Below are 288,358 nucleotides of genomic sequence, written 5' to 3'. Positions count from 1 at the left end.
AAGTAGGCGCTCGGTCCCATGCAGACTTCAGGAAGAGAAACAAACATGGCAGAGTTTGCATCCAAAGACTGGACGGAGACACAGCAACACTACTCTGTCATAGAGAAGGAGATGTTAGCCTGCACTTGGCCGGCGAGCTATTTCAGAACATACCCCATACATACTTTTGGGGAAGGAAATTCGAGCTATGGACAGACCATGAACCCTTAGTGAACATTTTAGCACCTAGAAATACAGAAGTCCAAACACTGAGACTAGGTAGGAAGGTGAGCATTGAAAATGCAGGCGTACACATACATACAAGATAGAACACATACTGTGATGAAAGAATAGACATGCTGGTTGGCTCAGGCTACCATGGAGAATGTAATGAAATGTACCTAAAGGAGAAGCGTATACTAGCCCGAGCAACAGACAACTCAATGCAGGAAGAGCAGGCATTTAGACTGGAAGAATGGGAGAAGGGATTACAAGAAGACGACAGCTCACAAAAAGTAAAGCATTACACAATAAATGGATGGTCAGGCAGGAGAACACTGTCACCCTGTCTCCAAAACTATTGGAACATTCAATCTGAAATACATACATAGGGAGGAATCATACTTATGGAAGATGTGGTAATACCCCCTTCGAAGATCAGAGAAAGATTGATATGGCTAGGATATAAAGGCCATCCAGGATAACATTGACAATAGAAGAATAAGGGAACTGTGCTAGTGGCCTCAAATGGACAAGGAAAAAGAGTACTAATGAACTGCAACATCTGCACGGAAGGGAATAAGATGCTGATAACAAGACCAATACCACTAGAAACATGGAGTGGACTTCAGAGTGCTAATGAACTGCAACATCTGCAAGGAAAGGAAGAGGGACGCTGATAACAAGACCAATACCACTAGAAACATGCAGTGGACTTCATAGGCCCCTGGACTACTTACCTAATGATATCAAATATGCTACAGTGTTAATCGACTATATCTCAAAATGGACAGAAGTACACTTCATGCCAGAAATCGCCACAAAGTCAACAATTATGTGTTTTGCGGAGGTGTTTAGAAGAAAAGGCTATCCGAAGAAAATAGTGACAGACAACAGTGTACAGTTTACATCTGAAGAAATGAAAATCTATTTTAGAAGCCAAGATATCAAGCATCAGAATTTCACCCTGTATTACTCACAAAGGAATGGCCAAGTGGAACCCATGAATATATATATCTTTTTTTTATTACTTGTATATAATCAAAATAAGATTTTTACAAGGACTCAAAAACATTTCGGTAGCACGAAAGAAAAGTTCATGATAGACATCACCAAGGGGACAAGAACAAAACAGTGCTTCCAGCAAAAGGGATGTACGAAAGTCAGAAGGCAGTGTTCGATTTAATTTTTTCAATCGCTAAATTCAAAAGTTTAGCAGGCGCCGTGTGCCATCGTGTCTTGTCCCCAGTGATTAAACGATTCCACCAGATTTCTTCATTACCCGCAAACGAATTTACAGTCATAGGGCTGAAAAAAGCGATCCTTGCTTGTTGCACGGCAGGACAGCGCATTAGCAGATGCCTGATGGATTCTGTTTCTTCAGGGTATTTACACAGTCTACAGGCTTTTACCATAGATCCTGTTCTGATCGCAAGAATTTCCTGCGTCGCCAGAACGTTGAGGCAGGCTTTTAAGAAGATTCTCATCAATGATTTATTAGGATATCTCTTACAATATGTCATTGGTTCTTTCAGTTTGTTAATGGTCATTGGAAGATGGGCTAGAAGTTTGTTGCGTGCTGTTTTTTCCATAGTCAGAATCCAGTCTGTACATTGCATTTTGGTTTTGATCCTAGCAGGATTATTCTTTAGATCTTCCTTGCTGCATGCAATTTCCTGTAGTTTCAGGTTTTGATCCAGAGCCCATTTGGTCATGGTCAGGTTATTGCCCTTTTCAATCTCTTCCCCGATCATGCGATAGATTTCAAGGCTCTCTGGATGAATGACTTTCCTGTATAGTTGTAGTGAGGAGATATCCACCACAGCTTTTAGGGAGACAAGGCCAAGTTCCCGTCGTATCGGAGCTACAGCGGTGGAATTGGGTAAGCCCAGGACGGATCTCCAGATAAATCCTTCGAGTTTAAGCCAAATGCCCAGAGGAATAGACGGGGTAGCATCCATGCCATATGTCAGCGAGGGAATGATCTTGGACTTGTAAAAGGTGATGGCTGGTTCTAGAGAGAATTTGCCTAATTTTCGATCAACTGCTCTCAATTGATCAGCTAGATTCTTTGCCTTTGCCCATAGGTCGTTTTGCAGATTCCTGGCCCACTTCGTACTGTCGAGTTGTACACCAAGATACTTGAAAGACTCAACCAGTTCTATTTTGGTGTCGTTGAGGAACCAGTTGAAAGCCTCTTTCTTTTTTGTCCCTGGTTTTTGGAAAATCATTATCTTGGTTTTTGTTTAGTTGATTTCCAAGTTGTTTTCGGTGGTATAGGCTTACAGGTTGTCCAATTGTCGTTGCAACCCGACCTGGGTCTGGTCAAGCAATATCAGGTTGTCTGCTTATAAAAGTCTCGGGACCTGAGTAATGCCTATTTTGGGTGGAAAAGATCTTATGGGAGATTGAGTTTCTTTAAAATCTCCGAGGAAAGATATAAACAAGGCGGGAGCCAGAGGGCATCCCTGTTTTACTCCACGCGAAGTCGGTATACTGGTAGACATTAAACCTTGGTTGTTTAAGCGGACCTTTATACTGGTGTTTGAGTGGAGGTTGATTATCGGGTCCAATATACACTCAGGACATTTCCAGGACTTGAGTTTGGACCATAGTTTGTGTCTGTCCACTCTATCAAATGCTGCAGACAGATCAACAAACGCTAGGAACATCCGAGGGGATCCAATCAAAACTCTGTCTTTAAATAAGTTCAGACACAGTATATTTGCACTCGTACTCGCGTTTTTCTGGAATCCTGTTTGCAGGAAATCTGAACATCCAGCAGTAACAGCCCAATTACGGAAATGGCTTAGCAGGATTGTAGCGAAAACCTTTCCAATGACATCCAGCAAGGCTATTGGCCTATAGTTCAGAGGGTCGTCTCTGGCTCCCTTTTTAAAGATCGGAACTATCAGAGCTTTTTTCCATGAGTCTGGAATGGTTTGGGTTTCTCGACAAACTTCGAAGATTGAACTAATAAGATTGGCCCATTCGTCCGGATGTTGTTTGAGATCGCAGTTCGCGAGCCCATCAGGGCCTGGGGCTCTAGACGATTTCAGTTTCAAAATGGTTGATTTGATCTCGTCGATCTCTGTCAGATCCACCCAGACTGAGTCCTGTTGTTTTTCGGGTTCGTTGTTTGTTCCTTTTGTTGGCTCAAACAGTTTCAGAAAATGGGCAGTCCATTTTCCTTCAGGTACTGGATTTATCATCTGCGAGTTTTGGAGTTTGTTTGATTTGTTGATTAAAGACCAGAAGACCAGAAGTCTCGAGATTTTTTGTTTGCCAGTGCCTTCAACATCTCCTCGGCATCCGACTGGTATAATGCATCTCTTGAGTTTCTTAGCCATTGTTTATAGAGTCTTGTTTCTACCGAACGTTTTTCCCAAAGTGTTGGTTGATTCCTATTCGCTGCCTCTCTCTTTAGTTTTCTCAACGATCGGCGTTTGCTGGCTAAGGCTGTGTTGTATTCATGAGTGTGCTGAATGGGAAGGTGATTACAGATTTTCCTTGGTTTTTTAAAAGGAAGAAGAAGAGGGATATAACTCGATCTTGCCATTACCGATTTCGATGTTGTATCAGACGTTAAGATGCAGAATTGATCAGCAAGTTTATGGACATCAGAGGCAATCATGCGTAGCCGGGTGTTTTGAGAGTTAGTCTCAATGGCGGTGTCGTAATACTGAGGTATGGGCTGTTTACTTCTGCAAGTGAGATTGAGTAGATTGAGGTTGCTGTACTTGGTTTTGATAACTTCAAAGGCAGTTATGTTATGAAAAACTGATTCGGAGGCAAAGATGTAATCGAGAGTGGTTGAAGACCCGCCACGCTCCCATGTCGGTATCAGCGAAACTTGCTGCGTGACAGTGGCCGTGTTCAGAACATTTCTAGATTTCATAATCGATTTCCACGCCCGACCCCTAGTTGTAGCAGACGATTTGTCTACATCTGGTCCCTCTGGTGTACTGTGTGGTGTGCAATTAGCACTCAGATCGCCACAAATCAAAATGTTGGGGGATTTGTATTTGATAGCGATCTCGTCGATTGTATGGGCCACTTTGTCGCACATGTTCACTGTGGAGATCTTTTGCGGATTCCAGTAGATGTTTATGATAGCTACCAAGTCTGAAGTGCAGCGCTTGGGAGAGTCTGATACAGAGTTCCATGTAGTCATCACTGCCAGAATTTCATAGCTGCAGGTTATGACTTCTGTGATAGATATGCCAGATCCTGTTTTGATCGCTATCAGTAAGCCCGAAGAGGGTCGGCCCAGGGGTCCTTTAAATGCTGGTGAGATTTCAATACAGTAGCCATCTAAATCTGGTTTTTCCCGCAGCCACGTTTCCTGTAGGCAGATGATGTCATGTAAGCCTAAGTCATAAGAGTCTGGCCTGGTGAGATGGACATGGCCTCTGGTGTTCCATGATGCAATGCTTATGATTTCATTCGAGGCTGTTGACTGTACATGGTGAGGGGCGAGTTGTTCCGGCAGTATGCCCCCAGGTGGTTGCTATCTTTTGTCTCCTGGTGTTAAGATAGAGCGGAACCAGTTCCATTTACCTTTCTCAGTAATTTTTTCAGAGTGGATCGGCGACCGATCTGCAATTTTCTCTGTAAATTTGTTGGTAGTTGTCGACAATCTCTCCTCTTGAGTATGGAGTCGATGGCTTGACGGGTAGGATTGGTTCTGTTCGTACTCTTGCTTGTGTCTATAGTCCTCTCTATAGGCTGTTCTCTCGTCACTCCTTTTGGGGTATCTTGGGCGAACATTTGGAGTGGAACCATATGGCATAGATCCATTGTTTTTTTTTAGTTTTGTTAGTTGTCCAACGTGGGCTTCTTTCCCTTCTCGTTGGTCCATAAAGATCTTCTGTTCGGGATTTATACCTGTAGTTTTTTCTTGGAGATTTTATGTCGTTATCTCTTTGTGCTTCTTTTTGATTGAGAGATGACATCTCGTAAAGGTTGAAACCCAAATGGGCTAGCTCCAGGTATATTTCTTGGGAGATTTCTTCGAGCGCAGTGGTTTTTATGTGTAGAAAGGCTTTTGCTTGGTTCTTTCTATGATATGGCTCAATAAGGATAAAGTCATCTGATTTTAGATTCTTCAAGAGTTTCACCTTTTTTAATGTTCTAAGGACTGTATTTCTGTTCAGAATCATGTAGTGATCATTAGTCGGTTCTAGCCGCCGGCCACTGATACTTGTTTGGTCCTTCCTTAGATGTCTCACAGGAGAGGTTCTTCGATTTAGTCGATCTCTTGAAGATGGTAGATCTCTTTGCTGTGTCAATTCTGTCCCGTTGACTTTCGATTTAGTAATTTTTACTTCTTGTTTCTTTGCTGTAGGGCTGGTACTAACCCCAACTGATGCCTGGTTTGGGCTTTTCAAAGTTTCAGGAGACTGATCGTTAGCTCTTGGTGGTGGCGTTGATATTTCCTCTGTTACATCTAAGTGCTGAGTTAGCTCCATCAGGGAGCTATGTGCTATGAAGTCCTCTGTGGTTTTGGGTGAAGTGGTAATGCAAATAACTGAGTTGTTGAGGTTTTGTTTTTTGCAGAGCAACTTCGATTTTTCTTTCGTCGAGTCTTTTTGATTGATTTGCATCAGAGGATCCAAAGCCAACACACTCTGTGATCTGTTGGAGTCAGAGTCACTAACCGTGGCGATTTTCAACAAAAGCTTGTTTTTTGGTCCAGTCGTTGCTTGTTGTTGTAAGATTTCTGCTCCATTCTGGTCTGATGAAGAAACCACTGGATACTGATGGGGATGTTCCGAATTTTTTTAAAAATTGGAGCGACGACAGGTGGGCTGGAACATACTTCGGTCTGCGTATTTGTTTCCAAGGTTGTTTTCGACGGTTGTTTGAGATGCTGAATAAGGCCTTCTAGTGTGTTTAATTTCGCGTTCCACAGCTCGTTCTGAATCTTGTTTCTTTGATCTAAAGCTGTAATATAGCCTTCCACAAAAATCAATTTGGAATGCATCATTGCAGTTAATAGTGAGTTGTCTTTCAGTGTGTCATTGATCGCTTCATATAGCTTTCCAAATGGTGCTAAGGCTATTGTAATTGTAGACATAATTATAGGGAGATCTGTTTTTTTTAGATGGAGAATCCTTGTTTCCTGCGCTAGTTATTTCGCTGAGTCTGCGATTTTTGGGAGGAGATTGGGGCCGCAAAGAGTGTTGAATAGATGAGTCAAGGGTTTCGAAAAACACATCTGTTTGGGTCTGACCATCGTCAAAATGTAGACGAACTGGAAGAAGTCGAGGCTCAGATTCGATCAGAGGTGAGGTTGTTCTAGGTTCCTGGCCCCGGATCGGTGTCGAGGACATTTGTTTTCCCTGTGTTGGCCCCGATTCTTTGCTGTTAGTCTGATTACTTGGTTTCGGGGAAGTTTCTAGTGGCAGTGGCTTGTTTAGGAGGCCAGTAGCCACAGGATCTTCTTCGTTTGAATGACCTGCCGAGGCTGCCACTTCTTTATTGGGTTCCTTTACCCGTTGCGGCTCTTTGTTTGTATTTACCGCAGATCTTGTTGATAGTGTCTCTGCACCGGATTCGTTCTGGGTCTTTTTAGAACCTAGTATTTGATTTTGGATGGCTAATTGAATTTGAGCCTGGTTAGGTATCCCTGACGTTAATTTCCTTGATTTGCTTACAGGCGGGAGATCTTGGATGGCCTCCAAAATTTCGGCATCTGATAGTTCATTTGTCTGATCCAGCTTTCGTTTGTATTGCTTATTGATGAAATCTTTAAGTGCGCTGGAAAGCAGTGGTGCAGGTAGTGTTTGCTTCCCTGGTTTTTTTTTAATCTAAGTGGCTTCTGTTTCATGTTTATTATAGACTTTTTTTTTCTTTTTCACTTTTTGCTCTGAGGTCTCAAGAGAATCATATGTTTCACATTGAGGGTCAGGGCTTTGATCTGGATGACACAAGGGAGGGTTTAGCCTTTTTTATGGCTGAAAACCATCGCTAGGAAGACCTGATTTCAGATGGGGCCCTTTAGGGTGTCACTGGGCATCGACAGTATTTCATCTTCATTTGTTAGAGCAGAATCGTTTGTCTGGACTGTGAAGGGCAGGGCCCGGGAGTTTGTGTGGGTGCTAACTTGTTTCTTTGGGACAGTGAAGGCGTGGATCTGTGCTACCACAGCCACTGTCGTTGCAGATGATCCAGGTGCTAACGCCGTGTGAGAAACCTCCAAAGGGCCCCCCTGCCCCGGCCACTGCACGTCGAGGAGCAGCGCCGGAGAAGCACGGGCATCCTGCTTCTCTGGAGTGCCCGCCGAAGCCCACAGACGCGTCCCGCCGCCCGCAAACAGAGGCCGCCCACCCGAACCCCCCGCCCCCGGAGGGCCAGCGCTCAATCCCACGTCCAGGGGCCTCGGCTGGTCGTCCTCCGACAACCGAAGCCGGGGCTCCACTCGCCTACAATAGGAGACGGGAAGGCAGAGGCAACCGGGCGGGGGAAGGGCCGCAGTCCGGAGTCGGGCGCAAAGGCAGAGAGGGCGAGCAGAAGCCCACCGAGTCCGCCAGAACTACGGGGATCACAGGAGTCAGCACGCCGGGAGACCGGGGCTTCGGGGACACAGGTAGAGATGGAAGAGTCGACGAAATAGCTGGCATTAAGTCTGTGACCTTGCTGTTTTTTGTTGAGATTGTTTTAGCACTAACTTGCCCCGAGATGGCCTGAGCAGCTGTGTTGGGGTGTAAAGGATTAGTGGGCGTAAAGTTTGCTGAAGTCCTCAAACCGGAAGGGGGGCCATTAGTTGACTTTGCAACTGTAACATGCTCGCAGTGTTCAGATCCATCTTAAGCATGCTAAAAGACTTTGGTGCTATGTTCCTTGTGCTCATAGAATTTAAAGAGCTTACGGAGCTCGATACAGGTGGAGGGATGGAAATGGTTGTCTTGGGGGGCAGTCTTACCTCCTTTGGTTTTTTGATGCATGATGATGCTTTGGGCTTATTGCCCTCCATTGTTTAGGAAGTGCTCCGCAAAATTCGCAGGGACGCTTCTGATGCTGGGTCTGTTGGGGTGGTAGGCGGTAGGGGGATAGGAGCCTCGGTCTCTTCGGTAGGCTCCATCCGCTCCTGCAGCAGACTGCAGATGACTGCACACCCTCTGCACACCCTCCGCTCACCGCTCCGCGGTGTGAAATGCTGGTTTAGAAGAAACTGGCAGCAGGCACTGTAGACAGACTGCAGATGACTGCACGCCCTCTGCACACCCTCCGCTCACCGCTCTGCGGTGTGAAATGCTGGTTTAGAAGAAACTGGCAGCAGGCACTGTAGACAGACTGCAGATGACTGCACACCCTCTGCACACCCTCCGTAACTGCCCTACAGTCTTGTGGGACTGGTGACGTCAGGAGGGTCGCTCATATATAAAGGTGAGAGGCTTGGGAGGATAGCTCATGGGCAACATGCTCGCCTTGGAAGCAAGACGACACAGAGCAACCCAAGTTCGATCCCTGGGTCCGCGCTTAGAAACCTCTGGGTATTAAGTGCGTTATAAATAACCTATCATATCATATCAAACAAGCAGCTTTTAGGGGGAACATGGACTGTGAAGGCATGGCTGCGCACAGGCCCGAACAGTGTCACACTAGTGTCAATGTTCTTCTATATGATGTGAACACGAAAAACAAACACTTAGTTATCGCCTTCATGGATTCCCAGGTGAATGGAAGAATTAGAGAATGAGGCAAGGAAAGAGCAGAAACTGTAACAGAGACGGAAGGAAATACATAATATCTTTGGGACAGTGAAAAGAAAAACAATAGGTGACAGAGATTGGAATAAAGTCTAAATGCCCTACAAGGACAAACGAACATTGCCCAAATACAGTGAACCCATGCAGGTATGGAGAGCAAGAGAGCACTAAATCCAGACAACAGACGGGAGGAAATGGAATGCAGAAATAATAGCATTGTAGGGCAAAGACAACAGAGAACTGAACCTAGAAGAACCTGAAACCTGTGAAGAAGCTGAAGAACCAAGGCAAGAACATGCAGACCACACAAATGAAACCCGAGAAGAAGAAACTACCCTCCGCCCCCAAAGAATCAAGGGAACACATTCAAGAATCCAGGAATGAAGGAGCCGATGAGGTCAACGAAGAAGCCATGAGAGAAAGTGACAGCCCAGAGGGGCAAGAAACATCCAGGAAGGTACAGAGACTGTGAGATGGACTAACATAAATATTGTACAAAAGGAGATAAGGTAGTGACGCACACAAGCTGTGAATGTCACTCTGCGTCGTGACACACACAGGAAGGTGGAGTCAGTGGAGGTGGTGGCATGATCCTGCAAAAGTGAGCGCACAGGGAGAGGGATGCAGCGAGAGGACACGGAGAGAGCGCTGTATGGCCGTGCAGCACTAGGAGACTAATGTAAAGAATAAAACAGCGCTTGAACACAACTTTCCAGAATGGAGTCTTTATATGAAGGAGTTAGATGTCCCACAGTGATGTCACTGTCCTACAAGGAACCTTGAGTGAAAAAAAACAAAAAAACAATTTAAGCGGGGGCTTCACTTGTTACATTGTGATCTCACTTCACCCTTTTTCAAGACTCCTCACTCAGCCTTGCTTTCATGGTTCCAAAATAGCAACCTCTGGGTGCATCAACACCAAAGTAGGACTTATTACTGTTCGGGCCCAGCCTTTCCCCACTTTTAGAAAGAGAATAAACCACCCCCTAATATTCAGACATTCCTAAACGATCCGTGGTGCTGAAAAGACTTCCGCCCACATTTTGCAAGTGCACTGCCAAGCCGAAAAGCTCGTTCCAGGAATGTGCTCTTTTCAAACACTTGCATCCGCGTATCTTCTTCCCCTGCACCGGGAGCAGGTTGACACAATTTTCAGCTCGCCACGTTCCAGCTCGCGCGCTTGTTTATTTTGGAAAGCTAAAGAGCGTGGAAGGCCCTCCTATCCTCTCGAGAAACGTATAGATCCGACATTATCCGCGTGCCGTGGTGGAGGCAGAAGAAAGTGTAACCATAGTGATGGAATGGAAATGATTCTTTTGTTTGGAGGCTTCAATATCCGACAGACATGGCAGTTCTCAAGGTCAAAATAATGTTAAGATGAGACAAAAAACAGAGAAAAATCTGCTGGGCTTGCTACAAAAGCTAATTTAGTTTATGCATTTTAAATTATGTTAAAAATGGCTAGAATGAGAATTCCCAGCAAGAACTAAATGCGTGGTTTCACAAAACGAATTTTCAAAGACGAACATGATTACAAAACGTAGCTGTAAAAGCTTGCCAGGCCATCAGAGAGAACAGCCGAGCTATCAATTATGAGATGTAGGCACAGACCTGCTGCCAGAGATGTAATGGTATTTTTAGCATTCCATTCAGCGTTTTACAAATTACGGATGTCTGCAAACAAATCAATTAATTGCTGAATTAATGAATGGCATAAAGCATATGAGGTGCCAGACAAAGAGCTCTAAGCAGGATAGCTGGCACTCGGCGGGCACGCAAGAACCTTTGACAGAGATTGCTGGGCGGAAGCAAATATTGTAGAGGGACCTGTCACAATATTAGGTTTTAGTACAATTTTAATCTCAGATATACCGTGATTTCATATGGAGTCCCTCCTGTCTGCTGCAAAGCTCCTTGCGTGCTTCGGTGGGGTACAGTCGCTAGCAATGGTACTGCACTTTGTGTGGGTGTGGGTTGTTGAAGAAGATGGCCGAGTGGGCGCATGATGCGGAAGACAAGGAATGCTGCTAAGGGTGCTGCTTCTTGCTTGAAGATACGGTACCTGTGGTATCGTCGATGCCTGCCCTTTAGTTGTGGCAGATTGATGGCGCAACTGCTGGCGTTGCAGTGTCTGAGGAGATTGCATGGGCTAACTACTGCATTTCAGTCGTTTCAGAGCACTATGTGGTTTTGCTTCCTTCTGCGTGGTGTTCACTCAAGTAGTGTGCTGCCTGCTACTATGCAAAGCACCCACACAGTATGCAGTGCTCTGTGGAATGTAGCCAAAGAGCAAGATTAGGGAAGCCAACCCACTCGGCTGCTCAAGGATGTCAAAGGTGGTCACAGTGCCTCTGCTCTCTCTGTGCCATGACCCAGCCCCTATGAAAGGGCTCTGCACATTGCGCTCCCGAGATGTTTAGGACTACAACGCTTATCAGCCCTAGCGGGGATAATCAATGATGAGTGATTTTTGGAGTGGTAGTCCAAAATATCTGGAGAACTGTAGGTTGTAGAAAATTGCCTATGATGATTCACATGCCCTGCAATACATGACCCTGCAAGACTCCCCATCATGCTTCCCAAGGAATAGAGGCCAGGAAAGCAAACAGGCCTCGAAGGACACAGGGATGTCCTGCTCTAAAGTCCCTGTTCTTCCCATTCCCTTCACATTACTAGCTCCGCTGCCAAAGGAAGTGAGGCTGGAGAAGCAGGTCAGGCACACAAGGCTGCCCAACAAGTTTCCACAATCCTGCTTTTAAAAGCATTTAAGCAAGGAAAATGTGTAGATCCTTCGGTGAGACCCTTCAGAATTGTGTGTCACAGGTGCCCCAATATTAGGGGTGTTTTTGAGCACATTTCTTCAGCCCAGAAAGCAGGAAAACTGTACTCAGAAAAGGCCACCTACCACAACAGTAATACTCTTAAAGGAACACATCATTATTAATCCCAAGTTCTTTGTAAAGTGGGATTGTCATTGCATAATTACACTTTATGTACAGGGAACGGAAAGATCAGTTTGGAATCAAGTGAATTAATAGAATTAATAAAATTAGACAAGTCCTACAGGAACATCAAGAAAAAAAGAGACTCTGATGATTTACTGCCATATAGATTAATTTTAGTAAATCATTTTGGCATATTTTACATATGCTACAGGACTAACATTGTACATTTGGCTAATTGAATGGGGATTGCAAAGTATAAATGGTTGATTTCCTTCCGACATACCCAGTACATCTACTTTTAATGGGCAGCAGGGCCGCACAACAATTGGCTATTTTTGTGTCAGTGTGACTAGATTGAGTTTGGTTACTGACTTTAAGGTAATTTCGGAGTTAGTTAGTGACTATTGTGCAATTTCTTTAAAACTGAAATGGTTGCGTAAGTCGTAAATATCAGTTCACTTACTGGGTATATCAACTGTTAAATTATTGACACGAAGAAGAAGAATGAGGTGGGCTCCAGCCTAGGAATCGGTTTGCCAAGATAGATGAATTAGTGACAACCTGTTTGTACGCTATAATTTATTGGATTTTGATCATCTAGACAGTGACTAATTTCTTGACAAATTTGAAAGCTTTATCGACACAGTATCTTCAAGCATCTTCAAAACTGGGTCAAGCAGAAATACTAATCTTAGATGTGGTTGGTTCCATGAATAAGGATAGTATTACTAATTGTAAAGAGGAATTGGACGTTATAGCATAGGAGGAACTTGCTGAAGCAGCTAAATAAACCCATTAAAAAATGTTGGGTAATCGATTAACTTCGGTTTGAGGCATTTAGCAAGGGACAATTATTTAGAGACCCATGTACAGGAGTTTGATTGGGTCTTGCTTTTCTAGGATCTCCATAACTCCCTTATTAATGGGAGTTCTATTGATCCTGTGGCTGGACCAATGGTCCTGGTTGACAGTGCTGTTAAGGGACAGGAATTTATTTTCGCCATTTCAGAAATCCCCATGGCTCTACATAAACAGGCAATTTAATAGACGTTTGGGTCCGGATGGCATTCCTGCAGACCTGTTTAGGTCCTGTGTCCCATGATTTGTGTTGTTTTATATGTATATGTGTGCCCTGAGGCCTTCAGGCTACGGCGCGTTACAAATAAACAAAATAAAAAATAAATTAAAAAAATAGGTCACTCAAGGTCTTCTTGGCTCCTCTTCTAACTAACATCTTAAATCATATGCTTGAAAAAGAACGGTTTAATGTGTCTTGGAAACATGCAATTGTTTTTCCAATTTTCAAAAAGGGTTCCAAATCTTTCCATTCTGCTTGTCAAGCTATTTCTTTATTGGATTTATTGTTTAATATTTTTTGAAGCACTTTATTTCGGTTGCAAGCTTGGGTAGGCGCAGAACATATTTTGTCCTTCATTCATCTGGAGTCTGTGAAGTATTAGGATTATGAAAAGATAAACATGTACTGCAAACCGCATTGGATAAGGTAAGCAGAGCAAAATGATGGGCTGGTTTGTGGAACACAAATTGCCCGACATCCCTGGTTAGAGTTTTAGAATTATTACACTTGGACACTAAAGGCCTGTGTGTGATCAGACATTGAAGGTCATTGTACCCTTTGGCCCCCCAGTTAAATCCGGTGTGCGTCAGTCCTCTGCTCTTGCTCTGCTCCTGTTTTCATTATGCATCAACAATTAGCATGACACATTATTGAACTGTGGTGCTGATGTTCCTCGTTTTGGTGACTTAACTAGTCCAGTACTCACACATGCAGACAATATGCTACAGATTGCGAGAACCCCTGATTTCCCGTCAATGCCTTATAGATGCTTATTTGGAATTGATGAATAATTTGATTTTAATATCAATGCATCAAAATCAGCAGTAATGCTCTGCTCTAAGAACAATAGAAATAATTAGTTGCCAACTGTTCATGCTGGGAAAGAAATGCTTAAGGTCACCACTGCTTTTGAATACTTAGGAGTGGTATTTACATCAATGCTTGAGGGGGGGGGCAAAATATGAAAAAGCAATCATGGAGGATCATCAGATAATAGAGGGAATTTTTAGGTTTGGAAATCTTTATAAAGCAAGCCCAGTTGCAGCAATTCTTAGGGCATATTCTTCTAAGGCAAAGCCAGTAGTCAGATACGGGACTGTCGTGCATACGTCTTCAATATTGCTGGTCCAGAAAAAATCTTTCTTGAAAAAAAATATTCTTTGCCTCCTGGACTCTGCACTGAACTATGCCACACACAGTCAGGTTGGGTTGTTGTTTCTTGAGGATGAGTTAATAATGGAGCCAATTCAATTATGGCTACGTGTTTGCAGAATCCAAAGGCAACATTGAAACATTGGGCCTCATTACGACCCTGGCGGTAGCGCCACCAGTAATGATTTTTTACCGGCGCCCAGAAAAGAGCAATAACCGGGTCATGCGGACCTTGGTGGACTCAGTAATTGCCCTTTTCTGGGCTCCGGTAAAAATTAATCCCCATTCCCATTTGAGCTCTATAGTGCTCAATGGGAATGGGGAGGATGCTAACAACGGGCTCGTTAATGACAGGCCCGTTGTTAGCATCCTGGTCTGCTAGCGGGTCCCGCTATGGATGCCTGGTCTGGCAAGGTGTCCTGAGTGGGACCCGCAGCAGACCTCGTAATGAGGTGGCCTGGAATGAACGGTGCCGGTCCCTTACCGGCACCGTTCAGTCCGCGGCCGCCTGGGTCCTAATGAGGCCCATAGTATTTTAAACCACATTTTGTCACCTCAACATATTATGTTATGCATTCTTTTATAAAACTTCAGTTTGAGAAAGTCATCTATTGACTGAGCTTCACAAACCTGAATAATTGTAATAAAGCATATGGTGCTCTCATTAAAACCAGTACGTTTGAATGTATTGCAATGGAAAGAGAAGCCAATAAACGTATGCAATCTTTTAACCATTTACAAGTTATTTTGATTAATAGTGTAATGCAAAAGTATGTAAACTGGACAAAATATAAAAGTGAACATGTGTTAATACCAACAGCAAGTTTAAATTTAATTATTTAAGATCAATTACGGCAGGCGGATCGAATTCATAACATACCAATACTTATTGCATGTTTTGTCCCAGTAGTTGGGAAGATTTTATATTTTTTTGTCCCACTTATTTATCGATAAGGTGAAACACAATCATTCCTCTATTCCACAATCTGACTTTTACCCAATGTATATCTGCCTTACTTAACCTTTTATCTGCTGAATCCCCACTTGTGGCGTGGACACTACTGACTTATCTTCCGTCAGCATGGAAGTGAAGAGAGGATGTTTCTAAAATGTCATAGATAATGATTTGGGTGCATTCATTTGCATTTCTGTTGATGAGCCATTGAACTTAGAAATATTGTTTTGTACTTTAACTATTTGTAATGCTGTTTTTTGTATTCTATGATATTCAATATAATTTGCTTGGTTGTCTACTTTGATGAAATTGTTTCCGAAATAAGCTTATTGATGATGATGAAAACATGTAGAACCTCTACCCAATAGTCAATCTGTATTCAATTAGAGGAAATACCTAAACATGTTCTTATTCTGTGGTAGGTAGCAGTTGGTAGTTAATTGCAAAGGAAAGCAACATTGTTGTTTCTTGCTCACACAAGCGTCCTTCCCAGTCCTCTCCCCCTGTAGTCTTGTAGATGGCTTCCATGATGCGGGCCACTTGAGAAGCAGGATGGCCAGGGAAACAACAGGTTCTGTACAAGGAGAGCTTTGCATGAAAAAGTGCTACATCATTGAATTTAGTTGATGATAAAATGTGCGATATAGCCTTATTGACAAGTACCACAATCATGCCAGTAAGCCTTAAAAGACACTGGAGTCCTCAAGCTCACCTTTTGACTAAGTATGTTATGTGGACAATATTTACATAGGAGATGCAGCCTAAATAACAGTGGTAAAAAGATTGTGCATTTAAGAAACTGATAGTTGATGAATAATACCATATCTATGAAAATACTACAACTTTAAAGAAATGTAATTTCCACCTTCTCAAAAATCCCTTGCTTGTCCCAGAGGACTCAACAAATTACAGACCCATCACAAGCCTCCCGTCCATTTGGAATCTTATCAAGAAAGTACTTGCAACTCAACTACTTGCCAGAATTGAGCAGTTAAGCCTTCTCTGTGATTACCAGACTGGCTTCTGTTGCAAATGCAGCAATAAAACTACAACCATCCAAGTGGTGGGCAATGCGCTACAAATCACCAACAAAGTGGACTAATGTCTCCTAGACCTCTTATTTCTCTCACTGACCTCTACACAATTGACAACCTAACACCCCTCTCCAACTTAGCTGACAAGATTGGTTTATCTGGAACCACACTAAAATGGTTTGCTTCCCACCTTCCTGGCAGACACAAGACCATACAAATGGTCTCATTCAGATCCAACTGTCTCCCAGTTACATGTGGGGTCCCCAGGGTTCCATCTTCTCCCCAATCATATTCTATCTATACATGGAACCCTTGGGAACTTCCCAAATGACCCCAGCATAGCCATACATCAATACAATGATGTACGTTAAAGTCAGTGGAATACAGGACAGTGCTTGCCTCCGTGAATGTTATGCTATCATCTAAATATGGATGTCAAACACCTATCTCAAACTGAACCACACCAAGACCAAATTCGACCTCAAAGGTCCCCAACGAAACAACATCTTGTGTAGCAGTTGATGGACGACATGTGCCTAGAAGAATTCACCCTTCAGCTGTCAAATTCAGCCAAATCCCTGTCCTTCATTGATGACTTTGGGCTTTCCTTAAAGAAGCACATAGCCAAAAAGGCACAAACTGCGTGGCTACAGATATCTACGCTCCACAAAATCTTTTTATTCATCCCATGTGTTAGGCAGAATTGCATGTAGTACGCTCTGGGACCACCACACACAATTAGGACTACAGGTGTAAGCAAGACCAACCTTTGGTATAAGTCTATACCACACAGTTTGTTGGTAGCGAGTTTAGCAGCCCGGTTTATCTCAAGAGTGAATGTGAGCAGTACAAGTAGTTACACAAAGAACCTTCAATAACAGTGGTTCAAGTAGACTCTTATACTCAAGGTTTCTTGGTAAAACACTTATTAATTTATTTGCACAATCATTTATAAAACATTTCACTAGAAGAAGGCAACTTAATATTATAGACCAATACACTTCAATACAAAACTCTATGTTTTTTAGACAGTTTGAGCTCCCTTGAAAAAGGAGCCAAATTGCAGTTCAGGTACTTAGCAGTGAGCAAAAAGGACAAAAGTAAGTAGGCAGTGCAAATAGTTTCAGTTCACCAGAATAGTTAAATTCAAGTCAATAGTCCAGTCCAAAGTCAATGGGTTAATGTTCTGGATAGGAAAGAGCAGTTCTGGTATCAAACGGTTAAGTCTTTGCAAAAGTTCTCCGAAGTAGTTTAGCTGAAAAATAATCATTTGTGGGGTCAAAAGCTGATTAGGCCTGCAAGTGGGGAAAGTTCTACAAACTTCCTCCGCGAGAGTGGGGTTCTCTCAATCGGGTTGGCACAGTAGCTTTTTGTGAAGAAAACAAATGTTGATGAAGTCGTGGTTCCTGGCAGTTCCTGCAGATTTCGCTGTTCCTGAGCATCAGTCGTGGGAACAAGAGGGAGGATCTCGGGGGACTCCTGCACTGCGCAAAATCATTGAAGAAAGCAAACAAAAATGGAGTCACTTCTGTTCCAGTAGCTGTAGATTCAAGAACACAAACTGGTATGCCTCTCCCTGGTTAAACCTAACCAGCCTTGAGAATGGTATCCACGTGTTTTATGAGCTGATTGGTCCCACCAACTCAAAGGAAGAAGCCGTCCTTGAAGGAGCTTCTCTGTCGGATGGAGTTTGGCAATTCGGACCTGCAGCTGGGCTTCACCGGGCAAACCAACGGTCCAGGATTGCAGCAGCCGGCCTCTTCCAGCTCGTCGTCGGTTCTTTCATTTCAGTGATCGACTCTGCCTTCCAGTCCTGGACACTCACCTTTTAAACAGTTTTCTACCTTTCATTCCAGCCAAGCTGTCACTCACCGAGCAGGGTGGCTGTCCTTGCCGGACAGTCAGGCAGCCAATCACACCAGAGTGCATTTGGGTCTCCTAGGAGATGAAGCACAGGGATTTTCGGGCACCTCCCTCACTTCCTGCCCACCCCAGACACTCAGATGCCAAAGGCGGACTTCAGTCCTGAATCCCGCCAAAGGCACACAAACAAAGGGACTAAACCTGGTTTGGCACGCAGAGACAAACACTAGAAGGACCTTTCCAAAAAGAAATGCTGAAAAAAGAAGACCGGGACCCGTTTAAACAAAGGGGCTTAAGGCTTCATCTTGAAAAACATTGCTCCCGTGATTTGTAGCTACCGGTGTTCACGGTCGGGAAAAATCATGGTAGTTCATTGTAAAACCACTGCCACCAGCCTTTTCAATAGGAAAGGGTAGCATTTTACTGCTACATGAGTATTTAGACACAGGGGATACTATGTAACCCCTCCAGCACTCCATTGTAATATGGTGTATGCTGGGTCTAGGAATTTGGAAAGACTATTAAAGTCAATTTCACTTTACATTCTCTGGGAAACAGTAGTTCATCCCTCAGAAGGTATTTAAACCTTTGGGAAGTCTAAAAGACGTCCGTGTGTCACTGCACTGAAGGTGCTGTGTAACACACATGAATAAGAATATGCCTATGGAGTTGGTTAGACTCCATATCCAAAGAAACAAACACAGAAAACACATTGAAAAGTTCAAAGTCCCAAAGTTTATCAAAAGAGCTGAGGGCTCTAAGGTAGAGAGGATTTATAAGAATTCTCCCTAACACTCGCCCCCCACAGACTAAGGGACAGGAGGATCTAATCCCCACCAGGATGGATCTCCTGTTCCAAGTCGGTTAAATGGCTGACTGAGTACACCAGCAACCTTTTGTAACCCTTGCTATGACACTTTTTATCTGGTTTTTCATCTGTAAGCTACATGACCTAGAAACATGGCTTGGTACATCTCTCTTTTTTAATGTATATGGGATATGATGTAACAGTCCCTCAGAAGTTGTAGCAACCTCTGAACCTGCAATAGGCTTTTTCAAGGGGTCCTTAGAAAGGGATCGCTTAGATCTAGAGGAACCTCCATGGTTCCTCACCACCTCTCTCACAAGAGCAGGTTGGGTCTCAGGCATCTTGGTGGGAGGGGCTGTGGTCAACCAAGGTACATGACTCAGCTTCCTCTGAGATCTGGTGTTACCTGGCTTAGATGATTTCCTCCTAACATTAGGATGTACACTGGAGTCTTCAGTAGAAGATCCAATAGTCTTAAGGTGTTTAGCCTTAGATCTAGTTTTCCTGGTTTTCCACCAGCTTTGAGAATTACCTGTTCTCACAGGCCTAGAGAGGGTTCCAATTTGTATATCCACCTCTTCCTCAGAAGCAGGGGGGTGTCAAAGACTTTACAACTGGATCGGCAATGATGGAACTTGGCTGGGGCTCCCATTTCCCTTCTATTCTAGCCTCAGATTTGCCTTGGTTAGAGGTCAACTTACTAACACAAGGTCTCTGTAGAGGACCCCACAGGCTCAGAATGGTCTCTGAAGGTTGCCCCTCTAGACAATTTGGTTTGGTTCTGTTTCCTCTCACTGGGAGGCCTGGGGGTACTGGACACTACTCCAAGAGTTTTTAAGTCATTCCCCAGCTGGACTCTCCCAGGAACCTCACTCTGAATACTGACAGGAATCTTCACTGTCATATTGTTACACTGAATGGGAGCTGGCAGAATAGGAACCAATTGTACAGGGCCTCCAGCAAATCAAGTGGGACCTTTGGGTGCCCTAACAACATCCCCAGGTTTGAAAAAGCTTTCATCCACAACTGTTCTGCTGGCCCCAGTGTCTCCCATAGCAGGGGTGTCCTACCCATTTACAAGTACCCTTTGGAGTTCTCTGGAATGGAGTTATACACATTCATATTATGTTTCTTACCCAGACCCATGGACTCTAAGGATACAGTGGCCTGAAGACCCAAGGGTTCTTCAGCAAATAGTTGGAAGTGGGCACTAGGTATTTGTACTTCATCCTCAGGGGTGAAGGCTAAGGAAGCAGTGCTGACCCCTGCAGGTTTACCCTTTCATCTGGGATCTCCTTTCAGATGGTCTACAGACCCACAGACATAGCATTTATTAAATGCTCTCTGGAATGGGAGTTTCTACTGACCTCCCTCTGGTTGGGCACCAGAGGACTCACTAGCCCTATTTGGTTTCCCAGGTGCTCTATCCTTCTGTTGTTTGGGTGCCTCTTCTAGTTGAATGGAATTAGAACTATCTTTATTCCCACCTTTGTACTGCTTCCCCTCATCCTTTTTGTGAGTGGCCCCAGAATCCTTATGAGTGGCCGTGTTGGACACTCATGAGTCAGCTGCTCTTGCCAACCTTTTGGGATCCATCTCTTTAGAGTCAGCCAAATACTGTCCCAGCTCAGGAGAGCAGGCATCAAAAATAGTTTCCAACAAAAATAGATTTCTCATTCCTTCAAAAGTGTTAACTCTGTAACCCTTTACCCAACCATCTAAGTTCTTCAAACATTCACTCACCCAAGGGGTACCATCATGCTGTTTGAGAGTCCTAAACCCCTTAAGGTACTGGGAAGGAGTTTTCCCAAATCTAGCTATCAAAGCTAGCTTCACATTTTCATACTCCAATCTTTCAAGTTACCCCAACTCCATTACAGCATCAGTTGCAACCTGGGGAAGCCTAGACACAAGCCAACTGATTCCATGTGAAACCTTGAAACCCATAGTTATGTTCAAAAGCAGCCAACCAATCTAAAATATCAAGTCTCACCTCATACATACTCACAGCTTCTTTAGGCATGCAAGGCCTCTTAGGACTGGAAAGCAGAAGACTCTGGGAGAGAACCATTTTTAAGAGACAAAGTGCATGGTTCAATTCAATTTCTCTGAGCCTGAGTTCTTGATGTTTGTTTTCAGTTTACATTTGGTGCCTTTTATATTCAAACTCAAGTCTCAACTTTTCAGGAGAGACAAATTATGGACTCAGTACTGGACCTGGTAGGGTCCCTGTGGCTATAGGTTGAGGGCCTAGAGCTGGTTGAGGTAAAGAGGGCCTCTCTTCCTGAGACTCCTCTGACTCTTCTAACTCATTAATAACATCTGAGCCTGACCCAGAAACATTATCATCCTCATCCACATTATCCACATTTGCTTGGGGGATAGAGGTTATAGCTCTACCTCCCAGTCGTTGATGATTCAACAATTTCTCAATCAATTTGTTTTTCTTGCCTTTAACAGAGAGAGACCTGACTTAACACATATCTTTCAGTTGATCTACTGTTAGAATGATCAGGGCTTATTATTTGAAGTTATCCATATTTGGCATTATAAGACAATTGCTTTTCTAGTGATGCTTAGCCTTGTGAAGGTTATTTGAACAAAAGTGATAGCAATACTCTCAATGTAAAACTATACCTTATCCTCACTGCTGTACACCAGTGTTATGCAGAATTGCATGTAGTACCCTCTGGGACCACCACACACAATTAGGACTACAGGTGTAAGCAAGACCAACTGCATACAAATTGTAATCTTTGTGTTGCCCTCCTGGGCCTGTGGAAGAGCTGCGCTGATTGTTTATTGTTGTATTTGGTCCCTGTTGTCCCCTGCTCTCCAGCGTTGTGCGATGTATTGACCCGCTCTGCTATATTATGCAGCCTCACTCTGCTATGTATGGTGCAAGAAACAGCAAAATGGCAGCAAAACTCTTTGTGTGCACCAAAAACCTCCAAAATCGTGTTTTTCAACACACAAAAAGATGGCTGACAACCTGCCACCCATGGTGCATGTGTGGTGGAAGAGAGCACATGCTGCAGAAAAAATGCCAGTGGGCTCCATGACAAATAAACATAGAGTGCAGAGGGAGAAGCAGCGCTTTGCAAGTGAAACTACAACATTCGCCTGTAAATGACATTTACTTTGTTGCTCAAACTTCAAAAAACCTGTAAATAACACTGTCCAACACTCAAAATCTTGCTTGGCGCTAAAATCTATTTAATCTAATGAAGCACTGTGAATGTACAAGGTCCTGAAATGTTAAAAGCAAAACATTTTCTCAGCAAAACCGGATTGCCTGTGAATGACAGTTGCTGTCACAAATCTGTGTGCAGCCACGCTGGGCTACCTGAGCGACAGCTCCTGTCAAATGGGCTCTCCTGATTAAAGTTTAAAGTTGCCTAAAACTACAAAATCTGCTAGATTAGCAAATATAAAAGGATTGTTGCTCAAAGGAACACAGATCTCAGCTGTTTTTGATTCCACAGGTTTAAATTTAAGAATGCAATTTATCCATGTCATCTGATGCCACAAGTTTGTTTTAGGCTGGCTGGGCCTGCCAGAGTGGAAAAACAGGTTTTCACCCAAGGGGAGGGCATTCCTCTCAGCAGAAACTCATTGACACATGATAATTGTGGGTTAGGACAGACTTTTGTCTGCAGCCAAGGACTGAACAAAGGCAGATCCTCCAGGCCAGGAAATGGACGTGTGAAAGGGTCATAAACTGGCCTGCAGAAGGAAATCCGAAAAAGGTGGGGGCTACTCCTTGCTCCAGAGACAGACAAAAGGATGACCATTTGCTGCTAAGAACACATAGTGAACATTTCTTTAGATACTTATAACTTGCTATCAGAAATGGTGATAAATATAAAAAGGACAGATTTGTTAGTCTGATTTTTGGCTTTACATTTAGTGGAATTGTGTAACACATTCGGAACAGGAATGGTAATATATGTGGTTTTATGTGAACTGTGTTTATGCTAGAATCGTTAAACTTTGCACACACATTCCTAGGGTAAATTAGCATATTTGTGGAAATTTGGAGAAAAATTGGAAAATGTGTTCATGGTGAAATGGACAAAAAGCTGCAAAAAGGCAAAACAGCTCTCACATCTGTGGGATTTTGAGGAACAGATACTCTATAATATATGTAATCCTTGTATGTGATTTTCATAGAGGGTACCAATGTATAAATATGTATTTAGGACAAAATTCAATTTTGATACTAGTGGCTAGGGGAGGTTTCTAAGGATTGTAAAAACCAAACCATAAATTTGACATCATCTGTGTTGGAGCCAATCATCCTAATGCAAGGCGGAGATGAGGCTCTGATCCAATCCCAGTTCACAGGGGCAAGTCTAGTTAAGCCGCACATACATCCATTTTTGTGATGTCATTTGAAAGGATAAATAGAGACAGCTGACAACACATAAAGACACACTCTCTCTTCTGTTTCCAGCGAAGCACTTTGTTCCAGCATTCAACATCTTGCCTTTAATATCCTTCCAGATCCAGATGCCAAGGACCAGGCCAAGCAGTATCTGAACCTTTTTCAACTAGGCCACAATCCTCAACTTATCCTTACAACCCAGTGAAGCGCTGTGGTGTAGGAAAGCATCCTGAAACTATCTGGCTTGCTACCATAAGGCTTGCCTAATGAACTCACAATCCCGCTGATCTGAAATATCCAGAAACAAGAAGGGCAGATCCTGTGCAGTTCCTGCGACCGGCCTAGCTGATCCTACCCTGATGTGCTGTCTTTCCTTGATAGACCTGATCCATTGACCAGAATCTTGACGGGCCTAAAATCTTAAATCCCAGTGGATTGTGAGTATTAATAGGATGCTAGATAACTATTGTATACCTTGCATTATCTTGTCCCACCTATATCTCTGAACTATTGTGACTTTCATAACCAGTAACAGTGTCAGAATCTTAGTGCTATCTTATTCTGTCTATTTGCCAAAACATCATTTTCTTAGTCATTTTTAGTTGTGTAACTCTCATCCAGAAATCCCAGTTTGAGTGTGTGGACTGGTTCCGCAGGGGAAGGCTCTGGGGATCTGTTACTGAAGTCATGTCCAAAACTTCAGTCTCAGAGCATACTGTGTCCCTACTTGGTTGTCTAGCCTGCACGCTCTAGTCTTGAGTAAGAGCATAACCCATATTTTCTGATTTCAAACTGAAGTTCTTGTCCAAAACTTTATTTCCGAAAAACACCTCTCACTAAAACTTCCATAACCCCCCCAGTTTTTATTATAGGAATGAAATTTCACTTCCTACTGATACCTAACATCCGTAGCTATCTCCACAACCCAAATGCATTGAAAAACAGTGGTTGACCTGTGTTTATCAAAAATCGGATAGTAAAAGTTTGCCGCGATTTTCCATTTAGCAAAACTTTTACACGTGCAAATCACCTTTAAATTATTTCCCACCTTGCCTTTGAGATTTCAAATGTTTTCTCTTTGATTAAATCATTGCTTGTGATTGCTTGCATTTGTTCAAAGTGGCCCCCGTACAATTTCATAATAATTTAAGCATTTTTGACCACATTTAGGGGGGTAATTCATGGAACAAATGTGCCCTGAAATCAGTAGCGCAAGCTGGCGCAAGCGTGAAAAAGCGTTGCGATTCATGGAAGGAACTGTGCGTGTTTTCCCCGGGATGTGCGCCAAAGCCGCACGTGGAGCACACTGGCGCACACGTCACTTCCACATCCCGAATGCGCACAGCGGGCGCACAATGTCAGCGCACACATCAAAAAGGGAGCGGAACAAGGGGCAGAACATGCGGAATGGGGAACACCGCGTGAAAATAAGGTTGTAACTGGGGAAGTACCACTGGGAAGTACACGGAATGCCCACACACACGCAAACTACACATATTCATGGAATCGAATCGGGAAAACCCGTGCACGTCAAAACAAACGCACAATTACGTCTGCCACATGAAAGCTGGCGGAAGTGTCCCCAAGCAGCATAAAAGTGTGCGCAAACAACAAACAAGCATATGCAGCTACGATGAATGTCCCGTTCCCCGCAGCAGTGATCATGGGACACCGCAGGAGCAGGAGAATAGCCAGGCCCTGCATTTTTTTGCCCAGGACCAGCCTTTTTGGGATGCCTGATGACCAGGTCTGTGGCAGGTAAAGGTTTCCAACTCATATCATCCTAGAGCTGGTCAGGGAGTGGGAGGATGAACTCACATCACCCACCCTGTGCTCCCAAGCATTGAGCCCCTTGGAGAAGGTGCTCAATTTACTGCATTATTTGGCCACTGGGTCATTTCAGCGGACAACTGCCATAGTGGGGGGAGTCTCACAGGCCACGCAGTCACGTTGCCTACAACAGGTGTTGGCAATCATCACTGCGCGCCCCTCAGTCCGCAGGCAAATATACATGCCCAGAACACCTTCAGAAAGGCAGGCCGTGGTTCTGGACTTCTACAGGGTGGCACACTTCCCCAAAGTGCTTGGTGCAATAGATTGCACCCATGTGGCCCTACGTCCACCTAGGGCCACTGAGCACATCTATCAAAACCGCAAGCGCTGGCATTCCATCAACGTGCAGGTGGTATGTGATGCCAAGGGAATCATCACCTCTGTGTATGCAAACTATCCCGGGTCCACCCATGATAGTTTCATATTCAGAATGTCCGCCCTGAGCCGGGCCATGGAAGCTGGGAAGCATGGTGACACATGGCTCCTAGGTGAGTACAAATGCCTGTGCACATGCATACATGTCACACACAGACAAATACACCAGCCCAACTAATGACAACCATTATCACCTTACCAGGGGACAGTGCCTACCCTCTGAGCACCTACATGATAACGCCCATACGGAACCCCACCACACCACCCCAGGTAAGATACTATGCAGCCCATATTGCAACCAGGGCCATAGTGGAGCACACATTCGGAGTGCTCAAGTCACGCTTCCGCTCCCTTGACCACTCTGGTGGACAGCTACTATATGCACCCCCAGTATTGTGCAGGATTATTGTGGCAGCATGTGTCCTGCCCAACGTTGCAACATGGCATGGCGTACCAGTGGATATGGTGGTGCCCCCCATACCCAACCACACGCACGCCTGCTGCGTATGGGAGGGGAAAGGGCATGTGGCGAGGCAGCCCGTACCCAGCTTGTGGCCACATTTTTCACCTAAACTCTAACCCCTGCGGAGTGCACACAGGCCTGGCACATACCAGGTCACAATCGATGATGAGAAAGGGACAGTTAACTGGGACTACCTTACCACCATGAGAATGTGTATATGGAAGTGCCACATTGTGTGCATCCCTAGCTAATTAAACACAACCAATCCCATGTGACCAAAGGGAACACATTCAAGGCATTTCTCCCCCCGCCCCCTTGCTAAACAGCGCATGAAAGGACTGGTATGCCACCCAAACCCTCCCAACACTCCTAAACCCCGACTGCCACACCATACCATGGTATGCAACGGCAAAACATCCAACCATATGCACAACACATGACACAATAGTCATGAAGTGCCACGTGAGAAATGTAAATAGGCACCAAACAATTATACCTGACATGGAATCGGAAGAAAGGAGTGACCAAAACCTTACACCCTGAAAACACAAGCACAAATGCATGCCACCAGTGGTGCAACCAACAAAAGTCAGAATACCTGTTGCTATACACATTGGACAATTGCAAATTGCCATATCAAACACTGGACAGCACAGTGAGTGTGCATTGCATTGGTCAAAACCCTTCTGCATCATTGTAAAAAATGGCATTCAACCAAATAGTACCCTGTCATGCATGTACACGATCAATGTCTTGGAAGTGAACATGGATTGTCGTGACACAGCATGCTTGAGAAGGCAATCTGGGTGCACGCGTTTGTATGGTGTCAATGTAGTTGTGGGGGCGTTGCCTAAGTGTATTTGTCTGTAGGGACATGCCTAGAATACATGCATATGAAATGAAGTGAATGCCAGTGTCCCGTACACAGCACATGTGAACATAGCACCAAGGACCCCCCTGTGTGTCAAACCACACCCATCCCCTGACACCTCAAAACTAAGCACTGCATTGCATCAGCCATTGACCAGCAGAACATATCATGTACAGAGTAAGTACCCCACATCGGCAATGGCAGACAGTGACCCATTACTGAATCATAGAAATCCATAATACGACCTACACACAAAGTTCATCAAAGCGCATCAATGAGGAAGGGAACAAGGGAGAAGAACAGTACATTCCTACATGTCCTTCAAACAGTCCACAGTGTGATAATGAACTGGAAAAGCAAAGTACATATTACAAGTACCTGGAACAATAAGGGAGAGTCTAGGGAGGGAATGTTGGATGACATAACTAGCATCAACATTCCTATGCCTGACGGCAATAGTCGCAGTGCAGGAGTCACATAAGGAGGTGAGTGAGGGAAGAGGAGGGAAGAAGTGAGGATAGTAGCAAAACAAGTGACAAACTGTGCTAGGTCTACAAATAATCAAGATAGTGCTGGGGAGGGGGAGAAGAAAGACAGAAGGGAAAGGGGGAAGAGATGACCTGTAATCAGTGGTGGAGGGACTAATGATAAAAGTAACTGCAAAATTATACTTAAAATGTTGAAGGTGGGGTGTGGAAGGACAGAGGCAGAAGGGCAAATGTCTGCAAAGAACAAGCACCTATGTATCACCATGGCCGATGGCAATTGTGGTAGTGGTTGAAAATGACAGCCAGAGTACAAGGAGGATGGTAAAGGGTGGTGGAGAGGGAGTGGGAGGAGGGAAAGGAGGAGGGGAACAAGCTCAAAATTACTAATGGGGAAGATGGTGAAAGAAAGCACACACAGGGGGCAGAGGGAAACCTGACGGTGCAGGAGAATAGAGGATGTTAAGATGAAGGGGGGGAGACAGAGGGGCATTCAAGTGACTGAGAAGGCATATGGACAGGTCTAGACAGGGCCACCTTTGTGGGCTTTTAGTAGTGGTGGCAGGCTCAAGCATCCTGGTTGGCCAGATTATCACAAGGGCCAAGGGCAAACAGTGGGAGGGGGGAGCAGGTCCAGGACACAAACAGGAAATTCAAATCACGAACAATGCAGTCATAACTCAGATGGCACATCCAAACACCAGCCAGGGCTGGAAAATGGCCAAAGTGGTGCTAGCAAGGAATGGTTGGTTGTTGAAATGCGTGGTGACAGGGGTAACTCAGCGTGCAGCCTTCATGTGGCATATCAAAATCACTGGTGGGAAACTGTCCCAATTCAACATTCTCAGCACATGGACCCCTCCCACCATCAGTGTGTTTTACACAGCCAAAGGATGCATGCTACCAGCTACAGCAGGAAGTTGCATCAAAATAGACAATCAATACATAACATCCATCTCAAGCAACATGATGAAATGCAAAGTCAGCATAATTCTCACCAAAGTGAAGTGCAGACATACATTGGAGAAACCATCTGGAATACCCACTAGGGGTGCACACACAAGTAGAACTGCAGGCTGGCCACAGATATGACGGAAGCCCAATGCCCATGTGTGATATGCTGTTGCACCGAGCCATCCTTGCGAGCCCATGGAAAAGGGAAGCAGGAGTAGCATATGTGTCAGGACCCCAAGCAAACACATACACAAGACAAGCCTGAATGGGCCCAGCTGGAACAGACAGTGGATGCCTTCCGATGCCACAAAGCACCACACTGTCACATGTATGCACAATAGACAAAATAACATTGAAAAAAAAGAATTCTAAAGAAAAAAAATTAAATCAAATAATCAATTGAAATACAAAAATGAAAAGAGTAATGAAAGAAACAAAAACAAAATCAATAAAATTTAAGAAAACCAGAAAATAAAATAAAAATAAAAAGCAAAGTGAAATCATTGTAAAAGAACAACAAAATAAAGGAAAAAAAATAAAATGAAAAATGAAAATAAAAAGATAACTTACTTACCAAAAACCATACAATTTGGATGAAAAAGCAAAAATATTTATAGAAAAAAAAACTGCTGGAAAAAATAATAATGCCCATACATGACCCGGGGGTGGGGTGGGCACCCAGGAGGAGGAGAGGTACAGGGTGCACCTCAACACCCACATTTGTAGATGTTGAGGTAAAAAAAGACTCTCTGGGCTCAGCGCCTGCACGGCCCGACCTATGTGGGAGATATCCCCTCGATGGCAGCAAGCATGCAGGTCTGGTAAGCCAGGTCCTGGCGGGCAATGAGACTGAGGTCAGCATGCATTACCTCACATGTCACACGTGCTTCCTCCTGCAGGGACTGACATGTGAGACGGAGTTATGCTTGCATGGCCTCACATGACAAATGGAGTGACTGCCGGCTTGCACGGAGTTCAGCCGAGATGGTTCTTTCAAGCTGTACCATCCTGTCTTCTGTCCGCCTACTCTCATACATCATGAGGTCAGCTAGAGTAGATCGGAGGGCTTGTTGTTCCACCCTCAGGGCCTCGCGGTTTGCCTCTGCTTGAGCATTAAGTGTTTCACGCAGAGCCACCATTACAGCCCGGCGCACCCTGTCAGATGCCACCATACTCAGCCTGAGTGAGCGGCACGTGGACTGCATAGCCTGCTGATGGAGCACCATTTGCCTTACAGAGGGGAGGATGGAATGGGACACACTTCCCATACCTTGAGCAATCATCTCAACTGCTCCCCCCTGTTGCTGTGCTATGGCAATCATGGAATGCTCCTACTCAGTTGACCCCGGTGGCACACAGCCTCCACGTTGCAGGACAGCACACCTGCTGGGCCCAAGGAGCCATGGTCCTTGCTGGGTTGGTGCCGCCCGCGGCTGCAGGACTGCATCCCTCCATCGACTGGATGCCCCAGAAACATGGCCAACTGGTGTCGAGTGTGACCATGCACCCATAACCACCACAGGTGGACATTCCAACCCTGCCTGGCCCCCCACTGCAGGTGTTGCAGACAGAAGACATCCAACACAGGATCACTTACCGGCGATGACACGTCATGATGCAGATCCGGCTCAATATAGTGGTCAGGGGATACATCAGAGCCTGACTCAGAGTCAGCTCTGGACACGATGGCCTGGAGCACCTGTGGGTTCTCGTGGGCTGCCACCCCACGGCCACCACTGGTGCTTGGTTAGTCATGTGAACTGACCACCGTGTCTGGGATGACATCTTCATCCTCTGCCGCCAGTGCGTCATCACCTGCGACATGAAGAAAAGAAACAAGGACACGCATGTCAGTAGGACATACCACACACATACAGTTCACAACATTGACAGCCAAATAATGAAACAGCCATGTCACAGGCAACTCAAACCCCAACATGCATCCAGTGGCATTGCAATGCAAGGCCATCCCAAAAACAGAAAATGATGTGTGCAAAATGTGAAGGCAACACATGTAATGCATGTTGCACATCACCTGCATCACACACAACCTCTAGAAGGCATATATCCAATGCAAAATGAGAGATGGGAACAAATAGTCGGGACCTAGCATAAGAATGTGTGAACACACAAATAGACACAGCTAGAAATCTAACCTAACACACCATGATACATGTAACATGCATGTTCATCTGCAGCACTCAACTACAATCAACTATGCATAGTACATGTGTCCTAGGAGGCACCTACACTAGTGCCTTTCCATACTGTGAGAGGAGGGACATGGGTATATACATGTCAGGTCAACATCACACAGCACCATCATGATTGCATGTTGAAGGCCTTAACTTGGCACAGGAGTGGGTGTGTGCGGTGCAGTGCATGTGTAGCCCCTCAACTTACAACATCAACACGTACGTTGGTGTTCCAACACGTAGTCCACAAGGAATTCCAGTTCCTGATTGCAGAAAGGCTTCTTCCTTGACGTGCCGGAGGCCGGAGCGGTGTCTGGGGTCCCAGCCTCTTGTGCAGGAGCACGCTTCCTCCTTTTGGCCGGTGGTACTGACCCTGAGTGGGCAATGTGGCCCTGATCAGTGGGGGCAGTGGTGATGGTGGACTGGACCAAGGCAGTGGATGTTGGTATGAGGACAGAAGGTCTGGCTTGGGTCTGAGTCACTGCCAGGGTGGTGTTGGCTGCATCTGCAGATGCAGTTACCACCACCCGGCTGCTTGGGGCAGCAGATGTCATAACTGCCCCAGTCACAGCCACAGTGGACACACATGACCCCAACCTCCGGACAAGATGGAAATCATCCTGGGAGTCCTCGTCACACAACGCAACATGTGCTGCCTGACCCAGAGCCCGGGTGAAGGTGACCACAGCTGCACCTGCAGCTACCACCACCGGTGGGCCTGTGAGAGCAGATGTAAATTGCTGTTGGGTGATATGGGCGCCAGGTTGTAATGCAACAGCTGCATCACGAAGAGCCACAGGGGGTGGTGGCATGTCTGCACCAGCACGTGGCTGGGCATCCTGTCCCAGAATGGCACCCCTGCCACTTCCCCCCCTGTAGCCACCCTGGCCACCCTGGATTCCCTGTCCTCCCTGTCCTCCCTTGTCTACGCGCCCACGTGCCCGACCACACCCAGCCATGGGAGGACACCCAACTTTGCCACCCTTAGCCTTTGGTGGCCTCCCAACCATGGCACCGATGGAAAATAGGCTATGGGAGGTCACTCAACAATTGTCCTGGGCAATTGGCTAGAAGGGGGCAGGGTATTTGATGGAATAGGTACCCCAGTGATCCTGCAAGGCTGTCTGTGACCCCTGGGGAAAAATGACGGGTCATGCAACGCTCAGGCACCCCCCAAAAAAAAGAAATCAAAACAATCAAAAAATATAAGAACAGGAAATTGACCCCGGTAGCCCACATGCGTGAATTTTACCTCCAGCAGTACGGTGTGGCACCCAGGAACACAAAAAACACTTGCGCGTGGAACACGCGGGCTACTATGACCTCGAAAATTGTACGCATGCACAGGGGGAACCACAGTGGGAAAAAAAGCGTACGCGACTCACCGCCTGCCTTGCGTGGAAAAAAAAACACACACGGGCTTGTGCACGTAGGCAACACCCCACCAAAAGAAGAGGTACGGAATTCAGATGCTGTGAAGTAATTGCGTGTGATTCCAGCAGAGTAAACACACGCGTTGGTCTCCATGAACAGCACGTACAGTGGTCTGTTGGCCCACGCTCATCTTTAAACTGTGCTGAAGGCAACACCCGCGCACGTACCTTCACTTACGCGCTAAGGGCCTTTCCTCGAATTACACGCATCCACACACAGATGTGATTTTTTTGCATGTGCAGATGCACCCGTGCTGAGGGAAACACCCGTGTGTGTCACATCACATACGCGCTTATGCGCTAAGGGCCTTTCCTCGAATTACACGCTGACGTGCCAAATCACTTGGTATCAAGCTGGCCACGGGACAACACACGGAAGATCACGCTCATGCCCAGAAGGCCATTTTCCTGCCCCCCAGAGCCCCGAGCAGACTCCCACCTGACATCTGCTGCTGCTGCCTGCCTGCCTGCCTGCTGGCCACGTGCCCTGCCATTTGGTGCCCTTTCCCCCCTCCCCATGCCCTGCAGGCAGCCCACACCACAGGGGACTACCCTACACCCCTGACCATGCCCTGCAGGCAGCGCATCCCCCACCCACCCCCAATGACGGGCACCTGCCAGCAGGCCCTGACTTATGTCCCCCACCCACCCCCATTGACGGGCACCTGCCAGCAGGCCCCGACACATGTTCCCCCACACCTCCACCCTCCCCCCATTGACCCGCATCTGCCAGCAGGCCCCAACTCATGTCCCCCCACACCCCCACCCACCCCCATTGACGATCACATGCCAGCAGGCCCCGACACATGGCCCACCAAACAGCATGTCCTAACAAAACAAACCCATGGCCCTAATGCCAACCCAAATCCCTCTTGCACCCCAGTACAAGCATGCAATCATCCACAGCACCCACTCCCAAATTACCCATGCCATGACAGTCTTAAAAGAACCACCATGCCCATGCATGAATGCACAACAGAGCCACACAGTGGCAACACATGACTGAGGCAATGTTCATTGAGACACGCACCAAACCAATGATAGAACACAACAGCAATCATGAAGTTAGAAAAAATGTATTAAAAACATAATGAAGTAACATAGAGGAAATCAAACTTGAAAATCAATATACAATGACAGATATAACCCAATAAAATGGTAATCCAATGAAAAAAAAATAAACGGCATGTTGAATAAAAAAGTGGTCCATTGCCAATGTCAATAAGAAATAAATAATCCAAATAAAAGAAAACCATTGATCCATAGGAAAATTGAAAAAGAAAGTATGTACAAGTCTGCAACTATATACAATGGAAGTCCAAATGCTCCATGATCCACAAACAAAAGGAAATCTACAAAAAATTACTATGAATAAAAACTATATACATGAAGTGGAGCAATGTCCATGAACTCCAAAATAAAAGAAAAAACAAAGGAAACCTAACAATAATGAACTATGTACAATGGCGGCGGGCAAGTCCAATGGCTCACTTGTTGCTGTTCCGGGACAGGGCATCATCGAACTCCATGTCGATGTGCAGGAGGCGGGCCTCTTCCCTGGCCTCGAGGTCTCACAGCGATGCAGTCATGGCCTCTTCCAACTCCCTGTGAGTTGCCTCGAGGCACTCAGCCCGCCTCAATGCCCTGCGCATGGAGTTCTCCACCATGACCATAGTAAGCCGTGCCTCCTCCGCCTGCCGCCGCTCTGCATCTATCCGCTGGCCCAACCGCTGCCACACGGAAGACACTCCCAATCCAGAGTCCTCCTGCCCTCCGGCTGATGCCTGCCCCGGTGATGTTGATGGCCCCAAGCCATGATGCCTCCCACGCTGAACCTGCTGCTGCCTCCGACGCAACTGCCTGTGCCACCACAATGGCATCCGGGATGATGGAATCCACCGGCATCGTTGTGCACGTGCCCTGCCCGATGATGCCGGCACATCCTCCATCCGCTGGGGTCCAGTTGGTGGGGTGGCCACCCCTGCTGGACCTCCGACTCCCGACTGTGGCAGGGATGGGCTCTCCACCAGCCTGGGCATCTGGGCCGAAGATGGCACGGAGAACGACTGGCGTATAGTGTGCACAGAGGAGGAGAGTGCCGCAATACTATCCGACACATGGAGGAAACCCCCAACCATGGTCCCTTCCAACTGGGCCACGTTGCCACACAGCTCTTCGTGATGACGTGCCTGGTTCCCCCAGGAAGCACGCACGTCATCACGAATGTCACGTGTGCGCAACGCGACACCAATCAGGACAGACTCAATCCGGTCACTGGTCCCCTCCTCCAGATGACATGGACCTTCCCCCTACCTGCAGACGGGTCCGGGACGGGGCATCCTTGCTGGTGCATGGTGATGCAGTCACAGTGTCAGGGACAGAGACATGCACAGGCACCTCTGCGGCAACCTGTGCTGCCTCCTGCCCCTGGACTGCACCACTTGCACCAGTGGTACCAGCCCCACCAGGCCCCATGTGAGGCTCTGTAGCAGCCTCCTCCTCCTCTATACACACCAGCAACCTGGATGGCTCCGCACCATCTTCTGCCATTGCAAGTCCCTGTGGGGGCTCATCCGCCCCTTCCGCTGCAGCCGTAGTGGCAAACGCGGCACCAGTGCCCTCGCTCCCGGATGATGGAATTTCCTGGGAGGGTGACTGGGCCTTGCGTCGCCGGCCAGTGGAGGCATCCCTGCCGCTTCCCTCCACAGCGCTGTCTCCACCCTCTTCTTCACTCGCCGCTGTGTAAAAGGAGACATTGAACACAAGCATCAGGGTACTGAACTCTAGTCCCCTACACACAAAGAAATAGCACATGAGTGGCACTGTCAAACGTCACTTCCATCATGTCCCTCCACAACACATGGGTCAGTGCAGGCAACACACATGCAGGAACAGGCATGGCACATGCAACATACATTGGCATTCATGTCCAAGGCACCGTAGTTGCATCCAAAGGTGGGCTGATACTCACATGCATCTTGGGACATGCTGCTCACATGCACACACATCACCAGAGGGTCATGCATCTGGCCCGGTATACCCCCAGACACAGTGGATACAGGGATGACTAGGCTTTATCAGTGAATCAACACATCGTCATGGACATGTGTCATGCATACATGGCACACACACTGCTCTGGCACATGGACATGTACATCATGCATGTCCATGACAGCAGCACACCACACATCTCTCGCATCCCAAACATGTCAAAGTACAGACACAGGTATGCATACATGTGTGCGTTCAGCATGCTGCTCTACCATCCATGTGGGTCATGCCTGACTGGACTCACATGCAGCACCATCATGTCCCTGCACACACACATCCAAACATGACCCATGTCACAAATGCAGCCAAGTAGCTAACTACCAGCACACTGCAACATTCCCTTTTTTAAACGTGAATGCATGGCCACTTACCGCTCGACTCCAGACGGGCCTGCATCCTGAGGATCTGGTGGTGAAGCACTGGGCGAATGCGCTCCAGGACCCTCATCTGCTGGGTGGTAAGCTGGACCCGGCACCCCACTGCATCCGATGCTTTCAAAATGTGCCGGGCCTTCTTGAGGGTCCTGGACTTGTAGTCCTCCCAGCGCTTCTGGATGTGTTTGATGTCGCAGGATGCCACCCCCTCCGCATTGATGGCACCCACTATGTCCTTCCAGATCCTCTTCCGTCCTTCCTTGTCAGCGCACGATGGTGTGAAGAGGGAATCATAGTGCCCCAGGACTTGCTCCACCAGGATACCAACTTAATTTTCACTGAAGCTGGCAGCCCTCTGACTCTCTGCTGGGGGGTTGCCACTGGTGCCGGAAGGTGTTGTGTAGGACATGGCAACCCCCAAGGCAGGTGTGGGTGGGCAACTGGGTCCTGGGGCTGGGCTGTGGAGTGATGGAACTTCAGTTGGGAGTCTTCTGTTCCAGCAGGGGTTGTCACAGCAACTGGACCCCTGCAGATGGCAGATGTGCAGGCACCAAATGGCAGGGCACAGTGCCAGCAGGCAGGCAGGGAGCAGCAGAAGGCTCGTGGGAGGCTGCTCAGGGGTCAGGGGGCAGTAATTCGGCCTTTTGGGCAGGAGCGTGGTCTTCCATGTGTTGTCACGTGACCTGCTTGATATGGAGTGATTTGGCACATGAAAAACGGCATGTTTGGTAAATTCCGAGGAAAGGTCCTTAGCGCGTAAGCGCGTAGGTGACGTAACGTGTGCGCGGGTGTTTCCCTCACCACGGGTTGAAGGTCTCACGTAGGTTTCCATCTCTCTGTACGTGCTCTTCGTGGGAAGTGGTATGTGTATTCCGGGGGTGTGCGTGGACTTTTACATGCGTTTTTGCTAGCGCAAGCGGGGTACGTGTATTCCGAGGGGTGTGCGTGGACTTTTACATGCGTTTTCGCTAGCGCGAGCAGGCTACGTGTATTCCGAGGGGTGCGCGTGGACTTTTACATGCATTTTCGCTAACGCGAGCGGGGTACGCATATTCAGAGGGGTGTGCATGGACTTTTACACGCGTTTTCGCTAGCACGAGCAGGGTACGCGTATTCCGAGAGGTGCGCGTGGACTTTTACATGCGTTTTCTCTAGCGCGAGCAGGGTACGTGTATTCTGAGGGGTGCGCGGGGAGTTTTCAATGCGTTTTCGTGGTTGGGGGGTCTCTATGCTGGTCCACTGGCGTTTGCGACATGTAGGGGATTTGTGCAATGTTTTTGGCGCACGGGGCGGGGTTAGGGGCGTAACTGGCACTGCTGCAGGGTCGCTGCGCCGCTCTGCGCCACGGCTCGTTATGGATGTTGAAATCCATGAATACGCTGTGTGCTGAAATGGGTTTTGGCGCTCGCGGCTGGCGCAGACTGCACTCTGTGCGGCAGCCACGTGTGCCACTTCTGCGCCGAATTCTATGAATTACCCCCTATGAAGATTAAGATGTATTAGATGCCAATGCAGGTTTGAATCCCGGCAGGGCCAAACTCATCCTTTCATCCTTCCGAGGTCGATAAATGAGCACCACACACTGTGGGTAATAATAAGCAGCGCTCAGATGCCTGATGGTTTCTAGCGTTATATAAATGTAAATTATTAATATTATTAAGACGTTATTTATTTGTATCTTGCTTACTGTTTCGATGTTCTTTACTATTAAACTATTATTGCAAATGTATGATAATGAAAGAATTGTTGAAGTTAGTAACACATGTATAGTAATTGGGCCAGTTCAGGGTTTTAATTTAGGATATTCCAAACAAGCATAATGGAATGAGAGCTGGCATTGGAAATGAGCATAAATGAACTAAGGTTCAAGTGCTAACTTGGCGTCATAGAATATACCATTCAGTCTGAGTTGGATTTAATGGAATCAGATCATACAGTGCGACCTGGCATAAAGGAATATGGCCCTGCATTGCTAAATGAACATTATGCAATCAGATCGTATGCTAACTGGGCATAAATGTTTCAGATGAGAAGTGCTAGCTGGGCATACAGCGATTAGAATTTTTTTACCTAACTGGTTCTGGTAAAATCAGGTTTTGCAGTACACTAATGAAATCAGGCTACATGAGAATGATGAAATCAGGCAGTTGGTGCTTACTGGGCCTACCGGAAAGAGTCTGCAGTGCAAAAGGGCCAACATAGAACCAGGCCTTCTAGTGCTCACTGGACATGATGCATTTAGACCTTGTAGTGCGAAATGGATCTCGTGGAATAATCACTTCCAGCACTATTTGTGTGAAGAGAAATCAATCTGTGCATGCTAAATAGCCATATTGGGATCATGCCTTGCAGTCTGTGAAGTAGTTGGGGCGCACTAGAATGTTTAGATCACTGCGCTTGATCTCGTACCTTCATAAAATTACCCTGCTGCTGGTGATGGGGTTCCAATGAGGACAATCCCTTCTTCCTCAGAGCTGGGTTACTGAATTGTTCAATGTGTAGCTAATGATGCAAAGAAATGGATTCAAAACCAATTTGTTGGTGCTATATTTATTACGAAAAATCAGCTGACACGTGTTCTGAAGGCTGTGATTCATATAGTGACACTAGCAGGTGTGTCTGCTTAAATTCAACACTGAGTTAATTGACCCCCAGATTGGGGTGAACATGAGAGGTGCATCATGTGTAGTGACAAGTGCGCATAATAGACAGTTGATGTTGGCATATTTATTCACGGTGAACGGGTACATGTAAGTGATGTATATTCATAATAGTTCAAACATCAGAGCATATTGATTGAACATGTTAGATACATATATGAGCATTATCGTTTGTGTGAGATGGAATGCACCAGGGAAGGAAGAAGGGAGAAAAGGGGTGTAGTTTAGCTAATTGTATCAAGTAAAGCCTACTAATTTGTATATGTAACTATTAAAGATAGGCTCAAGGTCTTACCATGCGCTTTACTTGTGCAGTCATTGATGGGGGGGCGTTGAGTGGAAATCCAGGGAACAATCTCATGCTCTTGCCCTGGTATGGTTGATTTACCAAAGTGGTCCTGCATTAGAAGTGTGTATGGTTTTAACGCTAACACCTGATGTCGTGACAGACAAATGCATTCTCATAAGCATGAGCTAGGCAGAAGGAAATAAGTCCGTCAGGATTGGTTGGCCCTAAATGGTCCAGGTACAATAAAAGCGGGGGAGGTTGCACCTGTATTTACAGTCGAGTGAGGGTGTGTACATGTCTATTTTTCAAAAGGAGTCTGTGGTGCACCATTTCTGATTAGGGCTCTGCTGGGGTGCTGGTTAGTGCCAGGAGTGAGGGGTTGAGATATTGGCCCTGTGCGTCTTTGCTGACCCGTGCTTGTGGCCTTTCCGTTCTTGTTTGGGCAATAATGCCCAAGTGGCACAAGGAGCATCTATGCTTAGGCAGAAAGCATGCATTAAGTTTATTGGCACAGGTTGTGCGTTTATTGATTAGTTGGTTGGCCAAGTGGCCTCCAATGGATCCTTGTGGGTGGGGAAGTGTTCCGGAGTGCATAGTGTGTCGTGGCTTTCGCTTGAGGCGAGCATGCACGCGGGAGTTTGCCACGCACATGTCGGCATACTTGGGCGGAGACAGTACATGTAATAGGTAACAGCTGGGTGCTGTCCTAATTGAGGCTGTTAAAAGACTGAGCCTGCATGTATGGGTTTCAGCTTGTATCTTTTCCGGTCTGTCCCTAATTAGTGTGAGATTAGTGTGGGAGGTCAAAGCTGTATGAATTTTGAAATACGAGCTTAATGAGTTTAGTTAAACAATCTAGAGGTTTGTACCTAGAATGATTGGCCTTGACCACGTTAGTGGCAGAGGCAATAGCAGTAATGTAAAATCGGACTGAGTGGAATGTTGAAAAATGGTGGCATCTTAAGGAAATATGTGGCTTTCAACCCATGAGTTTGTTGTGAATGTCACTGACTAGTATGCTACAGTAGAGACGTGATTATTGTATCACATGGAATGTGTGTTTGTCCATTGTAAGAAACACATGCCACTGTGCTTCAATATAGTGTGAATGCGATAACATCTAAGAAAAATAAAATATATATAAAATAAATATTTTTGCCGAAAAGGGTGGAACAGCCAGAGAGCCTGTGGCAATGGTCAAAGAGGAGGAGGGCGAGAAGACCAACTTGCACACCAGGCTCTCAAAGGAGGCGTAAGGCTGGGTGGGTATGAGGGAAGAAGGGACCCACTCAGGGACAATTAAGGCAACCCCTCTGCCAGCACAGTTAGGGCGGAGTTTGGAAATTATCTTGTAGCCATCAGGGAGAAGGAAGTTAAAAGCAATGACCGAGCTGGCATGGAACCACATCTCAGTATGATTGAGGATGTCAGCGGAGTGGTTGTTTGCTGAGCATGCCTTAAGTGTGGCTAGGTGAATGAGGTCTCCACCTTTTAAGGTTTTCCGAGGAGGTGTACAGAGTGGCACACCAGTCGATGGGGAGGAGGAGAAGCAGGTGTGGGAACAAAGTTAGTGTGGGACGGCAGGCGTCAGTCAAAGAGAAGGAGGTTGGGTTGAGGACCCTGAACAAGGATAGTGCTAGTGTGGTAAACATTAATAATACACCGGGATGATGCTATGCCCGCCAAGAGGACTTCTCACTTGGTGCTATCATTGATGGGAGAGGATTTGAAAGGGGAGAGAGTAGAGATGAGATGAGGAGTCCATAGATCTGGGGAATGGACAGAGAAGAGGATGTCGGTGGAGACCTGTGTGGAATTAGCACTGACATAGGAGTCTGCGATGTGTAGGCACATGTTGGAGGTCAGGATGTCTTTATTGTGCTTTTCTCTTCCAGACTTCTTGAGAGAGGGAGGATAGTTGATAGTTGAGCAGGTAGAGAAGATAGGGGAGATGATGAGTGCCATCAGGGTGGCAGGTGATGGTTGGAGGAAAGAGGAGAAGTTGCACAGCACAATCCAAGCCCACTACCATGCAGCCTAGTAGTTATAAAAGGGACACACGGACACAACATGCATTGCAAAAGGTGGGGTGCAAGATGTTAAAACATGCAAACCTAGATTTGAAAATCAAACAAGGGCACAACATGCAATGCAAAGAGTGGGGTGCAAGATGTTCAAAATACACACACCTCGATATGAAAATCAAACAAGGGCACAAAATGCAATGCAAAAAGTTGGGCAAAAGATGTAAAAACACACACACACACCTAGAACTGAATCAAACAGGGGCACAAAATGCAATGCAAGAGGTAGAATAGGTGAGTCTAGGAAGGCAGCGTGAGACGGGCACAGTATGGTTCAGGTTCATAGAATGTTATTGGAGGAGACAGTAGAACGTTCAGCCCTTACTCACTTGTTGATCAGAAGGGAGCCTGGATGTGCAGTGGCTTAATTCATGCAGGTGCCGGCCATCGGGAGGCTGCTTCATAGTTCATGAGGGAAAAGTAGGTGGGGGCCCTTCTCGACCTGCCCGCCTTGTTTGAGACAAGCCTCACCACAATATTGAGTTACCTATTATGTGAATCCAAACCACTGCCATATACATTCCGAATATTCACTGGAAACAAGCACATTGGCATTTATTAATCACCACTTCATTAAAAAATCCTCTGTAAGTAACGAAGAACGTAGGCTGCAACGGACATGCTAGGCAAACAACACACTAATATGCATTGCACTAGGAACTACTTCCTCTTATGGATGCCTGAAAACACGACACACCATGCACTGCGGAACACTTCCCCACCCATAAGGATCCATTGAAGGCTACTTGGCCACCCAACTAATCAATAAATGCACAACCTGTGCCAATAAACTTAATGCATGCCTTTTGCTTAAGGATAGATGCTCCTAGTACCACTCAGGCATTATTGCCCAAACAAGTACTGTAAGGCCACAAGCACGGGTCAGCAAAAACGCACAGGGACAGTTTCTCAAACCCTCAGACTCGGCACTAACCAGCACCCCAGCAGGGCCATAATCAGATATAGTACACCAAAGACTCTGTTTGAAAAATAGGCAAGAGCACACCCTCACTCGATTAACAATAAATACAGGCGGAAACCCCATCCCCCTCTTTTATTCTACCTGTACCATTTAGGGCCAACCAATCCTGACGGATTATCTTCTTCTTCCTAGCTCATGCTAATTAGCATGCATTTGTCTAACACGCTGACATTGGGTGTTAGCGTTGTCACTGGTTCTCACTAATAAAGCAGGGCCATTTTGGTAAATCGACCATACAGGGCAAGAACATGAGATTGTATCCTGGACTTCCACTCAACACCCCCAGCAATCGTTGCGCTATCACACCGTACACTAAGACTGTGAGCCTTCCAGTAATCATTACATACACAAATTACCAGGCTTTCCTTGATACAATTAGCTAAGCTACATCCTTGTTCTCCCTTCTTCCTTCCCTGGCACAGTCCATCTCACACAATCTATAATGCTTATATATGTATGTTCATCTAACATGTTGAATCAATATGCTATGATGTTTGAAGTAATATGAATGTACATCACTTACCTGTACACGTTTACCATGAATACATTTACCAACACCAACTGTATATTGTGCTCACCTAGAACCACACGTGATGCACCTCTCATGTTCACCGCAATCTGGGAGTCACTTAACTCTGAGGGTCGAAACACGTGTCGGCTGACTTCTCGTAATAAATATAGCACCAACAAATTGGTTTTGAATCAATTTCTTTGCATCATTAGCTACACATTGAACGATTCAGTAACCCAGCACGCAGGTGAACAGGGCTGAATCATGCCTTACAGTGCTAACTTGGCATATCCGAATCTGACATTGCAGTGCTGGCTCGGCATAATAAAAAGTGCCTTTGGAGTGGCAACTATGATAATGGAATTAGATCTTGCAAAGCTAAGTAGGCATCATGGAATCCGTTCTTACAATAGTAAAATGACATAATGGAATAAACCTGCACAATGGTAATTAGCGGCAAAGGAATCAGGCCTTCAGGTATTAATTGGGCATCATGCAGCCAGAACTTTCATTGCTAACAGAGCATAATGAGATGAGGCCTTGACGTTTTAACTGGGCCTAGTACAACCATGCCCTGTTGTACTAACTGGGCCTAACGGAATCAGGGAGTTACGATTCTCACTGAATATAATGTATACAGGCCATCAAATGCTCACTAGGTGTAATGAAAATACCCTTTGCCATGATAACTGGACACAATGAAATCCACTCATTTACTGTTAGCTTTGCACAATGGAGCCAGGCCTTTTTCATGCTAGCTAGGTTACATGGGACCATGTCTTATAGTGCCAGTTTGGTGTATTGCAATCAAACCTTGCAGTGTAGTTTAGGCATACTGGAAAACAGTGCTTACATTGCTAACTTTCCATGATGGGATCAGATCTTGCTGTGCTAACGAAGCATAATGGAAACAGGGGTTGCAGTGCTAACTTGGATAATGGAATCCGGCATAGAGTGATAACTGGATATGATGGAATTAAGCCCTCCATTGTTCGAATAGTGCAATGAAATCATGATATGACATTCTAACTGAACATAATGGAATCTGTCAAACCATTGATAACAGGGAATAATACAACTGCACCTTTCAGTGCTTACTGGGAATAATGAGATCTTGTCTTGCAGTGCTAACTGCACATAACAGAACCAGGACGTACAGTCATAAGTGGGCATAATGAAATTAGTTCTTGCCGTGCTAACTGGTCATGATGGAAGGAAGTTGGTGTGCTAACTGGACAAAATAGGAGCAGGAATTAGCATGGTAACTGGACTTCATTGAATCAGCATTGCAGTGCATTCTATGCATAATGAAATCAAGCCTTGCTGTGATAACTGGCTGTATTGAAACCAGGCTTTTTAGTGAATAGTGGGTACAATGGAATCACACCTTGCATTGATAGTGCTAACGGTCAAAATGAGATTAGGCTGCGTATTGGAATTAGGGCTTGCATTACTAACAGGAAAATAAATTGGGCCTTGCACGTTGAAGTGGGCATAATTGTATCAGGTATTACATAACATAGTATGCATGTTCAAAATGGGTCTGGCAGTGAAACATTGACTTAACGGAATGCAACTCTGCAGTGCTAACTGGGCAATATAGACTCAGGCCTTACAAGGATAACTGGATATGATGGATTTATGTTTTCCAGTGCTCACCTAATGTGATGAAATCAAACTGTGCCAAGATAAGTGGGATTAATGCAATCAGTCCTTGCATTGTTAGCAGGGGTTATTTGAACTGGGCTTTGCAGTACTAACTGATAATACTGGGATCCGGCCTTGCTGTATTAACTGAACATACAGTAAGCGGGACTTCCAGTGTTAAGGGGACATGATAGAATTTGAGCTTAGAGTGTTACCTCGGCATACTGTAATCAGGCACTGGAATATTTGCCCGGGAAAGTGTAATCAGTCTGAATTTTGGTAATTGGGCATAACAGAGTCAGACGCTACTTTGCTAATTGGGTACTACAAATCCATGGCCTTGTATTTATAAACTGCCATTTTAGGATCACATGTTGCATTGCTAGCTCTGCATAATTGAATCAGACATCAAATGTCAGCGTCCTCCTTAGGCATAATGGAATCGGATCTTGCAGTGTCAACCGACTTTATCAAAAGAATAAGAAATAATGGAATCAGGCCTGATGGTGCTAACCAGGCCTAATAATATCATACCTTGCCATCAGGAATTAGACAGCCCATCCTGTGCCTGTACAGACAAGTTTACCTGATCCCTTTCCCTTTAATTCAACCTTTAACCCAGCCACATTGGCCTCTATACGTTAGGTAAACATTATTTTTCCATACATTAGATGTAACTTTACTGTGAGTAATCAGATGATTTTTTAAATGTTTCGCCACAGCCCAGTAGATGTTTAGTAAATAATCTCCAGTATGCCTCTTCATCCACAGCCCAGTAGATGTTTAGTAAATAATCTCCAGTATGCCTCTTCATCCACAGCCCAGTAGATGTTTAGTAAATAATCTCCAGTATGCCTCTTCATCCACAGCCCAGTAGATGTTTAGTAAATAATCTCCAGTATGCCTCTTCATCTTTCAGTTCTGAGTCACAGCAACGTCAGTTCACCAAAATGCCAGAGTTAGCGGAAGTAACTCTAGGAACGTGATGATATCACAGGAAGTCAGGAAGTGGCATCATATGCCTTTTTCACCTTGATATCATCACGAAAACTGAAAGCATTCGCTAATAATGAATGTCTAGTCAATAAAGCAACCAATAGGCTATTTTAGTTCCTCCCATATTAAGCCTATTGTGCAGCTTTGCTGTGCCACGGGTAGATTCATGATAGGAAAATAGCACACCCAGAAACTCCATAGGGCAGGAGCACTACCTTCTTGTACCAATACAGCCACATGTGCCCAGTTACTGCCACCCATTGTATCTCAGTTATAGCCTTACACGTCATATGCTAAATAGAGAACCACATTCCGAGGTACTGCCAGAGTATTGCCAAGTGTAGCCTCTTGTATGTAGATGCTCCCATTATGTGTTTGTAGGAGTCTCACATGCCAGGTATTATTGTCAAATGTTACAGCATGTCATGTCATGGCACTGCCACCAAATGCCAAATGCACCCCCACTATGCAGAAATTCCACCTCATACATTTGATATCCTTGCATGCCAACTATAGTCAGCATATGTATGGTACAACTGGGCATATCAAGGTGATGACATCATTTGCCAAGTGCCTATTCAGTTGCCATCAAAGGTCACATGCAGACTCAAATGCCCCAGTAATGCCTCCCTTTGGCAGTCAAATCCCTGTGTTCAATATATAGCCACCACATGTAAGGTGCAGCATCACATCTACAGTTGCTGCTTTGGTACCCCGCGCCTCAAGTAATGCACCACCCAGTTCCCTGGAAAACTATTGTGTCACTGTACATAAGGTACAGCTTCAGATATGTTCTACAACACCTCCCACCTATCTCCATACCCACATCCAGTGGCGGCTGGTGAGTTTGAAAGCTGGTGGGGCGTACATTTCCCAGGGCGAATTTTTGAGTGAGCACGCGCAGCGCGTGAGGCCACAACACCCAAGGGGGGGACATTTCTGGGAAAATGGGCTCCAAAATGTGCAATTTACTGTCCAAAAACCCACCGAGATATGACAAAAGCATTAGGTTTTACATACTAATGGTGGTTCACACTCCTTAAACACCACACTGACATACGACAGATAATCACACCAACGATTTACATTAGCAGCCCTGAGCATGCATAAACTGCTGCTCCAGACAACTCACAAAATATCTAACACCTGCACAACACAGAGTGCCCTATCTTTTCAGCTCTGCACATGTCAACGTTGCAACAGCAACCTTGACCTGCTACATATGTTCCAATGTTAGTCGGTTACCCCGCCTATTGCAGAGCCACAAGCTCCAAGAAACCGTATAAACAGCAGCAGTGCTATAGAAGACTCAACAGCATAGCATGACATGGTACAGTGATTCCCTCATTCTTCTGGGTGGCAGCACTCTGGGGTGGCCGAGCAACTTCTGTGACTGGCAGCAACAAGGGATGTGAATGTTAGTTCTGCTGCAGTCATTCTGCTATACTAGCATCTGGGGCACACCGACTGGCGAGTCTATATCTGCCTATCAAATCAAGTGATGTGACACTGAGGGAGTGGCAGTGCCACAATAACGCAATTCTAAGCGGCGGTCTCAGAGACCATTTTGTCCCTATGATATGATATGGCATTTATAACATGCCTATACACAAGTGTTTCAAAGCGCAACGAGGCAAGGGAGGGGGAACAGAGGGAAGACAGACAACGATCTTACTAGGCCAGGTGACATTAAGATCGCGCAGTCGCAGGGGAGGTGGGATAGGGAAAGTGCGGGGTGGTGGGGTAGGGGGCAGTGCGATACATATAGGATCAACAGTACAACAGTAAAAAATAAATTAGATACATAAAACAGTAGGTAAAAGTGGCAGTGCAGGGGTGAGTGCAGACATCAGATGTCAAGAGCTGGGGGGGACTGTAGGGATACAGAAACAGGCCCAAAGTGCTAATTACATCTGCCCCCTTTGTAAAGGGATAAAAAATGTTTTAAAGCTGTGAAAAATGTGAAAACTTATAAGTGATGTCACATTGAGATAAAACAATTTATCCAGGATAACAAACTTTAGTTAAATGGTGAAGTGATGTAATGTTTGGCTTAGCAATACACTCTGTTTCAAAGAGATGACTTAAAAAGTACACAAATCATAAACAAATTTGACAGATCTATAAGCCCTCATAGAAATAGGTTGAGCAAACTGAGTATTATAGTAACTTCTCTCTCTCCCATCTTGCCTAAAAGACAACTACCACAATCCAAAATCGTGTGCGTCGGGTAACCTGTGCATTACAGTAACATGAATTCGGTGGTCACTGCTCTTAGGGGGTAACTTAGGTCCAGGTGCTTGTACAGCATCGCATTTAAATGCACCAAATAACCCTGGCACGTAATGCTCTGCTCTCCAGACTCTCTTGGAAGTTGTGTTGTAGCGAGGGTCAGGGTGAACGGGTCAACATTAATAGAAAACTCATTTTAAGGTAAAGTAGCAAATGAGCCCAGCAAGTTCAAGATCCAATGATGCACTTACCCGCAAAGGTACCGGGTGGGATCCGGTTAAAGGGCTCAGTTATAATTAGTACTTTTACGACAAGCCTTTTTCCGGCCAAGCAAGGAGGCGACAGTACAACTGAAGGAGGCGAGGGGGTAGACTGTCACTGTTTCGCTTCGGTAAAGGGCACAGAGACCAGCAGCAGGAGGCGCTTTAGCGCAAGTCCGGCAGCATGCCCGAAATCCTGACGCTCTCTCGCTACCCCCTAGGCTGGAAAAAACACAGAGAATCACCCTGCTGTCCTATCCCAGAGCGGAGATCAGGCAGGGGCTACATTCCATAATACAGTCCTCCCTGGATGTCTGGTGCTGTATATAATGAGCCGTGCAGGGCCGTCCGACCTCCGAGTCCAGAGCTGCTGCTGCTGCTTGCCAGACTTTGGTGCACACCTGGCCTGGGCCTTGCTTTATTACGGTCCATGGCCCAAGGACCTTGGGCCATGGACCGTGCATAAAGGAAGGCCCAGGCGGCCCCCGCCGCAACCTTGGTCCACGTGCGTGTGTCCCAGGTAGCGGTACCGGGGAGTCCGGGAAACAAGGCCCCAACTTCCCCAAGTTGCCTACACAGTCACACGACCTACACATCGGTCTGTGTTGGCTGTAGGGGCCGTGACCGTGTTACACGCCCCAGGCCCCAAACATTCACTCTCTACTTACTGCTGGCAAGCAGAAATCTGCAATGGCCCACGGGCCGTCTGTGCTGGGCTGGTCTGGACATCGCTGCAGCCTGCAGCAGGCTGTCTCGTCGAGTGCACACACCCTGCGCCACCATAGATACAGTAATGTAATTGGCTGTTTGCCAGCCAATGCAAGGGTTGTCATTGGCTGGCAAACAGCCAATGACATTACTGTAGCTATTGCGGGAGGGCATCTTTGGTGCGCTGTTTGCGCACATTTCATACTGGCGGGGCCACCCGTCAAGCGCCCCGCTAGCCTACTCATTCAAAGACTTACGTAGAGTGCATGGAGCTCTGAGCTCCACGCACTCTACCATAGTGTAAATCAGAGTAAAACGGGACGCGCCCCGCTGGGGTAGCCGGCCCGACGCACCTTATGTGGACATCATTAACAACAATGTATTGTTGCCACAGCGCCCCCACGCTGTTGGCAAATGCAAAGCAGATTCAGAAGAGATTCTTCTGAATCTTTATACTGCTTCTGCTCTGCTTTTTTCTGGGGGAGCTTTTCTGGGGGGGCGGTGCCCTGCTGCCCTATGATAGCAGCCGCCACTGCGCATAGCAAAGAGTTTCTCTTCTTATGGGCAGTACTCTGAACGGCCGACACATTGCTATGCATGAGAAGGCTATCCAGTTCTGCTTTTGCTTGGAATTCTGGGACTTGTCGTTTTCGTAAAATTCAAATGGGAAAGCAAAAAAGTGCCAGAGCCAAAAGGAAAAACAGGACTGCATCCCACAGGGAATTTCAAGGCTCTGATAGTCAATGCATATCTCATTACAGCAACCTTATAATATGCAAATCCTTAGAGCAATATTTTAACCTTTGAACCTTGTAAGGCACTCAGAGACCCTCTGAGTAGGGCCAGCGCTGAAATAAAATAAACCTGTTGATCCAAACGTATATTGCTGTATCTTTCTTTTGCCCATCCTCTATAGAACAATCCCAGGCTGCAAAATCATACAAGCCTGGAAAAAAGCATATTTTTTCACCACTGTAGCAATGCCACTTAAATTGCACTTGTCGGACAGTTCCACCATATAGTTATGCATTTGTCTCTGAATGTACTTTTCCATATAAAGCAACATTTTTTGCATCATGACTATCCTTCAAAAGTAGGGTGACCAGACGTCCCGGTCTTCCCGGGACAGTCTGGGGAAATCGCCCTCCGTCCCGGGTTCCCGGGAGTTTTTTAATTTGAAAAAGCCTCTCTGGGGTTTGCAATGGTGGGTGCCTACGGTCCCGGTTTTTGCCACGACCCGATTTCGCAATCCCGAATTAGGGTCCCGGTGCAACTCTTCCTGTACGAATGGAGGCATGAAAAGCATTCCACGCCCCCAGTTTCTCCCCCTTCCCCTGTGAGAAGAAACAGTGTTATTGTTGTCAAGGTCCAGGCAATGCTGCAGGCTTGGGACGGGTCTGTCTGGGCTAGTTAAAATGTACTAACATGGGTCATCGGCATAGCTCAAATCTTTTCATCCGAGCAACCAGCAATTACCATATCATGCATTTCTAAACGCAGTGTAGAGCAGACTGATCAACATGGCGAGACTAGAAACTGTATGTGAATAGTAAAAAACAACATTTAAAACCAGGGTAGCCCTTTTAGTGCCCATTTTAAATTCTATTCTGTAATTTGTAGCCATGGGGTGCACACGTAGATCTCAAAAGCACATCAGTATTCACGCACACCACGGGCACTCGTGGAAGAGTTGCAACGAACACAGCGCAACAGGCCAGTGGCATAGAAGTAGGACTACAGTTGTATTTATGTTTACTTTAGTCCTACTTTTATGTCTATGGCCTGTCACGGTTTAAAAAAAAAACTGGTCAACCTATTTAAAAGGGAAACGCCCTGTAAGTGGACACCTCTTTGGTAGTTAACAAGCCATCAATGGGTCTTTCAAATGGAAAGTGTCTATCAATGCAAAATGCTTAAAAATACCCACAAAGGGGATGCTGGTGATAAAATAAAGAGTAATTGCAGATCGTTAAAGGGGGCTGCAAGCAGGCCAGTCTGTGACGCTGGGCATGGCTTTGTGTGATAATGGCAATCAGCCTGTGTCTCACGGGGGGGGCAGGGGAGGTGGCGGATAGGCAAACACAGCATCAAGCTACCTGAAAAGATTATATGTGATTTTGGTAAAAAACAAGCCCAAAGCCGCTTATAATAACCAGACATGACAACACTGGGTCTAAACGCAGTCCACCACTAGATGGCTATGCATTGCCTCATGCACATTTCCACAAAGAAGGAACTCCTCTTTCCCTGCCTCCAGTGCCAAACCCTCTCTATCTCTTTCAGGCATCGACATTAAGATTTGATAAACAGGAGCTAAAAGAATCTCCTGGGTATCCACCAGTGACCAGGAACTACCACTGGGGAACCAGGAGCTAGCAAATCGTGTTCCGCAAATTGAACTTCTGACATAAGAGGTAAACATATCACTTTGTGCATTATTTATGATCCCTTGTGCATCAAATGTCGCAGCAATATGTCCTAACGTTGATTGATAAATTGCCCCAAATGCACAGAATTAAATTCATATAGGGTTGTTTGTTTGACATCAGTTGGCCTGGGGAGCCAACAGTATCTCCTGATAGCAGTTTTTGTCAAACTAACCAGGCTCTTATATGCCACAAGCAGGAGCTAAATAGCTCCCACATCAACTCCATTTCGTACCTTGCTCTTTTTCCCATTGACCTACTCACCCATTGCTTGCAACCTTGCAGGTTCCTATTGCCAGCAAACTTAAACTCTTCCAGGTCGTCAGAGGCACCACCACTGCAACAAGACTGTCTCATAAATAGTGGAATAATCTACCCACACCTTAAGTAGCACTCAACAGACACATACAGACCTCCACTCCCAGAATGGTAGAAGAAGGGCTAACAAACCAATCATGCTAAAAATGGCGAAAAAAGAAAGGAGGAACCAAGTTAGTACTTAGGTGCCCCTATTGTGCACCTAAGCTGAAGAAGTCTGTGACCCTGCGCAATTTGAAAAGTTGAGCTCTTGCTCATTTGAAGTTTATTTTTTTGTAAACTTGGTATTTTGGCCATTTTAGTCACATTGCAGTATGCACCCCTGTCTCCATCACCCATGGCCCTTTCCTGTGGCACTTAACAATATCTTGCATCTAGGTAGATTGTGTATTCAGCCATATCTCACATCTAGGTAGCTTTTGTTAGTCAGCCATATGTCGCATCTAGGTAGAATGTGTAAGTCAGCCATATTTCGCATCTAGGTAGATTGTGTCAGTCAGCCATATCTCGAATCTAGGTAGATTGTGTCAGTCAGCCATATCTCGCATCTAGGTAGATTGTGTCAGTCAGCCATATTTCACATCCAAGTAGATTGTGTTAGTCAGCCATATCTCGCATCTAGGTAGATTGTGTTAGTCAGACACATCTCGCATCCAGGTAGATTGGGTCAGGTAGATTGTCTGGACAGTCACATCTAGGCTAAGTGTCCACTTCTGTACTTTCAGCAAAGACATTTACCCATCTGTCCCGGTAACCCAAACCTTGTAGCTACTCCCTGCATTGCTATAACCCCATTTAGTTGTCCCAAATCTAGGTTCTACTGTACCTTACTATCTACTGTTGTATCCCTAGTTAGGCCATTCTCCCACTACCCAGGTGTCCCAGATCTAGGTGCTACTGTATTTTACTGTCTACTGTTGTATTTTTATTTATTTATTTGTAGAGCGCCGAACTGCTCGCAAGCATCGGGGCGCTTACATGAAGACGTAGACAAATAGTGAAGACAAACAATATACAGGACGATTCGTTACATATAGGGGTTGTCCATCAGTGGTCGTAAAGCCTTATCTCCAATTACTTAAAAAGCAGGGTTTTAAGTTTTTTTACGGAGAGGAAAATAGATTTGTTTCCAGTCTAAGGCTAGTCGGAAGTTTGTTCTGCCGCACGAGTGGGGAAAGCTCTTCCTAGACCTAGTTCTTTTTTGAATTTTGGAGTTGTTATCAGTCCCTTGGCTTCAGATCTTAATGTTCTGGTAGGGTTGTAGGGTGTAAGTTTGGTCTTAAAATAGGCAGGTGCTTTTCCATAAAGGCATTTATGGGTTAGGCACAAGGACTTGAATTGTACGCGGTCTTCCATTTTCAACCAATGTAGGTCGCGTCTGGCTACGCTGATGTGATCTCCTTGATTTTAGTTTGATGACTCTTATCGCCTGATTTTGAATCAGTTGGTACTTGTGTAAGCTTTGCTTGCTGGCACCAGCAAGGAGAGCGTTGCCATAGTCCAAACGTGATAGAATGGTGGCTCTGGCAATAGTGGCGCAATTTGTTTCATTGAGAAGCGGTCACATTGCTTTGAGGAGACGAATGTAGTAGTTGCAGTTTTTGCTGACATACATGGCTTGAGCATCTGCATTGAGTGTAGCTTCCAGCGTCATGCCAAGAATTTTCACTTTACCAACTACTTCAATGCAAGATTCCTTGATTTGAAATGCCTTGTAGTCGGATGTCAGTTTAGCACGAGCCTGAGTAGATCCAAATACCATTAACTCGGTTTGTTGCTATTGAGGCACATCCAGTTATTTTTCATCCACTCTTCAATATTCTTGTAGAGGGTGTTCAATTTAATACTGTCTTTAACATAGTCACCGCTCAATTCCATGACTAGCTGAGTATCGTCAGCATAGTTAGTGAAAAATACTTGAAGTTGTTCTAGTAATTCACACAGGAGGCGTATGTATATATTAAAGAGCAAAGGTGACAAGCTTGCTCCCTGGGGAACTCCACACGAGATGTTATGTTCGATTGAGAATGTGTCTCCCCAATGGACGAGTGAAATTCTATTCTCCAGGAAGGAGGTGAGCCAGATTATTGCTTCTTTAGAGCAGTTTGCAGTTTTGGCTAGTGCTTGTTGTAAGTGCTGGTGGTCTAACAGATCAAACGCCGCACTTAGGTCTAAAAGTACTAGTAATCCTGTTTTGCCCTTATCCATAATTTCCAGCATTTTTGTTTGTAGATCTAACATTGCTATCTCTGTGCTATGCACTGCTCTAAAACAGGATTGTTGTGGATGTAGTAGCTCTTTTTTATCTACATATTCCTGTAGTTGAGCTGTAGCGATTTTGTCCATGACCTTAAGGGTGAAGTTGCAGTTGGTAATGGGCCTCAAATTGTTGGGGTCGTGTAGGTCTAAGTTGGGTTTCTTTACCAGTGGAGTAATGGTGACTTTTTTAATATTGACTGGCACTGTTTTGTCTCGGAAGGATGAATTTACAATTTTTGTAAATAAAGGGGCGAATATGTCAGGGTGTTCAAGAATAATTTTGGGTGGAAGCTTGTTTTCCGCGCAGGAAGACGGTTTCATAGATACCAGTGTTTTCTTCATGATGTCAATAGAGATTTGTTGAAATTTTAATTTCTCAATCCCTGTGTCCGTTGATGATTCGACTAAGGGGTTAGGTTGTGGCATAGTCTGAAGGGCAGATGTAATTTGTTCTCTTGATTTAGTGATTTTATTAGCAAAAGCTGTCTGAGTGTTATCACATTCTGATTGTGAGGGGTTAAAATTTGGAATCAGGGCCTGGGGTTTGTCTATAGATTTCAGTATATCGAAGAGTTTACTTGCTGAATTCGCTGATGTTTCGATTTGACTGTTGAAATAGTTCCTTTTGGCTTCAATAATAAAGTTCTTATATGATTTTTCTAGTGACTTCCAACTGATCCTATTGTCGTCAGTGGGGTTTTTACCTTTTATCTAGGTGCTACCCTCAATCCAGGTGTTCCAAATCTAGGTGCTACTACATTTTACTTTCTACTGTTGCAACCCCCACTTAGGCGTCTCGCCTGCTATCTAGGTGTACCAAACCTAGATGCTACTACATTTTACTGTCTACTGTTACAACTCCCATTTAGGCATCTCTCCCGCTATCCAGATGTCCGATATCTAGGTGCTACTGTATTTTACTATCCACTGCTGTACCCCCTTTAGGCACCCCCACTCCCTATCCAGGAGTCCCACACCCATTCCAACTGCCCTGACCAGGTGCCCCAAAGCCAGGTAAGTTCACATCTAGTGCTGTGCCCAGTAGGATGTCCCCCTTTACTCAGATACATAATCTGATGCATCCTTCCCACAGGTTAGACACCATTCCACACACTGGTCAAATCAGAGTCGCACGCTGGCGCACCAGTAGGCCTGTCGAGATCCACCACAACCTAACTCAGCCACCCCCAATGCACAGCCCATCAGCCGAACCCTCCACCTCATCTCACAGCCCCGTGCCCACCCACCAGAACCCCAAGCTAAACATCCCCCTAAACCAATCCTCGCCTGTCGAAACCACTCTCTCCGACCTGCTGCACCCTCCACCTAGATATTGATCTGCTCTATCAAGAGTGGTAAAAAAGAGAGAGGGAACAGAAAACATTGACCCCCGGAACATACTGGACCATCCAGCGCCCAGGTAAAACAACCTTCCCACTCCTCCACCGCCGATAATTACTCACCTGCACCCTCTGCTCGGACCTCTCCCGAACAACACAGCACCCCCTCCCCCAATCGCGCTTCTCCTCTCTTAGCACAGCAAGGGCAGCCCTAGCACTAACCCCAAACTCCACAGCCCCCCACTCTGCCACACCCCATGGGCCAGACCAAGGCTACCTCAGGCCCCTCCTAGCATCACTCGTTCTCCAGGCCAAATCTCAAACCCTCACCTCACCATAGGGCCCAAACCTCCCCAGCAGCACCCAACGCGGTCCAAGCCATATTTCCTTCACCCATCCCCCATGATTCACCTCCACTACCCCACACCTCCTCCCCTCAACTGCCCAGCCCTTTGCCCCTACCCACTTCGACCAACCCCTTTACCCTAACGCCCTCTCCTGGTCACATTCTTCCCAAACTGCTTGCTACCACACCCTCCTACACTCCAGCTCCTCCTACCATTCCCAACCCGACCCATCCAGCACTTGCAAGAATACCCCACCAACTCTCATGCACCCTCATTGAACGCCAGGTCAGTCTGCAAAAATAAATTCCACATTTTGACATAATCACAGAAGAAAATCCAGACATCCTTTTCATCACAGAGACCTGGTTTGCTGACAATTACGAGCCTATTGTGCACAAGGCCTTCCCACCCAGGTACAACCTTACTGTTCGGAACAGATCGCGAAGGGGTGGAGGACTTGCAATACTACACAAACACCAATAGCCACTAATAATAAAGGACACCTCAACCAACGCCAGAGACTATGAAACCCTTCTGGTAAAACTTCAACTCTCACCCTGCACCTCACAAAGCTTCCTAATCATCTGTACACCCCATGGCTACAACCAACAAAAACTTCACAGACCCGCTCTGCGAAGCTCTGACAACCAACCTGAAAACTCCAGCCAACACTTACTGTCCTAGGGGATTTCAACATCTGGTTTGACTCTCCTTCAAACCCAATGACCCGATCTCTCACAGACAACCTAGAAGCATTCAATCTGACACAACGCATCTCCACACCAACCCACATTGGAGGTCACACCCTTGATGCAATCTTCAGCACCACAAACATATCCACTCTGCCTCCACGCCCCCTATCATGGACTTATCACTCAGAAATCCTGTTCTCTGTACCACTGACCACAACGGCCTGCGCCCAAGACCACGCATGACCACCACCTACCCCCACACCTCTCACTCCCCTATGGAATAAAGTCGGTATCACTCTCCCTCTAGATAGTCCACCTCCATCAAATTCTTCGACCTCTGGCTCTTGAATGCCCTCACACCCCTCACCTGAACAAAATAGACCTCTCAGAGACCAGGAACCACAGCCAGGTGGTTCACCGCCAACCTGAAATCACTAAAAACCCTCAAGCACAGTCTGGAATGGACCTAGAGAGCCATCCCCACAGCCCAGAAAAAAACACCATAGCAACACTAACCAGAGCATACAGACTGGAAATCAGAAAAACCAAGAAAGCTTTCTATGGGAACCGAATCTTAAACTCTGGCAACCTGAGCAAGGAACTGCATAGAATCATTTCCGAATTCAACTTCCGAGCCTGCTCTAACCCACCCCACCCATCTCCAAATCCCTATGTGAAATCTTATCATAACACTTCGACAATGTCACTATTGACAGACACACCACCATCATCTCTAAATTGTAAAACATGCCCCCGCCTCCTACCCACGTGCAGCATGACCCTCACCGAAACCCCCCTTCGATACAAACCTTCAACTCTTTCTCCCGCATCTCGCACCAGGAGTTCCTCTTACTCCTAGCACAAAGCTGCCCATCAGGCTCCCCTGAGGACCCCTGCCAGACCTTTGTCCGCAAAAACATCCTAGCCTCAACCTGTGCAGGCATTATTGAACACTCAATCCTCAATCACTCCCTAACATCTTTCCCGAAGCCCTGAAAACCTCCTACATCAAACCCCTCCTCAAAAAACCTACACTCAACCCACTTCTCCCCCAGAACTACCGGCCAATCTCCAACGCCTGCTTCATAGCCAACTCATGCGACACACAGCATACAAGCAGCGTGGCCTATTCACTGAAGCCAACAACCTCCTTGACCCTGCACAATCTGGCTTCAGACCTCACAGAGAAACAGAATCTTTCCTAGTGCTCGTCTGGGACGACCAAAAAAGAGCAGCTGAGGCAGAAGGCTGCACTGTACTCATCCTTCTGGACCTCTCTGCCTCCTTCGATACCATCAATCACACCATCCTCCTAGACATGCTACACTCATTAGGAATCACAGTCACAGCCCTCTCTTGGATCTCCTCTTTCACCTCTAATCGCTCCCAAATCATGTTCCTCCGCGCATTCACCTCCACCACACATCCAGTAACAGAAGGGGTCCCACAAGCAGCATCCCTTTCCCCCCTGCTCTTTAACATCTATCTAAATCCTATGCCTACACTCATCCGCTCCCATAATCGTACCTGCTACATCTACGCAGACAACACCCAGATCATCGTTAAAATCCCCAAAACGCCAGGCTCCAACTGTCCAGATCTGTCATCATGCCTCTTGAATATTGACTACTGGATGATTACCAACCACCTCATCTGGAATCCTGGGAAAACTGAAATCCTAGTCTGCGGGAAAACAGCGCTCCTCCCCCAACCTATTCTTGTCCGCAATCCCTAGGCCCCCCACCGGAAACCTCCACCTCAGTGAAAAACATTGGATTCACTCTGGACACAGATTTATCCCTCTCCCAACACATCCGTTTCCAGAACCTGTTTCTTCCATTTAGGCATGATATGATATGATACGTTATTTATAATACGCTTAATACCCAGAGGTTCCTAAGCGTGGACCCGTGGATCGAACCTGTGTTGCTCCGTGTTGTCTTGCTTCCAAAGCAAGCATGTTGCTCCTGAGGCATCCTCCAGCGTATCCACCCTTACCTCACCTATCATCACTGCTTCTCCACCATCATCTCCATCATCCTCTCCTGCGTTGACTATGCAAACTGCCAGCTAACGAAACTGCAAAGAATCCGAAACGCTGCAGCCCACCTGCGCATTAACCTTCCTCCAAGAGAACACAACAGCCTACACTAAGAGTCCTCCATTGGCTCCCTATTGGTCGACAGAATTCCTTTGAAGCCATGTGCATCACCCACCAGCAATCCACAACACCAGCCTGGGATTCCTTCAAGACAAAATCCCTCACTATCACGCCTCAAGGACTCTCAGATCTTGCACAGCATCTCTCCTAGTGATCTCACATTACAACTTCTCCAGACTGGGTGGATCCTCTTTCTCTGTCCAAGCGCTGATCATCTGGAACTCCTTACCCATAAACATTCTCAATATTGACAATCACCTGGCATCCAGAGAGGCCCTAAAAACCTGGATTTTCCATCCCTTCTCTTGAAACCCTCGCCCACTCTACACTCTCGATAGGTGCACAGAAAAGCTGAACCAAACACATTAACACACCTACCCACCAATACCCCATGATTGCCAGCAGCGTTCACTGAAACACACTCTAACAAACTTTCGTCCCACTGAAAAAAACACAACACTCCTATCCACCAATACCTCACAGATGCTGCCAGCTTTCGCAGGGGAAAACCGTAATAAACTATTCTCCTCCCCTATCGTTATCCCTCATCCCATGCCCCCCTTCCCTCTGGGGCCCTCTCCCACTGCTCAGACATTCATTCCAGGGAGACCACGAAGAGTGAGGCCAGCCAATCACATTGGACAAAGAAAAAGTACACTGCAGTCGGACTCCATCCAAGCATGCAGCAGTAAATATACCTTACACCACATCTTTGGACATAGGCCACGGCCACTCATCCATGCACCCTAGAATGCAGCTATGGCTATGCTTTTCTGGTCTATCAGCACATATAGCCGTCCACACGGAAACCCCTGACGTATCTAAACACCTCTGCCATTAGTATACAGCGCCAACCAACCAAAAGAAATTCTGTCTAGCTGGGCACACATAGAATCTTCAGCAATATCACTCTATCCTAAAACACCAACAGCGTCCACCCACTTGCCTGACCTCTGGGCTGCTTACTGGAGCCTAGCCATCCCACCTAAGTCTGAGCCTGGCAAAAATGCACACTAGCATCTTTTAATTTAAACTCTTAGAACCTCTTACACATGGACTGCGGTCACCAAGGGTGTTCCAACCACGAAGCACATTGAGGCCATAGAAATGGGAAAAGGGCACTATGCAAATAATGAATACAATACAATACTATATTCTTAGTAGACAGGTTCACTATTGAACCCCCTTAAATTTCAGTTTGGCACTGTCCATGCGATCCCTGAAACATCATTGCGGCCTAGTAGATGTCCAGTTTACCAATCGAGTTCCTAAGTGGTTCTTTGATCCAGTTAAATAAATGGGCAACCAAGACGGAACCTTGCAGAAAACCTGAAGAGGTGGGCACCAGATTGATTTATGTGAGCTCCTTGTCCAATATCCATGCAATCTGAGTGCGGATGGTTAAGTGAAAACCACACTGATAGTGACCTAATAGATTTTTATTTCCATCACCTCCACACTTGGAGTTGCCCAGCCACTCAGTCCTTGACTATTAAGAAACACTGTTGATTAGAAATTGATGGAAGATCAGTATTAAGTCTGCTTTAATAGAGTAGCATAATATAACCTATATTTGGGCAATCAATTATAACATTTCTGATTGACTCAACTAATAGCCATCTCTGGAATTTCACCTCCAGTTCAGAGCCACCTCAACACGGCCTTACTTGTATGCACACTGGCCCAAAAGCAAGCTTTCTGCTCCAAATGGCTTGCACTTGTGCTATTTTTCAAACCCACATTTCAGGTGAAAGTGTTTGTTTCAAGACTTTTTAAACAGACCATAACTTTGTTGGTGTTTTATAAACATCACCAATGCTGCAACCACAAGGCTGCAAAGACTGTACTGCATTGATGATCCCTAATAAGGCTGAAACCAGGCATTTAGTTGTGTGGCAGCCTTGAGGAACATCTGTCTTGGGGGATAATACTATGTATGAAGTAGCACTGTCCTGAAAGACAATTTTCTGGAGCAAAACACTTTCATTTGAGTTAATTTGCGTAATCACAATACCTTGCGCATGTGTTTCTGAACTGGATGTGCACTTCTAGCAATTAAGTGGTGTTGTGGCATGTATGGCATGGCTCATTTGGATTATTATATATAAATACATGTATATGTTTGCCAAGACATAAATACTACCTTCAGATAAGATGCTAAGAATTGTTTCTTTGTTTCAAAAAGATCACTCTGTGTTTATGTTAAACTATGTTGTGTTAGTTGATGTTATGTTGTTCTATTGACATCTTCAGTCTACTCTATGACATGCAGAATATGCAATAGAAAATAAATTGTTTCTTGGTGCCTGCCTAACACAATTCCTAGAATGGTGAAAATATAACTTCACACCTGAATGACAAACTATTTATTGGTTATTGTGTTTTGATAGGTATAGAGCCGTTCTGGATGTATTGCGGCTGGAGAGGGCAAAGCTGTTACGTGGTGGCTGGTTGCATAGTTTTGGTGGAAGGATCCAGCAAGTCTGTCTCATTTTCCTTTGTATCTGAGGACTTGTTCTTTAACACGTTGTAGTTAGGTAAGATTAAAGATATGCCGATTGTTCATTAGTGAATTTCAGGCAGCAGTATTGATAGAGTTGTGGAACCAGTTTGACCTAGATATTTCATGCTCTCTTTACTTAGAGATTGTTATTTTTGGTACTGTATTATTACCTTCTGAACATATTCGATGATACAGCAGAAGGTGCATACAGGAAATTGGCGTTATCCAATTTGCAGTGGATCTGATCGCAGTTATTTGAATGTTAGAGTGGATGAACAGGCATATTTTGGGCAGTTGTCTCAGCTGAAAGGATGGCTGTTTTCTTACTGCACAGACTTCATACTTGAAGAACCAAAGAGCGTAACCACTGTCTTGATGTGTTGAGTTTATGTAAAATGAGGCCCAGGCATGTTAACATTTGCCTGTTTTGGAGTATATAGATAATGAAGACAGGTGCTGCGAGATGGGAGCCATGATGGATTAGTCAAGCAACAGCAATGAATCTGATAATGGAATATTTTCATCCGGGTAAGGGCACTCAACCAATCAGGTTGCTGGAAATGTGGGAAAGCACACACAGCATACCGCCTGCATTTTCAGCCACTTGAGGCCCTTCCCTGGGTAGCATAACCTTGATTCTTGTGAGGACTCTCCCTATTGCCTGCCCACACCCCCACGTTGTCCTCACCCTTCTGAGCCATCCCTCACCCTTCCCCCATCTCCCTCCCTCTCCATTTACCTACTGGACCGTTGCTTTGTGCTATCGTCCCGGCAAGCCCACCTACGACTGCTCCTGTAAAGGACTATTCCCTTTTCTATTTACTATGATGGCGGCCCTAAAGCCTTGCTGGCTACCGGCCATGTTCACCCCCCTGAGCGGGGGTGATTGGTTTACTCATTCTTGACTAGCCACAGCTTGTCTGAGAAGAAGTACTCCAACATTCCTTTGAGGTCGTGGAGACCATGTTTGATGCAATCAAGCACTGACAATACTTCAAATACTCTACAATAAAAGAAACATGATCACAGGTGTACAGCAATAAAGAATTAAGAGCAAACTGTTTCAGGGACATAGCAAGCAAAATGCATCATACTAGATTAGATTTTAGAAAGTTCTTTTGGTTTCCGAACCTCAGTTATGACTTAAACCACAGCAATGGTTGGCATAGAGGCACAAAGGTTTTACATACGCTTTTCTCTCCCTCAATCCTTGTCTGTGCTCTCTTTCTCTCATTCTCTCTGCCTCTCTCTATGTGTCTTCTTCTTTCTATGAAGTGGAGTCGCATGGTCAGGGGGACGTTTTCTAGAGCCACTCCAGCATTTGATGACAGCAGCAAAGCTAGAGAAAAAATACAGTGATATCGTGAGAGGCTGGGCTTGGGTTATTTTGCAAAAGCAGCAATAAACAAGACATTATTTAGTGTTGTTGACATTGTATACTGGCTCATTTTAAACTTTTACAATGGTCATTTCTAATGATCACTTCCTCTGTATATATTAGTAAAAATAACAATGCTATACTTGCCTTTCTGAGCAAAGCATATGAACAAAACCTAGAATAAACAAACACATTATTTTCTCATAGAAAGTTATCATTCCAAAATGGGAAGTATGGTTCACTCCTGTACACTGTGAGAAAGAGAAAGGTACAAAATACATGAATGAGGGGCCCAGCCTGCTTTACATAGAATCAAACAGCATTTTGGGGAACTTGAGCATGTCCTTAGATCTTTATATTTGACAAGTGTGTCTGTGAATAAAGGGTTGTATACCTGAATAGGTAAGTATATAATGCACACTGGCCATGGTGCTCATTTCACACCACTCACCGTAACATTAAAATGTTATTTACATTGAGCCATACGTACTGATTCGGGTATGCAAAGCAGTTGGAGGTGGGGGTGGAGTGGCTGCACCATCATTCATCCCATTGGTTACCATAGGGTACCCGGTGATGTTTCTTTTCTTTGTGTTGTCTGTGTAGGCATGGCTCTGCAAACACTAAGTTCCCAAAGCACATGCACCTTAAGAGAATTATATATATATTTAGGATTTTGACGCCATTAGGTCTCAGGCTACTGGGATGGGCACTTATAGAAAGTTCTCTTCTGCTCACACCAGCAAGTCATCGTAGGCAGTGGCTCAGGGCCAGGTTGGAGGCGGTCTGACACCCAGTCAAGCTGTTCTGTGACTGAGGAATATAATGAAGCTGTTCATCAACGCCATTTCGAAAATCTTTTTTTAGATGTGGGGTTAGGGGGAGGGTTCCTTTATGCCATCAAATGTATGCAGACTTCTAACTACTAGCTTTTTAGCAAGACATGTGGCCACACTAACATCATGTATTCTGCTGTTTTCTGCAATTCCTTAGAGATTTCTTTAGCTCAGTAATTTCTGAACGGTTTGAGATGTGGTTTTCAGAAGAAAAAAAAATCTATTAACAAGGTCTATGGGGGCTGAGATATAGCTCTGCAAATTTGTGTTAAAAATACTGAAACACCTAGCGCCCATTAGTTGCCATAGGAATTGCTACTACATTTGAGAAATGTTCCATTGCACCATATTATTATGCTTTCTATTTACTGTCAAACGAGAAATACAAAGACATATATTAATAGAACCGTATAAATTGGAAGATAGGAATAAGGTACCTTATGAGCAAGGAGCTGCACAGCAAAAGGAGCTCAGACTATTGAGATATAAAAGAACTGCTATTGCAAATGTGTCTATAGAACTTAGAGCACAACATGGTGTGAGGTTATGGCTTCCAAAGTAATTCATAATAAGGAGGTAAAGTCTTTGGGCAAAGTATGACCCCGAATGCACAAACGATTTAGCAAAGCTGCCCCAAGACACACAGCACATCATTTGAAGTGTTAAAAGCTTCATTTGTATGTAGCGCTCCAGTCCCACGGAGGTGCCCATTACCCAGGGCCTGAGTATCAGAATTCTGGTATTAATAAAAGCAGGTGGGATTTAAAGTAACCACATGTTTTTAAAATATGACCCAATAAGGAGTCTGGATCACATGCGATATTTACAGTATGGGATACATGTAAACTATAGCATGGCGTAAAAACATATTTACTCCATGCAGTCATTTCTATGTACCCCATGCAGTACATACCTGAAGGTGACTGCAACTCATAATAAGGTGATATTTTAAAAACAAGTGATATTAAAAATGTGGTTTACTGTGGTAAGGATACAAACACTTGGTATTTTAATGAACTCATATTTTTAAAATAACATTTAATATGAGTAGCAATGACTTTTGATATTTACATCCCGGGATACATAGAAAGCATTGCATTGGATAAATACGCCCATACAGTATTTAACCCACACAGCACTTGCTATGTACCCCACCTTGTAAATACCCAATGCAATGTCAACTCATATTTGGGATTTAAAAATTAGGGGTAATTTAAAATAGCACAAGTTTTTACCATCATATCATGCTCATAATGCAGTCCCACATGTGTTTACATTTAACGCCCTACTCAAAACGAGCCTCAATGTTACTCAAATTTATTTACATTCATCAAAAGCGTGCGTTAGTGTATCTAAATACAATTAAAAAAAAATAACATTCAGTGACGCAGCCGGTGCTCCCGCAGCCACCGTGGTGCAGGGGGCCCCACCGCTGCATGTCCACTGGGCCACCCAACCCAGCCCGCACCCTGACTAAAGTATGACAGCAGCTGGCTGGTGGCGCTGGAAGGGGCTGCTCTGCCTCTGGCTCCCCTGCGCATGTCAGATAGGCATCGGGAAGATCCCTTACTTCTGGTTCCTGCTTGCATGGAGTGTGGGAGCCGGAGGCCTGGAGTCGCAGCATCCATTCCGGTGGACCAAAGCTGCTGTGGGAAACAATAATGTTTTTTTGGTATATGTGTAATGTGTGAGGTGTATATGCATATGTGTATTATGCGTGCGTGTTGTATGTGTATGAATGCATATATGGGATTGTGTGCTTGAATGTGAATTGTGTGTATGTATGGGTGGGAGTGCACATGTCGCTGTGTGAGTAAAAATGAAGTGTGTGTGCTTGCAGTCTGAATGTTCTGGGTACATGTGTGAGTGAATGTGACTGAGAGAAGGAATATTGGTGAGTGGCTAGAGGATGCATGGGTATGAATGTGTTTGTGTGTGAATGTTCTGGCTGGGTGCCTGTTTGGAGAATGCAGTGGAAATGTTATGAGTGCGCGTGTGAGTGAATGTGAGAAAGGGTGAATGGGTGAGTGACCGGTAGGTGAATGGGTGTGAATGTGTGGGCTGGGGCATGTGAGGTGCTGAGGAGCCCGGGGAGCATTGATGACATTTACCTAAAGTGACATGGCATGTTGTTCTGGCATTATAGGGCCAAGCCAAGTTGATGAGTGTTATTAAATGCCTAGAATGGCTTTGTGGTGCAGCCGGTCTAGCCTTTCCTTACTGTGACATGGCAATGTTTACTGAGCATCGATGATAAAGCAAGCATAATAAGTGTTATTATGTAGCTAGACATGCATTTTGGTGCAGCAAGACTGGCCATTTCTTACTGTGGCATTACATTTTGTACTGGGCATCTAGGATAAAGTAATAAACATTATACATGTTATCACATTACTAGACTGGTATTGTGGTGCAGCCTAGTCTAGGCATTTTTTTACTCTGGCATGACATTTTCTGCTGCACATCTATGATAAAAAATGCATGATGAGTGTTATTACGTGTGTAGATTGGCATTTTGTTGGAGCCTGTCTAGCTGTTTCCTATTATGGTATGACACTGTTTTAACAGGCATCTATGATAAAAACAAGCATGATATGTGTTATTGCTTGGCTAGAATGCCATTTTGTTGCAGCCAGTCTAGCTGTTTCTTACTGTGGAAGACATTTTCTTTACTGAGCATTTTTGATAAAGCAAGCATGACACATGTTCTTACGTGTATAGACTTGCCCACATTGAAGCCAGTTCAGATATTTTTTCTTATTATTGCATGGCATTTTTAATGAAAAAGTCAATAGGGATTTGTTCTTAGATGGGGGTACTGGCATATATCGGCAGAGACAGCTGGACGTGTTTTTTTATAGTATTATTACAGCTCATTATGGGCATGTTCTTATATGGGAATGCTGGCTTATATTGGTGCAGACAGCATGGACATGTATGGGCATAGCTAGCATGAAAATGTTTATTTATACTGGCATACATTCGGGGTAAAAGGCATGACAATGCGTTGTGCGCTGTTGTGACTTGCATCTATTGGATTTTTTCATGTGTTACCCTACAAAACCGATTTTACCAAATTTCTCAGAGAAAGTGTGCTGTATTATACAACATTTTGACCCATTATTTAAAAAATGTTCCCCCGTTCGTTGGTTTGGGCTCCTTCGCTATGCTCAGTCACACTCGCGGCAAATATTTACACTCCTGCCACTAGTGGCTGGCGCATTTGGGTGCCTGGGGCAAGGCCCCACCTCTTGATTCCACGCTAGCTGCATGACGCAAGCTCCAATTAAAACATATACTTACATCTTTCACCATCGCAGTATGGCCGTGCCCCTGCAGCCTGATGATCATCGTGGGCATTGTGCATGCAAGGTGGTTCAGGCTGGCCGGAGTAGGGCACACCCCATGCTTTGTGGAGGAAATTGGGGAATGGGGGCCCTTCGGATAAAAAAGAGGGGGGTTCCACAACTGTTGTGTTAACACAGTAAAATGTTTCAGAAATAAAATTATAGCATTTGCGCTCCTAAATATGATTAGTAAATGGATGCTTATACAGAGGAAAGGATGGTTCTTAAATGCTCCCTTCAATAGCAGAAGGTGAAAAACAAGCCACTTTTTTTATCAAAAGAGTGCTCATATTTGGATAAAATAGTCTGAATGGATTGGATTAAATAGGCATCACTTGCTAGTCCATCACAGTTTTGAAATTGGGCTCTCTGGTTTACTTTGCTCATCATTTCTCTGTAACAACACAGGCATTTAGTTATTGACTCCCACCTTGGGAGGGGCACTCCCTTTACACTTTTCAGATCAGATGATCATAGAGATCCTAGCCACGCCTCCCGTCCTGTCCATGCCAGGACTGTGTTGGCAAAGGTTTATTCTCTGGGGCTAGTGCTTATAGCAGACCATCTCTTGCTGTGGCGAAGGAAAAAGCATGCTGTGTATTCTGTGTTCAGTTAATGACATGGCTCGATTGTGGGCAGTCTCTAATATTGGAGGGATTTTGCAGCAGCAGTGAACGGGCAGCCTTGTTAGATTAATTTGTTGTAGTGTATTTCGTTCAGCTCTGTCTTCCTGGTGGCTCACCTTTTCTTAATTGGCTACACAGAACTGAAGCTCTTTTGCCAGTTGGATGCTAGTTTGTGTCAAGGTACATCCGTTCTACATATCCTTCAGAAGCTCAATGCACTAAGCTGTTTACATGTATAAAAAAAGCTATTATAATCCTCAAACCACAAGAGTAGATAGATCGAAAAGTGCTGGCATGAGCTGAAGAAGCAGGACCCTCGCCCCATTTGCCATCACAGGTAGTGATGTAAGGCCACATGGGGGATCCTAGTTCCTGACTGTGCAATGCACCCCTATGAGGAGAAGACTTCCAGTGTCATCAACCACAACATAATGAAGGCCACCACACATTTTGATGTCAAGGCTGTATCATAGGTGGCGGAAGGCGAGTACAACATTACGCAAGCCTCTTGTATATCAAATATAATAGGTAGACAGTGGAATACAGCAACAGACCACAAACAGATATCATTATGTAAATGTAACCTTTTGGCAAACACCGAGGCATCTTGAAAAGGCAGGCAACAGTGTAAGGTAAAAAGATTACATTAATGGAAGTGTGTGAAGCTGTGTGCAGTGCCGCTTTATGTATCAGACATCTGAGACGCGGACAGTGTCACGACAGCATTTGGCCTAGGAGTTGTGATCAAGATGCTACAGGTTCCAGTACTCATCATGGACAATAATGCACCAAACATGATTAGCAACAGCCAGATCCAAGCATGGTTATGAGAGTGTACATTCTGTCATGACATCACATGCAAGTAAGGGGGAGGTGCCATGCCCAAACTCTGTAGGCAACCATGCGCAGACATGCAATGATGAATATAGAAGCAGATGACCGCTGAGAGGCATGTACAGGATAGGAATGGGTACACTTGCTCAGCCAAGTGCATTGCAGTGACTGATAGCATGTTACTTCTATTTTCAACAGAGGTGACCTCCATTGACCATGGAATTTCAGCTACCTCTGCAGTCCCTCCTACCACCTGGCCGTCATCTGTTAGCACCACCATCACACCATCGCTGCTGCCACCGGCCTTTAAGGCAGCACCACCACCTCTGCCACCACTAGAACCTTCAAGTATTCACATCACCCCTACTACCACTGGCCTTCTTAGACTGCAGCAGCACTTCAACCACCAGTAGTGCTTCATCTGCACCCACTATGGGGAAGAGTATCAAGGGCAAGAGTGTGGAAATGGAAGACTCCACGTGTTAACCCCTGAAAGCCTTTATCTGCGTTACACATGTATGCCATGTGTTGTTTACTGTGGGTTTTCTGTATTATTTTTTCATTTGGAAAGTATCGTATGACTTTCCATTTTCCTAAATGTATTTCTCATCTTTCACTATATGTGACTGCACTTTATAAGCCCTGCTCCTGCTGAGACACAGGGAATCCAAAGCCTGGTCAACTCCCGCCCCCACCCCCTGGAACTAAACGTTAGCCCAGCAAGGCGACAGATGTGACAGCTGCAAACCTTTATAGTCAATGTAATATGCAGCCGGGGGGATGGCCCTTTTATCTCTTTCCTGGGAACTATGTCCTCCTCTCCCCAGTCCTGTGTTTCCCACTTGCCTTAAACCATGTAATGTCCATGCCCCCTTCCTGTACCAAGCTTCCTTGAGCACTGCGAGAGGGGAAGCATCAGCTGTCCAGCAGGCACCTGTCCCGGCATGTGTCACCCTACACCTTGTGAATTTCCACACCTTTTCTGTCACTTGGACCCTAGGAACAGCTGTGTTCATCATAGAAGTGGATATGAGCAGGCTCTGGCGGGGGGAGCTGTGGAGAGAGCACCTGTCTCTGCATGTGTCTGCCCTACACCCTGTGATTCCTGCACCCTTCCTCCTTGGACCCTGTCAGTAGGCTCTAGAGGAGGGGGGAGCAACAGCTTTATAAGCGTATTGAGATAGGCTCTGGGGTCTCCTTTTTTGGTTGCAGTGGTGTGCTGATCGCGTGGGTGGGGGTTGCGAACCTGCAGAGGCGCTTAGCAGGTACTCTTATCCCATTCTGGATTTCTTCTCCCCTTTCATTTCCCTTGGACCCCTTTCTCCCGCACCTGCTCACCTCTGCCCCTGTCCTTCGATCTCTCTTTCTCCATCTCCCTCTCTTTCTCTCTTGTCCTCTCTCTCTTTCTATCTGTCTCTTTCTCTCTCTCTCTCTCCCTCGCCTCTCCTCTCTTGCTCTCTGCTTCTCTCTCTCTTCCTCTTTTCTTTGCCCTCTGACTCGCTCTTTCTCTTTCTTTCTCTCTTTATCGTTCTCTTTCTTTCTTTTTCTCTTTCTCCCCCCCTCTTATTCTCTCTTTCTTCACCCATTGTGGACCTGTTATCCATCTGTCTGCCGCTCTGGGCCCAAGTCTCCTCCCCCTCTCTCAGCCCTCCCCCTTTTTACCAGCACCCTTCTCTTCCCTCTCCCACTATCTCCCCACTATTTCTGTCCTCACTCCACACTCTCTCTCACTGCTCCCCAGTCTTTCTTCTCTCTCCCCTCTCCGCAGTCTCTCTCTCGCTACCCTCCTTCCCAGTAGCCTCCCCACTCAAACATTTTCCTCTCAAACACTTCCCTTCCTCTCTTAGTGTCCCATATACTCTCCTGCATCCAAGGGTAATCCCCAAGCCTCCGGGTCCCATGCAAGTGGTTGTGCCTAGCTTGTATGCCTGCCTTCAATGCCCCCACCTTGTGCCCGCAGCCCAGTGCGGACAATCATCCCTGTCCAGTGTACCTAAAGTACTCTGCTGGCAATAAGTCTACTTCTCTGTCTGTAACAAATCACCTCCTGATTTTGCAAAGACTTTGGTGCATTCATTTGTGTTCCCAATTTTCAGCGTAGGGGAGGGGGGGCAGTCCACTTGCTCACAGAATGCACACTCACCAGGCCGGTTAATTCCCTGGCCCAAAACTGTGGTCTGCTTGCGGTCCCTCACACAACCTTCCCCATTTTGTTCTGCCTCCCACGTCTACAAGAGAAAGTCCCCTACTCAACCAGCACTGCCCCCTCTGCAAACCACACCAGACAACACCTGCCATGACACCCTGGCCATCAGAGGTGACATTCTAGAAAATATTCCCTGTGTGGGTTTGCACCTTTTGGATATTGGCTTACAAATACTATGGGAAACCGCAAGCACAGAGGTGGACTTGTAAAATAACTCACAGGTTGATATTCTTCATAACCGAGTTGCTATTGACACTGATAATGGGTATCATTCAGTGGGTAGATCTGGAGGGAGTGTGGACCCCTTCCAGACACCAACCTTATTACGGCGACCAATAGGGAGGGACCAGTTTGTGACCAATGACATTCCCCAACTGTCCTGATGTGGACAATTATGATGTGCACCCTACCATGAACGAGCTGTATGACCACCAGAACGAGTTGGTGACAAAGAAACTGTAGGTGCAAAAGAAGATCAGAATGAACATCACAGTTCTCCCTGCAAAGGAGTGCCACCACAGCTTGTGGCCATGTTGGTCAGTGGAGGGTCTGGGCCAAGGCCTTGACACTGTACATCCAGAGGGTCATGGATGCCACAGAGGACACATCATACGATATGAAAGCAGTTTGGGAATTTTAGAGAGGTTGTAACACTCCTTAATGCAAATGCAAGCTGTGGGAGTGGGAACACTCCATCAACCTCTGCCATGCACACAATTGGCTTGTACTCACCATCCCGCCCTGCCATTCCACTAGGTTGTTTCAATCCCTCATAACCCCACTGACAATATGAAAAAGTATCTACCCCTTTGATTTTCATGCAGTGACAATTGTGGGGCTGGGAGTGGAGGAGATGGCGTATGTTCAGGGCAGTTAAGTGGGTGGGGAAGTGGAGGCGTATGTTGGGGTGTGTTAGGTGGGTCTGGGTCAGGGGGGCCCTTTGGGGTGTGTTAAGTGGATAACTGTGGAGAGTAAAAAGTTATGTTAGATGATTTAAATGGGAGGTGCTAGGGTTGGAGAGGTCTAATGATGCGTGTTAATGGGAGTGTTTGAGTGTGAATAGATATGTGAAAAGACCTAATGCGTTTTTGTTAGATATGTGCATTAAATAAAATGTTATTTAGACTCAGAAGCATCATTTCTCAGTCGTCAATGCATTTATTGCAATATGTGCCACTTGCAAGTTAAATGGTGATGAGTAGGCAACCCATTCTCGGGGTCTAACCATTCACATGGACAGACACATGGACAGACACAGAATAACGACTGTTCACCTTGTATTGTCTGGATAGGAACAGCATCATGGATACGCTAGTATTGCTTCAGGGGACCGTAAAGTCACCGGATTGTATTGCCATCTATTCAAGTTGGTGTTGTAGTATGTCTGTGTCACTGTCAATTTTCAGCAGTCAGTCAGCATGTTGCTCAGTGTGCTGCATCCAACCTTCTGATGTCTACCTATCTAGATCATACTTGCCCTCTTCTTCGTGCCCATGACCATAGTGCACTTCCTAGTACCTTGGATGCCATCAATGCCATCAAAGGGAGGTTCTATGACATACCTCACATCAGTAGCTTTATAAGTGCTCTAGCCCCTCACATGTCCAAATCATATAAACTAACACGTGGGAGCAGGCCTAGACACATTTAGATGCTATCATCTTATATAAATGGAATATTGGGTGTGAAAGTTACATCCCTGCAACTAAAATAAATCATTGAATTCCTTTGGTTTGCTTCAGAAAGTAATGGCTTCCTGAAATCTGTTGCCTCAGATGCCTGGGAGTAGCAAAGTTGACAAAAGAAATTAAACAAATGTTATGTCAATTATTAGTCAATTAATATCCAAAAGTAAACTATATTTTCCAATTATTCGGAATATGGGGCTGCAGACTTCACTAAGGAAATAAATCTAAAGGAACTGTCATGGCCTCTATCATGATTAGACTCCCACAAAAACTCTACCCAGGATCAACCCTCACAAAGAGATTCTCCCACTGTTTTGTTTTGTTTTGTTTTATTTGTATTTTTATAGCGCACAACAGCCCGAGGACATTGTGGCACTTGTTACAGTATAAAACTTAGTTACTTAATTACATGGTCATTAGGAATATATATATATATATATATATATATATATATATATATATATATATATATATATATATATACAGGTTGCAATATAGTTACATAGTCATTAGCAGTATATATACAGGTTACAATATAGTCATATTACATTTGTGTTATATTACAATATACATGGCAGAAGTGGAGGAGGCAGTCCTCCACTTGCTAGTTGAGGAGAGTGGCCTTGAGGTTGTTGCGGAAGACAGAGATGGAAGTTTCAGCTTTAAGGGTGGCAGGGAATGAGTTCCAGAGTTTCGGTGCAGTATAGGAGAAGCCTAGACCTCCCACTGTGGCACTCTTTATGCGTGGTATGTGTATCTGGTTGGTGTACTGAGATCTGGTGGGGCGAGTGGATGTGGTACTTGATATTGCTTCAGATAGGTATGCTGGAGCGGTTTTGTTGATGCACCTGTGATTGATGGTGAGGATTTTCAGAGTAATACAGTCTTTGACCTGGAGCCACCGTGCTTTACATCTGGCGTGGGATATATGGTCTCTTCTAGGTATGCTCATGGCGGCTCTGAGAGCATTGTTTTGTGTGGTTTGCAGTCTGTGAATGTTTTTGGCGGAGGTGCCAGCTAGAAGGGTGTTGCAATAATCGAGTTTGGCTCCTATAGTTGCTCTAGCTATGGCCAAGCGGTTGGGGGTTGATAAGTAGGGTTTAATGGCATTGATGAGTTTGGTGCTGAATGATGATGCAGAGGCTATGGCGCTGACTTGTTTGTTCATAGATAGATTTGCATCAATGTGAACACCTAGAGTCTTGACAGAAGATGATACGAAGATGGTTGAGTTGTCTATGTTGAAGTTGTTGTATTGGGGGCTTAGTTTCGATAATGTGTTTGTCTGGCCCAGGATGAGAATTTCAGTCTTCTCCCCGTTAAGACAGAGGCCATTGATTGCCATCCAAGCTTGGATAGTGGCATAGATGTTGTGAAGGGCAGTGGCGTCTTGGTGATAGAGTCCAGATAGGGGTAAAAGTACTTCAGTGTAGTCTGCATAGTTTGTATATGCAACACCCATGGAGTCAAGTAGGTCGAAGAGGGGTTTTGTGAAGAGGTTATAGAGGGTGGGGGCTCTACAAGATCCTTGGAGAACACCACAGTTGATAGTGGTAGGATCTGCGTTAGCTGTGTCGGAGTAGACCTTCATGGCTCTTCCTTCAAGGAAGGAAGTGATCCAGGACGCTGCTTGATTAGAGAAATGGGCTGCATGGGTGAGGTGGGTGGTGAGTGTTTGGTGATCTACCAGATCAAAAGCAGCTGATAGATCGAGGAGGTGGAGCAAGGCAGGTTTGCCTTTGTCCATGATCTGTGAGATTTGATTTTTTAGGTCTAATAAGGTGGATTCTGTTCCATGCCCGACACGGAAGCCAGATTGTCTTTTGCCTAGTATGGAGTTAGCTTCCATGTATGATTGGATCTGAATGTGAGCTGCTTTGTCCAGGATTTTTAGGAGGAACGGGACTGTCGTTATCGGTCTGTAGTTGTTGGGTTGCGCTGGGTCAAGTGTGGCCTTTTTTAGAAGTGGCTGCACCCAGGCTTCCTTGAGATTGTTTGGGACAGTTCCTGATTGGAAAGATGCGTTAATGAAGGTAGTAATCAGCGGTCATAGGTCATTGGCGCATTCCTTGATGATTTTGGGAGGGCAAATGTCTGCTTTGCAGAGGGATGGTTTGAGGTGTTTGATGAGATTAAGGACCTCAGGTTCAGTGACGTTTCTGAAGGAGAATTGAGCGTGATTGAGATTACTAGGCTTGTCTTGTTTAGGGCGGTTGGTTTTTTGGTTTGGGAGGGCTTTGCAGTGGTTTTGGATTTTGTTCTGGAGGAGTTTTATTTTGTTGAGCATGGCGGACTGAATGCTGGCACACCAGGCTTTGTCTTTAGTTATCTTGTCAGCGGTAGCCGGAGGAGTGACTAATTCATTAAAGATTGCGAATAGTTCTTTAGCTTGGGAGTTGGCCTTTGAGATCCTATCATTGAATGAGTTGGATTTTGCTGCTAAAATGGCTTTTTTATATTGGAGGGCTATTTGTTTGAAGAGGCTCTTTTTTAGTTCAATCGATCCGTTTGCCAGTTTTTAAGCGACTGGCGCTTTTGAGCTCGGAGGGTTTGGAGTTCTTCCGAGAACCAAGAGTTGCAGTGAAATTATGTTTTTTCCTTCTTGCTTTCAAGTGGTGCTGTAGAGATTATGGCATTGGTGAGTGGGTACAGGGATCCAAATTTGCCCTTAGTGTCAATCAGGGTGGTGGTGGTGCAGGGTCCATCAATACATAAAAAAGGGCCTTTCTGCTTATCTCTGCTGTGCCGACAACCTGCCAATACTAAATGAAGATACTGTGAGATTAAGAACTCTTGTGAGATCTGCTACAAACCTGGGTGGAATTAACCTATTTAAGGCCCCACCCTATAGCAGTCTTTGCCAGTCGTTTGTGGATGCTCCGCTGTTAGAACCACCTCCGCTGAACTTCTTTTTGTGCCTCCTCTAAAATACAAGAATAAGCGGTTACTATTAGACAGGACACAACAAACACCATAGGGAGATCCACAACTGCAATCCATGCTACTCACCAGTGAGAGGAATCTCCATCTTGCATCTCATCAGCCCAAGTCTCTGGTTGGGCCATGCCTTCTTCCTGTCTGCACCCTGTAGGAGAAGAAGAAAGGACAGGCTTGGTTGGTTCTGTTGTGTGCAGCTGTCTACGTGTGAACTTTGGGAACTTTTATACAGAGAACAAGACTGAATTTGTTGGGGAAAATGCAAAGCTTTGGAAATTGGTGTCACTATGGAACTATGTGTTAACCATGGGAATTTTGGAGAGAGAACTGAAAATGGATTGTTTGTTGAACCGTCAAGACAATGGGCCTCATTACGGGTCTGGCATAACCCTGCCGGTCCTACTGAAAGGTTGCCTTCAGATCCATAAAAAATGTTCGGTGCCTGACTTTCTCCATTCCCAGGAGTCGCAGAGGACTCTATGAGAGTCGGGACACGGAAGCACTGGTGCCAGTGTTTCGGTGACGGCTTTTCCTACCGTGACCACTGTGCCCGTAAGGGTCAGACCTGTCGGGCAAAGCAGCTCCAGCAGGCAAACCCATAGTTTGCCCATCCCGAAACAAGTGTGCCAGTGAGCTTACTGGCACCCTCATTTCCGGACCGGCAAACTCAGCATGAGGCCCAATGTGCTTTGTTTTTGCAACTGATTGTTGGAATCTACAAAACTATTGCTGGCAGTGGAGTGGAATTAACTACCACTTATGAGCTAGCAGAACAGAGCCAGTAGTGCAGATCAGTGACTGAGCCCAGTAGACTCAAGGAGGATCCCAGCTGACGCAGGCCGTAGTGCAGCAGTGGCAGAAGAGCACAAGAAGCAAGATTTATACCATCAAAATCACATGTACCTTTGTGGCACATGTGGGACACAGCAGGCATAGGGTGGGATCAGAAAACCTTGTCTATTATTCTGGCACAGAGATAGAGTAAACATTCCAGCCCAAAAAATACTCCAGAAAGCCCTCACCCTCTCAGACAACACCCCTCCTTTGTGATGTACCCTCACCAACTATTGCAGTTGAGTTGTTAGGGAAGTCATGAAAGAGACTGAGTCCCAGCTTTTGGGCTCCCTTGATGCCGCTGGAAGCCTCAGGAACAGGTAGTGTGTTACAGGAACCAGTGCCTCAAATCTAGTCCCTTTTTCATTTGCCCTTCACTCCAAAAACATAACCATTTGCAATTGTCCTTTTGATACATATGTAATTTGAAAGACAAACATTGTAACGCTCAGTAAGAAAAAAGTTATTTCACTCCTATGTAACCAAAAATATGAATTCTTCCAATTCTAATTCACCATAAAATCATCATGTGCAGTAGACCAGTGAGGTATTCGTTCAACCAAAAGACTTGATGTGACTATGTTTTATATTCTGATGCTCTTTATTTTTTATGGTTGCCATGGTTACTTAGAGCAAGTTTACTGTGATTCATCCAAGTTTGGAATAAACTTTCACTTTTGATTATGAACGGATGATGCCTGTTTGAATGGGAAATGTAATTTCTGCATTATATTTATTTTTCATTAGTGAGACAAACAATGGGAAATTTGTTATAATGATATATAGTATTTCATGACAACCCCAATCAATTTATGGGTGGTATATTGGTGACATCCCCTCTTGAGAAGTAGGGATCAGCATTTAAATGAATTCATTATTTTGTAATAAAAGAAAATATCCTAACAAACATAGTTTAATTTCCACACTTTAAAATGTGATGGATCTACGCAGTGGTGCGCCAGGTTTTGCACATATTTATTACAACCACTTCAGACCGTTATACATTTGCAACTTTGGAGGCAGGTATTAGGAGGGGAGTCAATCCCCCTTATCTGGCTACCTTACAGTGTGTGGAAGCTGTAAAGGGACGCATTAACAGTAAAAAATGTTTTATGATTATATATGTGATTTAATAATGTATGTTGTGAATGTTTTTGAATGAATTTGTTCTTTATTGAACATTTATTTAAAAATGGTTGTTTGTTTAGCTGTATGTTTGTGTGAGGTTTATTTAGCCATATCACACTAAACAAAAAATAATCTGTTCCTTGTCCCTAAGTGGGCGTGGAATTGTCTCACAGGCATCATTAAACTGGTGTTTTCTTTTTCTGTGAAAGGACCTGGATTGGATAGTTGTGTGCACTCAATATCAGGGTTGATTGTTAAAGCTCGGTGATGGGAGTGTCATCCATGCAAATGTATGATTCTCAGCAATGTGCCTGCATTGTGCGGATATCTTTGGTTTTCCTATGCGAGTGCGGCAAAGGGATTATGCTGTAAGACGCTTCAAAGCAGACAAACCATGGGCAAGTGACATTCCTGTGACACTCCCCATGCTTGTGTCTTCTACTATAAGGATTTGCTTCCATTGTGTTTGTATGCACCGATACATGGTATGCATGATGGATGTATGGGGTCTTCCCTGTGATATGGATGGTTCACAGTGTGTGGCTGTACATTTGCAGTACATATGTTGGAGGCTGAGTGTCAAAAGGGATGGGTGATGTATTGTCTGTATTTGTTGTGGGCACGTTTGTACTATGCATGCTGTTGGCATGACCTGGTGTTGGTGTGTGATCTGCTGCAGCACATACTGCGCTTTCTATGTAAGCATAGATGATGTGGTGTTACAGCTGCTGTGTGCTGTGCAGGCAGACATGTTTGTTCAAAAGAGGGAAGATGGGCCTTGCATTTCTGTCGCGTAGGTGAGGTGTGTGCTGCTGCCATAGTGGTTTGCTGTTGCCACCAGCCATGCATTGTATGCGGCCGTGAACCTTACCGCCTCATTCTGTGTGTTGCTTTTAGACTTGCTCATCTCCTGACTGCCTAGACACCTAAAAGCGATCCTGACCCTATCAATCCCCATTGGGGTTGACGCACTTCTACTTTACCATTACTCGCTGTCACCCTCCTCAGGATTTTGTCAGGCCAGAAGACTGTTACCTGTACTGTGTTTATTGTCATACCTGATCTCCCCTTCCACGCCCCTACCTTTTTAGCACTCTGCAGTCCCAGCACCCTTAGGGAAAAAGATCGCATGGGTAAATAAGAAAGACAGAAAGACAGACATATTCTGAATGTCCGTCCGGCTGCATTGGATGGATTTTCTCACCAGTCCTTAGTAGAGACTTTTTATATAGCTTAAGGAAGGAATGGGCACTACATTGACAACAACTGCATATAGCTGAGGGCTGATAAGATAACAGATTTCATTAGTGGGGAAGGATGTCATTGGAACCGAGAAGCGACAAAGGTACACTCTAAAATTCAAGTTGACTGTGTTCAGAGGTAAAATCTATAAAAGCACACAAAACAATCATAACAATTATAAAATTAACCCACTCTATCAACCAATCACACCATCAACAAAATAAATCAATCCATCGATGTACTGCCCGTAGAGGAATATAAATCATGACCATAAATGATCACCACTGAAATTTGACCTGTGAAAATATATACAATCACAAGTTTGAATAACACTCGTTCGATGTTCCAGCAAAAAAAGTTATCCACCCTTCGGGAAAGCTGGTCGACATTCCCAACCTTGCTAAATAGAATACCAATACAGGTGCAAACTCCAAAGTGCAGAATACAAACGGTAAGAGGCAAGTGCAAAAATGCAGAGTGCAAGGGTGCAAAGTGTAAAAAACATTGGACACAAAGGATGAAGTGCTGGTTGCCTGTAGTGAAACCTAATTCCCATGAATGCAGGTTGCCTGTAGCAAAACCTAACTCCATGAATTTGATTGAGAATGGGTTGAAATTATTCAAAACCACAATCGTAACATGCTTACACAATCATTTGTATTGGCTACTAGATGGCCCCTAATCGCCACTTCTATGCTGAAACTATTGTATTTAAGTACAGCTACAAGGGAGACAACATGGGAGGGGACAATAGCATGGGGATATTGTTTGGTTATTTATTCAACCACTAACTCCCCATGGCATGCTAATCCCAATGGCTACTTCCACCCACTACCCACCCTTCCCCGTCAACAACACTTCCTCCTGGGATTTCTCTGATCTATTTATATCCAGATGTAGCATCAAACGTGTGTCTGTCTGTGCTATTTGTCAGCAGTCTGCTGACCGTTAATGTCTTAATTGCAGCTGTAAATATGCTCCTTACATAATAAACATATTTTAACCAAGCCCCTTGATTTATAGCTGCTCGTTGCACTGAAGTTCTGTTATAAACAAGCGTTAACAAAGACCACCGTTTTGGCTTGTGTATAGGTATTAGATACGTCTTTGAAAGGCCTGCTATCATATGCCCAGGTAATCACACCATATTCCAGCTATTGGCGATTTATGGCCAGGTAGTACGGTTATAACAGTGCCTGGCAAAAGCCTAACCTCTACCTACACCAAAGCCACAACTATTAGCTATGCCAATTATAATGTCCCGACTTCGGCAGGGGCGTACACTGGGCAGGGCGTGAGTCACCAAAGAAGGCACGTCCACACACATGTGAGATTACAGTAGAACTACTTTCTTCACGCGCCAAGTGCGCGTATGTTAGTGCGGGTCTACTGACCCTTTGTGCGCATCACTGTGTCCCTCATTAGGTGACTGCTGGCAATGCTACATCGACCCCCAAAATAACATTGTTCTACCCCATTTCCTCGGTCCACCGTCTTGGCTTTCGATTGGTGGGTTATGGCCTGTCGTTGGTGTGAGGAGCTGTATTCCCTTACTGTAGAGCTTCTTCAACTGTGGTCTGCTCCTCCCTTTCCGATTCGTCTTAAACTCCTGAGCAGCCCAACGTCTCCCTTGCGTAGTCCTCTTCCTCAATCCAGAGCTGCAGCCTTCGTGGTCTGCCCTCGCCGGCTTTTCTGAATAGTGATCTGTTTTTTGTTACTGTCCATCCCTCTCTTTCAGCCGTCACCATGGACCCTTTCACGTGGATGACAGTCAACAGTCTGGGGTCAAAAGGCAGGACGTCCTCGTGGGATTGTCTCTGACGCACCAACACTTGATCTCCTATTTCAAGGTGTGTTACTCTTGCTTTGTTGCTTTTGTCAGCGTATTCTTTAATTTTCACTTTTGCCTGGTCATCCCTTCTTACTTCACTTTCATTCTCGTCCTCCTCTGTCACCTTCTTCATGAGGCAATCTCGAGTGCACAGGGCGAGCGAACATCACTCGGCCAGGCATTTTCTGATAGAGTCATGCAGCATGTTGCGGTAGTCCTGCAATAATTGATATAGTGACTGTTCAATGGGCATGTGGGTGATGTCTGCAATGGGTATGGCCCTTTAGACATTCACCATGAAACGCTCCACAGCCCCGTTTGCCTCGGGCCAGGGTGGGGTAACGTTATGGTGCTGGAAACCCATGTATGCAGCGAAGCCCCAATAGTCTTTGCTGGTGAACGCAGGGCCATTGTCCAACTTAACCACTTTGGGCACTCCGAACGCTGAGAAGATCCTATGCAGCACCGGTATTGTGGTCATGGTATGCAGCAAGGAAGAGGGATGTCAACTTCACTGCCAAAGAAGGTGACATCCTAGTGGATAAGGCCCTGGAGAATTATGATGCCATCTTCAACCCAGTTATGCAACGCAGCAAGAAAGGACGTCGCCAGATCTGGGAGGACATAACAGCTGCTATCCAAGTAAAGGGGGTAGCAGTCCGCTACCACAAGACTGTCCACAAGCACTGGGAGGACCTCAAATCCAGGACCCACGTCAAGGTCTGGTGCTTCCTGAAGGCCAGTGGAACCACGGAGGAGCACCATATGCTAGGTACCTGTTGTCCAACAGCAACATGCAGGTCCTGGCAATGTTCTACCTGGAGCTGCATGCCCAGTTCTGTGAGTTGCAATGATGTCTGGAGTTGGATGGTGAATAGGCATGTGATGTACTGCTCTACGGTGCATGTGTGTTTGTACATGTGCTAGCATGTTTGCAGTGGCCCCCTTACTTTTGCAGCACGTATGTCTTAGCGACAAACACCTGCAAGCAGGCCCCAGAAAATGCTCCCCTTGTGGGACATCAGACCTGTGCGGATTCGAAATGCACTGTAATTTGCATTGTGTGCTGTAGTACATGTTTGCGAACTGTGCACATTCAATGTTTCTTGTGTCTGAGACGTGCCTGGATGGGAAGTGTGACAGTTGAGGGAGTGTTGACCATGTCATGTGCATGCATGCTGCTCATGTGGTTATGGTGACAATAGCAATGTGTGACTATTTATCACTCATGTCTGAAGGTCACACGTGCATTTGGATGTTTTGCGTAGTCACGTTTGTGCATTGCAGTTAGTGGGACTGTGATGTGATCGGTTATGGCGCTTCTTGTGCACTCAGAGTGTTTTGTGTGCATGTCATGTGAATGTGCTTGAGGCTATGGCATGGCACTTGTGCCTGTGCAGTTGTTGCATGTATGTGTTATAGCATGCAACATGGGTTGTGGCGGAAGCATGTTGTTTGATGTGATGGTGTGGAGAAGTGCCCAGGCAGGTCTCGGCATGGCCATGCTGTGAGTGGTGTAAGTATGGTAGGGCACTGGTAGCCATGATTAAATTGTGTGTCTTGCCCACAATGTGTCAACGGTGTTGGGATGCCACATCTGTGTTCACATGCTTTACATGTGTGTACGTCATACAAGTTTTCATCCCGTCCACCCCTGTGCCCATGTGGCATGTGTCCCATGGATGTGCATAAGGTTGAAGTTGGGTCACGTTGACCTTCCCCTAGGGTCATGCGATTCATCTTGGTATATGTCTTTGCTCTGGCCACATTGTGCTGCATTTTTCATGTGGATGTGTAATGGAAGTGTTTCTCATTGTGACTGGGTTATTGTGTCTGTTTGGATCTGTACTGCATGTACATATGTGTGGCTGTGGATGCTGCCGATTGTTCCATGGACATGTCATGTTCCTGCAAATGTTGTTGGTGCCACACCGGCTTAGTTGCAGTACACTGATGTTGCTGTTCTGTGTCTCCTTTACCACAGTTGCTGCAGCTGAAGTGGGTGGACGCTGTGCTTTGGAGCATGGAAGCAGGGATCACTCCACCAGACATAGGTGCCGGACCCAGCCACTCCCCCATGACAGCTCATCTTCGGGGGGAGCGATGTGGCTGAGGTGGCATCTGTACCATCTGGCGTGGCTGCTGGGGGTGAGTCCAAGGAGGTGGAGGTGGCAGGGGACTCCTCAGCAGTGGTGGGACCGGGTGATGTATCACAGGGGCCATCCATGGCAGAAGACATTCTGGAGTCACCCAGGTTCACAGAGGGTGAGATGAAGGAGGGGGCTGTGGCAGCCCAGCCCATGGGGCCAGGTGGAGGTGTCGAGGTGGGAGTGCGTGCTGCCATCCTGTCCCAGGGGCTTGAGGCTGTGCAGGTGACTGTGGAGGTGCCTGTGCCAATTCATGTCCCTGGGCCATTGGATGCACAACTGTGCACCTGCCGGGATGCCTCCACCCAGACCAGCACCCTGTTGCCAGCTGATGTGTCCATCTGAGATCAAGTTCTGCCCCTGCTGGCCGGGATTACAAGGTGGACTGCAGTCATTTGTTATGATGGGCAGGCTACTCATTGTCTGCTTGCCCATCATCACAATGAGCTGTACCACGTTGTGGCCTTGCTTGCAGAACGCCTGTTCCCTGCTGGGCTCTGTGGGCTGTTCACTGCTGTGACTACCTTCTCAGCTTTCTCCTCTGTGCACCGGTCATCCTTTGAGATTCCTTCCAGACCACATACCAGCAGGGCCCCTAGTGCACTAGTCCCAACCACATCGCCCCGTCTGGTGGTGCTTACATCCTCACCCTAAGTGGGGGTCACATGTACGCCAGCTAAGGTGGTTACTGTGCCTACCCAGGCATCGACAGAGGCACAGGCAATGGTGGGACAGCAGGCACCATGGAGCAGTGCAGGTGCTGTAAGCCCCCGACAATCATCATCAGGACGACGGGTGTACCAAGGGAGCGTGCACTGGGCAGAGTGGCAGCAGGTGGCAATGAGGAGGAGCCGTTATGTTGAAGGTCAGACCACCCCAAGGAGGCAGGTGGAAAGTTTGAGGCAGGAGGACCAAGTGGGATTGATGTACTCAGGAGCTATGAACGGCAGCTGGTGGCAGAAAGGCAGTGGGCACGGGAAGCTAGAGTGGTGATGGCCAGGGCTGAGGTTGCACTGTGTCAGACAAGGAGGCGGGCTGCCATTCTGGATGCCACTTGTAGGGCACCATGGGAGGCTGAAGCACAGATGAGGTCCACCCTACAAGTCCTCCAGCAAACAACAGAGGCCCACCTGATGGAGGAGGACGTGGTGTGCGACTCAGCCCTGGTAGACAGCTTGAGTGAGATTGGAGAGGAGGACTAGCCTGCTGCCTTTGTATAACGTTATCTTGGTGTAGGTTTACTTTTTTAAATGTATTATTTGCTCCAGACTTTGAAGACTTTCCTTCCCTGGGACTTGCCACTCAGGCAAGCGATGCAAGAGATATATTACTTATCAATCCCACAGGTGCTTACCTACCTTTGGAAACTCTCACCAGTGCTTCTTTTAAAGCTTTTCCTGAAATAGACAACGTTATTATGGACATATCTAACGTTCTATCAGCTTCCATGTCTCTTCTGTCTCCTCTGTCCTTAAGGTTAAGTCACCCAACTGCCCCAAAACCTAGTGGAGTCTCAGGTGGCCCGCTGAGACAGACTTCAGACCAACCGTCAAACATGCTAGGAGAGGCTCAGGGAGACTTAATGGGGGATCAGAACCATTCACATGGCTCTTGAAGAATAGCACCCTCCCCCCTGGCAGAGGGATGAGACTCCCAAATCCGTAATGAGATTAGGCAAGATGATAAAGAGTCAATATGGAGCAATCAGACCATCACAACCACTATGGAAGCTCAGTACCAGCACTTTAACCCTCTTCATCCTCTATCCTCACACTCATCTGAGATCTCTATTGAAGAGATACCTATAAGAAGTCCTAACATCGCCCCCCATGAGGGAAGGCAACAATGGGAAGTTTGGTGCAGCCGAATAATGTCTACTTTAATATTGATTAAAGAAGAACTAGCGGATCTGCGAGTTTCGTTCAGACAAAATTAACAGAAAAACGAACAGCCTCTTGACAAATATTTGAACACCATAATTCACATAGCTGAAGGTCGGGATATTTCACCTCTGTCAATCGCTACGGCCGCTCTAAACACAAAGGAAAAAGTGGATGTCAGCTGCAAAATTAGAAGCAGGACGGTGACCGCCTGTGGGGCTAATCAGAACCTTTCTCCTGAGACAAATATTCCACCAGGTGTGGCAATTACTGGGCCAAATTATGTCTCTTGTTTACTTTCAAACCCTGTATCAGAGATGGGGCCTATGACAACTTGAGAAGTGCCTGTCCCCCAGACCAGAACAAAGCCTACTCTGAACAAATCTGGTCTGGTCTGTGAAACTCGGGCAGACAGGGATATGATGCTTAGTTTAGGCAGGACCGGTAAAACTCTTGGGGAATGAATGCTGTCTGTCTGCCCCACTCTGGGTAAGCTATTGAAGTGGAGAAGATTGACAGTATGGAACAAGGCCCGACGGGCATTTTAGCCCCATGAAGAAATTACAATATCATTTGCTGCATCAAAGGTCCATTTCATGAGAACTCTGCGATTCTTAACCCTTCGACTATGCCTCTCCCCTGACTGCATCCCCTCCTACCCATGTGATCTGTCCCTTGGCCTGATGCAACCCCCCATTAAGTCCTACCTGCATTGTCCTCTCCCACCCCTCCTTGAGTTCTCCCTCACCCCTTCCATCGCTTGCCCCCCTGCGTCCATTCCCTGTGTGGTTCCCCTCCAATTCCTGATAGCATGCTCTCTGCGCCGCTTCCATCCTTGCCTCTTTGCGCAGCTTGTCCTCAGTCTGTGTGGTCCCTCACAATCCTTGATCGCATGTGCTTCTGCGCACTTTCACACTTGGCAATGCTCGCATCTGTGCGTCCTCTGCCCGCACGGTCCCTCGCAATCCCTCATCGTGTGCCCACTGAGCCCCTTCCATCCTTGGCTACACTCGTGCCCACGTGCTCTCAGCCTGCATGGTCACTTGCATTCCTTGATCGCGTGTGCTTCTGCACCCCTTCCATCCTTGGCTACGCTCACGCCCCTGCGTCCTTAGCCTGTGTGGTCCCTCGCAATCCTTGATCGCGTGTGTTTCCGCGCCCCATCCATCCTTGGCTACACTCGCACCCGCGCATCTCAGCCCACATGGTCCCTCGCAATCCTTGATCATGTGTTCTTCCACAGCCCTTCCATCCTTGGCTACGCTCACACTCGCTCGTCCCAGCCTGCATGGTCCCTTGCAATCCTTGATTGTGTGTGCTTCTGCGCCCCTTCCATCATTGGCTACTCTCGCACTTGCTCGTCCCAGCCTGCATGGTCCCTTGCAATCCTTGATCGCGTGTGCTTATTCGTCCCTTCCATCTTTGGCTACACTCGCGCCCACGCGTCCTCAGCCTGTGTGGTCCCTTGCAATCCTTGATTGTGTGTGCTTCTGTGCACTCGCTAGCACCCACATGCCCTCTGCACATCTTTTCCCCCCTGCAGGCCCCCTCTGTCTTCACCCCTTTCCCTCCCAGACCCTGTTGCTCCATTGTGCCGTTCTGTGTTTCTTCTTCTGGGCCCCTTGCTTATTGCACTAGTCCTGTTTTTGCTTCTTCGGCTCTTTTTCCTCCTCCCTCTGCCACCTCTCTGGCGCCTTCATCCTCCTCCTTGGCTACCTTGCCCTCTCCTCCTTCCTCTTCTGCCCTCCCTCGGGCTCCTTCTACACTTCTGTATGGAGTACCTCTGATTTGTACCCCTCCCCAGAAGTAATTAAAGGTTGGAAACCTTCTCCACCTTGCCACTCTGAACTCTTGCTCAGTTGTCAAACACTCCGATGACATCTGTTGTCTTCTGGAAGAACTCAACCTTGATGTGGTTCAGAGCCAGCTCTGTCACGAGCTTTGACACTCTCCTCCCTGATGGCTACAAGATCCTCTACATGCCCAGACCCAACCGTTCTGGTGGGGGTGTAGCCTTGATCTTCCCGGAGTGGATTCCTGCCTCTATCATTCCTATGCAGATCTATTCCTCCTTTGAATGCCTTGTCTGCAGGCTCTCTCTCTCTTTACGCCAACTCTCTCACTGTGGCTACTATCTACTGGCCACCTGTCAGATAATCTCCTTCTTCTCTGAGTGGGCGGACCTCTCCTCTTCCCTCCTAGCCTCGACCACTCAACTCCTCCTCCTTGGAGACCTCAACATCCACTTGGATGCTTCCTGTTCATCCTCTGGACTCTTTTGTGACCTCTGTGACTCTCTCTATTCTTCCCACTGGCCCGACACACTCTGCAGGACACACTCTGGATGTTCTGATTTCCTCAGACTCTCCCCCCTACACTAACCCTCTCACCACTCCTATGTCCTGGAGTGACCACTTTCTCCTCTCCGCTCATCTCTCTCTCTCCAGCCGAGCCAAGCCCCTCACCGCCACCAACCTTCTTGGTCATTCGACCCATGAAATGTGTGTCAGTTGAGGCTTTTGCCACCACTTTCTCTCCTCCTCCTCCTACAGCTCTGGCTGACACACATCCTGACACAGTCCTTTCCAAGCTCCTCTCTTCTATCTCTGATACTATTTATGTACTTGCCCCTGTCATGAGGATCCGCTTGAAGCCCGAAGCCAAGTGCAACTCCTGGTATGACTCAGACCTCGTCAACCTTAAACGCAAGTGTATGGTGGCTGAGAGGAAATGGCTGGATTACTGTGCATCCTTTGCCAAACTGGCCTGCCGCCTGGTACAAAGGCAATACTGACTCTCTGTCCTCAACAAGAAGAGAGCTCACATCCACGCCTGCATCTCTGCAGCATCTAACAACGCGGCCAAACTCTTTAAAATCTGCAAGGATCTGGCCAATCCTACTGAAGTCTGTACCTCTCCTGTCCCCCTCCCAGGCCCTCTGCACAGCCCTGGCTTCTCATTTCATCTCTAAAACCCAGGATAACCTGTCTACCCTTTCCTGCTCTTCTTCTTCTCCCTCTACGTTTTCTCCTACATACACCTCTATGCGGCCACCTTTCCTCCTCCCTTCTCTGCCTTTCCTCTTTTCACCCCTGATGAGGTTTCTAGACAAGTCTGATTTATGAAAGTCTCATCAAAACAGGCTCTTGTCGGTTATTCCAAAACCATCAAGGGCCATATTGACATGCTCGCTCCAGCCTTGGCCGACTTCTGCAATCACTCTTTCGCCACTGGAACCTCCCCCTCCCCCTGAAGCACTCTCTTGTGCACCCTCTTTTCAAGAAACCCTCAGTCGACCCCTGCTGTCTGGCTATCTATCACCCGATCTCCATTACTCCTTTCCTGGGCAAACTCTTAGAAAAGTTGTCCATCTCCCACTGAATCTCTTGGTTGTCTCCATGACCAACAGTCTGGCTTCAGAGCAGCTAGAAGTACAGAAACTGCTCTACTGAACATTTGTGAAGACCTGCTCTCTAACCTTGATGCTAATCACCCGACTGTCCTCATCTTACTTGATCTCTCTTCTGCTTTCGACACAGTCAACAATGCCATTCTGATCAACCGGCTCTGTGATAACCTGAGTAGCACTGATCAGGTCTGACCTGGCTGACCTCTTTCCTCTTGGACCGACCTTCCCAGGTCCAACTTGGGTCCTTCCTCTCCTCTCTCTCACTCTCTACATGTGGTGTTCCCTAGGGGTCTAACCTTTCTCCCTGGCTGTTCAACCAATACTTGGCGCCTCTCGTCCACCGCATTGCTGCTCTCTGCTCCAACTTTCAGTGCTATGCAGACGACACTTAGCTCACTTTCAGGCTCCCCTCTGCCACCTTTACTCCCTCTCTGATCACGGTTTGTCTCTCTGTAATCCAGGAGTGGTGTGCAACCAATGATCTCTGCCTCAATGCCAGTAAGACGGAGATCCTCCTCATCGGCACACCTTCACCTTACTTTCCTGTCACTCTCTGGCTGGCCACCCTAGGCCCTCTTCCTGCTCCCACCTGGGAGGCTAAAAACCCCAGGGTCATCATCAACTCACACTCTCCTTCTCTCCTCACATCTCTGATGTCTCTGAGAAGTCAAACTACCAGCTGCTCCTCCTTAGAGGTATTCTTCCTTTCCTCACCTTCCCCGAGATGCTCGCTGTCTCCAAACATCTGGTTCTCTTTCGCTGGACTATTGCAATAGCCTCTTTTTAAATCTGTGTGCCTCTACTCTCGGTCCTCTACAACTCATCCAGAACAAGACTGCAGGACCCGTCCTTGGCCTCAAGCCCAGGGATTTTATCTCTCCAGCCCTGAAATCTATCAATTGGCTCAAAGTGGCTGCAAGGATCAGGTTCCAGACCCTCTGCATTGTCCAGAAGGCCTTCTGGGGTCCTGGGACCACAATACCTCAACTCTCTCTTCGGAAATATCTTCCTACTCGAGCACTTCACTCCTCCTCCTCCAACTCCTTGAAGGTCAGACGCTTCTCCAAGCACCGAGTTGGGGGCAGATATTTTTCTTCGGCTGGTGCCTCCCTCTAGAACAGCCTCCCTGCCTTTCTGAAACTTGAGTAGAACCATCTCCAGTTCCGGAAGCACCTCAAGACCTTCCTCTTTGCTTCTGCCTTCTCTCTTCCTCTCCCCTGCTGATCTCCTGTCTGGTCACTGCACTGGTACTGCACTGGTCACCTGGTTACCCTATGAATTCTGGCCCAGATCCCTGCCCGCACAGTTGCACCCCTGCACTGCCTCCTGGCAACTCTTGCACTTTCTTCTTTATCTGCAACTCTACAGTCCCCTTACCTTATTAGACAACTGCCATCTGCACTTTAAACCTCGAACTTGCCACTTGCTGGCTGCACTACTTGTTGTTTTTATCCCTAATTCGGCACTTGCCCATTTTCCCCTCCGCCTGGAACCTTTCCCCTCCTCTGCACTTGCGCGATCTCAATGTCACTAGGCCTAGTAAGATCGTTGTCTTTGTCCTCCCTCTGTTTCCCCTCCCTTGCCTCGTCGCGCCTTGAAACACTTGTGTATAGGTGCGTTAAAAATGCCATATCATATCATATCATATCATATCATAAGAGAATTTTAATTAAGACTCTGATTGACATTTTGGGCGTAACTGACATTTCTTTTAAGGTTTTTACAGTAACAAGGATTTTATCTGATTGTATGTTTTGTGGTGGTTGCAATGTGCATTTTAGCCTTTCAAATTTTTAGAATCTACGTGATTTATCCACGGCTCATTTTCCCGCGAAGGAAATGTTTGCATGTGAAATGTACGCAATAAAAAATGTTTGTACATTTCCCATGCAAACATTTCCATTACAAATCATGCAGATTCAAACACACACCCTCACACACATCCTCAATCAAACCCCCACTCACACCCCCAACACACCTCCACCATACACCCACCCCCCTACTTACGTTTCCTTCAGACGCGCTGTGTCCCTGCAGCACTGGTTCCCTTTCACTTCTGTGATCGGGAACCAGTGCCGTAGGGTCCTTTTTATTCTTTTATTTTTTTTCTTTTGCTCGGGTGAGCTTTGGGGGTGTCCCCCGCAAACCCCACCCACTATACTGTACAGTATAGTGAGCGGGGTGTTGCAGTGGACACCCCCGCAACCTCCGGTTTAAAAAAAAAAAAAAATGGTGTTGCTCGGCTGAGCTGCAGGGGAGTCCCCCGCAAACCCTGCCCACTATACTGTATAGTATAGTGAGCGGGGTGTTGCGGGGGACACCCCTGCAGCTCTCTGCTTTTTTTTTGTTTTTTTTGTTCTGGCAGTGGTTGGGGGGTGTCTCCCACAACCCCCGCTCACTGTAGCGAGCAGGGTTTTGTGGGGGACACCCCCCAGCCCCATACCAACCCCACCGAAACAACTGAACACATACCACGAAAAGTTCAAACTTTTGGTAGTTAGAACTTTTCGTGGTGTGCGTTTTAGGTCTTTTGGTGGGGTCGGACTAGATTTGGTAATTTCATCCTATACCAATTTATACTTTCCCACATGTGTGTTAAACTGTATTTCAGCTCTTTCTCACAGAGGTTTTGAAGTGTATCATGATTTCAAACTTTCTGTTTCCCATCTACATGATACTTGGCACAAAACACTTTTTTTCGTTTCAGGAAGCTGGCATAATCAGCATCGAGGAGGGACGACACAGATACACAATTCAGCCCCCTTCGATCTTGGACTTAACCAATTCGGAAATGGATATTAAACTCAATAAAGTAACAATTATTCATTCTGGTTGCTTGTCTAAGCACGCCACCGAGACAGTTTACGGGTGCATGACATATGTCCCGCCACTGGGACTATGAGTAGGGTTAACAGGAAAAAGAGGAAAAAGAGCCTTTGGTAGTACAGAAAAGGCTATAATGGTCAGTTTTTAATGCTTGATTTTGTCTGGTTTGAGAATTCCTCACATACATGATTATGTGCACACAAAGAAGCGTGCCATAAGCGTACAGCCAAAGCATCTTGAGTGTCCTGAAGAAGGCTTCGAACGAGCCCCCAAAAAAGATTGTGTCACATTGGTGCGCTGTTCAAAACTAGAAACAAGAATTGGTGTAGACACGAAAACGTGAGGGCATAGCCCGTAGAATTATTTGGCATCAGCCCCTCACTCATGTTGCTAACCACACTTAAGATTGTTGTGAAGAATAATAGCCAACATATGATAATGAAATTAAATGTCTGAAACAACAAGTGCGCATGTTTCGATTAGATAAGAATGTTGATGTGCATTTTTTACATATTTTACTTTTTATTAATGTGTTTTTTATGATGCTATCTCAATAAAACTGACATATGTATTTTACTGACCTACTTTACCCTTTTTAATTTAATTAACATAAAGGTACAGAATGTATTCCGGGACTTTCCCCAAGGCCTAGTTGCGTGAAAGCTCGGTAGCTATCTGTGGACAGTGTTTGTTAGCCTATATCGTTAATTGACGTAGCTTCTAAGATTTACGGGAACATTTTAGTAAGAAAACTATAGGCTTGGCTCCACGAAAGTAACGTTTGCTCAGCTTTGCAAGAAGGTTTTAGTCTGGGCATTGGCCGGTGGGCCAAGTACTTAGGCTATCTCTACTTACGGATAAATATGTGAGGCTTAGGAACCAAAATCTCTATCTGCTATTTATTGATTTGCGTGCAGTCTTCGACTCAATCCTTAGAACTAAGTTATGGCAACTGTTTCAAATGGGGGTCCCTGTTAACCTGCTGGCAGCCATAAGTAGCCTGCATGTAGAAACTTACACTTGTATATTCATCCTGGCGGGCAAAGGCCTTTTCCAAGTCCTTCCCGGTCTCTAGGGGTACTAAGCAGGGGTGTGTTGCCCCCCCCCCCCATTCTCTTCAGTTTATATATAAACCACATTGCTGAAGAGATTTGCCAATTTGACATGGATGCCCCCATGTTAAGAGGGAGTAAAACTGGTACCCTTTTATATGCCGACGATACGGTCCTGATTAGAAGCCCAGATGAGGTATGCAGAAGGCGTTGAACTTGTTTGCCTTAATATCAGCAAGGTTGGGTCTTGTAATTAATTTGATCTAAACCAAGGCTATGCTTTTTTCTAAAAGACATGGGAAATTCCACACTCCAATCCGCCTGGGGCCGGTTGAGATCGAGAGAGTTGCATTTTATTACTATCTGGGAGTTTGTCTTGATGAAAGAGGATCTTGGGGAAGATAGATAGAAAAATCCTTACTTAACTATTCAAGGCAAGGGGCGGCAGTGTGAGGTTTCGTGAATCTTTATGGGGGTAATGCAGTGTCCCAGGCCCTGGAGGTTCTAAGGACTTGGGCAAACTCGTCCGCTATGTATGGCGCTGAAATCTGGGGCCACTCTGATCTTGGTAGGATGGAGCAGAGGGAAATGGCAATGTTGAAAGAACTCCTTGCCCTCCCAAGGAGTGCACCATCTCTTTCTTTAAGATTAGAGCTGGGGTGGATGGCCTTGCTTTCGACGCTAAGCTCCGACCCTTAATGTACTACTATAAATTGTGCACCTCAACCGCCCTTCAAACCTATAAGGAACCCCTCCTTGATGTACTTGCGCAAGAAGGTGCTAGAGCTCTCCCAAGGGTTAGTTGTGTCTCAAACCTCACCAGAAAATGTGGCCTCCCCCCTATGATGACACTTGAATCCCAGCACCTTATGGTAGAGAAAGACTGCATCAAGCAGAGATAGCTTTGCTGTAGGAGCTTACAACCACTGCCAATGGAAGTATCCCCAACCGTGTTTTTCTTTCGGCTGTAAAGGGGTCACGTTTACCACTCCGATGATTCTGCTCCATAATTTTCTGCCCGCTACATTTTTCTTTTACAGACAGTCAGTCCTCCGTATTTATAGTCACAGTGCAGCACACCCTGAGGGTACAAGGAGACCGCTAAAGCTGCATTAGAGATTTGGGGCCTGATTCACAGACTGTTTTCCAATGGGATTGCACCATTATAAAAACACTTCAGTGAATCAGGCCCTTGGTCTTACCAGAAGACAGGTTGAAAAATGTAGTCCTAAAATAATTGCATTTCTCAACAACCTCTAGTCTCTGACTTTTGATTTTAGGGGAGTGCTCCGGCACATAAAGATGACGAGCAATCATTACCTTGCTCTTGGATGCTGCCTCCATCAAATTCCCCCTTTAATGATGAAACCGCAAAGAACTATCCTCATTCAAAGTGGATGTGGCATGGAAAAGCACGTCTTCGGTCAGCATATGTAGCTGCAGTGTCCATAATGGGCCCCTGCTACCCTACCAGGGAATGCACTTTAAAGTATTGGACCACATCACTATCACTGTCTACTTGAATCCTCTCTGTAGCACAGTATTTAATTGCCCAATGTTTCGTCCTTACAGAAGAAGTTTGCTGTAGACTTTGAAAATAAAGCCCGAAAGAGGAATAGGCAATTAGAGCCAGGGATTTTTAGACTGAATTCTTGCAGATAGGAACTATGGTGGTTTGATGCCATGAATCAAAGAACTTCCATTATCCTCTGCACCTGAATGTCATGTTTGTTTTATGAAGTGAAAAAGTTGGGTAAACAAAGTCCTCCATCATACATGCTAATAGGATATCCGAACTAACATTTCCCTGATGTACTACCTATCGGGAAAATCACACTTGCTATAGACAGAGGTAAACTGGGACATCCAAGCCATAGAAGAAACTATAGTCTTTGTTTTCTGTGCCATGCGAACAGGACCTTGGGCCCCTTGTAGCCAGTATAGCCTCTGTGGCACCAATTGCAAGGCATCTGTCTTGACTGCCAATAAAAGATCCTGTTTTCCTATCAAGCAGCTTTTGTGAATACACTTTCGCCACAATACGAACGATGTATGCCTAACCACACGAGGCATTGATAAATCGGTGAAGCGGGAGAACTCTGCCAAAATAAGGGTTGGAGCATCTTTTGGTAAAAGTATCTTGATTGTGTCTAGAGTGACCATGACTTGCCTAACTGACATTGCCAGGGCGCCATAAATGTGACACTATGTAGCTCTTCCGTTGAGAATGAAATCCTGGTCTATCGGTGGGTTGTGTGCAACACAATGGATGCTTGAGCCAGTCAAAAAAGGAGTAAATGAAAAAAAAACAGATAGTTGTGCATGCAACTAATTCTCTTTCTCCTTCTATTGTGACATCATGGGAGGGGATTATGGAATTAATAATCGATTCACAGCACAAGGATACAACATGTTCTCTGCCAGGTATCTCTTTTTACCTTGATTGGGTTCATAGGAGGGTAGAGGGAAATTGGTATTTGTTTAAGTTGTACATACTTCCCTCATGCCTGCACTCTGAGCCCCAAGGCATGCTAGTACATAAGGCACAAAGCATATGGTGGAATACGTATGCAGGGGATGCATACAATTATAGATGTGTAGCTTTTGACTACAATGTGTATTCTACCTCGCAGTTCTGAGTGACATTTGTGACAATTTGAGTTTTGATTTTGCTGTCTGACAGATGTATCAGATGGTGGAATATAGCCCCTGCTTGATGGTTGCCCATTTATAACTCTATATATGGTCAGTCTCTACTATTGCTATCACATGCAAACCACTCACCATACAGCAGAAGTTTACAAGAAGAAAGACCAAATAAATTATGTACTGGCAGGTGCCAGTGACAAAGGTGGGGCACAAAAGGACATCCAATTTAGTCTGACCATTGACAATATCTAGCCAATGTTCCATCAAGGTGCCTAAAAGGGCCTTGTCTGATGGCAGCATCTACAATCATTGCCTGTTGCTGTAATTTCCATACAAATGTAATCTTCTTTATCGTATGATGTAATTGGTAGCATTCCCCTCTGGATACATCAAAATAGCTAACAGTATCTCAGGTATTGAAAAAGTAACAAATGTGCCCTGGCAATCTTTTGTACAGTTCAAAAGAACTGCCTCTACATAAGTAAGAGTTCCTGACAGGCCATTCATATGAATAGATCATTTCATATGTATGTTCACAACATGGATGATTGCCTGGTTGGAAGTTTGAGTTTCACACATTAATATAAGGGCACTTTTAAGGGATCGCCTCTGCCTAGATGGGTGAATTTACACGAACAAACACTGCGAATTCACCCTTGGTTCACTCCTTACTCTTCCTTGGACAAAAAAACATCTGCCAAGCATCTACTGCTGATACTTCCTGTCAGAAGCTGATAAAAACCCCTGACATAAACTCAATCCAATCCCTGTTTAGAATAAATGCTAGCAATAAGTGTAAATAGCCATGAGCTGGTAGTGTCACCCACACCATCACTGGTGGGATGGAAGTCACTGACATAGGATAGGGGCCCGGCTATGTGTTGTGTACAGCCCTTCAAAAAAAGGAGTTATGTCGATGAGTGTGTTCGACAATCGCTAGTTGCAAGCCTGTCCATCTGATCCAGAGAGCTAAAATAGTACAGAAAGACCAATGGACTACACAGCAATTTTAGAGGTACCTTTTAAGGACTCCTTAAGATCAATGGGCTCCTTATTGAGTTAAGACAAAAACCCTCCGTAGAGTGTATCTTTAGTTGCTGCTGCTTCCATTAGATTGATAAATATATAATTGCTTCTTATTCCCTGTAGCAGTGTGTCTGAGCCAGGAAACCCTAACTGCATCATCTACCAATTCTCTGCTAAACTGGCCAAGCCCCAGCTTGGCTGTGAACGTTGAGAATGACTTATTAATGAAAGAGACCCTTTGGTTCCTTGGTTATGCCAACTAGCTCTAAAACACCAGCCAGGGACACTGAAAAATATTCTTGTCAGGAGATACAAAGTTAAGCTGTGACCCACTTCACATTCTTTCTCTCTGCTATCCCGTCACCTATCACTCATTGTTACATTTTCCTTCACTTTGGTGGTAATCTACAAGTTTATGCCCGTTAATCATAATAATCTGTTAACCCCTGTAGGGGCACGTACATTTTGTGTCAAGAAGTTTCCCACCTGTGGGTTCTGTAGGGTGGACTCCTTAGCAAGGGCATATGGATACACCACAATAGAATGTAGGAAATCAATTTGGATTGCCATTTTCTACTTCACACTAATGTGTACAAATATTCAGCCCCACCATGTACACAGCTGGTCTCTAAAGGGTTTCCCCTATTTGAGTAGAGAAAATAACTATGGCTGAATATGTGCTAAACTCTTCAAGCTAATTGTGTGGTTATCAGTTAAAATAGGTCCTTAGCTGAGAAAAACTATATCGTTTATAATAATCAACTATGCACATTCTGAAAGGTTGTGCAAAACAAATGTCGAGCCATGACTTTAAAAAACTTGTTGAAATGAGAAACAGGGGCCACCATTAGTGAGACATCAATCTGATCCCCACTTGCTGGGTTTGTATAGACTTTAATGCCAAGTTATACAGCATTTGTGCTCGCTCTAGATTGGCACCATTAACTGTCTATTTTTTTTTTTTTTTTTTTTATTTGTTTGGTTAATACAATCAACCTTTCAAATTTTCCACATATAAGAGAGAGCAAAACAAATTGCATTTCATGATTATTTACCAGCAACCTTGCACATAAACAGCAATTTCAGTAAATGAATTTAACAGTCTGGGCTTCTCAATTGGTATTCTTTTTGATGTTCAATAGGATTTAACTGCAGCTTATTATGATCATTAGGAAAGACAGCATCCAGAAATTGTATAGTGGCTATCTTTATGACTAGCTTAGTTGATGAAAAGATGAATTGCCACAGATCTTTGTATATATACCTATTTTGTTCTTCCAGATAATTTTTGAAGTATAGCTTCCGAGTCGCTGCCAGTTGAGAGCAGTACACTATACAATGTTCCAAAGTCTCTTTCTGGTCTAGAACTTTACAAAATCGGCAGTAGTTTTCAGCCTTCTGGATTAAATTTCTGCGAGACAAAACATCTCGAGTTGGCCACAAATTTAAACGAAAGCGAAGCAGCTTGTGACGTATTTTGGAGCATGGAAATTTGACCAAATAATCAGCCATGACACTGTGACGCTTGTGACCAAATAAATTCTGTTTGAAATCTTTGTAAGTTACGCATTTATTTTGGTTAGTACACCAATCATGCTGTTGAATTTCTTTTTTTTGCGCTGCCTTCATTTGATAATAAAAGCTCCAGCGAGATTGATGCATCAGCTAATACATTTAGAGTTAACTTACACCATTGTTGGGAGAACAATCGATCTCTCCTTAATAAATGGACAGCCACTTGACCCAAAATATCTGGACGATCAAGAGAGAGAAGACATTTCCGGAGAAATGCACAGTATTTCCAAGTAACATACGCAAAAACAGAAAGAGAGCCCAGTTCAAACCTAATCAACGGAAACGTCTATTCTGCCACTCACTTTGAGGATAAATGGGACCCATTAGATGGACATTTTGATGATTTCTTTGTTGCCTACTTTAGCTTTTTCAACGTCATTATAGGTACTTCCCACTTATTTGGTCTCGGGGGGGGGGGTCTGTTTCAAAAAGGGGAAGAAAATATTCAAGGCTACAAAAACAGGCTATCCCCTCCCTTATACGCATTCACTAGTAAGAATTAGAAACTTCCACGGGCAGGAGTCAATCAATATCTGCTTTGTGAGAATATCTGTTAAAAAACAGATTATTGATCCACTTTTTCAAAAGAGCATAAAAACATCAATATATCTCATGGAAAACAAAAAAACTCTGCGGTAACCAGTAAATGTTGAATGCCTTTCAGACAGTTTTTAAGAATACAGAGAAACTGCGACTATAACAGATTTTGACGCTCATAGCAAAGAACTCACTACAAGACTTAAACACCATGTTTATGCATGCAAAGTGATCCGAGATGCAAAGAAACGGGCCCGTAATACCAACAGAGACAGATGTCTCATTAAACAGCCCAGAGCTACTGCAGACAAAATTCCATGCGTGACTACCTTCAGCCCTATTAGTAATGCACTCTGCAGAACTATCCTACGAAATTTGAACATAGTAAAAACTGCTGATGTTAACCTAGAAACACCTAGGGTTTCCTGTAAAAGACAGAGCAACTTAGAACAAATGCTCATCCATTCATATGAACATCGGAGCCAGGCACCTTCCACCCAGACCGCTTCATGGGCCCTCCCGCCATTTATTGGTCACTTCAGTCTGCCCTCTAATGGAAAACATGAAATAAATGCATTGACCTATATGGCCTGAATTGGCAATTTAAGAACTTCACCAATTGTGAAACACAATGGGACATCTACAGGATTCATCTACATTGGGAAAAACAAATGCGAAGTTAGACAGAGAATATGTGAATACAAGTCCTGTTTAAAAAAATGTGTGGCAGAAAAACCAATGGGCGCTCACTTTGTGGATAAAAAACATAAACCAACTGTTACCGGCCACCGTATTGTCAAGAAGCGCCCCGCCCACTAGGTACATTTGGGGGGAGGTTTGAGGGAAGGTGCGCTTCGCGCCTGTTACGGTTGGAACGAGAATAAAGAAAGTTTATGTTCCACCCCTCCGGCTGTGTGCGTATTTCTGGCAACACTGGCGACGAGGACTGTCCCGCACACACGCCGGAGTCCTCCTACACGCCTCCTCCTCCTGTTGTTGCCAGCGATCCTGCCGCACAGACACTCTGGCCTAGGCAGTCTGCCACGTCTCCTCCTCCTCTTGACAGTGCCAGCGATCCCGCTGTGCGGACACTCTGGCCCAGGAAGTCCGCCAGGCCTCCTCCTCCTCCTGACAGTGCCAGCGATCCTGCTGTGCGCACATTCAGGCCCGGGCAGTCCGCCAGGCCTCCTCCTACTGACAGCGCCGGCGATCCCTCCACGCACACCCTCCGGCTTTTGGTGATCCGCCAAACCTCCAACGCAACGTCACGCCTCCCAATCCTGCTCCGGAGCTCCAGCAGCCCGCGCCACCCACGTGACCCTGCTGAAATGGCTGACACATGCCACGGCTGGAAGAGCGGCCGGCCCCTCAACGCCCATGAGACATGAAGCATCCATTTCCAGACATGTGTACAGTCAATGGTGAGTGGACCCTCCTCCCCCCTCACTTGCACGTGCTGTTTTCCAGAGAATATTGTCCTGCAAAGGAGGAAAAAGCCTAAAAGACTACGCCTGGACACAATCAGCCCACGTGGACCCACCCAACAGACACATAGCGACCTCTAAACTTTACCTCCCAGTCACGCCGCCATCTTGGCGCCCATCCACATACAAATGATCATTTGAAATCAGGGCCCTCCTACGCCCCAGGGATGACACCCACATCCTCTCACGAACAGTCAGCACTATAAAGGGCACATCATCTCCACAAGATGAGTAATCCAGCATCGCCCCAGCTAGCCCGCACGGCTAAATCTATTCAGCTACAGATGCCAACACCGTTCACCACGACACTGCAAGCCACAAAAGGGCCGAGGTGGACTGAGTGGATGGAGGATTTCCAGCATTTTGTGAGAGGGTCAGGAGACGGCGACTCTCCCCATATAAGAGACATCTTCCTTAAGCTGGTGGTGGGGGGGGGATAAAGACTATCGTTAAGACCATTCCAGCAGCTGAACAAAATGACTTTGCAGCATTAACCAAAGCCCTTGACAAACTACTCATAATCAAACCTAATCGCGATTATGATAGATATCTCTTTAACCAGTGTTCTCAGAAACTACAAGAGACAGTGGATGAATATATAACCCGCTTAAGAGTAAAAGGAGCTCACTGCCAATTTGACGCATTTTCTCTTGATGAAGCAATACGCCTTAGAGTCATAGAAGGCTGCCTATTGCCTGCACTCAAGAAGCAGTTGTTGAAGAAACCCCTCACTATCCCCGAAGTCAGCTCGCTCGCTTGCATTTTTGAGAGAGTTGACGACCAAGCTGCATCCGTGACCGGCACCAGCAACCCAAAACAAGACACTACTGAACTCATAGCTGCTGTCCGGCCACCTTGCCAGGGGGATAGAGGACCATACCCATGCAGACCACAAGCTCCACAAGTACCACGTCAACAGAGACAATGCTACCACTGTGGCATGGCATTTCCACACTCAGGATCCTGCCCAGCACTATCACAAAGGTGCACGAACGGCGGAAAAGAAGGACACTTTCAATCAGTATGCAGAGAAGGGAAACCTTTCCCCACAATACAACCCCAAGCACCGGCCAGGATGCCATTCCACCCACCTTTCCCCCAATATGGACCGCAAAGGTACTACCAACAGAACCAACGGCGATATGTGAGAGCCGTTGACGAATATCAAGATCACGAATACCCACAAACGCCTGACTACACAGACAACCACAATACCTCACGGATGAATATGAAAACCCACTGGAAGGATATGGAGAGGATGCATACTATCATGATCCTACAGCAACAGCATATAACATGTACTATGATCCACACAACCAAGACGAGTGCGGCAACCTCGTGCTCGATAATGAAGAAGCCAGAGAAGTCCCAAAAATACCAATCAAAATGGAAAACTGTCTGTTTCACTTCATGGTAGACTCAGGTGCCACCGTGAACATTATGGGTGAACAAGATTACTTGAGAATGCCAAACCCCCCAGTACTCATGCCTTCACCTTCCAGAATCTTCCAGTGGGGTGCAGCCAGACCCTTACAGACTATTGGACACTTTACGTGCCATTTTCTCTTAAATGGACGACAAGTGGACACCACCATCCACGTTATTCGATCCCTCACCAAAAGAGTGATGCCTCCAAAGTTACCACACCGCCTCACGCCTGGGCCTGATCGAGATCCACGTGGGAGTAGGAGACATCATCACCTCAACCACGATCTGTCAGGAGTCGAAGGAACAGATTGGGACGATTCTCTACGGGCAATCCCAAAACCTCATCACAAAAGCAGACATTGTGCAAAAATTCCCAAACCTATGCACTGGCCTGGGTAAACTCAAAGGCCCCAATCAAAATACACATAGACCCCACTGTGAAACCTGTGCCACAACACCCAAGGAGAGTGGGATTTCACCTCCAGGAAGCGGTGTCACAAAAACTTGGACAACTTCTCTCTGATGGCATTATCGATGCAGCGACAGGACAAGACCATGGGTTTCCTCCCTTGTCATCGTACCCAAAGAAGGGGGCAGGCCACACCTGTGTGTCGACATGAGAGTAGCGAACACCGTCATCCAACGCAAGAGACATCCAGGCCCACGCATCGAGGACATGATAGTACAATTGAACAATGCTTGCATGTTCTCCAAACTCGATCTAATCCAGGGATATCACCAACTGGAACTGCACCCTACTCCAGAGCAATAACGACCTTTGCAACTCAAGACGGTTTGTTCAGATACCGGAGACTAAACTTTGGCAACTCATCTGCCGCTGAAATCGTCCAGGAGGCGGTGCGACAAATCATCAGGCCAATACAGGGAGCCTTAAACTCCAGTGATGACATCCTCATTTTTGGCTCGTCAAAGGAAGTCGCGACGCTGCCCTCTTTGCCACCTGCGAGGCAGTACAAGCCACTGGCCTCACATTAAACATCGGAAAATGCTGTTTCAGCAAGTCAAGGCTCACATCTTTCAGCCACATGTTTTCAAGTGACGGGATGATGCACGACCCCGAAAAAGTAGAGAGTATCACAAAACTCAAAGAACCCAACAAGCAGCCGATGTCCGCTCCTTCCTAGGAATGGCTGGATATTGCACCAGGTACATACCGCACTACGCCTCACTCACAAAACCACTCAGGAAACTTCTACAGAAGGAAGCGACATTCGACTGGTCACCAGCGTGCCAATGCGCATTGAATGCCATTAAACAAGCTCTCATGGAAGCCCACCGCCTTGCCTATTTCAACCCGACCTGGCACACGGAAGTGATAGTGGACGCCAGTCCAGTCGGCCTGGGAGCAATACTAGCACAGACGAGCAGAGCAGATGTCAACCCCCAGCATATGTGGTAGCATACGCAAGCAGAACACTGTCCACCCCAGAAACGGTCTACTCCCAGGGCGATAAAGAAAGCCTAGCTGCAGTCTGGGCATGTGAACACTTTCACAACTTCCTGATCGGAAAAAAATTCACCCTGATAACAGACTACCAGGCATTGCTCTCACTATTCAGCAATCCTCACACCAAGATGCCTCCAAGAATAGAGTGATGGGTCATTCGCCTTCAAGAATATAATTACGATATCATTCATCTAAATCCTGCCGACTACCTGTCGCGACATCCAGTGGGGGCCCCACTGACACGGAGAAGGGATGTTGCATATGTCAACTACGTAGCAGCAGACTCATTACCACCCGCACTATCGATGGACATGGTCGCTGCAGCCTCAGCTGCGGACACCACGACATCACTCGCCATTAGCCTGACGTCCACCAACAAATGGAGAGATCACCGACGAGCAACATTAGCCCACCCGGGGGTTTGCAAAGAAGAAATTGAAAGACTAGCTAGAGTACATAATGAATTGGCCGTCAAAGACCACAACATTCTACTCAGAGGCTGCCGCATCGTCTTCCTAGCCGCTCTGAGAAAATAGGTTGTCCGCATCGCACATGAAGGACACCGGGGGGCCGAAAACACAAAAAAACAACTGCAATGTCACGTCTGGTTCCCATTCCTGGACACTGCAGTGGACGAATGGGTAAAGAACTGTCATGCCTGCCTGTGCACGTCGCCAGCCGAACCTCCTGCACCTCTACAACATACTCAAATACCAGACCACCCCTGGGAAAGAGTGGCCATGGACTTTTACGGACCCAGAGAGTCAGGTGACTATCTCCTCCTCCTGATCGATGAGTACTTGCGATTTCCTATAGTGAAAAAGCTAGCCACTACAGACTTTCCCCAAGTGGCTGCAGTACTAGATAAGGTACTCAGCGAATGGGGCATCCCCAACGGACCACCCTTCAACGGATATGAATTTGCAGCGCTGGCAAAACACCTAGGCTTCAAACACATGAAAATCACACCTCGACACCCGCAAGCAAATGGAATAGGGGAACGATTCATGGCGTCAATAAAGAAGACAATCCATAGAGCCTGCATCGAAGCAATCAAGCCACATCAAGCACTGTGCCAACTCCTTAGAGACTACTGAAATACACCACACGAAGCCATAAACAAAACACCGGCTGAACTCATGGTCCGGTATGAGGTACACACCCACATACTTCAACGAGATGCATAAGGGAAAGAAAGGGCAAAGCAGGATACTGACACAAGGCATAAGGTAACTCCAAAAGACTTTCAGATCGGAGATGAAGTTCTAGTACAACAACCTATGATATGAAAGACAGATCCACGATTTGCCCTGAGCTCCATGAGAGTCACAGCGGTGAAAGGGACAATGGTGACAGCCCAAGACCACGACAAGACCATCACGAGGAACTGTTAACAATTCAAACACTATCTCAAAAGAGAAGAGAACAAATCTCCCCCGAGACCCAACACCCCAGAGCCACGGGCCCCACAAGATGACTTGTGGATCCCGCCTGAGGAAGACGCTAGCAGAACAGAACACGGCGAGGACGCCCAAAATGAAGAAGAAGCAGAGGCCCGCTACAAGAGAGCACAGCGGGTAATTAAGAGACCAGCACGAATGGTCGAAGAATGTTAGTCTGACGTTTGGACATCTTGTTCGAGGGTGGTGTTACCGGCCACTGTGTTGTCAAGAAGCGCCCCACCCACTAAGGCGCGGGATTGATGATGTACATTTGGGGGGAGGTTTGAGGGAAGGCGCGCTTCACGCCAGTTACGGTTGGAACGAGAATTAAGAAGGTTTATGTTCCACCCCTCCGGCTGTGTGCGTATTTCTTTCCACCCGATCCCGGGCAACACCAACCAAGTTATTTTGGTTTACCATTCAAAATCATCAAGGTGAACCCCCAAGAGGAGGTGACTGTGACACTATCCTTCATAAAACAGAACAGAAATGGATCCACAAATTGGATTCCGTCAGAAGGAGCCTCAATACGACCATCAAATGGGGCCTCTTCTTGCATTCATTTTCCTGTCTTGTGCATGATATCCAAGGTGTGGTACCCAGTCTATTCACATCAATTTTGCTCTCCCACAGATGGCTAGATTTGTGTTCATTTTATTTATAAAACACCCTCACTGCAGTCATGGGAGAAAAGCATTTTCATTCCTTTAAATTGATTAATGAAGAGTCTGAACCCTCAATCCTAGGTGTTAGAATGTCTGCACTGAGATGGCCACCATGTTTCTACAGGTGCTTGAGTGTAAAGATCTTTCTTTAATGCACTCAATGATGTCAGCACATTTCTGTATTTCTAACTTGTGCTGCCTCTGCCGCCCGTACTTAAGACTAGACGCGGAGTCGACCATGCAGGTACCGTTTTTCTAATTGACAAGGTATGTTTCACATTGGAGCAACAATCAAGTTTCTTGAATATGTGTAAGAGCTGTTTAATCAGGGGCTCCCTTTTGCATTATGCATGGCCCCCAACACGTAGTCACCAAATTATCTGGTTTCTGCTCCACTTAGTAGGATGCAGTAACTGTTGCAGCATGCGACATAGATTGTTGTAACTCCTGGCATAATAATCACACAAACAGCTCTCCCTCTAAGCTCATGAGGCGACCGCCTTTCTTACAGGCTAGCATTTGCTAAATCGGCTAAATGTAGCATGCACTAATTCGGACCGCTGTGCTTCCATGCCTTACGAAACAACCCATGTGGCCACCTGCCCAGTAGCAGAGCACCTTTAACAAAAACCTATGATACAAATTAGAGTTTTTCCTGAAGTCTGCGTGCCACTATTAGACACAGAGCATTTAACAAGGGTCAATAGTTTTTCTTGTTTATCTTGACTTTTGCAGACTGCAACAACAATCATTATGTCGTGATTCATGATACATTAACTATTTACAGGATAAGAAGTTGGAACGTCATTTGGGGGTCACCAGGGGTCACAACTGCGACCCATGGGGACACAGTTGCAACTCCTGGGGACTCCATTGCAACCCCAAATCTTCAATTTTTAAACTTTTTTGGGGTAAAATAAAAATGGGTGCTCCTGGCGTAGCAGGCCATCCCGTGGCGGGGGTGGACCCACCAAAGCAGGTCTGGCAGTTCCCCGCCCAGTCCTCACCCGCCAGGGTGAAGGCTGGGCCACGGAGGCACTCAGTAGGGGTTGGAGCTGACCGTGACATGTGGCACATGTCATATGCCACGTTCAGCTCTAACCCCTTCTCCCTCGGCTTGCTTGCAGCTCAAAAACAGGAACCAGGAAGCTCTTGCATCTTCCTGCTTACTGTTTGTGAGCAGCACGGATGAGCCGAGGGGGCCTGGAAGGGTGGACCGAAGCTGTAAGAAAAAGGTAAGAAGGCTTTTTTTTGTGATATGATGTGTGTTTTGCATGTGTGAAGTGCATGTCAGATGTATGTATGTGAATGGTGGGTGAATGAGAAGTGATGTGATGTGTGTTTTTTAATGTTCTGGGTGGATGGCTGGGTGCCTGTGTAGCGAAAGCAATGAGTGGATGTAAGAGAAGTTGTGAGTGACTGGTGGGTGAATGAGAAGTGATGTGATGTGTGTTTTTGAATGGTCTGGGTGGGTAGCTGTGTGACTGTGTAGAGTATGCAATGAGTGGATGTAAGAGAAGGTGTGAGTGACTGGTGGGTGAATGAGAAGTGATGTGATGTGTTTTTTGAATGTTCTGGGTGGGTGGGTGGGTGTGTGCCTGTCTAGACAATGTAATGAGCGGATGTAAGAGAAGGTGTAAGTGACTGGTGGGTGAATGAGAAGTGATGTGATGGTTGTTTTTGAATGTTTTTGGGGGGGGGGTGGGTGTGTGTCTAGGTTGATAATTCATTAGTGGATGGAAGAGAAGGTTTGAGTGACTGGTGGGTGAATGAGAAGTGATGTGATGTGTATTTTTGAATGTTCTGGGTGGGTTGGTGTGCGCCTGTGTAGACAATGTAATGAGTGAATGTAAGAGAAGGTGTTATTGACTGGTGGGTGTGTTTGGAGATTCGCGCCGTGAAACACTTGTGTATGGGCGCGTTATAAATGCCTTATCATATCATATCATATCATATCATGTGACGTGAGTTTTTTAATGTTCTGGGTGGCTGGGTGTGTTGTGCCTGTGTAGAAAATGTAATGAGTGGATGTAAGATAAGGTGTTAGTGACTGGTGGCTGGGTGAATGAGAAGTGATGTGAGTTTTTGAATGTTCTGGGTGGGTGTGTCTGTGTCTGTGTAGAGAATGCAAAGAGTGGAAGTAAGAGCAAGTGTGAGTGACTGGTGGGTGAATGAGAAGTGATGTGTTGTGTGTGTTTGTGTGTTCTAGTTGGGTGGGTTTGTGCCTGTGCAAAGAATGCAATGAGTTGATGTTAGAGAAGGTGTGAGTGACTCGTGGGTGAATGAGAAGTGTTGAAATGTGTTTTTTTGAATGTTCTGGGTGTGTGTGTGCCTGTGTAGATAATGTGATGAGTGGATGTAAGAGAAAGTGTGAGTGACTGGTGGGTGAATGAGAATTGATGTGATGTATGTTTTTGAATGTTCTGTGTTTTGGGTGTATGCAGAGAATCCATGTGAGAGAAAGTGTGAGTAACTTGTGGGTGAATGAGAAGTGATGTGATGTGTGCTTTTGAATGTTCTGGGTGGGTGGGTGTGTGTCTTGGTAGACAATGTAATGAATGGATGTAAGAGAATGTGTGAGTGACTGGTGGGTGGGTGAATGAGAAGTTATGTGATGTGTGTTTTTGAGTGTTCTGGGTGGGTGGGTGTGTGTCTGTGTAGAGAATGCAATGCGTGGATGTAGTAGAAGGTGTGAGGGACTGTTGGTTGAATGAGAAGTGATGTGATGTGTGTTTTTGAATGTTCTGGGTGGATGGGTGTGTGCCTGTGTAGAGAATGCAATGAGTGTATGCAAGAGCATGTGTCTGTGAGTGACTGGTGGGTGAATGAGTATGAATGTGATGGTGTGTTTTTGAATGTTAGGGGTGGGTGGGTAATTGTGTGCGGCACCTGTGTAGAAAATGCAATGGGTGGAGGTAGGAAAAGGTGTATGATTGAGTGACTGGTGGGTGAATGAATAATGATGCGTTTTTGAATGTTCTCGGTAGGTGGGTGGGTGTGCGCCTGTGTAGTCAATGTAATGAGTGGATGTTAGAGAATGTGTGTGTGAGTGACTGGTGGGTGAATGAGTATGAATGTAATGGTGTGTTTTTGAATGTTCTGGGTGGGTGGGTGTGTGCAGCGCCTGTGTAGAAAATGCAATGGGTGGAGATAATTAAAGGTGTATGTTTGAGTGCCTGGTGGGTGAATGAGTATGAATGTGATGGTGCATTTTTGAATGTTCTGGGTGGGTGTGTGCCTGTGTAGAGAGATGCAATGAGTTAATGTAAGAGAAGGGGTGAGTGAGTGGTGGCTGAATGAGCATACACATGGTAGTGTGTGTTTGAATGTTCTGGATGGGTTTTATTGTGTTCCTGTGTGGTGAATCTACTGTGTGTGAGTGCGAGAGGAGATGTTTGGGTGAGTGACCGGTGGGTGAAAGGGGATACATGTGTGTGGAAGGCCCTGGGAGACTGGGGATCACTGGAGCATTTTTGCTACATCCTTTATTGACCTTGCATGCTTACCTGGTAATTTTGGGCAAAGGCAAGTTCATGTGTTCCATTCCCTGGCTAGACTGCCATTTTGATGCAGTATGTCTAGCCCTGGCTTACTGTGGCATGACATTTATTACTTGACATGCTTAAAAAAGCAAGCAACAAGTAGTCTTACCTTGCTAGACTGATGCTTTGGTGTAGAGGTCTGTATATTCTTCACTGTAGCATGACCTTTTATTAACTGCGCATCTATGATGAATCAAGCAAGATAAGTGTCTTATGGGTCTAGACCGGCTTACATTTGAACCAGTTTGGACATGTTTTCCTATTGTGATGTGTCACTTTTACTGGCCAAACCAACGGGAGTATGTACTTACATAGAAGTACAGGCATATATTGGACGAGTCAGTTTTGTACTCAGTACCAGTAATGGTACTATAGAAAAATGTCTTAAAGCAAACATAAGTATGGTTTTATATGGGAATACTAGCATATGTTGGTGGAGTCAGCATGAAGTAAGCATGGAAATGTATGGACAAAGGCAGCATACAAATGTCTTTTATAATGGCATATTTTGCAGGGACTGGCATGATAATGCATTGGGAAATGCCCTGTGCACTTTTGGTGACTTGCATCTATTGTACTTTTTTTCATGACTTACTGCACACCCTACAAAACGGGTTGTTGGCCTTTTACCCACATTTATTACCTTTTACCCACATTTTCCCAGAAAGTGTGCTGTGTTATGCACCATTTTAACCCATTATGAAAAAGTTTTATTCTGGAGAGGGAGAAGAATCCACCCGCCCCACACCCCAAACCCATTTTCATTAGTTCGGGCTCCCTCACTATGCTCAGTGGCAATCACATAATTGCAGCAAATATTTGAACGCACCAAAAAAGACAACTCACCTGCCACCACTGGTGACTGGTATATTTGTGGACCAGGCACCACCCCTTTCTCTCTATGTTACATTAAAGACTTAAGCTTTGATTGAAAAACATATTTACTTCTTTGACTTGCAGTAGTGCATGCCCCTGCAGCAGCATAATCACTGCGAACATGTGGTGGTCCGAACCGGCTCGGGGTGTGGCATGCCCTGTACTTTGTTAACGAGCTTGAGGGGCCCCACAGCATGGCTCGCAGAGGAGCTGGCAAATTTTGTGCTACGCCACTGGGCACCACTGGGGCTGTCCAAGGGGTAGTGTGCAGTGAGCGCCTTGAAGTCTGCAAGTGAGTCCCCGGTTGAGAAGCAACTCGTGGGCGTTTTCAATTTTAAATAACTGTGTGGTGCTATGAATTTTTGTGTGCAGCAATGATATTACATTAAATCGTTTTTTTTTTTTTAAAGACCTCTGGAACCCAGTATTACGCTTAGATAATAAAAACTATAGGGGGGTTTTGGGTATATTGAAAGAACCTTTCCCAGGTATTATACTACAGCAAAGATAACATTATCAGGTGCACTCTCCTCTGTGCATGCAGGACAGTCTAATAGGTTTCTTCTATCGCAGTGGTAGCTGAATCATATATACTTTTATAACAAGGGAATTTTGTTGATACTAAATCCTGGTCAATGATTTAATTTTTAGGCCTTGCTCTTACAGCGTTTTCCTCCTGGTTAAAAAGCAGCGCGCGCCTCCCCAGGTCAGTACTTTTTTGGCTTGTTTAACACAGCAACGCCACAGATAACACGTAGTTCTGGGTTCATTGATCTATAGATGATTCATACACTAGCTTTTGGTGTACTAACCCCCTGGTGTGAACAGTGTTTTCGCAAACTATCAGTGTTAGGTTTTCTTCTCTGAATATGAGGAGGGTTGCCAGAGAAACTGTATTTCATGGCTGGGGCACTAGGATTGCAAAGCATCTACTTCCATTCACATTGCTGGGTACACAAACTTCCTGTAGGAACTATTTATAGAATATGATTTACATTTGGCTAGTGACTCAAATTGGTTTATTGCTACAACACATAGAAGAGATACGCACATATATGCTGCAACTATGATGACACCCAGAAACCCAACCCATATAGTTTCCCTATATCAGATGAGTCATTAATCAAATGCTAATTGCATTTGATTGATTTCTTCAATTAGTTTCTCATCAAGTGATTGCCATTTATTGTGTTCAAAAAGTGAAGAACGGCTAGCATTTTAATAAATCCTAAAGCAATACTGATGAAGACAAGGTATTGTGTAGGATATTGTCACGATCCATGCCCCTGACCCCCCAGGTATAACAGCCCCCTGGAAGCAGTGGGGCTAAAGCCCTTCACACTGGTCCCAAGGGCCTTAAAACTCCATCAGAAACATACATGGAGTCAGTCCTGGCGACTTTGGCACCAGGTTCATTATTAGGAATAAAGCAATACCAGTTTTGGACCATAATCCAACATGGAGGCCTATTACACAGCTCAGTTCTTTAGAAACAAGCCATGCGGTCTAGTGTTTTGGGTGTGGCTGGGCCTGGAACTACTTGGTCTGGAACTATTTTATCTGGGCTATTTAAACCATACCCAAACAGCAAAACACGCTTCGCGTTATTCTGCACTCCTGCAGCGTAACGCTCACCGTGTCCAGCTCCTGTTCATCTGCTTCTCCGTCGGCCCGATCCTGAAGCCCTAGATCCGATTCCATTAATAACCTGGAAGAACAAGAACAGCATTAGTGAGCAAGAAAACGTACCTGTGAAGTAACCGCCCTTGAATCCATCCTGTGCTTCGCTTACCTCGCCCATCTCCGGAGTTCGCGGCAACCTGCAAAGGTAAAGAAACAAGGAGAGCATTAATAACAATTCTTACCTGGGCAAGCAGTGAGTCCTGGCAGTACCCTGCGGTTCTCTTACCGCGCTCCTCTCCGGGTTTCACCGCAACTTGCAAGGTAGAAGGAACAAGGTCAGCATTAACAAAGCACTTACCTGGGCAAGCAGCGCTTTGATCGCTCATCACTCCGGAACATCACCGCAACCTGTACAAAGAAGAGAAGAGAACACAGGTTAGCAATGAACACCAATAAACTGCGCAGCACTCCGCGCATCAATAACTCACTGTGGTCTTCGCCATCGGTGCGGCAACACCGAGATCACAACCATCCCTGTGAAAACAAAAAGAGACATTGTTAGGGAACAGCGTAGTGGAGCAAGATGCCGAGAAGACAGAGAAAACGTAGGGAAAGAAAGAGACAGAATAAAGACGGAAACAACATTATAACTCACCTGGAAGACAGCAAGCAGATTCAGAGTCAAAGCCAGTCTCGACTCGACATAAGGGGACATGGACCAGTGAAGCAACTAGGTCCACGGAACGCCCGCACCAACCACGCGCCCGTGCACAGAGTCGTAGGACGGAGAGTTCAACGCACAAAAACCTAAGGTGAGTAATAACCCCAAGGGAGGGGATTTGGACCAGAGGGAGGCGGGAGTCCACCCATCACAGAACCAGTATCTTAACCCTCCAATCTCCTGTTATAGGCGCTACCCAACTTCTGGCACATAACCAAGCAGAGAGGCATCCGGGATAGCGCTTAGACTTTCATCCAGTATCGTGTGGCACCCCTGTGGATACCAGGTGAGCGTAACAGATATGGATCATCCAAACTTGATGTACAATACAAAGATGATCACCTCTGGAGATAGGGTTGGTCATGTTTAGCTTTTTGCAAACTGTGTTCAAATCAAGTGGTCTATTATTTGAGGTGAGCATGCGCAGGCCATCTCCCACGACTCACGCTGACTCTGGAATAACCACCGATACACATCAGTATATCTGGCATCTCAAGAAGGAAGTGAGGACCCTGTTCTTCAAGGAAGGCAGTAAATATTTCACTATTCAATCCTGTTTCCCTCTCTTCCTTCACCCTGTTCTCCATGCCCCTTTCTCTCTGTATGCACCCATTTCAACCTGCTCATCTACCTACCTACCTGCATGCATACATATGCACAGCCATAGATGCTTTCTTTTCTACAATAAAATCTGTGTGATCCAGCATCACTTGGATCCCAAAATGGCAGTCAGGCAAATAGCCAGATTATAGAATATTGGTTAATCGGATGGCAGAGCAAAAATGCAAGATAACAGAGATTCCTGGTCCTTTGCATTTTATACCATAAATCCATCATCTGGGCTCTCAGTTATCTGGTTTGAAAAATGTGCTATCCCACATTTCTCTCAACCCCAAAGGTTCTATTAGCAACAATGATTGGGGGGTGGGGGTGCTGGTAATAGAGTGTTTGGTTTGCTATGGTGATAGAAAACAAAGCTTGTACTGTACATAGGAATGGCAACCCATACAATTAGCATCAGGAGATGTAACCACTTCTCAAATTCACAAAATGTACGCCACTGACAAGATTGCTCACTCTCTGTTTAGAAATCGGGCATCAAGATATACAGGTGGGCTTTGGTGTGATTGGTAATTACAGTTTAACAGAAGAAGTGGAGAAATAGAGAGGTTATGGGTGCCGATTAAATTTCTCAACCTGCATTATTTGCTGCTCCCAACTTCAGATTCATAGTGTTATGATGTGAACTTTAATTATTTTTTTTCATACTGTTGGATAATTGATTTTAGGCTAATCAGGATCCAATGACTTTCTGAAATAAACACATATTTTATTTTCCAACCTGTGATGTTTAGGTTCCATCAGAGTCGCTCCCTGTACATGCGATTTGCAACCAAACTAGTTGGCTTCCCCTCTACAATGTAAACGGGTATCTGTGAAGGGACTTTGTTGAGTTCCTACATTGAACCATCATTTTACTGGGGACAATGAAGTTACTCATGTTGTGTTAGATATACTTTCAGGTCGAAGCATGTCCACGCGATGCAGTGTACATCTATGTCGGATGAGTAGTTAGCATGCCTGGGGTACTTCTATGCTTTGCTTCTGTGGTGTATTGGTGCCTGAGAATGGGTGCATCTGTTAGTGAGGCAGACACAGTTGTGAGTGGCTCTTGCATTCACGGGAAGTCACTTTTTGAGAGATGGAACTTACCAGCTCTGGGCCTTCAAAGAGAGTTCTGTGGCACTGGGAATGTGCGATTGTAATGCGTGGCTGGCCAGGATGTATTTGGTTGCTTTTATCAAATGTGGTGTTAATGGCAGTTTTCATTATTGCTGGGTGGTCCTCAGAGAGATGAAAGTGAGAATATGACAGAGCAGGCAGAGCTAGTTGCAAAATATGCCGACTGAAGATTGATGGAGAATCCAACGCTTTTCCTTTGGTGAGAGGATTGAGCCACTGATCTAGAATGATTTCTAGATTTCAGAGGGATCTGATATTGGTGTTCTTTTTATCTAGAGCGCTTCCGTAATCTCCCCGTAATTGTTGCTGCAATGAAGGCTATGCAGCTTTCTGAGTCATTTGCAGTATTAGTTTGTTGTGATACATATGTGGTGTGTAGCATCACTGCAAGACCACTATAGGAGGTTGGGGTCATTAATGATCTTCGGAAAGGACCAAAGTTAGATATTGGAAAGCACGAGAATGACCCTTGAGTGACTCTGCAAGAGCTGTTGTGAGTTGGAAAGGAATGCGACCAGTTTCAATTGCTATCAATCAATCAGACAGGAATGGTACAAACTAGAGCAGGGATCTTTGTAGGTCTCTGGGAAGAGATAAGGTAGGATGTGGTGGTCTCTCGTGTTTATGTGTGCACCGTATAGAGATGTTGCACTCACAAGAATAAAGCACCAAATTTATCATTATTTAGAGTGCTACACAAATTTTGAAATGAAATAAGGGTGAAAAATATATTATTTTACCCATCTGTATCTTATAATTAGTCTGATGAACATAGCCATATCACTTTCTGACATCCGGATCCCACAGCACCAGTGAACCCAAGCCACACATCATTATTTTTAAGGAAATCCCCTGGTGAGAAATATTTTTTTTTAATCCAGGGGCATAATAAGGACATTAGAGATGGAATACATGGAGATCAAAAGCTACCTATTCTTACATTCGTTCATCCTGCCCACCTCCCCCCCCCGACACTAGTGCTCATCTAGCTCCCTCACGCTGTCTCAGGCATTCCAGGTACTCGGCACTCGGCACTCAGACACAAATAATACACAAAGCCAGAAGTGGGGTGTAAAAGCGCTGTAATGTTAACACACACACCAGGCTCTGGAGGGCTGCATCGACTCTGCCCCCTCCCAGGCCTGGCTCATACTAATGTACAAGGCAAAAGCTACATATTTATTCTCCTCCCATTAACAGTACGTGTTCATAACAACAGGTCATTTTGCCGAAGAGGGAGAATAAAATACTTTTGTAACTGGCTGGCTGCTTCTGCGAGGCAGCCTTGGGACTTGAGCCAGCAGCTCAGGACTGTGTACTTCTCAAAAAGGGAGGGCTATGGATGCCCATCTCTGAGGCCTGCCTGCCTGCAGCGGCATTCCACAGTAGCTGCTGTTTTCTGCAACATCTTCTTTCATGGCTGTTAGATGTTTAGGCCAGTCCTTATGCCAAATCACTAGGCCAGTCTTCCTGCTCCAGAGGTTTCTCAAACCAAAAGAAGTGCAGAATCCGAAATGTACCAGGTAACACCTATAATGTTTATAACTAAGCGTAAATGATGGAAAAGTTACATGTTTGTGCTGCAGTATTTCCTTTGTATTGCTGAATACTTTGGAAATCAATTGTTCAATATCCTGGGAGGTCTGACTTAGAAATGTTTGCATAAATGATTGCCCATCAGTACTATACCCAGAGCAGTGGTCTTTTAACTGGGGAATAACCCCTTAGGGGGGGGCCCGAATGATGTTCATGGGGAAGCCCAAACCCTTTAAAAATGGAATTAAGATTCCTGTTTTTAATATAAAATATAAGCAGATTTTCTACTGCTTATATTTCCTATTAAGAGCAGTCACCTTAATCTGTTTTTAAAAAGCCTTGGCACCCCTGGACATAATTTGCCCCTCCCCCCAAGGAGCTAACCCCTAGGTGGGGGGGCAGAAAAAATATTTTTACTCAAGGGGGAAGGGGGCTCTGTAGGAAAATGTTTGTATACCGCTGACCCAGAGGAATAGGATATGCAGAACTTTGAATCATCAAAATTCTCAGTATATTTAGGGATTGTCCTCAAACTGTTCCTTAGTGTAGATTTTGGGTTTACAAAACCATCCTGATGTATGTAACTTAACAATGAAGCAAGAATAAACTACCAACCTGATTTCTGTGTGACTCACTCCTTTTTTGTCCTTTTTATGTGCTGCTTTATCATAAAAAGTGTCAGAGATGTGAAAAAGGGTACTGGGGAGAGGGGTGGGGATGGTGCAGCAGAACCTAAACATACCCAAGGACCCCGAAATAGGAAAAAGGAAGAAACCATCCTGCTAGCCTGGAACCATTGAACCACTTTTCTGTTGGTGCCACATATACAGAAAGTAAGACTTGAAAGTCGGAGTCTAGCTCCGCTTTTGGTGAGACGTGAAGGGGAACTGGACCATAAGTGGCATGATGAAAAAAGCCTTATGGAAGCACTGTCCCCAGCACCATCTCAGAGGCCCTCTAATCGCCTCCCTGCTGTACCACTGGGTATCACTTAGAATGGTTCCATGGGGTAGAGGTGGCAATCTCCACACTTATGGTTCATATGAAAAGGCACTGTAAGAGCCTCAGACTTCAACGCCCAGCATATATTAGCATTAAACAGTGTATGTTATGTGCAAAGGATGTGAGCTGATGTATCAAGTTGTAATATGGGCTAAGAAATTTTATTTGCCTTGTACAGAGATAGATATTTGGCTAAGAAGGCCGTCAAAGGAATCACACCAAGAGTGATGGGCGCACACTTTGGTATCATTTAACTCTACAGCTTTAAGATAGTGAAAACAGGTCTGTCACCAGAAGGCATGGCACCAAAAAGGGGGGGAAGTACTAAGGTTACCCATGGCAATTACTGAATACTGAAGTCTTGTGTCTTGCATAATGGTGTAGTTTATATGGCACGTGAGCTCAATTAGCCCTTGTGTTTAGTTCGTCTGACCCTGCGGCAAGAAGGAGAACACCCACACACTATCTAGGCAGCCATCATAACAGAGTCACAGAGGAAAGGACCTTGCGTTATGTCGCTGAGATGCACACACTCCGATCATGCCATATTACAATGCCTGAATTGCGTTTTGTCACCAATGTAAAAGTCCCTTCGGAGGAATATGGACACAACACATCCGATTTCATCTTTTCCTTCAGGACGGAAAAAGAAACTGAAGGACGGAAAACACAAGACCTCTGTTCTGACTAGCAACGCTATGGTCAGCAGGCATTGGAGAACATCTGAAAAAGTGTGTTTCCATACATGCCAAAATTCTGTGACCAAAATTCTGTATGAATCTTAAAGTTTCAAAAATAGTAATTATCATAATGATGACATCACAGGAAATGATGTCACATCAATTTAACCCAATGAAGAAATTACAGGGCATGACATCACAGGGAATAATGTAATATGAACGTTGACCTTATGATGCCACATGAACTGAACTCAAATGGCATCTAGACTTGAAAAGATCACAGGGAAGTTCAACATAATGGTTGGGGACGCTCTGACACTTCACAGACCCCAGTGAGCGCGGACGCTCTGACATTGATCGCAGGGAGCACAGGGCACCGAGTGTCTGTTTCACTCAGGCAGCATGTCATCATCAATCAAAATGAATCGGGCCATTATGCCCACCTTCAATACACTGATAGGAGGATGCTGCTTTGGGCTTGGCAGCCAGGCCTAGTGGAGGCATCATTCATCAGTAGGTTTTGACAGGCAAATCGGTAGGTGGTAGGACTGCTTAAAAAGCGGTGCCCACCGCCTGAATCGGTATGGTTGGCAAGTATGTGTTTAAAGTCACCTACGGGGAAGGCGCTGGAGGGTATCCACTCCTTATCATGCGGAACCTCTGAAAACTCTAGAATGGAGTGACTTCCTTCAATTCCCCCAAAGATGTACAAGCATAAGTGACTTATCTTACCAGTCCTGACATTAGCTGGTGTATTTGCGAGTGCTATTGATACATTATTTGGGAGGTTACTATCTGTTCTCTGTGTTTGTCATTGTATATATTTGTGTTAAATCCTACCACTGTAGTGAATGCCTTTGATCTCCTTCTTGAAGTGTTTGCATAATTAATATATTGCACAGTGGAGCTTTCAAGCCCCTTCAGCTAAAGATTGCTATATGTGCCAACTCTACCATCTTAACCACACAGAGGTCTGGGTAACCATGCCAACAACTTCCCTATGAAACATTAGCACCCTGGGAGGTGCCATCCACCAATACAAATGCTCAGAAAGCAGGCTGCATTCACTAAGGAAAGCCAGCGTTCCTAGCTTTCTCATTGGTCGCGGGTGCTTCCCTTCCCCGCTCCACCTTTAGCACCCATGTTTTGTCCTACACGGGTGCTAATGGTGTCCTTTCTTGAAAAAGGAAAATAAAAATTACACCTTAGTGGTGCAGCTCGGCTCTGGCAGTGCTGCTCTTCGGGACGTCCCTTGTCCATGTTGATGACGTCACAGTCATCAACATGGAAAATTGACTTCCCTGACCGCACTGCCGGAGCCGAGCTGCATCACAAAGGTGCATTTCTTTCTTTTAAATAAAAAACAAAAAACAAACACCATTCTTACCCATCTAGGGAAACTGCACAATTGCTAATGTCGATATTAACCCCGCCGGTGGGCTGACCCTTTCGGTAATGCACCGCCGCCCTCATTAAGGCACCCTTGTGCGCCTCAATAAAATGCCTGGTAACAAAAAGGGAAGTTATATAGGAAACTTCCCCAAATGAGGATTGCTCAGAGCTTCAAGAGACAAATCTTTGCTTCTACATGTCTAAGTCTGATATACCTGAAAAATGACAGTTACTCCTGTAAATAGTTCTAGGCCATGTCGAATCCATCCTATAGTTTGGCAACAGAAGGTGCGCCATTACGCCTGGGCTACACCCCATGCAATAATCACCCTTTCATGTGTACATGGTCAAAGGAAATGCTACCTATGTCAGCAAATGTGGCTTTAGTAATTCCCGGTCTCCCTACTGATCAGGACTGGCTTTAATTCAATTTGAGGCATGGATCGATCAAGTGCAAATAATTCACCAGCAACCTTGGAGAAACAGCATAGAATGTCACTGAAATACTACACCTGTGAACATACTTGTACATATTACTGGAAGATACTCGATCAGCTTGGCACTGCCAACATTTAATCATTGTCCTCTATCTATTAGGTGCCCATTTGGAATGCATTAAGAGCCCATAAAAACTGGAAACATATATCAAGGATGCAACATTTGAACAGACAATGACTAGTGGTGCAGGGAATAGAATATATTGGTCTGTGAGAAACATAGATGAGTATAGGATGTGTTTTGAGAGACTCACTAATAGACATTGTCCTCCTGGTGCCATGCGGGTGGGCGATCTATGTTGGATATCTAAAACTGCCAGACAAGTCATTGAGAAAAAACAAAAAGGTTGGGAAAAAAGCTCCTTTCCACAAAAAGCCTTTGATGACATAATTTTAAAATAAAACAGATTAGTAGGCAAGGAGATAAAAAAATCTGGAAAAGGAAGATATGTATAAGGTGTTGTGAAATAAGCAAATATTCAAACAATATCCCAAAAATTTGTTCTGAGACACAAAGACTCTATATTTGTAAAAAATTACTTTATCATGCAGGGTATGCTTAGACAATCACATTTTTGCCGTTTTTGGGCAAAAAGAACACACTACTAACAAAAGTGGAGAGAAAAGGGAAATAAATTGGATAACTGAGCATGAGTGGATATATACAGCAACTGAATGTTAGGGATTGATTATTCGACACCCACGTAACTTACTGAAAATTCACTGAGAGGAGTATCTTTTGGGAAAATGATGTTGAAAAAATAATCACTAACCTAAAAATGTCAAGTGCACCCGGTCCAGATGGGATTCCCAACTTGGTGTACAAAATAGATCTGCGATATTGGGCATTTACGCTGGGACATATTTACACAAATATTGTCCTAACTGGAACGATACCAGTAGCTGGAAAGCTCTGATATTAATCCCTATGTTCAAAAAGGGGGTGAGAGGCGACCCAGCAAATGACAGCCTGTTAGCGATGATGTATGTTTCTCCAAAAATATTTGTGGCATTATTGTTATCAGAAATGCAAAAGTGGATACAAAGTAACAATCTCCTCTCAAATCAACAGAGTGGATTTAGGAAAAACATGGGGGTGTTATCTAATCTGTGGTCCCTGACTTACTTGATGCAAGACTGTCTGAGAAAGAAAAATGGTGGACTGTTTATATGTTTCATAGATTTCAGAGGATTTCAGAGGATCCTTCGATACGGAAGCTAGAAAAGCTAAACATGGACCTGATGATCCTCTATTTTTATTAAAGAATTTTATACAAACACTAAAGTTCAAATTAGGCTGGACCAAGAGGGTTTTTTGCGTGAGGAAATAGATACCAACTTCGGCCTAAAGCAGGGCTGCACGCTAGCACCGACCTTATATAATTTTTATGTCCTTGATATGGGTCCTCATTTGGATCTCTGCCATAACCCCCCCCCCCCAAAATAAATATTGCCAGGCTGGGTTACGCTGAGGATACTTAACTAATAGAGAAGACACAAATAATCTTACAGCGAAGTATGGACGCATTAAGCGACTACTTAAGGAGAAATAGTCTGATTATAAATCATCAGAAAACAAAAATGATGGTAATCCAACCAGGGAAAAGGAACAAACCTGGATGGAATTGGAAGATGGGGGAAAAATATTGAAATTGTGCAATACTATGTATATTTGGGCTTGCAGATCTCAGATTCATTGAAGGTAAAGGAAATTGAGAGATATGTATCATTGAAATGGGAAAGAAGATTTATTACAATTTTGAATTTCTTTAAAACCAAAGGTGGGTATTCAATAGTAGGGTTCTTGAAACTCTACACAACTTTTTTGATCCCTAGTATTTGTTATGGCTTGGAAATATTTATAAGAAAGGAAACTGAATTGATTAAGAAAATTGAAGGAAAACTTTGGAGAAGAGTTCTGGGCGTATATCAAAGTGCATCGATGGAAGCTATAAACTGTGAATTGGGAACTATCTCCCTAACCACACAATGTAACTTATCTAAGGGGACATTTCTTATTAGGCTGATAAGTGATAATGTTTCCAGTGCATCGATACTTACACATTTTAAAGAGATGATACAAAACAATGATGGGGGTAATGCCCTGAGAAAATGGGTGGTGGAAGTGAATGCATTCTTTGAAGAAATAGGTTATGAATTCAATAATGAGTTGCCTATTTCAGAAAATGATAAAAGGTTCAAAATAAATTCGCAACTGTGTGGTATAGAGATGCTAGACTATCAAGGCTAGGGAAACGAAGGACATGTAAGTGTTGTGTTAAACAGGGATTCCAGTCAGACACACCATGTTCATATCTAACAAAACATTTAAATCATAAGTTGAAAAGATTTATCCTTCTGTTGCCGTTGCGGCTTCTAGACACATTACCCTGTATTGGGACTTGGATGAACATGAATTATGAGGAGAGACTGTGTAGATTGTGTGGTGAGGAGATTGAGACATCTAGACACCTTTTTACACTTACAAGATGTCGATATAAAATCTTTCTCGAATTTAAGATGCCCTATTGATGACTATCAAACAGATCAAATATGGAGCCACATGTACTCTGGACAAAGTACTATTTTAAATGTTGCGCTATTCCACCTGTAGGAATGAATTACACATATTATATCAAATTTATGAAAATTGAATTTTAGTATATAGTAGGAATTGTTTCTATTAATTAAATGAAATTGATTGAATGTGGTTTTTATCTGATAATCGATAAAACAGTGTTTAGAATTGTGATTATATATGCTTGTAATGCACGGTAGAATTTTATATTTTAATGCAGAATTGTGATTTTAGGTTCTTGAATGATTTTATTATAGCTATTTCATATTATGTATTTTAAGGAAAAATGTATGTTGATTGTAAAGATGATGATTCCTATTTTATAAAATAAGAGAGTTTGTGTAAATTGGTAAAAAGGTTTAATTAACCAATAAAACAAACAAAAAATAATAATAATTAAAAACACATGGGAGCTTTGAAGAAAGAGCAGAGGTTTGTGACAAATCTGCATTGCATATCCCTCCTTATTGGTGTAGAGGTATTCTGGGGACCAGAGATGCCCATCAACTAGGTAAAGAGCTGCCTGGAGATGGAACATAGAGGATTCCCCAGAGCCCTCCAATTCCATCACTCCTGCTGGATTAATATCATCCAGAGTAGAGACAGGTCACAGATTCCAACACCAAGGGTTTTCACTTCAGGGAAAGGGACCCTTTTAGAGCCATCAACATTTCAGAGCAACCCGCGTTTCAGCACACAACCATTTCCCTCCTAGAAGTGAGGGGCTTGCAATCAGTGATCACAAACCTTCCCAACGGGTTTCTCATAAGCACTGCTCCATTCTTGGAGCAGGCTCAAGGTTGAAGGACACACAGTCTATTCTTAGTTTGGATGTATTGAGGCCTTGTGGGGAATTGACAAGGAACTACAAGACAGCGGTGGAGAGCCATGTGACTTAATCACAACCTTCGGCCAACTTCAAAATGTGACATGAGCTTTTTAAGCCCTTGCCCACTATGTGCATTCAGCAATCAGAAGTCATTAATTGAATGGAGAGTATAAACATCCCTAGCTGATAGGTATTAGTAAGAAAGGGAGAACATTTGACAAAGAGTACATAGCAAAAGCGCATGACCAATTACAGAGGACAGGGAGAAAGAAACTGTCAAATAGCTCCTCAGACACTTTACCAACTAATCAGACTAATCTGGAGCCCTTCTAAAGCACTCAGATGCCTGGCTACAGACCTAACACCAGAAGAAGGAGAGAATCAACTCCAGGGCAAGAGGCAGACACTGACAGAGAGTCTGGCAAGGGCGCTATACCAGACACTTTCTTTGCATAGACTGAGAAACAGGCCAGAGAACCTGCTGGTGCTAGGTCTTGTACACTTCCTCAGACCAGACCGAGAGAAAGACCAAAGAGCAATCTCATGGTTATACCTCAAACAGTGGAAAAGACCAATTTAACGAGAAGGGGGCATTGGTCCAATACAATGACCAGTGACTGGTGGGTAATAATATCACAGAATGCTAAACCCTATATATGGGGGAAGAATACTTAATGGTCGGAGTGTGTGAAACGGTATTTCTACTGGTTAGGAGGACCCATATCGAGAGGTTAAGAATATCTGTATCAGGACACATACCTTTACATAATATGGGGGGGGAGTACTTGCTGGCAGAAGATTGCCAAGAAGAGAGCTAGGTGGTATATCGCCCAAACTACCACCAAAAAAGCATGCTGTCGACTTTATGCCTCAGATTGTATAGCACTGAAGGAAATCCTGGGGTAGATAATTTACTGCATAGTTAGGATTTTCAGCCATATTGGGGGAACCATTTTGGCACCCCATAATATCACCTGTGGGAGAGGGGCCAGCCAATCAGGAGGCCAAAAACGCAGACTATATTATGGGAATGCCCACTTTAAATTCATGTCACTTGTCACCTCTCCCACAGCTGCCATTTCTTTTGGTGTTCATCATTCCTCATGCTGCCCCAGAAGGCCACTCCCTACTGGCCTATGCTCCCTAACCCACTTCATCACTCCTCAAATCTACCTACAACCTCACCCCCCTTTTGCTCTCACTTACTTTCACTTCTGGTACCTCAATGGCCGGTCATCTCCCTAAACATTGCTATGGGGGAAAACGTGTTCTGTAGGTGTAGAAGACATTGATGTTTTCTTTTTCTTTTAAGGGAATTTGGCACACATAATCCACTCTAAGAGGATTCAATTCAACACTACAGCTAAGTCAATGCCTAGTCTGGGATACTGAATGGAAACCCTTATTGATATATCTTTACGTCCAGTTCATGCGTTCTGGATGACTACCCCTATATAAAACCCCTCTCTTGGAATCCCCCTGACCCCACTGAGCCACGAAGTAGTTCTGTTTTGCAAGTTTAAACGGTTTATTTGATAATTTAAACAATATATATATATATCACACTTTATAATAAATTAATAATTGAATATCACACTTAATCTGAGCAGTAATCAATAATGGATAGTCCGGCACTAGCACACTTCTTTATGATCAATGATGAGGGGTTATAGGATGGATACGATAGCAACAATACTTTTATGGTTTCAAATGGATGCAATGTGGAATGAAATGCAGTACAGAAATTAACTTGATAGGATTTCAGCAAAAGACAATGTAATCACTTTCTTGGACAATTCACCCCCCCTTTTATGCACTGTAAGGAGATGAAGATGACACAGTTCTTAGGAATGCAATCAAATAGAATTCAGTTCAATTCCCCCCCAGCAGCTTATACAACAGATAGGAGTTTTGAAACACAGGCAAAATGCTTTGAATATGGTGACAATGCAGTGAGAAATATGCTGAAATGGTTTTAATTCCCTTTAGGAGGTTCAGGGTGAGTGAAATATACTTGGGATGAGTTCAGGCTCACTTTAGCAAGGATCTAGGAGTAACTAGCAGGTTAAATGAATTTTTGGCAAAGGAAAGCAATGAAGCTGCTGTTTTCACACCTGGCTGGATTTTTAACCAAATCGCAAATCGCGGTAAAATTCGCGAGTGCGAGAATCGTGATTACGGCAAAAGTATATGGAGTAGCAAGTCGGTTCTAAACTTGTCGAAAAGCTGAGATTCTAAGCTTTCAGAGGAAAGTTAAACCAAGTTCCTAGCCCAAACGGTTCCAGGGATATGGACGATTAAATAAAGGTAGTTTTTTGGATTTGAAATTTTAAAAGTTCAAAGCGACAGGTTACAGCTTGCAGCTAGAAAATGACAAGTGACAGCTTTGCAAATGACAGGTGACAGTTAGGAGGCAGTTCTGGTTAGATTAAAATAGATTGAATTATATTATTTTAACAAAGAGATTGGTTCTGCACAGTTCTGCTAGGTACTCACAATATATTTAGAAATAGGCCTCGCCACGGATCTGGTCAACAGGTTTTCTTCACTCGCCACGGACGGTTTCTGCGCACAGCGTCTGGGTCAGCTCTACTCTGCTGGTCTGGTTTGGGTCTCTGGTTCTGATCAGGTCTGTGGGTCCGGATACAGCGGTCTCCGGTTCAGCTGGTCTCTCTCTGGATACAACACTGCTCCCTGGCAAATGGCAAGAGTTCTTGCAAAGAATTCAAGCAGCTCGCCTGGCTGTGAATAGTGGCAATGATTTGAGGCCTGCTAAAGAGGGATTTAGCTTGTAGTTGACCTCTCTGCTACAAATTCTGAGGTAAAGTCTTGGTCTCTGAAGGTGGATAGATTGAAGTCTCTATGTTGGCTCCCTGGAGGTTGATGGAGGTAAAGTATGGATTTTCCCGGCAGAGCGTCCCGCAGCAGATGGAATAGAATGTCCCTATCTGTCCTGACTGTCTGCTTTTATGTGTTTTGAAAGTGGGTGGAGAGGCTAGCTTTCTAGGCCCTACCCCTCTCCACTTGTCATTGGCCACTTCCTCCTCTTCCCCTTGAATGGGGGAATGAAATGAAGTGTCATCATGATGAGGTCTGTTTATGATACAGAGAACCCACCCCTGTCAACTTGACACCCAAATCTATATCTGATCCAAATACATACTTCCCTGATAGACAGTTGTTTGGCATTGCATACACACATCATGCATTTACTGATGGTAGCCCCTGTTCCAATTCTGTCGTTTCTAGGAGCTTGGGTTCAAAAATGGCAACATATTTCACTTTTTGGTTGGGTTACCAATATTAGATTTGTCCCTGCATTTACACAAATGTTCGCAAAGCATGTGGGCATTAGGTGGTGGAGTGTCAGATTTTTAACATACATACATTTAGAGTAATATCCTCTTTTCCGCTAAAAACCCCCTGAACATACCACCGGGTCCTAACACGTCTTCAAATGTGCACAGAAAAATCACAAGAATAATGATATCACTTATACAATTTTCACAAGTCCGCTCTATGAATGATCCATCTTTTTAGATTTATGTTCTGGCCCCAGGGGTGTGTCTTTTCAGGTCACATGGTGTAGAAACCAGTTTATCCAGTTTCTGCCAAGCTCAGAGACCCTGCCCCTCTCAGATTCTGCCAAGAGGAAGCTATTTTACGGTCCCCCTAATAAACCATCTGCCTGGGCCCTGGAAGGCCCATTGTTCAAGAGGAAGCCATGTATGGCCTCCCCCCAATAAACCCTCTGCCTGGGCCCAGGACAGGCCTTTGTTCAACTCCCTGTAGCTGCTCCACCCCTAATCTAATCAGAGAGGTGACAACTCCTTTTGGCAAGGGGAAGAGTGGCTGAGCAGGTATTAACTCCTGTGGGGGTAGATGTCAGGCAGAATTCAGTTCCTTAAACCAGGCCCCAGCTAATGTCACTTCTAGTTAGCCAGTTTTCTGCATTCAAATAAACTAACAATTTTTGCACATGCAGCTAGAATGCTGATTCTAAGTTCAAAACTATGACATTTCAACAGTGACAAACTATGTGACACTCAAAAGTAGGTCACTCGGTTAATTTAAACATTTTCGATTTTTGGTAGTTTTAAATCCAGTTTCAGTTAGGCTGCTGCAGACATGCAGAGCTCAGCCAGTCTTGTTATGAACATTCAAGTCACTTCAGAATATAACTTTACATTGTATCCACCTCTCAGTAAGTCTTTCTTTGGCCTGCTTTGGGTTCATTTATTCAGTTTTACACAAAATTCTGGTGGTTTTAAAACGCTGGCTTTCTGATAGTGGTGAGTACTGGTAATGCAACCATTTTGGGGATTTAAGAAAATGAATTCCCCACAGTTCTAGGTTGCTTTTGGCAATCAGCATTGCCATTCCCAATGGTTTCAGGCTACTGTGTGGGTAGTCCAATGGTGGTTTTAGGCAGTGCCCTTCTGTGCCCATAACATCAGCAAAAATGGGTGGCAGCCTATTCTTCATGCATTTCTCTGGGCATTTTCTGGGAAGCTCTGGCTATCATGATGTTTTCAATGCCAGTACTGCACAGTTTTTGTGGTAGGGCTCGGATGCATGGGTAAAAACATCCCACAGGCCCCCCTCCTGCGATGGCCATTCTGTTTCACTGATGGAACTCGCAAGATCTGGGATGTTTCCTCATCTTCTTCCAATAGATGGCACAGTTCAGCATCTTTTTCTCCATCCGGTCGGATCGATCGGTTCTCCTCGCCGGTCCTGATGGGAAGATTGGGCGGTACCCCAGGCCCCTTGCGTCTCTGCTCCCGATCTCCGGATCGTCCTCCCTGGCCAGTCTCAAGGTTTTCTTTCTCCGAGGACGACAAAGGAAGAGCGGCAATACCTATTCATAGACATTTTTCCCCCACCATTGATATAGTGGGGTGGCATATAAATTTATAGTCAAAACATATGAACATGCACATTTCTTTTTGCATTCAAAAACGAAAACACCCACATTGAGAAACTCAGAATTTGATAGGCGATATGTAGGATATTTTAAGTTAGAACTGAATTAATCAGAGACAGTACCCTCTAGGATTACCGAGGACTCCTCCAGTTGCTGCAAAGTGTGCCTGGGATGGCAACACTTCAACTGGTTTATATGGACCCACTTGTCTTCCCCCTCTGCCAAACCGCCTGTGGGGATGCGGATCTTGTAGGCCACAGGGAAGATCTTGTCTATAATCTCATAGGGTCCCTTCCATGTAGGCAAAACTTTTCGCTGCTTGGCCTGGTTCCTTTGGAAATTGTATAGATAGACCCGGTCCCCCACCTGATATTCCTTCCTGGACGTTTTCAGGTCATAGTGGGTCTTCATACTCTCAGCTGATCTTTCTAGATTCCGCTGAGCATAGGCAAAAGCATGCTGAAGGTGTTTCCTTAAATTCTCCACATACTCATGAGTTGTGGAGGCATTTATCAACATTTGCTCTTGGGTTCTGTAGAGCAAATGCTGAGGAAGCACCATCTTGCGTCCAGTCATCAACTAAAATGGTGACATTTTGGTTGCAGATGAAGGGGTAGATCTGATGGCCATTAGGACCAGAGGTAATCGGATATCCCAACTTGGCCCAGAATCTGCCACAAACTTTTTTAAGATGACCACAATGGTTCGGTTATATCTCTCTACTGCCCCAGAAGAAGCTGGCCGGTAAGCAATATGCAACTTCCTTTTGACCCCCAGTATCTCCCACATCTTTGTCATCACTTCACTGGTGAAGTGGCTACCTCTGTCTGACTCAATCCTTTGAGGTAGACCAAAACGGGAAAATATGTGGTTAATCATCAAGGCAGCTGCCGTTTCTGCCTTGCAGTTTGGGGCTGGGAGACATTCCACCCACTTGGTAAACAAGCATGTCACAGTCAACATGTACTTATTCCCCCTAGCAGAGCGAATCACGGGGCTTACAAAGTCGATTTGCAAATCTGACCATGGCAGTGTCATCCCCCTCTTTTGGAGGGGTGCACGGTGCGTGAGGGATGATGGCTGAAATTGTGCACACACAAGACACCCCTTCAAGTATTGGTCAAGGTCCTGCCCCATGTGTGGCCAGTATGCAACCTCTCTTAAGATTTTTCCAGTGTTGTGTGAAACCCCCTATGACCGGCGGTGGCCGCATCATGGGCGTGACTTAACATCAGGCTTCGGAATGAGGTTGGACCCACCCACTGATCGTGGTCAGCTTTGGATTTCCTTACCAGCAAACCGTCTTGGATTCGGAACATTTTTGGACATTTCATCAACACTCTTAGGTCCTCTTTCCCAATGTAATCGGTATCCGTCAGGGGAAAGTTCTCAGGGTCCTCAAGGTGTTGGTAAAACTTACCAATAATGGGATCCCCCTTCTGAGCTGTAATCAAATCAGCATCAGGGGTCTCCTTACTCCATTGTGCAATTGAAAGATCATTGTGAGCATTTGTCTGGGACCTAGTGATAGCAGTGACCTGGATTTCCCCCAACAGGGACTCAATCTCAATTAGATCCCCTTGGATGGCCCCGGTTTTGGCCAGCTGATCAGCTAAGTCATTTCCAGTTTTGTCTGGTCCCTCTACTTTGGAATGACCCTTGATCTTTTTCCAATAGATGGTCATCTCATTCGAGGTGACCAGATCGTCAATGTTTTGGATCAACTTCCCATGTTTCAAGGGTTTGTTGTTAGCACATAACATGCCTCTGGTTTTCCAATTAACCAGGTGCTCCACAAACCCGTTCCGTACATAATCAGAATCTGTGATTATGACCAGTTCGTGGAGTTGATGTTGGACAGCAGTGAGGATGGCTTGATGCACAGCCATCAATTCTGCCACCTGACTACTTCGGGGACCAATTTTGTATCCAGCCGAGGGTTCTGGATACTTCTTCACCCATGCATTCCCTACGCCAGCCACCAGTTCTTTCTCCCCGTCGTTGTCAACATGGTAAGAGCATCCATCCACATAGACAGTGGGCATTCCCTCACACTTGTCTTCTTCAAAGACTTTGTGTGGGGAATTAAGGTATGCCTCCATGTTGTCCTTGATCTTTAAACTTTCGTCCTCGAGACAGTTTTCTCTGGCACAATCATGCAAGTCAGCCAGACCTTGCGCGAGGGGACTCTTCTTGTTTTGGCCATATCTGACCTCCACAGGAAAGCCTTGCATTGACAGAATCCAGGAAGTTATTCGGGAATTACTCACATTTCCGGCCCGGATTCTGTCACTTTGGAGATATTGCAGAGGCTGGTGTGGAGTCTCCACTATGATGTGTTCCCCCTGGATAAACGGGCGGTAATTCTTCAATGCGCACACCGTTGCCAGGAGTGCCTTCTCACAATCGTTGAATTTTTCCTCCACAGAGGATACAGTTTTGCTCGCATAGGAGATTACTTTATTGACCTTGTCATGCTTTTGGTATAATATTGCCGTCAAGCACGTATTAGAGAACCCCGTCTCCAGGAAGAACTCCTTGTTTCTGACAGGGTAAGCTAGGCAAGGCGCTTGTGAGAGGCTTCTCTTGAGTTGTTTTACCGCCTCGGCTTGTTCTGGACCCCATTCCCACTTGACCCCCCCCCCTTCAGGAGATGAATCAGGGGTCTGGTGATCTCTGCGTAGCCCTCAATGAACTTTCTGCTGTAATTAGTCAGTCCAAGGAGGCTCCTTAGTTACCGCAGAGTTGTGGGGTCTTTCAGTTTCTGAAGTGCTTCCACTTTCTTTTCCTGGGGACAGAGACCCTGAGGAGTAATCTCATGCCCCAAGAAATTAACACGGGTTCTACACCACTGTGCTTTCTGAAAGGAAAGTTTTGCTCCGGCGGCCCTCAACTGTGTCAGAACATAACGGATCTCCGCTATGTGTTCCTCCACAGATGAACTTTTGATGAGGACATCATCTAAATAAGCCAGGTTACCCCTTGCACCCAGGTCGGGCATGGCCTTGTGTAGGAAAATGTTGAATTCATTGCCGGAGTTGAGGTATCCGAAGGGAGTCCGGGTCCATGTGTACTGCTGCCCCCCAAAGGTAAAAGCCAGCTTGTATTGGTCCTCCCTACTGACAGGCACAGTCCAGTATCCATTGGTCAGGTCTATTGCAGTGAATACCTGTGACCCCTGGATCTGGGCCAGCCCTTGGTCAATGTAGGGCAGAGGCCATCGGGAAGTATGGACCCATTTGTTGAGCTCCCTGAGGTCGGCGCAGAGTCTCCGCTGGCCGTTTGGCTTCAATATTCCCAGCACCGGATTATTGAAGGTGCTGTGAACTGGACGGATTATTCCCCGGGACTCAAGGTTCTTAATTATTTCAGTAAGGGACTCCATGGATGCGAGAGGCAAACGATATTGCTTCACAAACACTGGAGTCATGCCAGGGTCCGTGGGGATTGTTGTTGTGTGGATGTCGGTGCGGCCACAGTCATATGAGTCTACCGCAAAGAGATCTTGGAAATCCAAGAAAACTTGTTTCAACTTTTGCTTTTGTTCCAGAGTCACACAGGCATCAGCTAGGTTGACTCTCTCTTCCACCATCTGCCTGAAGCCTGGAAAGACTTCTGGTTTGGCTATCTCAGCGGCCTCCTCCAGCTGGGTGGAGAAGTCCCTGGTCAGAGTGCTGATTTGGACTGGAGGCCTCAGGTGGGAAAGGCAGCCCTCGTGGACCTGGAAAATCACCTCATCCCTCCTGAAGTCACAAGTCACATCTTCCTTACCATAAGGGCAAGAAGTGTACACCAGGAAGTTCCCCCCATGCCGGGTAAAAATCCTGTCTGGTGTTGTATTGTCATCACTGTCACTGTCAAAGCAGTCCTTGGGGATTGGCCCTAACAGTTCATTACCTAAATCGATGGAAAAATGTCGGTCATCAACCGCCATTCCAATAATGGTGCCTGCGGCTAGAGTAATACTCTTTAAGTCGCTGTTATCCACCTCTATTAGAATGGTGTCATGTTCTATGTTGACTAATGGAGTTGGGTTTACCCCCAACCCTTGCTGTTGGAGAGAAGCGTTTAGATGTATGTAAGCATCAGGGTTTTTCAAATGTTGTCCTCTTTTAGCTTTCACTTCCAGGGAGAATTGTCGGGTCCTTTCTGGGATGGTGACTTCCTCTTTGATCTGAATTTCAACTGCATAAGGTAGCAATTGAGCTGACCTAAATGCTTTTTCTGGATCATCAAAGCCCATGGGATTATCCACTAATCGGGAACAAGCTTTGAAGTTTATTAGGTCCAAACTAATGGCAAAGCGATTGAGAATGTCACTGCCTAAGTAAAAAGCGGCAGTGACGTCTCGCACGACCCAACAATTGTGGACTATGCTCTTGTTGCCAATGGAGATTTTGAGCATACACCTGCTTGGCAGGAGATGTTTGGAATTGGGTGCTTCCAGGTCCATTTCCCATTTGTCTATCAGTTTGAATGTGGGAATGGCTGGATCTTTTGGGAGTTGCCGGAACATGGCTTCGCTGATGAAGCTCTTACCGTTGTTCACACACACTTGAGCGAGAACAGAGTCCTTCCCATCATTTAACTGAACAGGGATGAACAACTGCTCTCCAATTTGCTGAATATCAGCCAGGCTCTGAGCTGATTTCACATCTTTCTGGACTATAGGAGGGGGAGTTTCTGATTGTGGATTAGTATAGAATTTCAGGGTGTTTCCTTCCAGTGTGGAATACCACCTTAAACTGGAAGGGTGGTTGATTTTCAGAAAAAGAGAGGACCCCCCATCACCAGTCTGTTGTCCTACTGCTATTACTGTCACATCTGGAATTTGGTTATTCTGGAAGTGGAATTCTACTTGGTCAGATTTTTGTTCAACCATGTGGCATGTGCCGTTTAAACTAACATGGTTGACACTCTGTTTTAATTTTATGGGTCGGCTAGTCTGGGTCCAGAGGACCTTGTTTACGCAATCTATTAGGGGTGACAACCTTCTCAGGAGGTCATTCCCTAGTAAACAAGGGTGCCCTCTGGAGTCACAACTATGACCGGGTGTTTCAACTTGTGTCGCCCAATTTTAATGTCCAAATCTGTGATCCCCTCGACGGGAATTTCCTTCCCATCAAAGTTCTGGAGTTGTCCAGGAAGTGAGGTGAGAGGAATTTGGTAATTCCCTCCCCTTCCTGCATTCAGTTCATCAAAGGCCCTTCTGGACAGAAGGGTAGCTTGAGATCCCGTGTCCACCAGCGCTGAAATCGTACCCTGCCCCTGTACTTGTACCGGGGCATAATATCTTCCCTCCTTCTCCTCAAGGGGGCACAGATAATGCACATTTTTGGACAACTGGTGGGCTAACTTTCTGGTTTTGGACATTGCAAGAGAAGAGATTTGGGCAGAATTCGGTGGAGAACCTTGGGAATCTGAAAGAAAAAGTTGGCAACTGGAGATCAGAGCCATTGTGGGTTCCCCTGGTTCCGGTTCTGGGCCGCCCCCCCCTTTTTGGAGGTAGTCATCAGGATGGGTTTGAACCAGGGGATTTTGGTATTGTGGGTTCTGGGATGAGATGATGGGCGGCGGTAGCTCAGTCTCCATATCTCCCCAGTCTGAATTGGCATCCCTTGGGACCCATTTTTCCTTGGGAGGAGTTCCCCCATCTCTGAAGGAGAAGGTCCTTTCCCCAGGATCCTCTGAGGATCCCTCTCCCTCAAATTGGAAGACCTGTACCTCCTCCACAAAGTGGGTCTGTTTGGGTCCTTTGTTTCTCCTACCCCCCTCTGCTCCTTGGGAGGCAGGCTTTCAGGGGCAGGAGATTTTGTTTCCGTTCCTGGTTTTCCAGGGGCTGTTTACAAGTTGGGAAGGAAGCTTCCTCCAAGGCTTTACATCCCCCTTCCCCTTGTGCCTCCTCCCTAGGAACCGGTGTGTTATCGGGGTGCTGCCCCCGTCATTGTTCTGGAGTACCAGGTCCAGAGTTTGGGGCATTCTGCGGTGGCACGCTCATCTGAGGGTTCTGTTGAGCCCTCAGTATGTGACCCAGATCCCGTGCCATATTTTGGACCTGGCGCTCTAACTGGGAAACCCGCTCAGGCTGATACGGGGCTCTATTTTCTCCCCTGGGCTGATCCCGGGAAGGGTAGCTATCCCTTCTCTGGTAGTACCCCGGGTTGGGAAGATTTTGGTACCCCTCCACCCATGGCCTCCCCTCTCCCGGATTAGGTTGTCTGGGCTCAGGGAATTGGGGAAAGAAGGATGGATGATTTTGGGGCTGGAAATTGAGTGGATGCCTGGGGAAAAAGTTCTGCCCAGGATTTGGAGAATTTCTGCCCTTCTGGGGGAAGTTAGGAGGGAAGTTCCCTGGGTCAGGTGCTTGGCTGGATCCCCCCCCCCTGGGCTGGAGGAGTCCACACATAACCCAGGATTGGTCTGTTTCCCTTGTAACGGGGACTTACATAGTCAGGAGAGCGAGGGACCCCATTTGTGGGACTACCTCTTTCAATCCCTGTCTGTGACTGGCCCGAGGACCTTCTGGGCCTAGCATTGTTAGGTGCAGGTAGGTTTTTAGGCCCCCCCATCTCCAAATCCGAAACGGGGGTGACCTTTACCTCTGCCACCTTGGCAGCAGCAGGGGTGCTGTTGGGTTTGGGGTTTTTCGGCGCGTTATTTTTATTTTCGATAGGCTTCTGTACCTCATAGATCCGGGTAGCCTGTTCAATGACCCAGTCTAAAGATCTTTTCTCATGAAAATCTCTCACGAGCTGGGTCATTATATATTTGGGCAAGGCATGGAAAAATGTATTGACAAATTCTCTGCTGTCTGTGCGCACCCTTCTGGTGGTCTGCGCAAAGGCACGTTTCAGTTCTTGCACGAATTCTTGTGGGGCCTGATCCGCCCCACATTGCAAATTGTAGGCTGCCTTGCGAGCCTCTTGGGGATTTCTGTGAACAGAAAAATGTTTTAATATAGCCGCCCTATAGGTGGACCACCTTGAATGATTTTGGTCCTCCAGCCCCGCAAAGAAACTGGAGTACTCTGGGGAGAATGTCCACTTTACATATTGGATACAGCTTTGGCTGTCCTTCAAATGAAAAGTCTCCATCATTTGCTCATAGAGCTCCAAGTGTTCCCAAACAGAGTACTTGGCGTTCTTATGATAAGGCGTGATGACACTCCTGATTGCCTTAATCTGTTTCAATGGGTCCTTAAGCAAGGCCCTTTTTGCCTTATTGGCCTTTTTGGTTCGGGTAACCCTGGTCCATTCATCCTCTGACTCAGAGGCACTGCTCCCAGAGGTTCCTGTCTGATCTTCCAGGTTTTCCCGGATTCTGCGAGCCTGGGAATGGCTGGCAGAATTTGGGAACCTGGTCTCCTGTGTCCTGCGCCGTTCAGAGGAGTCTTCAGATTCCTCTTTGCTGCCAGGATTTGATGGGTACCCCCCCACTGACCTAACTGGGCAGAGGTTTTCAGGATGCCCTTAATGGGCCTACTCTCCTGGGGTTCCCCACTAAATTGCACTGTGCTTGGGTGCCCATACCCGGGTGCCCGCCCATCCATTCCTGGGAGGTACTGGCCTATGAGCCCCATGCTTCTGGCTGGATAGTAATCTGCCATCCCTGTGGCCCGGTGCTCATGTGCACAAGGGGACATGGGGGTGGCAGAGTCCAGGGACTGAGAGAGATAAAGGCCTCTGGTACTAGGGCTCCTGAGGTTATGCTCAGGAGTTTCCCTTTCCCAGCGAACCTGGTCTCTATCTGCCCCTGCTCCCTGTTGCAATGCAAGAGCCTGCGCCTTCAGTTCCTCAGTTAAGGCCTTACTAGACTCTATCAGTCTCTCCTGCATCGCTACCTGTTGTTGGAGCCTATCATTGTGCTGGCAGAGAGCCTCATTCTCTCTCTGCGTTTCCTGATTGGTCCTGGAGCACTGGGCCAGTCTTTGCTGCAGGAGGGTTACCTCCTGAGTCCCCTCCCTACTGGCCTGCTCCTGTCTTGCCAGAGCCTCCTCCATCCTCCTGGTGTGCTCTAGCAAGTCCTGGTGTTCTTTTTGGAGGTCACCCAGTCCCTGGTGGGCCAGGTGATTTTCTTCCATTTTTCTTCTTAAGTGGCAGACTTCCTGGCCTAAGGTGTCCCTTTCCTGACCAAGAGCTTGAATTTGTGACGCCAGGTCGTCCCTTTGCCTTTGGAAGGCACCAGCTTTCTGGCGCTCCTGATCAAACTCTGCCTGGGTATCCAGGTCTTTCAGGATCAGTTTATTGCTCTCCTCTTTCTCTCTGTCTAGTTGGATTTGCAGGGTGGCTACCTGCTCTGTGCATGCCCTGTTGAAATTGATCTGTTGCTCCAGCTTTTTCTGGCTCTGCAGTAGGGAGTCCAAACTTTCTTGGCGTTCCCTTATTCAAAGCCAGAATTCTGGTATCCTGGTCTGTCTTTTCCTGTTGCAGTGTATCCATGTCCTCTTTTATTTTAATGATATACTGCCTACTATCATTTTCTGACTCCTGGCTCCCCTGCAGCCTCTGCTCAGAAGAGACCAGGTCAGATTGGACCTTCTGTAGTGCCAGCAGTTGCCTACTCGCCAGATCTTGGCCTTCAGCACATTTGCCCTGCATGGCTCCCATATGTAAATATAAATATGCCGCTACCCTGGCAATCTTGTGGTGCTCATCCTTGGCCTTCGGGGCCATGTATAGTTCGCTTAGGGCCACATGTAGGGGACCCTGATCTCCCCATATATCTGACCCTGTTTCAGTGACCTGTTGCGCGATTGCCTGCAACCAGACCGTTTGGTCCTGATGAGTCCACTCACCTCTCACAAATAGCTTATGTAAGAAGTGTTCTCTGGCTATTTTCATATCTACCAAGGTCGTCATTCTAGAGATTGGTCTCTGTCCTGACTTACAGAAGTTTGTATTTTATTTTTGCAAAACAGACCATTTCCTTAGAGCGTTCCTTTGAGGAGTGCTTTACAGCGTAACACAGTGTGGTGATCCGACCGGATATGTGTATCTGGTCAGCTGGCACGCTGTATTAATCTGCACAAGTGATAGATCTAACCCAAACGTCTGGCTCGAGCCCCCAATTGTAAGAGGATTCAATTCAACACTACAGCTAAGTCAATGCCTAGTCTGGGATACTGAATGGAAACCCTTATTGATATATCTTTACGTCCAGTTCATGCGTTCTGGATGACTACCCCTATATAACACCCCTCTCTTGGAATCCCCCTGACCCCACTGAGCCACGAAGTAGCTCTGTTTTGCAAGTTTAAACGGTTTATTTGATAATTTAAACAATATATATATATATCACACTTTATAATAAATTAATAATTGAATATCACACTTAATCTGAGCAGTAATCAATAATGGATAGTCCGGCACTAGCACACTTCTTTATGATCAATGATGAGTGGTTATAGGATGGATACGATAGCAACAATACTTTTATGGTTTCAAATGGATGCAATGTGGAATGAAATGCAGTACAGAAATTAACTTGATAGGATTTCAGCAAAAGACAATGTAATCACTTTCTTGGACAATTCACCCCCCCCCTTTGATGCACTGTAAGGAGATGAAGATGACACAGTTCTTAGGAATGCAATCAAATAGAATTCAGTTCAATTCCCCCCCAGCAGCTTATACAACAGATAGGAGTTTTGAAACACAGGCAAAATGCTTTGAATATGGTGACACTGCAGTGCGAAATATGCTGAAAATGGTTTTAATTCCCTTTAGGAGGTTCAGGGTGAGTGAAATATACTTGGGATGAGTTCAGGCTCACTTTAGCAAGGATCTAGGAGTAACTAGCAGGTTAAACAAATTTTTGGCAAAGGAAAGCAATGAAGCTGCTGTTTTCACGCGTGGCTGGATTTTTAACCAAATCGCAAATCGCGGTAAAATTCGCGAGTGCGAGAATCGTGATTACGGCTAAAGTATACGGAGTTTCTAAGCTTTCAGAGGAAACTTAAACCAAGTTCCTAGCCCAAACGGTTCCAGAGATATGGACGATTAAATAAAGGTAGTTTTTTGGATTTTAAATTTTAAAAGTTCAAAGCGACAAGTTACAGCTTGCAGCTAGAAAATGACAAGTGACAGCTTTGCAAATGACAGGTGACAGTTAGTAGGCAGTTCTGGTTAGATTAAAATAGATTGAATTATATTATTTTAACTAAGAGATTGGGTCTGCACAGTTCTGCTAGGTACTCACAATATATTTAGAAATAGGCCTCGCCACGGATCTGGTCAACAGGTTTTCTTCACTCGCCACGGACGGTTTCTGCACACAGCGTCTGGGTCAGCTCTACTCTGCTGGTCTGGTCTGGGTCTCTGGTTTTGATCAGGTCTGTGGGTCCGGAGACAGCGGTCTCCGGTTCAGCTGGTCTCTCTCTGGATACAACACTGCTCCCTGGCAAATGGCAAGAGTTCTTGCAAAGAATTCAAACAGCTCGCCTGGCTGTGAATAGTGGCAATGATTTGAGGCCTGCTAAAGAGGGATTTAGCTTGTAGTTGACCTCTCTGCTACAAATTCTGAGGTAAAGTCTTGGTCTCTGAAGGTGGATAGATTGAAGTCTCTATGTTGGCTCCCTGGAGGTTGATGGAGGTAAAGTATGGATTTTCCCGGCAGAGCGTCCCGCAGCAGATGGAATAGAATGTCCCTATCTGTCCTGACTGTCTGCTTTTATGTGTTTTGAAAGTGGGTGGAGAGGCTAGCTTTCTAGGCCCTACCCCTCTCCACTTGTCATTGGCCACTTCCTCCTCTTCCCCTTGACTGGGGGAATGAAATGAAGTGTCATCATGATGAGGTCTGTTTATGATACAGAGAACCCACCCCTGTCAACTTGACACCCAAATCTATATCTGATCCAAATACATACTTCCCCGATAGACAGTTGTTTGGCATTGCATACACACATCATGCATTTACTGATGGTAGCCCCTGTTCCAATTCTGTCGTTTCTAGAAGCTTGGGTTAAAAAATGGCAACATATTTCACTTTTTGGTCGGGTTACCAATATTAGATTTGTCCCTGCATTTACACAAATGTTCGCAAAGCATGTGGGCATTAGGTGGTGGAGTGTCAGATTTTTAACATACATACATTTAGAGTAATATCCTCTTTTCCGCTAAAAACCCCCCTGAACATACCACCGGGTCCTAACACGTCTTCAAATGTGCACAGAAAAATCACAAGAATAATGATATCACTTATAAAATTTTCACAAGTCCGCTCTATGAATGATCCATCTTTTTAGATTTATGTTCTGGCCCCAGGGGTGTGTCTTTTCAGGTCACATGGTGTAGAAACCAGTTTATCCAGTTTCTGCCAAGCTCAGAGACCCTGCCCCTCCCAGCTTCTGCCAAGAGGAAGCTATTTTACGGTCCCCCTAATAAACCATCTGCCTGGGCCCTGGAAGGCCCATTGTTCAAGAGGAAGCCATTTATGGCATCCCCCCCAATAAACTCTGTGCCTGGGCCCAGGACAGGCCTTTGTTCAACTCCCTGTAGCTGCTCCACCCCTAATCTAATCAGAGAGGTGACAACTCCTTTTGGCAAGGGGAAGAGTGGCTGAGCAGGTTTTAACTCCTGTGGGGTAGATGTCAGGCAGAATTCAGTTCCTTAAGCCAGGCCCCAGCTAATGTCACTTCTAGTTACCCAGTTTTCTGCATTCAAATAAACTAACAATTTTTACACATGCAGCTAGAATGCTGATTCTAAGTTCAAAACTATGACATTTCAACAGTGACAAACTATGTGACACTCAAAAGTAGGTCACTCAGTTAATTTAAACATTTTCGATGTTTGGTCGTTTTAAATCCAGTTTCAGTTAGGCTGCTGCAGACCTGCAGAGCTCAGCCAGTCTTGTTATGAACATTCAAGTCACTTCAGAATATAACTTTACATTGTATCGACCTCTGAGTAAGTCTTTCTTTGGCCTGCTTTGGGTTCATTCATTCAGTTTTACACAAAAGTTTGGTGGTTTTAAAAAGCCGGCTTTCTGATAGTGGTGAGTACTGGTAATGCAACCATTTTGGGGATTTAAGAAAATGAATTCCCCACAGTTCTAGGTTGCTTTTGGCAATCAGCATTGCCATTCCCAATGGTTTCAGGCTACTGTGTGGGTAGTCCAATCGTGGTTTTAGGCAGTGCCCTTTTGTGCCCATAACATCGGCAAAAATGGGTGGCAGCCTATTCTTCATGCATTTCCCTGGGCATTTTCTGGGAAGCTCTGGCTATCATGATGTTTTCAATGCCAGTATTGCACAGTTTTTGTGGTAGGGCTCGGATGCATGGGTAAAAACATCCCACACCACACAAAGCCAAATTCCCATAGAATATCCACTAGCACCCTGGTGTGCAAGCTAAAACACTATTGTCCTTAGAGGGAGCCTTCACCTGCCAATAATAGCTATGCACCTGCATTAAGGGCCCGCCTTTGTTTGGGCCTTTAACTTGGGCCTCAGGGCCATTATCGGCTGGTAAAGCCACCTCCTGTGTGTATATTGTATGTGTTCATGCTATATATAAAAGGTACGTCTGGCTGGGAAGCAACAGAGCACTGTACATAAGGGAACACACCCACAGGGTAACAAGTAATGGCATAGAGTGAGCGGAGATGGGTGAGCAACAGAGAAGGAGAAGTACAGTTGAATGGAGTGATCACAGATTGGCAAGATGTTATTTGTAGTTTGGTGCCATCACATGCTTCCTGAAATGTAAGATGAGGGGAGGAAATCTTATCCGCATTGGTAACTTGTTCCAGTGACAGAGTGCATAGCAGAAAATGGGTTGTTTCCTGGTTTTCCTCTTTCAGTTCATTGTTTCCAGTGTGGCTTCTGGTGGTGCACTTGCCTCCGGAGATGGTGAGTGCCTGAGTGCCTCAGCCAGGAAGAATGGTGTTTTGGTTGAGACTGCTTTGTAGGTAGTGCAGGCTGTCTTAGACTTGATGCATGCTTGAAGGCATAGCCAGTGAAGCTCCTTGAGAATGAGGATGACGTGGTTGAATTTTCTTAGTCCTGTGATGAGGTGTTCTACATCATTCTACAGCCAAAGGCCCGTGAGCCGAAGGCCATCACCTGTCTGCCCCTCAGCCCACTATATATATGGGTTCAGCTTGGCAATATCCTCATCAACACAGCCCCGCGTGCCGGCCTTGCCCTAGGCTGCAGGAGCAGTCTACAGCGAAGCGCTGCACGCAGCGGTAGCCGACAGCCCGCCCGCCTGCCCGATCGTTCTGCAGCTCACCCAGTTGCTTCTGCAGAAATACCTGCCTCATCGTGCCTGCACCGCTGTGCTAGCACCTTCGTGCTTTGATATCCCGGCTCATCCAACAAAGGCTTCCACAGAGCTGTGCAGCCGTAAGATGGCTGTCACGATCGACGCACATGAAGCGTCCACATCGGTTGCCTAGCAACCTAATCTGCATTTACATCGCCAACGAGGACCGGAGGCGGAAGCCAGCCCTCTACAGCCGAAGGCCCGTGAGCCAAAGGCCATCATCTGTCTGCCCCTGTCCGCCACTTTGCTACGGCGCGGGATGCTACCACGTGTTCCCTATCCCCTATGTCCTGTTAATTCATCCTCCTCGACATCGCACATTCAGGAAAGCCTGCAGCTATCGTGCTGACACCGGATTCAAAGAGACACCTATGGGTGGCAACTGCAACAGCCCAGAGGACTCCTGCTAACAAAGAAGCCCGTGGACACACGATTACTGAGACCGCAATATCAGTAAGTCATGCCCGCCTATGCTCCTGGTCGGCTCATGCCCCTCACCACGCCCATTAGTGGTGCCAATACTAGAGACTCACTTCCCTGTAATCTGCCTCATACCACATAGGCCAATACCGGCTAAATGCAAGTCACTCAATATTACCACTGCATAGCGCCACCTTGGCCAGTATTGATTGCATGTGCATAGCGCCACTTGGGCCAGTATTGATTGTATTTGCATAGAGCCACTTGGGCCAGTATTGATATTAACTGCATAGCGCCACTTGGGCCAGTATTGATTGTATTTGCATAGCGCCACTTGGGCCAGTATTGATAGTATGTGCATAGCGCCACTTGGGCCAGTATTGACATTAACTGCTTAGCTCGACTAACTCACGACCAGTATGTCCTCCTCGCTCATCTTCACATGCGTATTGAGTGCGATACTATCCCCCTCTTACATACCACGCTTAGACAACAGAGAGCCCCCCCACTACCTAACTACACAGAGCCACCGGTCTACAATGGACCTCTTGCCCACACCGGCACTCGCATCAAAAATCACAGTGCTGATACCCAACACAAGCAACAGACTCAGAGCCCGCACCACTCCCATCCAATACCAGGCCACCTCGGCACACACAGCCTACAGAAATGGCAGATTCAGCTCACGTACCACAAAAGTTAGCACACTATACCAGCGAAAGAACCTCATCTCTAGCCAAAGCAGCAAGCCCACTTACACCACACTTAGCAGCCACCCTTGTTCTCCATGTACTGCTACACCTAAACCAAGCTCTCATACCGTAGGCCCTAAGAACTCTTGCCACCTTTCCTACAAGTGCACACTAATTAATGTGAGATCCCTCAATGCCCACGCCATAGAAGTATCCGACCTACTAACCTCCCATGACTTGAACATACGAGCCATTACCGAGACATGGCTTCACAAAGCGTCCGGCCCAGCCATAGCATTAGCCCTACCTCTAGGATATGCTATAATCAGACAAGACAGAATTGCCAAAACAGGAGGGGGGTCGCCCTTATCCATAAAGAAACCCTATCTATCAGAACCATACTCCACCAACAGGAAGGAAATGTTGACATTCTATCAACTAAGCTAGCACTCTCGCCCAACAACACTATTCATATTCATACAATATACCGTCCACCTGGCACCTCTACTAATTTCCAAGGTCAAGTTAATCATCTCCTAGGAAACAATATTAAAAAATCTACCAAATCACTCCTTGTAGGAGATCTTAACTTAGGCCTCAACGACCCTAAAGATAAAGCCGCGCTATCCCTAGCCAAAGACCTCCACAACCTAGGCTTCTCCCAAAAAATCTAAGCACCCACACACGTTAAAGGACGCACCTTAGACTGGATTTCAGACCACAACTGCAACATAGCAATCACCGCTAACTCCAGCCTCCCGTGGACAGACCACAACCTATCATATTCGATATCCCTGTCACTAGGAGTACTAAAGTGCCCACTACAGCAGCAGCTACCTTAGCTAGAAGCGCAAAGAAACTCACGGCAGCCAATATCAGCACACTCCTTAATATGCCCTGCCTTAAGCCCCCTTTCTCGCTAGACCCCACTAGTCTTGTTGAAGTATTCAAAGATTCCATTACAAAGGCTGTCAACACTGCTGCCCCCTTAGAATACAAAAAAGAGAAAAAGTCCTTCCACTCCAACTCCTGGTTCACTGAGGATTTTCAATCCCTGCGTACCGACAAACACCACGCGCTAAAAAATTGGCAACATAAATCCTGTGATAACACAAAAGAGATATTCAAAGCCATAGCCAAAAATACAAGGATGCCATCTTCCTTGCTAAATCCGAAGCCTATAACCACCGCATCACAACGGCTGACTCCCAATCTAAAGAACTCTTCAGTATCTTTAAAGAACTAACCATACCACCAACATGCCCCGATGAGATCATCAAAGACGAGGCATGGTCCACAGGCACACAATCAGCCATGCTAGCAAAAATAAACCTCCTCCAAAATAAGATTTCCCACCACTACAACACTCTACCCAAGCATAGCACACAAGCACAGATGAAACTTAGTGTCAAAACCAGCAACCTACCCAAATTTACTTTCACGGAAGTTTCAGAAACTGAGGTCATTGACATCCTCAAACACCTCAAACCCTCTCTATGCAAGGGCGACGTATGCCCTCCTAAAATCATCAAAGACTGTGCAGAGCAACTCGCCCCTCTCTTCACAGCATTCATCAACACCTCATTCAAGTCGGGCATTATCCCAGACAGCCTCAAAGAGGCTTGCGTACGCTCCCTTCTAAAAAAGCCTGCTCTAGACCCCACTAACCCCAACAACTACCGACCCATAACCACAGTTCCATTCTTGCTAAAACTACTTGACAAGGCCGCTCACATACAGATCCAACTCTATCTCGAATCTAACTCAATCCTAGGCAAAAGACAATCTGGGTTCCGTAAGGGTCACGGAACTGAAACCGCCCTTCTAGACCTTAAAACGAAATCACGAATATCCTAGACAAAGGTAAGCCAGCACTCCTCCTTCTCCTCGATCTCTCAGCGGCATTGATCTAGTAGATCACACCACACTCACCAGCCACTTGACGCATGCAGCACACTTCTCCAAGGACAAGCCATCCTGGGTAACTTCCTTCCTACAAGGCAGAGCTATGAAAGTGTTCTCCAACACAGCTCATGCAGCCCCCTCCATCATTCACTGCGGGGTTCCTCAAGGTACCTGTACTGCCCCCACTCTATATAATCTTTTTACTAAACCTCTATTTGACAAGCTAGACGCAATGGGAATCACCTACACTAATTACGCCGACGACATGCAGATACTCCTTCCCTTGTCAGGTAACTATCAACAAGATTTCATGTCCCTTCAACTAATCTACTACACCATACAAGCCTGGATGGCTACCAACGGCCTCTGCTTGAATGGGGACACAACTGAAATCCTCATCCTTGGTCAGAAACTCACCCTCTCCAACCTCGACCCATTATACATCAACTTCAACATTGACAACTGCATCATCCCAGTTTTATCCTCAGTCAAAACGTTAGGTGTACACTTAGACGCCAACTTATCCATGGATAACCAAGTTAGCGCCGTAGTCTCAGCATCAGCGCTAAGCACTAAACTCATCAACGCAATAAAACTCTTCCTAACTAAAGACAACTGTCTCTCCATCGCGAGAGCCACCATAGGAGCTAAACTGGACTACTGTAATGCTCTCCTAGCAGGCACTTCCAAGAACAACCTCTCCAAACTCCAAACCACTCAAAACAACGCTCTTAGAGCAGCCCTCAGCATACCAAAAAGAGAACACATCACCCAAGCTAGGAAGTCAGTCCATTGGCTCCCAGTCAAGGATAGGATTGCCTTCAAAATTCTCACTACCACGCATAAATGCATCAACCACACGGCACCATCCTACCTTTCCGACACCCTGTACAAATCACAATCCACAAGACCTATCAGATCCACATACACCAACCTACTTACCATTTGACGCATCAATAGAACGAAGGCGGGAGGTATTGGCTTCCCGTACCTTGCACCCAAGCTCTGGAACGCACTGCCCACCAACCTCAGAGCTGAAACATCTCTCCTCTCATTCCGCAAACAACTCAAAACTGCCCTCTTCAACTAAACATACTCACTGTACCTCTCACATGTTCAGTTAATGTATGTCACTAAAGCATAATCAGTGCCCTCTGTACCTACGAGCATCAACATGTATGTAACTAAGTCTAAGAAACACTGTAACAAACGCCACGATGCCTTCAGTCTGCTGTGCGCTCAACAAATGTGAATAAATAAATAAATAACATTCTTGATGGTTTTCAGAGTGTCCACAGCGGCATCTGTAACTTCTGCGCGTAAGTAAGGCATTGCCACCACTCAGGTGAGAGGTGAGCGGGCTTGGATAACTGTTCTGAAACTCTAGACAGGGATAAAAGGATTGACTTTGCAGAGGAGCACAATCTGGCTCTGTGTGGCTTGGGTCTTCTTGGGGATGTGTTTTGAATAAAAGGTCATGCTTGATGGTCAAGCTTAGGTATTTTTCACTGGGTAGAGTAAAGGTGTGTATGATGAGCTGATGTCAGTAAGCCCATTCTGGACTTGGGCTTGCTTTGTGGGCAATGTATTTCACCTGTGTTAGGTTGTGCATCAGGTATGCACAGTCAAAATAAGGGACAGTCAGTGATTCAGTCGATGGATGTCATTGATGGAACTGATTTTTAGATAAAGCTGCATTAAATCTGTATATGTTGGTGTTGGTGAGGATTTACCCCAGAGAGTCCTTGTACAGACTGAAAAAGAAAATTAAAAGGATGGCGCCTTGTGGAAATCCACAGGTTATTGGGTAACACAGGGTTCTGTTTGGAACCATGTGGACAAGTTGGTCTCTGATGGAGAGGCAGGAAACAAACCACTGCAGGACTGTTCCATTGAAGACCATGTGCATGGGAGGGCTGTTGAAGAGAGCTTCATCATCAACAGTATCCAAGGTGGCAGAGAGGGCAAGTAGGAGTTTTCTTTATTAAGGATGTTTAGAGCTTCATCAATGACTTGAATGGTGATCTCTGTGCTACCTCGTGGTTGGAAATTGGATTGGTAGTCTTGTAGGAGCATGTGCCAATTGTTCCTTCTATGCAACTGATTGGCAAAGGTCTTCTTTATTAGATTGGTTGCAGGGGAATGATGGATGCATGATGGGGCTGTAGTTGGTCAGGTCAATCAGGCCATCTGTAGGTTCCTTTAGCTGGATGAGGATATGTACCATTTTCAGTGCATCTGGAAAAGTGCTTGACTAAGGGATGTGTTGATGATGCATATATTGCCTACTTATTTGTACAGTGAACCTCAAAGGGCCTATAGGAGTTTTCCCCAACCGTCCTGATGAAGTCTATAAAGGTTTTGTTAAATGATGAATTTCCCACTTTTGTGATCTGTTTGACCTTCAACGCAATCTCTCATTACATAACAAGCCAACACACAGACCCAGCAACCGAGGCAATTATTTCTGTAAAGAGGTAGACATTTACCTTTTCTCACAATTTTCAGGGAACCAAAAACGAGTGTGATCAACCATCCTGAAATGTGTAGGACTGTACCACAACCAGGGCAACGCCCTGTGTCCGGCAGAGCCTCTCTATGTGACTGCTGAAATCCAAGGAATTAAGCAAAAGCATTTGCTCCCTGTTTGGTTGAGCTATTGCACTGCTTTCATGTTAATGAAACTGCATCTTAAAAGTTTGAATGGGCATCATTTCTCTGACTCCAGGTTGCTTCATCTTATTTTGCCATATTCGATCAGAGGCAAACTAAGCTTAGCCTTTTTGACCTTAGCAATGGAAAGGAATCGGCCATAATTAAATAATTAGAAATTGCCAGTCAAGCTTTATTTCTACTTGCGTTTTCTTTATTTTCAAATATTGCTTATTTTCAGTCATTGCTTAACCCAATTTCTTCTTTATAGGGCGTATGAGATTTCCACGAGACTGTTATTTTTAAGTGCTATTTTCATGTCTCTGTGTGCTCATAAATACATAATTTGATCTCAAAGCACAGGAAACCTAGATTGAAAATTTAACTCATGTTTCATGCCGCCTTTTCCTGAATGTATCAAAAATAATTGCCTTTGACTTCGCATGTCATCACTGACACCAATATGATGAGTTTCACCTGCAAAGAAAAACAGTTTTACAGTGCTAACTTTTCACTGAAGCCTCCACAGTTCATCATCTGTGTTTTTGGCAAGTTGATGTTTTTCATCATTTAAAATGATACTGCTTGTGGTTGGTTAATTATTAAAATAGATAATGTGATCAATATTACCATTATTCATTCACAACAATAAAGTCAACAATCGGCTAAAAATATAAAATATTTTGTGAGAGTGATACAAACATTTGCAATGAAGCGTTCCAGTTTATCTGTTTGCCTGTCGCAGATGATGTTGGCGCTATATTGGTCAACCTGGGCATTTTTAACAGATGTGACCAAAGATAGGTAGCATTCGACTGCACGGGTTCCAACATGGAAATACATTCCAAATTGAGTAGCGAGTGGAAATGTCATATGATTGTGGATGTGACATGGGTATAATAACATGATTCTGTGCAAAAACATGGTTACATCTCTTCATTGTGCAGAAACCTGTAATATAAGCCTGATAAGGTTATAATGTGGGCATAAACACGCAAGGGATGTTTCTGATCTTCCGTACGCAGGACTTTGCGTCCTGGAAGATGGTATTGGAAAGTTGGCTATGCTGCCTGAAAGCCATTTGTTATTTGTGCTGCTCTGGTTTCCACTGTGTACTACTGCAAAGAATTTATTTGACAGGGGAACATATATTCTGTCATAATATATGTGATTTTTTGCACATTAACCTCAACTCTTACCTAGATTAAGTTTTGTCATATGTGTTATGTATCTGTAGAGTTTACTCTTTAGAGTGCACTGTGATTAACTTGATTCATTTCAAGGAACATTTTCTGCATCTTGTGTTTACTATAACCTTTTCGCCAGGGATATCTCACGCAGCTGCACGAGAGGTTTTATTACATATTGTTGAACAGGTGACATTTTTTAATCTTGTGCGTCCCTCCAACCTCATTTTCCTGGTTTCCACTTTGGACATCTTATCCTGTCTCGGTGGAAGCTGCCTCTTTGCTTGGCTTTTCTTTTCTTCCAGGGGATTCCCTTTATCTTTAACAGACCCCACTCTGTACTCTCCCCGCTTTACCCTTCCTGGGATATCCATTGTGTCTTCTAAATCATTAAATATTTATATTTCATTTTTTATGAACCATTTGCACAATCAGTGCCTGTACCTTAGAGAACAACAACATACCTGTAGCAATATCTTAATTATTCCTCGAATTAAGCCCTGCAGTTGCTTTGTGCGGGAAGACATGTTGAAGTTTATTTTTGACACTCCTTGTTTGGTTTTGAAAAGAAAAAAAAGACTAAGGCAACAGAAATCCTCCTGATACACAGAATCACGATATTTAACCTGCAGGCATCACATTCTTCAACTCTGAAGTGTAGCAAAGTGTAATGGCCAGACATTGGAACCCTGAGGATTCCCAGCGAGTCTTACATGCTAACACGCTTAAGCCATACCTTAAGCATGAAGATCAGGCTGCACCACCACACAGGCTCTTCAGCCTGAAGTGCAGCTCCAACATGCTCGTGTGGGCCAGCAAGTTTGGTAAATGTGGGCCAGTTTCTTTAGCCAAAGTGGGTCAGTTTGATGAGTTACTTCACTTTGGGGTTGGTAGTTTTGACTGGTTATACTGTACAAATATTCTTTAGCAATGTGTAACATACCTCCCCCATGGGTATTGCTCAGAAGATGTGTCCAAAAAGGTAAAATTGCCATTTGCGACCGTGGGGCTCTTTTTCCTTAGTGCCACAGCCAATTCTATGCACTAGTCCGGTCCTGGTGATAGGGGCTGCAGAGATAAAGGAGTAGGTAGAAGACATGGCTTTCCCGGATATCCTCCGATGCAGGTTAACACTCTCCCCACAATTAACGTCCAGCCAAAAACGTCGTTTTTTTCAGAATATATCGTTTGCTGCTGTGTCTCTAACCCATTTGTGTGACGTGTAATACAGATAACGTCGGATGGGTTCTGCTGTTAAGTAACATTGCAGGTCCGTGAGATTTTATTGCCAGTAAATCATAACCATGCCATTTTCATACATTTTTTGAATGGACTTGCAGGGGGCAGTGCATCAAAAACACATTCACGTACACAAGCTGCTCTGTGTTCAAAAAGCATATTGATCTCATTTTCATGCTGACAGAAAAGCAGAAACCCACATGGAATTCTGCCTGTTTTTTGCACCAAAACCATTTGCAATCCATTGGGTGTCATGTACAATCCACCCACAATGGAGCTCATTCCGCTCCTTTGCGTAGATTGCCCGGTGGGGACCGCTCATATTTGGTACATGCAAAGAGGTAGGCTGTGGCCACTTTTCATCATTTGCACAACCTCTTTACACTTCTCTATTTGCACTCTGCAGTGAAAATAAAGTAAATGCTGCCTGCCATACACGAATGACAGGCACTGTGTACAATAATTTCCTATGTATGGAATTCGCCTGCTTTTTCTTTATTCTTTTTGGTTTCACGCCAGCATAAAAATCTCTTGCTGGCATAAAAACAATTTATTTTTGAAGGTAGAGGGCAAAGGTATTCTTATTCTGCCCCGGTGTCTCATCTTCAAAAACAATGAAAATACCCCAGTGTGTGACTGGGGTGGCTAAGGGCAAGCGTAACTGTGTTAGGCCTGCCTTAGACACTCCATTTATGCTCCGTGGTACTCCAAAATGAGCCCCAATGCACGGGCATTGAGGGTGGGATTTCCAAGTGTTAGTCGAATTGGCATAGAACAGGATGGAAACATGGGTCTGCCTGCGTTTCCATGGTGATGATAATCTACACACAAAACAATCAAAATTGCAACAAGATGACTGCTTAGATGTAAGTGTAAATGTAAGCAGTCCCTTGCGTGCAATTTATCAGCTCAATCAAAATGGAAACAATGCTTCGGTTAGCGGCTGGTAGTGCTGTGTAAGGCCCATTGCCCTGGAATGCAGATAGGTCCTGGAAGGCAGAAATGCCCTGGAAGGCTGGGTCCTTTGGTGCTGCAGGGGGAAGAGCAAAGGCTAGTGCCTGATCTGCATCTGACAAATGTATGGGTAAATATTTTATGGCATTTGTGAAAAATGGTCTGGTGGTGAATCGATATTCTTTCCAATGTATGTGATTCAGCCAAACGATTGCAACAAAGCCGACCCAGCACTTGATCATTTGTATGATGACGTCACTGTTTAAAGCCCATCTCTCAACAACGTGTTGGCATTTTTTGCCATTTAATGTTGATACCCAAAAGAATACATCTGGCGTTGGTTTAATGCCCCAGTTGTCTAACTTGTGTTTAACTTTCAATGAAATAATTGCAGTCCATTTTTCGCTGCCAGCCTTGGATCTAACAAACAGCATTTACTGGCAACACTCTGAACAGATGTGTGCCTGGAGCGTCAGCAACGGGTGAAAGTATTACATTGATGTTAATGGTGCTAAATCTATCTAAATTGAAAGGATAGTGCCTCACAAAGGATCAGGCACATTGTGTAAACAAGGGCTTGAGGATTTTTAAGGCCGTGTGGGCCAACTGGGTTGAAGGGAGTCAAAGAGTAGGGGTAATATGACATTGGTTCTAGTATGGCAATGGTCCAGAATTGTTTTAATTGAATGTAAAAAATATAAATTGAATGAGATAATACACCTGAGAAAGAGCAGAGAAAACTGGTGCAACCACAGGCAACATCCCCGCCTTCTGTCACTTGCCAACGAATCAACGCCACTGGCTAATGCCCTTCTGTCCTTGTCATGTGAGAACAGGATAGGCTGCAATCTCAGGCTTGAAAGAGAGCGAGAGAGAGAGATAGAAAGGGGAAAACAAAAGAAGGGATTTGTTTTCTGAAGTAGTCCAATTGAGAAAAACCGGAAAAGCCTTTGCATAGCTAAGGGTTTTGGCTTTTGTTTAAGCATGGTGTGGTGTCGTCACCACAGTATCGAAGAGAGGAATAGTCCTCTCTCTCTGTTATCAGTTATTGAGTGGGCTGCGTCCCACATGACAGGAAGGGGAGGGGTTACCGCGGGAAGTGGCAGTTAGTGTCGAAGTTAAATAAAGATAAGACGTGTTGCACCCCAGCTCCCGTGTCAGCCTCTGCTTGAAGAGAGAGAGCGGTTAGGAGGGTGAGGAGGTCCACCTACAGGACACTACATCTGGCGACGAGGTGGACACGCGCCCCGCCGTGCCCGCCACCTCAAGTCACAGCGCTCGTGACGCCCGTGAGTCTTCCGTCCCTCCGATGCCCCGAGGATAGCGGGTCGGAGCGTGAGGGCTCCCCGCCACCGGAAGAGGCCCCGAAGCACTCACCCCATGGGCGGAGCAGGAGCAGCAGCTCCCCGCGCTACTATCTTCCGGGCGGGAGAAAGAGAAGACCTCGCTCCCGCCAACGGCATCGACGCTGGTAGGCGTGACCTCCAACGCCGCGGGTGGAGCAGCGACTCCCCGCATCACACCACCGGGCGGTCGAGGTGCACTGGCCTCCTGCCAACGGCAACGGCTGGAGCGAATAACTCCAGCAGAACTCCGGGCAATGGCCACAAAGACACATTGTGCCCGCTCAGCGCCTGCATAAAAAGGGTAAGCACACGAACCCCTACGCAAGCAGCGAATCAAGAGACGCACATCGAAGGACTCATAGATCCCCACGCAGCCATCCACACCCGTTTGGCGCAGGGAGAGCGAACTCCCCAACACAGCCCCCCCTAGTGGCAGCCAGACGCCACCGCACTCGCGAACAATAAGCAAGCCCAGGTCAAGCTCATGAGTGGCTCAGGAGAGGAGTCATCCACTGCTACAGCGACTCCAGCCCGAAGGGTGTCACTCACAGTCCCAGTGACACCAGCACAAGAAGAGGGTTCCTCCGCCCCAGCGTCCCCACACAGAAAAATGACAGACAGCCTCCTAGCCCAATTACCAGCTAATTTTGACCTCACAGAGACAAGCACCCTGGGGTCAAGGTGGAGAAGATGGCTGAGAGACTTTGAAGTATGCCTAAAGGCAGCTGGACCACTGGAGGATGAACAAAAACTAAACCTCCTAAACCATGCGGTAGGTTCCAACGTGCGTGATATCCTCGAGGAAATGCCGGAAGGCAACATAGATACTTACATCAAGCTAAAGACATCGCTCACAGAATATTTCACACCTCACACAAACGTGGACTACAAGCGGCATGTATTCCACACTACCAAGCAAAACAAAGGAGAATCCATAGACGCGTTCGTCATGAGGCTAAGATCAAAAATGAAGCACTGTGACTTCAACAATTACTCGAACGAGGAGGCCCTCAGATCACAAATCATAGTGGGGTGCGAAAGCGCGGACTTCCGGAGGCGACTACTACAACAGCCGAGAAGTCTAGAAGAAATCCTGCGCCTAGCGAGATCCGACGCTGCCCTTGCAGCACAAGTGGAAGGCCTGGACGATATAAAGATCACACACGGCAAGCAGGAAAGCATCAACAAGCTGGAGGGTACAACGAGAACCAACACGGATCCCTTCTGCTACAGATGTGGCCATGAATACCCACACGAAGGAACGTGTCCGGCCATGGGACAGACATGCTCCGCATGTGGTGGCGACAACCACTACAAGTCTGTATGCCTGATATTTCGCAGCAAAATGAAGGGAGCCCTATGGCTCTAAAACACCCCTAGCATGCAAAGGGTTTTCATGGCATCATGCCAGTACAAGGAACACAAGAAAAGCATCCCTATGCACGTGCTAGAAGCCGCCACTGAGAGCGGATGCATCTTGAGCTATCGGTCAGCCGCAGAGATGGGACTCATTCACATATTGTACCGTCTCATGGTGCACAAGTACCTAGACCCAACAGCAAGCATCGATCAAATTTTCCCGGCCCTGTTCAAAGGCTTAGGAAAACTGAAGGGAAAACAGATTGAACTTCACATCGACCCCCACATCACTCCAGTAGCCCAACACTACAGGGGCATCCCTATCAACATTCAACAGCAAGTTGAAAGCGAACTAACTAAGCTACTAGAGGCCGACATCATTGAGCCCGCGGAAGGCCCACACCATGGGTCTCTCCTATAGTGCCGGTACCCAAAAGAGAATCTCCGGACATTAGGATATGTGTAGACATGAGAAGACCAAATGAAGCCATCCTAAGAGAACGACATCAAGCCCCCGGATAACGGACATGGTACACCTCTTAAATGGGGCGACAACATTCTCGAAGTTAGACCTAAACAAAGGCTATCATCAGCTGGAGCTCAGCAAGAAATCACGGTACATAACAACGTTTGCCACCCATCTAGGTTTGTTCCGCTACAAGCGACTTAGTTTTGGAGTATCCTCAGCGGCCGAAATCTTTCAAGCAGAAATCCACAATGTCATCAAGCATGTGCCCAACTGCTTAAATTACAGCGATGACATTCTGGTGTTCGGCCAGACTCAGGAACAACATGATGACACTCTGATGAGAGTCTGCATGGCCTTGGAGGAACCCCAGCTAACACTCAACAAAGAAAAGTGTGAATTCCGCAAGAAGACGCTCAGATTCTTCGGACACATATTTTCAGAGAAGGGCATGACGCCTGACCCCGAAAAGGTTAGCGCACTCCGAGAAGCTGAACCACCTGCAACAACATCAGACCTCAGATCGTTCCTGGGGCTCGCAAGCTACTGCACGAGGTACATACGTGATTTTGCGTCCATCAGTGAACCCCTGAGAGCTCTAACCAAACTAAACACTGAATTTGTGTGGTCACCCAAATGCCAAGAAGCATTCCAGATCATCAAAGACCGCATCTCAGACGCCCGAAACCTGGCGCACTTTGACCCCAAGAAGACGACAGAACTCGTCGTAGACGCCAGTCCCGTTGGGTTAGGCGCCATTCTCACACAACTAGACGACAAAGAGGGAGGCGAGAAACACATAGTATCGTACGCCAGTCGAAGCCTATCAAAAACCGAACAAGCCTATTCTCAAGCAGAAAAGGAAGGACTGGCGGTAGTCTGGGCCTGCGAGCATTTTCACCTCTTCCTATATGGGAAACCTTTTATAGTTGTGACGGATCACCAGGCACTCACTTTCATCTATGGCAACCCACAAGCCAAAATGCCACCAAGGATAGCCAGATGGGCACTTAGGCTGCAGGACTATCGATTCACCATCATACACCGGCCAGGGAAGGAACAAAATCCAGCGGATTTCCTCTCCCGGCACCCCAAGGAAAAGAGCAGACCAGAACAATCCATTGCTGATCAATACATCAGATACGTCATTCACAGCAGCACACCACAAGGGCTCGACATGGAACAGATAACGAGGGAGTCCAACGCAGATCAAGGAATACAGACCATCTTGAGGTGCCTAGAAACAGGACGGTGGAAACATGCAAAACAGATACGTGAAACAATGAACGAGGACATCAAACGAGACATCACGTGCCTTTTGGCCGTAAAGGAAGAACTTGCTAAGTCTGAGGAAGGACTACTACTAAAAGGGACTAAATTAGTAATACCGCGAAGCCTACGCCAGAAGGTGCTGGAGCTAGCTCATGAAGGACACCGGGGAATTGTATCCACCAAAAGGATGCTGAGGCAAAAGCTATGGTTTCCCCAACTGGACACCTCTGTGGAGGAGTTATTACAAAACTGTCCCACCTGTGCCATCGTAAAGCCGCACACAGTCCCGGAACCACTAAGAATGACCGCACTACCAGAAGGAACATGGGAAGAGATAGCCATCGACCACTTTGGGCCCATGGAAGGGGGTGAATACATTTTGGTAGCTGTAGATGAATACTCTAGATATCCAGACCTACAGATCATCCCATCCACCGCTGCACATCACACCATCCCAGCACTGGATCGGATGTTCGTGATCTATGGCATACCGAAGGTTGTAAAGTCTGACAACGGACCACCCTTCACGGGACAAGACTTTCAGAGATTCGCAGAATACATGGGTTTCCGTCATCGTAAAGTAACACCGCTGTGGCCTCAAGCAAATGGCACTGTGGAAAGATTCATGAGTAACATCAAGCGCACAACTCAGATCGCACGCCTCACGGGAGAACCCGTCGAAAAAATGCTGTACCAACTCATGTGAGACTATAGGAACACTCCACACAGCACCACGGGGAAGTCACCATCAGAAGTAATGTTCGGACGAATGATCAGAACGCGACTACTGCACGCACCCGACATTGAAGGACAGTACGAAGAGGACGCGGAGATGAGAACACGAGACTCCCTCATGAAGGAACACATGAAAGAGGCGGCCGACCGCAAGCGCAGAGCCAGAGAGAGCGACCTGGCGCCTGGGGACATGGTCGTGGTCCGACAACAGCCACAGCGCAAAAACGCAACTCCGTTCAATGAAGAACCCCTCATCATCACTGGGAAGAAAGGATCGCTCATCACCGCAGAAGGAGATCACCGGTCCATAACGCGAAACTCTTCTCACTTTAGAAAGATGCCTGGTTTTCAGCGTTCAAGAAATTCAAACATGTGTGACACTTTCTCCCAATGGGACGCCCCCTATGAGGGAGACAGGGAAGACTCTGGAGATGATGTGACACCAGGAGAATGGGTGGCACCATCTGTAAGTGTGGACCACCGACCACACCGAACCAGAAGGAGGCCTACTCGTCTCATCGAAGAAATGGGTTGAGAACGCAACTGATTGTTTAGTGACGGGAGGATGTGGTGTCGTCACCACAGTATCGAAGAGAGGAATAGTCCTCTCTCTCTGTTATCGGTTATTGAGTGGGCTGCGTCCCACGTGACAGGAAGGGGAGGGGTTACCACGGGAAGCGGCAGTTAGTGTCGAAGTTAAATAAAGATAAGACGTGTTGCACCCCAGCTCCCGTATCAGCTTCTGCTTGAAGAGAGAGAGCGGTTAGGAGGGTGAGGAGGTCCACCTACAGGACACTACACATGGCACTGCCACAATGTTACTAACTAGCCACAATATGGCAACAACAGGCAAATGGTGCTAGTACCTGGGCATATAATGGCAGTGCCGGGCAACTGACAATCTAATACCTGTATAAGAGCCTAAACTCAGTGCAAGAAACAGGTGCCAGGACAGATACATTGCTTAGAAATCAAGTGGGTGAAGGTACACTTGTTTAAGACAAAAGCTAAACAACGCTCACAGGCAGGTTCCTTCCTTACATCCCATCCCAATATAGTGTGGGCTGATAGGCAGCAGTTTTAGTGCTGCATGCTTACATAAACGAAAGAGGAATTACTTTGCGAATGGAGATTGTTCCCAAATGGGGTAGGTGTTGAGACCATTAGTGCATGCTGAATTAAGCAACATAAGTTAAGATGTATATTGGCAAGGGCATCTGAATAGAAAGAGATGTCTGTCTATGAGAGGAATTGTTGTGGGTGGCCTGCCATCAACATCCGGCAGGAGTGCCATAAACATCAGCGCACAACAGGCCCAGTGCCTGTGGGGGTTGGGACCTGCCCTGGACATCTGGCAGGCCCATGGTGCTACCGAACTCCAGCACCAGTGGGGTTGGGGGCACAGTCAGACATGCCCATGCAGACCTCTGCCACCGTGCTGGCACGAGGGTGCAACAGCATCAGGGCATGCTGGCCTGTCCCTCCTCATGTAGACTGCAAGCCTACATGAAAGGAGACACGGACGCAGTCATTCCACTTCTGGAGTCTGCAGCCGCTCTGTCTCCCGTGCCTGCAGGGGCTCCTTTTATTAGCTAGGGCCATGACACCGTCATGGCTCACATTAAAAGAGCAATGCACATGGGAGGAACCCATCCCCTTAAAGGGGCGAGACACATGGGAGGGTCACACACCACACTCCTCCTTTTTCATAACAAACAAACAAATATTACTAAAACATAAATGACTCCCTACCCCGTTACCAAATTACATTACCTGGGTTACTTCAGAAACAGGGTCGGACTTGGGCTAGAAATAGGGCCGGACAACCCAAAAAAAGTGGCCAACCCCATGCCTCACGACCCTTGACCTCTGATGGCTGCACCAGAAGTGATGTCATTTGACCCCACCCCAAAGTGACATCCCGTGAAGTGATGAAACATGACCTTTCACCCCTTGACAAAACAGTAAATGGCATCAAATAGCATTGTTCCTAAGTACACTATGAAAAATATGGTTTTGATTTCGCTAGTTTGATATACATTTCATACAAGAATGGATCACAATATGTATCATTAATATATGTCTATAGATCCATATTGCACGTTGCAGGTGTTTTTTTTGTTTTTTTTTCTCCCAATTTTTTTCTCTAAATATTGTGTCTTTTTTTCAAAACCGGCCCAGGAGTGGCCAGAAACTGGTCCCGGCTCCACTGGGACGATTTCGGCCCCGTCACGATTACGGGAACACAGACCCACCTCCATTTAACTGGGACCATTTTAAACACATACTTTACATGCAGGCACCCAGCATCTCAAAACGTGTCCACTGCGTCTTCTCTGGGCATTTGCAGGACTGCAGGAGACCAGTTCACTTTGCTCCATTGTCTGTTCATGATAGTCATTTCCATGGGTCCAGGTCCGTGCAGGTTGCAGTTCAAAAGAGGCTGGTAAAGCCGCAACTGGGGCACCAGGGGCCACCTCGGCTTAGTCGCTGAATGTGGGCACAGGCAGCGAGACACGGATTGCAGGGAGTTCAACCTGCGCCATGCTCAGTTAGTCCCTTGATGTTGAGTCGTCAGCAAGACGCGGTTAGCAGGGCATCTAGGCTGCGCCACACGATGTTGACAGGGTATGGGTGGCTGCAGGTTACTCCCTCCCCTCTTCCTAGGCTATACTCCCTCAGGCAGGAGTGTCTCTTCACCATCATGGAACTGGAGGGCGCACAAGCGCTCGTATAGAGCTGCAACCCTCAATGGCCTCATTCCACTTCTTCTGGGTGGTGGGTTTGATGGCTACAAGATATTGGTTGGCTGGACATCGATGACTGGGTGTCTGGGCCGCTTCTTCTCCTCCCAAAGGCAGGAGTCACTGCTGATGGTGGGTGTTAGGGCCACAACACCACCTTTGCTCCGTCAGGCAGGAGTCTTGGATGACTCGGCGCAGCAGCGTCATGGACTGCTTAACTCACTCGGTGAAACAGCAGAGTGCTGGGAACAGTAACTGTGCCCAATCTTGTAGGGCAACTGCTACGCTGAGGCATCAACCGCTAGGAGCTCTATGGTGGGAACCACACTCAGCAGACAAATAGAGTGAGGAGCCAAAACCGCGGAGAAGTGACACAACAGTGCACACGATGGAACCAGAGTATGCTTGCTGTTGTTGCGGTCACCACTACATCCAGCCTTGTGAGAGCATTCACTGCCTGTACAGTGACTTATCGGACCCCACACTACAGTGATATTCCTTTCCAAACTCTGACATGGGAGCACTTTCATTTCCTCACTCGCCCTACTCTGGAGCATGCTTCAAGGTATGTGTTCCTGGACCATCCCAGCTCAGATGTGGGGCGTGTTAACATTCCCTGCTACTCGGTCCAGGTCTGTTTCGCACCACTCTGTCAGTGAGCAATGTCTGTTTCACCTTTTATTTCCGTATCTCGACAGGGTGGCCTGCCGTCTCCAGAGTTTTCCCCAGACCTAGCTCCGACATACGGCAGCTGCCCCCCAAGCCCTTCAGGGAGGAGTAGTTGGCATTTCAATGCCAGTAGTACAAACACACCAGTGGCAAAACGATGAGGCCACTTGCTGGATGGGCAGGGCATCACTGGTGGCAAGGCAGACGTATGGTCCTCGACCCCTCCTTCGGGTATTGCTGTTGGCAAGGTGTTATAGTGTGCCGTGCGGCAGCAGCATGAGCATGCCACGTGCATGGGTGCCAGGTGGTGCACACCACTTTGTTTCACTTTCACTGCCTGTGACTTAGCTATGCCATCAGGATTTCCTTTTGACCACACCCGAGCCCGGGAATCAAGTTATCGTCTCCACCGATGGGCCCAGGATATTGTATAGGGCCATTCCACAGTGCGCTGGGCTGGATCGCTTTGTTTTCCTTTTTAGCCCTGGTTGCGTGGCACCTTCAATATTCCCTACTGTGCGCCCCAGGTCGACTTTATTTCCACTGCTCCAAGCCGGATACACCATCCGGCTTACCGCCTTCATGGTCCAAGATGTGCAGGGGCCATTCATATCTTCTCATCCACGTTCTGACGTAGAGCACATTGCCCGTGATCACTGCTGGAGGCCTGGGATCTTCCACCTCCGATCCCGAAGCATGCTGGGGCTGCCGGCCTAATACTCTGCTGGCTGCTGTACTGGTGGAAACGGCCGGCCCCTTCTACTACCTTCACCGCCCGGCCCGGGACATCATTTTGTCGGACCCTCACTTCTTGTCTTCACTGCGCCGACCCACAGCGATGCCCTCCTGAAAACTCTGGCAGGGAGCATGCCGAGTTTCACCGCCAGTCGGCCCAGGGGCATCCGGGGCGTCGGTATGGCAAACAGCTTGCATGCCCCACCCACCAACCACTGTCAGCTGGTGCTTGTCTTTTCAGCCTTTCCGATGGAGCACAATTCCTGATGGTGCTAGCGCTTGTTTGGGGCTCCATAGCGGGGTCACCTCTCTTGCAAGGTCGCAGACAGCTGCTGATCATGCTGCCTCAGGTTGTGCAGGCGGGCTGTCGCTCTCCTCTTGTGCTCCGAGCCGAGCATGTGTTCTTCACCGCCTGCGGCCCGGTCTTCTAGCGGATGAGGCTGCCAGTGCACCAGAGTGCTGCCGACCTCACTGCTGGAGGCGGGCAGGCTCTGTCTTTAATATTGATTTCCCTGATGGGCCCGGAATATGGAGGACGGGCCGTGCATGACCTGACCCTCATTTCTCCTTTTTTTTCTTCTTTTTTTTGCAGCTCCATGTCGGAGCTTCGTTTCACCCCCTCAGGTTCCTGGCTTACAGTGGCACTTGCCCCCTCCTTGTTCTAATACAACAGGTGATCAGGTCATCCCTCTTGGCTCTGCTTCTTGTAGGGGCACTACTGCTTCGAAGTGGGGGCGGGCGCCCCACTCCTCTTCGCTCTGCACCGGATCATCAGGTCTTCACTTTTATTTCTCTTTTTTTACAGCATCAATGCTGCAGTGGGCAAGAGGGTCTGTGGGCAACTCGCAGCCCGGCCGCACGAGCACCGTCCTCAGAGGGCTGCAGGCAGGGACTCTCCTTTTTACTGCCCTCCCGACTGGGATGAACGCCGCTCAATTTCTTTTCTTTCCCGATGGGCAAAAGCAGCATGCCTCTCCCTCTACAATTGACAGTTTTCTTTCTCATTTGCGGCTACGGCCGGGGGCCACTCCCGCAACAAGTCCTGATTTGTGGCAGAAAGCAGAGGGAGGGGAGCGAACTCCCATCCTGGCCGCACAAGCACCCTACTCAGAGGGCTGCGGCCAGTGGACGATTGCCGGCGGAGCTCCCCCTCCTCCTTTCTCGCCATCTGAACTGGGATGGATTTCACTCCTCCTCGCTGTGTGGTGATTGAAGCCGCAATACACACACTCCCGCTAAGGAGAACAGGCTACAGACTCCCTCAGCACCCGAAATGGGGAGAGAAAAAAATATATATAATTCTAAGAATAACGGGGACAGGCAGTCCTCCCCCGTGTTCTTCTCCTCGTCGCCAAAGTTGGGGGTGGCCTGCCATCAACATCCGGCAGGCCCCCACAGTGCCATAAACATCAGCGCACAACAGGCCCAGTGCCTGGGGGGGGGGGGGGGGGGGGGGTTTGGGGCCTGCCCTGGATATCCGGCCGGCCCCATGGTGCTACCAGACTCCAGCACCAGTGACCATGACCATGCAGATCTCTGCCATCGCACTGGCACGAGGGTCCCACGGCATCAGGGCATGCTGGCCTGTGCCTCCACATGTAGGCTGCAGGCCTACGTGAAAGGAGACATGGATTCAGTCATTCCACGTCTGGAGTCTGCAGCCGCTCTGTCTCCCATGCCTGCAGGGGCTCCTTTTATTAGCTTGGGCCATGACACCATCATGGCCCACATTAAAAGGGCAATGCACATGGAAGGAACACATCCCTTTAAAGGGGCGACACACTTGGGAGGATCACACACCACAGGAATGCTAATAGGGTTGGATTCATTACACCACCTCCCATAGCTCCCAACCTTTTGTGTCACCAAGGTGGGTGAAAACACCCAATTTTCTTTTAGGCGGGTGAGAGCCCATAGAAGTGAATGGGTGTATGAGGGAATTGCGGGTGATTCAGCTGCTTGCCAGGCGGGTGACACCCGCCAAAAGTGGGTGAGTTGAGAGCTATGACTTCCAAATCTTAGGCAGAAACCCAGTGTGTTTACATATTCATGGCCTAAGGGCAATACATTGCACAAATAAGAGGCACTCTGTCAAACTGAAAAAACACTGTTGGACATGTGTATGAGTTTAGCACACGGAGGAGCGTCTACAATGCCCTTGCCTGTGGTCTTAAATAAAAGAGGACAGCAATGATTTAGCCACTTAGTGATCTAGAGAGACCACTTTCAGGATTGGCTCATTACAAATGTATTTGAAGAACATGCTCGATAGTAGCTGCAGTTTGTAGCTGCTAGCCTTCTTACTCAGAGTAGCGGTATACCCTGCAAAGCCCTACGGAATCATCATTGGCACCCAGATGCAGTTATATTCCACTGCTGAGCCAACCAGCATGCTCAGAGTATACTCCTGGTGCAGATTGCATTCTGAGCATTCTGAGCGACCCAGCTGTAAATGCCCACCCCTTCTTCTTTATCGTCCTCCTGCGACCCAGTACTTCCTTCTGTTATGTCCTGCCCCCGCGGCCCAGCGCACATGGGGGCTGGATGCCAGTGATGGTAGGCCGCGCGGCCTGTGTCGCAGCTCCTGCGGGAGCTAAAGAAACATGCTGCACACGATGCGTTAGTCTGCCTGGAACTGCCTCCCGCACTCGGGGGCGGGGCTTTTATTAGCGCGCCCTGCGTCACCGCGTAGTGGGACGCAGGGCGGATGCAACATTCCTCCTTTATTTCAAACAAAACAACAACAACACAAATGCTATAATTTCAACTCACAACAACTTCCCAAATGTCAAAATCCACACGGTCCTTACTGCTCACAGTCTACGGGGGCTGACTACCACACATAGTCATTGTTCCGGGCGGGTGGTTTCGTAGCAGTTCTCAGACTATGCCGCCCTACTTGGGGGCTAACCCCCGCTGTCCCATTGGGTGGCTCACCTTCACTGTCTGGGTCCCCCAGGTCCGGCTTGCTCCACTGTTCCCACGTTCTGTCACCCGCTCCTGCCTCGTCCTGGATGGGCGCGGGCTCTTCTTCGCTGGGCTGAGCTTCTTCGTCTTCCTGGTGGCACTCGCCATCGGTCCACAGATTCCATGGCACAGCCTTGAACCACGACGCATTTCTCGTCACCTGGCGGCGTCCTCTCGTCACAGTCACCATGGTTCCTTGCCTGCCACTGACGGTCCATGGGAGCTTGTCGTATCTGGTGTCCAGTTTCGACTTTGTTGGATTTCGCAGCATGACCACTTGGTCACCCACCTGGTGATCGGACGGCCTCGCCCTCCTCTTGTCGCTCATGTGGGCATTGGCAGTCTTTCTCCTCCTTTCTGTGTGCTCCTCGTTGACCTCGTCCAGGGTCCTGCTAGGATGATGCGGAATCGAGGATTTGATAACTGTTCCAAACATGAGGTCCGCAGGCGGTATGCCCGTCGTGCTGTGGGGGGTGACCCGGTAGTTCCGTAGGAACCGGTAAAGGTCAATCTTCCACGGGCTGGCATTCGCCCTCGCCACTCTCAACACTTTGTTTATGGTCCTCATGAATCGTTCTACATCCCCGTTTGCCTCGGGCCACCTCGCCATGATGTGATGGTACTTTACATTGAGTTTGTGCAGATACTGCTTGAATTCCTCCCCCCTGAAGAGTGGGGGCATTGTCGCTCTTGATGGTGGTTGGCAAACCATGAGTTGCAAACATCTTCTCCATGGCAGGGTTGACCACCTCTGCTGCTGTGGATTCAACTATTTCGACCTCGGGGTAGCGGGAGTGGTTGTCAATGGCCACCAGGGGGTAGAGGCCTTCCCGTAGCTTTCAGAAATCGATGCTAATGGCCTCCCGCTGGGCGCGGCAACGTTCTGCTGACTGAATGGGTTCTGGTTCCGGTGGGGCCCCAGTTATATGGCAGGGTAGGCACGTGATTATCAGTGTCTCGACCCGGTCATCGATCTGTGGGAACCATACCCTGTGCTTGATCCGAGCTTTTTTCCGTGCCATCCCTTGATGTCCTTCGTGGGCCAGTGCCACTATCCTGTCTTGTATGCTCAATGGGACGATGATACGATTGCCTCTCAGCAGCAGTCCGCTCTCGGTGATTGACAAATCTTGTCTGACGGTGAACAACCCAGACAGAAACCCCTTCGCTTCCACTGTTCTGTTGTGGATATGCTTCATGAAAGTCTTCCAGTCGCCGGAAATGATGGCATCCTTCACTAGGTCACAGCAAGGTTCTCTGTGGGTCTCCGACTCAATGTCCTCGATGCTGACAGCCTTTGGCCTCATGGCGCGCACCTCCTGGCATATATGCTCCTCGGTCTCTTCGGCCACTTGGACTTCTTGTGGGGTTACCGCTCGAGGATGCCTTGAGAGGAAATATGCCGTGTTTCCGCTACCCGGCTGGTAGACCAGTTCAAAATTGTACTGCTGGAGGTGCAGCAGCCATTTGGTGATCCTTGCCGGTGGGTGTGACGACGTACCCATGAATATTGGTAGTAGGGGTTTGTGATCAGTGATCGTCTTGAACCTGCGTCCATATAGGTAAAGATGAAAATGACGACACCCCCACAGCATGGCGATGGCCTCCTTCTCAATGTGGGAGTACCTCTGTTCTGTCGCCGTGAGGGCTCTTGATGCATACGCGATGGGCCTCTTTTCTCCCTCTTTAGTGTCTTGCATCCACGAACAGTTCTGTGGGGAGCTCGGTGTTATAGTACGCCATTTTCGTGTCGATGGACAGGGATTCCTTGATGTTTTCGAAGGCCTCCTGGCACTCCTGCCCCCATTCCCATTTGGCGTTTAGTTTGGTTAGTTTGCGTAGGGGCTCCGAAAGAGTGGCCAGGTTTCGGATGAACCTACCGCAGTAAGTGGCCATGCCCAGGAAACTGCGTACTTCGGTGGGAGTCATTGGTGGGCTTGCGGCTTGAATGTCTGCAACTTTCTGGGGGTCAGGGGAGATGCCTGTACTGCTGAATTTGTACCCAAAAATGTGATTTCAGATCTGCGGAATTCGCACTTTTCCATGTGTATGGTTAATCCAGCGTCTTCTAGCCTGCCCAGTAGGGTCTGGAGCCTCTTGAAATGTTCTTCCCTGTGAGGAGCATGAAACAGGATATCGTCGCTCACGTTGAGGACACCGGGTATGCCCCTGATGACTTCTTGAATGGTTTGTTGAAACACTTTGGCTGCTGACGATATCCCGAAGCTCAGGCGTTTGTACCTTCGCAGCCCTAGATGTGTTGAGAAAGTCGTAATGTAGCGAGAGTCCCTGTGAAGCTTGAGTTGGTGGTACCCCGCCTTCAGATCCACTTTTGAGAACACACACAATCCCGTAAGGTCGGCCACAATTTCATTGAGCGTGGGTGTGATGTGGCGTTCCCGCTTGATGGCGGTATTCGGGAGACGCATGTCTATGCAAATCCAGACTTTTCCGGGCTGTTTGGACTTCCTTGTTACCACCATCGGAGAGACCCATGGTGTGGGCCCTGTCACCTCCTCTATAATGCCGGCTTCTTCCAGTGCTTTGAGTTCTCTTTCTACTTGTTCCCGCATGTGGAATGGTGTTCTCCTGTGTCTCTCTGCTCTCGGTTGTACCGATTCATCAATGTGCAGTCTGATGGTCTTGCCTTTCAGACACCCTATCCCGTCTTGCAGCTTGGGGTAGTGCTTTAAGATGTTTTCCACTTCTTTCCCCTCGTCGACTTGGCAGATGAAGTTGACCACGCCCAGATCCTCCGCTGCGTCCCCACTCAGAAGGCTTTCGATCCCCGCCTTCACAACGTAGATTTTTGACCATAGCCTGTTTTTGCCGTGGACTAAAGTGGTGCGGAACCTGCCAACAACTGGTAGGGGCTTCCGGCTGCCGTACGCAAACAACAGTGTGTCCGTGCTCTTCAGATCTGGTTGTGGTTGTAGCGTCTGAACATGCTTGTGGGCATGACGTTCACAGAGGCACCCGTGTCGATGGTCATTAAAACCTGCTGGTTTTGGATGGTGACTATGCATTTATGCCTTCGGAGGTTCTTTCTCTGTGGCGCTTGGCCCTGGTCCAACGCAGACACTAGGTAGATCTTCCTCCCTTTTCTGCCTTTTTCCTTACCGGGGTCATGTTGCGTGCCCGAGACATCATCACCTTCTTCTTCCGTTGAGGAGTTGGCTGCATCGACCCTCCTTGCGCTGGCCTGCTTTTTCTTCTTGGTCCCGCTCTTTTCCTAAGGGTTCTGTGAGGGCTGTGCCGTGGTGCCCAGTGACCGGCATACTTTCACATAGTGGTCCTTCCTGCCACATGCTCCGCATGTAGTGCCTTGCGTGGGGCAGTTTCGCTGTCTGTGTCGCGGTCCACCACACCAACCGCACTCCGTGGGCCCTGGGACACGTGGTTGCCAACTGTTTTGAGCGTAGCCGCCACAAGCCTCGTCTCTCGTGGATTGTCTGTTCGTGACATGGGACACCATGGCTGTGGTGAGGGCGGGTTGCAGTTTGTGTAGCGTGGCCCCCATGTTGGCAGCCCTGGTGTGTGCCAGTTCTCTTTGTCGCCCCAGTTCGAGAATCCGTTGGAGGGGAATGCCTTTCTCACTAAGTACCATCCGCCTCAGCTTTTCCGATTGGATGCCATTAATGAGTTGCCTCCGGATCTCTTTTTCGACGCTTGTAAATTCGCAGGACATGGCTAACTTCCTCATCCGTTTGTGGTAGGCATCCAGTGTTTCATCATCTGCCTGAATGGTAGTGCAGAATATGAAGGTCTCATAGTCCGGGTTTAGTTGGGGGAGGAAGTGCGCCGTTAGGGCATCTTTTGCAATCAGATATGCCTCCTGGCCATCGTCAACGTTTAGAGAGTTGAATATGCGTAGTACTTCATCGCCCACGCTTAGCAGCAGGTGCGCCTTCATCTTCCTGGCAGTCGTTATGTCCTTGCATTCCATCGCCATTTCAAACTTTTGTATCCATAGCTGCCACCTGGGGCCCCTTGATGACGGGTCTGTGAAGGGGTCGAATGGCTGGACCAGTGCCGAGGAACCTCCTTGTGGGCGAGGCTGTGGTGATGACATTGACAGGTTTGCCGCGATTCTTCACGGCGTGCCGGGTCCAGGGGTGGATGTCCCGGTTGCCATGTTGTGGTGCGCTTGTTACACCTCGGTGTGGGCCCCTGGTTGATCCCTCCGATTGTGCCACTGCGCAGTGGTGGCCAGATCCGGCGCTCACCTTGTGTGCTCCCGTTAGGTTAGGCACAGTGGGCCAGCTTTTGGCCTCCTCCGATGTTTCCTGGAGCTTCAGACCACTGGTGAGGTGGATGGGGGATCTGGTGCCTCCCCGTCTGGATGGAGGGGCCCCCGTTTGGTTGTGCCCGGTGGATGCTGGTGGGTTGCATCTACTCTAGGTGAGCGGGTGGCACAGAGAAAAAAAAAATGTTTTTTTTTTATTGGGTGGGGGGTTCACGTGTGTGTCCCCCCCCCCCACCGGGTGTCCAAAAATTCAGATTCGATGGTTGTGCGCATCTGGATCCTGTTGAGGGCCAAGCGCGTGTGTCTCACGAGCTCCACCTTCGTCGCCATTGTTATGTCCTGCCCCCGTGGTCCAGCGCACATGGGGGCTGGATGCCAGTGATGGTAGGCCGCGCGGCCTGTGTCGCAGCTCCTGCGGGAGCTAATGAAACAAGCTGCACATGATGGGTTAGTCTGCCCGGAACTGCCTCCCATACTCGGGGGCGGGGCTTTTATTAGCGCGCCCTGCGTCACCACGTAGCGGGACGCAGCGCAGATGCAACACCTTCACCACCCCTGCTGGCGCCCTCCTTTACTCCACAGCAATGCTCACCCTTAAAGCCTGCCTATGCTGGCCATGTTGCTCAAATTTCTACTCCCAGACATGGAAAACTGGACTGGTGCGCTGTGTTGATAAGTGTCCTTTGCTCTGCAATCATCTTGGAATGGCATTGATTAGTTCTTTGACCTTTGTTTTTCTCTTGTGCACAGGCTGTGCGATGGAAAAAACATGGATCATAATGAGGTTGCAAGTTGCATAAAGTGCGGGGAAGCTTTATGCTGCGATTATGACCTCATCCTCTGTCTATAAAGCTTAGCTAGTGTTATGAAAACAACATTCGGATGTGACATCTGCTTTTTGAAAATGACATTTGGATGTGATATCTGCTTTGGCGGCAAACAACTGAATGTGTGCTTTCACATTAACAAATCCAACATTGGGATAATATATTGTTAAAGTGTTAATTCAGGATTCTATCAATACTTTCACGAATTAGTTGCAAGAGGGTGGGAATCATGCGTTTACCATAGTTCATCATGTATTTAAATCCCTTGAGCATGTAGCAGCACCACCTCTATTTTGATAAAGAACTGAATTTCTCAAATCCTAGCGGTCCTATACCAGGTAATGGTCATAGGGTGGAACCAAGCTTTGCTGCCATTTATGTTATGTGATTAAGCTTTAATTCTGTTCCGAACACCACCCTAGTGATCTAATGGAGGGACGCAAATTCATAAAAATGCTCTGGGCAGCAGAAGTGTCATCAAGTGCTGATGACATCACAGGAAGTGGGATCACATGACCTTTGAACTTGTCAACACATCAAATGGTAACATGCAACTTTAAAACTTAAGAAAAGTAAAACAAGTGTGTGATTAATAAAATAACACAGTACAAAAGCGGTCAAAAGGCAATTTTATTTCTCTACTATATATTAACTTTTTTAAAGGTGTGTATACTTGGCAGAAGAGGTTCCAGTGCTACCTGAAAAAGTTACATTGCTGTGGCTATAATGTATTATAAAATCTATCTGAGTATTATGTGTGAATACAGCAACATGGATTGCAAAATTGGCATGCATACTCTTAATTGCTTGGAAATTAAATAATAAACCATATCTTGTCTCCTTATGCGCTTGCACTGAAAGAAAATAGTTGAAACAGTGTGGTTTCATCAGTTTTCTTGCAGTACAAGAGCATTGGAAGACAATGGGCCTCATTACCACCCTGGCGGTATGGGGTTAATGGCGCCGGGAGAGCTGCCGGCGCCATTAACCCCATACTGCCTCATTACGAGGTCCGCTCACGGGATCCGCTCAGGAGGCCTGGTTTTACCAGACATCCTTAGCGGGTCCCGCGAGCGCACCAGCATGCTAACAACGGGCCCGTCATTAACAGGCCCATTGTTAGCATGCTCCCCATTCTCATTGAGCCCTATGGGGACTCAAATGGGAATGGGGATAGACCGGGTCCGGGTTCCTTGAATGGAGAAATACCGGGCCCTCCTAGGTCGGAATGGCCCGGTATTTCCCCATTCAATAATATATTTATTATTATATATGAACTATTGTGATGTCCCAATATCTAATGGGTGCAGTCATGATGTGGTGGTGGCACCCTCTCCAGGACCATCAAAGGCCAGTGCCCGGCTTTCTTCTTGCCAACATTGCATCGTATGCCTCATATCGTCATACGGTACGTCGCTGCTTTATTATATGACATGTTTAATCTGTTAATGCCTAATTTGTGAGGAAGAGCAGTAATATGCAAAATACTGCCTCACAGGTAAGGCAATGCTATGAAATGCTAAATCAAACCATATATACCGAATAGTGCCATTTTGCACCAGGTTAAACCTCTTACACCATGCATAGTCATCATATAGAATCTACTGCCTCAGAAACACAAGTGCTGTGAACATTGCCCAGTGCAGACTCAATCGCCCAAGTATTGTCATCTTATACCAGGTAAGGCCTAAATTCTACATACATGATTAGCATATTTGTTTTTTTTGATAGATCACAACTTAATAATCACTGTTGTTGCCCTCCATTTGAGAAGTTAGGGGAAATAAGGCATTATGTGGTAAAGGGATTTGCACAGGACCACACATGTTGGTCAAAGGTAGATGCCAAGACTAGCGCATTTTTCACTGCCTCCCATTTACCCAGTTCATCATGTTTGCTACATCCCATCTTCAATTTTTAATCAACATACAAGGATTTTTGCATTGTGGTCTTTCAAGACACTCTTGTCTGTGTTTGATAACGTGGGTGTGTGAAACACCAAACCATAGACTAGATCAGCACCTGTGGAGGGAATAGGGTTCCAAGGGGATGTCTGCCTCCCAGCCAATCACGACGCTTGGAACAGTGTTTTTAACTCATGCTAAAGCCCCGCTCCGATCTTCCTCAGCCTCCTCATGTGGCGGCCATCTTCCCCGCCGGTATTAAGGTCAGTGCGCCCCAATATGCCAACTTATCTGCCCCTAATTTCCATATCCCTCACCCACCCTGACCCCCCTTACCAGGCCCTTGTCCCTCACCAGTGCCAGACATGTGCCTAGTGCATCTCCATTGCGGCAATTGCCACCACGGAAAGGGGAAATGAACTATGTGTAGTTCCTTCTCCTTAGTCCATAGTGGCCATCTTGGTTTGTAGTGTTTTTTCAAATTGAGAAATGGCAACCACGTTTTTTCTCAACTTGAAAAAACCCAACTATTAGCATTCCCGGTATAACAGGATGCTAATAGCAGTAAACCCCTCTGGGTGAGGGCATTATTGGGTCTGCTAATGCCCTGTGGCTGGTGTAGAGAAGTATTTAGAAATAATGGGTTTGCTCAGTAGACTCTCTTTGAGGCAATCCAAGGTCCAACCCATTAACAAGGGTACTTTTTTTGTCCGTAGAGTATAACAATTTTATTTTCCCATAGTTAGACCGCAGGATCAATCATAGTATGGGCCTTTTCTGCTCCAAACATTCCTTTAGGAATTCGACCGCAGCAATAGTAAGTCCTACCCATTCACCTCTCAGGACCAACAACCAACATTCTTCAGCTGATAAAGATGGAGTGGCCTCCACAAACCTTCCAAAAAATGTAGATCTAAGTTCCGGCAGCCCGGAACAGACTGTAAATAGATGGTGAAGGTTCTACAAAGATGCTGGCATCTTGCAAAACCTACATGAAGGTTTGATGGAGTTCCCCTTTGATCTAACGTCTAGGATCTCCATTGTGAGGTACAGATTAAATCTGATCCTCATTGATTGGGTTCTGTAAGTCGGATCCGGATATTGTATTAAGTACGTTTGTGTATGTCTTTATGGTCTAGTCTCTTTGGAGAGTTGGGGGTAGAGTTTAAACTTGTTGGGCTTTTCGCAGGTGTGAATCCAATCTGTTTCCCAGAGATTCTTCTTATTGTTAGTTATGGTTTGTCAACAGCTCATCTAGCAAGGCTCTGATTTCTTCCAATTTTATTTGCAAGCCTCGTCTTGAGCAGTGCCAGCTCTGTTGTTTCCATTCCTTATCTCTGTTTTGATCATTTTAAAATGTTCTGCCGAGATTAAGGCTATATATTTCCTGAAGAAAGTTAGAACTTTTAAGTCTACTATGGCTTTAAGTGAGATTAGGCTAAATTCTCTTTTCACTATCTGGATTGAAATTGACCTAGGTAGGCCGAGCACCCGTTTCCAGATTTTCCCTTCAACCTGAGGCCATATGTGGTTCTGGCTGGTTAACATTGCCTCCAACCAATATGTTATTGTGGGGACCACCGTTGCGCTGTAGAAATTCAACACAGGTTTTAGCCAGAATTTACAAAAACTTTTTTTCAGAATTAAGGCCAGATTAGCCAAAGCATTGTTTTTTCCTATCAGAGCAAGGATGTTTTCCCTTTCCAGGCTTTTGGTAGAGATCTGTATGTCCAGGTATTTGAAAGATGTCACACATTCCAATTTTCTCGAACCAATAGACCAGCAAAAGCTCCAAGTCTTCTTTACACGTTTCTGAAGTTGAATGATCTTCATCTTTTTTATGCAAATCGCTAAGATGTTCTGCATCGTGTATTCGTCCAACCGGCTCAGTTGTCTTTTTTGGCCCATAGGGGACCTGTCGAGCAAGACTCAATGAGATACTCGAGTACCTTTACCACTCTGTTCTAAAAACAGTCCCCTATGCAAAGAAAATGTGTGGTATTCCAATTATGCCTTTGTACCAGATCACCAAAGAAGACAACATATAAGAGAAGGAACAGTTTCTGAAATCATTGTATCTTCATATATCAGACCACTTAATGTCAGTATAACACACTAAAAGGTAGCCTTAAGATGTGAAATGGTAAAGGTTATGACTTGTGGCCAAGCAAAGGTAAACAATGTTGAAAAAGACGTTCACGCTGCGAAGGGACAGGTTTATGAAGATTAGGGTAACTAATGTACTGAATGGAAGAAAGTTGTAATCGTTTTAGTGCCAGAACTTGAAGCCTGCATTTTGCCACATTTTCGGTACATGTTTTGGACTATGATCACTCACCATTGCCTTTGTTGGGTAGGGCTAGTGGAAGTTGTAATGTAACACCTCTGCAGATCCAAAAATTGCAGACTTCCCCTGTATTGCTTTTGAAATTGTAGATTTCTATATGCAAAACCAACTTTCTTATTTAGCTATCCTACCATTATTTACAATGCTTGACAAATTCTTTTTGTTTCTGTGCTAGAATGCACTCTGTATCTTCAAATACTGCCAAAAGAATTTCCTGATGGCTGGCAATTTCCAGTAACCTCATTGGGGTGGTCATAGATGGTGTCTTAAGTGAGTTCTGACATGCTGTCATCACTTATGGCATCTCACATATGATGTCATTTGTGAAGTCATCAGTGTGCTAAGGGGCTGTGCGATGGGGCCTCATAGTTAAGGTGGTGTAGCTTCCAAAAAAATGCCAAATTACAGTGGGTTCTTGCATTAAATCAGCACCTTAATGTCACTTCAACTAAAGATGATTTTTCTCAGAATTTCAAGGGTTTTGTTGCACTGAACGTATTCACCTTAACTGTTGTTCCTTATTTCATTAATGTTTTTGAAACTGTGCAGTAAGTTCTTAACATGCCAATGAATAGTTACCATTTTCAGAGTGTACACATTTATTACCAATGTTACATGCTTGGAAAGGATTGTATTGCTGTTTTAGCCCATAAAGATTTGTTTTTACATGTTGGCAGTTTGAGAGTCTCATGCTGTGTTTGATATCAAGCATATTATGTGGTAGTCTGTCAACATTCTCCCTTTTCATTCACCACATCATGCCTTTGCTGCTTATATCTTCGTCCATTTCCTTTACAAAGGTGAGTTCAGGAGCAGACACCATATATATATATATTATTTTTAATGATGTCCTTATTGTCATTTTCAATATTGGTGCTATCGTGCTATCACAACTAAGGCCAGAGGCCTCATTACGGAAATTGTGCACTGGTGCAGTTGTATTCTGCACTGCATTACCACTGAGATAAAAAACTGCCCTGATGAAAAAATGCATTGAAAGAACAAAGGTGTGCAATATAAGATTTTTTTGTACCCAGTAATATTACCATGCTAAAGTGCACTTTCACTGGTGCAAGGTTTGTGTAATAATAGTCATGATGTACAATATAATTTTACAGTTGCAAAACCAGCGTGCTGAAAGTTTGCGAGATTCACAAAGTCAAATCCACATTTGCAATAAACAGAAGTTGATATTGTAACTCTCAACTTAAATTGGGAACTGCAGTCTCATGTCAATGGAAGATACCCATAGATACGGCCACCTACCCGCACTCAACTGCAATCATACGCTACTTGAAGACACATCGCACATCACCTCTGCCATTAAAATGCAGCTATGTCCAATGACAAATATTTTGTCTATGGACACAAAATCAGTCTCCTGGACTCACACACTCTCCTGAAAACCTCACAGCATCCATACACAAACAAAAGCTAGCTTTTACAATGACCAGATAAACCAGGCAGGAAACCAAACAAAAGAGCTCTTCAGACTTTTTAAATCCTGGGGAAAACCTAGAGCTCTTGAACCTATTATCAAACCTACTAAGGAAGACTGCTTGCTAGTTCAAAAAGCTACTCAGACAAATTGCAGCTTGCTCAAAATAGAATCAGGGAAGATTTGGCGAGGCAGGAGCCACCCTTAATAGCCGGCAAATCAGATAGCAAACATGAATGTAAGGAGGAGGGCAGCATGAGGCTAAATGTGGATTTCGTCCGTGGGTTCTGCTTCTCTACTATATAGTAAAAGCTATGCATCCCACCAGCTGCCCTGGAGATCTTCTCCCATTTAAGATCATTTTGAAACACAAGGACATTTTTGCACCATTTTTATGTAGGTTTATAAACGCTTCATTTAGATCATGTGTTATCCTGCACTCAATAACAGACATGGCAGTAACCCCACTTTTAAAGAAGGTGGGTTTGGACCCTCTTGATGCTGCTATTCTTCAACCTATCACTAACATATTGTTCTTTCTGAAACTGATTGACAAAGTTGCGACTATGCAGTTACAATCATACATCTCAGCGGCTAGTATCCTGCATGATAAACAGCCCGGTTCTAGATGCTTTCATGGCACCGAAAGTGCCTTACTGGATCTTCAGACACATATGTTATCTATGTTGGAGAAGAGTAAATCGGGGCTGCTAGTATTATTACCTTTATCGGCAGCTTTTGATTTGCTGGATCATAAAATTCTACTGGTAGGCTAGTTTCTGTGGGAGACCTTTCATAGAAGGCCGTTTGTTGGCTCAAATCATTTTTGGAGGAACGAAGATCAAGGGTTTACTTAGGTGAAAACTCTTCTCTTGCGGAAATGACTAGATGTGGAGTCCCACAGGGGGCATGTCTATCCCCTCTACTTTTTAAAATTTACATCATCCCGCTATGCAAGGAATTGGAAAGACTAGGGATTTTTTTCTCAAACTACGCAGATGATTCCCAGCTTTCTCTTGAGATGAGTGGGAACTATGAGGAGGGTCAGCAAAAGCTGAATCATGTTTATTAGATGATAAAGAGTTGGATGTCGAACGATTCACTATGTTTAAATGCAGCCAAGACAGAGCTCATGATATACGGGTCACAATACGCTAGAGATAGCCTGAATCAAGACTTCGACAGCTTCGTGATTGATGGTAGTTGGATAGTGGTCACCTCAAAAGTGAAAACGATTGGCACTTATATGTAGGCCAGCCTTAATAGTGGTGCTCACATAGATGCTATAGTAAAAAGCACCAATTACCATCTTAAAGTGCTAAAACAAGTCGCGCTGATGGTCTCCAAGGACAATCGGCCCAAATTAACTAGGGCAATAATACTGCCACGTTTGAATTACTTCAATGCTCTATTGGGCGCAGCAAACAAAGATAATATATACATAATACAGATGATAAAAACAAAATATATAAATATATTAATATTTGGAAACTCCAAAAAGTACAAAACGCTGCAGTATGCATTGTGCACCAGATGAACCGGAATGAACCTATCTCTGCAGCCCAGAGGGAGCTGCATTGGTTACCTGTCACCACGAGGATTTCTTTCAAATTACTGACAGTTTGTCATAAATGTGTGTTCGGTTCTGCACCTCAGTATCCTAAAGAAAAGGTGACTATTCATCACCCAAAAAGGGACCTCAGATCTGTGAAGAACTGTTCGCTACAAGTTGATTGCATAAAAGGAGCATGAGGAAGCGCCCATGCTTTTCCAGTCCTGGCAGCCGAGCCTGGAATTAACTGACAAAGCTCCTCCGGAAGGAGGAAAACCACTTAGCCTTTAGGAAGTTGTTGAAGACTAGACTGTTTAAGTAACTCCCCTGCGAACACAGTTGTTGTTGCACTAAATGTATGTGGTAGCCCCAGGATGCACCCTGGGTCGCTAGCAGGGACTTGGCCACCCCTACATTATTTCGTATTGGCTACAATGCACACACACATTCTAAACTCCTCTGGCGAATCGCACATACAACTGACTTCAGTCCCCTGAAGGCGTTCACCTACACCGCCTTCAGGCCATAGCAATGGGGGTAGGTGCTATACAAATGCCATATTACATTGCATTACTTGAAAGTCACACAAGGAAGTGGATCATACTTGTGCTCCTCTCTCACTTGCTACTCCAAGAGAACACGTGAGTGCTTTGCAATGGGTCATGCACCCACAAAGCCTTGAATGGTTACCATCTGTCCGGAGCTGATCATGGCCATTCACAGCATGGAAGCAATCATGGAGGACCACTTCAACCATGCAACAGGGGAGAGGTGGCCTAATTTGGTGGTCCAGACAGGGATCCTGAAAGACGAGTGCCTTTCCCCCCTAAATCCAATATGACAAAACATCTTTTTTCACTGCTTCAATTACCCCTTTAATGGGCATGGCGGCAATTCATTGCAAGCCTCAATGCAATTGTTGGGACCTAGGTCAGTGGTCCCTTGAAAGTGTCCAATGAGAAATACCTTCAAAGGCTCCCTCATTGGTATTTAGGTGGAGGTCCATGCTCTTACTCCTTGTGGTGCACAATCACTTTGCTCTGCAACTGATTAGCACATCGAGTTCCAGACCAAAGTTTGGCCAGGTTGCAACATTCCGCCATGCAAACACATCGCCCTGCTGATGAAAAATGGCCAGTTTTTACATAAGGCTGTTAATTTGATAGCTGTAAGCGTGCCATAAGATTTCATCAGATGCAGAAGTGCATTCTGGGATGAACCCTAGCTTGCAATATGTTTTAAAGATTTTCTTAAGCTTGTCTTTATTTCTTGATTCATGATTTCACTTTCATTGGGGCATGTGTTTCCTATTTTTAGAACCTTTTAGGCATGGGATAGTGATAATTAAAAAATAACAAAACTAAAAAACAACCATATCAAAAGTGAGTTTGAGATATCCTTTTATAGGAATGGAAAATATATTAATATTGTGCAATCCTGTGCATTTGAATATTAGACACAGAAAATAAAATGTTATCTGTAACAAACAAAGAAGATCTGTTTGAAGCAGAACTTTGAGGAAGGACTAATAGATACAAATGTAATGTTGTTGAAGATAGACTTTGGGAACTCCATTGCACTGTATTGCCCTGATTAATGTTGCTTTACTTGAGTGATTGTGTCGCCCACCATTTATTTATTGTTTCTTTGTATCTGTCCTCAACATGGGTGTTGGTGCATGGTGTTTATTAATGATGAGTTTGCTAACGCATCACGTGGCCAAGGGGCACACCTTTTCTCACCAACGTCCAACAATACCAGGCAATTGAATTCACAGAAGCACGTTTGCATCCAGTGGAGATGAGAAGAAATATCAATATGTGACCATTAACTCCCCGATCCAGAGGTTTTTAGGCACACAACACAACCCCCCTTATATATACTTTAACTTAACACGCAGCAAGCCACAGTGCAAAGGGTATCATTCAGGCTCAATGACACCATCAGTAAGCAGGTGGGCTTCCTTCCTTCCTAGAACTTTTCCTTTATGTTTATTTTGGCCAGGACAGGCATTTGTTGTGGAAAGGACAGTGCTGTCCACATCAGGGTGCATTACAGACATGGACACTCCCTGTTCTTATTCAGTGTGGCGTGAACAAGTGCTAAATACTCACTCAGTTTATTAAGTTCAGTTTAGGACACTTTGGGCCTAATTCAAAGAAGCATTTTATAATGGCACACCCCCATTGGAAAACGCTCTGTGAATTAGGCCCTTTGTGTACACAATCTGGGAGAATGGCAACAAATGAATTGTGTCTGCCTCCAACTAAGGTTGACAAGATGACATGTTAATGTGATATTTAATGGTGGTGCCCAGCGTACATGGCTGATCTTTATATGATGCGCGATCAAGCAATGATGTAGTGAATGAATTCTTACACACCTAGTTTCCCCAATCCTCTGTAGCACGCAACCCCTGTTCAAGTCCTCTTTGTTGGGATGATCCTACAGTTATTCATTGAGCATTTAATTGGTATTGTCGTGTATTTATGTCAGTTACTGCTCTTACTGCTCTCCCTGCAACAGCTCGGACCATCACTCCAGCAACGAGAGAGAAGCTGAAGGAGCTTATCTTGTGCTAGGTACATCATTCATCGGATGTCCCAATTGCTACTATCTCTCATGATATCTACAATGTCATCTGCAATCAAGTGCCACACTAGTGGAAAGGTCCATCCAGAGAAGAGAATAATTAAATATGTGGACAAATATATATTTTAATGCAATGGGGAGAGTTCATATTGTGCAGGCATTGACGTTTGTTTCTCCCCTTTCCTTAACGCATCCATGCACCCTTACAGATCATCTCCTTCAAAAAGATATCAAGACACCAGTATGACAGCTCAAGGCATTCTTATTGCAGAAGTGTATGATGAAGCGAATCACAGGAGTAATCTACTGCGCACATCGGGCATCGAGTCAATGAGCGCCTTGCGCAAGACTCTACACAGAGTGTGTACCGGGCCTATGCATCAATCAAAATGGGGGGCACAACATGCAGAATGAGGAAGAACATGCGAAAATGAGGGCGTGTTGAGGAACGATACATGGCCAAGTAGTCGCACGCCCATCGCCGCGCAAATGCAACCGTATTAATGGATTTGAACTGGGAACGTCCTGCTGCGAAAAGTACACGCAAATCACAGAACCCATATGCCACATGAAAGCCGTCGTAGATGTCAACACGCATAGGAACAAATGCGTATGAAGCACACAACAAATATCTACAGCCACGCTGAATTCAGCAGTACTCTGAGCCATTGTGCAGGGACATACCGCTGGAGGAGGAGGATGCCAAGGGCCCAGATCTTCACAACACGCACTACACTTTTTGGGATGCCCGATGATCAGGTCCATGGCAGGTACAGGTTCCCCCCATATAATCCTAGACCTTGTCAGGGGATGGGAAGATGGCCTAACATCACCCACCATCTGCTCCCAGGACCTTTACCTCGCTAGAGAAAGTGCTGACTGCACTCCATTTCCTTGCCACTGGGTCCTTTCAGCAGACCACTGCAGTAGTTGGTGCGATATCACAGGCAACCCAGTCATGCTGTCTACACCAGGTGATTTAACAGCACATGCATGTGTGGGCAGACACATATATATGCCCCAAACACCAGTGGAAAGGCATACAGTCATGCAGGATTTATATGCAGTGGCACGCTTCCCCCATGTACAAGGTGCCATAGACGGCACACATGTAGTGCTACACTCCCCCCCACCCGATCGACAGAGCACATGTACAGGAACAGAAAGCACTGGCACTCCATTAATGTGCAGGTAGTGTGTGATTCAATGGGAATCATCATGGAAGTCTATGCTAATTTCCTGGACAGCTACATCTTCCGCAAATCACCACTGCACCTGGCCCTGGTATCTGGAAAACATGGTTCATTGGTGACTATGAACGTGCCATGCACATCACACACTGAACAATAGACCCAACAAAAAAATGACAATAACAACCATGTCAACATTTACAGAACACAGTGCTTGCCTGCTGACTACCTTCATGATGACACCCATCAGGAACCCCACAACACCAGCTCAGGAGAGGTACAATAGTGCACATATAGCCACTCAGGGCATAGTGGAGTACACATTCGAAGTGCTACAGTCACACTTCCACTCCCTTGACCACTCTAGGGGAGTTTTGCTGTATGCACCACCAGTAGTATGCAGAATAATTGTGACTGCATGTGTCCTGCACAATGTTGCCACATAACGCGGTGTACCAGTGGACATGCAGGTGGGACAGCCCCTGCATCCACAGGCACCACCCTTGCCCATGGCATGTACACAGGCTGCACGCACACAGCTGGTGCAATTGTACTACGCATAAATATCATCCCCTGTGGAGTACATACAGTGAAGCCACCTCACAGGTGCAATTCAGTGATGAATTGTGGCTTATCCTCTGTGCCCACAACAACACCCTGAGAATATGCCACTGGGCGTGCACATGTCTTTGTGTCCATTTCACATAAAACAACAATTCCAAGCCAGAGCCCCTGAAAAGACTTGTAAGAGGCAGCATACCACTACCACTTTGTGAAGTATGTATTTAAATCAATCCTGAGTATCAACAACTGTACAAATGCCAACAATCCATGCACAAGTACGAATATGATGCTACAGAAAATTGCATGAACTAGGCAACAATCAAATCTTAGTACCTAATTCATGGACACTAACATCAACAATTGCACCAATCCCGTGAAGTAAACCAAAATCTGATTAAAGACTACTGGGACCATGTGCATTACAGGCACACCACATATCCATGTTGCTGTGAGTGTGAAAGCAGGGGTGCAAGATTAAACATTTGGTATACATACTGGGAATAGGTTTACATTGCACCCCATATCAAACAACAGAATAAGAACCAATTTGTAATAGAGCAAAGGCATTTGACACACCAAAAGGGCCAGATTCATAGGACCATCAAATAATGGTGCAATTACAAATGAAAATAGCCTGTGACTCATACCCCTAATCTGCATGGCAGTACACAACTGAACCATACATGCATATCAACTTGACACAAAAGTGTCCATGTAGTACACCCAAAAGCACACAGCACAAAGAACAAAGTCCCTGAGAGCCGTCACATGTACAACAACTGGACTGCATCTAGACATCAAACCACACACATAAGCCCACAAGGAGGAAGGCATACTATAGATTTGATGCTAACAAACGCATGCGAGGACAGCCTTTGATCCACAATGCGTGTCACACACCAATAAACTGGTTCAGTGGCCAAGCCATTCCCTGACAACCACTATGCCCACAATACACAGTCACATCAAAGCAAACATGTTGAAACTGGAAAATAAAGTGCACTGCAGGAGAAATGCACATCTTACCTGATCCCATGTGAGCCTGCATCATCAGCACTGTGCAGTATACCAAACTCCCCCTCTGTCGGACTGGGAACCACCACATGCTTAAGCTGTTCCCTGTGCATACATAGAGCTGCTATTCCCTTCACAATTCCTGCATCCATCATTCCATACCAAATTTATCTGTAGTGAAAAAAAATTAAATGTGAGTGCGAGCAAAACACATCCATGTACCGAAACAGACACCGGCATGTGCCCCCTGAGTGATATGCTACAAATGCATACAATAACACACCAACCACCCATCAACATGTGTCCTGGCACACATGCAGCCACCTCTGCCCACCTCACACCAATGCAACATGAAGAACCCACACAGTTACACCTTAGTCACCCACAACCCCTACATTGCCCCCCCCCAGTGACCTGCAGTGAATGACCATGTTGCACTTACCCATCTTCATGCTGATGGTACCTTTCCAACACATGCATCTGGCCACAGTCAGCATGACACTGACATAACCCCCAAAAAGAGAACATTGAGAGGATGGAAACCTAGGAGCACCTTTGTAGTATTGTAAATGCCATGAGATGCCATCCCCATATCAACGTGCAGAAGGCAGCACTTCACAGAGGCAGCTGTTAGACTAGAAGGCAGGTCACTGAGGCAACTGGCATGGACACACATGTAGACATGAGAAAGCAATGATAAACAGAAGCCAAGGATAAACACACACAAAAGGGAGCATGCAAAAGGAAAGTGCAAGAGAAGAACTTCACCGGTAATGGTTTGAATTTGATGGAATGTGCATTGAACTGAAGTTCTCATTGAAATGCACCCATCAGCTGTCAACATGGCGCATAATAAGTGATGGGGAACCCTGCATAGTACATTGCCACCATGGCAACCAACAAAGAATGGACAATCATGTGTGCCTGATGTTTGTGGAGTAGATTGCATCAAAACAATGTGCAGCAATGCTGGAATGTGTGTGGATTGATCTTTGGGACAGCAACCCCAGAAGGGGAAGCAGCACCAAGATTGGACTGCCTGTGTGGGTAGGAATTAATATTCAAATATATATAATATATTTCAAAAGGAAGAAATGTGACAGCCAAGACACATGTGTAAAGTGCAAGGAAACACTCATCACCACCACCATAAAGACCTGTCACAGTACACAAACAGCATACCAACAGCCGGGTCAGCCACCCACATGACACCTCACCAACTAAGGCCCTACATTGTCACCCACCCTAACTAGGATCCCGCAACCAGTGCCACCATGATTATCTCAAAAATACAGCATGCATACACAAACCATTCTAACAACACCATGTGCTACAGTCACATATGAAGCTGGACCTGTTCTCCCACAAAGAAGTAAAATAAATGTAACCCCACATAGTTCCAGGCTCTATGCCACGAAACACAACGCAAGTCACACCCTGAGTGCACTTCTCTTACCTGCACATGTCAGCCACCTGGCTTGCATCCCACCTGCAAATACAATTGATGATCGCAAAGACATGCATTGCAACAACTTCAAGATACTGGCCATCCTTGACAATTCATGAAGGGACCACAAAAGTAGTCATGCACCACCCAGAGTACACGGATCACAGAGTACAAGAGGGATACAGGACACAGAGTGATGACTGACGAGCAGTGGAGTGGAGCAGGAGAGAGTGCAAGAGAGGGACAAGATAAAACATTGCAAGGAGGAATGGGATGGGAGCAGAGATGAGGATGGCCTTGACTGAAATCACAGTATGTGAGGGCATAGACCATGTGCCCTAGGGAGGAATATGAAGACATGAACACCACTTCAAGTAGCATCCTGGTCGGAGAGCACAGAAGGAACATGGATGGACCAGAACCACATCTAGTGGTACATGAAGGACATAGGTGGACTATGGTGAAAGGCAAACTGGCAAAAAATGGGCACATGTGAAAGGTCAATCATCAGCTCTACATCATAAAAAAACACAGGCAACGCCCACCATGGCATGCAAATCACCCAAAGACCCATGTACGCTACACCCTGCAAAGAAGGCACTCCAACCATATACCCAGAACGGACACCAACTAATATACACCCTGGTACTACAACACTGCAAATGGACCTACGGACAACATGCAGCTGTTCCTTCACCCCAACACACCACACAACCTGATTGAGACTGTCCCAGGAACTGTGCATGGATTCCAGGGTGCACTTGCAACTCACATGGGGAGAACAGATGAAAACAGGCTGTGGGGAGTGGACAATCATACACATGCATTGGGCAAGCAATGCTCACTCGCTGACAGTGGAAGATGACATGAATAAGGAATAAAAACCAAAGAACATGGAATACACCATGGTGCAGACAATGAACAAAATCAAACACTTTAGTAAATGTAACACAGAACCAGTCAGTCACAGGAACACCTGCGCATATTTGTTTAACCCGACATGCAACAAGTGTGAAAAAAATGCCCTGTGGAGTCAATGCAGACACAAGCCAGAAAAGCCAGAATGATCATCCATAGGCTACGGCATGAAGCACTGCAGTGGAGGATGATGATACATGAGAATCAAAGTGTGTGGCACATGGTGAACAGTGGCATGTCTGGGCAGGTCATGGAGTGTAGAATGGAGTGGATTGTGAAGTGGCACAGTTCAAAGAGAAGTGTGCACAGGGAGTACCCCTGCAGGGCATGGTAGGAAACCTGTGGAGGAGTGGAAGGGTGGCAGTAAGGACACATCATCACGGTTGGTCATGCAGATGCACAATGAATGCATGCCATCAATCAGTATGTACATCCAGACTCAATGAAACATTGCCAATGGGTAAAGTGTGTATAGTGGTGTCCATTCACTTCCAATTATGGCACCAATGATCTAAGTGCATCCACAAAAACAACGCATGTGCAAACAAGTGTAACTGCACATACACACACATGCATGTGTACCGACACACATCTGCCCAGTCATTCCCCAGGACACAAGGTTAAGACACCAGTATGTCAAGATGTGTACTTCATGCAAATACTATGGTGACCAATAACACTGACACAACATGCGAGACATTGCACATGTTTACCTGCTGACTGAGCTGGCATGATCTGATTCCCTCATGACCACCACCAGGAACTGTGCCTCCAAATGCGTGAGACGAGGGCTAGTGCCTGGCAGAGGGCATGGGGACTAGGGATGCAAAAGTGGCCATGGTGGACCTCCCAAGGAGTGCAGTCACTGTGTGATTCTGTAGCACTGCAAAATCATGGGGCAATGCATTACAACAACCATATTTTACAATCATGCATAAAGCACACATGTGTTAAGATTTACTTAACCCAATGTTACCTGCACATGCCCTCCTGTTTTCCACAAAGCAACCATGGCAGTTGACGTCACTGTGCATGGCTGCTTGTACACAACTGCATCCATCAAGCACCTGAGAGTGCAACTACACATGTCAAGGGACTCAAGGGACCCAAAAAAAGAAAAGTGAATAAAATCCACATTTGAAAGTGGAAAGAAAATAAGGCCACATCCGGGCCAGGGGAATGGAATAAACCACCAAAAAGTGTCCATGCAGAATCAAGGGTAACCAACCAAATCAAATAAACTATGGCCATGGACAAAAAATAAATAAAGGTCCATCATGGAGGGGGATTCAACCCTGGAGGGTGGAGGGGTAGGGTGCATGTCAATGTCCACATGAGTGAACCAAAAATTAGACAAAAAGAAATAAAAAACCCTCCATGGGCTCAGGGGCCTCACGGTAACGGTGGACAAGGAGGCTGGTATGTGCTGGCAACCCCACCTTGTGGTTGATCTGCAGGAGGACGTTGTGTTGGAGCCACACCATGCAGTGCCGAGGCATGGTCTTCACTGGCTGCGGCCAGCCGTGACACAGTTGAATGTACCAGCAGAGTGTGGTTGGTGAGGTCTCCCTGCATTTCCTCATGGATGGCTGCAGAGTGTGTATGCGTGCTCACCCATGATGCATTGAGTTGCTCAGAGAGTGTCTGCCTGAAGGCATCCATCTTCTCATGGATCACTGTCCTAGTGGCTGAGAGTTCGTCATGGATAGCAGTCCTCATGTTGAACATTTCACACCACAAGGCTTCACTGTGTGCAGAAGATCAGCCCATCGGCCCTAAATGTTTGACTGAATGGGCAGTCTGTGGGAGCAGCATGAAGTCTACATGACCTGCAGCTGTTGCTCTACCCAGGCCGCTGGCGGGGTCATGGACATGGCCAAATTATCGGCTATCTTATCCATCCCCTCAGATATCTTGTCCAACACATTCCCATGTGTGAGGGCGGCATGCAACATCTGCTGCTCCCACTCTGTTGACCCAGCCTGCACCTGTCCCCCACGTGTGCAGGGCCCACAGCGGCCAGATGCAAGGTTCCATGCCTGTTGCTGTGGTGCCCCTGTCGTTGGCTGCAGGTCTGCAACCCTTCCTTAGGCATCAGCCCCAGGACCAGAAGCCAAATCATGAGAGGGTGGCCTTGCAGCCTTAACCACCACGGATGGGGGGGACAACCACTGACTGGCCGTGAGAAGCCAGCTGCCCCGCCGTAGACTCACGGGCCCATTCCCTTTGCCCTCTTAAAGGTATGCACATCTGGTTCAGCATCAAAGCCAGTCATTAGAGTCCGAAGAGTCTGCAGCATTACTCAGGATGGTCTGGAGCACCAGTCAGCTTTCACGGCCTACCACATCACGTCCTCCACTTGTGGTCTGACGCACCATTAACTCTTCCTCCTCATCCTCCTCTGCATCCAGTGCATCCTTATCTGCACATGGACAGAGAATAAAATATTGATCTATTTTCAAAGAGACAATTCACATATGCTTCAAAACTCACTCTGACAAGAAATGGCAGGACATGCACCCATCAGACATTGTGCATTCACATACTTGGTCCAGTAATCAAGAGATGCATGGCATTTGCTGACGAGTGACCCTCCCACACATCATGTCAATGCCAGCAGTGGACACTTTGTCATTCAACAGTGGTGTAAACGCACACTGGGGCCCATTCAACTGTCAATGCACCACACATACCAGCGGAAAAGCAATGCACATGTGACATTTGAATGTTCAATGACATCACATGGGAACAGCCAGACATCCATATCCACAGACAGCACCACAGTCAACACATAACAGACTAATCTGGTCTGGGACAGGTAACTGGAGACAATGAGGACCTGCAGGAAGGTGTGGAAAGGGAAGGAGCCCATGAGGGGAGTTGGAGCTGCCCCTGTCTGGCTGGAATCATATTGGCATCCATGTGTTGGGCCACCTTAGGACTTGGGCCTGCCATGTCCTCCTGGGGCTGGGCAGATGTCTCAACACCACGTCCCTGACCCCCCTGGGGACGGGCAGATGTCACCATACCACATCCCTGACCTGCAGGGGCTGGGGCAGGTGTTTCTACAACACGTCCCCCCACCCCCTAGTGCTTGGGTAGATGTTTACTCACCACGTCCCCCACCTCAACCCTGTCTGCCCCCTTTCCCTCTTGGTGCATTTCCACTCATGTTACAGGTGTAAGGGATAAATGGAAGGCACACCAAGTTATTGTCCTGGAAAAATGAGTAAGGGAATGGTCTACGTGATGTGTGACACAGATGTGCAGTCCAACAAGGCGCAAGTGTCGCCCAAAGTGGAAACAAATGCGCTATGCGATACGCAGTGGCACCCAAAAACACAAAAAGTGTGTAAATTACACCTGGACTGCTTCTGATAAAGAAAAAAGAGGTATTCAATATGCAGTGGCATGCACAAACAGAAAAATTGCATATGCGACAGACCACGGGCCTCAAAATGGGGATAGAAAATATGCATGTATTGCAGAGGCATAACCCCCCAAAAGATAAAAATGGTACGCTACCTGAAGGGAACGGATTGCGTAGCACCCCAAAATACATGTAAACGACACTACTCCATCTTCGTTTGTTCATGCGCACAACCAGTGATGCATTTCCATGTCCTTATGTATCCATGTCAATGCTGTGATGCACGTAGCTGGCAGGACATAACGGCTGCCATCAACACAGAGTGGGTGGTAGTCTGTTGCTTCAAGAGTACCCACAAGCGCTGGGAGGACTTCAAATCCAGGACCCACACCAAAGTCCTGGGCACCATTAAGCACAGTCCAACCGTGGAGGGACACTGTGCGTGCAGGTGCATTGTCTCGATGAACAACATGCAGGTCCTGGCAAGGTTCTACCCAGTGCTGCATGCCCAGGTCTACATGCCCAGGTCTGCATGCCCACGTCTGTCAGTGGCAGAACGTCTGGAGTCTGCTGGTGAGTAGGCATGTGGTGCAATGCCTGATGGGGCATGTGTGTTGTGCATGTACATGCATGTTTATGTTGTAACCTTTGTGTTGGCTGCATGTGTTTATCAGCATTCAACATCAGCATGCATTGCCTGGACAATGCACCCCATGTGTGAGGTGTGACATCTGGGGATTGGACATGCTCTGCTGTCTGCAGTGTGTGTCGTACAGTTGAGCCAACCATGCACATGCCATGTGACTAGTGGTTGAGATGTGCTTGTATGCCAAGTGTGCCAGATGAGTATGTGGTGGCCATGTCATGTGCATGCATGATGTCATGTTGCTGTGACGACTGTGCATCCGCCATGTTTGGAGGTGACAAGTGCATTTGGATGTTTGGCGTTGTTACGTCGCAGCATTGTTTTTGCCGGCACTCTGATGTGATTGGACATGCCACTGCTTGTGCACTCAGAGTTAAAGTGTGTGCATGCCACGTGGACATGCCTAGGACTATGGCATGCCAATGTGTGGCTGTGCTATTGAGGCATGTATGTGTTGCAGGCACGCCAGGCGGGTTGTGAGGAAAGCATGTTGTTTGTTGTGATTGTGTACAGAAGTGCCCATACAGGTGTTTGCATGGTCATGCTGGGTGCATTACAATACAGGTGTTTGCATGGCCATGCTGGGTGCATTAAAATTATGGTTGGCTACTGGTCATTAGGATTCCGCTGTGTGGCTTGTCCACAATGCGTCCGCGGCAGTGGGCCGTGTGAGAAACCAAAGGGTATCTAACACGTTAGTCCACGGGGACTTGTCATCCAGGTGGTCAGGACACCGCCATCACCATTGGATCCAGTTCATGGGGGTGGACCAGTGCGGGAGAATCACCTGGGTGATTGGTTTTTGGGGAGTGGGAGTGAGACAGTCGATGGTGAGATGCAGTGTTCCCCCTTATTTTGTTTATCCAACCCAGCCTGTGTTTTAAGATGCTCTGAGGTCCCAGCCCACCTGCTCCTTTTACACAAACACTGGGCCGAGAAAGAGGGTGACTGAGAGTAACCAGGCTAACTCTCTCACATCATACTGGACATGTCCCATTTTCGGGTCATGCAAAGTCAGGCACTTTACACTAAGTGCATACACCTGATACCAGTTAGCTCTCCTCACATGAATAAAAGGCAGAACCCAAAGACACACTCTGAGCAAGGTGGTGTTACACATTGCCGCAAGTGGTCTTTATGGGCACGGACCCGCTTGTGCGGCGCTCTGATTCCTAACATTTCTAAGATGGAAGCTGGTGAATTTCCCCGACCAGCTGGCAGCGGTCTAGTAGTTGCACGCTCCCTTGACGTGCGGACGACCGATCACGTGATCCTTTATCCGGAAACGAAGCGGCCAGTGCTTCGCGTCGCTTCTGCCTTTGACGCTCCGTGAGTTCGCTTCTGAATCCTCTCTCTCCATGCTCTCATTTCCCTCTGTTGTTTGCGGTTCCTACTTACCCTGTGTTACTTTCTCTCTTCAGATCCTCCCCTCAGCCTTCGCTGGTTTCATTCTCAATCGGCTTCGCAAATCAATCTTATTTGTCTCCCATTCCGGCCAGATCCCCATCTGAACTCTCCCGACTCGCCCGAAGTCCCCATCTGAGTAAGTTTCTTTTCCTTAGGATTCACTTGAATATTTCACCTGGTCCTCATCTCCTGTTATCCTTCCAGACTCTCCCGACTCGCCCAAAGCTTTCCTACTCAGCCAGGTTCCAGATCCGAACTTTCACTCAGTCCTTTTCGGGTGAGAGTATTCCCATTGATCTCTCCTTTCCTTTCCCTTCTTTGGGCCCTCCTCTAACCTGCTCCCTATTTCTTCACTTCTCATTTCTGCAGACAAGGTCTTGTGTGATTCCCGGGGGTTCCTGTCGGAGACGTCCAACCTTACACCATTCGCCTGATCTGCTCGAGCTGGGATTTCGTCCAGGGTTTTCTTCCCATTGAGGGTTTCCCTGGGAGTCCTGCCGCTCTCCTGGGTCACATTACCCTGGGCTGAGTGGCCAGGGCTGTCACTGGGAAATCTTCACAGCTGCTTTTATTCTCCCAGTTGGAGTCATCGATTGCCAAGGTGAGCTGTTTGTGAGCTATTACTTGATTACCACAACAGCTTATTACTCATATTATACAGTTCCCTAACAGTATTAACAGGTGGAACACAATTTCGAGCAGAACCTCTGGGACAAAGGCAAACCTACTGGAGCAGAACAACGGACCAAGGAGAGAGAGAAGCAGGTCAAAAACCTCAAGAGTTCCCCACTGGAGGTTGTTGCCTCCAAAGGGACACAGAAAACATGTGGAGAAGCCCAGAAGTGAAGACTGCATTGTGTTCCAAGGATGCCAGTGACTTTGCCTGGTGAAAGGCAGAGCTGGGGAAGAGAGGCCAATCTTGTGGTACTAAAAAAGGGGCACACAGCCAGTGAGTTGGCAAGCGACCTGAAAGATCGGTGTGTGTTAAAGTTTGAAATAGCAACATTTTATCCCAAGTGAAGGCGGCATGAGTGTGAGTGAGACCTGACGAAAGACAGACCTCTGAATGAACTTTGAAGTAAAAGACAGCTGTAAAATTAGCGATACTAAGTAACGGAGTGGTCTGGCAAAAGGAAGTAGCCCACTCGAAAGTCTCTGTGAAAAGTACATTGCAAGTGAAGGAACAGCCAAAGTGAAATAACGAGTTTTAACTCCCTCAGAAGGAGAGAGTGAAAGTTGAACCATAAACTTTGAATCAAAGTGGCCCTGTAGTGGTCTCAAAAGTTAACCACGCACATTTGCAAGTCTTCAACATCTGAAAGTGCTCCGAGCCCGACAGAGGGAGACCCAAAGTGAAATAAGCTTGGGGAAGGTAGCCCCCCTGGCCGGTTTGAGTTTAACATTACCGTAAGAGGTCTGAGCCCGGCTGAAGGGGCCCTACGAGAACTGTGTGCTGAAAGGTCTGAGCCTGACAGAAGGGTACCTTTGTGAACTTTTTGGTTGAAACAATATTTTGAAGTCGAGAAAAGAGACTTATACGTGGAAGGCTAAACGGGCCTCGATCCACGTTCTGGGACTGTTTATTGCATTGAAAGCTGAGCCAGAGTGTGTCATCCTGCCAATGTGACAACTTTACTCTGTGAGGTCTAATGTGGGGAGGAGAGCTGGTTCAATCAACTTTATTCATTTTGAACACTGTCTTTTTCATTTGCATACATTTCATTACACTGTTTTGAACAAGAGATAGGCAGGCATTAGGTTTTTGTTAGCATAGGCCATTTTGATTTGACAGACTCCTCTGGGACTGTGTTATTTATTATTTGATGGTCGAGACTACTCCCATCTTAGTTATAGGGCAGAATAGGATTTTCTCCAACCCCAACCCTTTTCAATAAAGGTTTCTCAAATTGTACTCATTGTGCCAGTGTCATACTTGTGATACCATGCCTCCACTAGAGTCAGCACATCAGTGCTTCCATGCATTTGGTGTGTGCACATCCTACCAGGGAACTCCCTGCCCACCCCTGTGCCCCTGATGTCTCCCATGGATGTGCATCAGGTTGCAGTTGTGTCACGTTCACTTTCCCATTGGTACATGTCATTCATCTTGGTTTGTGTCTGTGCAATGCCCACATTTTGCAGCCTTTACATGTGTATTTGTCATGACTGTGGTTTCCATAGTGACAGGGTTGTTGTGTCTGTTTGGATGTCGATTGCCTGTGCTTTTGTGGGGTTGGATGTTGTTCATTGTGCCTTTGACAAATCATGTTCCTGTAAATGTTGTTGCTGCCGCACCAGCTTCAACCCAGTACACTGATGTTGCTGTTCTGTGTCTCCTTTTCGACAGTTGCTGCAGCTGATGAAGAGGGTGGAAGCGGTGTTGTGGAGCATCAATGCAGGGAACCTTCCACCAGACAAAGGCGCAGGCCCCAGCCACTCCCCTGTGAGAGATCATTTTCAGGGAGCAATGTGGCTGAGATAGCGCCTGTAACATCAAGCATGGCTGCTGGGGCTATGTTCATGGAGGTGAAGGTTGTAGGGGACTACTCACCAGTGGTGGGATAGGGTGATGGCACACAGGGGTCATCCACGATGCAAGACACCATGGAGGCATTCAGGTTGACAGAGGGGGAGGCGTAGGAGGTGGCTGTGGAAGCACAACAAATGGGGTCAGGTGTGCGTGTCAGTCCCTGGGCCATTCGATGCAGGACTACATGCGTTCTGGGTTGCCTACACCCAGACCAGCATTTCATTACCGGCTGATGTGTCCACCACAGAACATGTGCTACCCCTTCTGGTGGGCCTCACAAGGCGGACCAGAGGCATGCGTGATGTTGGCCAGGCTACTCATGATCTGCTTGTCTGCTGTACTGCATCTTTGCATTGCTGGCATCTGGCCTGTTCCCTGGTGGAGTCTGTAGACTGTTCACTGCTGCAACCTCCTCCTCTGCTTCCTCCTTTATACGCCAGTCATACTCTGGGGTGCCTTCTGGGCCACATACCAGCATGGCCCCCTGTGCACCAGTCCCACACACAACGCCCCGCATGGTGGAGCTTCTATCCCTGCCTGAGGTTGGAGTCACAGTTACGGCAGATTTTGGTCTGCAAGGGAATAACAGTGGATGGTCTGGTCCTGGAATGGTTTTCAGTGCTTCCTGTTGATCGTGTTGGCGGTGGACATGTTGGCACTCAGCTTCATGGTGGAGGCAGACCAGAGAGGTTCAGGTGAGTTACAGCCATGCATTGTACTTGTTGTGTGGGAGACTGTCAGGGGGCTGACTAGGGGTAGTGTTCGAGGTGAGGACAGTGTGGGGAGGGGAGTGTACTGTTGGGGGACTGCCTGGGGGTAGTGTCGCAGGTGAAGAGGGCTAGTGGGTGTTGTCTGGACTTGACGCGGCTGCCTGGGGGTAGTGTCGGAGGTGAGTGGGACTGGTGGGTGGTGTCTGTAGAAAACATGTCTAAAGCATTTCAGGATTTATGGAGGCGTGGGCATGCTATTTTAGGGATGGGAGTGACAGAGGGCCTGGTTTGTAGCAGTGTTGATGGCAATACTTTAATATGTTCTTTGATATGGCTCTGTCAGTGTAGTGATTGAATCGTGCCATCTGCAGGTCCAGGATGCCTCGATCTTCAAACACTGAGAACACTGCGGATGACCCAGAGATCACATGCTGGCCACTGAAACAATGGCCCATGATTCATAGGGGCTGAATCGTGGAATTATTTGCGTGGAAAATCAGGGATTGCATGCCATTCTGCATGTGAAACCCTGTTAGTCGATTCATGGAATCCACTGCGCAGCACTTTCCTAACATGTGTGAACTTTGCGCAGGCTCGGCACATCACTGCGAGCGGTAGAGTGCCTTGCGCGAGAGGGCAGAGTAGGGTGTAGAATTAGGAAAATGAGGAAGAACAAGGGGAAAAAGTGGCCATTGTGAGGGATGGGCCACAGACAGTCCATAGAATGCACACAAATGTGCACACAAATGATAAAGTGGTCGCACACAGATTTACTGAGTTTTACCTTAGTTACGATACATTCTACGCATGCTGTCAGGATGCCGGTAACAGTTACAGTTATGTATTAAACTGCAAGTTGAAGAACAGGAGGAAATCCTGACAAAAGAATGTTGTTCTTTTGAACATTAGTCTCTATACTCAAGTACATAGAATTGTTTGAGCATCTTATTTAGAACATGTCATGTAATATCTGTGGAAGCAGAGTACAGCAGTCATTGTCTATATTAGTTTACTTTTGCGGCTTCTAAATTTGAGCATTTCCTCTGCAATGAGCCACCCATAGGTGAACTGTGCTCCCAAAAGAATATCCTGGTTAAAAATAAAATATCCCCAAGTAGAAATGACTGTATTCTAAAACATCCTGCAGGAAGCAAGTAGCAATGCAATGGGGGGACTCCCATCTCACCCAAATGACATATTACTACTCCACGAAGACTCAGTGGTGAAATACAGACACTGGTCTTCATGGGAGGGGTTTCTGAAAGACAACACACCAAGGACAATAACAGGGATTAGGAAAGATAGAAAGAAACTAACCACTAGCGTGGCTGCAAAGGCTGTGACGCCCACTCGACCCTCAGACTTCTACAAACCAAGAGCCAACACAATCATAACGAAAAAGCAGCCACAGTCAAGGGATTTACCTCCTTTGTCTTTTGTGGTATTGAGGGCCGAGGGAAGATTATACTATAAAGAGGGGTGTCAATGTGGTTCAGTAGCAACCCAAATAGCTAAGTATATCAGTCTAAAATATAGGAATCTCCAAACAAGGTTCTATAAAAATATGTACTTTAAACACACTCATCATGCACAATAACTAACTAGAAAAACACTACACAAAACCCACATCTGAGGAAAAAACACAGAATAAGCAAAGATAGTAGATGCACCACTATGGGTAATTTTTCAGGGGTGAAAGGCAAGCAAAAGAAACAATGTTTTAGAAAAATAATATATACTTGTGAAACATGTTTCGGAACAGAAAAAAAAAGTCTGCCACCATGGAAAGGGAAAATGTAGTCCGTTATCCATTTTCATGGTGGCCATCGGGAGCGGACACGCTGGGAACAGAAGCTAAGGAGCTAAGGAAGGGTGTGCTGATGAGGCAGATCTCTTTAAAAATAACACATATCAGGGGAACATAGAAGGAGATTCGAGTTAGGAGGGAAAGGTTTGGATTGTTTACCAACAAATGGAGTTCACGTGTTTTTTTCATAAATAAAGAGTGGTCCCCGTTGTGATCGCTAAAAATTCCTCCTTGGTGTCTGTGTCCCATTGGAGTGGAGTAAGGTAAGGACTCAGGGTGTAGCCCATAGCCTGCTTAACAACAATTTTATTTGCAGTTTTGCACTTTCTTTTGCAGCTGGTCTAGTGGATGGGAGTGGTTTGTTCTTCTGGCACTGCCCCAGGGTCCGTGCTGGGGAAGCACCACACCCTTGCCCCAGACCAGGGCTGGAAAACAGGGGCTACATTTTCATTGATATGCCCTTAAATTACAAAAAGTAATTTAGCAAATATTTATTTTCAAGTTGCATTTCGTTTGTTACTGTCATGTTTAAAATGATGTTTGATGTCTCTCCCTCCTTAGTACCCCCTGGCCAATCATGTTCTCTAACTATTTTGTCCGCCCTGCAGTCATGCATTTTTTTTTTACATAAAGGAGGAACACCCCCACTACATCCACTATACTCTGCTGACATTCCTCCCCCTTTCCCCGAAACTGTATATCCTTCTGCCCCTTCGAAGAAAATATTTGTAGAGACCACTCTGCTCCCACCGGATCAGTTCCTCATGAAAATGTTTACTGCTTACTACTGTTGGTCAAACTTTTTTTTTATCGATGTTTGTAGTCAAACGTTTTTCTTTTAAAACTTCTTTAATCAAATGTTCATCTTTCAAACACTTTCTATACAAATGTTTCCTGGCTCTTTCCCGCACTTTACAAAGAAGAACGTTCAAGTAGTTATGTGCCTCCACCACTAAAACTCCACATTTCGGTCTCCCCCTGGGCCTGACTGTCAACCTGGACTAGACAGGTTGATTGCAGGGGCGTGTTACAGTGAACCTGGTGAGTGGTGAGTACAAGACACGAGGAGGCACCGACAGTCAGACAAAAATATAGGAGAGGATGCCGAGATACTGGGCTCACTAGGCAAAAAAAGAATAGTTGTTTTTGGGAGTAACAAAAAGCGCGCCATAACAGATAAAGATCCTGGAATTACTAAATATTTTAGCAGCCATGTGAGGTAACTTCACTAATATACTAATTATTAGGCACACAAGCATTCGAAGTTTGCAACTTAGATTTGTATAAAATATTTGGAAATATTTTGTAATAGATCACCTATGTTTGTAATATAGGAGTGGTAGCCTGGTTCCTGTATAGAAATGCCACGCTGGCAGGTTGTTGGTGAATCAGTACTTTTATTTCCAGTTCCATGGGCAAGTCCCTTTGATTTACTTTAGATAGACCGCAAAGACAGCTTCTTACACAGACCACTAGACCATCCACACCCCAGTCAGTTCTCACTCCAACTGTCCCTTGGAGCACTCCCACAGCGCTACACTGACACTCCAGTCCAACATTCCATTCATGCATTCCAACATTCTGACAAGGAGATCACCACACCTCTCCCTCTGTACACACTCTAAAATGTCAGCTTACCAACAATACATGGCAAACACAGTCATCACATTACAAACACTACATGACACCCATACTAACCACAAACCACATACCTCAACGTGATAATTTATAATGCAGTTGCAGAAACATTATATGCACTGCAAACATCACCCAACTGCCACACTCCTGGACACACACCTGGAAATACACCCCATGTCCCGCAGTAGCAATCTTTGGCCAAATCAAAGTACTCTGGAACAGAAAATGTGGGCACAACTCCCACACAAGAACTGGAAGTGTGCGATCCACATCACCGAACCAGCACCATGAGGTACACTGACACATAGCTACCACCATAATATGACCGGCATAGTAAAATTCTACTACACACTTTTTGCAAATCATACCTATCTACTAAGATCCACCACTTATCACATATACATCAGTTACTTGAAAATGTCTGGTATTTAAAGTTGTAAAAAATATTAAAAAGAAAAACTGTATACTCATAACCTCTATACTTCTAGATAGAATTGTGAAGTTTAGCATGTACCACATCTACAGAGAATTGTGAAGTTTCACATGTACCACATCAAGTTCAACATTCGTGTTATTGTCATGGTCACTGGTCGTTGAGCCAGTCATCCTCACCCCTGGGGTTTCATTGGACGCCTCTGGCGCCAGGCTCATCTTAAAGTGTGCTCTGCACACTCTAGGCCCAGGTCGTGTGCAGCTAAAAACTAAAGCGTGGTCATGGATCAGAACTGGAAGGCACGTGCTACAGGCCCAAAGAAGGGCAAGGTGGAGTTGGTAGGCAGAGCTAATGGGAGGGGCCTGAACCAGCCTATATAAGGCCAGCCCATCCACGTGCCCTCCAAGCAGCTTAACGCTCTCCGATGTACTCACCGGTGCCTCTCTGAGTTTTCCCAGCTTCATCCTGGAGACTCTCCCGAGAACGTTTCTTACCTGCAGTCTTCTGCCCATCTCTGCGAGCGTCTTCACCTCAGCTACAACATCGCTGAGTGCAGCGCACTTCTCACCTGCTGACAGCCACTCCATCTCCAGACGTGCATCCTGCCTTTTACCAGCCTCAACATCGCTGAGCGCAGCGCACTTCTCACCTGCTGACAGATGCTCCATCTCCAGACGTGCATCCTGCCTTTTACCAGCCTCAACATCGCTGAGCGCAGCGCACTTCTCACCTGCTGACAGCCGCTCCATCTCCGGACGCGCATCCTGCCTTTTACCAGCCTTAACATCGCAGAGGGCATATCTTACCTGTTGCCAGCCGATACACCGTTGAACGCTCCAGTCACTTCATCGCGGAGCGCGCCTCTCATCTGCAACTTGTTGCGGCCTGTGCCGGACTCTTCTTCTTGCCTCCATTCTATCACAGTCAGAGTCGGAGACTTCCTCCTGCAATCTTCATCGCAGAACAGGACACCATTCTGCGTTGTTGGCAGACACCTACGAGGAAACAAGAACAAACAGGTTAGGACTCATATGCATTTGCTTGGCCGCATAAATACAAGAGACTAACAGGCCGATTCATGGAAATAATGTGCGCGGAAAAACCGGCGCACGCGTGCGAAAACGTGCGATTCGCAGTGGCACAGAAAAAATCGCAGAAAATCGCACAGAAAACAGCGCACATCCATTCATGGAAGCACGGGCACGCGCGAAATGTGGGATGTGCACTGAGAAAGTGCGCGGCGCACGCTGGCGCACGCTGGCGCACAGGTCACCGAACGCCATGCGATAAAGCCACAGCGAATTCGCACATAGCACTGCGCACAGAACAAAAGTAGGCGTAACATGGGGCGTCACACGCAGAATGGGGAACAACTCGTGAAAATGTGGGCGTCACAGGGGAGGCCCAGGAGGCAAGTGCGCGGAACGCCCAGACGCTCGCCTACAACAGGCATTCATGGAATCGAATCGGGTAAAAGAGCGCACGGCCAAAGACGCGCACAGGCCCATACCCGTACGCCACAGAAAGCAGGCGGTAGCGTCCCAATACATGTGCGCCAGAATGTGCGCTTAAAAAATACCATATACACAGCTCAGCGATTGTGCCTGGGGGAGCGTGTGCGTGCATTTCAGGTGTGCGCGCGAAGTCATACACGCGTTTTGGCTGTGTGCGTGTACATCATGGGTGCGCGAGAGGTTCCACATGCGTTTTGGCTGGGTGCGTGTATTTCAGGGGTGCGCGAGAAGTTTCACACGCGTATTGGCTGGGTGCGTGTATTTCAGGGGTGCACGAGAAGTCTCACACGCGTATTGGCTGGGTGCGTGTATTTCAGGGGTGCGCAAGAAGTCTCACACGAGTATTGGCTGGGTGCGTGTATTTCAGGGGTGCGCGAGAGGTTCCACACGCGTTTTGGCTTGGTGCGTGTATTTCAGGGGTGCGCGAGAAGTTTCACACGCGTATTGGCTGGGTGCGTGTATTTCAGGGGTGCGTGAGAAGTTTCACACGCGTATTGGCTGGGTGCGTGTATTTCAGGGGTGCGCGAGAAGTCTCAGACGAGTATTGGCTGGGTGCGTGTATTTCAGGGGTGCGCGAGAAGTCTCAAACGCGTATTGGCTGGGTGCGTGTATTTCAGGGGTGCGCAAGAAGTTTCACATGCGTATTGGCTGGGTGCGTGTATTCCAGGGGTGCGTGAGAAGTCTCACACGCGTTTTGGCTGGGTGCGTGTATTTCAGGGGTGCGCGAGAAGTTTCACACGCGTATTGGCTGGGTGCGTGTACTTCAGGTGTGCGCGAGAAGTCTCACACGCGTATTGGCTGGGTGCGTGTATTTCAGGGGTGCGCGAGAAGATTCACACGCGTTTTGGCTGGGTACGTGAATCCATTGGACCAAAGGCCCTTACAGCGCAGGCGCGTCTGTGACGTGAACTGCACGTCCTAGTATCAGCACTTGTAATAGGTCCTTAGCACGTATACGCGGAAGTGACGTTGGACGTGTGGTCCGATTTAAAAGGTACGTGTAGGACGTCATTTCCTTGTACGTGCTTTTCGTGGAGAGCGAGTGGGTGAAATCTGTACTTCTTGTCGGTTCACACGCAAATTACTTCACAGCGATTCTAGTTCGTACTCCCTGTTACCTCTGTCAGTTCTTCTTTTTCTCTTTTTCTGTGGACCTGTTTCCTCAGACAGCGTTTACTTCTCCTGTAGTCCTGTCTCCTCAGACAGCGTACAATTCTTCTTTTGGCGGGGGTGTTGCCAACGCGTGCGCGCGCACGCGCCCTACTACACGCACTTTTTCCAGGCAGACGGTGAGTTGCGCACCTATTTTCCAACAGTGCTTGCCCCGTGTGTCGCGTACCCCTTCAGAGGTCATTGTAGGCTGCGTGTGACACGCATACGTTCATTATTGTGTTTCTGGGTGCCACATCGTAGTGCGTGTTTTTGTTTCCACGCACGTGGTCTACGAGGGGTCGCTTGCACGTCATTTTCTGTTATTGGGGTGCCTGTGCTTTGCGTGACCCGTCATCTTTCCCCAGGGGTTCCATTCAGCCTTGCAAGTGCACTAGGGTACGAATACCATCTAGTACCCTACCCCTTTGACCTCCAATTGCCCAGGACAATACTTTCCTTCTACTCCCATACGCACAGCTACATCAGTGCCATGTCTGGGAGGCGAGCAAGAGGTAAGGGTGGCAAAGGTGGCCGACCCTCAAGAGGTGGGCGTGGTGGGCGTGGTAGGGGACGTGGCCGGGATTTGCAGCGTACCCCTAGCACCCCACGTGTGGAGGACCAGTCAGGGAGACCCATGTCCCCCCCCCATGGTTGAGGAAAACGTGGCTGACACCATCGATGCTCAGCCCTTGTTGACCCGTCCATTGTGGCACCTGACCTGGCACAGGCTGACTCTGAGACTGATTTCCAGGTCCACAAGTCTAGGCCACGGGTGGCCGTGCCAGTCAGTGTCACCAGGCCACGTGTATCAGGGGCAGCCATGTCATCTGCTGCCCCAAGTAGGCGAGGTGGGAAGGCTGCAGGGGCAGCTGCAGCTCCGTCCACCCCAGCTCTGACTCTCCCAGCCAGGACAGTGTTGGTCCCAGTCCGTCAGTCTGAGGTTCCCCCTGCCACTATCACACTCGAGCTAATGCCTGCAGGAAGTCAGATGGTCAGTGTGCCATTGCACACTACGACACAGTCCACCGGTGCTCCAGCCCCGAGTGGCCAGAGCGGCATATGCCACTCACAGTCCCCACCACCTTACAAGAGGAAGAGGAAGAGTGCATGTGCACTACAGGCTGATGCCCCAGACACGGCTACACAGTCCGGCACGCCGAGGAAGCCTAGCTTCAATGATGCCGAACTGAATCAACTTGTGCAGTATGTGTCCAATCATGATGCCGAAATGTTGAGCACTCCAGGGTCTAGGATCACACCTGCTCGCCGTCAGGCACACTGGCAGGCCGTCGCGGACAGCATAAGTTCCCTTGGGTTTATGAGGCGCACAGCTACTGAGTGCTACAAGCGATGGAATGACCTAAAGCGCAGGGCAAAGAGTAAGCTGGCCTCAAGTCATGCCGCAACTCTGGTGACTGGAGGTGGGTCTCCAGTAGAGGACATTGAGCTCACTCCACATGAGAATGTCGCTGGGACCTACGTCACAGAGGAGCAGATCCAAGGTGTGGGAGAACTTCCAGATTACGAGGCATTGTCCGGTGAGTGCACATGCATGTGTGTGTGATCCATGTGTAAGTTGCATGTGGGAGGGGTCCAGGGTGGGTGCCAGGTCAGGGTGTGTGTGCCTGAGTGGTTTGGGTCACCCATGTGCTTCATCCAATGCATTTTCCCCCCCGGGATTTGGGTATTGCAGTGTCCCTTCTGGCCACAGCAGGCATTTGGCACTATATTGCGCAAGTTGACCTTGAAGTGGCAACATGCAACAACATTGTTCCGTATTTTGCTGTGCACGTTCTGGCTGATTGTAGGAATACCCCCAGTTCTATTGCACATCACTCTGCCCTATTCTCACAAATATGACATGCCTATGGTACATGCCAACTGTGGGATGGCACTGCTAGCCAGCATGCATCTGATGTGTTGCCCTTCCATCTTGGTGTCATGAGTGTCTGACATTTACCTCCCCTTCCAACTCAGTGACAGTGCATGCATGGGAGGGACATAGTCATGTGGGACATGTGTCTATCAAGTACTTTTTCTGTAGCTTGTCTGGCCTATTTGCGTGCCATGGTGCTAATGCCTGTTTCCATTTTCTGTCTTTCATGTTTTTTCAGAGGATGACGCACTTGATGCTTTTGAGGGTGAGGAGATGGTGCTCACCCAGGAGGGATCTCTGACACGTCCGAGCACGAGTGGGGGACGTGGTGCGTTGGTGGGTGAGAACCCACTCTTGCTGCAGGGCATTCTCTCCAGGGCTGTATATGGGTGCACCTCCCCAGAACTCTTTTCAAGTGTTGATTCGGATGAGACCCATGTGGATTCGCAGGTATGTGTTCATGGAAGGGATACTGTTCTGTCTGACCCACCTGCACCAGGGGTAGAGCCCACAATGGGGATGTCAGTGTTGGTAGGTGCGCCTGTGGTGGTTACGGATGCAGGGCCACACTCCGCAACATCTGATCCTGTTCCTGGGCCAGCAGATCAGAGGGGAAATGCAGTCCTGCAGCCTCAGGCAGTGCCGACACAGCGAGGCGCAGTTCGCCTTGCCCCAGACAGGTGTGGTGCCCGCCAACGCGGTGGCCGTCCGCCACCTGGCAATACCGCATGGGAGCAATCCATATATGGTATGGCCAACCAGCAGGCAGCATCATCAGAAATGATTGCTCAAGCCATGGACAGGGTGGCCACTTCCATTGTCCCCCAGAAAGGCAGAGGGAGCTACTAGAGCAGGCAACAGCCTCCATTTGCCAATCAGTAAGGGAGGACATGTTGGCGTCCAACAGGGACAGACAGGCGGCCCTGGACAATCTAAGGGAATCAATTTCTCTAGATGCCCAGGGACAGAGGGAAGCCCTGAGGGGAGAGGTCCAGCACCTCAGGCAGACTCTACTGGACCTTGAGGCTTCCACTGTCACCAGGACAGAACAGCTGCTGGAGCGCGTCACCCGTACGCTCTCGGCAGAGATGCAGGCAACTCGTGCGGAGGTCCGGGCAACACGTCGGGTGTTGCATGGGGATCTCCGCACCATATCCCTCCAGAACGAGGCCTTCAACACCCGCATGCTTGCTGCAATGGAGGACCACACCAGGGCTTTGCGTGGGCTGCCTCCCATAGCACCACCACCTCCTGTGGCAGCAGCAGAGGTTGAGGAGAGTGAATCCAGCAGTGATTCTCCCACATATTAGTAGCCGTGCAGGCCATGAGCCCATGGAGGTGTTTTATTTTCGCAACATTCACCCAGGTGGCTGTTGGTGTGCATCCTGTCCTCGGACCTCCTGGGTGGCCTCCCCCACCCCCCCTGGCCCCCACATGGCCATTTTTGATTTTTGCTTTTTGATTTTTGAGGTGCAGTGTGTTGCCTTGTGTGGCTCCCGTGGGCATCCACTGTATTCCGTTGGGCACATGCAGGCTTGTCCTGAGTTTGGGTTAGATGCTTGGGTTTGTGAGACACACACCCCTCCTGCTTCCCGTTTCCATGGGCTCGCAAAGGGTGTGCCCAAGTGACAGTGACTTACACAGTGACGTTGGACTCCCATGAGCTATGTGGCCAGTCTGTAGTCAATACTGTGTATACATTCCTAGTGCATATTGTAGTAGTATTTTACACTGCATGGTGTATTGATGTGTGCTTGTGCTTCCATGTCTCCCTCCTAATTTGCAGGGTCAGTCCTCATGTCTACACAAGCCGGTCTACTTTGGAGATGGAGTTCATGTTGTTAGCAGTGCACTCGCAGATGTGGCTGGCACCAACACTGTACAGTAAGAGGTGGTCGATGTGCTGGCATTATCAGGTTGTAGGTCAACGTATCCTTTAGTATTTGGTCATGTTTGTTGTTATTTATACATATTTGTGGGCATACTGTGTGTGGGCAGTTTCCATTTGGGACACTGTACTCTGTGGCACTTGTGTAATGTTTGGGGTATGAATTTGTTTGCTCTCACATCGCATGACATGCCATGGTGGAGATGAGTGTGGGCCTGCTGGCAGGTGCCCCTCACTGCTGGGGGGTGGGGGTGCAGGGGGACATGGATGCGGGCCTGGGGGGGAGGTGTTGGGTGACATGGCACTGTTGTCATGTAGTATCTTGGATGGTGGTAGTGATATTGGCATCATTGAAGTGTGTCTTTTGATGACACAGCATTGGTGGTGTTTGTGTAGGTAGGGTGGCACTCAATGGTACACTTCCAGATGTACAGTCTCAGGCTGGTATGGTTGTGACAGGTGACTCTCCATTGAGGCATCATCTTTGTCAGAATGAGTCATCATTGATTGTCAGCTGGTATGTGCCAGGGCTGTGCCCACTCCACAGGGGTGTGATTTTATGTGAAGTAATTAGCCACCAGCTGCGTATGGGCTGCCTTCCCCCGTGCCCTTTCCCCTCCCATGCGCAGCGGGCGTGCATGTGGTTGGGGATGTGGGGGCACCACCATGTCCACGGCCAGGCCCCGGCGTGTTGCAACGTTGTGCAGGACACATGCTGCCACTATGATCCTGCACACTACTGGGGGAGCGTATAACAGCTGCCCGCCAGAACAGTCAAGGGAGCGAAAGCGTGACTTGAGCACTCCGAATGTGCGCTCCACTATGCCCCGGGTTGCAATGTGGGCTGTGTTGTATCTTACCTGGGGTGGCGTGGTGGGGTTCCGAATTGGCGTCATCATGTGGGTGCTGAGAGGGTAGGCACTGTCCCCTGGGGAGGTGGTGATGGGTATCATTAGTGGGGTTGTGACATTACTCAGTATCTGACATGCATGCACGCGCAGTGGCATTTATACTCACCGAGCAGCCATGTATCGCCATGCCGCCCAGCCTCTATGTCCCGGTTTAGGGTAGACATTCTGTAGATGAAGCTGTCGTGGGTTGAGCCTGGATAGTTTGCATATACTGAGGTGATGATTCCCTTGGCATCACATACTACCTGGACGTTGATGGAATGCCAGTGCTTGCGGTTTCTATAGATGTGCTCAGTTGCCCTGGGGGGACGTAGAGCCACATGGGTGCAATCAATGGCGCCTAGCACTTTGAGGAATTGTGCCACCCTGTAGTATTCCTGTGCGACAGCCTGCCTTTCTGCAGGTGTTCTGGGCAGGTATATGTGCCTGCGGACTGATGGGCGTGCAGTGACGATGGCCAAGACCTGGTGTAGTCAGCGTGACTGGGTGGCAGTGACACCCCCCCACTATGGCACTTGTCCGCTGAAATGATCCAGTGGCCAAGAAGTGCAGTACATTAAGGACCTTCTCCAGGGGGCTGAGGGCTTGGGAGCAAAGGCCAGGTCGAGTATAATGTGAGGTGGAAACCTGTACCTCCCATACACCTGGTCATCAGGCATCCCAAAAAGGCTGGTTCTGGGTGTAAAAATTCTGGCACGGACTATCCTCCTCCTCCTGCGATATCCCACGGCCACTGCTGCTAGGAACGGTATATTCATCCTGGCGTCTGAGCTTGTTTGTTGTTTGGGCGCACTTTTATGCTGTGCGGGTCAACGTACGCCTGCTTCCTGCTGGCGTACGTGCTTCCGGATTGGCCACGTTCGATTCCATGAATACGTGTTGTAGGCTCGCGTGTAGGTCTTCCCGCGCACCCCTGAAATACGTGCGCCCAGCCCTAACGCGTGTAATACTTCTTGCGCACCCCTGCAATACACGCACCCAGCCCTAACGCGTGTGGGACTTCTCGCGCACCCCTGAAATACACGCACGCAGCCCAATTGCGTGTGGAACTTACCGCGCACCCCTGAAATACACTCGCCCAGGCCAGATCGCGTGTGAATTCACCCGCGAACCCCTGAAATACACGCGCCCAGGCCAATCGCGTGTGGAACTTCTCGCGCACCCCTGAAATACATGCACGCAGCCCAATCGCGTGTGAAACCACCCGCGAACCCCTGTAATACACGTGCCCAGGCCAATCGCGTGTGGAACTTCTCGCGCACCCCTGAAATACACGCACGCAGCCCAATCGCGTGTGAAACCACCCGCGAACCCCTGAAATACACGCGCCCAGGCCAATCGCGTGTGGGACTTCTCGCGCACCCCTGAAATACACGCACGCAGCCCAATCGCGTGTGAAACCACCCACGAACCCCTGTAATACACGTGCCCAGGCCAATCGCGTGTGGAACTTCTCGCGCACCCCTGAAATACACGCACGCAGCCCAATCGCGAGTGAAACCACCCGCGAACCCCTGAAATACACGCTCCCAGGCCAATCGCGTGTGGGACTTCTCACGCACCCCTGAAATAAACGCACGCAGCCCAATCGCGTGTGGAACTTCCCGCGCACCCCTGAAATACACGCGCCCAGGCCAGATCGCGTGTGAAACCACCCGCGAACCCCTGAAATACACGCGCCCAGGCCAATCGCGTGTGGAACTTCTCGCGCACCCCTGAAATACACGCACGCAGCCCAATCGCGTGTGAAACCACCCGCGAACCCCTGTAATACACGCGCTCAGGCCAATCGCGTGTGGAACTTCTCGCGCACCCCTGAAATACACGCACGCAGCCCAATCGCGTGTGAAACCACCCGCGAACCCCTGTAATACATGCGCCCAGGCCAATCGCGTGTGGAACTTCTCGCGCACCCCTGAAATACACGCACGCAGCCCAATCGCGTGTGAAACCACCTGCGAACCCCTGAAATACACGCGCCCAGGCCAATCGCGCGTGGGACTTCTCGCGCACCCCTGAAATACACGCACGCAGCCCAATCGCGTGTGGAACTTCCCGCGCACCCCTGAAATACACGCACATGCTCCCCCAGGCCCGATCGCGTGTGAACCACCCGTGAGCCCCTGAAATACACGCGCCCAGGCCAATCGCGTGTGGAACTTCTCGCGCACCTCGGAAATACACGCGCCCAGGCCAATCGCTTGTGGAACTTCTCGCGCACCCCTGAAATACACGCACGCAGCCCAATCGCGTGTGGAACTTCCCGCGCACCCCTGAAATACACGCGCCCAGGCCAATCGCGTGTGGAACTTCTCGCGCACCTCTGAAATACACGCGCCCAGGCCAATCGCGTGTGGAACTTCCCGCGCACCCCTGAAATACACGCACACGCTCCCCCAGGCCCAATCGCGTGTGAACCACGCGCGAGCCCCTGAAATACACGCGCCCAGGCCAATCGCGTGTGGAACTTCTCGCGCACCCCTGAAATACACGCACGCAGCCCAATCGTGTGTGGAACTTCCCGCGCACCCCTGCAATACATGCGCCCAGGCCAATCGCGTGTGGAACTTCTCGCGCACCCCTGAATTACACGCACACGCTCCCCCAGGTCGCGTGTGTTACTTCTGGCAGTGGTACAGGGTTGTCGCAGCCCTTTGCGATGGTTTTGCGATCTTGATGCCTTTTCCTTGCGCGAGGGCGTTCTTGGGGGCGTAACTGGCGCTGCTGCAGGGTCGCTGCGATACTCTGCGCCACGGCTTGTTTTTGAGGATTAATCCATGAATACGATGTGCGCTGAAATGGATTTTATCGCACGCGGCTGGCGCAGACATTCGCACGGGAACACTCTGCGCCAGCCGCGTGCGATACTTTTGACTGTATTTCCATGAATCGGCTTGTAAAGCTCCCTTATAAAGATCATCTTACCTGTCACTGTTGGAACTCCATCAGTCTCTAGGTTCTCCCGGATCCTTTTAGATCCAGATTCTCCTCCCATACCTATGGAAATGGAATAAGACATTGTTAGAATTACTTTTAAGATGGAATACAAACACTCTAATCGAACTATAATCATACTAAAGACTTACTTTATACGTGGATTGGTCACAGCTGGTCTGGATCAACGCCCTCACGGACCAGTGAAGTAACTTGGTCCATTCAACGCGCCCCTGCTAAGGAAGCAGGACGGATAGCTGTTCATCACAAATTTACAGCTGAGCGTATATGGGAAAGTGCTTGCCCACCGTATTCTGGCACGAAAGGGCTGGGGGAAGTCACGATACCCCCACTCCACACTCATTGCCTCTCCTCTTCACGTAGGGGCAACACCCAGCTCCAGAGCCGCAGGTCCAACCATTCTCAGATTTTGAGGAGCCAATTCGAGGGAGAGCTCCAACCACGCCCCAACGCCCCCGCGGAAGCCAGGTGAGCATAACAGATATCTAGATAGAATTGTGAAGTTCAGCATGTACCATATCTAAATAGAATCGTGAAGTTTAGCATATACCAAATCTAGATAGTGATGCCATGAAAGAACCTTACTAAAAGAATTTCACCCTCTGCATACATATCTCAAACTGTAACTAAACACAACCATACCTCTAATGCACAACAAACCTCACACACTTCACTACACTGCAATAATCATAACATTCCACAGATAGCCTTGCACAACAGCAGATGACAGCTCCCAACCAAAAAGTACACCTATGCTCAGCGAACGGTGTAAACCGAACTGAGGCTTCCAACAGCAAATCACAGCTCTCTTGCCTTTCTCGGCTCTCTTGCCTTTCTTCCGCTCAGTCCTACTAACCTTCATACCCTGTTCCCTTTTCAGATCTTTCAGAGGACCACTCCGGAGGTGATAGTGCGTGGTATAAATACTCTTTACCATTAACATTAACATTGTCTACCATTTTGTGAAACCTAGGCCTTTTCTACCACTCTCTAGGAATCTCATATCTAGGTCAGGGACGTCATTTAGACCCTTGCGACCCCTGTGGGGTCTCCCTTGCGACCTCTAAAAAAAAAAAACATATTTTTTATGCAAGCTCATGGGCTGTGGCCAGCACCATGTGGCTTTCTTGTTCAGGCCCCTTAAAAAAATAAGAAAAATAAGAACAGAAGTGCCACAAGTCTAACACTTTCAGCACTGACTTTAAATAAGAAAGAATAGGAATACCAAATAATGTGTCATTCTGGAATTCTGTACAATAATTGCTAGACTCATTAAAGGTTTATTTCAGGCACACTTCAGGGGGTGAGTTATCGATTTAGTCTGTTCTTAAACGCCTCAACTCAGCCTTTCATCCTTCTGAGGTCGATAAATGAGTACCAACACAGGTTGGGTGGATATTGGGTATATATTTTTTCTGTATAAAGCGCTTAAGCGGAAGTGCTATATAATAACACATCATTATCATTTGGTCGTGGACGTCTGCTTGCATTCACAGTAATTTGGTAATATGGGCCTATACACACTGATCTTAACCGATACATATGGCGATCCATTCTTGTATGAAATGTACATCACATCATAGTGATATCGTAACCATATTTTTCGTAGTGTACAATGCTATGTGATGCCACTGTCAACGGGTGAAAGGTCGTGTTGCATCGCTTCCCGTGATATTACTTCGGGGTGGGGTCAAATGACATCACTTCCTGTGATGTCATCAGGAGCTCAAGGGTCCTGTGATGTCACTTCCGCTACCCCTGACATTTTGGTGAAATGACGTCCCTGATCTAGGAGTGTGTTCTCATTGGCTACCACTTCGTGAAACCCAGGCCTTTTCTCCCACTATCTAGAAATCTTAAATCTAGGTGTGTTTTTATCATTGTCTACCATTTTGAGAACCAGGAGGAAATTACTAAGAAGCATAGACCCAGTGGGAAACAAGAATCCCAGGGAGGAACCCATAACCTCTAACTTAATCTTCCCTAACCAGATGGCGGGGGGGCGCCCCGACCACCCTTGGCCACATACCGCTAGCCCACAGAGGAAATTTAGGTAGGTGAGGACCTTGCACGGAATGGGCAAGGAGGAACAAGAATCCTCTAACCTAAACATCGCCAACCGTAGGGTAGGAGAACAAGCCCACATCAGCCAGGTACACATACCACCAGAGTAATACAGAGGAAAACTGCTCCTCCTCAAACATGCCTGCCAACTAGGCGGCCAAACAGCAATTCCTATCACACAGGATAATTATAGATGTTGAGCACAGAAACAGAAAGACAAAGTGGTAAGGAGAACCCGCTAACCTAATTCTAAAACCTCTCCATTCCGGTCCACAGGGGTGGACTGGGAACGAAAAGAGGCCCTGGAAATAATTTTCAAAGAGGCCCCATATTGGACATTTTTAGCGAGCCCAGACATTTTCCTATGGGAAAATGTGTAAATACCACACAAAAGGGGCCCGGGGTGCACATGCCTACCAGGAAATCTCCAGAGTTCACTATAGGTCACTCGACTTTGGGTGCTTTAAACCCCTGAGATAGTGAGTGCACTGAAGAAAACATTAAGGGCCAGGCAACTTTGGACTCATGTTGAGCAGTTTGTAGCATACAGTGAACGCGTACAATGTACGTGTGAAATTGTACACATCCATTTGATGTCAGGCCTGATTTTCTTTCATGCATATGGCAGAAAGGGGTCATGGAACCTAATATCGGATTCCGTCTCCCCATTCTGTCCGCCATCCATATGCCACAGCATTTACGCCGGCATGACATATTCATGCTGGTGTAAAGGATGTAGATTCCCATACAATCTGAATGGTTTTTAAACCAGCAAAAAGCAGGCAGATTCCTTTTGAGTCCATTTTAGATGCTGCCTACATGCATAAACATCAGGCAGTGCTTATTTGCACGGTGATGTGCAAAAACAAAGGTGCACAGTTGATTACTCACACATTTACAACTTTGTTATGCACTTTGTATTGCAAATGACTAAAGTGCACAGAGGGGACCTGTTTGCGCATCAAGCATAAATGCCCCATCTGTGCAATTATTGGGACTTTGAAAATGAGGCTCCCTTATTGCTTACAATAGGACATTGGATACTTGACTATGACATTAGGTCCACTTAGATTAGACTCTTGCACCAGATTTCTCCATCCTGATACTGTTACTATAGGGCCTCCGCCCCTTAATGTTTTAGGGAGTTTTCCCATGGCCCCGAAGGAGCTTTTCCTACCCTGCTCCATATATAAATAATACATACTTGTGCCACAAACGTTTTGTTGTATTCACGCTGTGACAATGGTCATATCAGGTTCTACACACGGCAGCCCTTGCTCTCCGATACAGGCACAGATCATGATAACACATGGTAACATCCGTATCCCACACAAAGTCAGCACATTCAGCTTTTGGACCAGAAGGGAAACACCCTGTGTACTTGCACCACCTATAAACCGAAACTATTGCATAGGAGTACAGATAGAGAGACATGGTATAAGGGGAGGAACTCACAGCCTGTAGGTGTTGTTTGGTTATGTGCCCACCCATTGACTGCCCATGGCCATACTAATCTGTATGGCCTGTCCAACCCAGTTTCTGCCTCTCCCAGCCCAAACATCTCCTCACAGGAACTCCTCGAGCTTGCTTTAATCAAGCCTTATCATCAAACTTTGCATTTCAAGTCCCTGCCAGTGTTTTTTCAAAGCAGTCTTCTGAGAGTTAATGACTTAATTAGATATGTAAACCCACTACTGGTGTAATAATAACGTCTTACCCAGGTCTGCCTTTAGCCACTCCATTTATAAGCACTATCTTCCACTGAAGTCCTGTTAAAAACAAGCATTGGTAAAGCCAACAGTTTCAGCTTGTGTATATAAGTATTAGGCTTTTGACAGGCACTGCTTTTAGATGCCCAGGTAAATGCCTTTCCCATGCCTATACAAAAGCCCAACCTGTTGGCGTTGTCAATAATTGTATATTTTGGCAAGACTCTGTTTAAATGTATGTTCAACCCTTGAGGTAACAACTCTTAAGTCAAAGGCTTCAGAAAGGATAAATGCCGAATAAAAGCCCCAGGTAAAAATATATTGTTCATGCCTTCGCCCCGAGGAAAGTTGCTTTCTTCAGAGCAAGACCTTGAGAAATTGCCTGGCGATCATTCATGTGAAGGGATGCCCATTGTACAAAAATATACAATTTCACGTTGCAACTCAGAAGAGAAACCAGTACCTATCTCACTCGATTTTCCAGCACCTGGAATCGAGCTGCATACACTAGGAATGTCATAGAAGGCATATTTTGGATTGGGGATTGCATCATGTATGAGTAAACTGCCATTATGTGAGGATGGGGGCATAACGTAGCTCTGCTTTAAATACCCATAGAATCCTGTAAAGGGCTGACTTTCATTGCAGTTGATTTAAGTAATATCTGATGACTGTAATCCTTGGACTCCAGAGACAACTATTCAGTTAAATGATTGCAAAAAACTAGAAATATCAGAAACAATGCCCATCTAACTCGAGGGAGGCAGTTATTGTCCTCATGTATCTCTAATGGCACACAGACTAAAGAAAAGGGGCTTCTTTGAATAATTAATTTTGTACTCTGTTTTGGTGGCATGCATACATGTCACTGTAGAGCAGAGGTCTTCAAACTGTGGGGTGCGCGCCCCCAGGGGGGCGCCAGAGCCCAACATGAAATGTAAAAAAAAATATATATATATATATTTTTTATTGGAGGAAATGGGAAGGGGCAGCTCACATGGTCAGACTGGGCCATAAAACGGTCTTAGGCACCAATGAAAAAATGGCCAGCAGTTGCAAATGGATATTCAGTGTTTAGTCACAGACTGTTTGAATAGTACCCAAGGGGTTGTTTATTGTTCAAATGTAAACAAATGGTGATATTTAAAGAATATTTATTAAGCAACAATGGTCAAAACTACTAGCTACATAGTGAAGTAACTCCTCAAACTGGCCCACATTGGCCAAAAAAGTGGCCCATTTTTACTGGCCTAGACTAGCATTTTGCATTTTTGGTACGGTCATCTCGCTATTGCCCTATAGGCCAGTCCAAGCCTGCCGGCTCATCCATAATGGGTGAGGGGGCGTCCACCCACTGGACACCTCACCCATTATGGAGGAGCCGAGGAGCCAGCCCAGTGAAACACTGAGCACTCCCTCAGCTGCTTTTTCCAGCTGGGGGAGTGCTACTGGGCTGGCTGAACTGTCAAAGGAAACTCTGTTTGCCTTTGACGGTTTATTTCCCCAGCCGCACATGATCACTGAGCCATGCAACGCTGGGGGTGTTTTGATTCGCCAGCCTTACATAGCTCATTGGAAATTCTGGCTGGGGCACTGCATGTATGTATGTGCGAGGGGGTGCTCCTGCGCCCCCTCGCACATATGGGAAGAGCAACCTGGAGCGGGGCATTTTAGCAACCACGCGAGGTACGTTTATGGCGATTTATTTTTTATTTAAATGTGTATGGATGTGTGTATGCTTGTGTTATGGGACTGTGTTGGGAGCAGGATGGGCGGCAGCACTGGGATAGTGGTGGGAGTAGGTTGGGCAGAGCCCAGGGTCTGTACTGGGAGTAGGGTGCGGTGACGGCACGCAAAAGTTCATAGCGATTTCTACATACTGTCCATCTGGCACTTTTGGGGGGGGGCCCGGCCTGCCCAAACTTTGCTCAGGGGGACGCAGGCCAAAAATGTTTGAAGACCACTGCCGTAGAGCCACTTCAGGCCTTTGCACCCTGTGCATGGGTGGACTGGCCTATTAGGAATACAGATCTCTGGCGATTTCCTGATAGGCCGCTGCATCAGGGGCAGGGGTGGACTGGCCTATAGGGATCTCTAGAGATTTCCTAGTAGGCCTCTGCACCCTGACCAGGGGTGGACTGGCCTATAGGGATCTCTAGAGATTTCCTGGTAGGCCTCTGCTCCCTGAGCTGTTTTTGTGTTTTTACCTATTTTATTTCCTTAGGAAAAGGATTGGGCTCGCTGAAAAGGTGTAATATAGGACTGCTTTGAAAATGATATCCAGGGCCTCTTTTGGTACACAGTCCACCCCTTGCTTAAACGTTTGGGCTGCTAACAGCGACGGGGTGCCCCATTTCTCCAAAGGTTATTTGTGCTCCGAGCAGACAAACGGGGCAGAAAGGGTTCTTCAAAAAAGGGAACCAAAGTCACCATTGAAATAAGTGAAGAGAGCTCCTTCAAAATGCATAAGGTCCTCTTTCTAGTTTCATCTTAATGAGGTGCCGGCCTAGGCAGGACCAAGAGGAAAGTGGCTGTAGGCATGTTTCTTTTCTTTTAAACATAGAGGAGTGGGTGGGCAATAGGGGCACGCATGGCTGCGGGCAAAAATCAGGGTTTCTATAAGTCGATAAAGCCAGCAATCTGAGCTTGCTGATTGGCTGACACAGCAGACTTGGTGAAAAACTTTCATGATGCCTAGTAAGCCATGGTCACATTGCTCACTACACAGCTTGTTGTGATATGCCATGTTCCTGTGTTGGGGTGTACTGTTTCCGTTGCAGAGAAGATGTGTGGTGACGTGTCATGCTCACTTGCTTGGATGTTTGCATGTACCTTGGAATGTGGAATGCAGAATATCTGGTGCGTGTGTGAGGTCTGTCAGGGTTCCATGCCCAAAGGTTGACAGCTGGTGGTGTTGCTGGCCAGCGAGAGGTTGTATGTGAGATGTCATGTATGCTTACTTGGGATGATTGGATGAATGATGAAATGCGGAGAGTGTAAGATCTGTGAGGGTTACTTTCAAGAGGTTTGACACTTGGTGGTGTTTCTGGCCAGACAGAGGTTGTATGGTGAGAAGTCATGTATGCTTACTTGGGATGATTTGATGAATGATGAAATGCGGAGAGTGTAAGGTCTGTGAGGGTTCCTTTCCCGAGGCCCACTTTGCAGAATGTATTTCATTCATGGTGGCGGCACCTCATTGGGTGCATACACAGAAGGCTATTAGAGGCTGGTCTCACTGTGTGAATAAAACAGCATGCCATTCAGAGATGTTGGGCGGGTCACTTGATTAAAAGAGGGTCAACAAGGGCACTAAGGGGTTAACAGCGCTGTGTAACATACACACATGCTGTGTATAGCCAGAGAGGCCGAATGCTTGAACAGCAGCGTTCATATGGTGAAAGTCCAGTCCTATTATAGCTACGATCAGTGAGTGACACACACAGTTCAAATGAAAAGTTCCTCCGTATCTCTTTGTTTAATCAAGTGTCTGTTTGCTTATCTTCCAGTCCACATTGATCCCGGTCCGGCTGGCTGCTGCAGCCTGCCCTGCTGTTCTGCGCTGGCAATGTGTGTGCGCTCTAAAGAGGCCCTATGGCCCAGAGGCCTACCGGGGGATGTCCCGGTGTCCCGGTGGGGCAGTCCAGCCCTGATTCCGGACATTATACTTGTGGTACGCTAACGTTAGTGCGTTTATTTCTCAGCTCATAATATGGACTCTATTGACCAATATATTATATAGCACTTACTATTGTATGTTTTATGTCCCTGTTTTTATAGATATACATAGTTATTGTGATTATTTTGGTGTTACGCAATTAAAGTTGCAGAAACACACCAAAAATGTGCAAAAGAACCAACTAGTGAGTTCACAACAATACTGAAACCCACGGATAACGAGATGAATTCATTAGAACGAGCTCTAGTAGCTCACGAGAGTCCTAACATAAAACACAAGCGACTTGAAATACAAAAGATATTTGAACTATACTTGACTTCACAACAAAAAGAGATTTCGTGCAAACAAGAAGCATGTTCATCGGGCCATCCAAAGAGCAGTTATTGTGACCAAGAGAGGATTCTAGGTACTTTGTACACCCTAGAGCGAACACCGATCGCTGGCCTGATTTCAGCATAGAAACAACCTTATATTCATAACAAAGGACAAGGATCAAGCAAATTGCAACTGGCTACTCATCACCATTTAATTATTACATGTCCTCCCGCCCCTTATACTACGTATGACATGAATAGAACTAGTATTCTTACTATTTTTGGGGACGTCCCAAGTCTGGAAGACATGGCCTCTACATATGTTCAACAAGTCAAATTTCTAGACGAAACTGACTTAACTGATTTAACAGTTACTAGACTCTGGATTCAATCAGGAGTCGTTTTAAATACCATCTGGGAGACGAGAGCTGAAATATATGACTTGGGCTTTGTAATACTTCAGGACAATATGTCCGTATAGCCGAAAACAAATAAAAGATACCAAGAACAGTCTACTGCACCTCCGTCACCCTTTAAAAAGATGGTTGAAAAAAACCAAAGTACTCTAGGGCAACCGGTAAGCGGTGACTCAGATAAGCAAAAGAGGGCTTGTTGCTGCTTTGCCACTCGGGCATAACAATCCCGAGATAAATTAATCCACCAAATCTGTTTGGCTAGCTGGAACACTCGAGGGTTTGCCCATTTGACAGGCCTGCAGACACTGGGTCTGGGGATGCCCCGAGTACAATGGCCACTTTGCAGAAGGTAACTTTGAAGTGTGGAAAGTGTAGCGCACCTCGGACATTCCCATCCTGACAGCATCCTCGGGAGGGCAGGGTCACAGGTGCGAACTGCCATTGATACTGGAGGGGGGATGGATGCCCAAGAGGCATGGAGAAAGGGGCAGGAAAAAACTGCTGACTGGAGGCAACACACTTATGAGGACATCCTGCCAGGGTAAGGAAGGAGGGGTTGTTTTGCCTCATCACTGGTGCCAAAAAAGAAATCCTGGCAACAGTAGAAGAGGGCCTACTGTAGGACCCGGTCCAAATCTATTTTGTATAAACCTCTGACTCCATTTTGGAGTAGGCCGCGTTCAGATTAATGTGAAGCCTCCCCTCCCCTTTTACAGGGCCGCGAACAGCGAACACAGCCAGCCTCCACCTTTTACTCCCCCTGAGCCTGTGCCAGACAAACTCATTTCACAAGGATGTACTGTCTTGAATTGCTGCTAGCAAACAGTGTATTATTTTATCCTTCCACTGAGCTCATCTGCCTTGTGTGTGACTGAGCCAAATTATGCCCTGCAACCCATCCATCTCCACAAAGCTGCTCTTGAGCCTTTCACCTGGTTGTGTGGAAGCTATCAAATGGTTGCCCCATGTGACCATACATTCTCACTTTGATGTAGCAGAAGCATGAGCCTTATCCACTGACCGCCCTAGAGCGCCCCCATTATAACCTATCCACAAGTCCTCATATACACGTGTCACTTCACTCATTCTTGCCTGATGGCACCAGGACAAATAAATCTCGAATGTAATCCTCTAATCACGCACCAGGAGAGTAAGACCATTGCACCCCTTATGCCCACAAAGGCCTCGAAATGAAACGTGTTTATATGTAGTTACAATTTATAGGTATCCCCACATTCCAGGGGTTGTACACGATTTGCATTATTCATTGTGTGTCAGAAAATGTTATGTACTTTGGAAAGTCAGGAGTGACCAACAACTGCAGAATTGACCGGACCTTCACATCGGCCAGATGAGCGCAGCCGACCCACGTGCAGCAGAGTTCTCTGTGTGTTGACTTTACATAAAGCCTTTATACTTCTCTCAACCACTCTCCCAGTCTCATTCCCTTCTGGATGTGTCCATTTACTAAAGCTTATATTTGTATTTTGTGGACTCTGTACCCTCACCAACCCGGCCCGGATAAGTTAGCGTGTCATTGATTCTCAAATTGAAACAACTATTCATAAAAGTTCAATTGTATTTTATTCGGTTGCTTATGTCGATGTCACACATGTATTAAACATTGTACACTTTGGGTTGCTGCACAGTGTGGGAAAATCCCCTGTACTGTCCACTGTCGCTGGGGAATGTGGCGCAAATGGATCCAACGACACAGGTCGGTATTACTTGTCGAACGCGGTATCCAAGCCTCCCATGAAGCCACTATGTAAACTAACGATAGGCCACCAGCCTGTACCACCCGTAGACGATAAACATACAAGCTGTAACTTTAAATGAACATGATAAGTGTACAAACCTTAGTTGAACATGCAAACTTGTATTCTATGGCATAGTTGCCAGTACAAATGTTACTTCATGAATCAGTGAACTTGGGCTTTAAAGTGAAGACACATCACATAAGTGAACACCCATGCAGTCCATAACATTTGGGGGACAGAGAAATATTGTTTCTTGGTTCTGCATGAAAGACACATAAGATGACCACTATTATTTGAACAGAGCACGAGAGAACTATTGAGTTGCCAGACTACATTACTTTGGCACTGATAGATCAAAGTTACGACCATATAGAAGACATCCATGTCCTAAGTTAAATCACATCTAGAGCACACTTACTCGTTACTTGGATTGCGAGGACGAACTGTTGCTCAAAGCTCGTGCATAAGCACCATCATAATCCTCAACACGGACGTTGTGAGGCAGGCTGCCCGGAAGTCATGCAGCTCGGTAACTCATAGAAGTGGCGTGTCTTCTTCTGATATGTAGGCCAAGCATCCAGAGTTTTCTCCGCAGCAGCAGTTCTCCACCTCGGTTGGCATGACCTCGCACTGATTGCAGGTACACCAGGTGGAGACGTTGTCCATGCGACTAGGCTCAGGCTCTTCATCGGGTGATTTGTCTTCCCATCTGTCGTCCAAAGCCCTATTGTTTCTGCATCTTTCTCTTTCCACTAATTCCGCCTCTGAATACTCTGGCTCGAACTGGTAGGGCATTATTCATGCCATCATATGACAAAATTAAAATCTATAGTAATGCTGGCACTAGTATCTGTTTGCATGGGCTACGAGCAAGGAGGATAGCTGAACAGAGCAGAAACGAGTCACAGTTTATTCGAAAAAAGACTGTGAAACGACTGAAAAAGCAACTCTGATGTTGTCTAAGCGGTCTGTTTATACTTCTTGAGGAAAGGCGTCCTGCCATTTCTATGGAGACACGCCATTAGCAGAGAACATTGACACGAGACGTGCATTCGCATTGTGAAATGGGCCGTACGCGTCAGGTGATGTCAGCTTCAGGGCGGGACTATGATTTTGCACCGATAGGGCACTTGATCTTAGGGTGATGCAGCAACAGATAAGATTAGCACAAAATGGCCATGCCCTGCTGCCTGATTTTGCATTTGTAAAAGTGAGGAAAACCATGGTAAGGTGCAAAGTAAATGTTTTTACAATCGATCAACGTATGCGTAAAAACACATGCCCGAACGCGTGGGACAATAATATTTTTTAGCCCACTACTCCTTTAATGCACAACGTTGGATCATAGTTATGAAACAGAGAAATATGATGATGTCCAACGGTTCACTGTTAGGCGATATTCCATCGAAGAGCACATGGCAAAGGGGTTTGCAAAAGTCAATAATTGATTGTGTATATTTGGATAAAAACCTATTTGCAGAAGCCAGTAGTTTTGAAATCATGCCCCAAATAAATAGTGACCACGATATGTTAATTCTAATGTGGTCATGGCCTACTAATCCACCTGGTGCTTTCACAAAATATGTTACAGAACAACTAACCATGAACGGGGGACGAAATTGTTTTAGATGGTCGGAACCTAAACTACAGCTCTTAAATTAATGCCTCATTCAACTACACCAGGGCGCTGATGAGCCGACTGACTAATCCTGTATACCAAGTATGAATCTTTGCTGCAATTCTTTAAAACACAACAGTCCCTATCAAAGCAAAGAACATACAAAAATAAACACATATGCGATGGTGAGGTAAGGGACAGTAAAACTTAATTCCATTGTGACAAAAAATGGACTTCACTTTTGCATGTGAGTAAAAGAGGGCCAGCCTTCAAGATGAAAAAAAAAACTGTATAAAAACTAGCTACGGTCCCGGAAAGCCACATTTTTCCAGAGAGATGGAGAAACCATGCTAAAAGCTATTGAGGCTAGAAACTCGGCGCAAACATGGTCTTTGCTTAATCAATGTTCTTCAACCATCCAAACCGTGTTGCAAATTAATGGAGTAGCTGAGCGTCAATGTATTATGCAGCCCTTTATGCTCCAAGCACATTGAATCAGGTGATTGCTTTACCTCCCATGGTCAATGATTTTCTGCTTAAACTTTCTCAAGATTTTCAATATTACATCCATGAATCTAGCTTTTCACAAGCTCCAGGGCCGGATGGTTTGAGTAATGCGATGTTTAAACAACATCCTCAAGCCTGTCCCTAATTTTGTTCAACATCTTTTCACACATAATCCAGACTAAGTGTATTCCACTCTCCTGGCAACACTCAATAATAATCCCAATTTTTAAAAAGGGAGATGACAAGCACAGACTAACTACAGACCGGTAGCCCTGCTAGATGCACCTTAAAAGATTTTTGTACGATTTATTCTTAGAGACCTTAACAAATGGTAAGATAACACCCAGAACCATGATCCTTTCCAAACAGGTATTGTACAGGATTTGGGCACGGCTACTAACTTAATCATCCTAACAGCTCTAAAGTCCCAACGTCGAGAACAAAAACAACCTCTATATTTGGCTTTCATCGATTTTCGAGCCGCATTTGATTCTGTTCCACAGAGATTGTTGTAAACCAAACTACAAAAAGTACAGTGCCCGCCATCCATTATAACGCTGATTAACCTATTGATCTCTAACACATCAATTCAAGTGAGACTAACCCTGGAGGGGTTGTGGTCTGCCTTGTTTGTGACGTAGAGAGGCTTAAAACAAGGGTGCATTCTGTCATCCACTCTTTAATTTCTTCACACTAGATCTCAAGGAGAAACGCAAAAACATCACTACAGACTCCCCCAAACTAGGCTCACATCCAATTGTGTGGCTCCTTTACACGGACAATTTAGTTCTTCTTTCAAAAGCGCCAAAAGGGCTGCAGAGATTATTAGACGCCATAGCCATATACACAGAGCAAATGATCTAAGCATTGAGCTCAACGAAACAAAGATAATGCACTGTGGGGATATGCCGAAGCAGAAGAAATGTTGTAGGTGGACTCTACAAGAACAAAAGCTCCAAGATGTTCATCACTATACCTACTTAGGCTTAAACATCAATGATCATAGAAACGATATACCATATTTTAACACTATTGAGAACAAACTTATAACAGCAATCTCATAAGCCACAATTATACTAGCTAAATATGGTACATTTTCATGTTTTCCCTCACCCTTTATATCCAAAAAACAGTACCGGTCCTGTTATATGGATCTGAGACGAAATAAATCTTTCAAGAAACATACTGGCTAAAGATTGAAGACAAATTCTGGCGGCGAATATTAAAACTGCCTTCCTGTGTGCCTACTGCTGTGATACGTTTTGAAATTGGACTGACTTCGTTATACTGTATGTGTACCTGGATGCTTTATGCCTTGTTAAGAAAAGGCATCCTCATCTCTAATCCGAATATACTCTGTTGTTTACATTGGCATCTTATATCACCAATGCAAAACCCAAAGTTGTAAAGCATTGGAAGAGCACTACACTAAACATCCTAAGGGAGGTTGATATAAGCCTAAACTTCTTGTTAAATAATACAACCCATGCAAAGTTAAAACTATATCAAAATGACTGGATCAAAATAAACAGATCTGCCAAAAGTATAGGGACTTCAGAAATAAAAAACTGTGTGAAATGGCAAACTATCTAGTAAAAAGTCAGTCACCGGCCCACAGGAATGCCTTCCTTCGATTTAGCCTGAATCTGTTGCCTACACGTGACATTCTGGCAAGGAGGAAGGGCATTAGCAAAATTGAGAATGTGTGTCGATTTTGTAAAATTGAGACAAAACGAGAAACGCTAAGGCATCTATTGACTGAATGCTCAATGCTCATTAAAAAAAGGCAACTGTTATTTGAAAAAATGTTTTAAAGATTTTAGAATTATGTGCCCAGACAAACTGTGGCTAAGTATTTTTGTTCCACATATAGGTGAGACTTGCGACAATAAGATTCCTGAAAGCTTTATAATTAAGCAAACAGCTGGAATGATATCAATTAACTATAAACCTTAAAGGTTCTAACCGTATGTAAGGTTTAGAAAAGTATTTATGTTTGTTAAATAGATGTATTAATGTAAAATGCGTGTGCATGCTGAATTCCAACAATGTCTCAAATGAGTTAAACAAACTAGAAGACGTTTCACTGAAACAAAAATCTGTTGTTCGATTTGGCAGACACATGACGACTTGTCGTCCAGATTAATGTCTCTGTAGTAAACATTTGTCTTAAAAATGAGTGTTAGGTGGATATATACATATAAACTGGTAACCTAACTGAAAATTTGAACAGCGACGCCTATGAGTTAATAAGGAAAATTTTTATTTTAATGATGTGGAAGCTTGTTATAAACTGCTTAAATGAATTATGAGCTTGCTTGTTTCCTTTGTGTTTTTTATTGTGACAAATATATATGAATTAACAATTTGTACATTTTAATTGAAAGGCTGATTTTATCAGCTGAATCAACCAAAAATAATATAATAAAAGATCATCATGATCGATATCGAATCAGGGTATGGACCCAAGGAATTGACAGATGAAGAGATCAGAAAATATGTAGAGGCCAGCATCTTACCACCTGAGGGAATGAATTTCTTGCATCCAAGAAATCACAAGAAGTATGTGGGATGAAGGATCTACTGTAATCCGAATGGACAGTGCAGCTTTATGAACATGTAAAGTCAGCAGGATCCCTGAAGGGAGTAGTGAAAATCTAGGCTCCAAAGAAGCACTTCTTCAAAAGAGGATACCAAGATGTGGAGACTGGTGAACGAGTGGTCGATGAATCAACCAGAGGGGGAGTGTAGAGGAGCAGCTGAATGCCTCTACAGGAAGTCCCGCCCCCATCTTGCCTATATGTTGGAAACCGGAAATTGTGACATGTACGACACCAGTGATTGTGCCAATTCCACAGAGAGCCTTCGAGAAAAGCTATCCATTGAGAACACCCTACGTGATGTACCCTAGCAGAGATGACAATATCTTGGAGGAGGTCTATGAAGGAATATGAAGATGGGAAGAGAAGAGGCTGGTGATGTCACAAGAAATGAGAGTGACGCACTGAGAAGAATGGCCGAAGAAGAAAATGCATAGACCTTATAGAATCTGATAACGAAGCAAAGAATTGAGTAAACTTTCATATGCAGAATGAATATTGCATTTGTGAAGAGCACTGCAGAAAATTGAAGCTGTTTTATAACGGTACAGATGCAGCAACACTAGTAGACTAAGTAATCATAAAGGCTGACTATACGTAGTGAGTAGACTGCAGCCGGTGCCGCCATTATATAGAATTCTGGACATTGGTGTCACATAATTAGTAAGCTCAGACATGTGAAGAAAGAAGGATCAGAGGGCTGTGTCACAATAAGAAAACAGCTGAAGATCAAGGAAAGGCCTGGAATAGCTGTCTGGGTTGGTGTCAAAGGATGGAGAGGCCAAGAACCGGTTATCTATCCTTGAAGAACAGTGAATGTGAGAAGCTGAATCAGCCCTTGTTAAGGTGAAAGAAAGAACATCATGAGTGTAAAGTTTATTAACAAGACAATTAAATGCTGCAAAACAGGCCAAAATACGGTCTCCTGTCATGTGAATCAAGGATGAAAATAGGAGTTGGGTGTACAAACGTGGACTGCGAAAAGAATGTGCCTATACTCCCTTTTATTCTCAGGAACAGTCATACTTTGCAAGGACAAGTTCAAAGACAATCTGAATGGCAGAAGGCATGAGCGATGAGAGATGTATTTGTATTGTATTTGCATTTATTTTGTTCATATAGCGCTTTACTCCAAAGCGCTGAACATTTTAACAACTTGATACATATAACATTTTAACAGTAGAAGCAAATTACAATTATGAATCAGTCCAGCAAAACAGTAAGAAGAGCAATAAAACTGAAGGGAATAGGGAGAGTAGTGCAGTAGGACTGAGATGGAGATGGAGTGGTGAGGAGGAGAAGGAGGAGGGAACGGAAGGGGAAAGGGTGAGAGTGGGGTTGTGGGGGAGGAGAAGGAGTTAATCAAGGGGAAAAAGATAAAGGAAGGAGGGGAAGCAAGAAGGGGGAAGGGGTTTCAAGGCGGGGAATGGAGAAGAAGAGATTTAAGGGAAGTGCGGAAAGAGGATAAGGTAGGAATAGGGTGGATTCAGAGAGGTAAGGAGTTCCAGTGCAGGGGGGCTAGGAGCTGGAAGGAGCGGAAACGGGAGGGACCACAAGGGGATGGAGGAACTGTGAGAAGGAAGTGGTCAGCAGAACGAAGGAAGCGGGAGGGAGTGTAAAAAGTGAGGAGGGAGGAGAGATAAGGGGGAGCAAGACCATGAAGAGATTTAAAGACTAAGCAGAGAAAATGAAATTTAAGTTGGGAGTGAAAAGGAAGCCAGCCAAGGGAGGAAAGGGAAACAGAGATGGAGTCACGGGAGGTAAGGAGACAGAGGGTACGGACGGCAGAATGGTAGATTGATTTGAGGGGGCGAGATGAGAAGTAGGTAGTCCAAAGACTAAGGAGGAGCAGTAGAAGAGGGCGATAGATGATGAGAGATGTAGGGCTAATTGGGTGGGGAGACATGGTCAAGTCCACCCACTGGCACCTGGGGTACCAGCTCACGTGCTGCTAGTGAGTCGAAAGTTCCCAAAGGTTACAAGCGTGCTGATTTATTGTAGAAGGCCATATAACGGGGGACCTTATACTTTGATGGCGAATGGTGTATCGTGTATCTAGTAACTGATGAAGATGGCTTGCACTAGGGGTGGGCTTAAGTTGTCCACCTGACTGTAGAGACCCAATCACAACCCGATCCCTTAAAGAATGTATACTTAGATGTTCCGCTTAAGTCAATCACAACTCTCCGTAGGTTTTTCTTAGTTTGCCACATAGTATGATGTCGCTTATGACACATTTTTAGTACTTATGTGTGTTTTTTATGCAAAATGATTGAGAGCATGATTGAACATCTGTTGATGTCTGTTGTAACTCCCTGTTTTAGACAATTGCAAATAAACCAGTCAGATGAGACATTTTGCCAACTTCCTGAGTCGGTTTTATTATGGTGTGAGAGTTATTCCACATTACCATTCTTGTATGATGTGTTACTTATTTAAAAGGGCCTGTTCGTGGGTTCATTCCGATTTAAATAATTATCAGCCGATTGCCCTTTTAAATTGCAACGCTAAAATCTTAGCAGCAATGATATGGGAAATAATTGAGACCTGGATTTCCGACAATGATATACTCCCAAGGTTCCAATGTGGATTTAGAAAGGGGCAAGCCACCACCCTGAATGGTATAATCGTGTCTGTAGTTAAATATGGCAGTAGACATGCAGGGAATGACGTCCCATCCGATGTCTATGTATGTCTAATAGATTTCTACAAGGCATTCGACTTAATAAATCGGCAGTTGCTTTGGAGTAAACCGCAAAAATGGGGCATGGCCTCCACATCTGCTGGCAATCCTGAAATACTTCCACGAGTATACATCTGTGAGAATTAGATTGGATGCTAAGGGATCACTCACTGACACTTTTCCCGACTGCTAAAGGGTTGCAGCAGAAATGTATATTTCCTTGTGTCTCTTTAATCTTTATTTAGTGGATTTGAATGAATCTCTGGGGCCGGCCCCCCTGATAGCACCAAAAACAGGGGGGCAGAAAATAGGTTGGTTATCCTATGCGGATGATTTAGCTCTCATAGATGGATCACCCATAGGCCTACAGAGGCTCCTAGCAGCATTGAGCAGCTATGCTAATACCAATGGTTTGATGATAAAGCAGAAAAATGCCACATTATTGCATTTGGCATTAGCAAAAAGACAAGGAGTAGAGTGAAGTGGTCCATCAACAACATCTGCATACGGTTAAGAAAGGAGATGGTATATTTGGGCTTCAATATTGGTAAACATTCTAATAATAATAATTCAGATTAAACAAATTCACGTTACGTTTTGTAAATTTAACATCAAACCCTTGCTGCACTTCCTGATGGGCAAAGTCATCCCAAAGCTTATGTATGGTATGGACATTGACCCAACAGCGTATGATATTCAGTGGCGGAAACTGGAGGGCAGACTATGGAAGAGGGTGCTGGGCCTGCCTCCCTGTCTTCCCATGGCATCTTTGCGCTTTGAATTGGGAATTCTGTGCTTAGATATTGCTTTGAGTGGCAGGTTTTATCGATGGTGGGAAAGATCTTGGGCCTCATTACGAGTCACCCGGTATGGAAATAACGGTGGCGGCAAACCCGCCGCCACTGTTGTTTCCATACCGGGTGATCTCGAGTCCTGCAGCCGGAGGTGTCATTCCCGCCAGGTCTGACCTGGCGTGTTTAACACCGCCCACCTGCAGGCGGACGTGGAAACACCGGCACCATCACGAGATGGTGCCGGTGTTTCCATGGTGCCCATTCCCATTGAGTCCTGTAGGACTCAATGGGAATGGGGATTTACCGAATTCCGCCTCCAGAATTCCAGGGACACCGGGGTCGTAATGCCCCGGTAATTCCGGGAATCACAGAGGCGGAATGGTAATACGAGTCCAGCGGTAACCAAGCCGGAAAAACCGGCAGGTTACCGCCGGACACATAATGAGGCCCCTTGTCTCCAAAACAAAACTCTTTGTTTGCAAATCTGCATAATTGTATGATGGGAAAAACATCTCCACTTTTAAATGCCATAATGTTGTACTCGCATAATTTTTTAGTTAAGATAAACAAAGATTGTATGATATTATTGGAAAATCCTCTTGATGTGAATAACGTTCTGAAACAAAGAGATTGGTTCAACACTATCACCTAAACAAGAAGATATAAACTTCACTCGACATTCTAGTTAACTGACAAAAAACATGGGCTTTTTGCCCAAATACCTACTCCAATTCCCTTCTGCGGTGACAAGACAACAATTTCTGCATTTCCGCCTCAACCTTCTGCCTACAAGGGAAGTTCAGTATGCCTGTGCCAAATAGAAAGACACTACGTCTAACAATTGCTCACATTGCGAGGTCCCAGGAACATTGGAATCCTTGAAACATCTAGTAGTGGAGTGTCCTCAACTGGCAGCCTTAGGATCAAAGCATTTGGGCCGTTTCTTCATTAATCACTTTGAATATGAAACTTTTAGATGAACTATGGTATAGGATATCGGCAGGAACTCAAGTATTTCTAACCTTTGCGGCTGTGCATATGTGTGAGGATCTGGGCTTGTTGAAATGATTGTTTCTTCTCCTTTTTTGTAATATCTGCTCTATTTTTAAATGTATGTATGCAATCTTCTTTTTAGGATAAAATTATTTTTAAAATATGTGAAAAAGATCATTATTTTTGAGCAAATCACAAAAACAAAAAATAGAAGGGGTGTGAATCTGATTCAGTAACAACCCAAACAGCAAAGTACAACCGTCCCAAATATAAGGAATGTCCAATCAAGATTCTATAAAATATGTATACTTTAATTAAACACACCAATGTACAAAAAACTCTATAACAACCCACCCTTGTAAATGAAAGAGAGAGAAATGTACAATGGTGCAGCACTCCAGGTTGTCAGCAGGGAGGAAACACAGGCAAGAAACGCAATTCGGAGTTTGAAAGCATATGTTCTTGGAGGAAAAAGGTGCATAGGGGAATTAGCCAGTGTCCAGGGTCCCAAAGTGGACTAGGTGGACATTCCCTCTCAAAGGTATCTTATTTCAATGCTTGTCAGTTCGACTGGTCGAGCTGGGATTCGAGCAGTTGTGCGTGTGGGTTGAATAAGGTCCTGCAGCGTTGAGTCCTGTTAATCCTGACAGCGAGCTGGTATTAAGTCAGTCTTGAGTGGGTGCTCCATGTAGTTCCAAAGCAGTGGTGAGCAGTGCAGGTCAAAGGGATCACCAAAACATATTAGACAAGCGAGCGTGTATGAAGATGAATAGTACTGTTGGACTGGGTCAATGAGTGACACAATGATACACTGGTTGCATGATACACTGGTTGCACTAGAATGCATGGCGGTAGAGCAGAGCGGGGCCTGAGACAGGCTGTTCCCGATGTGTCAGGTGTGTCACGTGGCAGAGGGAGGTGCTTTGCAGCATGCAGCCCACATCTCCCTTCTTCAGTGGCGCTATACAACTGAAGCAGAGGGGGTTCTGGAGTGGGCTGTTCACTCTCTGTCAGGTGTATCAGGTGGCAAAGGGAGGTGTTTTGCAGTACGCAGTCCACATCTATCTTCTTCAGAGCTGGCCTGCCACTCAATCAGAGCGGGGCCTGGAGTGCTGTTCCATGCATTTTTTCATTGGAAGCAGCAAAAGCTAGTCAGGAAGAGGACCATATGAGCACTGGTTAATGTCTGGCTAATCTGAGTTTTCAAGCCCACAGAAGTCCTGTGATGAGACCATGCCTGTGAGTATAACCTACAGTCAAGAGGTGAGGAGTGGGGGTCTTTCGATGTGAGACATGTTCCAAGAACCAGTACGGATACTGTTTGGTCTCAACTCATTACTAGTAATTAGTGCTCTCTGTCATTCCGGGTCTCCAGCCACTGGATGGTATTGGTTTTCCTTTTTGGGCGTGTGGAAGCTGTGCATTGGGAAACAGACCAATGGAGCAGGATCAAGACCAGCTTTCACCTAAGACTGGACTGATCAGCTGTATTCAAACATATGTTGCTATTGCCTGATTCGTAGTTCTCCCATTTTACATACCCCATTTTTGCTAGCATTTCTTTATCAAGCCCAAAGGGGGCATGAAAATATAATAAATCTTAAGCACAAATAGTACATTTCATTGAAAGATACTTCTCAGTACCCTCCAGCACCCTGCGGCACAATGGGGAAGAGGAAAGCAACAGCCCCCCAACTTACTCGGCCCTTGAAGAGAACACCTACTTGAGGAATATGCAAGTTCAGCTTGCTAAAAGATAGAGGTAGCAGAGCAAGCATTAATGGTTACAGTATTGTCACTTCAAATTATTGCAAGTCCATGCAAGAATCATGAGCAAATGAATTTTCAAGAAAACAACAAAATCATTTTATATGGGACCTCATTGCCAGATGAAAGCTTTCATAAGCAGCGTCCAACTCTGATAATAAATCACAATGTGGAAGATAATGCAGCGGTTGAGATGATACCCTCCTTACATTTTCAAGAACCTATTTTAAGGGAGTCTTCAAACTTACACCTCATGTCACCTCTATGCCTACAACCACTGTGTGCAGGGAGAGGCCATTATGTGGTGTGCCCGATCCGACGGACCTTGCTGCTAAATGGCACACTGAGTTACTGGGGTGTGAAATGCTGGAAAACTTGACCACTGAAGTAGCCAAGTTGAGAAAGAAGTAAAAGGAGCAACCTGAATCATCCATGTGTTCTATAAACGTCATGAAAAGGCTGTAATCAACACCTTAGTTATCATGGGTGATACTTTAAACGATATTGTACAACGGTGCAGGTAACAATAATTTGTTGTGTTCATGGAACAATAGAGGCTCATACAACTTGATGGCTTCTGATGGTTTGTTGGAAAAGATACATCTTTATGTCCTGGTGGCTTTACAAGAAACGTAGATGATGGAGGTATGTGAGATTGATGACAGAAGCACTGCTCAGGTATTGACTACAAAAGTCCCTATAGGTAGACCTAAAGGAGGCCTGTTAGTTACCGTTCAGGACCCTTGACGCATGACTGATTCCAGTAGGATAAACAAATGATCCAATTGGTCAAAATATCACGTGACCTACCAGAGTGTAGGGATGTGGTACTAATCAACATGTATGACCCACCCAAGTTAGTGTCAAATAAAATGAATGCTGTGTCAGTAAATCTACGCTTGACTAAACTCGATCATAACATACCTATATGGGTTGTTGGAGATTTTAATGCAAGGCTGGGTGCACTCCCTGAAGGCCTTCCTGTGTCTCTTGAGTCAGAAGTCCACAATGACATTGAATTTAATAGCCAAGGAAAAAGGTGGTCTGAAATGTTGTATATGTTTATCTTTAAAATACTTAATGGTTGCTGTAGAGGAGATGCTCAAAAAAGCCTACACTAAGTGGCAAGTCAGCTTCAACACTTGACTATGTATTTGTCAACTCTGAGGCTATGAGATTAGTAGAAGATTCTTACTCATAAGATAAGAAAGTGATCATATGCCACTTTAGGGCTGATTCATGAAACAAATGTGCGCCGAAAATTGTGGCGCAAGTGTGAAAAAGCAAGCGCATGCATACGTGTTTCTCCAGGATGTGCGCCAAATCCGCACGTGGCGCACACGGGTGCAAACATTACTGCAACACCCCGAATGCCGTGCCCGACACGCATAGCGAAAGTGCACAACGTTAGCACACACACCAAAAAGGGGGCGGAACACGCGGATGGGGAACAATGTGTGAAAAAGAAGGCGTAACTGGGGAAGTACTGCAGGGAAATACACGGAACGCCCACACGCACGCTAACAAAAGGTATTCATGGAATCAAATATGGGAAACCCGCACATGCCAAAAGACGTGCACAGGCGTCAACACGTCTGCCACACGAAGGCAGACGGAAGCGTCCCCGCGCGCAGTATAACAGTGCGCGCAAACAACAAACACGTATATACAGCTACAATGAGTGCCCCATTTGTCGCAGCACTGATTGTGGGACACCGCAGGAGGAGGAGAATAGCCAGGCCCCACATTTTTTTGCCCCGGACCAGCCTTTTTGGGATGCCTGATGACCAGGTCTATGGCAGGTATAGGTTTCCACCTTGTATCATACTAGACCTGGTCAGGGACTGGGAAGATGACCTTACATCACCCACCCTGTGTTCCCAAGCATTGAGCCCCTTGGAGAAGGTGCTCAATGTCCTGCATTTGTTGGCCACTGGGTAATTTCAGCGGACAATTGCCATAGTCGGGGGTGTCTCACAGACCATGCAGTCACGTTGCCTACACCAGGTGCTCGGAATCATGACTGCGCCCCCCTCAGTCCACAGGCACATATGCATGTCCAGAACACCCGCAGAAAGGCAGGCCGTGGTCCAGGACTTCTACAGGGGGCCACACTTCCCCAAAGTGCTCGGTGCCATAGATTGCACCCATGTGGCCCTACGTCCACATAGGGCCACTTAGCACATCTATCGAAACCGTAAGCACTGGCATTCCATCAACATACAAGTTGTATGCAATGCCCATGGAATCATCACCTCTGTCTATGCAAACTATCCTGGGTCTACCCATGACAGTTTCATTTACAGAATGTCTGCCCTGAGCCAGGACCTGGAAGCTGGGAAGCATGGTGACACATGGCTCATTGGTGAGTACAAATGTCTGCGCACATGCATGCATGTCACACACAGACAAATATACAAACCCAACTAATGACAACCATTCTAACCTCCCAAGGGGCAGTGCCTACCCTCTGAGCAACCACATGATGATGCCAATACGGAACCCCACCACACCACCCCAGGTTAGATACAACCCTGCCCATATTGCAACCAGGGGCATAGTGGAGCGCACATTCGGAGTGCTTAAGTACCGCTTCCGCTCCCTTGACCGCTCTGGTGGCCAGCTATTATATGCACACCCAGTAATGTGCAGGATCATTGTGGCAGCATGTGTCCTGCACAATGTTGCAACACGGCATGATGTACCGGTGGACATGGTGGTGACCCCACATCCCCAACCACAGGCACAGGCACTGACCATGGGAGCGGAAAGGGCACGTGGCGAGGCAGCCCGGACCGATCTTGTGGCCACATTTTTCACCTAAACTCCCACCCCTGCGGAGTGCACACAGGCCTGGCACAACCAGGTGACAATTGATGATGACAAAGAGACAGTCACTGACACAACCTTACCACCCTGAGAATGTTGCCACGGAAGTGCTACATTGTGTGCATGTCTAGATACTTAAACATAAACAATCCTGTGTGACCAAAAGGAGCACATGCAAGGTGTGTATCATACCACCCTGCTTCAAAACAGGCCATGACAATCACTGGTATGTCACCCAAACCCTCCCAAGCCCCATCACCCTTGTCTGCCACACCATGACATGGCATGCAACAGCAAAAGCCCAACACATGACCAATTAGATATGAAGTGACATGTGATAAATGGAAAGAGGCCCGAGACAATCACACCTGACATGGAATCAGATGAAATTACTGACCAACAACCTCCCACACATATAAAGTCATACACAAACACATGCCACCAGTGGTACCATCAACAAAAGACTGAATGCCTGTTCTCATGCACATTGGCCAAGCCAAATCCACTAATCCCTAACCCGTGTGCTGTGTGTGTCTCCTGCAACACACTGCTCGGCACACAGCACAGTGAACAGCCATTGTGTTGGGGATACACCTTGAGCATCACATAAAAAGGACAAGCAACAAAAATAAACTATTGACGCATGTACACGATCCCCAAATGGTAAGTGATCATGCACTGCAGGGACACAGCATGCCAGAGAAGGCAATCTGTGTGCACGTGTGGGCATGGAAGGGTGGTTGTACGTGTGGTGGAGCATTGTGTAAGTGTGTGTGTCAGTAGGGACATGTACTCAATACATGCATGTTAAATCAAGTGAGCCTCAGTGTCCTGTACACATCACATGTGAACATTGCCTCAGTCATGTGTTGCCACTGTGTGGCTCCGTTGTGCATTTATGCATGGGCATGGTGGTTCTTTTAAGACTGTCATGGCATGGGTGATTTGGGAGTGGGCACAGTGGATGGTTGCGTGCTTGTACTGGGGTGCAGGGGGGATTTTGGTTGGCTTTGGGGCCATGGGTCTGTTTAGTCAGGACATGTTGTTTGGTGGACCATGTGTCAGGGACTGCTGGCAGGTGCCCGTCACTGGTGGGTGGGTGGGGGACATGAGTCGGGGCTTGCTGGCAGGTGCCTGTCAATGGGGGGTGGGTGGAGGACATGAGTCGGGGCCTGCTGACAGGTGCCCGTCAATGGGGTGGGTGGAGGTACAGGGGGACATGAGTCGGGGCCTGCTGGGAGGTGCCCGTCACTGCTGGGTGGGTGGGGGACATGTGTCGGTGCTGCCGAGTGCATGGTGCCATGTGGGCTGCCCGCAGGGCATGCCCGGGGGTGTAGGGTAGTCCCCTGTGGTGTGGGCTGCCTGCAGGGCTTGGTCAGGGTGGATGGGCTGCCTGCAGGGCATGGAGAGGGGGAAGGGCACACCCGGAAGGGCCCACACTGCCAAATCGCATGTAAAACTCCCTGCATACCCCCACAATAAACGTACCATGCCCGCGCTAGCGAAAACGTGTGTAAAAGTCCACACGCACCCCTCGGAATACATGTACCCCGCCCGCGCTAGCAAAAACGTGTGTAAAAATCCACGCGCACCCCTCAGAATACACGTACCCCACCTGTGCTAGCGAAAACGCGTGTAAAAGTCCACGTGCACCCCTCGGAATACACGTACCCCACTCGCATTAGGTAAAATGCATGGAAAAAGTCCCCCCTGTGGTGTGGGCTGCCTTTGGGGCATGGGGAGGGAGGATGGGCTGCCTGTGGAGCATGGGGAGGGTGGATGGGCTGCCCATGGGGCATGGGGAGGGTGGATGGGCTGCCTGCGTGTATTCCGGGGGTGCGCGTGGACTTTTCCACGTGTTTTCGCTGGTGCGAGCGGGGTACGTGTATTCCGAGGGGTGTGCATGGACTTTTACGCGTGTTTTCGCTAGAAGGCATAGTACGCATATTCGGAGGAGTGCGTGTGGACTTTTACATGCATTTTCGAAGCGTGAGCAGGGGTACGCGTATTCCGAGGGGTGCGCGGGGAGTTTTCCATGCGTTTTCGCTGGTGCGAGCGGGGTACGTGTATTCTGAGTGGTGTGTGTGGACTTTTACATGCGTTTTCGCTGGCGCGAGCGGTGTATTCCGAGGGGTGCGCGTGGACTTTTACACGTGTTTTCGCTAGCCGGGCATGGTACGTGTATTCTGAGGGGTGCGTGTGGACTTTTACACGTGTTTTTGCTGGCACAAGTGGGGTACGTGTATTCTGAGGGGTGCGTGGGGTGTTTTCCATGCGTTTTCGCTAGCGCGAGTGGGCTACGTGTATTCCAAGTGGTGCGTATGGAGTTTTACATGCATTTTCATGGTTGGGGGGCTGTATGCTGGTCCACTGGCTTTTGCGCCATGTAGGGGATTTGTACGATGTTTTTTGTGCAAGGGGCGGGTTGGGGGCGTTACTGGCGCTGCTGAAGGGCCGCTGTGCCACTCTGCAGCACGGCTGGTTATGGATGTTGAAATCCAAGAATACGCTGTGCGTTGAAATGGGTTTTGGTGCACGCGGCTGGTGCAGACTGCCACACGCGCACTCTGTGCACCAGCCGCGTGCACCACTTGTGTGCCGAATTCTATGAATATACCCCCTTTGTGTCAGACTAGCTAATACCCCCAGACAGACTACTACGACTCTAATGGCGATATATACCTAAACAAAGGTGAAACCGTATTCGGTCGAACAAAACCAAATTAGACAAAGCTAAGGTTGTTGTAGGCAGGGAGCTAGCATCCTATGGAACTAAATGGGAATCAAAAGAGAACGATACCAGTACTGAGCGATTGATGGATTTTATAGCACTGTTAGCCAAGATTAAGGATACAACAAAAGTAAGACAGCGTTTTAAGAGTCTGAGTGAAAGATGAAATGTAAAAGACCATAAGGGGCAAGGATATAAGAGAATCCAGCCTGCAAAAAGATGTCTTCATAGGGATATTGCTGAACTTCTAGCAAATTCTGACGTAGAAGGTGATGAAACTGATTTATCAAAGAAAATTAAACTGTTGAAAATAGCTTACCGGAGAGGGTTGAGATCACATAAACTGAGATGTGAGCAGGAAGTATGGATGCAGTTGGCACAATTTGCCAGTAATAATAACAATAATGGCATATGGTTAGTATTAAGGAGGACTGATCAAAAAGATCTCCCGATGAATATTGTGTCCAAGCAGGACTGCACTATCCATATAGGTAACACTCTGGGATGTACTTCTCCGATAGATATGGATATACGTGAGGTAAAAGTAATTTGTAAATTCTCAGTTTGGGACATCCGGAAGATTATTGAGAAACTCCATTCCTCTCGTGCAACAGGACCTGATGGCACCTGCAATGTGTTGGTCAGAATGTCTCCAAGACTTTGGGCTTAAGCACTGTTTACATTTATGTTCATATCGGTAAAACTATGCACGTCCCACCGTCATGGTGTGAAAGTAATATCCTTCAGGTTTATAAGGAAGGAAGTTGCACAGATACTGGAAATTATAGAATGCTGGCGATGTTAGATATCCCAGCAAAAATGTTCGCTAGAGTTTTACTATATGAACTAACTCTTTGACTTAATCTGAAAAAATTCCTTCCCTCTAACCAGTTGGGATTTAGAGCTCTCTCTAGCACATTTCATAATTTGACAATGTTAGTCTCAGCAATTAAATATTCATGGCTCAGACGCCAAGTACCACTATACAAAGTTTATATAGACTTTAGTGATGCCTTTGACAAGGTCATGAGGAATTGACTCTGGGCAAAACTGGTGGCCTGGAAGATTTCTCATGGCCTGTTAACAATGCTCATGCAGCTACACTGTGAGACATCTGTGAGAATTCGCTTAAGCGCAGATGGTGGACTCTCTGAACTTATTCAAACTACAGAGGTAAAACAAGGATGTATAGTGGCGGCTACTCTGTTTAATCTTTATCTGGCAGATCTAGCCAAATGACTATCAGTCTGTCATCTATCATGTCCGGTGAAGGTAGGATCTATGTGTATTGGTTGGCTCGGATATGCTGACAATCTTTTACTTTTGGACCACACTCCACGTGGTCTGCAACATATGTTAGATGCTGTGAGTTCATTTGCGAAGACAAATGGCCTCTGCATCAATATAAGTAAAACAAAAACTATGGTATTTTCTAATAAGCTTAAATCAAACACTAAAAATATTTGGAAAATGTATACTCAATTAGTTGATACTGTATCAAGCTATCAGTGTCTGGGAGAAGTGGTTGATAATAGACTACCCTGGGAAGCTCATTGGAAAGAAAAACATGATTGCGAACTGCCCATGTCCTAAGTAAATGTATTGGTCAACAGGGCATGGTCTATTAAAACAATTCTGCTGCTCTATTCAGCACAAATAGTCCCATGTATGTTGTAGGGAGCCGAAGTGTGGGGCCAAAAGTACTGGAATGCCATGAAACCACTAGAAGGTAAAATACTAAGAATGCTATTTAGGATGCCTAGATCATTCCCAATTCAATATATACGCACCTAGAAACTGGGTTTACCAATGAGGTGACATTTTTAGAAAGAAAAGTATAAATGTACTATGTGAAATTACTCTTGTGAACAATCACACTCTGATGGTTGAGTTCTTTGCTTCAGTCGCTAAAATTGAAAATATCGAAAGATTGGGGCTAATGGGAAATCTAGTGACCTATCATAGAAAGTGGGCAGAGGAGGTAGTCGAAATGGGGGACATGACCACCATTCCGATACAACAGAAAATAATTAGATATCTCATAGAGGAATATAGCAAAGAGATTGATATGATTGAACTCGAATCTAATACCAAAAGTGGTCCATTCCTATGCTACTGGATGGAACACAGACAGGTCCCCTTTACGTTGATGCCTATCCAAATAGTGATCTAACAATGCAATATCTGCTATTCAAATTTAATGCTTTGATAGTAATTGAAATGAAGAGAGCACAAGTTGGTATGGAACGGCATAAACGAGTGTGCCCTCTGGCGAAATGTAACTTGACTCTTCTAAACATGTCATCTTGCAATGCGAAAGCCTGCAATCTTTAGGAAATAAGGCAATTAACTCCTATAATAACACGTACCCGTTGAGATCTTAGCCCAATTATGGAATATCCTAATGGAAGGCAATGATATGAATTGTATTTTTCACTTGATTAAGTTTTATGAAAAATGTCTGGAAATATTGGATGAATTGTATTAGCTTATGTGTACTTGTTTTTAGTGCTGTAGCTTTGAATCTATAGCCTTCTCGAATTCTTGATTTAGACCTACAGCTTAACCTTTGTTACTTGTTTTAACTAAGTGCTACTTTGATATTTTGAAGTAACCCCTCATTTTACATGGTGTATTTTATTAAGTGATGAAATCATATTTTTATATTGCTCATGATAACTAGTAGCTGATTTTAAACGTGTATTTTAATGAAGTGTGTGGTATGTTGAAATGTTTGTATACAAAGTCATTCATGGCTATATGTATATTAATAAACACATTACAAATTTAAAAGATATTAAAAAAGAGCTCAGTTTGCTACCCCAGAAATGCTACCCAATAAACAATATTATATCTAATATGCCTGACGTTGCTAATTTCACCTGAACTAGGAAGTCTCAATCTAAGGTTCCACTGGCCAGAGTTCAAACGAGCAACAACTTTCAGTGTTGATACGGGACATGGAACCTGGAATGAGTTGCCTGCCGACTGAGGCCCCAGTGTCTGTGCATCATAGGACTGATGGCAGTAGAGGCCCTTCTTGCACAGACTCCTTCATTAGCAGGTCCAATAAGTCAACAGGACCTCTTAACCTCCAAGATTTTGATTTACTGCCACCAGCTCTTTATTTTGTGGGCATTATTGTAAGTGTTAACACATTATTAGAGGACCAACTGGAACCTACCATCTCATTAACACGACCACTCACTGGATTAATAACCGCCTTAGGTACCTTGTGTGAACCCGCAAGATGTGAGGATGGCCAGACGAGTGGACTGGCTGGGCCACTCCTCTAAATCAATGTAGGGTGAGTACGTTGTGGTCACCTTTGTATACACAGAGGTCATAAGGAATGTGCTTACTTCGAATATGGCAAGGGTTTCACCATCTTCTTCATGGCAATTTGTAACCCTTTCCTTTCTTAATCCACCATTGTGTGAGGTCCTCCCCTAACCATGCTGTTCCAAAACTTTAGCGACCATTTTTGAGCTCCTCTAATGGTAATCCACCTGGCCCTACTCAACTAAGTGGAAATACCAAAATAAGATTTACTTGTGAAAACACGCAAGGTGCACTGAGGGTACCCTTGGGCAGCATACTAACTCACAAGTTGGGCTGTATTATTCATACGAACAGGTTTGATATCCTTTCAACCAGGTGTGTTGCTAGGTCTGGAAAAGATCCAGGTCTATACTAATGTCGGAGCTGTTGGGACTCGGGGCTAGCCAGCCTTTAGGTTGTAGCCCCTTAGCTTCTATCCGGGGCTACAATCAAAACATCCAGAGCTATAGCCCCTGAGCCCCTCATAGCAACGTCTCTGCGTTTGACCCTGGAGGAAGTAGATAGACTACCGACTGTACCTGAAAATTACTTGACCCCTTGTATACAAAGGTGAAGCTCTATATTAGAGAGTACTTATATCAGTGCTGTTCCTGTGAATGCTAACATAAGTTTCCTTGTGTCTGAGAGTGGAACCAGTTCACTATTCACATCTGTGAAATCACTTACTTTATTGTCTTGGAACGTTGCTGGCGCAGCTAACAAATTCACGGGTGCCTAAATAGTTGACTTTTTACACTTGTATGATATTATTCTTTTAGAAGAAACATGGGCAACAGAGGGGATCTTGCTTGATGGTTATAGAACTCAGTGTGTATTCCTGCATCTAAAAGGGCACGTGGCAGACGCTTCAGTCGGGTTAGCATGTTTAACTAAGTCCTTGCTTAATTGTATTCAGGTTTTCACACATTTACTTTTTAACTTTGTTCAAGCTTTTTAGATATTTGTGGGGGGAGCAGATTGGTTTGGGTGATTCATTTTTATAATTCCTCCCAATTGCCCAATTGCATTATAACAAATCGAGCCTTCTCCATTTTAAAATTCGTTTTTGGATGATAGCACTACACTGGTTAATACAACCTAGGATTGGTTAATAATTGAAGGTGATTTTAATTTGAAGCTAGGTAATGGTCCACCAAATGGCTTGTATGATAATTATGAGGACTTTAATTTAGGTCTTTCTGGCACAATTATGGCTGACTCAAGTTCATGTCCTAATGGCTTCTTATTAAATTCACGGTTTATAGAATATGGTCACTCAATGGAAGAGTACCTACAGACTTACTGGCCAAACTTACATGTAAATGGCAGAGAGATAATTATTTTATAATAGGAATTAAGTGGAGCCAAATGATGGACTTTCATGTGGTCGAGGAGGTCTTCAGTGGTCACCATTCCGTATCACTGAAAATAAGGTGGAAGGGCGGAAAACCCGCATCAATGACATTCCCTCACCTGGACTGAAAAAATCAGAACCATCGATCATATATGAGAAACTAATAATGCTTAATATGACTCTGATTAATGCTTTACGAGATGGGGACAGAAATCCAACACAAATAACGAAAACCTTTTCAGTATAATAAAAATAACAAAAACATTTCTAATTTTGTTCTCTTTTTTAATTTCAGTGAGTCCCCCAAGCACACAGTTTCCACAGCTTTTTTACCCCTCACCCTTTTTAATCCCTTACACCACCCATGTATACTTTTACAAAAAAATTGGCATTTTTTTCATTATTTAGGTTTCACTGACAAAGCGTGTCGTTATTTTGATTTAGTTGTAAACACTGTATACCCAATTGTATCTGTTTATACTCAAATAATTGCTTCAATCTCAAACTCCTGCTTTGGTTACTAAAAGATTTGTGAGTCTAGGAAGGAGAGGGACTGATTCAATGGTGAGTATAGAAGGTTAAAAACGTGATACTTTAATACAGTGGTGTGACGAAGTGCTGGTTAGAAGTATTTATTTATCAATAGAATATGTGGAAACATGGAAGCATTTACTTTCACAATGAAGTGATTTCACAATGAAATGCTATGTTTGTAAACATGGAAACATTTACTTTCACAATGAAGTGCTTTCACAATGAAATGCTATGTTTGTATACAGAAAGTCCTTCATTAGGTACTTTCTTCTAAAGAGGTTTTGCTTAGCTTATGGTTGCTAGGAAACAAGGGACGTGACAGAGGATTCAGAAAATGACAGTTGCACTTGGGCTTAATGAGAGAGCCGGGAAGTGAAGAGGCTGATGGCTCACAGCTGACCGAGTTGCGCCGTTGCGCCAATACAAGAAGTTTGTTTTTGTTATAAACAGTAAAGCGATCGTTGTCGCTTGACGGAGAGGAGAAGTCGGCGCCGTGACAGAAGAAGTCAGCCGAGTGGGAAGAAAAAAACAAAGCGATCATCATCGCTTCTTGAAGAGGGGAGAAATTGGCGCTGTTACACTAGCAGACCAGCAAAAATAATATAAAATTGCCAATCGATGTGATGCCGTGCTGCTACAGACCTGTGAATGTGGGCTAAAGATAGAGTCAGTGGAGATCCGTGAGTTATTGCGCCGTTGCGCTATGAGAGACATTTCAAACAGACCATTGTGTATGTTGAGTGGTTAAACGTACGAGTGAACAAAGCAGCGTCCTACTGAGAGACAAAGCATTCCTACGGATGCCTTGAAGGAGAGGAGGAGTGTATAAAGCAACTCTTGGAAGGGGAGCGCTATACACGTCCATATGCGCCTGTAGAGGGAAGAATTAGAGAGTCTCGTAATAACGTGTATGCTCAACTTTGAAGGATGTTCCATAAACTTTATTGTTATATTTTATGAACGAGCATTTGCAACATGATAGCCACTCCGAAGCCAACGTTCATTGCACAAAGAAGAAATGAGGTTGTCTGAAATAAAGTATAAAGAAATAAGAAGAACAAACTTAAAGAGAGAGTAGATAAAGAAAAAAGAACAGAAGGCAAGAAGCAAGAACAGAGAGTTAAGTAAAAAGTGAAAAGAGAAACATTTTTCAGAACTGGTTAAAATGAATGGAAAAGAAATATATTTAGACAACAAAGAGTCAAGTTAATAGACAATAAAGAGACATAGGACTTACCTCAAACGTTTTGAAGTGTGAATCCTGGTGCAGAAGACTGAAGCGGCAGCCTGAAAGACATATCCTTTATATTAAATCTATAAGAAAAAAAAGAATGTGTTAATAAAAGAATTGGGTTCTCTTCTCAACCCATACAAACTACTCACTGACTCCATCTTTTGTCTATTTTTACTCAAGAGAACTGTTACACTTGGTGTGAGAAGTGGGATTCTGAGAACGCCATGGAGGAACTCATTAAGACTTGGAGTGAGGGGCAGCAACTACTACAGCAAGCTTTGCAACTTCAGAGCCAACAAGCTCAGGTGGACAGACTAGCTTTTTAGCAAGCCGTACAACTGCAACAAGCTCAGTTGTTGGAAGTCACGAATGTTAGAAATAATCCTCAGCTCCCAACTTCGATTTTACAAAAATACTCAGCTGGCGAAGACCCTGCACACTTCTTTGTAAATTTCGAGAGAGTGGCCAGGAACGCACAGTGGCCCACCGAGAGATGGTGTCATTACATCGCACCATTAATGACCGGTGAAATGCAATGTGCTTCCCAAGCTGCAAACCCGACTGGAGACACAAACTACGGGGACATGAAGAAGGTCGTGTTGGAAAGATTGGGGCATGATGAGGAAACCTATCGAATCAAATTCAGAGACGTTAAACTGATGGGGGAAGAAACCTCCCGACAGTTATTTTATAGAGTGAAGGAACTTGCCGAGAAGTGGTTACAACCTACTACGTCCTTTCCTAGGGAGATAACAGAAAATATAGTCTTGGAACAATTTGTCGAAGCTCTTCCCGGACCTGTACAAAGATGGGTCAAACAGCATCATTGTCTATCATTAACTGAAGCTGTAGATGTGGCCTCAGCGTATCAAAAAGCTGGGCAAGGCAAGACGTTGTCTTATGCAACCCATTGCAAACCTCATGTCGTTATGAACAAACCTATGTCTCAAACAAGATGGCCACATTCCATGCTAAGAAAACCAGAATTAAAAAATGTATGTTCCAGACCTAATAGCGAAGGCCCTATTAACTATCGTCAAACACCAACAGCAATTATAGGGCCCCAGTGTTTTGACTGTGGAGAATGGGGACACCTAGCCAGGTCCTGTCCAAAGAAACTGAAAACGGCCATGATGGATGTGGGAGCTTTTGAATCACTGAAGGACACTGAATGTTCTGAACAAATACCAGGAAAACACTCCCAATATGTGTATACCTGTGATGCCGAGGTAGATGGGAAAACCACCACTGCATTGGTCGATTCAGGAAGCTTGCAAACAGCTGTAACGTCAGACCTGGTAGGTGAAGATAATTATTCCTCAGGGGAAATACCTATTAGGTGTATGCATGGGGATATAAGATCTTACCCTTCGAAGAAAATACAGATTAAACTGGCCGGGGAGATTATGGGGGTAAGAGCCACCGTATTACCCAGCTTACCCAAGCCCCTACTGGTGGGATCAGACATACCAACATTTTCTAAAATAGTCAAAGAAATCGAGAAGAACTGGTTAGAAACGGTCCCATTCCATAAAGAAGAAATCCTCAGTCCACCTTTTAAATCGCAGAAGAGTAAAAAGTTAGAGAGATTAATTAAGCGGGACTGGAAAACAAAGAATGTTCTTCCTGTTGCCGTCGACTGGAAGTTAGACGAGGAAGGTGATAGCTTTAGGTCAGCTCAGGAGCTGGATCCTTTACTATGATAGGCCAGGGAATGTGCCTTAGAAAACTCAACTGGTCAGGGACCCCTCTTCAAAAGGCAGAATGGATTATTGTACAGACTGAGCGCAAGTCTCGAGATGGTGAGGAATTGAAACAGCTGTTAATTTCGAGTAAATATTACAAAACCGTGTTGGAAGTCACTCACTTACAAGTTGGGGAAGGACACTTGGGGTCCGAGAAGACTTCTCAGAAAATGTTAGATAGTTTCTACTGGCCAGGTGTAAATAATCAAGTAGTAGTCGCGGAGTTGGCTCGATGAGGTGCGAGCAGTCAACTGCAGTCCCTACCTGCTTTCCTGCCTTCCTGCCTGCCTGCAGTCTTTCCACAGTGCCAGTGGATAAAACCCCCAGCATCCACGTGGAGCGGCACGCGGAGTTGGCTCGCTGAGGTGCGAGCAGTCAACTGCAGTCTACTGAGGCTAGGAGGTAAGGAGTCATGGATTCCCAAACAGACCCTTTGCTCCCTGGAGCTACAGACTCTAATATGGTGAATTCTGACAATTTGGTTCCCCAGCCCCAGCTGAAAAGTCCCTCGGGTAGGGTGCTGAGGAGTATGCCCGATTAGAAAATTGGAGAGACATTCGAAAAGCTTGTGGTTCGAGAAAAAACCGTGGAAATAACCCTAGTCCCGGTACTACCGCACAGAGAAAGGCGACCACTGCTGCTCCATCAGCGTCTTCTAACACAATGGCTACCTGCCCTCTCGAGGGGGGGGGCATCGAGCATGAGGACGCGCTGAATGGAGTGCTGCCCTGTGATCTGTGGGAAAGCACCGAGGAAGACTCCCTCTCGATGCCAGTCTCTCCTCCCCGCCACCATCTTTGAATTTACCTGTGGGTGGACCGGTCTTGGCCCTACAGGCGGCTCACCATCTAGTGTGCGACACGCCCTCGGGGTCTGGATCCCTCTGCTGCCGGTTGTATGCGTCCCGCAAGCCGCCGCTGCGGCGAGTGAGGTGGAGCCCACGGAGTCGAAGGACCCCGCGAGGCCGACCTCAGCTTGCAGGCCGCGGATCCTACAGCAGGCGGGAAACCTGGCGTCTCTCCACCAGACATACCATCGGCGTGTGCCGCAGAAGGAGCACTGTCGACTGGGGGGGTGTGGATGAAATCGCTGCCAGCAGCTGCCAGGGAGGGTGTTAACCAGCAAACGCCACAAGCCTCCATACAAGCGTAAATCCATGTTGTAAATTCTTCCGAAATGGCGACTGCCCGAGACAAAGACTCTGAGGCGCCCTCTGCTGCCCTCTCGCGGTCAAGTCAATCCGACAAAAAGAAAGTTAACCTTCTGAATGCTTCCACCGACCATGGTGAAAATGATCTTACGGACTCAGTCATGGATCGGGAAACAATTACTAGCACATCTAACGTCTCTGCTAATGATTTCATCGCACACAAAAGAGATATAGCAATGGCCTTACTCAAAAAAAGAGCACTAACGAAGAAGATCCTAAAGGAACAAGGGGAGCTGTTGGATCAAGGAACCCAACAGCAAAAAAGGGGAGGTCGCCAAATACCAAAAAAAGGTGAACCAGGAAAGCCAACCTTCCAGAATCCCCCGACATCTCATGCCTTAAAAGACTTTTCTTTAAGCAAACAAAGAGAAAACTGGAAGCAGACGCAGAGCTTTCAGATGCAGAAATGCTCGACGCGGTTTTAGAAGTACCTTCGGATCGAAAACAAAGAAAAACAACAGAGGTTCCTGGCCAAAGTGTTTTGGCAGAGGCCCCTGGCTTACAGGATAACATTCTATGCATGACAGCCGGGTGATCTCGATGCACGAATCAACGCTGCCTATCCATCCCCAAACGGAGCTCGTACACTCACAACTAATCTGCTTGATGAAGACGTTCCGCCACATCGCTCTGAGAAGTGCAGATTGGGGAACAAACTATTAATGCCATCAGTCAACACCACTTAAATCAACGGATTGGACCGAAGGAGCATGCCCCTTTCTACAGTGGTCCAACCGGTGTTGGCTCAATTCGGCCAAAAAACAAACTTTATTGACCTCACACCTAGCAGGTCACTACCTCACAACGACCACTCAAAAGACACCTCAATCCCGGTGAGAAACAGAAGGCCTAGTGACATGATTGGAAACTTACCAAAACAGACTCCATGAAAAGAAACGGATCTGGTAACAATTATGTCGGCCATAACGGTGGGACTTGCATCATTTGTAAAGCTTTATGAGTCAATTAACGACACAATGAAAGACTCATTAATGCTTTCATCGACGTTGAATACCAAAGTAACTTTCTTGGAAGGCTTTATTACAGTCCTAAATCAACAAAACATCGAGAAAGAAAGGCAATGGGATCAAATAAATTGCCCGTCTCGAAACCTTAATTGGAACCATAAACAACGCAAGTAGCTCTGGAGTAATCAAGCCCAATCTTCAGACAGGACAACTCCTTTCGTCAAATGTAAAGGAGGTAAAAACCAAAGGTGAAAGCGAAAATTCCATTTTAAAGACTCGACGGCTTGATGGCCCATCACGGAATGAGAGAAAAAAGCAAAGAACCTGTAAAAGTGCCTACAATTTTTAACATTGCGAAACCAATTTCATCAACTCTAATAAAACCTGAAATATCTGCTGCAACGTCGCGAGGCCCTGTCGCCCACAATATCTCGAGCAAACAAATTATAATTGAATTAGACAACTCTCGGTCAAACGAGGCAGATTCACTGGGGAACTTGTCACTTTTGGATCTCACTGTCCATCTGGACTAAGAAGATAACAACGCCCCCCTCGACAACAATAAACAAAACGCAGAGTCGAATTCAAATAATGCGGATAAAGCCTCGATCCACAAAGAAAATAAGAATTCAATTTTGACTACGAATGGATCAGAAACACTCAGAGCTAAAGACATCCCCCGCGAAGGGGGGAAAGAAGCCATATCTGACCTGATACTTAAAGAAACAAAATCAAAACGCAATCAAATATCAGAACAAAACGAAAACATTTCTCAAACGTCGAAAAGTGGCAATCATGAAGAAACGGACCGGGAGTGGACAAGCTCTTCAATGGATACTAGAGCAACCCCAAATCGAATTTATAAGTTGGAACAATTGGTGGCTGGGAAAAACTTCCTAGTCTTAAACAGAAAGACGGTCCTAAAAATGTTAACTAAAATACCGATCCTGAAATCTCTGAACATGACGGATCTTATATTGATTGAACCATATCATAGGGACAAGAAGGCAAAGGCTTATCTCCACGTCAAAAACGCTGTGAGCACAGATTTAAAAGAAGACGTGATCCTGGCCCTGAATCAAATGGGCTTCTCCCTAGTGGAAATCTCTGTATCAGAACCGGCCGTAAAGAATACACATCCCTCAAGCAGATCGACCGAAAAGCACCCAGACCATTGTGCAAAAATGAAGATCAGTACTGAAATAGAAGAAGAGATACCTATAGGGAGGAAGCAGAGCCACGTCGTGGAAGATTCAAATCGAAAGTCTATTCGAGTAATGACAATACAAACTACAGAAAAACACAACATGTGGAAAACATAAGGAAAAATTCGAGATGGGAGAAAAATCGTAGACATGCCGAACCGATTGACCAAAGTACTGATTGGTCTCACAACAAAAAGCGAGAACCATCGAGACCGTGGAGATGGTTGAAAAAGGTGCTAAACCCAAACCCTCAAAATTAACAACGAAAAGGCTCAGCGACGCCAACCCCAATCCAGCGACCCAAACTTCTTGAAACGAACTATACGAAGACGAGTACTATGTGCTCATGGAACAAGAGGGGCCATGAGCATTTGACTAATCCGGATACATTTGATCTGAGCGCTTTTGATATCATCTGTCTTCAGGAGACCTGGCTGATGGATAAACCAGTGCTCGACTGGTATGAAACGTACATCTCCCCAGCGGTCAAAGGTCTCTTTGGCAGACCATCGTCAGGCCTTTTAACCGCAATTAAAATTGGCTCATGGATCGCCAGCAAAAAGAAAGTGGCTGAAACCTACGGTATGTTAGCACTCCAAACTGAGTGGTATCACCCAGAGAACTCCTTGAGGGGTAAAGTGAAATCCAATCTATCTATTATTAATGTCTATTGGAACCCGCAGAGAATAAGTAACACGGAATTTTGTGATGCCATCGTGGAAACCCTAGACACATTTTCAATCGAAATGGCCACGGACTACATCATAATTTGTGGAGATCTGAACGCTAAAGTTGACCAACCCTCCACCACCACTCAGCTTTGCCCCTCTTCTGAGAGAGGTGCATTGTGGTCCGATTTTATGAATAGTAGAAATTTCCATAACGTGGCATCAGCTCGAGGTCAATTTCCAGCTATCCCGACCTGGGAACGAGCTGAAACCTCAGCGACGCTGGATCATATCTTCATCTCATATTCCCTAGTGCCCTTTGTAGATTTCTTCGAGGTTTATAGAACTAAAGCCAGCGATCACAACTTGCTGACAATGACTCTTGAGTCAGCAAATACCCCCAAAGACACCTATACATTTGATGTGGAACTATCACGGAAGTCTATGCAAATTCAACTCACAGCGACAAACATCAAGGAAATCACAAAAAAGTTTGATGACGAAAACAGAAGTACTACGAACTTATCAAATAGACCAAACTATATTCCATTTTCCTGATGCATAGGAAACAACAAGGCAATCGTATTCCATCTAAAGGAAATGGAGTACACCAGTACGATATCCAACTGGTCATGAAACGAAGAGAATTGCGCAAATTGAAGCGCTTAGCCAGAGCCTCCAACAATAATGATCGTAAAGACATTGTTACAGCGGCAACAAAATCATATAGATCATGGCAGACACAACATAAAGCGACCATGTATTAAAACGATGCGGAGCAAATGCTCAAGACCTTAGCGTCAAAAAACCCAAGAGAATTCTGGACCTTAATTAAAAATAATAACAGCGTGACAACCAACTGTACAATGGCGTATCGGAGCTGACCTGGATAACATTCTTTACATCTCAATTTGCACCTCTACCGCAAACCTCAAGTAATCACACATGTCGCACCGTGTCGACATGGGTAGATCTGGCAGATCAAGGTGAGATCTTGGCGACGATATTGAAATTGAAAACGTCAAGGGCACCTGGACCCGATGGTCTAACCAACGTAGATTTAAAACAACATCCGGAGGAATGGTCCGCCTTAACAACAAAAAATGTCAAGCAATGTCAAGCCACTAAACAAATCCCTAAAACATGGACTGACGCGGTAATAGTGCCCATTTTCAAAAAGGGTAACAGAGATAATCCGGCAAACTACCGTCCTATAGCCCTTCTTCATATCATGGGCAAGATCTTTGCAACTCTTCTTCTAACCAGATTCCACAGATGGGCAAGATCTGCTCCCTGCTTGGACAAACTCCAAACGGGTTTTGTCAAGAATGCAAGCACCAGTATCAACATCATGATTCTTAATATCATAAAAGAAAACGTAAGCAATGGTGCACCAAAAGTATACATAGCATTCATAGACTTGACGCAAGCTTTTGATAAGATCAGCAGGCAAAAGCTGTGGGCCAAACTATCAAATTGGAACTGTCCTGCGGAAATCTGGTGATTGCACTACACACAGATACAAAACTCAGAGTCAGTCTAAACAGACAAGGAATGCTATCGGATCAGTTCCCATCGGAACGCGGCGTGAAGCAGGGATGTCCGCTTGCACCAGCCCTGTTTATTGCATTTATGGGAGATTTCCAACATACCCAACCAGCGGTAAGAGCTTTTCCTCCCATAGTGGTCAACACCCCAATATCTATATTGTTCTATGCGGATGGATCAGACCCAAATAGGCCTCCAGCGCCAATTAACCAACTTGGCCAAGTACATAGATGAAAACGATCTGGAGATAAACACCGCCAAATCTAAAATCTTGATTATGGGGAAAAGTCGACCAACAACTACAGACAACGGACGCTGGTATTTGAACAACATGAAAGTAGAGACGGTCGCTAGTATAAAATACTTGGGAATAATGATCGACTCAAAAAGATCGGAAACAGCAACTCATTTAGCACTATGGGCTAAAATCAAAACTGTGACAACCCAAACTAAACTAGTAGACCGGAAATACGGGAAATTTTCCCTACTGCCTGCAATCCAATTTTACAAACAAAAGGTGGTGCCATCGATAATTTATGGTATGGATGCGGCCCTGAACATCCATGACACCATATGGTCGAAGCTAGAAGGTTAATTGTGGAAAGCCGTATTAGGCCTTCCCAAATCGTCATCAATATCAGCTATCAGACGTGAATTGGGCCTGCTATCATTGAAAGTATCAGTCAAGCAAAGTCAGATGAGATTACTTCAGAAAATTATCCTACCAGATACTCTTCTGATTTACAAATTGATCCAGACAGAACTTAACCAAGGTCGCTGTAACGCACTGAACAAATGGGAACAAAAACTCATAAAAAAAGCTGTCAGATTTGGCCTGCATGCCTGAGGACCTCATCCAAAACCCAAATAGAATAAAGACAAAAATAGCCCAAGAAGACTGGATCCATACCGGTGAGTCAACAATAGCAAATAAGCTACTTGCCCATTTACCCTCAACAACAACCAAGTTAAATCGACCTCTGAATTATTGTATAAAATTCCCCAACAAAAGATTGCAGAAAACATTTATGAAAATAAGATTCAACCAAATGCTAACTCATGAAATCATAGCCATCCGAACTAAATCGGACTCAAGATTTTGCAGACTATGTTCTGGGACTGAAATGGTAGAAACCTTAAGACATTTACTCTTGAACTGTCCCAAAACCACGTTTTTGCATGAGGCTTACCTGCTACCCTTGATGTATGACACATCGCTTCGAGAGGAAGACACATGGTGGTGCCGCCTGGTTTCAGGTGAAAAAACAAAATGGTCAACGGCGGCAGTAAAGATCCTGGAAGCTGCACTTAGATTACCAACAGAAACTGCAAATTAAGCCAGTACGACCTAATGTAGTTCGACTTTTCTGTGTTGTGGCAAACAATGACTTTTTGTTTTTCTCTACTGCAAATATCATCTGCTCTCCACTTCTGGTTTTGTTTTTGTTACCTCTTCCCTATTTTTAATTCTGTGTCTTCTATGTGAAACAACTTCTTGTAAAAATCAAACTGACCTTTGAATATAAACAAGTAAATACAAAATAAATAAATAAATAAATAAATAATCAAGTAGTTAGGTTCTGCCAATCATGTGAGGAAAGTCAAACGAAGAACAGAGCCAATGTGAAGAAGGCCCTGTTACAACCTATGCCATTAGTCTTGGAACCTTTTATCAGAATAGGAATGGACACTGTGGGACCCTTGGAACCATCTACAAGAGGTCATTGGTATATCCTTGTAGTTGTAGACTACGCAACACGTTACGCTGAAGCATTTCACTTAAAAGCCACAAACACTCAATAGATTTGTGATGTTCTAATTCCCTTTGTTGGACGAGTGGGAATTCCCCGGGAGATCGTCATGGATCGTGGCTCAAATTTTATGTCTAATATCCTCACGCAAGTGTGCGATACTTTGAAAATCGAACACCTAAAGACAGCAGTTTACCACCCTCAAACTGATGGTTTAGTGGAACGCTATAATCAGACCATTAAACAAATACTAAAGAAGACTACTTCTCCCAAAAATAGACACTTGGATAGAGTATTACCTTGGATACTTATGACTTTGAGAAACACTCCTCAGACCTCGACAGGTTTTTCACTTTTTGAACTACTCTTCGGAAGGCCAGTAAGATCCCTCTTGGATATTCTGAAAGAAAACTGGGAGGAAAAACCAGATCGAGAGTTAACACTTAGGGAATATGCCTCTCAGTTACAGGAAAGAGTAGAGAAACTTCAAGCCATCGCAAGAGATAATCTTCTTAAGGCCAAGAAAAAACAGGAGAAGTACTGCAATCAAAATTCCCGTCTATGTACTTTTAAAAAAGGCGAACAACTACTAGTGTTATTACCCACAACAGAAAACAAAATGTTGGCTGCATGGAAGGGACCATATGAAATCCAAGAAGTTCTAGGCCCTTTGACGTATAAAGTGAAGCAGCCTGGAAGCAGGGTTCCTCTCCAAACATATCATGTGAATATTCTCAAAAAGTGGGTACCACCAATTCAAACAGTGGCAATAATAACGCTTCATGTGCCGCAGGAAGAGCACTTCCCACAAGTCAAGGAGAAAGTAGGATTGGAAAGTCTGAACATTAACCCAGAATTATCGTCAATTCAGAAGATGGAATTATCCTCCTTATTGAAGGGTTTTTCTGGAGTGTTCTCTTCCTTATCGGGGAGGACTAATCTAACTTATCATCGCATATCCACCAAACCTGAGACCACAGTAAGGCTAATGCCATACAGGATACCTGAGGCGAAGATAAAGGCCATTCACCAGGAGGTTCAAGAGATGCTGGATTTAGGAATAATTGAGCCATCTTATGGAGAAAAAAGCTCTGCCATAGTTTTGGTACCAAAGCCCGATGGCACTGTCAGATTCTGCATGGATTTCCGAAAATTAAATGAGGTCTCTAAATTTGATGCTTATCCCATGCCGAGGATAGAGGATTTACTAAATAATCTGGGAAAGGCAAGGTTCCTAACAACCATAGACTTAACCAAGGGTTATTGGCAAATACTGTTGGTCCTTTCTGATAAGGAAGATATGGCATTTGCCACTCCTACTGGCCTATATCAGTTTACTGTGTTGCCATTCAGATTACATGGAGCACCAGCAACTTTCCAAAGGCTAATGAACTATATCTAAAGGTCACGAACAATATGTCGGAGCCTATTTAGACGACATCATAGTTTACAGTCAAACATGGCCAGAACATCTGAAACACCTAGAGGCCATCCTTGGAACTCAGAAGTGGGCAGGGTTGCATGTAAATCCCAAGAACATGCATGTCACAACCTTCCACACTAAGTACTTGGGATATTATGTGGGTCAAGGAACCATTAAACTTCAAGAGGAAAAGTTAAAAGCCTTCAAGCAGTTGAAATTCCCAGAAAGCCGTAGACAAGTATGAGCCTTTTTGGGGTTTGTAGGATACTACAGAAGGTTTATTCTGCATTTTTCTACGTCGGCCGCTCCGTTAACAGATTTGCTCAAGAAGACCTCTCTTCCTAAAAAGTTTTGGCAAACATCGAGACACTGAAGGCCTTCAACTCCTTAAAAGAGGACCTAACAAATAAGGCTATTTTACATTGCCCGGACTTTGAGGCTCCATTTTTCATTCATACTGATGCCTCTGTCACAGGCATCGGAGCAGTGTTATTCCAAAATCAAGGAGAGAAGGAAAGACCAATACTATTTATAAGTCGGAAATTACTACCTCACTAGTTACGTTATCCAACGATAGAAAAAGAGTGTTTGGAAGTTAAATAGGCCATTGATGCTCTAAGATATTACCTACTTGGGAGTGAGTTCACTTTAATAACGGACCATGCTCCTCTAGTTTGGCTTGCACCTAACAAAGACTCGAACCAGAGAATACTCAGGTGGTTTCTTTCTCTCCAGCCCTTCCCTTTTAAGACTGTTCATAAACCCGGCAGATTACTAACTCAAGCTGATTATTTGTCCAGAGCTGAAACCCTTCCCGAGCGTAAGGGCTTAGTAGAGGGGGTGTGACAAAGTGCTGGTTAGAAGTATTTATTTATTAATAGAATGTGTGGAAACATGGAAACATTTACGTTCACAATGAAGTGCTTTCACAATGAAATACTATGTTTGTAAACATGGAAACATTTACTTTCACAATGAAGTGCTTTCACAATAAAATGCTATGTTTGTATACAGAAAGCCCTTCATTGGGTACTTTCCTCTAATGAGGTTTTGCTTGGCTTATGGTTGCTAGGAAACAAGGGACGCGACTGAGGATTCAGAAAATGACAGTTACACTTGGGCTTATTGAGAGAGCCGGGAAGTGAAGAGGCTGATGGCTCACAGCTGACCGAGTTGCGTCGTTGCACCAATACAAGAAGTTTGTTTTTGTTATAAACAGTAAAGCGATCGTTGTCGCTTGACGGAGAGGAGAAGTCGGCGCTGTCACTCAAGAAGTCGGCCGAGTGGGAAGAAAAAAACAAAGTGATCGTCATCGCTTCTTGAAGAGGGGAGAAATTGGCGCTGTTGCATTAGCAGACCAGTGAAAATAATATAAAATTGCTGATCGATGTGACGCCATGCTGCTACAGACCTATGAACGTGGGCTAAAGATACAGTCAGTGGATATCCGTGAGTTATTGCGCCATTGCGCTATGAGAGACATTTCAAACAGTCCCGTGTGTATGTTGAGTGGTTAAACGTACGAGTGAACAAAGCAGCGTCATACTGAAAGACGAAGCATTCCTATGGTTGCCTTGAGCGAGAGGAGGAGTGTTCACATGACAGCCGGTAGGTGAAGCCGAGCCTCTTTGTTTATTAAGTCAGCAGCTGATCAGAACTCGTGATCTCACGTTAACAGATCGATCGAGCAGGAAGAAGGGGGAGTGGCGTTGTGAATGGCATGAGGCTTGAATCGGAAGAACCAAAGAGCAAAGAACGCTATTTTTTAAATAGAGAGAGAGAGCTCATTGGAAATAAAGCAACGCTTTGAAGGGGAGCGCTATACACGTCCATGTGCGCCTGTAGAGGGAAGAATTAGAGAGTCTCGTAATAACGTGTATGCTCAACAATGAAGGATGTTCCACAAACTTTATTGTTATATTTTATGAACGAGCATTTGCAACATGATAGCCACTCTGAAGCCAATGTTCATTGCACAAACAAGAAATGAGGTTGTCTGAAATACAGTATAAAGAAATAAGAAGAACAGGCTTAAAGAGAGAGTACATAAAGAAAAAAGAACAGAAGGCAAGAAGCAAGAACAGAGAGTTAAGTAAAAAGTGAAAAGAGAAACATTTTTCAGAACTGGTTAAAACGAATGGAAAAGAAATATATTTAGATAACAAAGAGTCAAGTTAATAGACAATAAAGAGACATAGGACTTACCTCAAACGTTTTGAACTGTGAATCCTGGTGCAGAAAACTGAAGCGGCGGCCTGGAAGACGTATCCTTTATATTAAATCTATAAGAAAAAAAAGATTGTGTTAATAAAAGAATTGGGTTCTCTTCTCAACCCATATAAACTACTCACTGAATCCGTCTATTGTCTATTTTTACTAAAGAGAACTGTTACAAGTGGTCACTGAATCCAACCACCTAGTCTGTTGGAAAAGAGCAATCATATATCCCATATTCAAAAAGAGAGGTGGGAATCACCATCTTCTTACAGACCTCTTTCCCTTTTGGACACCCAATTAAAAATCTTTGGCTGAGTTATTGTGGCAAAATTGGAACAAACAGAATATTGATTGACATCCAACTGGGTTTTCGCCATGGCTTGGGAACAAATTAACAGATATTAAATGTGTACCTTATCATAGCCCATTTGTTATATTTTAAGTGTGGACCAATATATCTGGAATTCATGGACATTTAATAAGGTTAATAGAGGGTAATTATGGGGCTTGCTCAGATCCACGAATTGCCCAGAGATAATGTTGAATTTTTTAGTAAGGGGTACCTGGCTCAGACCTTGATATCCCAGGTTCCTATGCATAGATAAAATACAAATGTGTCCATTTTGAGATAGGCCATACATTTAACTGTGCTACTGCAAAATCACATTCTCTATCAAAAACAATGTATTGATTGATCCTAATCATATTAAAACTTAATACTTGAAGATCTACCAATGGGATAAATACACAAAAACAGATACATAGAGGACAGCGCAAGAATGTAAATACCTGGCATTTTCCCAAACAATTTACATCAATTTTAAAACCCAATTATGAAAAAATGGACACAGAGACATATTCACAAATGTGCAGAGGAATGAGTAGACAAAAAAACTCAATGGCTCTTTTTTGCATTTGTAAAGTCAAATAATTCGAGGGTGACCCTGTTGTTGTTCTATCCCTTGTACCCGACATTGACTAGGAGTGTACTCTTATTCTAAATTCAAAAATGACCTAATTAATGTTTCTCTTGATATTGTCAAATATGATGACACACAGTGTATCAGACTCGAGAGCTACCTGTGTGCTCTATCTTTTAATGTTTCAGCCTTCCTCAGGGCGGGAGGCAGTTGGAGTATCCTATTAATGGTTTCCTGCGTGTGGAGTCGCCTATACAATAATAATAAATAAAATATGTTGTGACTTTTTAACAATAACTGAATATAAAGGTCTATCCAAAACATAATGTTAAACTAATCAATAAGTTCTAATCATTTGTGAAAACCATTTATGTGAAATAGTCAATTACCTTATGCACTCATGGGATAATCCTTTGTTCGTGTCTAGTGATTTGGAGTTACTATACTAGCAGGCCGTTAAGCCGGCATTTACACGTTAACACTGGGAGCATAATGATCCTGTTATTTCAGAAGGCACATTAGTAAGATGAAAACTATTAGGACCACTGCTTACTCATACTATCTAGGCTTGATTATTGTAATGCCCTCTATAGCGGTAACAACAAAGCCATTATCCACAGGCTCCAAATCCTACAAAACAATGCCTTGAGAGCTGCCCTCGGCATTAATAAGAGAGATCATATCTCAACCACTAGACGCCAACAGAAATGGCTCTCTACAGACAACAAAATCAAACTAAAGTTGGCCTCCCTAACCCATAAAGCCCTCAACAATGCCGCCCCCAGTTATCTGATGGACAAGGTAAAGAGAAAGTCCTCCATCCGACAAACAAGAACTATCAATTCCAACCGTCTGATAATCCCCAGATTCAAACTCTCCACCATTGGTGGGAACAGTTTCCCGGTGAAAGCTGCCACGCTCTGGAACTCTCTGCCTCACAACCTTAGAGCTGACCAACCATACTCGCACTTTAGAAGACACCTCATCAGTCACCTTAACTCCAATAACCCTTGTATTTAGCTGCACTTTCCTACACCTATGTATAGATAGTGATACTCTTGTTCGTGTTTCTGCCTTCGCCTCTAACAGCCCTGCACACTTCTGTACACTTACCTCCTGTATAGATATTGACTTTTAATGTTTGAAGACTTGCATACCTCTTATTCCTTATTACCTCTGTAATCCTGAACATTCTTTTAGGTTTACCCGCCTCTAACAGCCCTGTACATATCTGTATATTTACCCCTGCATAGATATTGACTTTGTATGTATGAAGATTTGTATATTTTTTATTCCTGTAATTCTGATTATTTTTATTACTACCTCAAAGTGTATATTTCTGCAACATTGTAAGCTTCGAATTATCTTTTTCCTGCGCCCTGTTGCCCCTGGGTAAGGTGCGCCATACAAATAAATAAACAAACAAACAAACAAACTGCATTATAACTATGTGGGAGACGGGAGAGGTAACAGATCCGGGTTCATTGGTTGTTGCATTTTTTAATTTACACGGGTGCACAGCCATGCTAGAAAACATAGTGAAACGCACAAGATGAGAGTTATTAACCTCCACGACCTATCACAGAAAGAGATGCTTGGCCTCATTAAATGCAACTTGCTGAGGGATGTGGTTTTTTGTAGGTTGGACTCCTACAACCACACGCTTGGAGAATGAAGCTGTATGGACTCACACAATAGATATGAGAATGATTATCCCATGAGTGCATTAGATAAGGAGTACAGAAAACGGAATACTTATAGGTTCCCAGACAGTGAATTGAGTTTTACTAAAATGCATAATATTTCACAACACAGGAAACATAAGCAGATAAATGCCTGGGAGAACATTCACATAGGAAGTGCCCCAGCCTTAATATGCCATGAGGTAATTGCCTATATCACATAAAAGCCATTATTCCTATAAATAGTTGAGATACAGAACTGATGATGCATTATTATTCTCTGCAATAGGAATCGCACCATATCGCATGAATCTGGGATATCTTTTCATTCACGTTTTGGGCTGTAATGTGGTTTTATGAGTAGGTTTAAATGTGTTCAATGTAGATGCCTTAAGAATTTAGATCATGAAATGTACGTTTTCTGTAATAGTTCTGCATAACTTTTAATGTATGGTTACAGTTGATGAATTTCTATTTGAATTTTATTTATTGTATGTTGCATAGATGACGCTTTTGGGTCGAAATAAAGTATTTAATCAAATCGAGTGCATGGTGCAATGGGGCTGTAGCCAGACAGGTGAATAGACTCTGCTGGGGCAATATGGTATTGAGCCGGTTCGATGATGGGAGCACAGTGGTTTTGAAGTAGAGTGAGTGCCAAAGGCAGCACTGGCGGTTCCCATTGGCCTGTCATCGTGGCGTCACTGCCAATGTGCCCTGGGAGTGGATAGGGACCGGAGATTGTCTCTGCCTTGCAGTACTTCTTATTCACCTCAATTGCTGAACACTTTTGGAAAGAGGTGTTCCTCCTTTGCCTTTTGTGGTAACGTGGGCCGAGAGAGCTTTTACCTCAATGGTTGTGGGCTTTGGAAAGGTCAAAATCTCTCAAAAGAGGTACCGATCAATTCTTCCATATGTCATGGATGGTCAAAAAGCAAATCAAAGAACGAGTGGGAGACAGGCAAAACTCCACAGGTGATTGGACTAAAAACAGTCTAATTTAAGGGGTTATTCTTATGACAAGGGGTTCTTGCCTTCTTACATCATACCCAAAGCGATTTGTGCTTTAAGAAGTGAAGGGGTCAGGAAGGAAAGAGAGATAGAGAGAAAAACAAAATGGGAGGACCATTACCCTACTGTGTGGAACTCCCTCTGTCTCCAATAACCATTCCCCCTTTTCAGGCCCATAGCATAATAGGCCCTTTGGTTTGCAGCACCCGGATGCGTGCCTAGTCCCTTTGGAAAGGGTGTGCCTTTTGATTCCTGCTTCTGAGGACAGCTCCTGCTTAGGGGCTAATCCTTCACATTAACTGTTCACTGGTTACCCGAGAGCACTGTAGATAACTGGTATTTTATTTCCATGTACCCTTCTGGCATCACCCCAGTCCTCCAGCTTGTGCATCATGCAACCTTAGTGTTACTTTCAAACAATATCCTTTGCAAACTGGGGTTACCAGACTCCAGAGACTCCCAGCAATTGCAAACCAGCAGCAGAATGTCTCACAACAACCTTTTAAAATATTGTATTTCTGTTTATTCACATTTTAATAGCAGGACCATTTACATCTTGTTCAGACATTGCACCCTTCTGCAACCAATTACAATGATTACTGCTAACATTCATAACAAACCAGACTAACATGCTTAACAACAACTTGTGTAATACCCCCATCGCAGATATGTGAACTTATACTTCCATCAGGGAAGGTCTTCCAGGATCCCAACCGCTATCCATTTCTAATGAGCCTCTCTTCCATCGTGCCTGATCAACCCATTCCTAGTGTCCTTCTGCCCCTTTCACGTTGTTCCTGATCCCATATTGCATTCATACAACCTCTTCTTCAGGGGGACATATCATGTGAAGGAGCGAACATTGACTGTACTAGTGCATTCCAGGCCATAAGGTTGTTGCTCACCTCTCTCATACCACAGCACACAGCCCTACATCACACTGTGGTCTCTGCCCTAGACCATCATCTGACGTCATTCCACCAGGCTTCTACTATCGGGCCCGTTGGGGACTTCCACGAGATTGTGATCCTGCGCTTTGCTAATATACAGGCCAGATGAACCATTTTTGTGTTATTTTTAGCAGTGCTTGGGTGAGGGCACACTCCCAACAAGCACGCCTCAGGGGTCCTTACAAACTGATGATCCCGACCCTCGTGCAATCTGGTGTTCTATCTCTGACCAACATTGTTGTATCACCGGGCACTTCCAAAACATATATATCATATCTGCCCTTCCCTCTGCACATCTAGGGCAACACATATCTCTCGACCATGGGAATCTGGAAATTCTATATGGCATCATGTATGCCCTGTGCAGCACATACAACTGAATAAGCTTAAACTGGGCATTCCTAAATGACCTTTTGGTGCATAGCCGCACATTTGCCCATTCTGAGTTCTCTAATTAGGTATCCCTCCAATTTAGTTTTCACTTTGAGTTCCCCTTTTCTTAATCTCATCAGCAGTCCCTCATATAACCTAGAGACCCCATTTCCTCCCTCAGTCAGGTCATATAACAGCGCTAATGTAGCACATTTTTAATCTAACCTGGGAATCCCTTCCATTTATCCGTAGTGTCTTTAATTAGCCTCATGTACATTAGATATTGACAGGCATGTATCCCACAATCCTTCACCAGATCAGTGAATTTCAACAGAGTTTCAACCTGGGACAGGACTCCCCACACGATAATGCCTTTTTCTACCCAGTGATACAAAATCATGTTGAGGGCCCCCGTCCTGGTGTGTTGGGGGAGTAGGGCTCCCTGATGCCCAACAACTTCGGAGTCCTGGACCACACTCCCCTGCCTATCTGTAAAATGTGCGGACTGTGAAGCACTACTGTCATTGGCATGTCAAAAGGAACGTTAATGAAATAATATAACAGATGGGGATAACCACCATCTTTATCAAAGCCGCCTGATCCATCACATCACTGACGGTATAAATATTTTATTTTTACACGCCAGAAGAACTCAGAACTCAACAAATGGCATACAAAAACAACTTAACATGTCCAATCAGTGCAGGTGTACAAATAGAGAATAAGGGCATAACAAGCAGGACAAGTATACACCTATGTAATCGAAACAATAAAAAAAAGAAACACAAAAAAACCTGCATCATGAAAATGGAACAGACAGTAAATGAGTTTACACAAAGCAGAATTAGCCATATGCATCTAGGAATGAACCCCATATGTCAGTGAACTCATCAATGGGCCTCATTATGACTCTGGCGGTAGCTGTGCTGGTACAAATGGCAGGCTGCCGCCGAAGATGTGCTTTTTTCCCTGTGCCTGGCAATGGGGAATCACCGGGGCATTACAGCTCTCCATTCCCATTCTGGTCCCATAGGACTCAGTGGGAATGGGGAGGATGGATGCACCGGCACTGTGTGCAACAGTGCTGGTGCATCCGTCAAAGTCTGCGGGCGTGTGCCTTTCCACCTGCCGGTAAGCCTACCGGCATCGTTGTTACTGGACCAGCAATATTATAATGAGGTCCAATGTCTCCAGATTGCTTGAAGATAGCCCTCTCATATGTGGACACAGTCAACGACTCCTCCACCCAGGTAATCCAGAAAGAAGTGGTTGACTTCCATGCCCTCAGGATCATCTTTTTAGCAATCAGACAGACCGGCAGCAGCCAAATTATTTTACAAAATGGTATTTCTTCAAATGGAGACACATCCCCAAGAATTAAGACTGAAGTTTTTATCGTAATAGTGCAGTTCAAAACCACCAGGACCAACCTAAGCTCTCAAAGACCCCCTCCCAGAAGTCCCTTGTCCTCTTGCAGGACCAAAGTAAATGACTCAGTGAGCTCTTAGCCTGTTTGCACTTCCAACATTGGTCACTCTCAAAAAGATGTCTCTTAAACATAAGTTCTGGAGTCGAGTATGTCCTAAAGAGGATTTTTCTTTTAGACGCCCTTAGACCTCAGTCCACGCTGACCAAATGGACATTGTTACAACATCTTTGCCAGCAGCCAGGGTCAACTCACTCAACTAGTTCATGAGCCCATTCATTTGCAAGTTCAGGATCCCCTTTACGGCAAGACAGCAAAACTCAATGCATAGTGGCAGCCAGATGGATCTCACGACCACAAAGCTGAAGTGCTGAACAGGCCGCACTCTGCAATGACTATGGTTTACCAAGACCAATTTTGGTAGCAATGATTGCCCTCAATTGTCTGTACTCTGCACAGGTGCAATCACTCAAGTCAAAATCTCGGCTGAGAAGTTTGAAGTGGATCCATGCACCATTGTCAAATAAATCCCTGATGTATCTAAAACCGCCCAGGAACCAGAATGGCCAGAAGATTACTTTCCCATGTATGGTCAGAGCTGGGTTCAACCAGATTCATGCGTCTTGGATCAGGTATGGATCACATTGTAGTTGTTGGGAAATGCAGCGCTGACATTCATGCAAAAAGGCTGTCAGGGGATTCAACAGGCGAGATGGTCTTGTAACCATCGTCAACAAGGCCTTGAGCCCCAAGTGAGACACACTATTAAATTCCAAAACAACATCATCCAAATGATCCTGGTCAGTCCTTGCCACCCGACACAGATACCTGACGGTGAACATGAGATGATAGTCAAAGAAGTTTGGCAGATTCATGCCACCTTGCTTCAGTGGAAGTTGCATCTTCCATAGGGCTAACCTGGGCGGCCATCCATCCCACAGAACTTCTGTATAACAGCATCCAGCTCTTTGAATACAATTCTAGGTGTCCTGATTGGAAGCTTTGAGAGGATATAGTTGACTCTTGGCGCCATGTTCATTTTAATGCAGTTAATTATGCCCCGTAGGGAGAGATTCAGATGCAAAACCTATCGGCATCCGTCTTCAGATTGGGTATTATCAAGTCAAAGTTGATCTTTGGGAAACTCTCCTCCTCTGGGCTAATCCAGATTCCCAAATACTTCATATTCTCTGGACACCACTTAAATTCAAATTGGTCAAACAAGTCTTTCGAGCATCTGCCAGTGATGTGAAGTATCTCCGATTTGTTCCAATTCACCTTATAGCGAAACACCTCCGGGAAGCACCAAATATCATCCATCAGATGTGGAATACTAGATTCTGGATCACATGACCACTAGCAAGTCATCCGTGTAAAGCCAAATCTTGTTTGTACATATACCTTTCTGAATATCATCATTAGACTGCAGCATCACTGCTAACGGCTCCATTGCCAGAATAAACAGTAATGGGGAAAGCGGACAATCTTGCCTAGTCCCCCTCTTTAGCAGGAAGGGGTCCAAAATAAGGCCATTAGTGAGCAGGATGGTGGTAGGGTTTGCATAGAGAAGCTTTATCCACTGCCTGAAATTCTTTCTGAATCCCATTGTCTTCAAACACTCGAACAGGTAGGGCCACGCAATCCTATAGAAAGCCTTCTCTACATCGAGAGAGACTAGCACAACTGGATCCACCTGCGGACCGCCTTGGCCAATTGCTTGGAACAGCCATCTCATATTATCTGCACTGGATCTTCCGGTCACAAAACCCACTTGGTTTTCATGCGCTAGCAATGACACGGCTGGCTCCAATCTCTTTGCTAATATTTTCGCCAACAGCTTACAATCCGTGTTCATCAGACTAATTGATCTGTAGCTTGCACATCTTGTTGGAGATTTGTTTTTCTTCAATAGAACAGTCACCAAACCAACCATGCTGTATGGTATCTGGTAATGATCTAGTTTACAATGAAGAGGCAAATACATTGCAGAGGAGCTGGAGGGTGCAATCTGGTAAAATCTGATAAAACTCAGTCGGCAAACCACCAGTACCCAGTGTCTTGCCTCCTTGGAGCATTGAAACTGCAAGGCGAACATCCTCCAATGTTATTGCGATCTCTAAAGTGGCAACTTTTTTCCTGACTCCCATTAACTTCTCTACGCTTCCCACAGCTTTTTGTGTATTTTGTTTGTGTGAGGACTGCACTTTATGACATATACTCATCCCTACATAACGGAATGTTTCGGAGTTCCATTTCAACCCCAGGTTAGGTAATTGCTCCTTTCTTTCACTCACCAGCCATGCCAATGAAAAAATGCATGATTTACTTTGGCTTATTGTTATTTCTGAGCATGCCAGGACATTTTCCAGGACCTCGAATATGTATGGTAGATTGTCCTCTGGATTTTGGACATGTAGCAGCATTTCATCTGTATATAATAGGATGACGTGCCTAGTTCCATATGTTACCCCATGGCTCACAACAACTTTCTCCTCAAACACGCACTTTACATTGGATGAATCCAAATCCAACGTGTGCCCAGCAACCAGTCTAAAAGATGTGTAAGAAATTGCAAGGGATCAAATTGGGTAGGCACTTAAGCGCATCAGATTACCCCATTATGTCAACAGTGGACAACTTGCCGGGACCTGTTTTATTTTCTTTGTTTTATGGGATTTGTAGTCATTGCTTTATAGTTGTGAAGTCAAAACGACAAGTACCAGACTGCAAAGCAAAAACGGGAGTTGGTGACTATTCATAGCTTAGATGGAATGACCTTAGATCGCTGGTAGTTAATTGCTACAAGCAACACATGCTGTACTGTGAATATCTCCTCTTTGACAATGGGCAGGCTCACAAACCTCTTTCAGACAATGAACCTCTATCCTGTCAGGCGGGCTGTGAATTGAGAGGGCCTCTTCTAAACAGGAGCAGAGCTAGGTAGCATCTCCCTACCAGGCAAGCAACATTAGTGATGCATGCTCCCCGCACCTGAAGAAATTGGAGGTCACATTTGAGCAAAACAGGAAAAGAACAGGCAGAGGCAGAAGCAGGCATGTAGCATGGATGTGTTTATGAATTATCTTAAACATTCGGTCTAAAACTACAAATGTGGTACTAATATGTTTAGCAGTAACTGGGTAAACATGACGTTTTTGTCAGGCTCTTTAATTTAACTGAAAATAACTGTCCACACCAAAGTCGGTACGGAAGCATTTGTAGCTCTCTACATGTTTCAGACACTCATTTATTGACAGAAAAGGCTCTCCAGCTGGGGGAGTAATCTGTGTAGCTTTTTACCAAACTGGTGTGCAAGTAAGGGTATGTCAATTTGGTGCACGTATTTATGGACTTTCCTTTTTAGTTGCGCCCATTTGTTTACACTGTAAGAGCTGCTTATAAGTTATAACTATAGTCATGGAACTAGAAGACAGATGTTATTTGATTAGTGATTCACATCCTGTGGGTGTTGTTTCGATGTGTAACACACTGATTGATGGCTTAGAGCCCTTTTAGCCCCAACAGCCTTTCTCAACCACTAACTGTCCCTCCCTTCCAAAATACACAACCCTGACTTCTCTTTGGGCTAGCTGTGTGCTTTCTGGGCAGTCTTCTGAAGCTCTAAACTACCTCCTGCTGTGATTAGAAATGTCTTAACCACATGTGCCTTTAGTCACTGGATTTATTAGCAATATGTGTATCCTTCCATCTGTTCCTTGCATTGATGCTTTCATGTTAAAAAAAGAATGGCAGAGCCATCAGTTTCGGCTGTTGTATAGCCATGGGGTAGGCATTTTCCAGGCACTGCCATAGTAGGCCCAGCAACTACCAGACATGACAGACTCCGGAAAAAAATGCCTATCCCTTTGGCTTTGACAATGCTTGTTCTAAGAAATTTGTTTGAAATACTATGCACTTTTCTCATCACCAGCATCACTGCTCTGTCTGCCCCCGTCCAGCTTAAACCTGGGAGGGTTGCAGACAAAATAAGGTTGTTACATTAATGCTTCAAATGTAGTAAATGGTGAATAACACACATCAGCTCTATAATTCAGCCACTACATGCATGTCATTCTGGGATCTGTGGGTGCATGAAATAGCTATTGCTAAAATGTGCTATTCTAATTTTGTCACACTTAATCTCCATTTAGTCTTAGCCAGTATGGCTACAGTGTCCCACTTCAACCTGATCAGAGATGTCACTGGTTGCATTTTGGTAACGTGAGGATAAAGAGCTAGGGGTAAAGATTTGTGTTACCCCAAAGTTTGCAGATGGGACCCCCTACATGTGAGGTTTCCTTTTATCGAAGGCCCATGCATAATAGATCAGATATGCTCTCAGGTCGAAAAAAGCAGAACAGCAGCCATTTGTTTAGTTACTGAGCCCATTGTGTGTCCGCAAGTGGCCACTCACAGTATTGAGAAAAAAACAATAAATGAAAGAAAAGAGAAACATCAAAATAGCGAAAAACAAACCAATATCGAAGGCAGCAGTCTTGAACATCGTGTCCTTTGCAAACAAAAGTGGTTTCCATGGTACAGGACGGGTGCTGTGAGGAGGAGGCCGGAGAAGCGTGGGGCCCTGCGGCTCCTCTCAGCAGGGCTCAACATGAAGTGAAGTCTGACAAAAGCTGATCTCTCTCAAAATAAAGTGAGTGCTGCAATAATGGATCCTTGGATTGCAAAAGGCAGTATCCAACCCAAAGAGTAGAAATATAAACTGGAAGGGTTGTATATTTATAACCCACACTTGAAATCGGTTTCTACTTCGTCTCCTTTGTTGGCCGAGTTTGCATTTTAAACCAATAACCATACTTGCACAGCAAAACAAGTTAATGCATCAGAGTCCATGCAGATGCTTTCCCCATTCCAGCCTCCCTTTTGAGTGTCAAATGCTTTTTGTCAACATTTGCCTTTAAACTTCATGCCATTCAAAACTACCTTGGTCTATACATTTAAAAAGATACATGATATTGATTGTCTAATGGGGCTCTGGGTGGATTTATGGGAACAAAAACTGCCAGTGGTAATTACCACTACTACAGAGTCATTTTCAGAAATCTTCCCAACTACACGTTTGCCACTAACCAAGTGGTGATGGTAGTTTAAGGGCCTCATTACGACTCTGGCGGAACGGGTTAACGGGCTCCGCAAAAGGAAGCAGACCCGTTAAACCCGTTCCGCCACATTACGAGGTCCCCTCGCGGGACCCGGTAAGGACGCCTGGTTAAACCAGGCGTCTTTACCGGGTCCCGCGAGGGGAAGAGGGAGCAAACAACGGGCCACTCGTAATCAGCCTGTTGTTTGCTCCCTCTCCCATTCCCATTCAGCCCTATGGGGGGGCCAGGGTTCCTGGAGGGAGGCATTACCGGGCCCTCCGAACTCGGAATGGCCCGGTAATTCCCCATTCTGGGAACCCGACCTGGACGCGATTTCGGCAGCAGTCATGCCGCCAATAGCAGCATGGCTACCTCCGAGGTCGTAATGAGGCCCTTAATGTTAGTGGTATTTGTGAAATAATGTTGGTGGTATTCAACTAAATCCACATGCTGTAATTTTGTATTATGTAAAATCTATTTTCACTCTCATTTTTTGATGGTGTCAAGGTAAATAGTACAATAGTAGTTTATAGCACTACTGTACAATGTTTAATGCACAAAAGGATACATTGGGCCTCATTACGACCCTGGCAGCCGCGGTATGAACGGTGTTGGTAAGGTACCGGCACCGTTCATACCAGGCCGCTGAAGTGGGAGAATGGAAGAACAGGCTCCCGCCCTTCCCCTCTCGCGCTTGGCCTAGAGGATCGCGGCCTAGACACCCGCCACGAGAGGAGTTTGCCTATCTACCAGACGACCAAATACCCTGGTACAGGAACATACGGATGTGCCCATCTACCTGCCCAGCAGCCCGCCCTGTCCATGCCGACACCTGCGGCACGGATCAACTCGACTAAACCTACACGTCGTTAGAGATGCCATGACGACCTAGCCAACGGTCAGCACACCTGTGCAAACATACACACCGGACACTCCCACACCAATCCACACGAAGGATATACTCAGTGCTATGACGTAGGCGACAGACATACTCACGGACGTGCATCTTTATTATTTTCCACATAGGCTCTCAAAATGCAGAAACGCAAGACGCATCATGAACTTATCTAAAAAGGCTTGCTCACGCTTCTTCTAAGAACCATGTACCATAATGAAGAATATAACGGAGACACGATACTGAGGATAGAGCAATATGATACCGTAACCTAAAGCGCTCTGCATCAAACGGTTCCACCTATGCACCAGGCCCAAGTAGGCCGCAAGCAAAAGCTTCCATGAACATTGAATGAGCAAGAACTGGGTTGCTGACCCTGCAGAATGAGCCCGGCGAAAGCACACCGCCAAGGGCACGATGTTGCAATCTCGCACGCTGCAAGCCAACGCCAAGGTCGCACCTGCAAGATAAACCAGGCACACAGTAGGAAAAACAATATTAATTATGTTGAATTTTGCCTCAAACACGGTCCGACCTCACGTGACAAAGCCAAACCTGACAAGATGCCAAGCCCAGGAGGAAGGAGACGCCTGAATCCCACGTTTCAAGACACAAGCAGATACAATTAAAAGACTCATTGGACATCTGCAGCAGTGGGAGTAGTCGACCTCCCAACATATGAATAAATCCTCACATTATTTACACCTACCCATATTAAAACATTGTTGCAAATGACAGGTGCACCGCGAGCTGGGAACAGCGATAGTCCCAGACTGGGAGGCTCGCGAGTGGACCAATCAGAACATGGGGCTCCTATCACTGACGCCATTAACATTGACCAATCCTCAGAGGTCTTCATGTAACAATTTTCATGTATCAAATTGAAGGGGACAGCCCAGGTATACCACCTGACTAACCCTCAACCACTAACACCGTTCTCTATATGTGCGCTATACTAACCCTACCACTCGAGTAACCAATCCAGAGTGGAAATAGGTTTTTTACTAAACTTTGTAAGATGACGCAAGTAGCGCGTCATACTAAGGTAAAAAGGGCCTGCGAGCCCCACGATTGTGTGTGTGTCAGGACGGACGCGTACGCTCCTTGACCCATCCCTGCCGTTTTGTCTAATAAACAGCAGAGTCACCTTGCGTGTGTCTCATACTCTATCTCTTTTGGGATATACGGGAGGAGTTGGGGCCTCCCTGCCCGGAGGTCTGCGGACGGCCCGGCCGACCCCGGCAGAATTTCCCCCCGACAAGTTGGAGGCACTGCTGAGATCTGTTTAAGATCTGCTATTTTATTTTTAATTTTTTCCAGGTACTCCCGTTGCGAGGAGGCCCGGCGGCGCGGCCCCCTCTGCCGTTGCCCCCTTCTGAGGACTACAGGACCATCGCGGAACTGCGAGAAGACCGGACAGCGCAATCCGGATATTGGCCTTCGGGAGCCGGTTGAGAAGTATCCCGCCCGCGGTTGGCGAGTGTCCAGACGTGGTCCAGACGAGGGGAGGTGGCGAGCCGCTTGGAGGGGTGCACGCAGTCGAGCGGCCCCGCATCAAGAGAACTTGGTGAGCATGCCACGCACAACAAGCAATGTGAAATTGTGAGGGAGGGGGGAGGAATTAAATACGGGAGGTGGGAGGTGTTGCACAGGTGCGCGGCAAAGGTTTGACAATTTAGCGTTGGCAACTAAATGAATGGTAGCCGAACGAGTGCGAGAGCAGTCGGCTACGTTAAGCGAGAGAGGGGGGCGGAGCACGAAAACATCACGTGCGGCCGCTCGTAGACACTGATTGGCCTAGGTCGCGACTACGTGTAAGGGTGTGTGTGTGTGTGGTTTCCTACGATTTGGCATTTATTGATCAATGAGTAGATGAGGATCCCTATTGTTCGAGCAAGAAACTCGATAGGTAGATGACGTTTCCCTGTAGGCGGTAGCTAGTTAGTTGCCCAATACGGAAGATAATTGGCTGGTTAAGCCCTCCTGTCGAGGGGCGTATCACACGCGAGGAGACGCAGCGTGCGCAGTCCGATTATATTATTGATTACCTTGTTCCAGGAGTGACAGGAAGACAGCTGTGAGGTTAACGGGGGTAGATTGCAAGTGTATTTTGAACTTAAAGAATATATGAAGAACTTACCAGTAGCTCGAAGAGATCGGTGACGTCACCAATAGGGCTTTCATAGGATATCCCGAGCACAAGGCATCTTTCCTTCTGAGAGTGGTGGGGAAGAGAACTGTGGTAAGGGAGTGGGAACAGAGATAAACGGTCATGAATTGATCAAGGAAAGGCGAAATGAGGGACGTGGCTGTGCACGGAGAACGCCGGCCACGGCAAGTGTAGAAGAAGGAGGAGGAGCAAATGAAAATAGGACGACTGTATAAGAACGTCACAAGGGGTACGCAGCCGCAGGGGGCTACGTGCGCCTCGGCCGCAGGGGGCCGTAAGGGTGTCGTGTAAAGGAAGAAAGACAGAAGAAAATATACAAATGTAAATACTATATTTTAATAATTTTCCCTAGCGGACTATCGCAAGTCCCCAAACTTACGGGGCCAGGTAACGATATAAGGCTGTATATTATGCTAGTGAGATAACCGCTACCAAATAGGGGAAGGGTAACAAGTGGAGCGCTACTATGTCACACGGGACAGGATCGGGAGGGTGGGGGAACACCCTCACTACCCCTCTACAACACATATGTACCACACTGTCACCCCATAGGGAGAAACTGATCAAGTATAGCATAGAATGGACACAGGGGACGGACAACAAAATGATAACACCATGGCCGCCTAATGGTAGCTTCGATCCATATGCCCAACATTCACTATTTAACCATTTGCATAATACATACAAAGGGAAGAAGTTGGCAAACCACGTGGAGGTGTTTAACTTATGGAGGATGTTCCAAGGGTCCCGACCAGGACCAAATGGAATGTTCACTGTGGGGGAAATACCGGAAGAAAAAGAGATTAAGGAGGAAGGAGAGGATGGGAAAAAGGGGAGTGAAGACCCAAAGAACACGGGGAACGGACAAGAGGGAGGAGAAAAGAATAATAAATCAAATGAAATAAAAAAGGAACCGAGCAACGATATACCCCTAGCAAAGGTAGTGAAAACAGAGGGAGGGGGGTTGTACCCTTTAAGAGAATTAGGAGAAATAGAAAGAGGACAGTTAAGGGCGGCTGAGGGGTACTCGAACCTGGCATACAGCCCTCCACCATATGTGGCTCATAGGAAGATGCCAGCAGGGGAGGGGAGGACTGGAGAAGAACAAACTGTGGAAATAGGAAATGATGAGTGGGTAGCTGCACAGATATTATTAAAATTACGAGGTTCATTAACAGGAGAAGAGAAGGAGGTAGTAAGGAAAACAGACGAGGATAATAACAGGGAGAGTGGAATGAGAGGGGAAGAGCTGTTACGACAAAAGGAAGAGATTTTGGAGGAACCACTAGCAGAGTTAAGGGATGAGCAGAATGAACTGATCAAACAGCTCGAGAGGGAGGAAAGAGGGAGAGCGAGGGAAAGGAAAGAAGGTAAGAACGAATTGGAAAAAATAAGGGAACGAACTGAGGAGCAAAGGAGAGAAGCTGAAAGGGTAAAAGCAGCAGCAGAAAGGGTATCAAGAGCAGTGCTACGAGAAAAGAAAAGGGAAGAAGAAGAGAAAGAAAGAGAAATGGCAATGTGGAAGAGGAGATTACTATCAGAAACGACTAAGAAATACGAAGAAGGAAGGGTGATAGAGAGAATATTAGAAAGGGAGAGGGTGAGATGGGAAAGGAAGAAAGAGGATGAAAGGATATTGGAAAAGGTGAGTAGTGAAGTAATGGAGGAATTAAAAAGGAAAAGGGAGGAAAATGGTAGGGAGATGGAGGAGAGAAATGAAGGAGAAAGAGAAGATAGGAGAAGGGAGAGTGAAGTATGGGGGGATGTATATAGAGACACAGAAGTAGCAACAAAATCAGCGCAAAGGCGAGCGGTTGGTAAAGGAGAAAAGGGAGAACCGGACCTGATAGACTTAAAAACAGTAACAATCAAGGGGAAAAAGACCGAGTGGGGGGTGCCGTTTATGACTGACTTTTGTAGTGAGGAAGAAGAAGGAGTGGAGAAGGAAGGAAGAAACAGTGAAAGGGAAAGCCTAGATAAACTATACATCACCCGGACCAACACAGACTCACCATGGATCCGTAGGAGAAAGGATGAACTGGAGAGAAGTGAGGAGGAAGAGCAAGGAATAGCGGAAAGACAGACACATAAGGCCGCACCGTCCCCATCACGCCCTCTCCCATCCCACCCTACATGCTCAACCACCTCGCGCTCATTACGTACAATAAAACTTGCGCCCTTCACAGACGAACTGACACCCTATGCATGTCGGCTTAGAGACCTCCCTAGACGCAGGCAGGAAGGACGAATACACACGCCCACATTAAATACAGGAAATGATGGAAGAAGGGGAAAGGATGGAGAAGAAAGAGTCACGAGCAGGGGAAATACGGACGAAATTGACGATGTAGAAGAGAGGGAAGAAGAGGAAGGGTGTGAGGACTCGATTTTATGGAACACAAAGGGTAAAACGAGACATAACTTAATGCCACTTCTGGAGAGGGGAGGGGTTAGACCACAGTACGTCCCTTGGAAGCATACAGACAAAGAAAATATAAAGTGCAGGCTCCCATCATTAAGTGGAGGTGCGGGTAAATGGATATATGAAATGGAAAAACACACCGCAGGACAGAAACTGGCAGTGGGAGATGTAAAGGGCCTTCTAATATCGATATTAGGGGATGCAGCGGATGACATTTGGAAGAGAGCGGGATTCCCTGGGGTAACAATAACAAACACATCGCATGATGGGGCACCATTCGCAAACTGCAGACATGCACTATGGCAGGCACTGAGGGTACAGTACCCAGACACATCAGACATAGGAGCAATTACCTCACGCAAGATGCGTGAGAACGAAGACCCTGTTGATTATATCCAGGAAATCCAAGAGAAGTGGCGCATGGAAACTAGAGAACAATGGGACAAAACACCAGCAATATTTTATCATATACTAGTACAAGGGCTCCCAGAAGGAGTTCAGAAACAACTGAAGAAAGTAGTGGGAATGGAAGCAAAAGCTTGGCCAGAAATACAACTGACTATAGTGCATCATTGCAGGACATGGCAAGGAAAAATGAAACAAAAGGAAGAGGACAGGAAAACGGAAGAGGCTAAACTAGTACAGAAAAAACTTACTAAATACACAATGGAAGGGGCACTAATAACTACGCCTACAACAATGACCCAAAGCCCCACACAAGTAGTGGCCGCACAAGATCCCTCCCAAATACCACCCTCACAGACTATAACACAACAGGTGCCGCCACTCCAACCATACACGACCAACATGGGAGGAGGATACTCAATGCCAGGAGCTGGGTATTATAATTACAACAGGGGAAGAGGAGGAATTATGAGAGGGAGAGGATACGGATATAACACACAACAGCAGGTGGGAGGACTTAGAAATTCCTACCCCACAGGGCAACCAGTATACCAGGACAACACAGGGAGCTTTCCATGGCAGAGTAGGGAACCACCAGTGTGTTGGAGTTGTGGATTAGTAGGGCACATGTCACGCACGTGTAGAGTAAGACCAGGAACACCATCATGGAGTGAACAGGGACAACCAAGGCCCACACAGGAACAGCAGGGCACACAGCAACAGCAGACGTTGCAACAGGGAAATGAACAGCAACAACTAATAACACAACAACAGCCACAGACATATTCACTGCCACAACAACAGGTAGCGATAACACAACAACCCCAAGCACAACAAACACAACTGGGTAGGGTGACGGTCCTGGGACACAACCCTTACACAGGAAATGGTCAATCGTTGTACCCTCAATAGGACAGCCCACAGACGGCCTTGGTGTGTCCCATCCTGTCAGTAACACCTAATAGTGCGGAGGAACCACGCATAGAGGTAACGATAGGTGACAAAAAGTTATCATTCCTTGTTGACACCGGGGCGACCCGGTCTTGCATAAGGGAAGGTAAATTTAAGATGTCAGGCGAAGCCATGAACACCCAAGGATTCTCTGGGGCTAGAGGGTTGGTTCCTTTTACTGATAACATTCCCTTATCTATAGGAGATTATGACATGTCAGTTCCACTTTTATATTATAGCGCCTCACCAGTAAATATACTGGGGAGAGACATAATGAACAGGTTGAATATGACGATCTCCTTTACTGAGGACGGCATAATTTGCTCTACTCCAGGGATTAACATGCTCACAGCACGACAGATTATGCAAGCATACTGCGGACAGACAGCGATTAGGGCGGAGCCAGTAGATGGCGAACTCTTCCAGTACGGGACAGACATGGCATTTGCATGGATGCCAGGGATAGAGGGAAAGATCTGGAGGAGGCCAGCAGCCTATTTGTTCAGACCAGAAACACCAGTCAATGAACCAGAAGGAAAGGTGGTTCCAGTGGACATTGAGAGCATTATAGCAACAGCTGATTACATTGATGTACATGCCCAAGACAGAGAAGGAAGAGCATGGAGGGCAGTGATAGCACTAGCAGAAGGATGTAGACTCACCCAGGTGTCAGATGAGGAGCTGTTCTCATAAGCAAAGGAGGAAGGTGAAATGGTGTTTATGATGAGTGTGGAAATATGGCTAAGAGTGGCGTACAAACAAGTAGCACAGAAAATTGCAATGGCACTTGAGGCACCCACATGCACCCCAGTCCCCTTCTTTAAGGAGGATATGACAAAGGTACCCACATCATTGTGGACTACTAGCCCCTATGACGTGGGGTGCATAAAAAGTATAGGGGGAGTAAGGATAAAATTGAAAAAAGGTGCAATACTCCCCAGAGTGAAACAGTACCCACTATCAAAAGAGGCAGATGAGGGCATATATGAAACCATAACAGCCCTTATAGATAATGGCATATTGGTCCCCTCAGAATCACCATGTAACACGGCTGTATACCCAGTGCGCAAGGCTAGAGGGGGGTCTTGGCGCTTCATACAGGATCTCAGGCCCTTGAACAACATAGTAGAAGCAGAATACCCCATAGCCGCAAACCCGGCCACAATATTGTGTGGCATTCCAGCAGAAGCATCACGATTTACAGTGATCGACCTTAAAAATGCATTCTTCTCAATACCATTGCACCCAGACTCACAAGATCTGACAAGTTTCACTTACAGAAACACAAAATGGAAACACACCAGATTGCCACAAGGGTATTGCGAATCACCCTCAATTTTCAACAGAGTAATACAGATGGATTTGGGTAACATTGAAGTGGAAAGCACAGTGTTGCAGTATGTCGACGACATAATAATTTGCAGTACAAACGAAAGAACATGCGAAGAGGACTCATTAAAGATGCTGACAATATTGGCTGAAAAAGGTTACAAGGTAGATATGGAAAAGTTACAGTACTGTCAAGAACAGGTACTTTACATTGGTCAGCTCATATCCCAACATGGAAGAAAGATTGCACCACAAAGAGCACAGGCCATTTCAAACACACCAGTGCCACAAACAGTGAGGTAACTGCAGCAGTTCCTGGGTCTGTGCAACTACTGTAGAGCATGGGTATTTGATTACAGTTCATACATAGGACCCCTGCTTGAGGCGTTAAAGGAAGCTAATAAAGGGGAGAAAAAGTTGGGGTGGACAATGGAAATGAGAGAGGCTTTTGATGAACTGAAAGATGGGATATCAACTGCTCCGGTACTGGCAACCCCAGACTATGAGCGACAATTCTTTATATTTTCACATTGCGACTCAGCAGTAATGAAAGCAGTGTTAGCTCAAAAAACAAGCATAGGCTTCAAACCAGTAGCATTTTACAGTGGCCACTTAGACCCTGTGATGTTAGGTCATTTCCCTTGCGAACAAGGTCTCGCCGCAGCTGCTTTTGCAGTAGAAAAAGCATCAGCAATAACCATGGGGTGCCCAACTACACTGTTTGTGGAACATGCACTATTTGCGATATTGAATAAACCTAAGTCCACCCTAACCACGCAAAGGGCATCAGGTTATGAGATCATCTTATCCAGAGCTGAACTATCAATTGTTAGATGTAGCACGGTCAACCCTGCAAGGTTCCTAGCAGAAGTAATTGAGGAGGGAGATTATGCCCACGACTGTACGCAAATAACTGAAATGTACTCATGTACTAGAAAGGTTGAAGAAAACGCACTAGAGGGAGGTGAGCTCCTGTTCATTGAAGGGTCATCAACTATCGACCAAAGGGATGGTATAAGGAGGACTGGGGCAGCAGTGGTAAAAATGATGGAGGTACCGGGTGTGTGGCAATGAAATGTGTACAATTACCACAGCATTACTCCGCTCAAGCAGCAGAATTAATTGCACTGATTTTGGCGTTGAAGGAAAGCTTTGACAAACGAGTAACCATATATTCCGACAGCGCATATGTTACGTCCACTGTCCACTCAGGGCTGTCGAAATGGAGAAGAAGAGGGTTTAGGAGAGCTGATGGCACTCCAGTGCAACACGCCCTCCTATTGGCTGAACTAATTGAAGCAATAAAAGACCCCCAAGAATTAGCTTTGGTCAAATGCACCGCACACACCAATGGTGAAGACCACATCTCAAAAGGGAATGCAGCAGCAGACGCACATGCGAAGTATGCTGCATACTTTGGTGAGATATGGAACCCCCCAGAGTCACAGAGAGGGAGGGGAATGGCTAAGGAGATGTTGATAAGAGAAGGGTACACCCATCTCCCAGCCACACAGATTATGGAGCTAGAAGCGGCTGCACCAATGGCCGAAAAAGAAATCTGGGTAAAAAGAGGATGCACAATGTCACCAACCGACGCACTATGGCGCCAGGGTGACACTGGAAAGATTGTAATACCACTGGCACTATTGAACACCGCCCTGAGCCAACTACATCACCCAGCCCACACAGGCAAGGAAGTAATTGCAGCACGAATTAGGGAAGACTGGTTCTGCCCCGAGTTAAATTCTCATGTGTCAAGTTTTATCAGCAGTTGTCTCACATGTCAACAGTTTACGGCCGGTCATACTCTGAAGGTGATAAGAGGTACTATACCCCGGCCAGAGGGACCTTTCCGACATCTCCATATTGACTATGTTGATATGATCAACGTATGTCAAGGAAATAGGTATAAGATTGTAGTAGTATGCCCATTCTCGAGGTGGATTGAAGCAGGGCCCTGTTCACACCCAGATGCATTTAGAGCAGCTAAATTCCTAGTGAGGGAGGTCTTCCCCAGGTGGGGAGTGTGCGAGGTACTGAGGTCAGACAATGGCCCACATTTCGCAAACGAAATGTTCCAGCACATCACATCCTTGCTGAACATCAAGCATAAATTTGCATGCGCATACCACCCACAGGCCAACGGTATATGTGAACGCCTGAATGGCCTATTAAAGGAGGCAATTGCAAAAATACAGCAAACAACAAAGAAGAGTTGGTTGTATTGCCTTCCATTAGTCCTATTTGAGCTAAGGAATAGACCAGGTTCCGACCACCACCTCACCCCTCACGAGGTGGTTACCGGACGTCAAATGCGCCTTCCCCTAACGCCAACATCAAGAGCATTTACTGACCACGAGAGTACTGCAGATGTCCTTGGTGATGAAATGTACCAATATGTGTCTTCTTTGATTACTAGTGTAGCGTTTGTGTCTCAACAGCTCGAGCGCACGCGGGGCGGGTCTAACAGCGAGCAACAAGAAGACGTGGATAAAGAATTGGAAATGGAAAGACTGTGCAAAGTTGCTAAAGGTGACCACGTACTACTTCGCAATTTCAACAGAAAGTGGAACAGTCCACGATTCACTGGCCCCCATCTGGTAGAGGAGGTATCAACGAGAGCAGTAAAACTACAGGACAAACGTGCTTGGAACCACCCACACGACGTAAAGATCTACAAACTCCAGACCCGCCCCAGCGCCACCGACAGGGCCACTGGAAGAACAACAACAGCGTCACCAACGGAGGAAGAGACTTCTACCACAACTAACAGCCTAAGTGTCCCATACCCTGCCACCCCTCAGATTCCCCAGAGACAACTATTAAAAAAGAAAGGGGTGATCCCCATACCGCCCACCCCATGGTTACACGATCAAAGGGTAAAGAGACTTCCGCCAGTTGAGCCCCAAACCCTCTGCCCATTGACCCCCTACCCACTGTAGTAATAACGGAACTGAAGGACATTGTTTTGCACATATACAGATGTAAACACCTGAATGTTCTCTTTCTTTTCTCTCGCACATGCAGGTACAGTGTATTATTGTACTGTTAAGAAAGTAGATAACTAACCAATTCACTGCCCAGGAGTAGATGGTACCCTCAGACGATAATTACCTGGAAGAATTGTCACACCAATTTGTATATGAAGTAAAAAGGCCAACGTACCTGAAAAGAAGGAGGGTACGTGTCTACTACACAGCATTCCTCTTGGCCATAGAACATTCAATGCCCCACCTCCAACCATACTTGCCTGCCCTAAAAGATAGATCGCTTAGATTGGCGTGGGAACAACTCTTCGCCTGGGCACTGAATGACTACTTGATAGGGAGAGCTTAATAACAATAACTAACCTTAATAACGAGCATATTAAGAATTTTCAGGCGGGCAACTGTAACGTCGCAAGAATAAGTTGCCGGACTGCAGCAAGGTAAGATCAAAATGCCGGTGAAATTAGCATTTGTAATAAAATTTATAGGGATTTTAATGATCCCCGGGTTCTTGGCTGCCTCTGTATGGCAGTACAGCTATGCTATCAATATTATTGCTGTACCCAAACCTAATGCACCCCCACCCCCAGCTGCAACAGGTGTTATGTCAGGTGGTACTAGTAAAATCCCACACAAGGAAAATAGAGTTAAACGCAGCACATACACAGATAATAAAGGCATTGACAACTATGTACAAGATTCAGCACACATCTCAAACAACATATGGTATCAACACATGACCCACATAGGTAAGCAGGCAACAGAAGACAGCTGCTACGTTTGCTCATTGATCCCATACGCCATGAGCGCTTCTCGAACATTTGTTGCCACGGAGATAGATGGAAAAATAGCACGATGTATAATATACCTGGCACTGTTCCAGACGAAAGGAAGATTTCAAGGGACAGTGGTGCATCTGGTGTGGAAAACACGAGATACATATCCATATGAAAACAACTTCCTCAAGACTTATTTGAGTTACCACAAAAGCAGTTTACATGCTGAAGGATTCAAATACATAACAAGTGGTCCTGAAAAAGGAGAAACAAAGAAAGTAACACTGCAGTACTTACCATGTGATTGGTACGCCACTGAAGTCCCTGGTAAAAACGGATGTTGGGAAAGACCACTGATGATAATAACAGGGAAGGTGTACATGGACAACAAATGGGACATAGGAGTGGTTGGCAGTAACATGGTAACAAGAGAAAATATTTCAACTATTGATGGACATAACCATAGATGTTGGATGACTTGGATCAAGTACGTACCCATGCTCACGTGGATGGAGAAGGATGAAGACCCAATAACGATACTGCCGCTAACTGCGCCTAAGGTATGCTACCAACATAAAGGAGAGGTGGATGTAGGATACAACACCAACTGTGAAAGCGTGATGGAGTTACCTGAGGGGGGAGCAGGAACAGCAGTAGTAATGGACCATTACTGGGCCTGTGGAGACAAGGCGTACCACACACTGCCCCCTTTGTGGAATGGTGTATGCACTATAGTACACGTTAATGTACCATCACTAGTGGTACCCCAGAAGCATGTGAATATGGCGAATTTCCCCAAGATGGATGAAGGGAACAAAAGGAAGAGGAGATCTGCACAGCCTCGGACCCCTGACAGGAAATTACCTGTGGGGAAGGTCGGAAACAGCACTCACCTCAATTCCGCCGGAACACAGAATATTCAGCAGGGCAGCTATGTTCTTCTCCTCAATAATACATCCTGGACTGCAGGCCTATGCAAACGCGAAATGGCTCCAGATAACTAGGTGGGAACTAATGATGACAATTAACTCTACAGTAAATGGATTCAACGCAATAAAAGAACAATTGCGAGCAGTAAGAATGGTTGCACTACAGAACAGATATGTACTGGACCTCCTCACAGCAATGGAAGGAGGAGTCTGCGCAAAGATAGGACAATCATGCTGCACATTCATTCCTGCTAACGATGCTGACAATGGTACACTCACGGAAGCTGTATCACAATTGGCCCAGATGCACTCAAAAATGATGGATGAAAGTAAAGGTGTGAAAAAGGATGAGAGCTGGTTTTCAATATTATGGTCATGGATGCCATCTTGGCTGTCAGATGGACTGAAGATTATAGTTGGATGTACTATTTTGGCTGGAGCTGCACTGATCATAATAAGATTTTGGAAGGCCCGGAAGGCACGCACCACAGACGAGATGATCGAAATGGTTGGTATACACCTCTTGATGCCAACAGATGACGGCCAACACACAGGCACAATCATAAAAGAGAGAGAGAAGTTGCGCCACCAGATCATCACCAACCACCTGGACCCACCATCTGTGAAGCTCGAAAACCCAAGAAACCCAAGGAGCTACATAGGGAAATGGGTATACTGCACTCCTGGAGGAACCTGTGAATATATGTATTGGTCATTTGAAGACCATGTTAACCACTATGGACATTTGGGAGGAATAACTAAAATATGGAGAGTAAGAGGAGATAAGGAAAAGGATATGTTTGTGGTCGACAAGTCGACCAGAGGGGGGACTGAAGTGGGAGAATGGAAGAACAGGCTCCCGCCCTTCCCCTCTCGCGCTTGGCCTAGAGGATCGCGGCCTAGACACCCGCCACGAGAGGAGTTTGCCTATCTACCAGACGACCAAATACCCTGGTACAGGAACATACGGATGTGCCCATCTACCTGCCCAGCAGCCCGCCCTGTCCATGCCGACACCTGCGGCACGGATCAACTCGACTAAACCTACACGTCGTTAGAGATGCCATGACGACCTAGCCAACGGTCAGCACACCTGTGCAAACATACACACCGGACACTCCCACACCAATCCACACGAAGGATATACTCAGTGCTATGACGTAGGCGACAGACATACTCACGGACGTGCATCTTTATTATTTTCCACATAGGCTCTCAAAATGCAGAAACGCAAGACGCATCATGAACTTATCTAAAAAGGCTTGCTCACGCTTCTTCTAAGAACCATGTACCATAATGAAGAATATAACGGAGACACGATACTGAGGATAGAGCAACATGATACCGTAACCTAAAGCGCTTTGCATCAAACGGTTCCACCTATGCACCAGGCCCAAGTAGGCCGCAAGCAAAAGCTTCCATGAACATTGAATGAGCAAGAACTGGGTTGCTGACCCTGCAGAATGAGCCCGGCGAAAGCACACCGCCAAGGGCACGATGTTGCAATCTCGCACGCTGCAAGCCAACGCCAAGGTCGCACCTGCAAGATAAACCAGGCACACAGTAGGAAAAACAATATTAATTATGTTGAATTTTGCCTCAAACACGGTCCCACCTCACGTGACAAAGCCAAACCTGACAAGATGCCAAGTCCAGGAGGAAGGAGACGCCTGAATCCCACGTTTCAAGACACAGGCAGATACAATGAAAAGACTCATTGGACATCTGCAGCAGTGGGAGTAGTCGACCTCCCAACATATGAATAAATCCTCACATTGTTTACACCTACCCATATTAAAACATTGTTGCAAATGACAGGTGCACCGCGAGCTGGGAACAGCGATAGTCCCAGACTGGGAGGCTCGCGAGCAGACCAATCAGAACATGGGGCTCCTATCACTGACGCCATTAACATTGACCAATCCTCAGAGGTCTTCATGTAACAATTTTCATGTATCAAATTGAAGGGACAGCCCAGGTATACCACCTGACTAACCCTCAACCACTAACACCGTTCTCTATATGTGCGCTATACTAACCCTACCACTCGAGTAACCAATCCAGAGTGGAAATAGGTTTTTTACTAAACTTTGTAAGATGACGCAAGTAGCGCGTCATACTAAGGTAAAAAGGGCCTGCGAGCCCCGCGATTGTGTGTGTGTCAGGACGGATGCGTACGCTCCTTGACCCATCCCTGCCATTTTGTCTAATAAACAGCAGAGTCACCTTGCTTCTTGCGTGTGTCTCATACTCTATCTCTTTTGGGATATACGGGAGGAGTTGGGGCCTCCCTGCCCGAAGGTCTGCGGACGGCCCGGCCGACCCCGGCAGAATTTCCCCCCAACACCGCCACATTATGAGTTTGCTCACGGGTGGCGGTATGCACGTCTGGTCTGGCCAGACAAGCATATCAGCACCCGCGAGAAGACCAGGATGCTAACAACAGACCCATCATTAACAGGTCCGTTGTTAGCATCCTCCCCATTCTCATTGAGCCCTATGGTGGCTCAATGGGAATGGGGACGTACCGGGTCCGGGTCCCGAAAATTGGAATGGCCTGGTAATTCCCTTTTTTCAGTACCCAAACCCGACACGAGTTTGGAGGTAGCCATGCCGGTAATGACGGCATGGCTACCTCCAAACTCATAATGAGGTCCATTCTAACCCTTTTACCACGTCATTTGTTCCATCTAAAACAGTTTTTGTCTGTGGAAAATTAAGTGTATATGCTGCCGTTCTGTACAGTTCTGCACAGGAGAAAACCTAAAAAATCTTTGGGGTTGCTTTTTAATTTGTACGCCCACTTCTTCAGTTGTGGTAAAAATTGTTGCGATATTTACTGTTGGTGGTATTCCCCAGGGAGAAGGGGGTCAGTAAAAATGAACTGCAATAAAACAAATCCTAAAACAAGCCCTTCTTCGCTAGGACAATTAGGGCTCATTATAAGTCCCTGGTATCCCACCAGTTTTTCTTGTGGGATACCGGGAAACTACCATACTGTCTCTGTCACCTAATTTCCTGGTATTACTGGTATATTATGGGTGGCGGAGACACCAGTAAATCGGAATTTCCATGGAGTCCGATAGGATTCCATGGGATGGGGAATGCCACACTCACAGGCACCATAAATACTGGTGCTGGTGATTGCAGTAATTGTCTGCCGGTAGGGGCCTGAACTACCGGCAGGTCAGGCCTGTAGATAGATCACAGTCCTTACCGGCAGACTGGGAGTTTGCTGGTCCGGAAAGGTGCCAGTACAGGTTGGCACCGGCACTTTATTTCTCGAACAGCAAACTCATAATGAACCTGAATCTGTTGTTCCACGAGACAGACTTGCTTGTGAGCATAGATATGCAGGGACGGGAGGCTGGGAAACCAGGCACAGGGTGGTGGCAAATGAGAGAGCAAATGAAATGTGCATCTCATTTAACTTTTAACTCCCTTTTTTTTTTTTTAACTTTGTTTATTTTAAATCAAGGCAGGATGGCAAATATACAAATCATGACATATCACAAGCAATGCTTATTCAGATTCTTCAATCCCCAGTCCTCATTTCCCCCATCAGGTTTCCTCCCTCCCACCTCCCTTCGGCCTCTCCCACCCTCAGGTTTGGAGGCGGAATTTTCCCTTCTGGGTTGTCCAGTTTGCCCCTTAGCGTCTATGTGTCTTCTCCAGGGTCCTCTTGGTGTTTCAAGATCCATCGGGCCCTGATCGGTTTGTAGGTCTGGGTGGGGAAGCGCTGGTCGTGTTCCAGCACCGGGCTCCAAACATTCTGAAAGCGGTGGAGCGTTCCCGCCTGTGCTGCTGTGACCTTCTCCGCGATCAGGATGTCCCAGAGTTTAGACCACCATTGGGCTATGTGAGGTCCTTCTGGGGATTTCCAGGCCCTGGCCAACACCGTTTTCCCCGCCAGAAGGCAGTGTGTCAATAGTTTAGACTTGGTCCCGGAGCGCTGGTAGATCGTGGGGATCGGGGCTCCCAGCAAGACTGGTTCAGGTTCCAGAGGAATCGTCGTTCCCGTAATTTGTGCGATGGTCTCTAGGCATGTCCTCCAGAACTGTCGTATCTTTGGGCAGGCCCACCACATATGGAAGAAAGAGCCTGGGTGACCACATCCTCTCCAGCAGGCATGATCCACCTGTGGGTTCATGTGGTGAAGTCGAAGGGGCGGGTAATACCACCGGAGGAGCACCTTGTACGCACATTCCCTATTAGTAACGCAGGTGGAGGAGGTATGTGTTCTGGTCCAGATGTCCACCCAGGTTTGGTCCTCGACCGGATGGCCCAGGTCCGCCTCCCATTGAGCCATGCAGCGGGTCTTTGTGGACAGGAAGTCCCTTAAGAAGCGCCTATATAGGGTGGATACCCTGCCCCGGGTTGGAAGTTCCCCCAGTGTCAGCTCCAGGGCGGTGGGCGGGCGAGTTGCTGCCTGCAGAGTCTGGGGGTGCGAGCACCAGTGGCGTAGCTGGATATAGGTGAATCTGTCCCTTTCCTGGAGTTGGAACTTCTCCTTGCATTGGGCGAAGGTGAGGGGTGTCCCTCCCATGTATAGCTGATCTATGGTCTCCAGCCTTCCCTTTATCCAGTTCCGGAAATTGCGGGGGTCTGCTCCGGGTGAGAAGGATGGGTTATGGATTACCGTGGAGCGTGGGCTCAGTCCTCTGGGCACTCCCTTCTGCTTTAGAGCCCAGTCCCAGGAGCTAAGGGTGTGTTTAGTTGATAGGAGGAGGTCTCCCCAGTGTGTTCTAAGGGGGGGCGGAATGTGTGGCAGAAATCGCAAGGGTAAAGGTGTTTGTGATTGTTCCAGCTCTACCCACCTGGGGCGGTTTGTTATGGTTTGCCATGCCTGAAACTGTGCTAGTTGTGCTGCCACACTATAGGCCCTCAAGTCTGGGACCCCCAGACCTCCTAGCTTGGAGCCCCCCAGCATCGTTTTGAGAGGGAATCTCGCTCTCTTACCTTTCCAGAGGAATTTCAGGATTTTCCTTTGGATGTCCTTGAGGGTTGGTGTGGGGATCGCTACTGGGTGGGAGGCGCAGGCGTATAGGAACTTCGGCAGTAGGTTCATCTTGCATGCTGTGATGCGCCCCAGAAGTGAGATCTCTTGGGTCTCCCATCGTTTCAAGTCGCCTTCCAGTTCTTTCAGTAGCCGGGGGAAGTTGGCTTTGTACGTGTCTCTTGGGTTAGCCGGGATGTGGACCCCTAGGTAGGGGATGGCCTTCTTCACCCATGTCATCGGGCACATCGTCGTCAGTGGCTCCCGTTCTGCTGGGGTGAGCCCGATGCCCATGGCCGAGGATTTGTCAAAGTTTATAGTGAAGCCTGAGACCTCACCATAGGTGGTAAGTTCTCGTATTGCCTGTTTCAATGATGATTGGGCTTCTGAGATCGTGAATAGGACGTCGTCCGCGTATAGGGCGATTTTATGTTGGTTGGGGCCGTCCTGCAGCCCTTTAATTTGATCATTTCCCCTAATCCTTTGGGCCAAAGGCTCCATGGTGAGAGCGAAGAGTAAGGGCGATAGCGGGCATCCCTGCCGGGTTCCGCATGATAGGGGGATCGGAGCTGAGCTGTGTCCATTAATTCTTAGACTCGTACTTGGGCTCTTATAATTGGCCAGCACCATTGTCTGAAAAGTTGACCCGAAGCCGAAGGCCTCTAGGGTAAGTTTCATAAAGGGCCAATCTACTTGATCAAATGCCTTGGCTGCGTCCAGAGCCACTAAGACCAGTTTTTGGGAGTTCCGGGAGGCGAGGTCCACCAGGTTTAGGGTTCTCCGTATGTTGTCTCCCGCTGATCGATGGAGGATGAAGCCTGCTTGGTCGGGATGAATGATTTATTTTATTTTATTTATTTTTTATTTTTTACATTTGTATAGCGCGCAGGCAGCCCAGGGGCATTTTGGCGCTGTTACTTGTAGAAAGCTTAGTTACATTATGCATAGGTTACATCATTTGGCATTGACATTTAGGTGTAACAGATATTATGCATGGAGGCGTACAAAGGTCAGGTATACATGTGGCGTGTGTAGGTGATAAACGGTAGGGAATCAAGCAAACAGGGTGGTTTTCAAGGTTTTGCGGAAGGTGGTCAGGGAAGGTTCAGCTCGCAGGGCAGTGGGGAGGGCATTCCAGTGTAGAGCCGGGAGAACGCGATTCAGGCGGTTTGCCAGGATCTTTGAATATATATTTGCATCAATATTTAAGATTGCTATCGGTCTGTAGGAGGCTAGACTCCTTGGGTCCTTTCCTGGTTTGGGCAGGAGTATGGTGGTTGATTCCTGCATCGATGGGGTGACCGCGCCTGTGTCTCTGAAGGAGTTGAACAGGGTCACCAGATGAGGGGTCAGTTGTGGCCTGAATAGTTTATAGAATCTGGTCGAAAAGCCGTCCAGGCCTGGGGCTTGTGTTTTAAGCGACTTGATGGCCTCCTCGACTTCCTCCCCCGTGATGGGATCCTCCAATTCGTCTCTCGTTGTGTTGGCGAGACGGGGAACCGCTGCCCTCTGTAGGTATTCCACCTGTTGCGGTCGGTTCCGAGGGGTTGCTTTCATGATTTGGGTCAGGTAGTCTGTCGCGAGCTGTTGTTTTTCGGGCTCCGAGTATCGGGTGACACCCTCAGGATCACGCAGGCCTGCAATCGTGTTGACGCGTCTCTGTTTGGCTAGTTTGGCCACCAGGAACCTGTTCGCCTTGTTGCCCTTTGCGTAATATGATTGTTTGGCTTTTGCCATCATGAGGGCAGTTTGTTCCGCGTAGTGGGCTTCAAGCTTTTTCCTCGCTGTTCGCATGATCCGTTGCGTTTTAGGGGACCAGCCTTTTTCTTTGTGGATTGCCTCAGCCTCTCTTAGCTCGTCCTCTAAAGCTATTCGGATCTGGCGTCTGTTCCGGTGGTAGGCCGCTCCCTGAGCGATGAGGGAGCCCCTGATTACTGCCTTCATGGCATCCCAGTTATTTGCCAGTGAGGTGTCCGAGGCCGGGTTTTCGTCAAAGAAGTTTTTAATTCCTGTCGCGATCTTGTCTCTCGTAGCCATGTCATTGAGAATCGGGTCATATAGGGACCATTTGCGTGGGTTATTGAGATTGGGGTCCTGAACCCGAAGTTCCAGGAACACTGGAGCATGGTCGGACATGGCTCTCGTGCCGATGGAGACCACTTTGACTGAGGGGAAGGTGTGCGGGGAGATCAGGAATAAGTCGATCCTTGAGAAAGTGCGGTGTACGAACGAGTAGAAGGAGTAGTCTCTTTCGTTGGGGTGAAACACCCGCCACGAGTCTATTATCTCCAGAGACCTGAACAGCCGGAGGAGGCTGAGAGCTTGGGCGAATTCGCTTGGAGTCGTGGGGTGTGACCGGTCTTTAGTGGGGTCGGGAACCCCATTGAAGTCCCCTCCGACAATTGTTTGGCCCTCCACAAAACTAGCGAGAGTCGTGCCCAAGGAGTCGTAGAAGAGTGATTGTCCCGTGTTAGGGGCATACACCGAGATGAGGGTGTATAGGTCTCCCAACAGGAGGCATTTGACTGCTGTGTATCGGCCTTCCGGGCATGTTTTTGTTTCCAGGATTTGCGGGTTCAAGTCTTTTCTAAAGAGAATCGCCGTGCCCCCCTTTTTGCTTGGGCCAGAGGCAAAAAATTGAAGCGGGAATGATCGAGAACGAAGCCGGGTCACGTCCGCCGGCAGCAAGTGGGTCTCTTGGAGCATAGCTATCGCAGCGTTTTCGTCCTGGAGCTTTAATAAAATTGCCTTTCGTTTGTTAGGGAAGTTCAGTCCGTTAACATTTAGGGAGAGGATTCGCAGAACCTGGTGTTCCAGAGGTGTCCCATTCTCTATCTCTTGAGTTGGGGGGGGAGTTTGGGTCGATGGTTCAGCTGCCATGTTTGTCATGAGATCTTGTAGTACCATCCTGCACTTGAGGTTTTAACGCGGGACCCCGACGGGGGGCCGCAACTTTAACTGGTGGGTAGACCGACATTGTACGTACGGGCATACCCTTGGCCAACGGGGCCGGTTGTCCTATCGTGTATCAAGTACTGTGGGTTTCCAAGGAACGAAAGTTGGAAAGTGTCCTTGGAGTGGGTATGAACCGTGGGTATGGTCCGCCGTCTCCGCCCTCGAGGCTCGTCAGACTAGGCGTTATGTGGCGGATCCGAATTCAGGCCGGGTCAGAGACGACCAGGGCGAGAAGCAGTTGGTGCCTGGAGGTGCGGGGGGCGCCATTATTCATTTCTTTTTGTTGATCCGCTGGGCTGATGACCATGGCGTACGTTTGGGTTTCGGGGAGGAAAGCGGCCCGGAGTCCTCAGCTCCCTCCGGGGTTGGTGTGGAGAGTTCCTGGGGCGGAGTTGGATGCATGATCCTCTCCGCATCCTCCAAGTGACTGATCCGACGTAGGGTGCCTTTATATGTGAATTGTAGAGCCGCTGGAAACAGCCATCTGTAGCGGACTTGCTGCTCCTGAAGGAACAGTGCCAGGGGTCGGAGAGCTCTTCTTTTCTGGAGGGTGAGTGGTGAGAGGTCCTGATATATTTGGAGTGGCGTGCTCTGAAATGTAATTTCCTCCCCTTGGCGGCTGATCGCCGAAATCGCTTCCTTGGTTGTAAAGAAGTGGACCCTCGTAATGACATCTGGGGGGGGGGGTTAGAGACTGCCCCACGACGCGGGCGAAGTCTGTAGGTGCATTCTAGCAAGAGCTGAGATTTATCCAGGTCTGGGAGGAGGGCCTCAAAGAAGCGTCCCACGTAGTCCGCTAGCTTGTTGTCGGGGACGGAGGTTGGGACCCCCCGAATGCGGAGATTATTGCGGCACGCCCTATTTTCAAGGTCCTCATGTTTAAACTCCAGGATCTCACATTTCTGATGCAAAGAGTCAATGGCTCTTCGCATTTCCCCTAGAGTGGTGGCGTGGTCCCGCGAGTGGTCTTCGATTTCTCCGAACCTCTGTTCGGCCTCCGTAACCCTTTGGTCTGTCTGTTCGATTTTGGTGGTAGTTCTGATAGGCATGAGTGGAACTCTGACTTGATGTCCGCCATGAAGGCTATTAGGTCCCCTTTGGTAGCGAGGGCTCCCACGTCCTCTTGTTGTTTCTGTGAAGTGAGTTTGGGAGGCTCTTGCTTCTTGCTTTTATCTAGCATAGTGAGCATGGTGGAGATATCTGCGCCCTTGCCAACCTTCGTTTGCCTAGACATGATGATCGTGTTTGGCGGTCTTGGCTGGAAGAGTTGCGGCGGGGCCAAAGCTGTGCGCCAGCCGCCTAGGAGAGTTCAAGCATGGGAGTGCGAGTGAGACGTTGGGGTAGCTGTGATTCCGCAGTAGACTGGGTCGCTAGCTGGATGGGTGGGCCGGGGCGCCCCAGGAGGCACTGAGTGGTGCGTGAAGGGAGGGCCCGCGAGGTCGAGCTTCTCTGGGTGGCTCTCGGGGTTTGTCTCGTGGCCTCCGTGTTTCCCCTGTCGACCTGGCCTAGTGCAGCCCCCGATGAAGTTCTCACATGTTCTCCGGGCAACCCCGGCACGATCTGGCTGTATCCGTGTTGGCGGGTCCGTCTGCTACTCCTCTTCGGTCCCCCTGAAGCCCGTCACCATCAGGTTTGCAGTATGTTGTTGAGTTCCGGCGCGGCCGCCATCTTGGTTTCTTCGAATGGCGACGGGGGAGCAGTTCAGTCGCTAAGTTCTAGGAGAACGCTCCAGCGTTCGGAGGTTATCGTAAGCCAGGTTGTGTCTCATCGGTTCCGATCGCCGTAGATGGCATTGGCGACTTGGATACTCGGTCAGAACCGCTTGAATTTGGCGGCGGCGGCGGACATCCCACGGGCGGCCTCAAGGGAGCGACCACATCGATGGCGCTCCAAGCCACCTTTTAACTCCCTTTTAAAAACACTAAATGCCAAGCTCTAAACTGTAATATATACTAAATCACACTTCTGCATACTACACAATACTACACTATATTATACTATAATGTTTCCTTTTTCTGGTGTGGAAATGTATAGTTCCCGTGGTAATTTTTTTCCCCCCTTTGTATATATATTTCGTACGGTAATGTATTTGTGACTTGGTACGTGTTTTTTCTTTTGCTTTCATCTTTGTGTTGCTGTGCGACAACAGCTTTTGCCTTTTTTCTTTGCAATACCCATGTGTTCGCACCCGCTTGAGACATTTGGCATGCTATGCTATGCTATGTTGTTCAGCACACAGGATCCACTAGAGCAGTGTTATCCGTACCAGGTGGGCGGGTGTCAGGATGTATGGATGACCTAGGGCCTAAATCATGAGGGCTGTAGTAGTGGTGTATGATGGTAAATTCTTCTATAGCTCTTAAAGAGAGTTACCTTTTACATTTCCACACATTGGGCCTCATTATAAGTTCTCTGGTCCGGTAGTAACGGCGCCGGTAAGCTACCAGCGCCGTTACTACTGGACCGGCAAACTACGAATTCTGCTCGTGGGTGACTTTTCGCCCACCAGGTCTGACCTGATGGGCGTACCGGCACCCGCGAGCAGAACATGTTGGTTGCAGAGCATGTCGGATGCACCAGCACCATTCACTAATGGTGTTGGTGCATCCGGCTTCCCCATTCCCATTGAGCCCTATTGGGCTCAATGGGAATGGGAAAGAATATTTTCTGGTGCCCGCAAATGGGCAATTAACAGGTCCGGCAAGGCGGTAATGACCCGGTAATTGGCCATTTGTGGGCACTGGAAAAAAAATTATACCGGCGCAGCCGTGCCGGTTTTACCGGCACGGCTACCGCCAGTATCATAATGAGGCCCATTGTCACTGAATACAATAAGCAAAACGGAATACAAAAAAACTTTTTTTTACCCAGCATCTTTGGGACTAAAATGAAAATGGATAAGCAAATACGCTGGATAACCAAATGTCATGGTGCATGTGGCAGAAAGCTGCTTTAACAGAATACAATGGCCAGAAACAAAGCTTTGTAGACGTTTTGCTCTGTTTAAAGGTATTTTACCATTGACACATTCATTTATCTAACATGGAATCTTTGTAATCAAGCATTTTTTTAACTAGAACATTTCTCTTATCAACGATACGAGATATCGGGTAATAGAAAGTGCAGGCTCTTCAAGTGCAGGATAGCAAAGCTGTTTCTATACTTAGAATCAATGAAAAGTGCAGTGTACATGCAGAAGATAAATAATAACAACATATTTAGGCAAACATGTAGGGCTATTCCACGGAGGATACATGAGAGTCCTGAAAAGAGTCCTGGAAAAGGTAGGCATACATTCAACCTCAGGTAGTTGGTCTCATTTTGTTATTGTTATGCGATGTGAGAAGTCATTCTGAGGGTAGAGGTCTTTCCATCAATGAATGAACCAACCATTTCTTGAACAGTCAATGTGCTGTGTGTATTTATCATTTTTGGCAACGGAATTATCAACTTTCACATCTTTGAGTACTGGTGTCCAAAAGTCCTACTGTTTTTGCCATACTGTGTACTCGTGAGTGCAGGGTGTTGCAGCAGACCCAAGCATCACTAGTTGGATATGGTGCCATCCTCTGTACCATTGTCATCTGAGTGAGCATTGAAGAGAACATGCTAAAGGTTTTCTAGATGCACTAGTTGCAAACCTTGTGATCTGAAACAGAATATGTGTAGGATACGAGGTGTAGGTTGATCCTCAGCATGGTTAGGATGCCAACATTTTTGACTGACAGACTTGTCCTTCTACCTGCAATGATTCCCAAACGTGCACTAAAACACATTCGGAGTTGACATTGGCAAAGGGACCATATGGATATTTAATTGCCAGCATGATTAGTGTTGGCTGTTGCACCTTTTTGCTGTGCCATTTAACCAAAGGCTTGTCGTTTATTGTCAGCTGCACATGATGTCCTAGATGAGCATTTCCCCTGCTGTCCATCTTGATATGGACATTTGTTCTGTTTGTCTGGATCTAAAATTTGGCAAAATCTTTCCAAATAGGGTTCTGTGGTCTTAACTTCCATTGTGAGGCTCCCGTAGAACAAGACAGACTTGATTGTGTGTTGAGGTGCTCCAAGGGGACATTCGAGTGGCCAGTAAATGCCACTGTCCCAGGGTTATAGTGGCAGTACCACTGGAACTGTTCTGTGATGAAGTGGAAGAAGATCGCATTTCTCCAGGCATTTTCTTGGGAGGCTCCATGTTACACCTCTTCCTTTCATGTGTCGCAATTTGTTCCAGGATCCAAATCTTGTATTTCTCCTCATCACCCTCTGAAAGAGGCAAAAAAGCAGACCCTCAAGATCGCATGAACTCCTCTAAGCAAACTTTAACTGTGTTGATCCTGGCATTTGTTTTTAAGTGCAAGTGTTTTTTTGTTTCTGAGTGATGGTGTAAGCCATTGGCCAGACCCATGGTTGAAAAATGCTCTTCTTGCCTAATTTCCAGACATATAGCCATGATATTTCCTTTGAGTACATGTAACAGGCGGATTGCATCACTGATGCTATGCTGCCAACTTGTGTAGCATATAGAAATGTTGCTGGAAGGTGGATAAGCCATTTCATGAGGCCTGATTGCATAAAAGTAAAATACATGGATGACCATGCTTCTCATTTATGTCATATCAAATACTCATTGATACTTTTGTGCTGTATACAGAGGTGTTGAACCATATATTGGGTCAAATACAGTCAGATGGACACCCCCTTTATGAGGACGAGCAGGAGAAGGACAGACTCCCAATCGTCACAGCGTTTTCTGTACTTTTACAGAATAGCTGAAATGTTATGTTTGCTATTTCTGTCCTTTTCAGGAAGTCCTCTACCATGAGGTTCAAGCAGTGCACAAAACAGGGCGCATGGTAGCAATTGTCATCTTCCATTGCACACAGCATTTTTCTTTCATTGACACAGACAACAAAACCAATAACTAAAGCTTTTGGTCTCAATTCAATAAGGCATACCACTGATTCAGGTGAATGTGAGCTGTGGGTGTATTGAGCCCTCTCGAACCTGCTTTGTACCAGATCTTTAGCCCACTGACTTCCAACTCGATTCCCTGAACTGTGGAAGTGACTAGGCACCCTCCTGTTCTTTGCATAGCCACTGAGAAGCTCGGTGGTGCACTGGTTGACTGCTACTGAAGCACTGTACAGTCTGAGTGCATCATACGATGGCGGCTGTGGACACTAGACTAGGGGCCTTTATTTTATTTTTATTTTTATTCCCGGCTGAGAGGCCTTGTGAGTCTTTCTGAAATTCAATTTCATTCCTCCTTCTCTGACCGGAGTATGACGTCTTCTTCATTGACGCGTTTAAAAATGTTGTCCAAGAAAGTAACCAGGGCGATTTCAAGTGTCAACCTTTCCCCCTGCATACAGACCTTCCACCAGTCATTGCTGTCTCGTGTTTTCAATTCTTCAAAGAACTCTCCCAAAGACACCGTTCTCGGCATGGTTAGCACCTTCCACTATAATACCAGATGTTTTAAGGTTTCATTTTCGTTTTTAATTCTGCATAGTTGGCAATCCTTGTTTATTGGGCCATCCATTCTGGGTTTCGCTCAGACTTCCAAAGTAGGATATAAGTTCAGTCGAAGTCTCATAAATTTGGATCTGATCAGAGGGCTTGGCCATTTTGACAGGTAGTTTAGGGCCTATCGATGATGTTTTCTTGGTGGCATAATTTCAACCTGCTCGCTTTTTCTTGATTCTGAATCCAGTCCTGTCTCCAAAGTTTGATCTTTATTGAATTAGGATTTGATTGCAGCTGGTCATAGGTCGTATCCAGGATACTTAGTACCTTGTTACATTCTGTTCTCCAGTCTTGTAGATCTTTGTCCCGTCCGCTTGTCATTCCCTCCTTTAATGCTCCAAAGCCTGGTACTGGGTTGTCCTGGATGCATTTGCAGAGGAAGTTCAGCTTCTTCCAGGTAACTTGCGCAAGCAGATAATTGAGGCCTAGTTCTTCCCTTTTTACTAATCCTGGCATACAATTTTGGATTTTCAATAGCTTTTTCCAGTATAGGCCTTCTAGTGTGTCCCAAGTTTTCTCAGGGATTTCGTTAAACACCTAGGACCCAAAAGTCACTATCGGGGCCACCTTCATTTTGTAGAAAGTCAGAATTGGGGTAACAGAAAATGTACCTTACTTCCTCTCGATCAGTCTGCCTTGATTGGCCAGAGTCAGCATTTTGGATCTCAGCATGTTTACTTGATTAACTTCTCTTAAAGAGGTACTTATGCAGCTCCCTAAGTACAGGAATGAGGACACTTCAGGTAGCCCAACATTCTCAATATGCCATGTTTCTTTGCCCTGCTTCCTTCCCCTTGCCGGTTGAAGTATCAAAATCCTTGATTTACTTACATTGACTTTCAAGCCATTTGCTTGAGTATATTCTTTCAGGGCTTTTAGTTGTCGCTGTAGGCCCACTGGAGTTTGGTCTATTAGGACCAGGTCACCTGCGTACATCAAATGATTGATGATGGTTCCAGTGATGTTTGGGGAGAAGCATTTAATTTCTTTTAGTGCCTCTGTAAGATCTGACAGGAAGAGGTTTAACCAAGATCGGGCCAGGGGGCTACCCTGTTTTAGGCCTCTAGTTGTTAAAAATGAGCGAGACAGGGTGCACTACAGCTCCATCTTTATCTGTCATTCTGTATCCGAGTAAAGTTCCTTAATTGCTTCGAGAACATCCCATGGGCAGCCCAATTTGGCCAACTAGATCCAGAGCAAGTTTCTGTTGATAGAATCGAATGCCTGGGATAGGTCAATGAAGGCCAGATACGTTTTCTTTTTACACAAAATGGATCGTTTTTTCAATAGAGTAAGCAAGAATACATTCAGCGATGTATTCATACCTCTTACGAAACCAGACTGCCACTTGTCCAATTGCTTGAGTTTAGGGTCCAAGCTTCCAAGGCCTCCAATATCAGCTTTTCAAATATCTTCTCCATAACATCCAATAAGGCGATAGGGCGGTAGTTGCTGGGATTTGTCCGATCGCCCTTCTTGAATATGGGAACGACTACAGATCCTTTCCAGGAAGATGGTACTTGCTTCAGAGTCTTTATCCGTTCAAATAGGATCTCAATGAATTTTGACCATTGTTCCAGTTCTTCTTTAAGAATGTCATTTGTTAGGCCATCCGGCCCTGGAGCTCTCGAGCTGCTGTTTTCTTTTTATTAGAGTATAAATATCATCAGCCTTATTTCTGAAGGTCCACTTGCCTTCGCCACTAGAGATCTTTACAGGCGGTTGGTCTTCTTGCTCGTTGAACACCTTCTAAAAGTTATGTTATGTTATGTTATTTTGCACTTATATAGCGCCTTATATAGCATTGGTATGGTCTGAAGGCGCTGGTAGGTTGAACGCCCTTGGGAACCGAAGTTCAGATCAGTAGAGAGAGTAGAGAGAGTCAAAGGTGCATGTGAGCACCGGGTATGTGTGCAGCTCGTGTGGTATTCGTGTAATAGCTGCTTCTTAGCGGTAGGTGTGGTGGTTGAGAGATCAGGAGAATGTGTTTGTTCTGGCGGGTTTTATCCAGAATGGCTGTGGCTGCGTTAGGCCTGAGAGGAACGCCTGGCTGGGGGGTGTGAAGCCAGCAGTGTTTACTTAGAATGATGTGCAGTGAGCGGCAGATGTTGGTATGAGAACAGTTATACCGAATGGTGTCATAGTATCTCTGTGTTCTAGTTGATTGGTGATGTAAATAAGAGAGTAAGCGTGGTGGTGTGATCTGATGGGTTATATGCTCTTTAAACACTCACTGCATTCTAGGCCATACTATATATTTCATGCAATTCTATGCTCTCCAGTCCGTCCAATACTCCTGTCTGCCCCGCGCGCTCTAGTCTGTCCCGCACATGCACTCTTGTCTGCCCCACGCATGCCCTCCTGTCCACTCGAAGCATGCCCTCTTGTCCGTCCCACGCATGCCCTCTTGTCCGCTCCATGCTTGCCCTCTTGTGCATACCCATCCGCTCTATATACTCATCTGCTCCATACACTCATCCGCTCCATATACTCATCCGCTCCATCAACACATCCGCTCCGTCTGCTCCCTACACTCATCCGCTCCCTACACTCATCCGCTCCCTACATTCATCCACTCCCTACACTCATCCGCTCCCTACTCTCATCCGCTCCCATCCGCTCCCTACTCTCATCCGCTCCTTACACTCATCCACTCCATACACTCATCCACTCCATACATTCATCCACTCCATACACTCATCCACTCCATACGCTCATCCACTCCATACGCTCATGTGCTCTATACACTCATGTGCTCTATACCTTCGCCAGGTTTGTACATTCGTCTGCTCTGGCGATCTACACACTCTCCGCACTTCTGCATTCATCCACTATCCACACTCGTGGGCTTTACATACTCGTCCGCTCCACATATTCATCTGTTCTACACACTCATCGAGTTCACTCATCCCCTCCGCACACTCATCCCCTCCGCACACTCATCCCCTCTGCACACTCTTTCCCTCTGCACACTCTTTCCCTCTGCACGCTCATTCCTTCTGCACACTCATCCCCTCTGCACGCTCATTCCTTCTGCACACTCATCCCCTCTGCACACTCATCCCCTCTGCACACTCATCCCCTCTTCACACTCATCCCCTCTGCACACTCATCCCCTCTGCACACTCTTTTCCTCTGCACACTTTTTCCCTCTGCACACTCTTTCCCTCTGCACACTCATTCCCTCTGTACACTCATTCCCTCTGCACACTCATTCCCTCTGTACACTCATTCCCTCTGTACAATCATCCCCTCTGCACACTCATCCCCTCTGCACACTCTTTTCCTCTGCACACTTTTTCCCTCTGCACACTTTTTCCCTCTGCACACTCATCCCCTCTGCACACTCATTCCCTCTGCACACTCATTCCCTCTGTACACTCATTCCGTCTGTACACTCATCCCCTCTGTGCGCTCATCCGC

The sequence above is a fragment of the Ambystoma mexicanum genome, chromosome 6q (assembly GCF_040938575.1).
Source record: "Ambystoma mexicanum isolate Mex_15411 chromosome 6q, UKY_AmexF1_1, whole genome shotgun sequence".
NCBI lineage: Eukaryota > Metazoa > Chordata > Amphibia > Caudata > Ambystomatidae > Ambystoma > Ambystoma mexicanum.
The sequence above is the reverse complement of the archived record's forward strand: the minus strand, read 5'-3'. Positions refer to the sequence as shown.